This window comes from Ambystoma mexicanum, chromosome 3p, assembly GCF_040938575.1.
Source record: "Ambystoma mexicanum isolate Mex_15411 chromosome 3p, UKY_AmexF1_1, whole genome shotgun sequence".
Lineage (NCBI taxonomy): Eukaryota > Metazoa > Chordata > Amphibia > Caudata > Ambystomatidae > Ambystoma > Ambystoma mexicanum.
Window position 1 is genome coordinate 485225260 of NC_090925.1, and position 288358 is coordinate 485513617.

At 46.2% G+C, this 288358-nt stretch overlaps 1 long non-coding RNA gene across 2 annotated transcripts; it reads left to right on the top strand.

Annotated features, from left to right (window-relative positions):
• Positions 1-54916: 54916 nt before the first annotated feature.
• Positions 54917-220163, top strand: LOC138579555 (uncharacterized). 2 transcript variants are annotated; one of them, XR_011304066.1, is made up of 3 exons: positions 54917-55021; positions 216845-217123; positions 219856-220163. It is a non-coding gene; the product is annotated as an uncharacterized lncRNA (long non-coding RNA). The 2 variants fall into 2 exon arrangements; XR_011304065.1 differs by lacking the exon at positions 54917-55021 and adding an exon at positions 146914-147024.
• Positions 220164-288358: the final 68195 nt, after the last annotated feature.

The following is a 288358-nucleotide window of genomic DNA, read 5'->3' on the forward strand; positions in this document are numbered from 1 at the left end:
GGCCTAGAGCTAAGCCTTAAGGAAACAGAGCAGTGGTTCCTGTGAGCCTCCATATTGCCCATAGCAGAAATGCATCAGGCCCGTGTGGGGAGGGGGGCAGGGCTTACAAGCCCTTATGAGCCCTGCCTAAGCCCTTCACCTGTCACACCCCATACGATCGGGCAAGTCATTGGCAGGGAGAGCTGGCCAATTCCGGGAGGGGGTGGGCTGTTCAACAGATAAGCTGGTAACAGTCAAGTGTGAATTGTAGTTGGGTAAGGACAAGCAGTGGATGAGGACGTCAGATAGACAAGAGAAAGAGAGTATGGAAGGAGTGTGGAGGTCAGTGGAGAGAGGGGTATGTAGAGTGTTTGTGTGTGGGTGTGAGGAGCGAGTGTAGTAGGGATAAAGTAGTAGAAGTGGGAGCAGTGAGAGTAAGAAGTAGTACGAGTCAGCGGTAGAGGTAGTAGCGGTAGTAGAGTGGAGTGGTGTGAGAGAGAGGAAGTAGTAGAAGAGGGACAGTAGTAGTATTAGCAGCAGAGAGGTAGCTGAATTGGTAATAGTAATAGGGCAGGAGTTGTGAGAGGCGGTAGTGGAGTACGAATAGTGGTACGAGAGGAGTGGTGGTAGTAGAATGCAGTGGTAGTAGTGAGTGGAGGAATTGAGAAGCAGGAGGAGAAGCAACATCAAAGAGTAGAGGTAGGGAGGCAGAGCGTAAGATCGGGGGGATAGGCGCATGATAGGAGGAGTGCATCTTGGGAACACAGTGTAGGAGAAGATCCGGTGAAACCGTGCATGTGTGAAGAGTCGGTGGAACTGTGTGGAAGGAGACACCATACCTAACTCTCTTAGAACACTAAGCAGGCCTAAGAGAGGGAAAGCTACAAGGCCGATGGGGAGTAAGTCAGCCATCAAATTAGGGAAACCACAGCAACATTTAGGGCCTCATTACGACCCTGGCGGAAATCGCGGTGCAAAATGCACCATGGAGCACGGCGGAAAGCTGCAGATAGCGCCATGGGGGTTGGCGGATTTACCGCCCCATTCCGACCTTGGCGGGGCGGTAAATCCCCATTCCCCATTTTACCCTTCCCCATTCCCATTTTTGCCCCATAGGGTATAATGGGAGTGGGGAAGGCGTTAATTACGCCACCGTAAAATACGGTGGCGTAATTAACAACAAGGTCCCGTAGCGCCATGGATTTCTCTGCCCGGAAAAACCAGGCGGAAAACGCTCCATGGCGCTACGGGAACTCGTAGTAGGGCGGACGGGTCCGCCGCGAATAACGCTGGCGTAAACCCACTCCGCCAGGGTCGTAATGAGGCCCTTAGTATGAAACAGGCCGATAGGTGTCACATGGTGGTACGACTAACCCCTGCAAATGATTCCTAAGCTAGGGAGAGGGAAAACCTGTGGGAACTAGTGAGAGAGGGACGCCCTAGCACCAAACTCCCCAGGAACCCGGTTAGCCCAAAGGACTGCCCGAGAATCCCTCAGGCCGAAGTGTTTATGCTATACAAAATACACACCCTTGGTGGTTATTTGTGGTGGACTCCGTCACACCATTCACATTCCTCTTTCCCAACGAAGTATGCTATTCCAAAATGGATCTTTCTTAAGTGTCTGTCTCTTTGCCGTTTTAAAAAAAAGATAAACATTTTTGTTTTGGCCTTAAGGTCACGCTTTAGCAATGCATTGGAGTACAGCTAGGGAGAGTTGGCATATGAGGAGGGGCACAATGCATGTAAGTGTTGTTTGGTTATGTATCCATTGACTGCCAGCGGCCATGCTAATCCCTATGGCCATTCCCACCCACTTCCTGGCACTCTCCGTCCAAAACGCCCCCTCCTGGGATCTCTTTGGCTGGCTTTATCAAGTCTTAAAATCAAACTTTGCACTCGAAGGTACTGCCAAGATGTGTTCAAAACTTCTGAGAGTACTCAGACTTTACCAGAGGTTTATAACCACCCTTAGCAGAGAGACCCGCTCAGATGTACAAAAACAGAATGTCGACTTTCAATTGTGTGGTGCATTTTTTAGAACAATAGTTTTTTTGTATTTACCAGAGATCAGACAATTATACATTCTGCTTTGTTATGGAACACAAATGCACACAAACTTGATAAAGCATATGTTGGCATGAAACCCAGGTTGACCCTGAATACAAATAAAACTATCGCCAGCATAACATGATATTTGAAGTTAAACTTACATCGGGAAAGGTGGTGTTTTAAAAAATATATATTAAAAATAAGTAGTATCACTCAGAGACTAAAAAAGAATAAAATACTTGTACACAAATGAAGTGAAACACAAAAATAAAGCCAAAGCAAACAAATTATTATCTGAGTCTACTTAGATGCACAGCACAGTATGTGTTGGGGGTGTGTCCTGGCCCCCGTGCGTGCCCGTGAGCCCCCACACTAGACAGACCACACACTACACACGTCCATCTAGTTCGGGCTCCCCGGTTGCTCTGTCGCGTCCGGGAACGCCCCGTTTATTTAACTTGCACGCGGCGCGTCCCACACGGGGCAGCGCCACACTCCTCCTTTTTCGGGAGGAAAAACAATTGCTATTATTAAACACTGCAAACCACACATACAAATAACATCAACATAATGAGCCCATGCCCCTTTAATGTCAGCCACCCGGATCCCCTCACTCCGGTTGATCCTCCACATGTCCCAACGCGTATTCGCTGCGATAAGCGGGTTTCCCTCGGCCAGCCCTCTGGGGTACCTCCCGCTTACCTCCGGCACGGGAAGTCCACCAGTCACAGCTCCCCGGACTGGAGAGCTCTGGGCACTCACAGGGATTCCAGCGTTCTCAGGCACCTCCGCCATGTCAGGGTCCAGGGGTGGTTCAGTTCGGGAGTTCCCCAGCTTCTTGAAGAAGCTGACGTTTCGGGTGACATCAGATCGTCCATCCGAGGCCGTCACCATAGACCCTTTCACAGCCACCACGTCCAGTGGCTCTGGTTCGTAGGGGAGCGAGAGTTTGCCATGGGGGGTGTCTGTTTCGAATGAGCACCTCGTTCCCCAGTTCCAACCGCTGGGGGCGAAGACCCCTTCGCAGGTTCTCCTGGTCAATCCTGGTCCTCCTATCGGCCTCAACCTGCTGAGTGTCGATCACCCCGGGCTCCTTCTCCCGGACCTCAGGCAGTAGAACCCGGGGGCATCGCTTAAACAGGGCCTCCGCAGGTGCGCCCCGGTGGAGGCGTGTGGAGTGGTGCGGTACACCCGCAGGAATTGATAAAGGGCGCGTTGGAGGGGCTGCCCTTGTCCCTGAGAAATCCTGAAGGTCTTATTCAGGGTCCGCATCAGCCTTTCAGCGTCTCCATTAGCATGAGGCCACAACGGGGATATCTTCCTGTGCTTGATTCCACAGCTCTCCATGAACTCAGAGAACCGCTCACTTTGAAATGGCGACCCATTGTCCGAACACAGAGTCACAGGGAACCCATGGGCCGCAAATATCTTTTCCACCACTCCAACCACATGCTCAAAGGCCATGGACTCCACGAACTCCACCTCCGGGTACCGGGAGTACTCATCAACAATTGCGATGAAGTGGGTTCCCACGGCCGTGGACCCAAAGTCCGCATGGACGACCTCCCAAGGGCGGGTCCCCCAGGGCATCGCCTCGATGGTCGGCTCTCGCTGCACGGGGGAGGCCGCCTGGCACCACACACACGCCGCCACAAACTCATCCACCCTTCTTTCCAAGTCCGGGAACCAGACTTTCCGCCGCAGCCTCGCCTTGGTCTTGGCGGCACCCTGGTGTCCCTGGTGGGCCAGAGTGATCACCTCCTGTACCTTGCACTGGGGGACCACGATGCGATCACCCCGGAGCAGAAAACACGATTCTGAGAAGGACAACTCGTCCTTCACCTTCCACAGCTGCTCGAGTCCAGTCCTGGCCTCCTGGGTCCGCCCCGCCAGAGCCTCCAAGATGGATTTCCAGGAGCCGTGTTGCATCGAGTTCTTTAGGATCTGAAAACACTCATCCACTGCCGCTGCAGCCTCCAGCTCCGACAGGGGCATCGCATTTGGCGTGGCCCCTTCCACCACCATCCGGACATGGTCATCGGCCTCCTCTGCACAGGTGTCATACTCCTCTCCCCCGCGCACTCCGGGATGTCGGGAGAGGTAGTCCGCTGCATTGTTGGCTTTGAGGATGACCCAGCCAGAATCGGGAGCAGGGGCTTGTGGTAAGTGACCACGGTCACCGGGCGCCCCAAGACATAGAGTCGAAAATGTCTGCATCCCCAGAGGACCGCTAGGGACTCCTGCTCAATTTGGGAGTATCTTTGCTCCGTGTCCGAGAACGCCTTGCTGGCATACGCCACTGGGCGAACGCTCCCATCTCGGTCCACCTGAGTTAGAACAGCCCCCAGGCCAAATGGACTCGCGTCCACAATGATCTCCGACGGCAGCGCCGGGTCGAAGAATGCCATGGTGTCTTCCGCTGTTAGTGCACTCTTGATGTCCTCAAAGGCCGACTGCTCCAGTGGGCCCCGATGCCAGACTGTCTCCTTCTTTGTCAGCGCCCTGAGCGGCTCAGACCTCGAGGCCAGGTTTTGGATGAAGCGCCCGCAGTAGGTCACCATACCGAGGAAGCTTCTCACGTCTGACACCGACTCCGGGGGCTGCGCCTTCTTAATGTCCTGGACCTTCCTTGGATCTGGTGACACCCCCCCCTCCTTGAACTCAAACCCGAAGAACTCAATGGAAGGGGGCAGGAATTCACACTTGTCCCTGTGAAGGGTGAGGCCCAGCGAATGCAGCCTCTCAAAGGTCTTTGCCAGCCTCCTCAGATGGTCCACCTCCGTCTTGGCAAATACCAGAATATCATCGCTAATGTTGAGGACACCCTCCAGATCAGCGAGGGCGCCCCGTATGATGTTTTGAAATACTTCCGCAGCCGATGACACCCCAAAGCTCAACCTCTTGTACCTGTACAGCCCCCGGAGGGTGGTGAACGTGGTTATGTACCGGGATTCAGGGTGGAGGACAACCTGATGGTATCCTGCTCGCAGATCTAGCTTGGAGAAGAATCGGGCTCCTTGCACCTCGGCGATAATGTCATCGATGGTCGGGGTGAGGTGCTGCTCTCTCTTGATAGCCTTGTTGGGCAGCCTCATGTCCACACAAATACGAACAGAGTCCGGTTGTTTCAATTTCCTTGCCACAACAATAGGAGATACCCACGGCGTCAGGCCCTCGACTTTCTCAATAATATCCAGATTCACCAGGTTGTCTAGCTCTTTGTCAACCTGCTCCCTCAGATGAAACGGCACCCTCCGGTGCTTTAGGGCAATGGGTTGTACAGACTCATCGATATGCAGCCTGACCGGGTCACCAGTCATCATCCCGATGCCATTGAAGAGGGCAGTGTACCTGTCGAGCAGGTCATTGATGTCCTCCAAGTACACCGAGTACGCGAAAGTGACAATCCCCAGGGCCTCTGCAGCGGCACAACTCAGGAGCGTGTTGTTGCTCACCGGGGTAAAATAGAACCGAGCCTTGATCATCGAGCCCTCATGCTCCACCTTTGCCACAAATGCACCGTCCAGCGGTATAGGCTCCAGCCCTCCAAAGGCAAATATGCAGGCTCTCGGTGTGGCCAAGTCTGGTGGCGGGCACATGGTATCGTAGTGTCCCCTCGCCATGACATTGACTGAGGCCCCCGTGTCCACCAGCACCGGAACCGGTGAGTGGTTCACCTCCACCACACACCTTGGCTACCTCCTGCTCTTCCCTTTCAGGATCCCCACGCTCGAAACAAAGAAAATGTTCTCTTCCTCGTCTTCCTCTGCCTCATCCAGCTGGGCCTCCTCCTCACCTTGGTCTACCTGGGCCACATTTGGTGGTCGGCTCTGGCGCGGAGTCCACGTCCGGGCCGGACCTCTCGGTACCAGCACCGGCAGAGCCGCTCTGCACACTCTTGAGAAGTGGTCCGGCAGGCCGCACCGGCCACAAACCTTCTGCCGGGTACTCTGTCGGGTGGGGGAGGTCATAGCCACACTTCTGGCACGACTCCCCTGATCTTCCTGCCCTGTCCCGGGGTCCTCCACCAGGTCTTCTTGTTCCTCTGCCACCCCGCCAGACCGCACACACCTCCTCCGACTTCATTGAGCGTGACCCCGCCTCCATCTTATTGGCGCGAGCCTCGGCCACCTCATGACACCGGCCTAGTTCCAATATGCGGGGTATGGTGAGGCCTGGCTCTCTCAGGACCTGCCTCCTGAGTTTGCCAGAGACGCATGCCCGAATCAGCATTGTGCGCATCATGTCCTCCGCGTCCCCCCATGCGCATCCTTGGGAGAGGTGGCGCAGGCGGCCATAAAAGGTATCCAGAGTCTCATCGTCCTTTTGCTTGGCCGACAACATGACAAACCTTTCGTAGTCCACATTGGCAAGGGGCAGAAAGTGAGCAAGCAGGACTGCTTTGGCCGCATCATAAGACTGGTCCACCGGGGTGAGCGATTCGAAGATCTCCTGGACCGCAGGCCCCGCCGAATACAACATTGTGGCCACTATGCTGTCATTGTCTGTCACCTGAGCAGCTCTGAAGTACATGTCCAGGCGAGCAACCCACCTCCTCCACCGAGGCCCCATGCTTGAAGGTGGGCCCGATGCATCGAATTCAGGGATGGGCTGCAGGGCAGCTTGGGCAGCCTGGGCTCTAGCCTGAGCCATGACGGGAGGTACTTGAAGAGCACCTAGCTGTGCCCCGGGGAAAACCTGTTGAGGTTGTAGCGCTGGCCGCTGTCCTGGAAGCACTGGAGGCTGTAGGGCCTGCTGAGGCTGTGCCACCTGGTCACCACCCTCCTGATCATCAGAGTCACTCATGGGCCTGAGCGCACAGGCACCCCCACCTTGTGTCCTGAGGGCCGCAACTCAATTGCCCCTCAGCACCACACCAACAGACCTTCTCCCCTCTCCAGGCACAATGGCAGTCCATACTAGGGGATCTGTGACGATGCACCAGACGAGAAGAAGAGCATCCACTGCAGCCAACCTCGTGATGATGAAGGAGACAAAGAAGAAGCCACAGCGTCCTGATGATGAAGGGAACAAAGAAGAGCCGTGCCTCCACCTTGCTGCAGGCCACAGTGGTGTGGATGTCCCAAAAATTAAGCTGAGATGGTGGAGTGGACTAATTCGGCCCAGCCATATTAGTCCTTCCCCTAGCTTTCACTCGACGTAGGAATCCCAAAACTGGAGTAAAATACACAAATCAAGCATGGGCATGCAGGTTATGCTGCCTGCAATCAGAATATCCAAAAATTGGACCTGGATCGCTTTCACCCTCCAAACCGGAGCCTGGTGAAACTCCACGGCCTCATAAACAAAATGGCCACCAGCCGCGTGTACGGTTCGCAGCCACGGCGTGAAACGAAACACTCACGAACGTTCCGTGTCATGGAGAAAAATTTCGGAATACCTTTCACCGCCGGGCCCGCAAATCCGTCTGCACTCGTCGCCACTGTTGGGGGTGTGTCCTGGCCCCCGTGCTTGCCCGTGAGCCCCCACACTAGACAGACCACACACTACACACGTCCATCTAGTTCAGGCTCCCCGGTCGCTCTGTCGCGTCCGGGAACGCCCCGTTTATTTAACTTGCACGTGGCGACATGCAACGTCACGCCGCCGCGTGCGCGTCCCACACGGGGCAGCGCCACACTATGTAGCAGGAATAATTTGCCTGGAAAGATTACTGCAACAGCTTTGACCTGGGCTCCCTAAACATATAATCCACCGAATTCGAGTAATCCAAAACAAGGGGGCGAGGATTGTCTTGATGCCGAAACTCTGCAAACAGGTCGCCCGTGCCTAGAGGGTGCTGCACTGGCTCCGCGTGATGGAACGAACTGACGTCAAAATGCACTGCGTCAGACTCAAGTCTGACCCAGGAAGATGTCCCACATGTCTCTGCGACTACAGCAACCAATCATTGCTTGTAAACCATTCCTATTGCACTTAGCCTCCCATCCTTTTCTTCCACTTGGGGCATTATCACGAGGCAATTCTCCTTGCAGAGGCCGCTATAGATAGCAACAATAACAAACACAATAAATGCGACAAAGAAACAGTCAATTGCCCCAAATACATAAAATAGAGGCTAGCAGAAGGGGTGGTGCTGGTTATGTTATTGATGTTATGTTATTTAGCATTTATATAGCGCTCTATATATCATTGGTATGACCTCAATGTGGTGGTAGGATGAACGCCCTCGGAGACCGTAATCCAGGTCAGTTGAGAGAGTAAGTTGTCGTAGGGTGCTTGGGTGCACCAGTTATGTGAGCAGCTGATGCAATTACCTGTAGGTAGCTGCATCATAGCATTAGGTGTGGTGGACTTGATATCAGTTGGATGTGCGCACTCTGGATGGTAGAATCCAAGACTGGGTTTTGGCTGCGTTTGACCTGTAGGACGCTTATGTGTGCAGCTAGACCGGTTTGTCATTGGATATAGCTGCGTATTATTGGAATGATGAGGTTTTCATGGGGTAATCTTCGTATGTGAGCAGTTAGACCGAAATTGATTGAGGGGTGTTGCTGTACTCAAATTGTGTGTTGTTGTAGAGTAGAGAGTAAGCATAGGGATATGGGAGGTGTGTGTGTCGGTGGAGTTATGATCTAAGGAGTTTGCTATTCCGGATGGTTGCCAGAATCCATTCAGTGATTGTGAATGGCACTAAAGAGCAATCTTCCCAATGCATTAAATCTCATGCTCTCTTTAGACAACTTTTGGAATTTGCATTTTGAGACATGGGGCCTCATTACGACCCAGGCGGTAAGGGGTTTACGGCAGCGTAAACAGCGCCGACCCTTACCGCCTGATTACGAGGTCCCTTAGCGCCATCGAGGTTTTAACACCTGCTTTTAGCAGGTGTTAAAATCCATGGCGCTAAGGGACCATGGAGTTAATTACGCCACCGTAATTTACGGTGGCGTAATTAACGCCTTCCCCACTTCCATTATGCCCTATGGGGCAAAAATGGGAATGGGGAAGGGTAAATGGGGATTGGGGACTTACCGCCCCGCCAAGGTCGGAATGGGGCGGTAAGTCCACCAACCACCATGGCGTAAACATAGTTTACGCCATGGTGGTAAAGTCACGGCCCAGGCGGTAACTTACCGCCTGGGTCGTAATGAGGCCCATGGTCGGTACTGGACCTCCTTGATTAGGGTGGGCATCTGGAATTTCGAACTGCTCTCTGGTTAACGTCTTCTCTCGCTGGTTGTGAATAGAGCTTTGGGTTAATTGGCTATTGCTCTCTCAGTGTAAAAGCTACCAAACAATTTCAGAGTTACAGCAGATCAAATATCACTGAAACGTGCATTAGAAAAGAAACATTCACTTTGATAATCAGCCTTGCAAAAACAATGCAGTGGAGGTCCTTAACAGCGACAAAACAAACCAGCCTTCTGCATGTCAACACTACAAGCAGCACACCCATTTCCTTCCACCCACCAAACTCACCCTGAGCATCGCCCATCCCCCAAATCTTCCTAGACCTCACAGCCAGATTGCTGATCGACCTGAAATAAGCTGACAATGAGAACGTTGAAACAGCAGGAGAATGCTTTCTGTATGTATCTCTGAACTGTTTTCTTGGATCAGGGTTGAAAGCCCGAGATCCAAATGTTCGAAGGAGAAAAGACCAAAGATAATTTTTCCGAAATAACCTTCAGTATTTCTCCCCAGAACATTTCCAACTTTCCCCCTCCCCCACACTCCCCACCACCCTACTTACCTTGCGGCTGCTGACTCGCAATGTCCCTGCAACGCCTGTTCCCTTTCACTTCTGTGATCGGGAACCCAGCGCAGCAGGGTCCTTTCCTTTTGGGGGGGGGCTTTTTCGGGATGGCTGCAGGGGACACCCCCGCAACCCCCACTCACAATGTAGTGAGCAAGGGTGTGGGGACACCCTTAAAGCCACCACAGTTCTTTGCACTGCATGTGTGATTTGGTCAGACTTTTCGGCCGCTCGGAAATTTCGATCAATTCGGTCTAATAAACTCTGTCATTTTGGATGATTCCATTTTCTTAGCATTTCTCTATCATTTTCCCCCTCTAGGTGACTGTATTGGCCTATGGCGCCGTTTTCTGTATACTCCTGCATTTTTTCTCCTCTAGGCAAGTGTTCCAGGGGGTGAATCTCATGGTATGCTTTGTCCACTAGGCCTTTCTTCTTTTCTCTAGGTTCCCCTCTTCTCTGTGTTTCACTACTTTTGCCCTCCAGCACTTTCTTCCTCCATGGGGTGTTCTGAACCAGCTACCACTGCTCTTTCTCACTGCCTGGTGCTTGCAGGTTTACTTGTTCTCTGTGCTCTGTTGGAGTCTGTTGTTTTCCCCTTGGTCTCCATCCCCCCTCCTCATCCCCTTACTGTGCACCCTGTGAGACGTAGCCCTATGCAGTGTTCCTTTCGCTTCTCCCTCTCTCGCCTGCCCTCTCCTCCCTCTATCACACCCACTATGGTGCTTTCTATTTCCCTCATCTTCTCTATCTGTTTTTCTATATCGTATCCTACTCTTCTCACTAAGGCAGGTAGGAGGAAGCTTAAGAAGGACACCCTGGTCTCCAACCCAGGCCTTCCCATCGATGACACCTAGTTCAGTGCTTCCTCCAGAGAGACTCTCACCAACATCCTCTTCATCATTCCTTCACCCGACCTATGGACCCTTCATATGGTCGCTCTTATCTCTTCTTCTTCCTCTTCACCCATTAATGGTGGCACCAGATGGGAGGTACTCTTGACCACCTTCCATGCCTCCAGAGTCATCATGAATGTCTATCTAAATGGTACCATCATGGTCCAGGGGCCTCAGCCCAACCTCCTACTATTTGATAGGTGCCTCCCTCGCCTCATCAATTTCCATCCTTCTCCTGCTATTTTGGCTATCACGTTTCTGGCTCCTTCTCCACCTCCTTCCTCTACCATTCCTACTCTCTGCCATCTACCACTTCTCTGCCTCTGCCTCCACATCCTTCCTCTACCATCCCGGGAACCTCTACTATCTATCATCTCTCTGGCCCCTGAGTCACCTATGCCCTACACCTCTCTGGCTCCCTTGCCACCGGCGTCCCCCTTCTCTCTGGCCTCCTTACCAGCTACCTCTCCCCTGGCTCCTTTGCCACCCTCGGCCCCCACCTCTCTGGCTCCCTTGTCATCCACTTCGGCTCCTCTGCCTCCTCCCCCCTTTACCTTTCAGGCTCCTCTGCCACTTCTGATGGGTACCTCTCTTCCCTGTACCCCTCCACAGAATTATTTCAAAAGTGTCAACCTGCTTCGCATTGCTACTCTCAACTCTCGCTCTTCTGTCAAACACTCCTCTAACATCTGCCACCTCCTAAAACTCCTGGACCTAGATGTACTCGCTCATACCGAGACATGGTTTAAGGCCAGCTCTGTCATGAGTTTTGACACACTCCTCCCTGAGGGCTACTGGATCCTCTCCGAGCCCAGGCCCAACATGCCCAGAGGTGGAGTGGCCCTGATCTTTCCTGAGTGCATTCCTGCCTCCATCATCGCCACTCAATCCTACTCCTCCTTTGAATGCTTGGTCCGCAGGTTCTCTATCTCTTCTGGCTTCTCTCTAACCTTGGTCACCTTTACAGGCCACCTGGCCAGGTTACCCTCTTCCTTTCTGAATAGGCTGACTTCACTTCTCCCTTTTCCTCTACTTCCGAGCTTCTCCTTCTTGGGGATCTCAATATCCACCTGGACTCTCCAGACTCCTCTTGGCTCTTCCGCAGCCTATGTGACTCGTTGTTCCTTTCCAGTCTACCCTATGGTCCGACTCCTTCTGACCAGGCACTCTTTGGATGCTCTCATCTCTTCAGACAATGTCCTCTCACAACTCCTCTCTCCTGGACCGACCACACTCTTCTTACTTCTCACTTAAAGCTTCCTGTCTCCTTGGCAAAGGCCCACTCAGCACTGCCATATTCCTTCATGGTCATTCGACCTATGAAGCGAGTGTCAGAGGCCACCTTTGCCTCCACTTTCTCTCCACCACCTACTCCTGCAGATGACTCCCATCCTGGCACATCCCTTTCCAATCTTCACCTTTCTATCTCCAACAATCTGGACAACTTTGCTGCTGTCATGAGGATCCCCTTGAAGCTTGCCAAAAAGTGCAACTCTTTCTATGACTGGCCGCTCTGAAACGTATCTGAAGAGCACCTGAACGGAAATGGTGAGCTTTGGGCGCACCCTTTGACAAACTGGCCTGCAACCTACTCCAAAGGCAATACAGATGCTCCATCGTCTCTAAAAAAGAGGCTCCATATTCAAGCCTGCATCTCTGTGGCAACTAACAACACGGCCGAACTATTTAAAATGTGCAAGGAGCGGGAAATCCTATTGCATTATCTTCCTCTTCTACACCTACCCAGGCCCTCTGCACGGCCCTGGCCTTTCATTTCACCACTGAAACCCAGGACATCTTGTCCCCACTCTGCGCCTCCTGTCCTCTCTCGGCCTCTACCTCTCTCAGGCCATCCTTGGCTGCCCCACCTCTCCTTCTCTCTCTCCTGTCACACCTGATGATGTTTCCAGCCAAGTCCGGTCTATGAAAATCTCATCCAAACAGGTGACCCGCCTGCTCCTCCCGACCCATTAAGGACAACATTGATTCTCTCGCTCCATCCTTGGGCGATTTCTGCAATCACTCTTTCACCACTGGAGGTTTCCCCTCTCCTGTCAAGCACTCCCGTGTGCACCCCCTACTAAAAAAGCCTTCTGCCGACCCCTCCATTCTGACAAACTTTTGCCCGATCTCTACCACTCTTTGCCTAGGCAAACTCCTGGGGAAGTTGGTTATCTCCCAGCTAACCCTCTGTCAGGAGGCGTTGTCTTGCGTGGAGGTAGCTCGTACACCTGCCTCCCCGTTGGGTCTTGGCGCCTGAGCTATTCACAACTCAGGCATCCGTGACCCGCCGGGGAAAGAGGGTTAGGGTCTGCTGGTTTGGATGGGTTCGGGGAGTTAGGTAAACTGGATTGAGGGATAGGGAGAGGTTGTGGATAGGGATGGGGGGAGTATAGGGAAATATATGGTAAACACTCCTGATTTCTCCGTGGACTCAGAGGGACTGCCAGACTCATGCACCTTAGCACTTTCTCGTGCTTACAATGTCAATTTACCCAGATTACTCCTCTGGGTTCCGATGCATTAGACCATACCCCACTTTGGATAAATAACTGTTTCCAGAATACTTTCCTTACATTCAGTGTAGCCTCAAATAGACAATTCCTAGAGTATGCCAACTGACATATGCTATTAACAACACATGCTAGGTATCAAAACAATACAAGATTTAAGCACTTAGCTTCGTCTCATGAAGTCAGGGCTCTGCCTTTGGTAGATCGCTGTCCAACGTTCTTTGGCCAAGCCGTGTAGTTGGCGGGCTGCCACTACAAGAAACTAAATATCAATGAGCTTGGTGTTGAACGATGTTATGCATTTGTAACTCTACAGGCTCGGCTACTCTGGAGCCTGTATGCGGCATGCAATCCTGCAAATCTAGGGTTAATGGTGCCAGTGCCCCGTTTCAGCACAGCGACATTGGAATCCGGCATAAGCGGGACTAGCGTTAATGGTGCCGGTGACGATTCAGCACCGCAGTATTGGAGTCCGGAACAAGCGGACTAGCGTTAATGGTGCCGGTTCCCAATCCACGTTTCCAGTACCCAGTATTGACGCGGGTTAGTATTCGGTAACTTCCCCCGTGCACTAATTCCCAACAAATGAAACACTCGTTAGAAGCACTTATCTCTGATGGGCAGCGGGGCCTGCAGAGTTTGCAGGCGGGGAATGGCCCCGCTGACAGCAGCCTGCAGGAGCCCGCGGAGAGACGTCTTCTCTGTTCTGGAGTTCGTAGCGCAAGCGGGGATCCACGTGGGTCCTGCGCGCATGTGCGATTGGATGGGCGTTGGCTCGTAGCTTCTCTGAGGCTCGAGTTCGTGCGGGGCCTCTGGGAAATGTAGTCTTCTGCTCGTTCTTGTACTTCTGTGGGATTCTAAGCTGACGGAGCTGGTCCCAAGTCTTCTGCCTGCACATAGGAAAAATTAGGGTCCTATCTGTTATGCATTTTGGAGACAAATTTAGTATGTACCCCGGCTACACACACAGGATTCTTGACACCCTCCACACCAAAGCTGTTGGTTGTCTCCATGACCATCAGTCTGCCTTCAGAGCAGTCAGAGGCAGGGACACTGCTCTCCTGAACACAGGTGAAGATCTGCTCTCTAACCTTGACTCTGGCTCTCCATCTGTCCTCATTCTCTTAGACCTATCTGCTACTTTTGAAACAGTAAACCACAACATCCTGCCCACTCGTCTATGCGCTACCCTGGGCATCATGGATCAGGATCTGGCGTGGCTGTCCTTTTTCCTCTTGGATTGACCTTCCCAGGTTCAACTTGGGGCCTTCCTCTCCACCATCTCTCTCTCCACATGTGCTGTTCCCCAGGGCTCTATCCTCTGCCACTGGCTTTTCAATGTCTACTTGGCCCCCTTGGCCCTCCCGATCTATACCTTTTCCTCTAACTTTCAGTGTTATGTGGATGACACAGAGCTCTCTTTCAGGCTATCCCCGGCCTCCTCCTCCTCCTTGCTCATCCCTGACTGTCTATCCGCTATTCAGACATGGTGCACCTCTAATGATCTCTCCCTTAATGCCAGTAAGACTGAGATCCTTCTCATTTGAACCCCTGATTCCCCTTTTCCCCAATCATTCTGGTTGGCCTCCCTGGGCCCATTGCCCTCGCCCTCTTGTGAGGCAAAAAAACCTTGGGGTCATCTTCGATTTCACTCTCTCCTTCTCTCCACACATCATGGACCTTGCCAGAAAGGCCCATTTCCAGCTGCACCTCCTTAGAGGTATTCTCCCTTTTCTCACCTACCCCCAGAAACGCAACATCTCCAGAGCCCTGGCTCTCTTCCAGGCTGGACAACTGCAACAGCCTCTTTCTCAAGCTGCCTAACTCTACTCTTCACCCTCTACAACTCATCCAAAACAGGACCTCGAGACTTATCCTTCGCCTCAAGCCCAGGGATGCATCTCTCCGACCCTGAAATCCCTCCACTGGCTCCCGGTGGCTGCAAGGATCAAGACCCTCTGCATCATGCACAAGGGTTTTGGGGCGGGGCACTCACTATCTCCAACTCTCCCTCACTAAGTACTGTCCTACTAGAGCCCTCCGTTCGTCTACTTCTAATTTTCTGTGAAGGAGTCGCTTCTCCAAGCAGAGATTGGGGGGTAGATCTCGCTCCTGAGCAGGTGCCTTCCTCTGGAATGGCCTCCCTGCCTCTCTCTGCCTTGAGCCGGATCTCCTTAAATTCCCCAAGCTCCTCAATACCCTCCTTTTCTCCTCTTCTGTCTCTTGTCCTCTCCCCTGCTAACCTTCCCTTGCTCCTGCACTGTTCTGCTGACTGGCTGCTTGGTGTTCCTCTGAGATTTAAAGGACACCAGCCACCACCTGTCCAGTCTACTTGCACTTGCCTGCTGGCATTCATGCACTGCCGCCTGGTATCCCTTGCACTACCGGGTTGTGATTCCCATTGGAGTCCCAGCCTTCCTTGCAATTAACTCAGGGCCCCCATGCTCTGGGTGCACTTCTCTCCATACCCTCTCCACTGCACTTCTTGTCTGTGCACAATCTAAATGATACTAGGCCTAGTAAGATTGTTTGTCTTGTCCTCACTTGTTCCACCTCCCTTGCCTGGTTGCACCTTGAAACACTTGTGTATAGGCGCATTATAAATAACAAATCAATCAATAAATCACTCAATTAGGCATGAATGATCTCACAGGTGTTCCATCAAATTATGACAGTCCAAGATTCTACTCTGGATTGGTGTCCTGGCTGTGGTTTGGAGGAAACTCAAGTGATCCTCCCCAAAGTCACCTGGGATGCGTCCGAAGGGATGGCTCTGTGACAATCAATTCTTGGTGAGCAAGTTCCCCCCCAGTAAGCCACTGGCCATCCCCGTTCTATACTGATTTTCTCCTCTGTTGCAGAGGTCTTCAAGCTGTGGGGCGCGCCCCCCCAGGGGGGAATGGCCGTCTCCTAGGGGGGGGCGCCAGAGCCCAGTATGAAATGTTAAAAAAAAAAAATCTTTTTTTAGATTGGAGGAAATGGGAGGGGGCAGCTCACATGGTCAGAATGGACCATAAAACGGTCTTAGGCACCAATAAAAAAATAACCAGCAGTTGCAAATGGATATTCAGTCCTTTAGTCACAGGCTGCTTGAATAGTACCCAAGGGGTTGTTTTTTGTTGAAATGTAAACAAATTGTGATATTTAAAGAATATTTATTCAGCAACAATGGTCAAAACTACTAGCTGCATAGTGAAGTAACTCCTCAAACTGGCCCACATTGTCCAAAAAAAGTGGCCCATTTTGACTGGCCTACACTAGCATTTTGCATTTTTGGTACGGTCATCGCCCTATTGCCCTACAGGCCAGTCCAAGCCTGCCGGCTCATCCATAATGGGTGAGGGGGCGTCCACCCACTGGCCCCCTCGCCCATTACAGAGGAGCCGAGGAGCCAGCCCAGTGAAACACTGAGCACTCCCTCAGCTGCTTTTTCCAGCTGAGGGAGTGCTCCTAGGCTGGCTGAAGTGTCAAAGGGAAACACTGGGCCTCATTACGAGTTTGGAGGTAACCATGCCGCTATTTGCAGCATGGCTGCCTCCAAACTCGTTTCAACTCCGGCCTGGTGAATGGAGCAATTACCGGTCCATTCTGAGGTCGGAGGGACCAGTAATTCCCCATTCACCGGGGCCATTCCCCATTCCCATTTGAGCCCCCTTAGGGCTCAATGGGAAGGGGGAAGGTGGCATTAAGGAAGGACCCGCAAAGGGAACTCGTAGTAGGGCGGTAAGGGATTACTGGCACCGGTGCCCTTACCGGTGCCGGTTATCCCTTACCACCCACCTCGTAATGAGGCCCACTGTTTGCATTTGACAGTTCAGTTTCCCAGCCGCACTGAGCCATGCAACGCTGGGGGAGTTTTGCTTCGCCAGCCTTGCATAGCTCATTGGAAATGCGGACTGGGGCACTGCATGTATGTATGTGCGAGGGGGTGCTCCTGCGCCTCCTCGCACATACGGGCAGAGCAACCTGGAGCGGGGCATTTTAGCAACCACACGCAGGCCCCTGCAGAAGGTACGTTTATGGCGATTTATTTTTTTATTTAAATGTGTATGGATGTGTGTATGCTTGTGTTATGGGACTGTGGTAGGAGCAGGATGGGCGGCAGCACTGGGATAGTGGTGAGAGTAGGGTGGGGAGAGCCCAGGGTCTGTACTGGGAATAGGGTGCAGTGACGGCACTCAAAGGTTCATAGCAATTTCTACATACTGTCCATCTGACACTTTTGGCGGGGCCCAGCCTGCCCAAACTTTGCTCAGGGGGGCCCAGGCCAAAAAGGTTTGAAGACCACTGCTCTATTGACTAACCCACTTCAACCCTACTACCTGTGCTTCATTTCCCACATTGCTTGCTTGCATCTTGGTTTCTCTCTTGTCCTAGTAGCCGATCTTGTGCCCTTCTTCTGGCCATTCCTTCAGCCTTTGTGTAACTTTTAAACATCTATTTCCTAGTAACCTCCCCATGGTCTTGTGCCCAAGGGTGCCGTGATCTGACCCTTGTTTGTGCAGTAACCCTGCTCCTACTTTTTATGTAGATGAACCATGTAACTCTCCTGCGGTAATCTATGCAAATAATAACATACATTATTAACAAAGGATTAGAAAACACAAGGCGCAAATATCAGACCGAGGGAGGATAGTCATGAATTCAGAAAGTGCCCCTAAATGGGGCCTAGTTCACGGCATTCCCAAGTAGAAGTGGGTGAAAATCTCACCGGCGAAACGGAATTGGCAAGGTTCCGTTCCACCGGCTGGGCAAATTTCTGCCTTTTTTACTGCACTTTTGAAATTTTGGGGCTTTTCGGTGGCTGAAAATTCGTTTTTGACAACATTTCATTTTTTGTGTGGTCTGAAACACGCACAAACCCACATTTTCTTAAACTACATTTTTAAACTAAATTTTCAAAAAAAAGGAAAGTTCGATCAAGAAAAGACCAAAAGCTGCCAATTCTGCTCTGCATGCGAAATTGACAGATTCAGAGAAATTAGCCTTTTTCCACCCACCCCTACTCACAAGTTAAGGCCTGAAGGGAAACGCCCCTTTCTTGTACAGCCCCACTTCGTCAGCAACCCCACCCTTCCCCTCGCAACTCAGAATGCCCCCCCTTTTTCCCTACCCACTCCCGGCTGCTTCCTTATCCCACCTCAACCCACCTTCCTTCCCTGGTTCCCTGGAGGGGGTTGTTCCTGATGTATGCTGATGGCAGTTGGTTCGCCATTAGTGGCAGCATCCACCAAAAACCTCCTGATTCGTTGTCGCAGGCACCAGTATTTTTCAGGGGTGCTTTAAATTTAAGATGAATAAAGTTTCCACACGTTTTCATTGGCGGGGCATACATAGTTTGCATTAATGTGTGTGAGTGACTGATCGAACAGGGCAGAACCCACCAACCAACCAAGGTGATCTTTGGGTAGTACTCCCTCCATGCCCAAGACATTTTTTTAAAATAATGGCTTTACAATGTTACAGTGAGGCCTTTTACAGCACATTTTTTTGTAAGAAATTTGGCAACGCGTTATACAATTTTCCATTGGTAGTACATGAAAACATCCAATAGATTCACGTCATCAATAGTAAATAGTAGCATTTTAGAACACATTTTATTGATGCCTTTGCTCAAAATATAAGCCAAAAATCTAACAGTGTAATAAGACATTTCCATGCTGGCTGTGACCATTTATGCCAGCAATGCCACCTAAGAACACACTCATGCCGCTTGTGACCATGATGTTTGTATTCCCACTGTAAGAAAACATGTCCATGCTGGCTGTGCCAATATATGCCAGTATCACCACACTCTCATGTTGGCTTTGCATTTGAATGCCGGCAGCTCCAGTATATGACAGTATCACACCTAAGAATATGCTCATGATGGATTTTCAAATAATGCAGTAATGTCAGTGTAACAAAACATATCCAGGATGGTTGTGCCAACATATAGAAGCACTCTTATATAAATAGGAACTTAGTAATGTTAATTCTGCCCAAAATGCACTAATGTCACAATACTGGAAGAAAACATGTCGCATGCCAGCTGTCGAGTTTTTCTCCCTGCACCTTTTCCCCACCGCACTAGTGCAGCCATTAACACCTTCTCCTACACCCTCCCACACACACGTATCACACATACACATGTTGCTCGCCCACAGACACATACATTGCCCTGCATTCATTCACACGCACACACATTCAGGCATGGACACATTCACACATGTGCATTCACAAACACAAACTACCCCTCATATGCACGCACACATACATACATGCACATACATATATACAAGTGTGTCTGCACTGACTGCTTGTGCCGCCACAACACAGCGAACCGGGTGGCCTACCATGACTCTACCTCCATTCAATAACTGTTCGCTGAGGTCACAACCTAAAGGATTGTACTATATTCGAAGTCACAGAGAAAGGGTTATATTATATTCAGGCAGACGTCACAACTAGGGGAATATATAGAGAGTATGTCCTTTACGTTGTGACGTCAGCGAACTCTGGCTGCCAAGCAGCAACGCTCATGGAAACCGTGTGTGTGGCGGTGGCCCTTTAAGGGCGCGCACGCGACGGGGTGACGTTCACTCCGTCGCGTGCGCAGTTAAATAAATGGGGCGTGTCCGGTGGCGACACAACCACCGGGGAGCCCACACGAGAAACATCTCTGTCTCCGTGTCTCTGCATCACGGGGGTGGGGGGCTCACGGACGGCGGCCATTTTGATGAATAGGCCTCGGATACTCACGGCTTCATAACGAAGCGCCGGTGAGCCATCCGGACATAATTTTTGGACAATCCAGCGGCGGACAGCCACTGGAAACAGCACGTGTCAATTTTAAAATTAATCATTGATATTTTCACTGTTTTTCGCCGAGTGGATGGGTGAGACTCCATTGGAAGCCTGCTGAATGCACTCAGGGTCTTCCCCCCTGCTCAATTTTTGGACGCCTCGGTGTCCTGCCTGCTGGCTGGAGCGGCACATCTGGAGAGAGGCAGAATTTAGACCGTATCAGGAGGCTGCCTGCTGGTGGTGAGTTGCGGCCCCATTAATCATATCATCTGGGGTGCCTGTGCGCTATCCACCATGAGTCAAGCTGCTGCTGCTGCTGCTGCTGCTGCTTCTGCTGCTCAGCCTCCGCCCGCCCTCCCGCTGGAACCACCTGGGTCCCTACAGCCAATGCCTGAGTTTGATATCTCGGGCGCTCCATCAAGCCTGGGACAGAGGTGGAAGATGTGGATGGACAGACTCGAGATGTACTTCAGGGCCACGATGGAGACGAGCGACGACAGTAAGCTGGCCACTCTCCTGTACTCTGCTGGCCCGGCAGTGCATGAGATTTTCCTGTCCCTGCAGCCAGCGGATGGGTCGTTTGCGGCGGCAAAGGATGCACTCCATAATCATTTTCTGCCAATGGCCAATGCAGATTATGAACGTTTTCTCATGGGGACGGCTCGACAGAAGGATGACGAGACTCTAGATGTGTTCTACGGGCGGCTGCGGAGACTGGCGGCGCCATGTGCGTGGAACGACCCTGAAGTCATGATTCGCAATCAACTCATTCAGGGGTGCGCCTCTGGGAAACTGTGGCGCCAAATATTGCGCGAGCCGGGTATCACCCTTCCCCGCATCTTAGAACTGGGAAGATGCCACGAAGTGTCTGAACAGCGGGCGACCAGAATGGAAGCTAGTGCCCCCCCAGGCATGGTGGAGGAAGTCTGCACGGTCGGAAGAGGCCGTGGAGCGAGGCGCCCCATGAACACCCAGGGCCCGCGCCCACCAGGGACAACCTCCTCGTGCCCAAAGTGCGGGTACGAACTCCCGCACCCGGCTGAATGCCCTGCGACTGGGGTGAAGTGTGGTAGGTGCAGAGGCGCGGACCATTTCGCCAGGATGTGCCAATCTGCAGCTCCTAAGGTAGTGCCTAGGGGGACTGTTCGAGCCGGTTTCTTCCGCCCCCAGTGGGCGTCCAACGTTGCTCAAGTGGACCAGGGTGACGAAGGGGCCCCTCAGGAGGGGGAGGAGGAGGAAGAGGATGATGAAAACATTTTCTTTGTGTCCAGTGTGAGCATGCTGAAATCCCGCTCCAAGAGGCAGCCCAGATGCAATGTGCTGGTCAATGGGGACTCTATACCAATGCTAGTGGATACCGGTGCATCCGTGAATGTGATGGCCAGACAGCACTATGACACCATGCAGACCCCACCCACGCTGACCGCGCCAAGGGCACGCATTTTCGCTTTCGGGGGCGACCAGCCCATTCCCTTGGACGGCGTGTTCGTGGCTGAAGTTCAATATGGCGACTCACATATACGGGCCAGGTTCTATGTCACGCCGGTGAGCGACAACACACTGCTGTGCTGTGCTGCGGCTGAAGCTCTGGGAATCGTAACATTCGCCTATTCAGTGTACCTAGATGACATTCAGGTGCTCCTGGCCAAACACTGCTCCCTGTTCGAAGGCATTGGACAGTTGGTGGGTGAACCGGTCCGGCTCCACATCGATGAGTCGATCCAACCAGTGGCGCTGAAGCACCGGCGAGTTCCTTTTCATCACAGGGATCTGGTGGATCGAGAGCTGGACAATCTCGTAGGGCTGGACATAATTGAAAAGGTTGAAGGCCCCACCCCGTGGGTGTCTCCCATTGTCATCGCACGCAAGCCCAAACAGCCCGACGCAGTGAGGATCTGCGTGGACATGCGACTCCCCAACAAGGCCATAAAGAGGGAACGGCATTTGACCCCTACCATCGATGATATTATAGCGGAACTGCAAAGGGCGAGGTTCTTTTCCAAACTGGATCTGAGAGCAGGCTATCACCAGGTGGTCCTGCACCCCGAGTCCCGCTACATCACAACGTTTACCACTCATCAAGGTCTTTACCGATATAAGAGGTTGAGCTTTGGGGTGTCTTCCGTGGCAGAGGTGTTCCAAAACATCATAAGAGGAGCACTGGCTGATCTAGATGGAGTCCTTAACATCAGCGACGACATCCTGGTGTATGCCAGGTCGGAGACGGAGCATCTGGCACGCCTGGCCAAGACCTTTGAGCGCCTTCGCTCGCTGGGACTCACCCTGCACAAGGACAAGTGCGAGTTCCTGAAAACAACGATTGAGTTTTTTGGATTCGTATTTAAGGCGGATGGGGTGTCGCCGGACCCCCGCAAAGTGAGGGACATAAAGGAGGCGCGTCCGCCAGAAAATGTTGCGGAGGTGAGGAGCTTTTTGGGCATGGTCACTTACTGTGGCCGGTTCATCAGGAATCTGGCGTCCCGTTCAGAGCCGCTGAGGTCTCTGACGAAGAAGGATACCGTCTGGCAGTGGGGCCCCCTTGAGCAGGCGGCATTTGATGATATCAGGAGTGCTTTGGCGGCGGACGACACCATGGCGTTCTTCGATCCGAGCCTGCAGACAGAGATCGTAGTGGATGCCAGCCCCTATGGCCTTGGGGCAGTGCTTACCCAAGTGGGGAGTGACCAGGAAATTCGACCCATAGCATACGCCAGCAAGGCGCTCTCCGACACCGAGCAAAGATACTCCCAGATTGAGAGGGAAGCCCTGGCGGTGCTGTGGGGTTGCAGACATTTTCGCCTCTACGTCCTGGGGCGCTCCGTGACTGTGGTCACGGACCACAAACCGCTGTTGCCGATCATGGCAGGCTCATCATCCCGTCCACCAGTGAGAATAGAGCGCTGTATGCTCGCCCTGCTCGAGTATGGAGTGTCGTTGACATATCGTCCAGGGGCTAACAACGCGGTGGACTACCTCTCTCGACACCCAAGAGGGGACTCGCAGGAGTCAACGTCAGCTGAAGAGGCCGACGAACATGTCCGCCTGGCCGTGGAAACGGCCACCCCAAACTCCATGCAGGTGGAGGAGCTAGAGCTTGCGTCGAAGAGCGACGAGTGTTTTGCCATCCTGAGGGAAGCAATGCAGCGAGGTGCCTGGAAGACGGTGCTGGAAGCGGTGGAACGCAGGACATGTGAAGCCAGAGTGGCTCTCAAGCAGTTATGGCGAGTGAGAGAAGAACTGACATTCTCGGAGTCGAGGCTGCTACTAAGGGGTGAGAGGATCGTGGTGCCCCAGGCCAAAGTTGCACAGGTCATCGCCCTGGCGCACCAGGGCCGCCAAGGGGCGCCCAAGACAAAGGCTCGCCTCCGCCAGAATGTGTGGTTCCCGGAGCTCGAGCGGAAGATGGAAGCATTTGTGGCATCTTGCGTATGATGCCAGGCTGCGGCGCCGGCCCAGCGGGAATCGTCCATTGAAACAATGCCAAGAGGATCTAGGCCATGGGAAGTAGTGCATGCAGACTCCGGGTCCACGTCGAGAGGCACTCACTTCCTAGTTGTGGTGGACGAGTGGTCTCGATATCCGGAGGTCGAGTTCATAGAGTCCGTCGCATTTGAGAACGTGGTGGTGGCGCTGGAGAAGATTTTCGCCACCCATGGCCTGCCCTCCGTGCTGTGCTCCGACAACGGGGCACCATTCCAAGGCGAGAGTTTTGCTGAACTCATGAAGGAGTATGGCATTCAGCACCGGCGGGTGACCGGGCCAACGGGGAAGCGGAGCGCATGATGCGCACCCTTAACAAAGTCTTCAGGATTGCCCACGGAAAAGGCGAGTGCTTGCAGAGGGCACTGTATGTCTTCCTGCGGGGATATCGGTCCACACCCCACTCCTCAACGGGTGTAGCACCGGCGGAGGCTCTCTTCCAAAGATGCCCGAGAGACGTTATACCGGAGGTGGGGGACAGGGACCCCGCCATCATTGACAATGAACAGGTCGAGGAGGACAGACGAACAAGGACGCAGTTGGAAAACATCCGGAGAGGCCTGAGACCCTCACACATCGCGTTGGGGGTTGAGGTGCTGGTGAGGAATCGCCACCGACAAGGCAAGCTATCCCTCACGTATGAACCCGCCCCCCTGGATGTCGTGGCGGTGAAGGGCTCTATGGTGACAGCATCTGATGGGACGTCGTCCGTGACTAGGATTGCCTCTTTCTTCAGGAGAATCGGCAACCCGAGAGTGGACAGCCCGGACAACTGAGAGGGTGAAGATGCCTTAGGTGAAGGTGGGGGTGAAAGCCCCGCCGTGGACTCTCCTGCTCGGGGCAGACCAGGTCAAGAGACACCGGCCAGAGACGTTGGCAGGAGGTACCCCCTGAGAACATGGCGTGGGAAACCTGCCCGTCTCACAGACTATGTAACGGACTGAGCTGGGGAGGCTGACCTGGGGACAATGGTCAGGCCGTGACAGGCACCCTCGGGGGATCCGGGGTGGCTGTTAATAAATGGGGGTTTTGTTGTGTGCATAGTTGCGTGTTTTATAAATGTGTGATAGTTAGTCCCTCCTGTTTCCAATTTGTTGTTATGGAAAAGGAGGAGTGTGGCGGTGGCCCTTTAAGGGCGCGCACGCGACGGGGTGATGTTCACTCCGTCGCGTGCACAGTTAAATAAACGGGGCGTGTCCGGTGGCGACACAACCACCGGGGAGCCCACACGAGAAACATCTCTGTCTCCGTGTCTCTGTATCACGGGGGGTGGGAGGCTCACGGACGGCGGAGTCCGGACACCGCCAACAGTGTGCAGCTCTCAGAGGCCCATGCCCCTGCTATACAGACACACTGTAAGGTGCATCACCTCTGTAGGCAGATTCACATATTTCAAAAGCCAACTCCTCTAAACACTGCTCCAGTTTGCTTACTGATGTGGGCACATAAACGTCCGCGAACGGGAATACCCGTTGTTACTGTATTTTATAAAACAGGGTAGCCAAACCCAGTGCATGTTTTAAGGATATTATAGGCCAATGCACAGTTTCGAACCTGTATATGTAGCCTGCAGCCGGATGCTCTATATTGCTGGAACTCTTCGTTGTCTCGCGAGACTCTGAGGAAGCACAGTTGAGAGTGCATTGCATTCTCAATATAAACACGTCCCCCTGAAGCAGACTTTGCAACAGTTTTCAGAATAACTCATGGCATCATGTTTTGCTTTCTGCAGATGGGGTCGGGTGAGCGCTGACTCAGCAGACGTGGGCCGGCCCCCTACTTAATTGTATGTGTTTATTGTCTGGTAGATCACAAGACAACAAAGCCCTCTACAGACAGGCCATGCCTTATTGGCGGGCACCCACTAATTAAATGTATCTGCCTGGGAGAGATGAAAGGGGGCTGACCTGGCCTGTATTGGAAGCTGCTAGAAGCAGATTCCAGTGTCACTGACCTAACACTGCAAATGCATTCATAAAGAGAGCGGCCTTATTGTTGCATTAATGCTCCTTCGAACAAATAGCCACCTGTTGTTATTTTTATTATTGTATGTATTGCATCAGTATTTAAACCCCACATTGTTTTCATATAACCTGTTGCCAGTTCGCCTTCCAGGTCCCGCTTTGTGGGTGGTTGGGCAGGTGTGTTCATCAGGAGCACAGCATGGGGGGTCTTGCATGCCGCCATCATTTGCTACATTAAACTTGAGTATAATTTTCCACTTAATCCGGGATATTCCAATAGCCTGACAATATTGCACAGAAGACTTTGGAAACTGGAGAAGCCACAGAGGATAAAACTTCCAATTTGCCAAATGACCTCTGGGCTTCAGCACTGACCTTTAAAAGGAGTCATTACAATGCGGGAATTGACGAAATGAAATCCACGCGCAATACAGTACATTGGGAGCCACTGAGGTCGTCAAGCAGAGCCACCCAGACCTGCAAAACAGCCGGGTAATCCAGACCTGTGCTGGACCAGATGTCAAAAATGGCTCTACTTTAAGAAAAAAAAAAGAATAACAACGCTCTCTTCATTACTATCCAATCCGGTAATCACGAGAGGTTTATTGGCGGACGTCAGAATCGAATCTGCAGTGAAAGAGCCAGTCTTCGCCGTTTGGTTTTTAGCAATGTTGTCACTCAGGGGCCAGTGCAATGCCACATGGTTCTGGAGAGGGTTACGTTTACTACAGCACATGTGCACGCAGGACTTACAGATATGGTTTGTGTCCGTGGCTCTAAGCGCCAGCTCTTGCCCTCCCCCCACTGAGGGCCTTCAAAAAGGACACCCTGCACTGGGATACTTCTTAGTTAGTCCTAGTGTAGAGAAGGAGAGTGCAGGATTACATGTGACCCCAGAAATCGTGTGGGTGGAGGGGTGGAGGGGGTCCTTATTTAGGGGAAGGGATGCAGAAATGGAAAAGCATCTCCTTGTGCTGGAGGACTGAGAAGACAAGATACATCAATTCTGTATGGGGGGCTCCGTTTTGAGGGGCGCAGACAGGATTTCAATGAGTTCAAATGAACATACTGATGAACCAATATCTATGTTTGAGCTATCCGCCCTGGTCTCCTTAATCAACCTCTACCCAACCTGCTTGTCATATCTTCATTTCTGTATGTAATGGGGTGTGCATCAGGTGATAGCTGGTGCATTTGGTCATCGGACACTGTAAACATCAGTCCATGTTGCTGCTTATGGCTGTGTGCTGTCTTGGGCTCATTGGTAGATTGGGGTCTACTTGTTGCCTATTTCCCGGCAATGAGAAATGTATAGGCGTGGTGGATCGGATTTGGGTTTCGCAACCCTTTCCTGCAGTTGTGCATGTGCAGGCTGCGAGTCCCAAGCATGCATGCCACATAGGTTGGGTAGTGCCCCTTCCACTGGATTTCCAGACTTCCAAATCTACACCCAACACATTCACAAGAAAACCATACTTCTCAACTCAGATCTGATGAAACATAAACGCAGATGGCCGATGTGTTGCCAGCCACAACCCTAGGTTGGGTACTAACCCAAAATATGACTGGCTGGTACCCGCATTTTGATAAGCCATCTCTTGGCTTTGATACACTTCAATAATTTCCCTGCCTCAAGGCTCTCATTTTTTTGGGACACAAATGAATAGAGTTATAGGTAATTCCCTTCTGCTAGCATATCAATGCTTAGTTTTCCAAGACCTCAGTTGAAGCTATGAATGAAGACTGTAACTGCACCTGTGTGTAAACGATACGTATTGATTTGTGATGGGCCAGGCTTAGTTCTAGAAACAACCTTTAACAATAACATGGCCCATTATCTGCACACTTGCATAATTACAATTCTCTAATAAGTGATCAGTTCATTCCAAACACAAACATTATAGCCAGTACTTTTTTATACATCAGAGGGATTTCAAAGGGCGGGGGTGCAATGTCTTAATTTACACGATCAGCTTTTGAAACTGCAAGTATGAGTTCTAATGAGTAAACCAAAGAAAAGGGTATCACCGTAAAATGGGTGCGCGCAAGCCCTTTGTTATTGGGTTGGCAGTGTTACTTTCATTGGGTGGTAGAACCCCAACCACCCCAGGATGCCAAGAGTTGAAAGTTTGTGTGAAGTGATTTGAGGTCAGCCAATAAGTGTGGTAATGAGATCTTAATATGCTTGATGATCAATAAAGTATATGTTCAAAGTTCATTCCAAATTATTAGTTTATTCTTAGGTTCAGCTGACATGTGTTTCGATGCTGGGGTCGTTCTCAAGGCATTGTTTAGTTTTGGCCACACCCTGACTATGCAGTGTATTCTCGCCTTATCTGGGTGACCATTCGATGGGTCTCGTGGTAATGCTTGTGTGACTGGTAGTCGACCAGAATTCTGCAGTATGTCCCTGGGTTAGATCCCTAATGGGGATGATCTAACCCATGAGTTCTAATCATGTTGAACCCTCTTTAATTCCACTTAAATTCGTTTTTTCTAGTACAATACCCAAATGAATGAGCAAACAGACCCCCCCTATATTATTTGCAACATAATATAATAACACCATTGAACTTTGCAAACGCTCTTGCATACTGGCCCCTCTTGTGTTCAGTGGGCCTCATTACGACCCAGGCGGTAAGTTACCGCCTGGGTCGTACCTTTACCACCATGGCGTAAACTATGTTTACGCCATCGTGGTTGGCGGACTTACCGCCCCATTCCGAGGTTGGCGGGGCGGTAAGTCCCCAATCCCCATTTACCCTTCCCCATTCCCAGTTTTGCCCCATAGGGCATAATGGGAGTGGGGAAGTCGTTAATTACGCCACCGTAAATTACGGTGGCGTAATTAACATCAAGGTCCCTTAGCGCCATGGATTTTAACACCTGCTAAAAGCAGGTGTTAAAACCTCCATGGCGCTAAAGGGACCTCGGAATCAGGCGGTAAGGGTCGGCGCTGTTTACGCCGCCGTAAACCCCTTACCGCCTGAGTCATAATGAGGCCCAATGTCAGGTTGGTCACACTCAACGGCTTGGGCATGCGCCCCGGTCTTAGACATCATCACAAGGTTGATGCGTATGCCCTGATAGGGGTCGGCTGATGTAAAGAATAATGCTTTCAGGCACTTTATGCAGATCTGCATACAGCCAACCATGACAGTTCTGCTAGCAGCAGAAACGTCTTGATTATGCTCTGATCCCAGCGATATGCCGCACCACCACATGCATGACGCAATGTTTGTTTGTTTGTTACCCAGAGGTAACAGGGCGCAACAGAGAGCAGGAAGGTAGGATTACATAAAAACTTAGTTGCAGGATAAGGCACACATGAAAGAGAGGCATAGCATTACATTACGTGGAATGTGCATATATACCTGTAGTTAATAAATTGCTTACATATTTACATATTTAGTGCTGTACATAGAGACAGTTCGGTTGCACTTACATATTTACATATTTAATGCTGTGCATAGCATTCAGGTTTCAGCAAAGGCATGAGTGGGTGAGATGGCAGGGTTAGTCATGGGGGTCATTGGACCGCAACCAGGTGAGGGTGTTTCGCCTGAAGCTGTAGTAGGATTGGTCTGTCCTAATGTTGAGTGGGAGGGCGTTCCAATGTTGGGCTGCCAGAACAGGGAAGCTACTGCCGCTGGTTTTCTTTTGTCTGAAGTTGGGTACCTGCAGGCAGTAAGAGTTAATCGTTCTGGTAGGGCGGGTGGAGGTTTTTTTCTTTATTCTGGATGCGAGATGGGGGGGCTGCGTTGTTTAAGCATTTGAAAGTGAGTGATGCCGTTTTGAGAGAGATGCGGTCAGAGATTTTGAGCCATTTGTGTTCTCTCCTTTTGTTGGAAATGTGATCCTTGGAGGGTAGGTTAAGGGCTGTTCTGAGAGCGTTATTTTGTAATGTCTGTAGTTTGTTGGTAATATATTTGTTGGCTCCTAGGTACATGGCATTACAATAGTGAAGTCTAGATAGTATTAGGGCATTGGCAATGATGATGCAGCTAGCTTGGGTGAGAAAGGCTCTACTTGCCCTGATTAGCTTGCATGTGTAGGCGGTAGAGGATGCTAGAGAGTTGACTTGTTTTTTTAGTGACATGGTTGCATCAAGGTGAAAGCCTAGCGTTTTCACTGTTTTGGCCACTGTGATGGTGTTGCCATCAACGTTGAAGGCCTTATAGTTGGAGCTGAGTTTTTTTAGATTAGTGTTGGATCCGAGGACCAGGATTTCGGTTTTCTCATAATTCAGGCATAGGCCGTGTGTGGCCATCCATGCCTGAATGATGAGATATATTTTGTTTACCAAGGCCGTATCTGAGTCGAAGTTGCCGGAAAGTGGTATGAGGATCTGGGTGTCATCTGCATAATTAGTATATGAGACACCCAGTCTGTCCAACTTGTCAAATAGGGGCTTGATAAAGATGTTGTAGAGGGTGGGAGAGACACAGGAGTTCTTGGGTACCCCACAAGTTATTTTGATGGGGTCTGCTGAGGCGAGGGCAGAGAAGACCCTCATGGTTCGATTGTCTAGGAATGACTGGATCCAGGCTATGGCCTCTTTCGAGAAGTGGGCAGCTGAGGCCAGGTGGTCGCACAGGACTGCGTGATCCACCAGGTCGAACGCTGCCGATAGGTCGAGGAGGAGTAACATGGCGGTGTTCCCTTTGTCGTTAATCTCATTGATCTGAGTTTTAAGATCGATTAGTTTAGTTTAGTTTATTATTTGGCAGGGTGCATTATTAGGGCTGTCTCAGTACCGTGCTGCGGTCTGAAGCCCAATTGGCGGGTGCCTAATAGTTTGTGAGTATCAAGATATTGCTGAATTTGCAGGTATGCTACTCTGTCGATTATCTTTAGCAGGAACGGCACCGTGGTGATGGGCCTGTAATTGGTGGGAATGGCAGGGTCTAGGGTTTGCCTCTTGAGGAGAGGCAGGACTCAAGACTCTTTGAGGTTGCTTGGTATGGTGTTGGAAGAGAAGAATGCGTTGATCAGTTTGGTTATAAAGGGGGCTAGGTCCCTAGCAGCATCCTTGATTATCTCGGGAGGGCAGTTGTCGCCTTTGCAGTTAGATGGTTTAAGTGAGGCTATAACTCTTTCTGTTTCTGGGATAGATATTTTGGTGAACCTGAAGAGATTCTGGCCTGGAGGGTTGTTGGTAGTTTTGGCGTGGTTGCTGGGAGTTGCTTCATTAGTGGTGAGGGAGTCTTTGTTTTGTACAATTTTAGTTTGGAGAGTTTTGATTTTATTAGTTAGGGCGTTTCGGATGCTGGTGCACCATACTTTGTCCTTAATTATGTTGTCTGGTGGGGGTATAGGGGATTCTAGTTCCCTTAGTATGGCAAATAGTTCTCTGGTGTTAGAGCTAGATTTTTCGATTCTTTCATTGAAGAGATTCTTTTTGGTGAGTAGAATTTTTTTTATAGTTGTTTGCAAAAAGTTTAATTTGTGATTTGTTTTCTTCTGTAGGGGAATTGTGCCATTGGGTTTCAAGTTTCCTTTTGTGCAATCTAAGTTCTTTCAGATGTGGGGTGAACCAGGTGTTCAAGTGGGCTTGCTGTTTTCTCTTTTGTAGTTTAAGAGGGGAAATGGTGTGTAGTCCTTTCTTTATGGCATTGTTATAGTTTTCTACTAGACACTCTGGATTTAGGTTGTCAGGAAGAGCATTGAGGGTTGGCAGTAGTAGTGGTAGGAGGTTGTCAGGTGTTATATTTTTTTTTGCTCTAGTGGGCAGTGGTGGTGCCATGATTTTCTTCTTGTTGACTTCTTTATTGAGAGATAAAGTGAAGTTAATGAGGTGATGGTCTGTCCAGTGTTGGGGAGCGGTTTTGGTGATGACGGTGCCGCAGTTCAGGGTGGCGATCCAGTCCAAGGTCCTATCTTTATTATGGGTGGGGGTAAGCACTCTTTGGATCAAGCCGTGTTCATCTAGCATGTTAGCTCTAGCTTGTGCTGGTTTGTCGTCAGGGTCATTTAACCCAAGGTTCAAGTCACCCAGCAATAATATTTGAGAGGGGTCTTTTATGTTGTTGGCTAGGAGGCTGGATAGGTCTGCTTCAAATGAGCCAATGGGGCCAGGTGGCTTATATATTAGATACATGGTTAAGGTGCGACAGTTGGAGATAGGCAATTTGGCTACTAAGAGCTCGCAGGATTTGAGAGGTGCTTGAGGCAGTGGTCTTAGCTCGAGGTTTGTTTTAGTTATGATGGCTAGGCCACCTCCTCTGTTGTTGGGCCTGTCGATTCTGATTATATGGTAATTTTCTGGAATGGCTATTGAAAGTGCTGGGCCTGCTGCTTCGTGCAGCCTTGATTCAGTGATAGCTAGGAGGTTGAGGTTGTTTGAGGATAAGGTGTCTGCTATTTCTGTGGCGTGGGCCACTAGCGATCTAGCGTTGATCAAAGCTCCTGATATAGTGGTAGTATTGGGTGTATCCTGGATTGTTATAGGGATGAGTTTGGGTTGGGTGGAGTTGTAACAGGGTGTGGTGTGGTTCGGACGGATTTTAGTGTGTTGCAAGGTGGGTCTCTTGTTGTGGTAGATGGGCTGGTAGAGGCGGGGTAGTCTGGCTCGTAGTCTGGTGTTTCTTTCTGGGGTTGGACACGGTGCATTTTCTGCAGGGTACATGGTTATGGCAGCAATAAAGATGGTAAAGTGTAGTAAAGGTATGAGGAGGTACGGAAGGGTGGCTGTTTGGCTCTTACTAAGGTACATTGTGCGGTTGGGCATGTGCAAATAGACAAAGGGGTTCACCTAAATTCAGAAATCACACTCAGGCTAAAAATGGCATGTGCAAATAGACAAAGGGGTTCACCTAAATTCAGAAATCACACTCGGTCATCCACATTAATCTGGCAAAGTGACTGGCATAGGGTGGTCATCAACATTTATAAAGCCTAGTGGCTGGCCTATAGCAGGCTAATGTCAGTGCAGTAATAAGGCACGTCAGTGGTGAGGGTGCAACATAGCCGCTGACAACTGTCAAGATTAGACTGTGGTGGCATTGGTCTAAGGCTATACTAGGCATACGTGAATAATTGATAAAAACTGGTATTAATAGTGCATGTGTAATGGAAGTTAAATCAGAGTCATCCAATGAAGGCAAAGTCACTGCGTGAGGGTCTGGCGAGGGTAGGAAAGGTTCTTGCAGGATGCGTACAGTTTACAAGTGTTGGAGAAATCTTACCAGCAGTTTAGGGTTAAGGGTCCACGGCCCTGGCTTTGGAATGCTCCGGACAGGCTCCAGACAGGATATACTCCTTGTGGAGTGGCTCCTTAGGGAGAGGGGCCGGCGTTCACCTGCCGGCGTGTGAATGGCCCTGAAGAACAGAGGCTGGGCCAATCGGATCACACGGCTCGGGTCAGGTGGTTAGGGTGAGGCAGAAAGGGTGCCGGCTGCCATCTTCAGTTGGGAACACCTTGTGTGTTCCAATGGTGGCAGCAAGATGTAGATGAGGCAAAAACATGCTTTTGGGCTCGATTCAGAGCCTGTAAGGAAATTATCCTTTCAGCTGAAGAATTATTCTGCAGAATACAGCGATCTCCGTGACTAGGGGAGAGGGAGGTGAAGGCAGGGGTTGAGGCATGGGTGCCTACCTTGAATCATGTAAAGGCAGCTGGAGTGGCTGGCCCACTGCTCCTGCAGTGGTGGGTGCTCCTGCACCTCCGGGGGCCTGGATGCTCTATGCTCAGGCTCCAGACAGGATATACTCCTTGTGGAGAGGCTCCTTAGGGAGAGGGGCCGGCGTTCGCCTGCCGGCGTGTGAATGGCCCTGAAGAACAGAGGCTGGGCCAATCGGATCACACTGCTCGGGTCAGGTGGTTATGGTGAGGCAGAAAGGGTGCCGGTGGCCATCTTCAGTTGGGAACACCTTGTGTGCGTTGGAAGAGGGAGCAAGTATTATACCTCAAGAAGGAGCTATGGTGGGTGGAATCCTCTTACTGACTCTTCAGTCCCGGGTGTGGATTCGAGGATTATCGACCAGGATTAGCCCGACCCACAGACATGGAAGCAGTTGGGTTAGTCCAAATTGATCTCCTCCAGCAGGAGAATCAGGGGTAAATAGTTGGCTTCATAGCAGAACCATGTCAAGGCTTGCTCCAGTCAGCCTGTAACCTGGAAAATATTGTTGGTAAGAGATTGTTCTCACATGTGCATTAAAAACAAATAAATATGGCAGGATTTTGCAGTAACATAGATTTAACCATTGAGTGGCGGGAGAGGCTTTATACCTCTTGAAAGCTGGGAACATCGCATTTCATGCAGCAGAGCCCCTCACTATAACAGTGGGAACAGATTTCAGGGGAATATAGCTTCCATGGATTTCACATTGAAAATAAAAACATGTGGACAACGTTATCAGTAGGGTTTTTAATTAATTTAGCTGCATCTAAACGTTGTCTCATATTCTACTTAATGGACATTTAAGTACAGCAGAAGAAAGATAAGTGTCCTGCAAGGCACACTTTTGCATTACTCTTAATTACAAATTCTGATCGTCCAAAGTGTTCTTAAAGAATGAAAGTCATGAGAGGTGAGCCACTGGCCCTTTGAAGCCTTAGATGTTGTGACCATAAATCACCCCTAGGAACATCATTCAGTCCCATTTCGTCTTTGGATTCTGGGACTTATATAAACCCTCAACTACAAAACTAGAGCTAGCTGACCTAGACGGGAAAGCGGAACCACTACACAAATGGATTGCAGACACAATAAATAAGATTGCCCCAGAAAAACCATTCACCCCATCAAAAAAAAGAGCAATGGCAAAATGGTTCACACCACTATTAAACACCATGAAAAAGGAAAACAAAAAGATGGAACTGGAATGGCGGAAAGAATACAAGCCAGACAAAAAAACACTGTTCCAAAAACAAATCCGTGCATACAAGAAGGAAATCCATAGGGCGAAAAGAAGGCATTATGATGACCGAATCACCAATGCCACCAACACACAAAAAGAAATGTTTAACATCATTAAAGAGATGAGAAACCCACAAGGCTGCGATAACAACCCAAACCCCTCAGAGAAACTTTGCAATGACCTGGCAGACCACTTCAAGAAAAAAAATCAATGACATCCGACAAACCATACAAAAGAGACCAACCAACCGCAACATACAACCAAACAAACCTAACACAGAACCACAACACAAACTCAAGAACCTTTCTGAAATATCAGTAGAGGCATTTGCATTGCTGGTAAAACACAGCAAGAAAGCTGGGTCACCCATGGATCCCTGTCCCCCGGACATCTACAAATCAATCCTCGTACAAGGAACCCCAGCAGCAGAAGACCTTCTAAATCAATCACTAGCAACAGGAACTGTGCCGAGGACCTTCAAATCAGCCTATATCAAGCCACTTCTAAAAAACACAAGTGGCGACGTAGAAGACCTCTCCAACTACCGGCCAATCTCAAACATTCCCTACCCGGCGAAACGTCTGGAAACCTACGTATATAAACTTACCCAAGAGCACGTAGAAAAGCACCACCTGCTAGACCAAGCTCAAATCGGTTTCAGACCAGCAAGAGGAACGGAAACAGCACTAGTTTCCAACTGGGACGACCTTAAAACTAACGCAGACTCAAACACAACCTCAGCCCTTATTCTACTCGACCTCTCCGCAGCCTTTGACACAGTTAGCCATTACACCCTGACCAAAAGACTAGAAGACATAGGCATAACAGATACAGCACTACTCTGGACTAAATCATTCCTAGCAGACAGAACAGAAACAGTATGGATTAAACCCTTCAAATCCATTCCATGAGTTAACGACTGTGGAGTACCACAAGGATCCTCACTATCACCACTATATTTCAACATCTATCAGACTCCGGTCATCAGAATCTTCAAAAATACAACATTACTTGCTACAACTACGCCGATGACACTCGAATCATCTACAAAATCAAAGACAACGAAGTGGATCACTCAACTCTAATCGACTGTCTGAAAGAAGTCTTCAACTGGATGAGTTCTAACAACCTGAAAATCAACCCAGGAAAGACCGAAATCATGATCATATCCAAAGACCAAGGGAATGAAACCACCATCCTGTGATCAATGGAAATGGGAATTGCACCTACACCATCTAAGGTAGTAAAGAATCTGGGAGCTTTGATGGACAACACCCTAACCTTAGAACCACAAATAAACGCAACAGTGAAGAAATGTTTCTTCCTTCTCCACACGGCAAGAAGAATCCTACCTTTCCTCTCCTTCACACACAAAACACTCACCATTGTCGCCCTCATCATGTCATGAATCGACTATGCAAACAGCCTCTACCTCGGAATACCAGAATACCTCCTGAAGAAACTACAACAAATCCAAAATGCGGCAGCCAGACTACTCCTCAAACTATCCAGAAGAGACCACACCACTCCTGCCCTAAAAACACTACACCGGATCCCAGTAAAATAATGCATCACCTTCAAACCATGTGCATAACGCACAGGGCAATCAGAGGACAAGGAGCAGAATTCCTTCAAAAGAAAATAATAGTCTACAAACCAAAGAGGACTCTCCGATCCAGCAACGAAAGCCGCCTGGAACTAAAACCAAACCTTAAGAAAAAACTTGGAGGCACCTCCTTCTATCACTTAGTCGCAAAAACCTGGAACAACATCCCAAAAGAGATAAGAAACACGGAAGACCACCACACATTCAGAAAATCACTACAAACCTGGCTCTTCAAGACCACAGACTCAAACTGAAAACTGAAACAACAGAGAAAAGGGATGACTAAACTGAAAAGGACACCGACAGCCCCAGAACCGACAGGGAAGCTCCCACGGCACTTGGACGGGTGACATCGGATAGACTGAAACACAGATGACACCCATGGAGACGGAGTCAACTATCCCAGCCAATCCCACCAACATCTTCATCCGCCCCTTAGCTGCTACCAGGTACCACAGTGCTATGGAATTGTCGAGATATTGGCAATCACCACACTTGCTGAGTTGTGGACAATGGCAGGTGCACTGGCCACAGGAAAATAAAGGGAGGACAGGTTGGGCCGTGAGGGGGCGCGGGTGGAGATGGGAGCCAGATGTGAAAGGGACCTGAATGCCAGACAGGCCCAGATCAGGACAGAGGCGCATCAGGGGAAACTACGCAAGCCCAGCGTCTCAATTCAGGATAGAGACGCCAACTAACAATTTACCCCTCTGCATACACCTCTCAAACTCCAAACCAAACACAACCACAAACCTACAGCACAACAAACCGCACAAATTTCACTACACTGCAACAACAAAACAAAGACACACAGACTCACACAACAGTACACAACGACTACCAGCCGCAAACACCCCAGGCTCAGCCAATGGACCCACCGGGCTGAGGCCGCCAACAGCACATCACTGCTCTCTTGCACTTTTCCTGCTTCCTCCCACTAACTCACCCTCCCTTCCTCTTTCAGAGCCGCCAGTGCGCCAGGGGACCACTCCGGTTTTGATAGTGCGCGGTACAAATGTCCTTTAACATTAACATTAACATAACTATATTTATAAAGGGGCAAATAAAAAAACAGGCATTTACAAAGACTGGGCTGACTTTCTTTCTATAGAAGTTCCCAATACATGAAAGGTCTTTGATCATGAGAATAGGTGGGCCACTTCCTGACCACTTTTGGGATCAATGTCGTATAAAATTGGTGCTTTGGTGGATTTCATGGAACTCAACCAGAATCCGTACTCACAGTCACAAATGTACTAGGAAACATGAATATTGAAAGAAAGTATCAATATTTTGGCTTTAAAGTATTCATTTGTGCATTGTGGAATTCTAAGTTAAGTGTCATGGAATGCAGTCAATGACAACAAGCAGTATAAGAGGACAATGGCAGACATATGCTTTCATGTCAATGAGGCAATTGAGATCTGTTGGTACCTTTCTCTAGATCCAACCATCTTTAAGTCCAAGCAACCCTGGATAGAGCTGTAGCTTCCAGTATTCCATTCACTAATCCCATTGGACAATTCTATTAGGCACCCTTCTATGTGCACCTGCCAATAAGGTCATGCTAAATCACCCAAACATCCATGAGCCAGAATGCAGAGATTTAGGAGATGCTAGAACACTAATACTTCTATTTCCCAGTGCCTGGTGTCCAGTGTGGTGTCCCAGACTCTTTTGCCCCCTCACACATACCTTTCCAGGTAGTGTGCCTTCCAAACCTGCGGGATGGCGCATCTGTGGTGCAGCTAAGTAATTGGGATGATATAGATGTAAAAGGCTGATTTCTATTTATTTCCAGGAATGCTGTATCTATTCCGAATAGTGTGACATTCAGTATCCGGGCCTGATATATTCTGGCCGAGATTCAGAGAACATATCATGACCTGTCAGCTACGATTGCTTCATTTGTAACTATTCGAAAACTATCAAGTAAAACAGTAGGGAATGATACTCTTGGTATGGCTAAAAACACTGTTCTGCTCAGGAAAATGTGCTCTTCAAAGTTATGCATAAAAGGGATAACATGACAACTGTCAATCATATTAAAGTCACACAATTGAGGGCTAACTAAGGCTCTTTTAGCCAAAAAGAGAAAGGAATGCAGGCTAACAATTGGAAATTGCTCTGCTGAACACAAAGAACGTAAGGTCAAACATATATTTTAAAGTTCGTTACTGGTGATGCCCAAGGTAAATTTGGAGGATTAGAGATTAGTATTACACCCTCTAACCAATTCCTATCTCTATATGAAGAAGTTGCCTCTTCTGATCACAAACTACCAGTAGTGGTAGACCTATGTGAATGTTGAGATTGTTGGTTTATGCCGCTGGGTGCAATTGTAAGCTTCTACAGGGGAGATTATCTGTGTCATGTGGGTAGGCCAAGCAGTTTTTCATTGAGCTTGGATTGTCCTGCCAAAGCCATGCCCCCAGGATGTTAGGAAGTCCATTGTTAATGTAACAGACTAAATGTGTCATGCTGACTTTCCTGTAAGCAGCTCATTGTGTTAAAATATATACAAATTGTGAGGTTTCTGTGCTTAGGGGACAATATTTTGGGATGGTCGGTGATACTTTGCTGATTTCCTTACAGTTTCTGCACAACTTAATGGAAATAAATGTGATCTTTGCTTATGCTGCCTGTCTCCCTATTGAATTAGTTGGTGATGAGCTGTAGGTTTAAAACCTCCATCCCACTCCGGTTCTGTAATTGGTGTAAAGTCCCTTCTTGTTTGTCTGTAAAAGTGATGGACTTTGAGGGTTGGTAATGTAGTCAGTAAGGAACAGATGTTAACACAGGTGAACAATGTGTTTAAATACATATAAATAATAAGGTGTGGCTCATTATCCTAAGTGGATACATTTTTGCTTAAGCAGAAATATCATAAAAGCTTGGTCAATAACAATAATTACTTTACTGAATCCAGCTTGCGGCCTAAAAAAGAATATTGTTTTGATTTTCCTGCTGTGCAAGGCGATTATGCAATGTTTTTGCCAAAGACTTTACCCAGTGATCAATAAGGGAGATTGGTTGATAGGTAATTTATGTCAACAGCAGGCCTTTGCCTTTGATAGAGGACTCTAGGGCAACTGACACCTCTTGCAGAGAGTAGCTCATGGGGGGGTTCTCTGTCCCCCTTTAGTCAATCCCTCACTCATGTCTCACTCTTACTCTTAATCATACAATTTGGAGAAAAGGGAATGCCATTTCTCTTTGTTGATGTGTATGTCTTAGCTAACTGAATAGTTTGAGGGGTCAGAAATGAGGCAATCAAAATTGTGAAGATTTTTCAAAAGATGCCGTTTTATTAACTCAAAGGGGTGGCTAAAGCCTCACTATCCCTATCCTGATGAAGATTTCCCTGCCTAAAAAATAAACTAAAGGAAACACTCTAACAAAAGGATTCTGTCCTGCACACTTGTACATACAATAACTCAACAAGGTAATATATGGCAGTTCAAACAAGACAAATGTATCAGTAAGGTTCACAACTTGATAACACTCTCTCCTTATAATCTGGGTGAATTCACCTTCCCCAGATTTCAACAGGAATCTGTTCAACAGTTCCAAAAGATAAGGAAATCCTGTCTTGTAACAAAGCTCCACTTCAGTTCTTTTAGTTTCAATTTTGACAACAAAAAGTTCCAATTTACCAACACAAATTCAAAATTGAATTCACCCAACAGTTCAAGATTATCCAACAAGGAGTTCTTCTTTCCACTTGTGACAAGGAACTAAAAATAAGGTATTTTCATCAACAAAGAATGCTTCCATAGTTCCCTAGGATCAACCCAAATGTTTTTATCATGATAAGTCTTCAATAGTTCACAAAACCTTTGGTTCCACAATGTTAGATGAACCTGCAACAGTTTATATAACACTTGCTTGAGTGATAGAAATGTTGTCAGGATGCTTCAATAACAGTTCAACAAAATATTCCAGTGGTTCTGCCACTTGTGCAAGACTTGTAAACACACCAACGTTCGTTCTTCAATGACTTCTGCCTGGTCTACCCACCTTCCAGGCCTATACTATAGGGTCATTTGTCCTGGTGTACTCCCTTGCCAGGACTAGCAAAACTACTACTATTTCTACAAGTACTCTTGTGGTTAGTTTGATCTTTGTGCAACTTAGAAGACTTCATAATTTGATCAACAACAACTTTTACTACTTCCTTGTGGAAAATATGTAACACGTTGGTGCTGTTTGCTTCAAACTCCTGTTTACCACATGCAATTAAGTTTATGCTGCTCTCCTTCTGTACGCCTTTTGTAAGAAAGGCAGCCTTCCTGCCACTCCGGTTTTCCCTCTCTTGCATTAACCAAGTTCTTATAATGGCTCCTTCTCACGTCTGCTCCTTGTTGGTTTAGGCAAAGTTTATTTAGGTCACCTCCTTCTATTGTCTCTTCCCTCTTATGACAATGGGGTTTACAAACAAGTGGGGTCTCGAATGTTCTCTTTTGGGTTGGACAATGATGGTTTATATCCTTTGTTAGCAAGGTTCTACTTTGTATTGTTGGTAATATTTCTGACCTTTTAATTCACAATTATAGTTGGCTGGTTGGTTTGCCAAACTCTTATTCTGCCACTTTAGCCACTTCACGCTCGCTTGGTATGCAAAAGAATTATCTTTATGTTTTACATAAGTTCCATATGCTTCATATTAAAGTTTCTGCCATTCTACTACTTTTACATTAGTTTGCTATTCAAAGGACTCACTGCGAGCCAGCAGCCGGTTACAGAGCGCTCTGGGGTCACAATGCTAAAGTGAGCTCATCGGCTTGACTGTGCGCGTCTGCTCGCCTCGCTGCTCTCGGGTTCCTGGCTTCTTCTGCTCTAGACGTTGGAGAAAGCCGCCTTGCTTGGTTTTCTGTGGTCCGCGCTGAGCAGAATAGGTTGTGGTGCATGCTACACTATGATGTCTTAGCAGCCCATCCTGAAAGTGGACTGTGATATTTGCAAAAGTGCACCATCACAGACTAAAGCTAGGCACTAGGGAAGCAGTCTCATCACAGGAGTAACTATTCGCATAGTGAGGAAAATGACAGAGACAACTGAGTCACTAGTAAAGGGCCTGCAGGAAGATGTAGTTGTTGCACCAAGAGAAGATGGCATGCGACTTGCGTGAGAGGACATATTTAAATGGACAGCGAACATTACATGGAATATTGGCATGTGTAATTCCTCTCCCAATGCACACTGTAAGTCAGTGGGCTTCAAACTATGGAGGTAAGAAAAAGCTGGCGTGGGATGGGACATGCACCTTTGTGCATATGTTATCCTAGCATGGCCCCCGCCGCACATGCTCAGTGTGACGGGCCAGGCTTAGAATCAGTGGGAGTGGCTGACCCAGGAAATAGACAGCCTGGAAGCGCACTCTCTATCCCTTTCCAGAGAGCGCGCTTCCAGGATTTGAATCCAGTCATAGGAACAAAACGGGACCAGCATTACGTTAGTTACGGAAAGGGGCCCTGGGGTTGTTTTTGAAGTGGGTGAGGAAGCCCTGGTGTTGTTTGTGGAAAGGGTGGGGTACTTTTGGGTTGTTTTTGGAGTGGGTGGGTGAGCCCTGGAGTTGTTTTTGGAGCAGGTGGTGGAGCCCTAGAATTGTTTTTGGAGTGGGTGGGGGTGCCTGGGACTATGCAGGGTGTGGACTAGAGGGAGCCCAGGGACTATACATGTATGGGGCAGGGTGGAGCGGGGTAGGGGGAGCCATTGGCAGGGGCAGCTTGTCCAAAATGGGCAAGGGGGCAGCGACCCAGCGGCCCCCTCACCCATTATGGAGGAGCCGAGAAGTCAGCCCAGTGAAACTCTGAGCACTCCTTCAGCTGCTTTTTCCAGCTGAGGGAGCACTCCTGGGCTGGCTGAACTGTCATGGGAAACAGTGTTTCCCTTTGACAGTTCAGTTCCCCAGTCATGCTCAATGAGCCATGCGAGGCTGGGGGTATTTTGCTTCTGCAGCCTTGCATAACTGATTGGAAATGCTAGCTGGGAACTGCATGTCTGTAAGTGTGAGGGGGTGTTCCTGTGCCTCCTCGCACACACAGACAGAGCAGGCTGGAGTGGGCCGTTTCAGCACGCACGCATGTGCATGAGCCAGAAAGCTGTTGCTTCCCGATTCCCATTCAAGATGCAGGAGCTGGAGCTCTGGGGAGGAAACTTCAGGACTCCCCAAGCATACAGTTTCCCAGCCAGCATTTCCAGTGAGCTAAGCAAGGCTGGAGAAGCGGAATGTCCCCAGCCTTGCATGGCTTATTGAGCATGGCTGGGGAACCGAACTGCCAAAGGGAAACAGCGTTTACCTTTGACAGTTCAACCAGCCCAGGAGCACTTCCTCAACTGGAAAAAGCAGCGGAGGGAGCGCTCAGTGTTTCCTAACAGTAAAAATAAAGTGGTAGATCCTATGAATGTCCAGTACCCATCAGAGACTTCCCATATTATGCAGAATTGGACAGTTCTTGCCTAGTCTGGGGCTCATGCTGTGCTATAGGGAGTATTGTTGGGCTTGTTGCAGGTCTATTTGTGGGATAAAGGTGGTCATGGTTTTGGTGAGGAGCAGAAGGAGATATCGTTGCTGCATGCTTTTGGAAATTAGGGGTTACGGTTTTTTAGGTATATCTACCTGATCTTGCCATGCAATATGGTGAGCAAGGTGAGGAGGCGGCCAGTAGTACCCCCATGCATGAGAGTTGTGCATACTGAAGTTTCATCTTGGAAATAGGACCAATGTGGTTTTTGACTGCTTTTACACGCAAACAACTGAAATATGAAGGAGTGGATAACTATAAGGAGGCACTAAGAGGCCCTTATTGCCACATGGACATTTTACTGGAAGACAAGAGGAGTACCTGCATGACCAGTTGACATTCCAGATATCTATTCCAGTGCACACAAGGTTTTGGCAGGCAGGGGACCCTTCCCTCCTGGAGGATTCTGGAAATAGCATGCACAGTTGGATAGAGCAGTTACACAAGTGTGTGAAGATAGCCCGTGCCAAGGAAGGGAAGGCACCGGTTTCACGGCAGCCACCTCTAGGCCGGTTTAAAAAACAAAATTACAATGTAATTTTTTTATTGGCAGGCCCGGCCTAGTGTGTGTGTGTGCGCCGTGCGGAGCAGCAGCTCGCAAGTGCTGTGGCTCACAGCAGGCCGCCCGCGGCCGGGAAGTCAAATGGGGGGGGGGGGGTGTGGGCCGCCTGGGCTGGGCAGGGCAGGGAACCAGGAGGGAGGCGCCGGCGGCACTGTCTGCACTCTGCACACAATCATCATAGCAAGGTAACACTAGATGTTGTTACCTTGCTTTGATGATTGCATCTGCATCATGCATGCATCATAATCTATGATGCATGCAGATGCAGCCAACAGCCAGCCAGCCTGCCACTGAGGTAAGGACTCATACTATTCTCGTAGGGGTTTGGCAAATGCAGGATGAGGCAGGGGCAGCCCACCAACAGCTAGCTCAGTGTGTTTTCGCGGACGCGGCGGGGTTAGTTCTTATGGTGGGCCTTATGGTAGGTCGCTTTTGCCAAGTGTGTCGTGCCGCGGCCCAATGTGCACTTTTTTGAGTCCGGACCGCTCTGGTGATTCAGGTTCCCCCCCATGGATGTCACCCCCCCTCTTTCACGTGGCATGGTCTTAGCCAGCACTGGTGCGAGAGACGGGGGGACACTTAGAGAGGGGGTTGAAATACGATAAGCAATGAAATTAGATTTTCAGGACATGTATGTGATATAAACCTAGATTTAAGATGTCAAAACAATAGAAAAAGCCGCAAACACGGCGCAGAGAATCAATCGGGGACTAACGTTGTCGTTTCTTATCTTATCCAATAATCCAAACAATAATTATGAGATTCAAGGTTGCCTGCGTACATTTAGGACACTTCATTCAGATAGCACTTTTACCAGTAGAAATGATTGCAAAATGTGTATCCGTGGTTAGGCTGAAACATTTATACAGAAACCCAAAACCCATCTTTTTAACTAATGCCACCCCTATCCCTCTGGCGCATTCCATCTTTATCTGAGCCATATAGCGCCTAGATGCCCATGGGATTTGTGCGCTTGCAAAAATTGTCACATAAATAAATAAATAACCAAGCGATAGCTGGGAGTACTTTTGCTATGATCTCAGATCAGAGCCCAAGTAAGGAGTGAGTAGCTTCTGTAGTACCGATTTTTTTTTTAAATGTTGTCTTCTTGTGTTTGTAGTTCTCTAGTCCAGGTACTTTCAAAATAGCAAATGCAAACGCGGTGGCTTACAAGGGCCTCTAAACACTATCTCGGGGCCCTACTGGTTTGTATAGATTACCTTTTCATACACTGTCCCTTGTCCTTGGCCTATGTACCTCATTTTACATGTCCCCCAAGATCACCCGGCTCACTTTATTCATCCTGCCATTGCATCTTGTAAAGGCACTATGCGAAGTCCCCCCCCCCCCACCTGCACTGTATATTTTCATGTCTGTTGGAAATTACATCCCTGGGTTTAATAAATGATATCCACACACCACGCTGGTAAAAACATCAGATGGCTTGGCAATGCATTTTATCAACTGAGATTGACTAAGCATTGGTGAAGGAAAAAATCCATTGTTAAGTTTGGTTGCAAGTTCCTGTGAAACAGTGATAGAGGTTGTGTGTCTGTCCACTAGGTCCGCGTAATCGTGGCTTCTGTAGAGAAGATGTCAGTTGTTTCTTGTGTATTGCCTTTTCCTGTTAGTTGATGTAATGTATCGGGAAAGTTTGCCTCGCCCACCCTCCACTTTCACTTCCCACCCACCGTCTGCACCTAACCAGTTCAATGACCACAAAACACACACGGAGGAGCAACAGCGTCCAGTAAAAGCCACTTGCAACCGATGGCCAGGACGCCATGATGTGTTGGTTTAAATCACTTTAGACTGCCTGGGTGACTTGGGCGATTGTAGATTGGGAAGCATTTCACCCAGGCCTAGTAAAACATGAACAGGCAGTTGCCTGCCTTGTGTCAGAAGGGACTTGCGGACTGAAAGTACAAACACTGTAGGTGGATTAGAAGGAGGACGCTATCAACTTGGTGCGAGCGGATGCCAAAGGCCCTTCTAGTTGTGCTGGCCAAAAGAACTGCATTACAGTGCACATGGCACCTTACATACGGGGTTTCCACAGGAAACATGGGCTGTCAAGTGTAATTACCAAGTGTATGGGTGTGCCAGTTACACAGGACTGATACATGCTTTCATGGGGAAGTATCCCAAGTGTAGGCCCAATGGTATTTGGCAAGAATGTGTAGGAGTGGCAGTGGAAGGTGCAAGGCCAGTCAGGTCCAGTGTTGATTGGCAGTAGGGAACAGGGAGGCTAATGGCCCATGGTGCAGCATGGAGATTGTGGCGAAGGACATATACATGCTTTGTTGTTTGAAAGTGTGTTCCCAGGCCGGCGTTTCTCATTAACGCGACAGACATACGCCCTGTGTTTTTGAGTCGAGTTCCACAATAGTGTTGGGTTACCTGTGAGGCACCCTCGAATTTAGTGATAGACAGAAAACCTAATCATTGACCCCACTTACTCATTTTGGAGTTCTTCCAGTACGGCCTATAATGGCGACGTGCACACCTGCTTCATGGGTGTGAGAGAGGCACCAGCGTGCAGTCCGTATAGACTAAGAGACAGGCATAGCTTGGAACCGGGCAGTCCACAAACAATACACTTGAACAAATGTCACTCAGGGATACTGATGATAGTTGAGAGCAGTTCTGTCAACACAGTATAGGAACTTGCAGACTGAAGCACAGATGATGGGCGGGGGGACTAGGGGTAATGCCAATTAGCAAAACAATATAGAATCCTGCGCATCAGTGGGGAACAAGGGGTTCAGAGGATGGTGCGGAGAAGGGACAGAGTGAAAAGAGATCTATGAGCTCTATCCCCGGGTGCACAGTTATCCGGGTGCTATATTGCTGCAGGAAGAGGGTGCTGGGGGATAACACATCATTATCATTATATATCTCTACAGGAACAGGGTGCTGGGCGCTATATCTCTGAAGGAAGAGTGCATGCTGCATATCTAGCTGGGCACTATATTCTTAGTAGTAAAGTGATCTTGGTGACATATTCCTGAAAGAACATTGTGAGAGCTGCAGAGCAAACTGGGTGCTATGTTCCAGGATACGAAGGTTGCTGGTTAGGTTGCTATGTCTCTGATGGCAGTCGGTAGATGCCTGGTGCGGGGTGAGCTGGGTGCTATATCCCTTGATGGAAGTACACTACGTGGTATATCCCTGGATGTAGAAGGTGCTGGGTGCACTAACCCTGAGAATAAGCAGTAAAACAAGATATTTTCTTCGCACCATACCCCTGAGACTGAGAAATAACGCAAAAGGTTTACTGGGTGCAACTCACCTATCACCGTTTCCCAAGTGGTCAAAACCCTGGGGGTCTACTTAGACTCTAACCTCTCAATTGTCAGGCAGGTCAGCGCCATAGCGTCTGCTGCAGCCTACCACTCCAAACTGCTCAATGCAACATGACCCTTCCTCTCTGTGCAGAACTGCCTCACTATAGCAAGAGCAAAAATTGGGTCTCGACTAGATTATTGTAATGCCCTCCAACTAGGCACCTCCTCCAAAAACATCTGTAAATTACAGACTGTCCAGAATACCGCCCTCCGGGCTGCCACTGGCATCTCTAAGAGGGAACACATTTCTGCTATCAGAAAACATGTTCACTGGCTACCCATCAAAGAGCGTATCATCTTTAAAACTCTCAACCTCGGAGACCACCAGGGGGCGCCTGATGCAGGTCTAGCTCTCCGTCTCTCCGCCTGTGCCGCCTGAATCCTGCTACATCCTGACACAATCCTGATGGATACATAACCCAAAATAAGATAATCGGGTAGGGGAACGCACCCGCGCCCACCCTCACGAAAGTCCGACGACAATCGGAGCATTTTGAGGCCCCTTACACCCTTGACAGAATCCAGTGAGGCCGACTGAGAAATTCGACTGAAGAAAATGGCCGCCGGGCCCCAGTAGCCGAGGACTTGAGGAGCTAGTGTACCGCTGCTCCGAGCAGACGGCCGCAATAAACCAGCTCATGGCCAGCATAAGAGGGCCCCCCTCCCCGGTGCCCGCCGTGTGCGCTGTGTGCGAGCGGCAGGGTGCTTGGGTAGAGGGATGCCCACTCCAGCAATCCGCACAACGCTGGGAACCGGGGCCAGGTAGGCAGAGCGGCCCCCGTCTCCTCCTCTCCTCCCCCGCCCCAGCGACCAACAACACACCACCTCTACGAGCGGGACCCCACCTCAGCGACGCCCGCCGTGTGCACTGTGAGCGAGCGGCTGGGCGCTCGGGGCGAGGAGGGCCCCACAGAAATGCCCGCGCCGGGAGGCGACAAAGAGGGGTCCGGAACAACAAGGGACCTCTTTCTCTTTCCCCGCCCACCACCCCTCAGCCGGCAACAACTGCAGGGGGCTTCCCCCATAACCCCCTCCTACAGAAGACCAGAGAAATAAAGACTCACAACCCCAGGGGAAGACAAAACAATGAAGGTACCAACCATGGGGAAAGCTCTACCCCGCAGAGTGGCAACACAGAACAAAATGGATAAGTATACAACTCACACACCAGCAAGGCTCCCCCGACCGGCAAACGAAGAGGTGAAGGAGGGCGGGGGCGGCGACACAGACATGGCGCTGTAACTCTCTGATATTATGCCAGCGATAAACAACTCCCGGACCTCGGTGGAGGCAAAAATTGATGGCCTGATCTCTGAGGTGTCATTCCTGAGACAGGATCTGAGGAACCTAACCTCCAGGGTAGGAGAAGCAGAACAAAGAATATCTGAATCGGAAGACAAAGCCAAAAACCTGGGAGACCGACTGGAACAAGTGTAAAAGAAAATCACCCTCCTGGAACACCAAACAGAGGACAGCGAGGGAAGATCCCGCCGCAACAACCTCTGCATTCTCGGCCTGCCCGAGAAAGAAGAGGGACCCTCCATGGAATTCTTCCTTGAGGACTGGTTAACAGATCTGATGGCTCCTAAAAAACTCTCAAAATTCTTTTCTATTGAAAGAGCACACAGGGTCCCGACGGGCAGACCGCCTCTGGGGGCCCCCGCGCACAGTGATCACCAAACTTATGAATTATAGAGACCGGCACACACTCCTTCAGATGGCGAGAGCAACAGGCCCTATTACTTACAACGGCAACACGATCGGCTTCTTCCACAACTACACACGAGAAGTCCAGAAGTCAAGGCAATCGTATGACTCCGTTAAGAAGAAGCTAACAGCCCTGAATATTAAATACGCGCTATTCTTCCCGGCAACCTTCAATGTCTACCACAAAGGGGTAGTCCAGGCATTCCACAACCCCCAGGAAACCTGGGACTGGCTCGAAACACAGGTTCTCTCTGACCCACACCCCGCCAGCTCAAGAAGAAGAAGGCACCCGTCACCCCCCCCGAGCAGTCAACTGCACCAAGGGGGACGGACGAGATGCATGGGACATTGGCTGAAAGCGGGCCCACCTGAGAACCCAGCTAAATACAACAAAGCGCACAGGAATCCAAAAGTAACTTTGAAACCGGGCAGCCCGGGCGGAGAGGAGCCTGAAGTAGCGCGCCCCCCCTCTTCACCCGAGTGCAGAGTGGCTACGGACTGCACGAGTTGAAACACTCGGTCCTCCTGACCACCCACAGTATTTAGGTTATGGTTCGGTTGGTTTGGGCAAGAGGTACTCCAAGTTGGGGGGACGTGCAGGGTGGGCGGAGTTTAGGAGTTCCAGTTACTAGAGGAAACGGCTCACAGACAACTAACACGCCACCGATCTGTGACATGCTACACTGGAAACTTCCTCGCCACAGAAGTAAAGTAAAAGGGTACACCACTCCCAGGGACCCAAGCATGTCTGCTCATAGTCAATCTGAGCAGACCTCAAGTTCACTGTTCAATGTTTTAAGATTTGTACGCAAAGCACACCATAATGGGAATACAGCGAGAAAGAACATGAAAGGGCACCAGAGCCCAGAGCAGAACAGCACACCGCAAGTGACAGAGACATGGAAGTCGTATCACATCCTTCAGCACCATTACACAGGAGGACACATGCAGACGTAACAAAAACAAGACAGATCTCCCTATTAACCTGGAATGTGAACGGTTTGGGGACAAGCATAAAACAGAAATTGGTGCTCCAACACCTCAACAGGCACGACCCGGACGTGGCATTCATCACAGAAACCCACCTCATAGGTACCACCAGCAGCTTCTTCAGGAAATCCACCTACCCACACACATACATGGCACGGTTCTCTAGAGGTTCCAGAGGAGTCATGATCCTCCTACACAAGCGGGTCCCATTCAAGACCAGAAAAGTGCTATCAGATCCTCGGGGCAGGTTTGTGGTAGTGCTTGGAGAGATGTGGGGCGAGACCTGGGGCCTCATTGCAGTGTACGCACACCCCACGCTTACGGCGGAACTCCTCACCGAGCTCTAACCCATCATGCTGCAGGAACAGGCGGACGCGTGGGCAATCGGAGGAGACTTTAATGAGGTCATGGACATTGGACAGGACAGAACGCACAGAGGCAACAGGACCGCAGACACCCCGACAAAGCTGTCCACCTTTGCGGACGCAATGGCACTATCGGATACGTGGAGGACAATCCACACATCAGAGAAGGGCTACGCGTTCTATTCCAAGGCGCACAGAACCCTTTCCAGACTGGATTATATCTTCACCCCAAGGAACATGACCCATCGACTAACAGCCGCAGAATTCCTGGCGAGAGGGATCTCGGACCACTCCCCCCTACTGATCAAACTCAAAGGGAAACAACATAAACGAGACCCCACCTGGCGTCTAAGCACCTACTATCTTGGAATACCAGAAATAATAAAAGGACTCACTGATAAAACATCAGAATACTTAGACCTAAATGTAGAAGAGGTCACCTGGCCGACTGTGCGATGGGAAGCATACAAAGCCGTCCTGCGAGGGGAGGCAATCTCCCTGATATCTGCACACAGGAAACGGCAAAACGAGGCAATCATAGAAGCAAGCAGAAACCCAAATAACCCGGCGAGAGGAGCAACTGTTGGAAGAGGGAACCCAAGAGGCACAAGACGCCCTAACGACAGCCCAGACAATCCTAAAAGACCTGGCCCTAGACACCGCCTGAACTGCCCAATGGCAAAATCGAAGCCAGATATATGAAAGGGGTGACAAGGCCGGAAAGACCCTGGCCTGGCTAGAAAGACGAGAACAGAGCAGGGGTCAAGTACGGGCCATACAAACCCAAGAAGGGGAAATCCTAACAGGCAACTCTGAGATTGCGGAGGCCTTCACCGATTATTTCGAACGACTATACTCCCCACCAGCAGTGGACCCCACACCAAGCACGCCACGCTTCTTTGAACGGATCGAGATCCCCCAACTCTCCAGATCACAAATGGAACAACTAGACACTGAGATTACGGAAGAAGAAATCGGGGAAGCACTATCGCAGCTACAGAAGGGGAAGACCCAGGCCCTAACGGCTTCCCGGTAGAAATCTGGAAACGACTAGGTGCAACAACAACGAAGCACATGCATAGTATGTTCCTCCGCAGCAGAGAGCAGGGCTATCTCCCCCCGGACCTCAGGAAAACAAATATTGGAGTCATCCCCAAAGCAGGGAAACCCCCAGAACACTCTTCCTCGTACAGGCCAATATCATGAATTAATGGAGAAGCCAAAATACTAGCAAGAGTCCTGGCCAACAGGCTGATAGGGGTGATCGAATCTCTGGTCCACCCGGACCAATGCGGCTTTATGCCTGACAAATCCACAAGAATGAATCTCTGCAGGGTCCGGGTGGCCTTAGACAGAGCGGCAGAGATTCCAGAACCACTTGGCCTTGCGGTTGACTTCGAAAAGGCCTTCGACTTGGTGGGATGGGAGGCCCTATGGGGCATAATGCAACGCATGGGATTTGGGCAACACTACATGTCATGGACGAAACTTCTATACACCCTCCCCGTAGCATTTGTGCGGGTCAACGCAAAAGCATCAAGGACATTCCCGCTGGGTCTTGGGACCAGACAGGGCTGCCCCTTCTCACCTCTACTATTCCTTCTCCCCATCAGGACCCTAGCAATCAGACTACGCACAGACATACGATGGACGGGTTTTGCCTGGCCCACGGGGGGGTGAGGAGCACGTCTCACAATATGCGGATGATCTCTTGATCTACCTGAGCAAACCAGTAACCTCCTGCCCGATGATGACCAGGACCCTGGAGGAGTACCAACACTTCATGGGCCTGCGGGTAAATACACAGAAATCGATATATTTCCCAGTTCATGGAGGAGATGAAGCGATCCCAGACCCCTGCGTGTACTCAGTCTCGATACTAGGCTTCACCTACCTGGGTATACAGATAACCATCGCACCAGATGACTTCCTCAAACTGAACCCACGCCCAATACTGGAAAGATTTGAAAACGATGTTTCTCACTGGCAAACCCTTCCTCTCTCACTGTTGGGCAAGGCCTCTCTATTCAAAATGTTGGCACTCCCGAGATTTCTATACGTCCTCCAAAATGCCACACTCCCAATCCCGGCTGCCACATTCACAGACATTGACCGGTCCCTACGCATGATGTTATGGGGCAGGAAGCAAGCCCGCATCACCCTCAAAACACTCCGTCGGTCGGTGTGGGAAGGAGGTATAGGACTGCCCGATATTCGCATCTACTACTGGGCTGCACAGGCAGGGGTGGCAAACGACTGGCTACACGGGGACCCAACGCTCCCACACATCCGGATTGAAAGAACAGACACCGGCCTCCCGCCTCCTCTACAAATATTATACGACAACAAAGAAAACCTGAAGGGAGCCCCCAGGAGGACATTGCACACCCGCCAAATCTGGAAGGAGATACACAAACATATTGGCTGGGAGGACAAACCAACCCTGATCCAGCCCCTATGGCACAATGCACACCTTCCCAAAATCCAGCGAATGGGTCACTTTGATACTTGGGAGAGGAAAGGGATATCTACACTGGCGGACATAATCAACGAGGGTCCCGGATAAGAGACTTTGAAACGCTGAATGCAATACATGGACTAAGGCCTATGGACCACTTCAGATATCTCCAACTCACACACGCCATCAACACCCAATTCCAGAGCCTCACTGACATACCTGCATGCTCCCCCCTAGAAACAAACACCCTTCCACACCGAATCCCCTCCAAGATTACGTCCACCCTCTACCAGGTGATCAACTCCTTTGGCTCTGGTGAACTCACACACCTCCAAGGGAAATGGGAGCAAGACCTGGGGGCATTGGAAACAGAAGAATGGGTGGAGGCACTGATGTCCCCACACGAGATTGGAATAGATGCGAAAATCAGACTGATACAACTCAGGATCCTGCACAGATCGTACTACGCCAGAACACAAACATCCAGATGGGGAGGAGATGACGATGCAACCTGCCTTCGCTGCAAGAGGGCAGAGGGCAGCTTTTACCATATGATCTGGGAATGTGTGGTCTGGCAGGAATTTTGGCCAGCGTGCCTGTTGCGCCTCTCCAGAGTGCTGGGAGTCCCAATCCCACACGACCCCAAACTCATCCCATTAGAAATAGGGGTAGAAACGGACCTCACCAAATATGAAAGGGTATTCCTAAGTGTGGCACTGGGGCTGGGGAAAAGACTAACGGCATGTACCTGGAGCTCTGCAGACAGGATATGTATTGACTGATGGACCAATGAAATGGACAGGTGTGCCTCCCTAGAAAAATGCATCTACACGGCAAGGGGTTGCCCCCGGAAGTTCCTCAAGATATGGCGGAAGTGGGAGGAACAGGTTTAAATCAGGGACTGAGGAGAGCCTGGACATGCCTCGCATCGTCACACGACACAACACACCTATCCTCCTTCCCCTTCGAAAGACTTACCATTAATTGTAATGTCACATGTTATGTTCTCGCTGTTATGTCACCTCACTGTGATTACAATCTGTACATGTGCTGCTTTTCTTGTTGAAAAATAATAAAAAAAAAAAAAACTCTCAACCTCACACATAAGAGCATCCACAACACCGCCACCCGGTACTTATCACAAAGAATCACAAAACCGGTCACAGGCAGGCCCACTAGGACCGCTTACACTAACCGCATCACCATTTCTAAGACCCTTAGATCTCGCAGTTTCCTGGTTATGGCAGCCACGCCCTGGAACTCCCTACATGCCCATCTCAGATCTATAGATTCCCACATTGCCTTCAGGAAAGCCATAAAAACCATGCTATTCGTTTAACACTGCCTAGACTGTTTGCTTCCACTCACCATGCATTGTAACTTCAAAAGAATGCTGATATCTAACCAGTTATCACTCTAATAAGTTGACATGTAGCCTGTCTGTAACTGTTCCTCCCTCACATTTGAGTCAACGCTCATTGCAACCTGCAGCAAAGAATCTTCCTTTAAATAAGACACTTTCTTGCAACAGCGCCTCAGTGCCTCCGGGCTGCTAGTGCACTTCACAAATAAAAAAATAATAAAAATAACGAAATAACCGTGAGACTAAGAAATAGACGCTGGAAGGATAGCTCTGGGGCAACAGGTTTGGCTTGGAAGCAAGACAAAGCTGAGCAACACAGGTGCAAATCCCAGTCCCAAGTGTGCTAGGTGGTGTAACCCTGAAACAATATCATGTTTGGTGCTATAACCCAGATCATGAGAGGCAGGTTAACTAGTTGCTGGATCCCTGAGCGGACGAGTACCTCCCTAGGACTATCACTTTCCATAGTTTCTTGAACTTTATGAGCATAGCACTGAGGGAAGTGAAACCCCTGTTTGTGAATAGGACACCACCAGGGCCCCTTAGATCATTTATTCCAACCCATCCAGATTATAGCAATGAATACCTGCAAAAACAAAGCTCCTTTTTCAGTTATTTGTGTTGATCATCACAGCTGCTATTAATGTTTCTGAAGCAAAAGATTAGCCAACACATCCATCCATGGCTTTGCTTAAACCATGAAGTTTAAAGGCGTGAAGGCTTCTTGTTGATCCTGAGAGTCAATGTTTAACAAATGTTATTTTAAGACAAGAAATCATACTGCTATACTGATTATTTAGGCTTGCAATAACACCTGGATTTCTATAGGAACATGCAAGATCTGTCTATTAAACACGCTGTGTTTGTGTCTTTTCAGCTTGAACTGGAGTAGGTTACTGTCAGCCCTATGGTGAAGATGATTGGGAGCTAGGAAGTTTGCCATATATTTCCTTGAGTACAGTTATTTCTAGACCACAATTGTATTGATAAATACAGAAATAGGCAAGGGCGCACACTGTGGAATGAGTATTAATACAGATGTTTTCTTTAAAGGCATTCAGCCTCATTACTAGTTTGGTGGTTTCTCTGTGGTAATACCACCAAATGTTATTACTGTTACCTCCACTTGGTCTGGCGGTATTACCACCTAATTCCAAGTGGTGGTAGGCAGCGTTACTCCCCATTAACTGAAGTCCGGTAATTCCAACAGTGGTAATTCTGCCAAAATCAGGTGGAAAGTTGGCAGATTTACCTCCGGTTCATGGCTGGTGGTGGATCCTCCAACTTTCCGCCCAGCTCATAGTTGGACGGTGCGGTAATGTGGTGGTATACAGTAATACCACTACATTATACCCGCACCGCCCAACTCGTAATAAGGCCCGCATCATCACTAATATCAACAATAGGTATTCCAGAATATCACTGTTTTAGATAATGTCTGATGAAGCCTGAGACATTTTGTGACATACAGTATTGGACTCTTATGAGGGGGAAATGATTTTCATCTTTGTCAAGATCATTCAAAAAGAAAAAGGACTTAGTTCTAGAAAGGTCTGATTATGCTAAACAGGGAATGAACATTGGTTGCTGTAAAATTCCATTCCATTGTGTTTGTGTTCCTCTGATGCTGGAGATCAGTAAAGATGACTACATCATGAAGCTTCAATGCTTCACTGGATGTCTGGTTCCAAGGGTGTGATGTCAGCAGGCCTTTGTGACAGAGCCTCAGGGAACACCAGGATTGTGGTCTTTTCAGAAAGAGCTGTACTTTCACACGAGAAACACTTCCTTGAGGACCCCACGTATCAATGGACTGATGGATCAAAGGTCTGCACTTATAGGTGAGCTGATCGGAGGGAAGTCATTAATCAGATATAGCTCTTCACCTGCCTGTCCTTGTACCATGTAGCACTTGTGTAGCAAAGGTTGTTTCATGGAGGATTTGCAGTTCTGGTGAATTCTAATCCTAAATAATCTTCTCTTTCAAATATTCCTTGGCTTATTTTACAAGAGAACTTGCTTTGAAAACCTACATTTCCAGTTCTGAAGAAGAGTATGTTCCAATAGATTTTTGCAAAGAACCGTGTCCACTAGCTATCGTGTAGCTCTTGTCTCTCTGGCTATCTCTCATGCCATCAGCCAACTTGATCAATATGTCCTTTATGCAGATACAATGATGAGGTATTTATTAAGGTTTTCTTTCACTTACCTATTCTACGGAGCCCCATGGAGTGATGCTTTTAGAAGTTAACTCAGCAATTTGCATCTAAAATTCATCTTTTTCAGTATATGTATAACAATTTCAAAATGTCCAAATTGGTAAATATCAATAAGGTCAACTGGAACATGATCTTAGCTACCACACATGTTATTATGCTCTTTGAGTTATCTTTCCTGGCCAAAGCCTCAATAGAGCAGTGAATCATTTCCATGCAAATAGCTCAGTGCAAATATTTACCCCTCATAGTGGAACAGTGAATGCTCATCAGCCAAACAGGATTTTTGGAATTCCAGCAATAATTGCTAATACTTATTTGGGATTCAAAAGGTTCTTGTAGGAATTCTTGGCCCTATAACCCACTCTAGTGGCCTTATTTCATACTCTGCTTCTCCCTCGTTCATGCTGCTAGACCATCTCTCTCCTCCGGGTCCCGGCTGATCTTCTGTCACCCACTAGCAGTTCTCATGATCCCTATCATTGTCCATTGCTGTTGTATTGAAAATAAGTGGGTATGAAGCGTGGTAAAAGATGTTTCTAAGTGGTATGTAATTTGGCACAAAGCTATTTTTTTTAGCAATGTTTCATACTGTATAAATGAATACAGAACAATTTGTTTCATTTTTTTATTTGTATACAGGAGGAACAATGCTCTTTTGTTGACAAAAGAACATACAATAGATAAGAAATAAGATTTGACGGGAGGCAGTGAGCGTTTTACAAGGGAGTTTGAGGGACATTCTGACCAGGTTGTAGAGGGGAGTAAATGGCACAGTCTCCGGGAACAATACATACATGGTGATACATAGATTAAGGACAACCAACATTGACATTTTTAAGTGCATATAGGTGTATGGCCAGGGGTGCTCGGGATGTGACCATGGGTGAAGTACTATAGTGGAGGCAGAAGAATCGAGGGACAGAGGCAGGTTAGAGGCGAGGAACAATGTTAGCTAGCAGGCAGATGAGAGGTAGGTTAAGAGGGTAACTCAGAGGCAAGGAGATAGTCTTTTAGTTTGATTTTGAACAAATCTGTGTGGACTGTTTCTCGGATGTCCGGGGGAAGAGAATTAATTGCAAGTGGAGCAAGAAGAGAGAAAGTGCAGAAGCGAGAGGAAGCACAAGGAGGGTGACGAGCCACGAGGGTAGTCGAGGAAGCAGAGTTGAGGTTACGAGAAGGCTTATGAGTTGGATAGAGGAGGATAGATACAGTGGTGCCTTACCGTAGATAGATTTGTGAACAAAGAGAAGAAATTTGAATCTGGCCATGTTTCGTATCGTGGCAGAGTGGAACACAGGCGACACCCAGGGAGACGGAGTCAACATCCCCAGCCAACCCTAAACCAACATCTTCAACCGCCCCTAACTGCTACTAGATACCACTGGGTTGCGGAACTGTCGAGACTAATTAAGGTGGCAGCGAGATGTGAAATGGGCCACAAATTCAGAACGGGCCTAGACCTAACCAGAGGCACAGGGTGCAGACGCACCCCATCTATGATAGACTACGCAAGCCCAACTCTTCAATTCCGGATAAAGATGCCAACTAACCAATTCCACTAACAATTTCCCCCTCTGCATACACCTCTCAAACTCCAAACCAAACACACCACAAACCTACAGCACAACAACCCGCACAAACTTCACTACACTGCAACAACAAAACATAAAACACACATAGACTCGCACAACAGTACACAATGACTACCGACCGCAAACACCCCAGGCCCAGCCAACGGACCCACTGGGCTGAGGCCGCCAACAGCACATCACTGCACTCTTGCACTTTTTCCACCCTCCCCCCACTAACTCACCCTCCCTCCCTCTTTCAGAGCCGCCAGAGCGCCAGGGGAACACTCCGGTGGTGATAGTGCGCGGTACAAATGTCCTTTAACATTAACATTAACATTAACATTAACATCGTCAGCTATCCAGCCTGGTGATGATATGAGGAAGTAGGTGTGAAGGGAGGGAGTTCATAAAGAGTACTGGCAGTGAAGTTAATTAAAGGTATGCTGCAAAATGTCATGCCTGCAATTTAGCTTAGTTTAGGAGCTTTGTGCACCCTCATACCCAACACCCTTATCCTTCCGCCAACCTTATGTATTATGCATATGGCACAAAGGATGCCTCAGAACACTTGGAAGCAGGCTTCATTGCGAAATAGTTGTAACAGTGTTACCATCGTTTTTATCACTCAACCGATTTACAGGCAAATGAAAATGTGTGGTAATCCCCCCAATGATATTTCCTCCCGTGAAATTAGCTCCAGAGGAATGACCAACTAGACAGGTGGTAATTGCCCCGGGGCTAGATCCACATGTGAAATGAGCACCGGAAAATACAATGTAAATTCCACCATGTTAGATGAAATACCAGTGAAATACCACAGAAAATGGGTGGACATTCTACCAAAAACATGGGCCTTATTACAAGTTTGGCAGTGCGGAAATACAGGTGCCAGTAGCAACGCACCAGCACCCTTTCCAGATCGCCAAACTATAAGTAGGCCAGTAGGGGTCACTGAACTACTGGCAGGCCTGACGTGCCGTGAGTTCAGCCCCCTACCAGGATGGTTTACACTGAAGCACTGGTACAGTGGACAATGGTGCCGGTGCCTCAGTGTCAGCATTCCCATGGAGCCCTGTGGTACTCCATTGGAATGGGGATTTACCGTACCACCGCCGCTTGTCATATGCCGGTAGCACCGGGATGTCAGGGGGTGGTAACAGTGTTACTGGGTTGGCGGCAACCCCCCAGTAGCACCGCCGAGTTACTGCCAATCTCGTATTAGGCCCGCCTTTACCTCTATACAAAAAGTGAACCTGCACTAAGGCGGAGGAGAAGCCCATTTCCCAGGTCAGGCCATCACCCTGGCCACTCATTGATGGGCAGCTCATTACGCTGTGCAGCCTGAACATGGAGGCAATAGGTGAGATACATAGAGCAGGGTCAACATAAGAACAGCCACCCCACCACTGCTGTACTTTTGCTGTCAATCAGGGACGTCTCTATGAGGTGGCAAACGGGGCACGTGCTCATGGGCCCCCATCCTGGTGGCCCTGGGGGGGCCCCCAGATCCTGGAGAGTGTTGTGACACATGTGAGAATAACACGTGCAGCGTTCAATCCTAAGTAACTCAAAGGCCAAGAAGAAGTAACTAAGCAACATAGTGCTCTCCTCTCTGTGCCCCCACCCCCACCGGGCCAGCTTTCTGACTTCGAGCTGACAACAACAAGAGTTTGCTGCCTTGGATCATAAATCATTGTTGCAGGCCATGGCTGGTCCTGGGAGGGACCACAAATAGCAATGCAACAACAGCCAATGAAAACTACCATTCTGTTGTTACTATGCAGTATTTGATACATTCTGTATAGTAACACAGAATGTGCAGTTTTCATTGGCTGCAGTGAAATGACATGGTGACGTGTTGTTGCCACAGGTGGCACCGTGGCGCCACCTTCATTCCACGAGTTGAAGGTGTCTAGGCGTGGAGTCGTTCGACCGTCTTGAGACAGAGAGCCTGCCTGCTGCGTGCATGTGGCCTAGTTGGGCCCTGACAGTTTTCCACTGCCGCAGTGTCACTAGTGTCAGCAGTCCGGTGTGCACTGGGCACTGGCCACCCATCCCTGAGGTCCGACAGCATACAGAGTCCCTGCCAGCAGCCGAGCCGAGTGCCGACTCCAAATCAGGTAAGTGTCAGCGCCCTTACCCTGCTACTTTAAATGCACATAACCGCCCTTCCACCCTGATCAAAATAGCTTGTGTATGCCTGCCTCCAAACCCTTCGATCTGCAGATGCTTCAAAGAGGGAGGAGGGCTGTATTCTGGCTGCAGCCCGAGAGGCACACCATCTCTCGGAACACTGCACATTTGATAGGTATTTTTCTTAAACAGAAATGCTAAAAGTAAGCTCTCGGCTTCATAGGTGGGGCATCCGCGCAGGGCCTTCCTCCCGGGCTAGCAATGCATGAGATGGAATACCAGTAAGCAGTTGGACCCTGTGTTATTGTGTTCTCACAAGGACTTCCAAAAGTAGAAAATGAGTGGAAGGAGGGGGCCTTTTGAACCCCACCGACCCCGTTCCTACACTTCCTGGGTAGGCCCATGTGCGGCTGCTCTCGGTTCAGGGCCCGGCCCCGGAGCACTCGTGTGGGAATACCCCTAGGAACTGTGACCCCCCCTTGAGACAGCGTAAGACCAGAGTTGAACAAGACTCCATTTTGTAAGCTACTGACTCCATTTTGTAATGGCAGGATAGTTGTGAAGGTTCAAAGCAGTCCTGCAGCTCTCCCCGCCACGCGCACACAGCGAGCAAGCTACTCCCCCACCTCCTCCCCTTTGCCGTCTCTGCAGTTGTTCGGTTCTCATGAGAGACTAGCCGCGAGAAGGCAACAAACTTTACACTGTATCTTCTGTCTTCCGTCTCGCTTCAGTAACCTAGATACAGCCCTGAGCAGGGGCCAGTGCAGAAGCCACCCGTCTCTATAAACCTGCCCCCACACCCAACAGATCCTGGCCATAAAGAACACCATCCCTTTATTCTTTAAGACAGGGTCGACAGCTAGAAGTGACCCTCGAGTCTGTTGATTGTTCACGCCTTAATGAAGAAAGAGCCAACGTGCCTTTTTGCGTGCAAGATAATGTAAAACTAATAATGGGGCAATAAGCGTACTAGCACACAATATATAAAATATGTGTAATCAGAAGTTCTCACGTTAAAGCTCAATTATGAAAGCGTGATATATATTAACATATGGTATAACATTGCTCATACAGATAGATTGTAACAACAAGATGCATAGCCAATATAATACTGTACACGCCAGCACTGAGCTACATCATTTTTGTAAAGTTCAAATGTACATTGTGTAAACGTAATACAGCAACCAATTACCCTCACCAAATTGCAACATGTGTTAAGGCCGCATGCACAGACCTTGAGCTATGAACTGTTTTAATGAAGGATGAACACTAATTCAAGTACACGTTTAATTTCTTGATGAGATTTTTGTTACAATGAGAATATTTAGCTAGCTAGGAAATATAGTATATTCTAAATCAGTACAACCTGAATGTAATATAGTAAGCCACGTATAAAGGCCTCTATGTAAGCTTTATTTCTGAAGGCCCTGTTTCTTTGTGCAACACGGAACTATACCGCAAAGAGGTTTCGATTCTTCTCTACCCCTCATGGTGTCAAGGTAGATTAGCAGAGATTTAATGATGTTTGGACAACCGACCATTAAACCCCCCACAATGAAATGTATGCCCATGATAGTATGTGCCTCTTTTGACCTATTTTTTCCAGTCGTAGATTTAGATCCCTCTTTGTTGTTTATCAGATGGACATCCCAGATCACACAGTGACCTCAAGAGCTATACCTCTTTACTCATTACATTCTGAATTGTCTGAACAGATCAAGCGCTGCATTTAATGGATGAATCTTAACCTCTGCCCAATAATAAATAAACCTGTATTTGAACCACGTTTTCATAAAAGTTTAAGCCACTGGTCTTTGAGCTCGCTGGACAAGCAGATTATGGTAGTGAATGAATGGGAATGTGTGGCCACAGGGCACATGTCAAATGGTTATTTAACAAAGAAACAACATCACAAGTTGCCGATCCCACATGCCAGTTCGATGAGCCCAGCTAACCGATTTACCCAAGAACCGTCATCGCCACACCACGTGTTCCCAGGCCAACCAAGCGCCTCCAACCCTATGGCACCTAGAGATGTTCACCCCTAGTGACCAATCCCAACTGTTCATGTGCCCCTTAGGCCTTCCCTCTGATGACAAATGTTTTGTATTAAAGTAAATTGTAACATGTTTTCTGCAGAGCTCTCTTGGCGTGAGCAGAGTAGATTCTGCTGGCCCTATTTAGATAAAGCCTTTTCTTAACACCAGCACTTGGTCTTGGTCTCATTCCCTCCAGGGATGTGTCTTGGTTGACTCTATTGAGTGAATTGACTGTAATTTTGGGGGCCTTTCACTTACATTGGTGACCCCGATGCGATTGCGTTCTTTTCCGACCTTCTGGCACGAGACATCCACCTGTTATGACCGAGAGCGCACTCCCTCAAAAGCTAACCGCCGACGGCAACCGGTACACCTAGACGTGCGCACGCAATAGGGGGAAAAGGTACGGGGTCCCCCTTTACAAAACCCACTGTACCACTCGCCGGAGCCGGCGTGGTCTTTGAGCGAGGAGTGGCGCAATGACCAATCGGGTCCAGAGGGTCTCGGATCAAGATAGACATGGGAGTATGAAGTGCGAGTGATATTAAAAGGAGGGTGGGAGTCAGATTAGGAGGTTTTTGGGTCAAACAGCATGATTTGGGTTGAAAAGGGGCAGAGAGTTGTAGTAGAGTGGGAATCGTGGGGGGACTGGGTCCTGGGTCTTTTCTGTATTCTATTCTATTCTCATTCTATCGCATATGGCTATTAGGACGATGATAAGAGAATAAGGTGAAAAAAGGTTAAAAGGGACCCTATCTCCGTTGGGGGGTGGAAGGCGGAGCCGCATTGTGCTATCTCAACTAGTACAGGATATATGGACATGGGAAAACTGAGGTAAAATAAGATAACATAGGGGTCTCAAAGGAAGGCCCGGAGTAGTATTTAGAAACGCTTTTCTAATTTTATCTTACCTATCTATTTCTCCCTCTTAAGTGGACTGGAGCAAAGCAAGGGGAGATGATTTGTCAAGGGAAGTACAATTAAGCAGGGGTAAAAAGGGCACTAGGGAAGGAGAAGTGCAATTTATGTTGTCTATGTTTTCCGTTGCATGTGAAATTTGTTAAGTGTTGGTCTCTTTGTGGAAACATTGTTCTTTGTAAATTAACATTAATGAATTGGTCTGACATTGTATAGAAGGAGTTGTGTTCACATTGATGCGGTTTAGAATTAACAAGAAGGGAGTGAACAGTTCATTTCTTTTGAGAAGGGTTGCATAGCATATTGAGTTGGCCATACGAGAAGTGTAAGAGTCTAGACAAGGATTGTCAGTTGAGTAACATTTGCAGTTAGGTACAATGGGTGCTGAGACGCCCCTTGCCCATATTTGTAAGACCCTGCCAGGGTATGCAGAAAAGATCAATAATTACAATGACCAATGGGTCACGGAGTTGAAGGGAGAGGGATTGCCCCAAGTTTGGCCACAAGGAGGGTCTTTTGATAAGGCGTTACTAGATATAGTTGCCAAATATTGGACCTGTGGCGGCTGTTCGAGGAATTGCCCCCAGAAAAAAGTGGCGACTGCAATACACCTCCCCTGACAACGACTGTCAGTGAAGGGACAACTACACAGAATGAGAATAAGATAGAGGTCACACGCATATATCCCTTATTGTCAAAACCAGTGCCTGCAGAAGGATATAGTGACCCTGTATATGTAACAAAAGCCACAGCGCCCTCCACACTTAAGCCTTCTGGCACAGCCCCACCCCTGTATGAGAGTCAGAGAGCAACAGGACAGGTGAGTACCTCTACAATCGATATTGAAAATCTTACACAAGACCTAGATTTGCGACTAACAATGGCTCAAACGGAGCTGTCCCGCATAATGGCCAAGGGAGAACAAGGGGGGTCACTCATCCTCCCGGGTAGAATGTGATGAGACACCCCAGCCGAGTGTAGGGACGGGGGAAAATGGATGGAAGAAGGGGAGATACTATTTCAAATAAATGATACCCCCACACAAATCATAGAAATAAACACAGCTGACAGTGAACGCGAGCTAGAAGAGGGAGGGGTGACATCGGACAGGGAGGAAGAATATTGGTGTGACTTAGAGGAACAAGCAGGGCCGGTCTTACAACAGATTGCACCCCAGGCGGGGAGCATTGTTGGCACCCCTCCTCCCCCGACCTGTGATCTCATGCATGTGTCATGGGCTGAGCAGCCCGAGTAGGTACTATGAGTTAACAAAATTGTCAATGCTAGCATCTGCTGAATTTCATGAACCTCAGAAAACAGCAATAAGAGGGTCAAACCCGAACAGGCCTGGTTATGTTAGTCTGCTTTTGCTCTTCATTTTTAGTAACAATAGACCAGTTTGCTGCTGTGACTCAGGTCAGAGAATCGACAATTTCAGATCTACACTAATGTCATTCGTATGACCTCAAACATTTAGCCACTCTTAAAAGGCGATGAACTGGTTTTGAACAGTGTTACTCGAACCTCCAAGAACAAGCACCAGCATTATACCCACCGATAGTTGTACAAGCCCGTCTATCTCAGCATTAAAATACATGCATTTATGCAATATGTATTGCATCAAATATTTCACAGGAAGTTAAATATATTTAGGAGGGACACACGTAAACAATCACTACTCCATGTGAGTGGTAAAGTCTACTTTAAACATATACAGAGAGTTAACATGCATGTGCAATTCAACATAGCTCCCAATATTAATGTTGGAGAGGTGGCGTTCTAAAATTATGACATTACAATATGGACTTTACATTGAAACACACTGCAGTGCATTACCGTGGCAGAAAAATGGCAGTTCGAGTATTGGGGTTTGTTTCGCTCATGCTTGTGAACTCTCAAAATTCTTAAATGTTTCCTTCGTGATCACTCATTTTAGCTCCCGACAGCACCATGAAACTGTAAGATCGCAAAGAAAAACGATGTCTACCATCCCAACATAAAAACAAAAACAATCAAATTCTTAAAGGGTGGAAGATGACCTTTTCTTGGGACTCGTTAAGTTTACTTTTTGCAAATTACTAGTCGCGTGCTGCTTGAATAGCAGCGGCCCTTGGACATTGTGCAGTGTATAGACGAATTTCATTTCAGGGGACTTGGAGTACTGCGGGTATCAGGGGAAGCATCTCCAGTGTACCCCAAGCGTAGTGCGCTTTGCCCTTCCCCCTCAACCCTCAGCCTTGCAGCCCTGCGCTTTTTCACATTCTCCATTATGGTAAAGAACATTGTCCCGAGCTTGGGAGAGAACTATGCAGAAGGAGCTGCCTCCACAGGGCGTGTTTAGCTGCTGGTGTATCAAATGCAGAAATGGGTGGCATCAAGAACCCCACACTCTGAAACATCTTTTGCGCACTGGTTGGTCACACGACAAAGTGTGAGCAGGTGATTCCCCAACACTTGAACCATTCTTTAGAGACCTGGCTTTGATTAATGTGGCGTTAGCTAGTCATGGCCATTTCCCAGCATTTGTGTTAAAGGAGATCGGAAGCTGCACAGTGCAGGGTATTTGAAAGGCCATGAATTGATGCTACAGCATGTCGCCCCCAATGGAACAAAGAAAGTGAAGCATGCATCCTGCAAGTCTGGGTATTTGTATTATACGGAAGACGGGCCAACCGTCCACGGAGACGGTTTCTACTGTAGTTGCTGAGTCGCTTTCCCAAGCCAGCTGCTGTGCAGACTTCGCTCAGCTTTTGGTCCAGCGCCTGCATTCATCCTTCACACCATCATTCACAAGGCGCGTTCCTGTAGGTGTTTGTTTATCTTGTTAGACTAGCGTGATTGCTATTCCAAACAAAAGAAGCACAACGACATAGAAGAGTATAAGACAAGTCTGAGCGAACAGTGAAATGTATGAAACTCGTGCACAAAAATAAAGTCATCAGTGTATGCCCAGGAAAGAGGGAACGACAAATAATATGCTCGGGAGCGGGAACTAGGGGGGGCGTAGTAACCCCCAAACCGGCCCAAGAGTAGTACCGGCCCCCAGGGCCTCACTCTCGAAGTGATTTTGGCCCGGCCAACGGACTGACCAATCCAACCCCGGTGGAACGTGCAACTGTCTAAGATCTGCTCACGGTGGCACTCTGCCCTGGTCTTCCGAGAACCAGCCTTTTGATCTCCTGAGGAGAGTCCACCACCAGGGCTTGCTTCCTTTTTCATGACTATTTGAGCTTTGACAAAAGTGTGTAGCTTTGTGGCCTCCAGAGGCTGTTCTTGGATGGCCCAGTAATCTCCGAAGTACCATTTTTTAATAAATAAAACGCCTATGCAGCAATAGGCCTCACCTGCGAGGACGGGAGCAGGAGGAAAGAAGTGTGCTTGCCTCGGCAGGCTGTAGTTACTGCCGGGTTTCCTGAAACAAGGCCAATCAGCGATGGCAGGATGCAGCAACTGTTTGCCGATTCTGCTGCTGCTTGGCAGTGTGTGCTTGTGATGGGAACAACTTCAGGATTTAGTGACCCACTCACTCCTCTTTTCTGTAATGGCCGGGGCCGACAACACCAGCCAGCCCTAATCGATCCGCACTTCAGAATCAGTGCGCGCCCATAGCCTGGAGGAGGGCACACTGCATGTGCGCCCATGGGCCAGGCTGGCGCCAGCGCCACCCGGGGCCGGCGGAAGGTAATAAAGCAACAAATGTTGCTAATTTATTTGCCAATTGCCCTGCCCTGCCTGAGGGCCGTGGCTAGGCCTCTTTCTTGGCCCGGACGAGGCGGGCAACTGCCCGAGGCGCAATAGCCCCGGGGGGGCGCAATTGCCCAGGTCCCTGGAGCCTCTGGAGGGGATGGAATTCCCCAGTTTGTGGGGCGGCGCATTGACATGTGGAAAGTTCTGCAGGTCAGGTGCTGGCGCTGCCCCTTCCGACTGTAATGTCACATAGTACAAAAGTACTACATGGCATTACAGAAGTCAGAGGCTCCCTCTGACCACTTTCGTGCCACTTGGGGTGGGGGGCATAAGCCCACCAATAAAACACTTTAGGTCCCCCTGCAGCTAAGACCAGCCCCTTCCATCATAATGCCAGCAGAAAACTGCTAATGGTAGCCCATTAGTCACTAAATGGTTTCATGATGGCATTGAGATAGGAGGGGAGGTGCAGTGGGCTGTGGGGAGTGGGCGTGCCTTGCAGGGACGCACCGTGGGCCCCGACACGGTACAAACAGAGACCCATTTGGGCCCATGGTGCGTCCCTGCAAGCCCAGAAAATGGCAAAAATAATAGTTTAAAGCAGCGCTATTTCTTTCATGCCGCTTCTTTTCCAAACTATGGTGGTCATTACAAGTTGGGCGGTAAGGGATACCGGGCACCGGTAAGGAGACCGGTGCCGGTAACCCCTTACTGCCCAATTCCAAGGTCCCTTAGTGGGAGCCTCAAAGAACGTGTGGACTGACCACACGTCCTTTATGAGTCCCGCTAAGGGACCAGGCTTCTAATAACGGTACCGCAAATTGCGGTACCGTTATTAGCTACTTCCCCATTCCCATTGAGCCCTATGTGGGAATGGGGAATGGCATTTGGAATGGGGACCTACCGGGTGCGCCAAGGGAGCAATGTCCTGGTAAGTCCCCACTCCACCAGATCGGACCCGGACACGATTTTGGAGGCAGCCATGGCGCTAATAGCTCCATTGGCTACCTCCAAAGTGAAAATGAGGCCCTATATATCAATTACACTTTTAACCACTTCCATGGCACTTGTGATGAGTTACTTCACTATGCGGATAATAGTTTTGACCAGTGTTGCTGAGTAAATATTCTTTAAGCTACGAACCGGTTTATTTATTTATTTATGCAATGTTTATCGGGTACATGGAGACGGATAATTTATTTATTTATGCAATGTTTGTCGGATGCCTGTATCCGACAAACATTGCATAAATAAATAAATATGCAGGTACCCGACAAACATCGCATGAATAAATAAATAATCCTGGTCCATGTATCCTTACAACAGTCAAGACTTTACTGTATCAAAGCATAACCCTTGATTCCCATTCAAAGAATGTTAAAGTGATTGTTTATTGGGTTCAGGTGTCTCCTTGTCATTGCCCTTTTGGCTTAGGTTGCCTCCAAACCCCCTTCAGCATCTTGAGTTCTTTGTTAGTTGTATATACTTCATCCTGTGCCATATTCATGGTCTCTTGGTTGGTGTGCCCAGTCCTCATTATCTGCAGCCTAAGTGGAACAGGGGCATAAAATTGTCTTGGGCACAAGTGAAAAAGAGGCCCACCGTTGCAAATGGCAATTCATTCCTTGTGTGACGGACTGTTTGACTTTGGGTAGGAGTTCCTTAACGGTGTAGTTTGAGAATGGCACACAGGGTGCAGTGGGAGTGGTGCGCAGGGTGCAGTGGGAGTGGTGCGAGGGGTGCAGTGAGAGTGGGGCGCGGGGTGCGGCGGGAGTGGTGCGCGGGGTGCAGCAGGAGTGGCGCATGGTATGGGATGCGGGTGGGAGGGTGCATTCCTAGTGTTTCGCCCTGGGCACCAAATGGACTAGAAACTGCCCTGGCCAAGGCCACAGCCTGCAGCAATGCCAGTGGTAGAATACACGTATAACACGTTTGTTTCCTAACATTATAAAAATGAACAGGCACATTCATTTTTATAATGTTAGGAAACTAACGTGTTACACGTGTATTCTAGCACTGTGGACTGCTAGTGCAGCGCCCCCTAGAGGCTGACTGACGTCTGGCAGCTGCCTGGGCTGCCTGATGCAAAGACCGGCCCTGGGAACAAGCAGAAGAAGAAAGGAGGCTAGGAACTGCCACAGGTGGGGCTTCATTTGGGAAGGGGTTGTCCCCCATGGAAGAGTTGAGATAGAGGTTAAGGAACAGAATGGGGCGCAGGGCGGTTGTCGGGAAGAAAGGGAAGAAGGTGAGTATTAAGAAGGGGGGCGAATCTACAGCTGCCACTAATACACAGGGGGGCAGGAAGGCCAAATTACATATCATGGACCCAAATTGACAAAGCCAACTTGCTCAAACAGTTACCCGCACTGTCAGGAGGCACCAGCAAGTGGATATATGCATTTGAGAAACACAGGGCAAGAGTGCCCTTGGCGGTGGGGGATGTTAAAAGACTGCTGGTATCTGCAGTGGAAGACCAAGCAAACAGGGTCTGGGCGAAGGCGGGGTTCCCCGGAATAACATTAGATTGTGACCCCCATGATGGGGCCTCATTTAACACAGTGCGAGCACGCGTGTGGGATGCCTTGAGAGAAACATTTCCAGACACTCCAGATTTACAGTCAGTGATGCAGTGTACAATGGGAGATGAGGAAGATGCGATGTCTTTCATTCTTCTGGTGCAGGACATGTGGAGAGCGGAAACCGGTACGGCCTGGGACCAATCAACTTCCCTGTTCTATTTCATTATAAATAGGGGGCTCCCAAAGGAAGTACAGAAGGCCCTTGATAAAATAGCTGGGATAGAAGCCAAGGGATGGCCTGAACTTCAGAGCATAATAGTGCACCACTGTAAAAGGATCAAAGAGAAGGAAAAGGAGATAGCTCAGCGGCGGTTGGCAGACAAGGCTAAATTAGTACAAAGCAAACTATTGAAGGTTAGTGCAGTACCAGCAACCAGCATGGCAGGAAGGGAGAGGGAGGAAGACGACGGACAGATGGGAATCCCAATGCAAATGGCGGCAAACTGGAAAGATAACGGCCAGGATTCATGGACAGGGGAAAATCAGTATGAAGGACCACAGTGGCCATTGCGAGGGGGGTGGGGCAATAGAGGAGGATTGAGGGGTCGAAAGGAGGGGTGCAGATTATGGAGGGCCCATAGAAGAAGTGCAAGGACAGTGTTTTAATTGTGGGAGGTGGGGACATTTCATGAGAGAATGTCGAAGCAGGCCCAATAACTCATACCCAAGTGAACAACAGAATGGACCCCCCCCACCGAGGGAGCCCCTATGGATTACCGATGGGTGGGAATAGAAGATATAGCCAGCCCAACCCTAGGTACTTGAACGAGCATCAAATGCACCCACAAAACACATCTCCACACCCCCCGGTTCATGAAGGTACTGCCCCCATGCGCAATAACACTTATGCCACCACTGCAAATGGAACACCTACACCATGTATAGGGACAGCGATGGTAACAGGAAATGTTTTTGACGTTGATGAACTCCCATGGCATTCAGTATTGGACAGCCCACAGGGAACACTTGCATTTCCAGTACTGTCGACGACCCTTAATGCAGCAGAGTAACCACTGGAAGGGGCAGCGATAGGAAACAAACAATTCATTTTCATGGTGGATTCGGGAGCGGAAATACCATGCCTCAAGGAGGGCAGGTTTCCGCTTTCTAATCGGACTTTGGAAATGAAAGGATTCTCTGGAGCGGTGGTCGAGGTTCCATACACTGAAGAACTAGATATAACAGTGGGGGGAAAAACTGTGCGGGCACCCCTGCTGTATTACAAAGAGTCACCCATTAATTTGCTGGGAAGGGATCTTCTCAGCAAACTCAACATGACCATATCCTTTACTGACAGAGGAATAGTGTGCTCTACACCAGGCATCTATGTGGTTCGTGCCATGTTAGCCATACACACTCAAGCAAACTTCCCGCAAACACGTGGCCTACCTGTAAATCCAGATATGTTCATACAAGGATTGAGGATACTAGCGAGAGTAGTGACAGAATTGAAGAGTGCGAAATGGAGGGTGCCTTCAGAATTCATTTTCCGTCCAATCGCAGACCCAGAAATAGTGCCAGGGTCAAAAGTGTCCCATGTCATACATACAGTACAAGTGTCCCCACAGAGACTCGCAGTAATAGCAATGGATATACAGGGATGCCAGTGGAGAACAGTGCTGTGCATCGACACCAATAAGGCCCTGCGAGACTTGACAGACGAGGAACTTTTTAGTGACACAGATGAGGATGGGGAAATAGTGATGGAGATTGCAATCCCCTGTGATGTGATGATTCAAAGAAGAGAGGTGCCACTACCCCTGGTAGCAGTGATCAAAGCACCACCAGCATATTTCGAGGAAGACATGTCCCAAGTACCACAGCAGTTGTGGACCACAGGCCCACATGATGTAGGATTGCTGCACGAAGTGACACCTGTAAAGATAAAGCTCAAACCCTGGGCCATTTTACCCCGGGTAAAACAATACCCCTTATCTAGGGAAGCAGAGGAGGGAATAAAAGACACAATATGTACATTAATGGTACAGGGAATAATAGTGCCATCTAACTCACCCTGCAACACTTGGATTTACCCGATCAAAAAAGGAAACGGAGGGGCATGGAGGATGATCCAGGACCTACGACCCCTCAATGACATAGTACAGAAGGAGTTCCCTCTTGTCCCGAATCCTGTCTCTATCCTATGCAGTATCCCAACAGAGGCCACACATTTTACAGTAGTAGATCTAAAAAATGCCTTCTTCTCAATTCCACTCAATCAAGGTTCATGGTACCCGACAGCATTCAGCTAGGGGGGAAGAGATATGAGCACTGCAGACTGCTCCAAGGGTACTGCGAGAGTCCCAGTATTTTCAACAGAATATTGCATGAAGACCTTGGAAACATACACACGAGTCCAATAATTCAGTACGTGGACGATTTGTTGGTCTGCGGGAAAGATGAAAAAGAGTGCAGAGAGGATTCCATTACCCTGTTAACACATCTAGCACAGAAAGGGTACAAGGTAGACAGACAAAAACTGCAATACTGCTTGACAGAAGTGCTGTATCTAGGCCAGCTGATATCTAAAGATGGAAAGAGAATAATACCCGACAGAGCAGCAGCAATAAAAGCAGTAAGAGAGCCTAACACAGTAAAAGAGATGCAGAAATTCCTTGGCATGTGTAATTATTGCCGAGCCTAGATATTAGATTATACAACATACACAAAACCCCTGCTATAGGCACTCAAGGAAGCACAGCGAGAAAACACCAAAGTACAATGGACACAAGAAATGCACACAGCTTTTGACACACTCAAAGAATTGATATCCACTGCCCCAGTTCTCACGACTCCTAATTATGAGCGGGAATTTTATTTGCTCTCACATTGTAATGGCTCACTCATGACTGCTGTATTGAAAAAAAACATCCCTGGGTCACAAGCCCCTAGCGTTCTACAGTGGAACACTAGATGAAGTAATGCAAGGACACTTTGCTTGAGAACAGGCTCTTACAGCTGCCGCGTTCACAATCGAAAAGAATTCTGCCATCGTGATGGGATGTTCTGTCACGGTATACGTAGAACACTCTTTTTGCCATTCTTGAAAGATCGAAAAGCACACTGACTACCCAAAGGGCCACAGCATATGAGTTAATCATATATAGCGCGAACATTCATATCGTGCGGTGCAAACGTGTAAACCCAGGCACATTTATTAAAGAAGCATGCACAGTAGAAGACATGCAGCAACACAACTGCGTAACATACACAGGAGATGATGATGACACACCCAAAGCACATGAAAATGCACTGTCCGAAGGAGAAATTTACTTCGTAGATGGGCCTGCCTCCATAGATTGTGAAACAGGAGAAAAACATGTAGGATCAGCAGTAGTTCGGGTGGAAGATGGGTAATTTGAAGTGATTGTGCAGAAAAGATTACCACCGCACTTCTCAGGCAGCAGAACTGGTAGCGCTCATAGAAGCATTACATACAGCAAAGGGGTGTGCAGTCATCATCTATATAGTTTCTGTATGACAACAACAGTACATGGAGGATTAGCAAGATGGGGGAAGAGAGAATTCTGAAGGGCAGATGGGTCCCCAGTTCAGCATGCAGCACTATTAGTGGAATTAAGTGACGCATTAAAAGAACCCACACTTGTAGCAGTCGTGAAATGTCAGGCCCACACACGAGGTGATGACGTCCTCTCATTGGGAAACACGGCAGCGGACGCTGCCGCCAAGGAAGCCTCCTATTTACCAAAACTCCCAACAGGTGAGTACATACTACAGAAGATAGTAGAGGAAACACAGTCAGAAGGATTCAACTCATTACCAGTCTCTCAAATCATTGAGCTTCAGCAAGATGCACCCAGTGAGGAGAAGGAGAAATGGGTAAAAAGGCGGTGTAGCCAGTGACCCACTGATCTATTATGGAGACAGGATAAAACTGGTAGGGTAGTGATGCCAGCAAAACTGCTAGAGGTAGCATTCAAACAATTGCACTTACCAGCTCACAATGCTAAGCAGCTGTAACGCTCACCTGATTCCCGCAGAGGCCGCCGGTCTTGACTGGGTGAATGCCGTATCTTCAAAGGTGATGTGTAACACACGGTTGGCTCTTTGGGCTGGACCTCTGTGCACTGTATGACTGACTCGAAGAGTAAGATGTCTGCAGATAGAAAATATGGGATTAATGAACTGGGGTTATTGGGTGCCTCTCTCCTCTTCCCTTTCTCTTCACCTGTAGAACCCCAAAGGTTAACGCCCTCACCTTAGGTAAGTGAACGCCGAGCTCTCCATCTGCCTCGGGGCAGGGTGCCGTAACCAGTTTCTTCACTGGATAAGGGTGCAGGCCTCTTGACCTCAGAGGACTGCTGTCCGTCGTTAACTGCACGAACGGTAAGTTCTGGGCACTTCAAATGTCTTAAAAGTCTTTTGTAATGATATCTCTTGTTTTGCAGGGTTCCGGCGATGGCGGATGGCGGGCTGATGAGAGTTGAGGATCGAACCCGCGTGAGGAATAGAAGCGCCTGGAAGCACGTAAGTAAGCGCTTCTAGCCTGCTTCATGATGCGCACTAACTGTCCCTTTTATCTTGCAGGTACAAGTTTGGAGCTTTAGAGAAGCTGAAGGGTGCTGGAATACCCACTGGATTCGGCGTGGGAAGGAGTAATGGCACGTGAGTAATAAAGTTGCCCAATGTCTTTAAACGCACCTTCTTTTGTCTTTCAGATGCGGGATGCAGCGCCGAAGGCCTCCGGAGCGTGCGAAGAGCTGGTAAGCTTTTGTCTTTCAGATGCCGGAATGCAGTGCGAAGACCTCCGGAGCATGCGAAGAGTAGGTAAGCCTTTGTCTTTCAGATGACGGAATGCAGCGCGAGGCGTTGGTGACAGCCGATGGACCAGGTAAGAGATGCGCTGCCACTGAAGACCGTAGTGCTAACCTGTTCTTTCTTTGTCTTTACAGGTGCTGCTGAAGACTGGATTCCAGGATGGTAAGCCTTTGTTCCCTTAGGCCCAGGATCAGAAGCAGAAGTCACGATGAGCGTTCTGCTGCAGAGAATGCAGAATAACACAAAGCAAGATTCATCCATCGGGTGCGGTTTAAATAGCCTCCTGTAGTGCTTAGGTGTCTCCTTCCACAGCCACGCCTAGGTAAGAAAAGAGTTCCTGCTTTCCAGAAGAGTTCCAGTGTTCTGAACCTAGGGAGTGGCTCCTGCCCCACCCAACAGGAAAAGTAGTCCCAAACAGAAGAGGATCAGGGGTTCAACTGGCAGGTAAGTAAGCAGCATGGTCTGCTGCAGGTAAGTCCACCCAAGCATTATGAGCCCGGCGCTTCCAGCGCTGGGACTGGGCATCTTTATGAGCCTGGTGCCACTGGCGCCAGGACAGGGTCCAAAAGGTCCCAATTGGGACTGGCTGGCACTCGGAACCGGGGTTATGGGTCTGCTTCCAAGGGAGTCGGGCAAGTCCTGATCTTTTGGAAGCAGAGATCATGACAGCACCCCCCCCTCAAGGCCCCTCCCAAACCGGGCTTCTCCGGGGGTTTGGGCTTGTTAGGAAATGTTCGATGAAATCTTTTGATTAGACGAGGCGCGTGGACATATTCTGCAGGTTCCCAGGATCTTTCTTGGGGACCGTAGCCTTTCCAGTCAATCAGGTAAAATAGTTTAGATTTGGAGATCTTGGAATCCAGGATGCTTTTGACTTCAAACTCGAGTTCTCCATCAACTAGAATAGGTTTTGGAGATGTAGTTAGTCGGGTTTGAGGTTGCACGGGTTTTAATAGAGAGACGTGGAAGACCGGATGTATCTTCATGTGAGGGGGCAAGTCCAACTTGACCGCTACTGGATTTACTATGGTAGTGATGGAATAGGGACCAAGGTATCTTGGGTTGAATGTGCGTGGTCCTTTTAGAGGTAGATATTTGGTGGATAACCAGACTTGATCTCCTACTTGATATTGGGGGGCTTCCTTCCGATGTTGGTCTGCTCCTTTCTTGTATTGTTCTTTAGCCCTTTGAAGGTGAGAAACGGCTTCCTTAAAGGCTTGGGTGATTGTAGAATGCAGGTGGTCTACTGCTGGTGTTCCAAGATCTTGGAGTGGATCCAACTCCGAGGTTCGAGGGTGACTACCGTATAAAAGAAAAAACGGGGTCTTCCCAGTTCCCGAGTGGACAGAGTTATTGTAGGCATATTCGGCTATCCAAAGGATATCTTTCCAAGTTTTTTCAGTTTGTTGTTGCATGCAGCGCAAATACTGTTCCAGAGTTTGATTGGTCCTCTCGGTTTGTCCGTCGGTTTGAGGGTGGTGGCTGGTCGAAAGTCTCACATCAATTTGAGCCGACCGACAGCAACTTCGCCAAAAATGAGAAATAAATTGACTACCTCGATCCGAAATTAGAACTGAAGGAAAACCGTGCAGTCGGACGATGTTTTCGAGAAATTCTCGGGCCAGAGTTGCTGCTGTTGGTAAGCCATTGAGTGGAATGAAATGCGCCATCTTGGAGAATAGGTCCACGATTACTAGGATCGTATTGTATCCGGAGCATGGAGGTAGATCGGTGATGAAGTCCATAGAAAGCGTATGCCAAGGGCGAGGCGGGATGTCAATAGGGCGTAAAAAAACGGCTGGTTTTTCCTTTTGATTCTTGTTTTGGGCGCATACTCCACAGGACATTATAAAGTCTCTGATATCTTTTTTCCAAGATGGCCACCAGAAGTAGCGCTTGATCTTTTCCGAGGTCTTGGCATACCGGGATGTCCTTCCATTAAAGAATCGTGATAACAAGAGATTACCTTTTTCTGTAAATCTGTGCTGGGCAGGTATAACCGTTCTTGGAAATATAATAGGTTGTCCTTCACCGTAAAGTCCTTTCCCTGCAGATGCAAATTCTGTATGTCTGCTGGAGTTACCAGTAACCTGGCTTTATCCTTAACTTCCTCTATGGATTGTGTGGCGATTACACCTAGAATTCTTTGTTCGGGAATGATAGGTACAGGTTTAGGATTGATCAAATGTTCTTCCACTCTCATCCGAGAAAGGGCATCAGCTTTACCGTTTTTTGTACCAGGTCGATAGGTAATTATGAAGTCAAACTCGGCAAAGAATAGTGCCCAACGGAGTTGCCTAGAGGATTGAGCTTTTGCGGTTATCAAATATTGCAGGTTTCGGTGATCTGTAATCACAGTAACGGTGTGTCGGGCCCCCAGAAGATAATGCCGCCAAGCCTTAAAGGCGGACTTGATAGCTAGAAGTTCCTTATCAGTAATAGTGTAATTGATTTCAGGAGGCGAGAATTTGCCGGACCAAAATGCCACGGGATGCAACTGATTGGTTACTGGGTCCTTTTGTGATAGAACTGCCCCCATGGCAAGGCTCGAAGCATCAGTTTCAACGATGTAGGGGAGTTCTGGGCGAGGATGTTTTAAGATCGGTGCAGAGATAAATCTAGTCTTCAAATTCTGGAAAGCTTGTTCCGCCTCGGTAGACCATTCAAAACGTTTGTTTTTCTTTAACAAGGCGGTGATGGGCTGGACTATTCGAGAGAATTCGGGGATAAACCTGCAGTAAAAGTTAGCGAAACCTAACATGCTTTGAACACCTTTTGCGGAGGATGGCGATGGCCATTTGAGAATTGCATCGACCTTCTTTGAATCCATACGCACTCCGCTAGGTGATAATATGAATCCCAAGAATTCAACTTCAGTCACGTTGAAAACACATTTTTCCAACTTAGCGAAAAGTTTGTGTTGACGCAATCTCTCGAGGACCATTTTCACGTGTTTCCGATGTTCAGTTTCCGATGAAGAATAAACGAGGATGTCGTCAATGTAAACAACAACACACACATCTATGAGCTCTCTGAGGACATCGTTCATAAAATATTGAAAGGCGGCCGGGGCATTGCAAAGTCCGAAGGGCATGACCTGATATTCAAATAGCCCATACTTGGTGCGGAAGGCCGTCTTCCATTCATCGCCCTCTTTTACTCGTACCAAGTGGTAGGCTCCTCTAAGATCCAGCTTTGTATATATGCATGCTTTTCTGACTTGGTCCAGGAGTTCAGGGATCAAAGGTAACGGATATATATTCTTAACGGTGATCTGGTTCAGGGCGCGATAATCTATACAAGTTCTAAGGTCCCCTTCTTTTTTTGGAACGAAGAACAAAGCGGAGGAAGCAGGGGACTTGGAAGGACGAATAAACCCATTCGCTAGGTATTGATCCAGGTATTGTCGGAGGTGAAGATTCTCAGGCTCGGTGAGGGCATAAATTCTACTACAAGGAGGAGTAGATCCAGGTATCAGGTCTATCTGGCAGTCATAAGACCTATGAGGAGGTAGAGAGTTAGCCTGATCCTTCCGGAAAACATCTTGGAATTCTAGGTATTCAGGAGGTAACTGGGGAGCCTCAGAGGAAATTGCTGCCAGTGCAACACCAGGTCGAGGGTGACAAGTAGAGACACATTCTGGAAACTGAACCGTTCTTGCTCGCCAATCGATCTGAGGATTGTGCTTCTCTAACCAAGGAATTCCTAGAATAATCTGGAACTGAGGGGCCTTGATCACATCGAACACAATCTTCTCATGGTGTCCATCTTGACTTACTAGCGTCACTTCTTGGGTGGTATGCGTTACTGGTCCGGAGGCTATCTCCGTACCATCCACCGTAGTAATGATGTCCTTAACAGCCTTTGGACAAAGAGTCAGATTCATCCTCAAAACCATTTCATGATCCACATAATTGCCGATGGCACCGCTGTCGACGTAAGCTTCAATCGCATGTAATCGATCCGGATGTTCAGGGCTAATGAGGACCATAGGTATCACGAAATGCGAGGTCACTGAACTGGTTTTAACGCTCGGCAAGAGGACCTCTATTCTTGTCGGGCGAGGTCGTTTCCCTGCTCAGAGTTAGTGACCCTGGTAACTGCAGCTCCTACTGCCTTCTTGGCTGGTTTCACCGGACAGTCTCGAAGAAAGTGCCCCGAGTTTCCGCAATAGAGGCATAATTGCAGCTGTTTTCTGCTTTCCCGCTCCTTTTGTGTTAGTGGTCCTTTCAGGCCCCCTATTTGCATGGGTTCCCCGGAGTCTACTCCTTTGGTAGGAGTTGGTGGTTTGGAAAATAATCGAGCATCCAACTTGGAACGATCGGCCTTCCTGTTCTGCAGTCTGTGGTCAATTTGAACGACTAAGTCAATATAGTCCGAACAGTCTTGCGGGGGATTCACTACTTGGGCTAACACATCTTTGAGCTCTCCACGTAGACCTCTATAAAACAGCGTAATCCTTTTGTCCTCAGGCCATCGAGTTTCCACTATCAGTCTGTTGAAAGACGCAATATAAGCCAAAAGGTCTTGATTACCCTGTCGCAATGAAAGGAGCTCATTGTCCAAGGCCTGCCCCTGTGAATGTCTTGCAAACAGTTTTTCCATACTGAGCTGAAAAGCATGAAAATCATGGAGAACCGGATCATCTTGATTAACTAGAGGGATCGACCAGTCTGCCGCATTGCCACTAAGGTACGAAAGCACGAAAGCTACCTTAGCTTGATCAGTTGGAAAGGCTGCTGGCCGGCATAAGAAGTGCAACCGGCACTGATTAATAAATACGGCAAATCTCTTTGGGTCACCAGAAAATCGTTCGGGCGGAGCCAGAGGTACATTCCCAGGTAGGTTGATCTGCACTGGGTTCGTAGAGGATGTTGGAGGAAGATTTGCCCCTGATGCGGGTAACGGAGTTTGTCCGGCTTGTGACTGTAGCAATTGTCTAGTGAGATCGTCTGTTCGCTCCTTGGAAATAATCAGTTCCCTTCTTAGAGCATTAGTTTCCTGACGGGCTGCATGCACTTCTGCTCTTAGTTCCCCAAGTAACTGGGCTAGCTGGTCGGTATCCGAGGTTTCCATAGCGCCTGGGTGGGAGTTTTGCGGTAGGCTTTGTGTTCTGTAACGCTCACCTGATTCCCGCAGAGGCGCCGGTCTTGACTGGGTGAATGCCATATCTTCAAAGGTGATGTGTAACACACGGTTGGCTCTTTGGGCTGGACCTCTGTGCACTGTATGTCTGACTCGAAGAGTAAGATGTCTGCAGATAGAAAATATGGGATTAATGAACTGGGGTTATTGGGTGCATCTCTCCTCTTCCCTTTCTCTTCTCCTGTAGAACCCCAAAGGTTAACGCCCTCACCTTAGGTAAGTGAACGCCAAGCTCTCCATCTGCCTCGGGGCAGGGTGCCGTAACCAGTTTCTTCACTGGATAAGGGTGCAGGCCTCTTGACCTCAGAGGACTGCTGTCCGTCGTTAACTGCACGAACGGTAAGTTCTGGGCACTTCAAATGTCTTAAATGTCTTTTGTAATGATATCTCTTGTTTTGCAGGGTTCCGGCGATGGCGGATGGCGGGCTGATGAGAGTTGAGGATCGAACCCGCGTGAGGAATAGAAGCGCCTGGAAGCACGTAAGTAAGCGCTTGTAGCCTGCTTCACGATGCGCACTAACTGTCCCTTTTATCTTGCAGGTACAAGTTCGGAGCTTTAGAGAAGCCGAAGGGTGCTGGAACACCCACTGGATTCGGCGTGGGAAGGAGTAATGGCACGTGAGTAATAAAGTTGCCCAATGTCTTTAAACGCACCTTCTTTTGTCTTTCAGATGCGGGATGCAGCGCCGAAGGCCTCCGGAGCGTGCGAAGAGCTGGTAAGCTTTTGTCTTTCAGATGCCGGAATGCAGTGCGAAGACCTCCGGATCATGCGAAGAGTAGGTAAGCCTTTGTCTTTCAGATGCCGGAATGCAGCGCGAGGCGTTGGTGACAGCCGATGGACCAGGTAAGAGATGCGCTGCCACTGAAGACCGTAGTGCTAACCTGTTCTTTCTTTGTCTTTACAGGTGCTGCTGAAGACTGGATTCCAGGATGGTAAGCCTTTGTTCCCTTAGGCCCAGGATCAGAAGCAGAAGACACGATGAGCGTTCTGCTGCAGAGAATGCAGAATAACACAAAGCAAGATTCATCCATCGGGTGTGGTTTAAATAGCCTCCTGTAGTGCTTAGGTGTCTCCTTCCACAGCCACGCCTAGGTAAGAAAAGAGTTCCTGCTTTCCAGAAGAGTTCCAGTGTTCTGAACCTAGGGAGTGGCTCCTGCCCCACCCAACAGGAAATGTAGTCCCAAACAGAAGAGGATCAGGGGTTCAACTGGCAGGTAAGTAAGCAGCATGGTCTGCTGCAGGTAAGTCCACCCAAGCATTATGAGCCCGGCGCTTCCAGCGCTGGGACTGGGCATCTTTATGAGCCTGGTGCCACTGGCGCCAGGACAGGGTCCAAGAGGTCCCAATTGGGACTGGCTGGCACTCTGAACCGGGGCTATGGGTCTGCTTCCAAGGGAGTCGGGCAAGTCCTGATCTTTTGGAAGCAGAGATCATGACAGCAGCAAATTATTGCAGATATACAGGAAAATTGGTTTGCCCCAGGATTACAGGAGTAAGTGACAAAGTTAATAATAGAATGCATCACATGCCAAACATACAACTCTGGCATGACATTACAAACCCTCAAAGGAACATTGCCTAAACCTGAAGGTCCATTCAGAGAACTGCATATAGATTATGCAGACATGGGAGAGCAGTGTAATTGGGCTTGATACTTCATTGTTGTGGTATGCCCCTTCTCCCGGTGTGTGGAAACAGGCCCCTGTGCTCATCCAGACGCACAGTGTGCCGCAAAATTCTTGGTCAGGGAAGTGTTTCCCCGCTGGGGCATTTGTGATGTCATACACTCTAACAACGGGACGCACTTTGTAAACGACATGTTCAAGCACATCACTGCGATGCTAGGTATAACCAATAAGCTCTGTGCGATTTATCATCTGCAATCGAACGGGGTTGTTGAAAAAATGAACAGATTACTCAAGAGTAGATTGTCGAAACTGTGTCATACACTCAAGAAGAACTGGGTGTATTGCTTACCCCTGGTGCTTTTTGAAATGAGGAACCAGCCTAGCAAGGACCACCACCTGTCACCCCATGAAATTGTGACAGGTAGGAAGATGCACACAGCCCATTCACCCCTGTGCAGACAATCTGATGCACACCAGAGTGCAACAGTTCTAGGAGAAGAATTCCATGAGTATCTCAGAAATCTGACGAGAGCAGCACGAGCCATAGCCAAACAAATAGCACCACCATTCACAAAAGAAAACACCACTGATACAACCACTCCAGCCACAGATAGCCCAGACTGTCAGTTGATGACAGGTGACATGGTATATTTGAGGAGCTTTGTGCATAGGTGGAACGTACCAAGGTTCCATGGTCCATACAAGGTGATATACTGCAAGCCCACAGCAGTCAAGGTACAGGGCCTAAGGTATTGGGTGCACCTGACAAATGTTCGCAAAGCCCATGGGAGTACGGACTGTGCAGACAACAAAGGTAACAGAAATGGGCAAAGTGCACAAACATAGAAGGTGGGAAAAGAAAGAATACAGGAATAATAGCCAGGCGAGGAATGAAATGTCAAACAAAGAGTAAAATGAAGATATCTAAAATAATGTATGGTCTCAAGGAGTACTGGTAACATGTAAAAGGATAAAATAACAAAGATCTCTCTTTCTCTCTCTCTCTCTACATTTTTTCCTTTGTTTATATGGATGTAAATATGCACATATGATTCATGTTTTTTGTTGATTTCAACTGACGGTGCATTGCCTTCCTCAGTTCTTCTTTCCCAGACTCGAGGTGTGAGGAGGGAGAAGGGAGGGATGCAAGAACACCTATGAGAAATACAAAAGTAAATGCAAAGTGAATAAGTAATTAACGAGTAAACGGCATGTAAATAACGAAGACTTAATATGTATGATTAACAAATGCTTATATTTAATTTATCAGGAGCTACAATGGGCATGGACGAGCCCCCGGCAGCAACAAATGGTAGTGTGGACAGGAATAGACAAAGGAGACATGTTTATCCTACTTATTCATATGAAGGTGTGTTGTTTGTGTGTGCAGTGGTATTCTTTTCAACATTATTTGGCCTGTTCCTGTTTTGGACAATTACATATATTTCAGTTGATGTGAGCCAGGGGGATATGGGCATAAAAACAATCAAAAAAAGGCCCCATCTAATTTGGGACGGTGTAAAATTAATTTTGGCCCACGGGAGCCACGGGGATGACTATAATAACACCACAAATATCAGAATGGAGCAAACCACCCCATAGACCCCATATGTAAATGAATCTTATTTCAGCGTTTACACAATGAATGACAAAACTCCTTCAGAACTGATGTTGGTGCAAAATCACCCATACCCGACCACCATGCCAGTCGCAGAAACTGCATCATCAGGAAATGTAACCATCAAAGAAGAGAACAGTGATAACAAGCATATGACTATCAGCCACTATACTCTAAACACAGAATGGGAGACAAAAGAAGGTGGCAGGCAGGCCCAAGGAAATGAGGGAGGTGGGCTTAGGAGGAAAAAGAGGGAAACACAACAGGAAAAATGGGAAGAGCATTATAGATACGGTTGATGATCCTCAGCATCCACACCAGACAAACAAGTGGTATGCTGACATGAGCAACATGGCAAGACAAACAACGAACGAGAGTTGTTATGTGTGCTCACTTATACCTCATGCCTCGGGCACTCCCAAAGTATTGCTGCCACAAGAAATTCCATTGGCAGAGCCACAATGTCTCTTACATCTCGCACTGGGCCGAATCAAAAATACTTTCTAAGCACACACCGTTTCATTTGAACTCTTGCAAAGCGAGCGGACATGTTACTCCCAGCCGCAAGCAGTAATTTGTGTAAAGGAGCCTTTTTTAGTGATAAAAGGGACATTGCACTCGGACAACAAATGGCAGAATGAAGAAATACTATGTAAGGCTGAAGCGCTGCGAGGGCTGTCTCAAGACAAACTTTCATGTGTACAGAGAACATGCGCTCCCATATGAAATGGACAAATAATGAAGCTTACTTGGGTTACCGCCATCGAGAAAACCTTCAAACTGCAAAAGGACATTTCTTACAAACTCTGCTTCCGTGGGGAAGGGAAAAAGAACATGGGAGAAAACAAAAAGTGCAGCAAAACTCTCATAATACCTGACATGAAGAAAGGCACGGCAGCAATGATGGACACACATTGGGTTTGCGGCAACATGGCATATCTGCACCTCCCGCAATCATGGAGGGGCACATGCTTATTGGCAATGCTGCATTCCGCGCTGATGGTAATTCCAGAGAGCCATGTCCAGGTTGGAAACACGCAAGCAGCGGCACCAAATGAACTTTCCCCGACACTGCCTGAAGGAGTCCCTGTGTTTGCAATGGACGAAGAAGGATTACAGAGCACAATGCGGAGGAAGAAATTATCATCGAACTATATCTCTGCGTAAATCACCAGAACTCCTGGCACAGATCCCTCACCGATTCCGGTTGTTCAGCTCCGTTGAGACATTTTTCATATCCCTTGTTCCCAGTATCCAGGCAAGAGCCAATGCAAAATGGCTTCAGATCACCAGGTGGGAACTCATCCAGCTGGCCAACGACCCTGAAGAAGGGTTCAATGTCATCAAGGTGGAACTCAGAGCATTGCGACTAATGACCATGCAGGACAGGTATGTGCTAGACCTGTTAACAGCAAGGTGGTGTTTGCAGAACAATCGGGAGCGCATGTTGCACATTCGTGCCTTCTGCAGACACGGAGAATGGTTCCCTTTTAAACATGATAGCACCGGTGCACAACCGCAGAGAGCATATGAAGGACAAAGGAGGGGCACAGCCCAGCACCTGGTTCGATAATCTTTTTTCTTGGGTACTATCCTGGCTTGGAATGACAGTGAAACTCCTCATACCACTCATCGTCTTTTTACTCCTAATTTTTTGAGTGTGCCAATTAGGACTGCAATGCCGCGCAAATGTGGTACCTAATGGTGCGCTGATGATGGTAACAATGGGCCGTGCAAATGGAATGGTGCAAATCAAACATGAGGCGGAAGTGCAAACAGGGGATAGTTCAGAGCCCAAATATAGAATGACTGCCATATACAACACAGGGCCCAGAGTGGATAATTTATATCATACAACCATAAAGGAACCTAGAGAGTTACAATGGTACAAGGAAATATTGGTGGACCTGGAGGGTGAGGGAGGGTGTATTTATATGACCTGCACCTCAGATGAGTATGCTAGAAGGGGGGAAAGCCTCTGAGCGGTGTGTAGGGCATGGATGCCAATAAAGGGGACACCTGCATGGGATGACGCAGTAGCAAAGGAAGAAGAACGTAAGAGATTGGGGCAGTTACAATATTTGTTACTTAAGTAACGAAAGGGGGGAATGAGTGGAAGGAGGAGGCCTTTTGAACGCCCCTACCCCATTCCTACACTTCCTGGGTAGGTACAGGTGTGGCTGCTCTGGGTTCAGTGCCCCGGCCCCGGAGCATTCGTGCGGGAATACCCCTAGGAACTATGACCCCCCTTGAGACAGAGTAAGACCAGAGTTGAACGACACTCCATTTTGTAAGCTACCGACTCCATTTTGTAATGGCAGGATAGTTGTGAAGGTTCAACGCAGGCCTGCAGCTCTCCCCGCCAGGCGCACACAGCGAGCAAGCTACTCCCCCCACCTCCTCCCCTTTGCCGTCCCTGCAGTTGTTTGGTTCTCATGTGAGAATAGCCGCGAGAATGCAACAAACTTTACACTGTATCTTCTGTATTCCGTCTCACTTCAGTAACCCAGATACAGCCCTGAGCAGGGGCCAGTGCAGAAGCCATCTGTCTCTATAAACCTACCCCGAAACCCAACAGATCCTGGCCATAAAGAACACCATCCCTATATTCCTTAAAACAGGGTCGACAGCTAGAAGTGACCCTCGAGTCTTGATTGTTCGCGCCTTAATGAAGAAAGAGCCAACGTGCCTTTTTGCATGCAAGATAATGTAAAACTAATAATGGGATAATAAGCATACTAGCAAACAATATATAATATATGTGTAATCAGAAGTTCTCACGTTAAAGCTAAATTATGAAAGTGTGATATTTATTAACATACGGTATAACATTGCTCATCGAGATAGATTGTAACAACAAGATGCATAGCCAACATAATACTGTACACGCCAGCACTGAGCTACCTCATTTGTGTAAAGTTCAAATGTAAATATATATATCACATTGTGTAAACGTAATACAACAACAAATTACTCTCACCAAATTGCAATATGTGTTAAGGCCGCATGCACAGACCTTGAACTATGAACTGTTTTAATGAAGGATGAACACTAACTCAAGTACACGTTTAATTTCTTGATTAGATTTTTGTTACAATGAGAATATTTAGCTAGCTAGGAAATATAGTATAATCTAAATCAGTATAACCTGAATGTAATATAGTAAGCCACGTATAAAGGCCTCTATGTAAGCTTTATTTCTGAAGGCCCTGTTTCTTTGTGCAACACAGAACTATACCGCAAAGAGGTTTCGATTCTTCTCTACCCCTTATGGTGTCCAGGTAGATTAACAGAGATTTAATGATGTTTGGACAACCAACCATTAAACCCCACACAATGAAATGTATGCCCATGATGGTATGTGCCTCTTGTGACCTGTTTTTTCCAGTCGTAGATTTAGAGCCCTCTTTGTTGTTTATCAGATGGACATCCCAGATCACACAGTGACCTCAAGAGCTATACCTCTTTATTCATTACATTTTGAATTATCTGAACAGATCAAGCGCTGCATTTAATGGATGAATCTTAACCTCTGCCCAATAATAAATTAACCTGTATTTGAACCACGTTTTCATAAAAGTTTAAGCCACTGGTCTTTGAGCTCGCTGGACAAGCAGATTATGGTAGTGAATGAATGGGAACTTGTGGCCACAGGGGCACATGTCAAATGGTTATTTAACAAAGAAACAACATCACAAGTTGCCGATCCCACATGCCAGTTCGATGAGCCCAGCTGACCGAGTGACCAAAGAAGCGTCATCGCCACACCACGTGTTCCCAAGCCAACCAGGCACCTCTAACCCTATGGCACCCATAGGTGTTTACCCCTTGTGACCATTCCCAACTGTACATGTGCCCCTTAGGCCTTCCCTCTGTTTGATGACAAATGTTTTGTATAAAAGTAAATTGTAACATGTTTTCTGCAGAGCTCTCTCGGCGTGAGCAGAGTAGATTCTGCTGGCCCTATTTAGATAAATGACCTGAGCAGCTCTGTAAGAAGCGGTTGGCAAGTGTGAATGTATAAACCAAGCTTACACTAGCCATACATCTCCACACCCCACTAGGAATTATAATTGTTTCTTTCGTTCCTTGGTTTTCCTTGGAATGTACACAGGTGGACTCCCATAAATAAAAAAGGGTGAAAACTAAATAACTTTATAATATTTTTCTGCCTATAAGGATAGAATTCATGTCCTGTGATATTTAGAATTGTTTTGTTTAAATGTAAAGTCTTTTTTCAGTGGTTTGTCCTTTTGAATTTTTTAATTTTTTGTATATTTTCTTTACTTTACCTGTTTCCAATTATTGTTGTTTTTTTACGGTGCATGATTTATTCTGATGCCGTTAACATGATTATAATATGTTATGTATTCAAAATTGAACCTGCTTCCAGATAATATTTTGTTAAATGACATTGAGGCTCATGCACAAAAGATTTTTTTATGTTTTTCATTAAAATAACGAGAAATATTAATTTTTGTATGATCAAGATTCTGCATTGTGTCAAATGTATATCTTCAAAGCAATGATCTTCTGATAACATTAATGACATAATTATATGCAAAGAAGAGGTTTAACACACATAACTTAGGAGCAATAGATTTAGTCTGTGGTAATCCTTGCTTAAAACAGTTTAACACACAAACTGAGGTTAGAGAAAATAAGGTGAGCATCGGTAATGGATATACCGCATCACCATTACTTTATTCCCTGTGGAGACACAATTTTGTGATTTTTGTTGCCTATTTAGATAAAGCCTTTTCTTAACACCAGCACTTGGTCTTGGTCTCATTCCCTCCAGGGATGTGTCTTGATTGACTATTGAGTGAATTGACTGTAATTCTGGGGGCCTCTCACTTACAAAAGTAAAAGAGCCCACGGACGAATGCATTGCTCCGACCAACCGCATAGCCCTGGCTCGGACTGGCCTACAGGGCAATGCCCGAAACGAACATGCAATATACTAGCGTGGGACAGTTTTTGGGCCAGTATGATGAGTTACTTTACCAGCGGCTAGTAGTTTTGCCCATTGTTCCTGAATAAATGTTCTTTAAATTGCACAATTTGCAGCACACTTTATCAAAAAACTCCCCCTTGGGTACTATTCAGTCTGTCACAAAAGGAATTAATTGACATTTGCGACGGTGGCACACTTTTTCATTGGTGCCCAAGACCGTTTGGTGATCCATTCCACCCCTGGCATAGCCCCTTTCTACAGAGCGATGTCCTGACAATTAAATATGCCAATGACCCGCATTTTAGGATTATGTATATATCAGTTGTATGTGTGCAGGTAAGCCTTGTATGGGTGTTCAATTCGTAGGGTGTTTAGAAAGGAGGGGTTGTGTAAGGGTACATTTGTTGCATACACATTCATTTGTTGTGGATTTTTAGATGTGTGTGTGTTTGGTATTCATGTGTATGTGTACATTAGATATATGGTCGTACATTAATTTTGTACATTTCTATTAGTATATGTAGCTGTATATGTATCCCGCGGCTGGTATGTGGACGTGAGTGTTAGCTGTGTATGTGTGTGTGTTTGTGTTTCTTGTTTATGTGTACATTAGTTAAATGTACATCACTCCAAGAATTCAACTGCTAGTTGTTTGTCCAATGTATGTGCACATTCTGCTGTGCTCCCACTCATGCATATTGCGTTTGGTTGTGTATACATTAATTCTGTGGGTGTCCATTATCTCTGCACCGGTCAGTAACTGTGTATGTGCACACCTTGGGTGCATCTGTGCAATAGTCACACATGTGCAATACATGTGTAGATGCAAACTCGCATGCATGTGTTAATTAGTTGCACTTGGACCTGAATTGCGTCTGTGGGCGTTGGGTGTGGGCACATGCTGTGTATGATTGCATTTGGTGTGTGCATGCGCATTTGTTGCGTGTTTGGTGATGCTTCCCACATTGGCATCCTGCTTGACCAGCACCCACCACCTACCCACACTCTCAAGCTCTTTATCTCTTGGGCTGTGGATTGACTCCTCTAGTGCACACGTGTTGCGTGCATGAATAATCCTCCCCGATATTAGGCTGGCGCAGCCTGGGCAATGAAAGAGATCGCCCCCATCACCCTCCCTCCACTGCTGCTGCATTGAAGCGAGGCATGTAGTTTGCGTGTAGGCATCTGTACAAACAGATCTAGTGCATTTGAATAGGCGATTTACTTTCCCAAAGCCTACAGTGCATGGGAAAATGTCCACCCTAGCAAATGCGGACGTGGTCTGCTGAAGCCTAGCAGCTGTAGCACCTACAAAGATAAGCTACTCCAGCGAGGAATCTCTAGTCACCTTGGCAAGAAGTGAGGGCATGGGCACTTTTTGGATGCTGTGGGGTGCAGCAGGTGAAGGTCCTGCTGTAGTATCAGTTGTCACAATAAGAGAGGACCTTATGTTTTAAATGTATTCATTGCATTTATCATCAAAAGATTCGGCGGGACCTGCTTTTTATAAAGAGCTGGTTTAGTTGCTGTACCGTTCTGAGCAGAATTGTAGAGGACTTTGCACCTGTTATTTTTTCTCCCCTACACAGTAGTTTTGACTAGGTGAATGGCCTAGTGGTCTTGTTTGCCTGCAATTTATGTAAAATAGATTCTGTGCACTTTTATGTATACGATTCTGTGCATTCTGCATATAAACAATCGTGCACACTTTGCTATTTAAACGGTACTTTGATCTTTTCTGGAAAGGATTATGTGCACAGTGCACATGCAGCATCTTCTACACTTTGCATAAATGATTCTGTGCACTTCGTATTGAAAGGTTCCGCAGTGCACACTTGTGTAAATTATTCTGTGCACTACGTTTGTATAGGAAGGAATTTGTTCTTTCTCTCACTTAAAAGTTTCTGCACTAAATTATTCTGTGCACATTGTGTTTACAGTTTTTGCAAGACTTTCTGTAGATTATTTATCACAATCTATATATAGGAGTCTGTTCTGTGCATTAGATATAATGCTGTGTACATGGTATGGCCGAGAGAGAATGATTTCCTAAGGTAGGAAACTTCAATGAGGCCAAAGCCTAAATGCTGTTTAAGAATTTGAAGGATAAGTGGCTATTCAATACTACATGCCTGAGTGCCAAATACTGACAATCCACTTAGAACATGGCCATTAGCAATTAGCTAACAGTGTACTGCTGATACGTCTGGTGGGTTCAGTGATGTTGGAAATATCTGATTTCCGTCGTTTCTTGAGGCATGCCATAGCTATGGGACACAGACCCTACTGGTGGAAACTGCAGTTTTATCATATTTATATTGACTTATAATTAGACCATCATGCTATAACTATGGATTACTCCCGCCCATTGTACCACAACCAACAGCCATCCTTATTGTTTTTGCAGGCGATTCCAGCTATCCACAGCTCCTGTGGCTTATGACACCTCTCTGGAACCCTCGGGCATCCCACGTTGGCATAATGTGGCACATATCAGGACCAGGAATTGTTTTGGCCTGCTGACGGGCAGGTTCACTCAGGGTGCCCTAATGTACAGGCCAGTCAAAATTGGGAAAATACTTATAGTGTGTGCCTAGCACGACATGTCGTTATGCCCCAGACATTAACATAGCAAACCCAGAGGAGGATGACAACATGCATGTTGGTGACCATGTGTCACCAGGCCGTCTCACCACGTGAAAGGCATGCATCAAGAAATGAAAAGAAAAACAAAGTACAGTAATGTTTGAATTTGTGCCTTTATTTGTTTCACATTGGTATTAGTTGCTTCACTAACTTGGTGAGATTGCCAATGTTCTGTTACAATGTTATTTGGTTCTTAGTAGTTTAATTTCAATCCAGTTCTAAAGTGTCCTTCATTATCAAAACAGTCACTGAAATGTCTTACTCTTAATTCAGTTGGTTTAAAATTGTCACTTTTAGTATTATTCCAATCTTATTTGGATATGCTTCATTAGAAAAACAAACACTGACTTCTTGTTTCTTCAGTTGGTTTGTAATGTTTTGTGACCATACATTTCCAAAAAATGGTTGCTGGGTTGATACTCTGTTCAGTTAGTTTGTAGATGTGGCAATTGAAGGCGCCTCGACAAGTGTTTCCCTGTCTATGTATCTGGCCGTTCCTCAGGAGGTTCCTGCTGCTTGATTATTAGTACGCTCTTACTTTCTTAATTTTCATGCACAAGGTTTTGCAAAATGTTTACATTTTCCCATTTAGCGGGTTTCTATATTTTTTATTGTTATTTCCTGTAAGGTTGTTTTTTCTTTTTTCATTGCTTTTTTGTTTAAAGAGTGCGAGTATTAGCATTCAAGTGATGTAAAGAAACCAGACATTGATTTGTTTAAATCAAATTGTACTCAATCGGATATATGGTTGGCAAACAGTTGGCTATTAGCTTGAAAATGTCCGTTTTGTAATGTTTGAAATGTATAAACAACATTATGTTGAGGGCACTTTAGACCCCATTTTCTTTGTGAGTACTTTACATTTTGATATCATTTTAACTTTCACATTTTGTATGTACCACATACCCCATTAACAGATCTTCATAAGTAATTAAAGGTACCTAGGTTCTTGTTTGGTCTGTTTTGGGTCGAGTTTATCAATGTGGAACAGTCATTTTCCAAAGGTCCGGTTGCCTGAATGGAAAAGCATTTTCGATTAGTGTTTAAATTGCCTACCATGCGGTGCTGTTTATATTATGCATACAGTATTTCATTACTGGGCAGAAGTTTGTTTTGTAGACATTTCTTTTTGGTAGGGGTACAGCAGTCTGCTAACCTGCTTTTATTATTTAGGCAAAATGGAATCTTGTTTTACCTCTGTTTGCGCGTTCCTTCGAGTCGCTCGATTCTCTTGCTATTAGCCGCCAGTGTTGCCAACTCCTCAGTGAAGAAAGTAGCTATTGGCTCCCCTAGAAGTCGCCAGAAGTAGCTAGATGACGTCACTGTCTAATTTACATAATTACCTCCTCTTTCCCCCTGCAATTTATGGCTTTTACTGTGGCCCCCTCCCCTTTTAACACCTCCCTTTTAAGTTACGAGTGTGTTTTTGCATTACTCCCGTTAGAAAACGGGCGAATGACCACACTTTTTTCAATTGGTTTGGAAACTTGCATAAATGAGCAAGTCTCCAAACCAATTGAAAAAAGTAGCTAGATTTCTCGCTAGCCACTTTTTAATGAAAAAGTTGCTAGGGGGGGCGTACTTTCTCGCTAAATATAGTGAGAAAGTCGCTAGGTTGGCAACACTGTTAGCCGCTCCGTGATGTTGTCATTGCATTGTGTTTCGTAATCATGTGACCCCACGGTTTAAATAGCGTGATGACGTAATTGTTACATTTCATTTGATCTTTCATGTGGTTTCACATATTGGATCTGCGTGATGACGTATTTCGTTCTGTATTTTGCTCCGTGTTTTTAAAGCATGATTGGTGCCATTTTGTGTTGGTATTGTTTTTTCTCCTTGATTTTATTTGGAAAAAACATGGTTTGCAACATGATGTTTTGGTATTGTTCATTTCTCCTTAATTATGTGCTTAGGTGTCATTTCGCTTTGGGATTGGATTTTGATACATATTTGCAAAACGAAAAATTGAAGAATGCGAAATGAAATTTTTTTGAAAGTTGTTTTCATTTGCATATGTTAAGTTCAAATGCCTCGTTCTACTTTACAGATATATATTTTTATGGGGGGATGAGAGTTAAGTCTTTTTTTGAAAATGGTATTGTTTTTGTTAATGCTTTTTTCCAGCTGTGGTTTGCTCTTCTCTTCCAGACAATGTTTTTTTGTTATATATGTATATCTCTTTTCCTTGCTGATTTGTTGCCCAAATGGTATTTGGTTGGTGATGATACTTCATTTGTTGGTCATTTTGTTCTTATTTGTTGTAGTTTTGTGGTTGTTTCTACAGAAAATGGTGCACCTCCTGGTCTTTGTTGAGTCCTGAATGGCATGTGTCGATGAAACAAATCCAAAATGCTTCTCTTTTCCGAAGTATTTTTTCTAGGTTTCCTCCTCTTGGTGGGAGTTTTATTTTTTCTATACTGAAGATTTTTAGATTTGGGATATCTTTCTGATCGTGATTTGCCTGAAAATGATTTGCCATTGGTGTTTGCGGTTCTCTATTCCTAATGGATCTTATATGTTCTCCTATTCTTGTTTTCAAATTTCGTATAGTACTACCATGTGCCACCAGGCAGTCCCACCACGTGAAAGGCATGCATCAAGAAATGACAGAGAAGGTTTTCAAAGAACATTACATTGCAACAAGATGTTTGTAAATGGTCACATAGCAAATATTTCACAAATGCATTCAAATGCGACTTTGTCTGCAAACAATACAACATCCTTTCCCACCCTCCACCTTCATTCCCAACACCATTGCCCTCCCTCGACCCCATCCACAACACATTGTTCCACCCTCATCCCTCATCCTAACGCCCTTGCCCTCCCTCACCCTCATCCCCATCACCCTTACTCTCCAGCAAACCTTATCCCTAGAAACGTTGGCCTCCTTCCACCATCATCCCCAACATATTTGCTCCCTCCCTCTAGCCTCATCCCCAACAAAGAGAAGAGAAATCCTATCGATGTGAGTTTTTTCCCATTGCAGATTGGTTGGCTTGTAAGCGTGTGGCTCCATGGCAGTGTGCCTCTGTGGGGTGACGTGTAGCTTTAAGTTAAGAATCCAGGCCCCAGATAAGCTGCATTGTCAGGAGCATTGTTCCCTAAATCCATACCTGCCAATATTGCCACTGGCTTCTCTCCCTCCCTTTGGCATACCACCTTATTCGATGGTGTTGCATCTGTTAGATGGTGGTGCTGCTTGTTCAGTGCCTTAGCTATCCATTTGGATGAGCCCTGCACAGCATCCCTAATAACATGCAGGTGTTGCAGCTACTGTTCCACTGTATTTTCAATGCACCCTTGATGCTGCTAAATGTTGTTCATTTGTAACATGAGGGATAGCCTATTGTCGGGCAGGACATGAAGGCTGGATAGATAATTTGTACAGGGGGGTTGTCCTGTGCTCGAGCATTTGTACTACATTGAATTATTGTAGTGACAGTTTGAGCACATCTCCATATTAAAGTTTTAATACATCTATATAAGTATGTACCATTGGAGGAAAGTAGAAATCCAAGTCCTGGAGAGAAAACAGTTTCGGTGACCTTTATTAATTAGGTCGCAAGTTACAAACATTGGTGACTCAATGTAAATACCAAAATTAAAACATGAAAAGCATTTTTTAAACATGAGACAAAGATAGAATAAACCTAGTCACCCACTTGGTAAGTTATCTAGAGTGAGAGTACATGTATTTCAAATATTAAGTACATATTTTAAATAAAAAGACATGTCCAGTGGTGACAGGTAGTCACTCAATTCAGCCTGTTTAGTCCATACAGTGCAGCATTTCAAAGGTGACTTTTTAGAAATGTGCCAACAGTTCATAAGAGCAGTACATTTGCAAAATGAGTATAGTGTGTTAACTCCACACGACTATACTAGTATTGTGTTGTATTATCGAGTTGCCAAGTATTGCATCATATTGGACAACCTATTGGGATATTATCCTAGTTACCCACAACATTTACACAGCACTCTGCTTTAAAGGAACCTAAAAATAGGGTCTGCTTATGAGGCTGTTCAGCCTGCTCTAGAACTATTTTCCAAGAGACTAGGAGCACTCCTTCTATTTAAGCTAGATCTTTAGGATTTTGAGGTAGATAGTGGGTGCAAGGGAGATAAACCATCCCTGACACTGGATGGTGTCAACAATGAAGAACCAGCAGATGTCCACACACTTGTGGAACCCTCCCATCCCTGTCAGCCTGCTCTAGATCCCTGGATGTACTGGGCAATATTTTCAGAGCTGCAGACATGGCTGAGAATTTTTCACAGGTACCTGTCCACCCTCCTATTAACATCGACAGATACAATGGCATTATCATCCGTCCCTGTGCCGGTTCCTGTGCCGGTGTTGTGCTTCTGGTGCATCTGCATAGGTGGAGGGCCTAAGGAGGGGCCAGGTGTGGCCTGCAGACTGTACAGCCCTTCGGGCGGGCCTATGGTTTACCATTTAACCCCAGGGGTAGCTGGTGTAGTGTGCAGTAGCTGACTGGTCTCCACAGGGGGCCTGCAGTATAGTGGTGTTGGTGGTAGCAGCTGAAGCGGCTGCATTAGCAGTTGTGTCATTATTGCTGTTAGTGTCAGTAGCCACAACTGCTGGGGTGGTGACAGCCAGTCTGGTGGGTGTGGCTGCCTTGCATGTATTGGCATAAAGTGTTTTCTTGCAGGAATCTTCTTGTGTATACCCTAACTGCAGGGATCAGGGGTGGTAGCTGCAGTGCTGGTGATTGTTGTGGCTCACTGAGTGGTAGCAGTGTCAGTTTGTGTTGACCCAGTCATGGTAGGCTTTGCCTGGGTTGCCTGGGAGCCTGTTTGGGGATGAAAGACATGAAGTCAGTAATCATTGTGACTGGTATTTTGCTGAGCACAACTCTCAAGCATTAAAAGGAGGCTGACCAAAGGCCAATTGGAAAGGGTTGTGTTAACGTGCAGGGAAAACACTATTCAACCATTGCTACATGTGCATGATAATGTGCACATCCCTTGGTAGGTTGCACAATTGAGTTTAGTATCTCTGGGTTTTTGTTGACTTGTGCAACTTGTGGTTAGCTCTCTGGAGTCAGCATGCTAATGCACCATCAGAGACAGGGTATGTTTTCATGGGCCACAGATAGCAATGGCATGTTTGGAGCAGGGCATGAACACATTAGTTCTGCAACTCATTGGTAAATTGGGGGCTCATGTGTCACTTACGTCTATCTGGTTACATCGTGGCTAGGGTTTTTCACTGTGGAATACATGGTGATGGGGGCTCATGGGTTGCATTTGACCACTGTGGGTTTGAGCTGTCCCTGTAGGCCTGGGCTGTCCTGATAAATGCACCTCCAGATTGCATGAGGTCACAATTGTATTGATGGTACATTTCTATCATCAAAGGCATTTTGACATGAGGTCCATCGCTGGGTGTCACGTGCATTAATTTCTACCAGAATTCTGAATTTTACGGCGCTTGAGAGACGGTGCTGGATATACAAGAATCTTGATTGACAGAAACCAAGTCAACTCAAAACACTCTGACGGGGCAGGAGCTGGGTGTCCCTGCTATTTGCTGCTGGTTTCAGCATGTTAAATGGAGCGGTTCCATCAGACTGCCCTCCTGAGTACACACAAGTAGGGAAAGGGAAGTGTAGTACTATTGATTATATGTTGATTGCAAACACCAGCAAGATAGTGGATGATATGTAGAACAATCCTAGGTAGGAGAGTGACCATTCTCCCCTCATTGCCCGCCTTATTATCTCACTTTAACCTACTAGTCCTGACTCAGCAGGAATCCTTACTATTAACCCAACTTCAAACCGAATTTCCTGATTTGATCGCTCTATGGGACTGGCACAGCCCTTTGGGTTAACAACTCTATATTATAGCATTATAGATCCTGTTGTTACCAAGGACGCCACAGCCTCTGAACTGGCCCATGCTGTCATTAAACATTTTGAACTGAGCATGAACAACATGAAACAATGTTCTCTGATCAAATGTTTGCCCATACGTAAATTGGCGTTTGTGTCCTCTACTGGTCGTCTGCATGAATACGATCTTTCTATAAGAGAGAGGAAGAGACTCCTTTGCAAGGAATTGTGCAATCTGGATAAGTCTCCCTTGACCTCAATGGAGTATGGTGCTTCAATCGTGCTTCTAGGAGATATAAATATCTGTTGTAATGTGCATGGTGGAAGGCCCTGGTCCATGCCTCCCTCATGCAGGATGCTACAAAATTCTGGAAGATAATTAATGGACATAAGGCTGAAGCCAGATCTATTAATGGGGTTACTGAATCAGCCTGGGAACAACACATAGCACATACTTTTGGGCCAAGGACTGGACAAGATCTGCATGAGTATAATATGATACAATACAATACAATACAATACAATACCTCTGCTAGTTGGAGGTATTCAATCAATAATGCTTGTTTTTATAAGCTCATTACCTCCAGCAAGTCATTTAGGGCACCTGGCCCAGGTGGCATCTGCAGTTCATTGGTCAAAGATGATCCTAACATCTGGGCCCTCACACTATACAGGCTTTTCCAAAGTATAGAAACCACTCAGTCTATACCAACTAGCTGGCGGGACAGTATCATCGTCCTAGACTGGAAGAAATGGAAACATGAAACCCCAGGGAATTATAGCCCAGGGATTTGTCTCATCCAAAATATCTGCCCGTACTCTATTGAAAGAACTTGAAGATTGGGTAGAAGAAAATAACATTATACCCTTCAACCAGACTGGGATTTGCAAAGGATCTAGTACTATCATCAACTGCCTGGTGTTAGTCACTACTGTAGAGCAAGCACTGAAGATCAGAAAGGTTCTGGTATATGCGCCCATGGTTCACTTTAGTGCCCCTTTTGATACTGTAGATAGGGGATGCCTGTGGTATAAACTCTGTGGCTGGGGAATGCCTCCGGCACTCCAGAAGATGATAGTCCTACTCCACGATCAGACGAGAGTGAAAATTAGATTGAATCAGCAGGGGAGAACTACTGCATGGATAAACACCTACATGGGCCTGGAACAAGGCTGCTCCCTGGCTCCAATCTTGTTTAATTTGTATTTCTCAGATGTTGGTCAGGCACTTTAGGACCCTGCTACTACCCCACCAATAATCGGCTCAATCATACTACAATGGTTGGGATATGCGGATGATTAAGTCCTCTTGGATCGCACTCCAACTGGTTTTCAAAGTGCATTGAATAATCTTACAAAATATGCAGACCTTAATTCCCTTAAAGTCAACACAAATAAAACTTAAATCATGGTCTACAGTCCATCCAGGAAGCTTCCTCAAAAAGTGCACTGGAAATATGAGGGTCCGTCTTTTGAGAAGGTACCTGTATGTAAATATCTAGGGATAAACCTGGTCAATAAATTGAAAGGCCATGAGCACTTTGAACAAGTAGGATCCCCTACATTATTCACCCTGGGTCAAAGCACTGCATTTTCTTACCGAGTAGGAGGTTATTCCGTTGGCAGTATCCAACAGCTGTATCATACCAAGATTTCCTCTGTCATCATGTATGGAGCGGCTAAATGGGCTATATCCAATTTGGAAAAGGTGTGCAATGAGTACTCCCGCTCTTCCTCTCGCTGTTCTGTGGCCACCTCTCCTCCCTCCTTCTCTTCCTTTCCACTGTTCTCCCCAGACAAGGTTTCTACACAGGTCTGATCTATGAAGGTCTCATCAAAACAGGTTCTTCCCTGTTCCTCTGAAACCATCAAGGACCACATTGACACCCTGGCTCCTGCTTTGGCTGCCTTCTGCAACCACTCCTTCACCACTGGAGTCTTCCCTTCCCCCTGAAGCACTCCCTTGTGCATCCTCTTCTTAAGAAACCCTCAGCTGACCCCTTCTGCCCAGCTAACTACCGCCCTGTCTCCATCACTCCTTTCCTGGGCAAACTCTTGGAAAAGCTGGCCATCTCCCAGCTTAATCTTCATACTGAATCAGTTGGTTGTCTCCATGAACATCAGCCTGGCTTCAGAGCTGCCAGAAGAACGGAAACTGAACATCCGTGAAGACCTGCTCTCCAACCTTGATTCAAATACCCCCTGTGTCCTCATCTTACTTGATGTCTCTTCTGCCTTTGACACAGTCAACCATGCCATCCTGCTCAACCATCTCTGTGATAACCTGGGTCTCAGTGATCAGGCCCTGGCTTGGCTGACCTCTTTCCTCTCTGATCGACACTCCCAGGTCCAACTTGGGTCCTTCATCTCCTCTATCTCTATCTCTACCTGAGGTGTTCCCCTGTGGTCTAACCTCTCTCTCTGGCTGTTCAACCAATGCCTGGTACTTCTTGCCCACTGCATAGCCGCTCTCTGCCCCAACTTACAGTGCTATGCAGATAACACTCAGCTAATTTTCAGGCTTCCTTCCGCCACCTTTTCTCCTTCTCTCATCTCTGACTGTCTGTCTGCTATCCAGGAGTGGTGTGCTGCCAGTGATCTCTGCCTTAATGCCAGCATGACTGAGATTCTCATCATCGCCACACCTGCTCCCTCCTTGCCTGTCACTTTCTGGCCGCCCTCTCTTGGCCCTCCTTCTGCTCCCACCTGTGAGGCTAAAAGCCTCAGAATCATCTTCGACTCCACACTCTCCTTCTCTCCTCACATCTCTGACCTCTCTAAGAAGTCACACTGCCAGCGGCACCTCCTCAGGGGTATTCTTCCTTTCCTCTCCTTCCCCCAGAAGCTCACTGTCTCCAGAGCTATGTTTCTCTCTAGGCTGGACTACTGCAACAGCCTCTTTCTATATGTGCCTGTTCTACTCTCCGCCCTCTGCAGCTCATGCAGAACAGAACTGCGAGACTTGTCCTTGGACTCAAGCCCAGGGATCGTATCTCTTCAGCGCTGAAATCACTGCACTGGCTCCCATTGGCTGGGAGGATTAAGTTCAAAACCCTCTGCATTGTCCACAAGGCCTTCTGGGGCCCGGGGTCTCAATACCTTCACCTCTCTCTTCCTAAATATCTTCCATCTCGAGCTCTTCACTCATCCGCCTCCAACTCCCTCAGGGTCAGTCGCTTCTCCAAGAAATGAGTTGGTGGTATATCTCTATCCTCGGCTGGAGCGTCCCTCTGAAACAGCCTCTGTGCATCCCTGAAACTTGAGGAGAACCATCTCCAGTTCCTGAAGCACCTCAAGACCTTCCTCTTTGCATCTGCTTTCTCTCCTCCTCTGTCCTGCTGAACTCCTGCAGGAAACTGTTCTGGTCACCTGGCTACCCTCTGATCTCAGGTCAAGGACCCCCACCCACCAGTTGCACGCCTGCACTGCTCCCCGGGCAACACCTGTATTTGTAGGCTGTTTCTCTATTTCTACAGTCCCCTACTAGCTCTTGACACTTCATGTCTGCATTTATCCTTGCACTTGCCACCAGTTGGCCGCACTTTTTACCTATTGTTCTTTTTTATTTTATTTATTTTACTGTTGATCCTTTGTATTGCACTGCCCCTTCACCCCTTGCCCCTGCACTTTTCCCTTTCCCCCTCTCCTGCACTTGCGCAATCTCAATGTCACCTGGCCTAGTAAGATCATTGTCTTTGTCTTCCCTCTGTTCCCCCTCCCTTTCCTCATTGTGCCTTGAAACACTTGTGTATAGGCGCATTATAAATGCCATATCATATCTAACTGGAGCAGACCTTACTTAAGAAACTATTGAGATTACCTCCTTGGACATCGATTGCATGGGTGTATCTCGAATACAACGTTCTGCCCCGTGCTTTGAGGATGCAATCATTCTGCCTCATAACACACTGTAAATTAGCTGGTGCAACTAACAACACGCTGTAGACATAAATTTGGGAAGTCTGGAGGTCTAGAGTCCATCTAATGCCCAAGAGCTGAATTGCCATGATTAAGGCCACAGCTTCGCTATGGCTGCCTAGGATGCTGTGTTCATAGTTGAGCTAGACTTCCCATCATTTAAGGCACAGGTGAAGTGCCTGTTTACTGACTTTAGCAAAGATCAGTTAACAGTCAACCTTGCATCATCTGAACAGAGGGAAGATTGTATTCATTACATAGCAACAATAGGCCCTATCCCAAAGTATGTGAGAAGCATCATAGGGAATTGATTGGTTTGGGATTATGGTAGGATCAAATTACATGCTGTCTAAACATCAGACTTCGAGGGGAAATGGGCTGGCCACTAGAGAGAGAATAGGTTATGCCGACTATGTGGGGAGGACACACTTAAAATGGTAAAACATCTCCTGGCGCAATGTGAGTCTTTAATACCACTTCGATCCTCAACCTTACTCTCTGCAGGATTACTAGATAGCCTAACTGCAGAGGTGTGGGGTATAACATAGCCCCTGAATGTGAGGCCAGAGTGATTTAAAGAAAACTGGCTAAGGTGGAGTCCCATTGAAGTCTAAAGCCGGCACAGAAATGGTGATATCAGATATGAGGCCTATTGAACTAAAGACAGGCCTGAATCTCAAATGAAGGAGACATATGCTCGGAAGTTCACAAGTGCAAAGATAGGCGCAATGCATTTCAGCAAGGAAAGAGAAAGACATGTGGCTGAAAATGCTGTTTTACTAAATCCACGCAAAGCTACACTTTCTACTTACAGAGATAGAGGCATGTACAGTATCTTCAATTTAATACCAGATTGTGATCCAGAAATCTCAAGTGAAACCAAGATTATTGCATTCATAAGAAATGAATTAACTTCCTTTTCCTCATCCCAAATGACAGTATGCAAAGAGAAGTGCCCACTTGGTTTCAAGGTGAACATGGTTTACTCATATAACTGCCCTGTGTATGGACAATCCAGAAATGAGACTCGTGTCTTTTGCAACTGTGAGATTAAAGAAATACATTACACATGGATATACGGCCCGGGTGCCTTATACAATGCTTCATGTAAAACGCATTGTGTGTGAGTTAAAAGCCATTTCTTTCAGAATTGTACATGCAGCTGGGCATTTCTACTGAAATGAATCTTTAACCTCAAAGACCTTTCCTCTGCTTGTCCCGGAGAGGGAGGTCTGGTTGTCAACAATCAATCAGGTCCATTGCTTAAAAATACAAAGGAATACACTGCCATTGATGGAAACCACGGTGGAAATAGATAAATCCCTGCCTGTTTTTTCAGCAGAAGTGACCTTGAGGTCACAACTCCCATACAATGTGCATTATGGTTATAGCCAAGACCTTCAGGAGGCCAGGGAGGGATAGGCTAAGATAAAGAATCTGGCTGGTCACATGTTTAAAGGTAAATGAAACTTAGAGAAAAAAAGGCGGGGGCTAGAGTGATCGAGGTCGCTGAAGCTGGGGTTTAATTAATAGAAAATTACATGTTACTGCATAAAAAGAGCAACGTATATGCCACAATGCTCGTTCCAGACTGTTATTAAAGGTGGCAGTAATACCGTTTGACCCATGCCAAAATGAGTTGTGTGTGATAAACATTCCAGATGTTATTAAGGAAAACTTGATTTGGGCCTTCCCATGATTCCGAGAGATTTGAAAGTTGGTGTGAGGGTGAAGGACAAAATTAACATGGGAACTTTGAAGTCTCATATTTTTCACTGATGCGGCTCCTGAGCAAAGGAAGAAAAACAGTATCTCTGCACGGGTGTGCATACTTCAGATTAGCATCATCTGATTTGCCTTAAAACATAGTTCTTAAAAATATATCGATACATGTAAAGATTTGAAAAATGAGGGTACTTGTCTTGATGGATATTAATAGATTTTCAGAATTTAAACATGCTAAACCCACTTGTCAGTATGGGATGACAAAGCTTTCTCCTCCCCCAGCTTTCCTAGCTCACACCCCTTAACTCCTTCTCCTGTTAGCACAGAGGTGGGAGGGGGGTGGAGAGAACCAACCAATCCCTTCTGCGGGAATCATGACAGGTTTGTGATGTCATTTGCCCTATAAGTAGACCAGTTGGGGGGGCGTGGCCTGTGTGCCATGGAGTAGGACGTGCTCTGGTGTGCTGCTCCTGCAAATCCGACGTTGATCCGTGTTAAAGCGCACAAATGTACTTAAAAGCAGTAAATACTAAGAGCAGATGCGTCGGAACGTGTTCCCTATCACTGCAGTGACGGACGAGTGAATTGGATTAGATGCGGCGGAGAAAATAACATTTTTGTGTTTGCCCGTAACAAACAGGCGCCTCCCAAAATGGCAGAAGGACAAAAACAAAGATACCTCAAATAAATGAATCTCTGTGCTGCCGACGGTGACTGTGGAGCGCTCTCTGATCGGAGCGCATGAAGGAGTATCGGGCCCTGCGGCACAAGCTCATGTTACATTGCGGGGTGCGGGGAGTATTTGTATGGTGGACTCCCGGGCAACAACAGTGGGAGCAGGCGGATCGGACCGAGTGCCCGAATAGCTGCGCCACCGGGTCGAATTATGCAGAAGCTAGCCTGAGCAAGGGCATCAAGCGGGCACGGCGAGAAGAACTCCCTGTGGAGAATAAACAGGGAGTTTGTAGTAACGTATGCCCTTGCGGAGCAACAGAGCGTGTCATTTCTGATGAGATACTTTGCTGTGTTCGAGAATCCTAAGTGTGCTGGAGGTCACATGGATGCTTTCCTAAAACGAAAATGAGCGCTGCTCGCACAGACACAATGTATCGAGCAACCGTGAAGATAGCAAAGCGGGAGAGCTGAGCTGGAATGCAGCACACGGCAGAAGGGGCAGCTGATGTAAGGAGAAGCCTCTTGCCGGTAGTTTAAGCAGTCGGGTGCTGGAATTGAGCACCCCGTAATAAAAACTATTGAATAACACTATCAACGTAGATGGCTTTACACATATAGGAGCTGGGGGGGTGTAATCCTGAGCGCTGTGGGTTTCCTGGCATACGGCAGTGTGCTAAAAAGACTGCTGAAGACACACCCAAAAGTGCACACTGTGCAAAAAGCCCCCCCCCCCAAAAAGATAAGGAGAGAGGGGCGGGGGGGAATTGATCAAATTAAATTAAAAAAAATTCCGTGCTCGCAGCAGAAGACAGGATGATTTCTGGGACCAATAAAATAAGCTAATACGTGGGAGAGCACAACCCACTCTAGAAATAACCTGGCCAAACAAGCCTACATGAAAGCTCTCTTGGACAGCTTATTCGGACCGGTGGCTTAGCACTGGGTTTGCATCAGAACAGAAAGGCACCTAAAACGGGCGGCGAGGCAGGCACATTCAGTATACGCCTGCTACTACATATATAGGCGGCCAGCCCTGAGGAAGTTGGCCGCGAAGCTACCAGGGGGCCACACATGTGGGTGAGAGTGCGGTGACGGAAACACGGCAAAGCAACTTGGTGAGAGGGTGATGCTGTAATTGGGACGGTGTTGCTCACCCCAAGGTGAGGATGACGGGGGAGTGCAGGCTGATATGTGGGAGAGCGCAGGCCATTGTGGATAATACGGGCCAGCCTGAAATAGCACGAAGAAACCCTCCTGAGTGAGAATAACTGTATGCACTAGATGACGGTGACCCGGACGCATTGTACAAAACCCTGATGGTATTTTGCATGGAAGTGGAGTACCTCCGAGCACAAACACGTGTGAGATAAATAATACCAAGGTGCTGCCTGGCACATGTGGTTTGCTGATCGCTGCTGATTGACTAGGGCACGCCACGGGGGAGGCTGGCGGAGCTTTTGAGGTGCTGAAGCCCCCATGCTTGGGTAAGGCCTGGGATATTGGAACGTGGTGTGTGCCCCGCCCTCTCTACTTGTGAAGCATAAGAGGTGGGCGGACCCATGACATACAGCCGCTGCGTCATGTCTAATAAGCCCCTAAGACAAAGAGTGAAGCAACCAACGCTGGACGAGTTTGCCAGAACACCGCCGGGCCCGGAAAGTGCCAAGAGCAGGGACAAGCCCCCCGCAGATGGCATGGCCACCGCGGGTACAAATCAAGAGGTCCTCGCTGCGATTGCAGACTTGAAAGCAGGCTTGAAAGCGTCCTGGGAGGCCAAGCTCGAACTAGTTGTGTCTGAATTGAAAGCAGTGCTGGACCTCAAGGTCGGTGAAGTGCAGGAGGAGATGAATCTACTCCGGCAGGATGTAAGGTCCCTGTCGGAGTGCACAGAGAGCCTAGAGAAGGAAGGGAGTTTGAATACAGTGGACTGCGCCTCACACAAGACAGAACTGCATGCCCTGGTGCAAAGAGTGGGCAACCTGGAGAGTGGGGCGGAGGAAGCGGAAGGACGCGCCCGAAGAAATAACATCCGCATTGTGGGTATACCGGAGGGAACAGAGGGCCACAATCCCACGGAGTTTGTCGAAAACATGTTGTTACAGGAAATAACCGGAGGAGTTCTGTCTCAAGGATTTGCTGTGGAACGAGCGCATAGGGCTCTGACGAGGAGGCCGCCGCCGGGTAATCCGCCTAGGCCAGTTATCGCCAAGATCCTTAACTATCGGGACCGGGAAAGGATTCTGGAACACTTTCGTAAAGGTGGAACAATAAGCGAGGGGAGGCAAACATAACAGCTTACCCGGACTATACCCTGATAGTGCAGCGGAGCCGAATGAACTTCGGGGCTGTTAAGAGGAGATTGAGGGAAGCGGGCCTGAAATACATGCTACTTTACCCGGCGAAATTGAAGGTTTTTCATAAAAATAGAACTTTATTTTTTGACACTCCGGAAGATGCTATGGGATGGCTTGACACGTGGGGTTGCCCCCAGGAGCCCGACATCCAGATGGAAGGAGGATGCGGACGAGATAAGTAAGGAGTAATAGGAGCACAGGAAGATGGTGCGGCTTACGACTATGGGACTTGATTATAGTCATTGATGTGGCCTGCTAGTAGATGGGACCAAAGTAGAATAGATAATGTATTGTGTGCACTGCGACTGCTGCCTTATTAAGGAGCCCCGCTGGGCTAGTCCTCATACCCCGATTTAGTATCAATAGTTAAGTGGCCATTAGGGCGACTTCACCCTACTGAGCTCTGAGCGTTTTAGACAGGGCTAGATGTGGGGGTGCCTGAGATCCAGAGGTGGAGCTGGGCAACAGTTGGGGAGGGAGTTGTTGGGGAAGGGATGGGTGGGAGGGAGGAGGGGAGTTTGATGTGTATATAGTTTTGGGGAGTTTGAGTCTAAACACGAGCCTACAAGGAATAGTCTTAGAATTGTATCTGTATTGCGCAGGCAGATGTGATTGGCTGGAAGGGAGGGAGATGGGTACTGATGAGCCATGGGGGATCTTAGAATAGTGACATGGAATGTCAGGGGACTTAATAGTTATCTCAAAAGGAATAAGCTCATGCTGTATTTAAAAAGACAAAAGATAGATATTGCATTGTTACAAGAGACGCACCTGACGCGGGAAAAACTGGAACTGGTGGGGAGAAAATGGAAAGGTACTGTAGTGGGGTCTTCGTATTCGGCCTATGCTAGGGGAGTGCTGGTCTGGGTGGCACCGCATGTCCCGCTCCAGCTAATACAGGAAAAAATGGAAACTGAGGGGCGTTTGGTCATAGTGAAAGGGTTGATAGAGAATAAAGAGGTGTGCATTGTAAACACGTATGCCCCCAATCAAAACACGGCGGAGTACTTCCGGACTATGTGCACTAGCCTGAGCTTGTGCGTGGGTGGTGCAGTGATCTGGGGAGGGGATTTTAATTGTGTGCTAAACCCCGGAGTGGACAGATCGGATGACAAGATGGTTAGGCCTGCCCCAGCAGCTAGGGCATTGCAGTCGTTGCTAGATGACTTTGAATTGATAGATGTGTGGAGAACAAAGCATCCTAATGAAAGGCAATATTCACATTACTCGGCCCCACAACAGCTGCACACTAGACTTGATTATGTTTTTGCCACACCAGATGTAATGATAGAGATCGTTCACATAGAATATAAAGCGAGGGTCCTGTCGGACCACTCGCCCCTGGTTCTGGGGTGGCAATACTGCCGCCCTAGGGCACGGATTCCGACATGGCGCCTCCGTGCGGAGGCGCTTAAAAACCCGGTTTTTCGAGAATATATAAGAGACGAGATCATTAGCTATTTTGAGGTGAACACAGGCAGTGTTGACTCGGCAGGGACACTGTGGGAGGCCTTCAAGGTGGTGATGCGAGGTGTGGCTATCGCTAAATCGAAAGGCCTGCAGGATGGGGTCCTGGTCGATTTACAAAGGGTGGAAGTAGAATTAGAAAGAGAACTAAAAGGTGAAAGCATAGATACCGAGCTGGTGCTTAAATTACAGCAACGGTGTACGGAACACTGGGAAAGGCTTTGCAACCTTAATTACAAAAAGTACATTGAGAGACAACATGCGGGTGGAGATAAAACGGGCCGTCTCGTAGCGTGGCTGTATAAGAGTGAAACCCCTAGGCCCCCGATTAGGACAATAACCAGTGAAGATGGGGAGGTGGCAGACACCCAAGAGGAAGTCAACAGGGAATTTGCGGATTATTATAAAGAACTATATAAGGACAGAGGAGGAGGCAGCCGGGATGAGATGCTGGAAACTCTGCAAGATATAGGATTGCCCAAGATAAGTGCAGAAGAACGAGAGGAACTAGACACACCAATTACTTTGGAGGAGTTGGAGGAGGTTGTTAGGCAGCTACCTACTAGCAAGACCCCGGGAGCAGATGGATTACCCAGCGAATTTTACAAAGCATATGGGGCGGAAGTGCTCCCCGCAATGTTGGAAATGCTCAATGAGGCGTTTGAAGTGGGACGATTGCCGGAGTCGCTCAGAGAAGCGATCATAATACCGCTCCCTAAACCAAATAAACCGGGACATAGCTGTGGATCGTATAGGCCGCTGTCGATGCTGAACCAGGACAGCAAGATATTAACGGCTGTCCTGGCGAATAGACTGCGGAAAGTAATTAGCAAATTAATACACCCGGAACAAACGGGCTATGTCCCGGACAGCAATATTACTCACAACCATAGGCGACTCCATCGGGTGATTGAATGGGGCTGTGACAATGAAGGAGAAATGGCAATAGTGTCTTTAGACGCAGTAAAAGCTTTCGACTCGGTTAGATGGCCGTGGCTGCTGGCGGCTCTGAGAGAGTATGGAATGGGGCTGGGGTACATCAGGTGGGCGGAGATGCTGTATAGTCCGCCGTTAGCCAGGGTGCGAGCAGGAACAGTGATATCTGAAAGATGGCAACTTAGCAGAGGCACTAGACAGGGGTGCCCCTGGTCCCCAATGTTGTACATCCTGGCTCTGGAGCCCTTGGCAATATACCTGAGGCAGCAATATAATGAGATAGGTATTGAGGTTGGAGGAGAATGGCACCTTATATCCCTATATGCAGATGATTTTCTACTATACTTGAGATATCCGGAAGAAAATCTTCGGTATATTCTGGAGGTGATGGAGAGGTATGCAGGGTTGTCCGGTATAGCTGTGAACCCTCAAAAATCTAGTATTTTCCCGCTGGGCAGTTACAAGGGAATCCCTGTAGAAAGGTTGCCGGTGTTGCAGGTGCCATGGACTGTGGGCTCCTTCCGCTACCTTGGAATAGATGTGTACCATACGGCGGAAGAAGAACATAGACATAATACCGAGATGGCCGCTGGGAAAATCCGAAAATGTATGAGGTTTTGGGAAAAGTTGCCTTTAGCGATGATGGGGCGGGGAGCGATGGTCAAGATGGTGGTTTTACCTAGGCTCCTACACTTTTTTAGCAATATCCCACATATGATTCCCAAAAGGTGTTTTGTTCAGCTAAATGGTATGTGTGGAGACTTTCTGTGGCATGGTACCCGGAATAGAGTAGCGCTCTGGAAGTTGCAGAACGTTTATGAAAAAGGGGGTGTTAAAATACCTAATTTTGAGGTCTATTATATAGCAAGTCAATTACAGTTTGTGGCCAAATGGCTCTCCGATGAAGCGACCCCTGAATTTGGATTGTTTGGGCGGGACTGTACACCGTTTTACCTGAAAGAAATTATCTGGTTGCCTGAGTCTGACATAAGGGAGCGCCCGGGGATGTTGAGGCTGGGGTGTAAAATGTGGCGATGAGCATGTACAATGATGGGGGACCCGCTCCCGTGTTCACCGCAGGTACCTCTGGTTGCTCTGGCGGGTGGAGATAAGCAACTGAGGGTGATTATCAGAACCTACTGGGAGTCGGTTGGGCTAGCAACGTTGGGAGATATATGGCAGGAGGGGACCATCAGGGAGTTTGAAGGACATGAGGAGGAGGCAGGACTACATGGGGGCCAGTATGTTACGTATCACAGGTTGGTACGGAAGATTCGGATAACGTGGCCCGAGACAGTGTTGGCGGAGGAACCGGACGCCATTATGGGGATGATATATGACATAACTGAAGGGGGGCACGAGATCTCTAGATTGTATGAGATGGTAATGACAAAGGTTGGAAAGGAATTGACACATTTCAGATTGGATTGGGAAACAGAGGTGGGAGCCCAAATGGATGATGGGATGTGGGATCGGGCGCTGGGATACCACAAGAAGGTATCTAGGAATGCCAGATTGCAACAAATACAGCTGTACGTAACGCATAGAGCGCATATGACCCCGCTGAGGATATCTAGATTCAGGAGTGCAGGGAGACAGGCGTGCCCTAAGTGCGATGAAGAGAATGCTGATATGACACACATGTTTTGGTCATGCCCAGTGATTGAGTGTTTCTGGAGAGAAGTCGCACAAAAGCTAGCAGAGAAAGGGGTCACGCTCGCCGTAGACACGGCCTGGGCCTGCCTGTTGGGAGGGTTTCCCAGGCCACGAAAATTGAAGCATGTGGGGAAACTGAAAGACTTGGCGTACGTGCTTGCCAAGCGAAGGATAGCCATGGGATGGAAAAAGTGTCATAAGCCACGGGTGGAGGTGTGGTGGAGGGAACTACAGAAATGGGCAGAGGCTGAAACGGCGGTATGGCAGGAGGCAAGTGGCATGTCTTGGGAGGAAGAAATGGGTACCCTGATGGCGTGGAAAGCTCTGATATCTGGACTATTTGGATCAATGTTTGATACAGAAGAATCTGATGAAAATGACGCACGGCTGTGTGTAGCAGATACTGAGTGTGAAGAACAAACAGGCTCGTGAAGGGGGGTGGGAACGGGGAGGCAGGGAATAAAGACTAATTGATGTTACAGTAATGACTGTGGATTACCCTGCGTGTTTGGTTTGTATTGTTGGTTGTATTGGAAAACTAATAAAAATGTATTAAAAAAAAAAAGTAGACCAGTTTGCATCAGAACTGGGCCTTTTCACTTTATTCCGGGAAGTAACCTGCTGTTGAACTCTTGTGAGAAACACCCAAGCAGAGAGGCCCCAAATGTTGCATTGGAGACAGGGACCTGGAGACATAGAAGCTGACTGGGAACCCTTGGAGGAGCCAGAGGGCACTATCCTTGACTGACAGACACTCTTGCTGTCCGAGAAGTGCCCTGCTGTTCCCTGATGCCCATTCCAAGGCCTCTCCTGTAAGTGAAACTATCCCAAAGCCATAGACTGTATAGGCCCTGCATTTTTCAAGTATTGTTCTAGTTATTTCCCCATAGCAAAATACCCTGTGTGTCTGTGTAGATCCTTAGCATATTTCATTAAAGTAAATCAATGAATTCCCCCATAGAAATCACGGAATTTGTTTGGTTAGCATTCGAAACTAGCAAGCTCCACCTACTGTGTTTCAAGCCAGTACAGAAATAAAGATTTGATTAACTATTTGTAAGAAAACCCTTGACTTCGGTACAGAAAGGGGGGCCCTGAATTCAAAAGAATTAATCTCAAAACCCTGTTTCCAAGTGAGCGTACAGGATGCAAAACGAAATTCCCAATTGATCCCCTTCATTTTAAATCAGAAGTGTGAAGCCTTGTATTTCCTTTGCATGTATGGTGGGAAAAACAAAATTGTCCCTTTGTTCCCGTTGTGCTTTGACCAAAACCACAAAGACCTGCCTGTTCATTTTAGGTGTGGCAAAACGAATTTTACCATTATTTTTCTATCCCTCATACTGCATTTGTAGTAATAAGTGCAAAACGATTTTTCCCCTTGAATCTCTGATCCAAAGAGTGCATTTTTCTATCAGAACCCAAAACCGTTTTCTCATTGTGTGCCAACTCTCTGTCACTTGCCTTCAATTCAGAGGGGTCAAGTCTAATTGATGTTTGGAGGGTGGGGATTGCTGGGAGAAAAAGTATTATAACCAAATCAGCAATCAGTGTTTGCCTTGAAATGTTCTTTTTCTATGTTGGTGATTGATTTGAAAAGAAAGCTGTGGGAAATTGTGACTGCATATCTTAGTATTATCTCTGTGCTGGTGCCTTTAAGGAAGTCATGTTCTGTTCTTGTGTGGCCACAGCATTGGTGGCTGGTGTTAGCCTGTTTGTCAAATTTGGTTTAAATAAATTAATAAATATATAATCTTACTACACACCGGCCTGGCTAGTCCATTGTGGCTCCTGGTATTTGTTGGGGTTGGGTGCGAGACGGGTTGGATGCCTTATCAAATTGAATCTTAACAAAATAGTGCTTTGTGGTGCGCCACCTTGCTTGGGGGGGAAGGAACTCCCTGAGTTGAGTGTGACCGCATAAAAAACCGCGACAGAGGAACTGTGGGCTCGGTACCTAAGTGGGAACTATGAAGCATGTGTCATTTATTTGAACATTATGTGGAGGAAAGTTCAGGAGATTTTGCCTGTCCTGACTTAATTACCTTGGACCCTTAGTTGATGGTTGGGAGACAGTTTGTATTTGTATTTACAATATGATTGGGCAGGAGGAAAACAGCTTAGCCTCATATGTGATGCAGGGAGACACTTCTTGTCTAAGTAATGTCTAGGCAGGAGTAATAACTCTCACCCTGCGACCGCACGGTGTTACTGTCCCATCATTTGGCTGTTGGGGAAGTGTGCTTTGTTTGGGAAAAGGGCCATATTGCTAAAATTTATCTGTCATTATATGGTTTACCAAGATGAGTGAGATAATTTATATGGATGTCATATCTGTGAAAAGTGTGTATGAGCTGTACTACAGTAAATAAATAATGGCTAGGGTGCTTTCACTGTGGGTTTCAGGTGATGGAGGCTCATCGGTTGCATTTGGCCACCATGGGTTGAGCTGTCCCTGTGGGCCTGGGCTGTCCTGATAAAAGCATCTCCAGATTTTATGAGGTCACAATTGTATTGATGGTACATTTTTATCATTTCTATCATCAAAGGCATGTTGGCAAGGGGTCCCTGCATTGGTGTCATGTGCATTAATTTCTACCATGATTAGTCACATGGCCATTTAACCGTAGGTTCTGCAAAGGCATTGCGGTCCTCTGACCCCACAGCCTGGCAACTGCCTTTAGGTAGAGAGGTAGGTTATGCATTTACATCATAGAGCTGGCATTTCTCCCATGCCGTACTCTCCAATTGGTATGGAATTGGAATTGGTATGATTTGAGCGCAGCATAATTGTTCATGGTGGAATTGACCGTAGTCAATTTCGCTGTGAACCCAATTTAACTGTGGCCAAAATCAACTAATACATGCCTCCCTCCAACCCCCAATACATCCCCACCCACCGCCCACTTACCTTTCAGTGGGGGCCTTCATTCTGACCCTGCGGCGTCAGTTCCGTCCCCGCAACGCCAGTCAGAACTCATGCCGTAGGGTCCCTTTCTATTTTTATTTTCTTTTTTTAATTCCCTCGCTTCCAATTTCCCAGAAGAGGGTCACACCCCCGCAACTCCTGTTCTCATTATAGCGAGCAGGGGGAGCAGGGGACACCCCAGCAGCCCCTGTTCCCCTTGTTTGTTATAATGGAACCGTATGGCCTAGCACATTTTCTACGATCATTTCGTACAGCCTAAATTCGGTCAACTAGGCCATACGGTTAAATATCACGGGAGCTCCTGCAAAGCCCCAGATGCCCTTACAGCCAGCTCTCAAATTTCTCTAATGGTCTGAATCTGGCACCCAAGATCAACTGGCCACTAAGAACTCTTCCCTGACCTCTAAGGGAGGACACCCTGCTCCGTGCAAAACACATTTCATGGTGCTCCAGGGACACAGCTGCACACCCATGCAATTCTACAGTAGCTCCTACAAAGAGGCTTGCACCTTGTCTTTTATGTAGTTAAGAACCTTCTATTAATTTTAAACCATTCATAATGCTGCAGTAGGCTGTGACATAACCGAACATGACCATAAAGAATGCTTGGCAAATAAGAGGCAGACATCGTATTGTGGTTATGATTAATTTGTATTTTAGGGGAGCCGGCGAACACTAGAGGAAGGACAAAGAATGCATACAAAGGTGGAATAGAGAAAGATATGATGGAAATAAAAATAAAAATAGATTGTTGTATGTTCAGAAGACTTTGGAGTTTGAAGTAAATTAAGTGCAGTCCATCTTGAGGCCATTCATTCTACGGTAGTAAGTCATAATCTCTCCCGACAGCCCACCAACTAGAACTTTGTGGTTGCATTCACAGCTGGTTGTCAGTTTGTTCTGAGAAACGTATGAATTTAGATTGTTCCAGAAATCATGATTAGTAGAGATTACAGTGGACTTCCCAAAAGCAAGTTCTACGAACTTATATGTGTGACATACTCACGCCCACCAACTATGGTGTGAAAGATTCTGAAGGTTTTAGAAACTGCACATGCAGACAATCTTGATGATACGTATATTATTATTATTATTATATTTATTTAGTTTTATAAAAACTTTACAAAATTACATTACATCAACTTATTATCCTTTATAAACAACCTAAAACATCTTAAACCCAATTGACATCATTGCTAAAAGTACACAAATTATTTCTAATATCTCATCATAACATCGATCAATACAGCATAATCATTAAATCCTTCTGCTTCAAGTTATCTAGTACATATTTGTTCACAGACACAATTCATCGTCTTTGACTAAAACTAAATCAATTCACCCCATTTGATTTTAATTACTATAATTAATTTTCTTATTAAAACCATACTAATAAATAACTGAAGAAATAGGTGCCCTAAGGCATACAACATAATACAATCTAATAAAATCAATGTTAACCTACTAACATTGCCTCACCCTACTCCTAGCTGTATTGTGCAACTGTCTGTCTGTACATCCTACCCTTTCAGTTAGATTTCAGCTATTCTTAGTTGGGTTTACTCAGTACTTTTTTAATTCACATCCACAATTGGAACAGGGCTATATGTACCCTCTGGCACTCTGAATTCAAACAATATACCCAAAATGGATCACTTTTGATAGTGTCATAATCATTTACCAGATGTCCCATGATTGTCATTATTCCGTTCCTAAAATGGGACATTCAAAGAATACATGTTGCTGGGTTTCTAGATTATTAGGCTTCTTGCAGATTCTGCTAAATCTTTAATTCTAAGATAGTTTCAATTTTGCACCAATCTACGCTAACAATGGAAGCTGATTAGTGCGCAGTCTGAGACGAAAAGATTTAACTGCTGGACATGGGCATTTTCTTAGGTATAGTTGGGTCTGTAGATACTTGTGTGTCACTCCTGCAACATACTTGTAACTGCGGAGTGATTCTAAGTGTTCGTAATTACAGACCCAGCCCCAGGTCTCAATTCCTCCTGTTAGAATTCACTTCATTGTCTCATATGGGGTTTTCCTATTGTAATCAGAATGCCAATCTATTGTCTTAAATAGTACCTCTATCAGTCTCTCAAAATTGCCATTGGAGCTATTTCTTGTTTCCAGTAGAACCAAGAGCAAACACTGTGGAGTTGAATGGATTTTTAAATGTAAGACCCCAAGTTTCTTCAGCAGTGCTCCTTTCAACGAGGTCAGTCCTAACTCAAGATGTATATATTGTATTGGGGTAGATGGTTTAAGTCTAAGGATCTTTCTCCAGAATTGACCTTTTATGACATCTAACCATGGCAAATCTTTCATTGTTAATGCTTCCGGTCCATACAAGTCGGACAATAGCATTGTTTGTAGAGTATTAAGATTCCCTCTAATGTAAAACCTGCTGTTTCTCTAGCAAACTTTGCAATTAATTGGGTCAGTCTTAGGGCTTTTATTTTCTTATTATCTTCTATATGTTTGTATGTGGCGTTGTTGCTCACATCTAGACCGAGGTAAGGATAGGTATCAATATATTCTATTTTACCCAGGTCAGGGACAAAATCGGGATATTCAGCCTTTTTTGAGGAAAAGGCCATTATTTTAGTTGCGTACTTACACAAGGCCGCAAACATATATTTGACACCAAGATGTGTAGTTCAGCAAGACTAAGACATCTGCGTAAAGTAGATATGGCACTGGTGACCCTCCCTGTTTAGGGCACCATCCAACAGTAGGTAGTAGCTGGTCGGGCAGATGAGCTATATACAGATTATAGAGGAGCGCTGCCAGGGTACAACCTTGTCGCACTCCTCTATATATCGGTGTTGAAGCTATGGTGCTGCTATCTGCTGAGAGTCGTACCCGCGCTTGTGTGTCTTGGTATAAACTTTTCAAGATATTGACCAACCAAGATGGGCAACCCCAATTTATGAGTTTATTCCAGAGTCTGTGGCCATCTACACTGTCAAAAGCAGCGGAAAAGTCAATAAAGACTACATATAATGTTGTTCCAGCTGCATATTGTGTTTCCTCAATGATGGACTCCAACATTTTAAGATTATGGGTTGTGCCAGCCCCGGCTCTGAACCCTGTTTGGGTAAAATGTAAAATATTCTACTTCTGTAACGTTTGGCAAACGAATGATGAAATAATTTACCCGAGACATCGAGTAACGATAATAATCTATAATTCTCCGAAGCCTACGTGCTCCTTTTTTGTACACTGGGAGAATTATAGCTTGTAGCCATGTGTCAGGTATATGTTGGGTTTGACACACCTTGTTAAATAACACACACAGTATCTTGGCCCATTGAGTTGGGTTTTGTTTAAAAATAGCATTTGCTAATCCATTGGGTCCTGGCTCTCTGGAGTCTTTCAATTTCAGTATGGTTGTTTTAACCATTTCCACACTGAATGTCAAGGGCCATCCTCCAACCATGTATTTTGGTCTAGAGTTCTGATACTGTTCATCAGATTTCTGCTGGAGGTAAGTGACCCAAGTGCCTCCTTGAATAGGATTTACCATAGATTTATTTACGTCTCCTTTGGCTGTGGTTAGTTTGGCCCAAATGGTTTTAGCATTGTTGCTGTTGAGGGTTTTAATCATCTGTTGCCAGTTTTGATTACAAATAGAGTGTTTCCATTGTCTTAACCAACATTGATAATTGCCTCTGATTACTTTCTTTTGTTTAATAAACTCATCTAATTCTAACCCCATATTATGTAACTTCTGCAGTTATGTTTGCATTATGCGTTTTGAATCACGAATAACGCTATCATAGATATACAGGATTTTATTACATACCACCTGTTTATGTGTATTAATGGTACCAGACTTCTTAGTCATATTATAAAACATGTTTTCCATTTCATCTACTTTTAGGTAAATAATTTCCCTCATAATTGTTCATGAGAATTACAGATCATTTTATTGATCTTCTCTAGGTTGGCTACAGTCCAACAGACTGCATTACCGTCATGGTTTACACTTAAGTTTTTACAAGCACTCTGGCAGCTCTCATGAGACTGGATGTTCATTTCGAGTGCCCGTATGTCATGATCAGTGTTTACCATGGGTATTATCTGAAGGGTTTGTGTTTTTTCTAAGCACGCATTGTTACCAAATAGGTAGTCTAACGTGGCGGCACTCCCATTTTCCCTCCGCGTGTAGGCACTGGGTGTGTCACCCGCAGTTCTACCATTCAGCATCCAGAGGTCCCATTGCTTTAGGAAGATTATCCATTGGGTGCCCTTGAGGTTACCTTTTGCTTGTAACATGATGCTTCTTTTCCTAACATTTTCATACTCCTTACATTCTATGTTATCAAGGCATCTTTACTTTAGGTCACCCCCCACTACTACTAATTGTGAATTTTGAGATTCATTTATTGAAGACAAACTGCTTTCGATTCAATTATATTGGTCTTCTAAATGATCCATGCTAGGTGGAGCATAGGCATTTATCAGAAGTAGCTTCCAGGATATGCCAGGGGTGTCTTGTTCAATCTCACCCACAAGAAGGTTTTTGTTTATTGGGTCGGAAAATACTCGTTTTGAACCAAAGTTTTGTTTCACCCCTGTTGCTAGACCTCCATAGGGTCTGCCTTTCTTACCCTTGGTAGCTAGTTCTTGGTATATATGATACCCTTCTGTGCATAATGGACTTGTAGCATGAAAATATCGAAAGTGTGTAGTTAGTACACTGAGTGCCCTTCATTTCGTATGTGAGTGTAGCCTCTAGTGTTACTGTCAGTTTGATAGCAGTATGTCATCTCTCAATGCTGCATTTTTATCACTCATGTTTCATGTCAGTGATTGATATCTTGGGGCAATACTTTGATAATTGAATTCACCTTCCTGTCTACTATGTGTAGTTTGTTCTTTGCACATAGTGAGTCGAAGTCCCTCATTTAAAAGTGTTTGGGTATTAGCCCACATGAGAGATACTGCAATAGAGGATACAAAACGGATCAAGACCCAATTGGTAGTACTTCCAAACTTAGGGAGTTTTATCTGGGCTATGTCTCTACTTGTTATCGTTGATAGCCATGGCATAGTCGACAAAAGACGCAATAAAGTTGCCCGATTTAAAAACGCGCTTGCATCTGAATTGGCAATTTCATCCAGTCTCACTGAGAGACCAAATTTCATTGGAACTTGTTTCTTACATTGTAATGTTGGTCTCTCATGTTCTAAAATCAAAGATTGTGATATATTTTCGTGACAAGACTTTCTCCCAAGTTTAACTCCTCTATACGCAGATGTCGAAGGGTCAGATGATGGCTGAACCTTAGAGACCCATCTAGATTTATTTACATTCACATTCTGGCCGATTCTAGGCTGGGTAAAAGCTTCTGTGTTTTTGTCTCCACTACCATGAGATAGTAAATCATTTGGCAGTATAGCAACATTACTTTTTATTCCAGCTGGAATTGGTTGGCCATGTGGGTCACTTCCATTCGGCCCCGGATTTTGGAAGTGAACCCATTTGTCCAAGGGCACATTTAAACTACCTGTTCTCCTGGATCCATCTGTTTGAAGGCTGGAGATTACCCATGTAGCATTTCGATTTTTGCCACTTTGTTTAGCCACCAAATCTGCTTGTTCATCTCTTCTGTGTTTAGTTGGTTTTAATTCCTGCTGGTGTGTGATAGCAGTTTGCTGTTCATTATTAGATGCCATATATGGAGAAACCGCCTCCATCATGGAGTTTTCTGTGCATAGTGCATCAATGGCATCTTCCTCCGACATTGCCACAGTATTAACTGAGTCTTGCACATTCCATAAGTTATTTGTATCATCTAACTCAATAATAATGTCTTCTTGCTTTCTTGATCCATCTTGTCTTTGTTGTTTTGTTTTAACAATTCTCACATTGTCTATCCCTTCATTTGAAGTGGTCTTACTGAAAGAGTTCAAAGAAGGGACCGATTTGGTTTGCTGTGGTTTAATTCTCATAATGTCATCCTTATTAATTACCAATTTGGTCACTAGTGGGTATAGTCTTTGCTGGTCTGAAGCTATTGCAGAAATAATCTAAACAGTGCTTCTACTTTGTCAGACAGTGTAAATAAAATGTCCGCTATCCCAGGGGTCTCGTGGGTGGTGGACATCTCTCTATATTCACCCTCGGTCCCTTTATACGCTCTGGCAAATTCTCTTTGCTTTTCAGGCATATTTACATTTTCTACATTGGGAGTAGCAAATAAATTACTGTACTGACTGTCTCTTTTAGGTAGTGTTAAATGCACATGAATTGAATTTCTCCTGATATTATTGCATAGTTTTAATAATGAGCCATTATTGTCAAGAGAACAGTCATTCAAAGAGAGTTGGTCTTGGCTGCCTTCAATGTTATCAACTGCTTCATCCTTTGTTTGAGACTCGTCTTGTATCAGGTCTATGGGTATATTCACCGTTTCTGTTAACTCAGGTGTCTTTGCTTCTGGTTTCCCATGCCTGAGAAAAAAAACAATATCTTAGGTTGTTGCAGTTCCGGTTTGGCCATACTACTGCAGCATTCTCTCTTCCCCCTTTTCCTTCTGGGTCCATCTCGGGGTATTCTATTTGTACCATGAGGACTGTGGGTTCTTTTTCCTTTGATGACCGCTTGTCTTCTCAACCCAGTTCATTTTGGTTGTCTTAATTTCATGTTAAGCGAGCAAGATTAATATAAAAATTACGGTTTTATAACCGTTACGTTAAAACAGGTGAATGATTAGATCGCAATATGTGCTTTACTTCAATAGCCATTAAGCTTTTGTGTTCACTGCTAGACGGAACACTAAAATCTTTCGTGGATTATGTTGACAAGCTGTACCGGTATAACAGCATTTTGGAACGTTCAGTACTTACAGGCCTTCCATAGACAGCAGGTTGTGTTTTACTATCTTTTTGGGCATCGTGGGCGTTGTCGTGGGCGTTGTATAGCCAATCCGTGGGATAGAGTCCTCAGATTCCGGGCACTTCTCACTTCCTCCTTACACCAAACACCAAACACTCTCGCACTCCCGCACTCTAAGTATATTAGAACGAGGGTAGCCAATGTCCACATTGCACATTTCTTTTTCTATCTCTTGTCAGAAAGGACAGATTTATTTGCACACAAAAAATAATATGTGGAGTAAGTCTCCTATATCTTTAGAGCAATGACAGCAAGAGTTGTTATTTATGAGGCCTAGTCTAGTGGCACCCATTCCGTTTGGTACAAGGCAGGGAATTTAGAAAGTGAGTCATTTCCATAGAATTTTTTCATATGAGGCATTGTCAAATAGTTGGCTAATGCCATTGGCTTATTTGCAGTGAGGAGGTTTTTATTGAAAGAGCTGTTCCATTTCTTTCTAACTTATCGGTATCTCTGGAACAATGTACATGTTTGGATGCAGTGTGACCACTAATGGTGAAATTGTTAAAAGTCTTAAAAAGATCTAGTATTTTTTCCCCAATACTAATTTTATAGAGGCCAACTTTCAATTTTATGAAATTGTAGGATTTAATGTTAGAGAGGAGGTGGAAATATTGTAGATGTGCAAAGACACCCCCATAAGTCCTTCAGTGAAGTCATTCCAATATTCTGACATTCTGACATTCTTGCTCGTTGATTACTCTGCTGTTCTTTTTTATGCAATTTGAATTCCAGATTGTGCAGTATCGTTTTTTAAAAATTTTATTAGAAATGATTGAGTGAACTTTGCATAGAGTTTGTACAGTGCCCAATAGGATATCATTTTCCACGAAAATATCAAGTGAAGTTTGAGTTAGTAGATCTGTGAAGCTGCTTGGATGTGTTGAATCTCTTTCGGTTTTTGAGCTAAACAGGTAGACAGGCTCACCACCTCGAGAGCCCTGGTTCTCACCAGGCTGGACTATTGCAGCAGCCTCTTTCTCGACCTTACTACTTCTACTCTCCATCCTCTAAACTCATCCAGAACAGAACTGCAAGGGACCGCATCTCTCTGGCGCTTAAATCCCTCCACTGGCTCCCCATGGCTGCAAGGATCAAGACCTTATGCATAATCCACAAGGCTTTCTGTGGCAGTCTTTGCACTTGCCTCCGTGCCTCTGCACTATGGTCAGCATTACTACACTTTCTGCTTACTCTCTATGAGCGAGGCAACCCTTCAGCACTTAACCCAGCAGGGCCCTGTTGGACTGGATGCACTTGTTCCCCCCTCCCCCTCTTCCTCACACCTCCGTCTGTATGCATGCACTGCCTAAATGTACGTGGACTAGTAAGTTTGTCTGTCCAGTTCCATATCCCCACCCACCTTTGTTCTGTCCAACTCCCTAGCTGGGTCGAAACTGTAAAACATCATGCAATTGCACTAGGAGAAACGCTGTCTGGCCTAGTATGCTAGTTTTTATATTTAGATCATTCGGAAACGTCAAGGCCTAAGAATGATTACTGTATTTCCTTGTTCCTTTCCCGCCTTCATACGCTTTGAAGCACTTCACCTGTGCATAAGCGCTGTATAAATAAACAATTACAATTACTTGCTTAGAGTGTCCTCAGAAAAAAACATTTACTGCCCTGTGGCATTATGAAAGCTGTTTGGTAGGTTTATAAATTGGCGATCTTTAAGCCACTACCTTTTAAAAAACAGATTTTTTAAAGTTAATTTATGGCTATTTTATTGGGAACAGGATTGCATGTTTAATGACAAATTGAATGTTTTACAAATTGGAAAGAATTATCAGTTATGATGCCTTTTCTTTATAAATGTATATCATCCCTCCATATTTTGTTGTAAATGGGGGATGTTGCCTCTTCTCCCATTCATATCCTTCCCCATGCTGTTACCCTTTTCCTCTGTGAGTACATGAATGCATTATTTGTAGAGCCTTAACGCCCCCTCTTAACGAGGAAACAAAAAACAGTACAACGTGAATACACTAAAAAGCACATGAATTAAGTGGAAAAGGCGGTCTTCCAATCAATCCACAATTGGGACAATGTGGTGTGCATCTTATAGTAGGGGGAGAGCATTCAAAATCTTTTGGACTGAATTTGAGAGGCTGTGATTTCTCAGTGTCAGAGCAATCACCTTTAGCCCACTGTTTTGCATTATTTTAGTATCCTGTGCTGCCATTACGTTTGCCTTTCTATTGTATATTTAAAATGTTAGTTTTTAGCTTTTTGGCTCCGTTTTTATTGACTTTTATTCATATTGTCCCCCGTGTACCTTCCCCAGTGTATATTTTGTTGAATGCCTCGTGCTGACTTCATTCGTAAATGTGATTTGAATCAGAAACTTCTTCTTCTTCCTACACGCACTGGGTAGAGGGTAAAACTACAACTCCCATCAGTCCTGTGGTTTTCCTTCCCTATTTACTTCAGAATCCGGCACGAACGCGCCGGCGCGGGTGGGCTTAGCCAGTCTGGGCCAGTCCGGGCTGGGAAACCAACAGGGCAACCTTCCTCTGTGTTTCCCACCACTATGGGACTGACCGAGGTTTTGGCTCTAATCGAAACAGCAAGAAACCGCTGCTCTGGAACCCTCCCCTCAGCCCTCAGCTACTACTACGGTAAGGCTTGCTTCCACGCTACCTAATGCTAAAAATGCCTATACTCAAACTGAACTCTCATTAAATAACACCCCTGCTGCACCCAATTTCCGATCTCTCTCCTTTTCTTGTGAAGTTTCCTGTAATACAGTCCTGCCCGATGCCACAGCACAAAAAGATTTCCCAGTCACTGGCATTGTCCGTGATAATGTTTGTACGTCCTCGGACTCCTCATTTAATTGCCTACTCTTTATACCAGTACATACCTCAGAGACACCAGTACATACCCTAGTTTGCATGCTTTTAAATACCAGATCTCTGGTCAAACATGCAACTGAAGTAGCACTATACATTGAGGAGAAATACATAGTCATCTGCACCCTCACCAAAACCTGGGGCCATAGTGCCGCGGAACCTACTCTTGACTTGGCCATTCCTGATGTATACAAAATGCTACGGCATGATAGAGAGGAAGCCAAAGGGAGGAGGTGGCAATAATCTTCAAATCATCACTTACCATTTGGGAATTCAAAGGAAGAATTCTGAATGGTATCGTATCCCTCCATGTTAAGATTGGGTTTAATGCTGAGTGTGCCTCCAATCACATCCTTATTTATAGACCACAAGCATTGAAGGGGGATTTTACATTATCATTATCAAACTACTTGTTACTGTTTCTTAAACCTCACTCCAGCTATATTATCCTGGGAGATTTTAATCTCTGGCTAGGAGATAGCAATGACTCAATAGCCAAAGGTTTGGAACTCACTACGAGTAACCTTGGTTTCAAACAACTCATTCAAGCACCTAGACATATATTAGGACACACCCTGAACTGGATCTCCTCCCTGAAGGTTAAACCAAATGATGTGTGTATTCTATCTTGCCCGTGGTCCGACCATTAATTTATACATTTTTCTATTCAAGTTGATTTTCCCCAAACAAATCAAATCTAAGAGGACACAACTCTCTTAGTAGAAATCTTAAACTGATTTTTCTTGATAGAGTCGAACCTCTACTGCAATCCTCGATTCTATTCACAACCCAGGAAGGATCATCCTCAGTTAAGGCCAAAGTCCTCTTATCCAACATGGAAGACATTAGAGAAACCTTGGCCCCACTAAAAAATAGAAAAATGAAGCAGGGTCAGAGAAACAAATCATGATGTACACCAGAACTGAGAATGCTCAAATCCTCCAATTAGAAGCTATTTTATATATGGAAAGCTAGTTTGACACCTAATTCTTTGGCAAATTTTAAAAGAGCAGCAAAAACATATAAAATAGCCATTATGGAGGCAAAGAAGAACTCCTTCGACACAAGGATTCTAAAGGCCCACTCTGAATCCAAAGAATTGTTTATAATTCTCAATGAACAAGAGAATATAGGTTCCCCTGAAGTTGTGTCGACTGTGAAGGATTCGGCATGGTGCTTGGGTATACAGGATGCCATGGCGAATAAACTGAAAATCATTAGATCTGACTTTTCACGTAGGAAACCTATGCAGTCTACACCTCCTAAAGACGCCATATCCTTTATCAGAGATTCCTCTATTCCTCAATTTAATGGCCATTCTATCACAGAAGATGAACTCTCCAATATAGTAAAGGGCCTTAAAACCTCCTCTTGTAAAGGAGATCCCTGTTCTGCACTTATTATTAAAACCTGCCCACCAACGTTCCTGACGGCCATTTGCAAATTTGTGAATGCTTTGCTTTTGGAAGGCTCTGTTCCTACAAGTCTAAAACAAGCATGGCTCACCCCTATCATAGAAAACCCACCCTGTCCTGAAGACCCTCTTAATTACAGACTGATTACCAATAGGCCCTTTCTTCTAAAGATTCTGGATAGGGTAGCTTAGGAACAACTTGCTAAACATCTTAACGAATATCCTGTGCTTAATCCTCGCCAGTCAGGCTTCCGAGTTGGCTTCTGTACGAAACAGCCCTTTTAGAACTCAAATCTAGACTAATGGAATGGATGAACAAGGGCATGGCATCCATGCTAATGCTTCTGGATGTTCCTGCTGCCTTCAACCTGGTCGACCATACCATTCTGGTCAACAGGTTGATGGCAGTAGCAACTTTTCTCCTATGGCTACACAATGGATCGTTTAATTTTTTAACAACTGTGTTAGCAGAGTTTTCTCGGGAGAAGCAGAATTCCCCCGTCTCTATCGAATTGGAGTACCACAGGGTGTTTGTTTGTCCCCCTGTTTATATTATGTGTTCATGGTCATCTTTTTTGCCTTGCATGACCAAGAGGGGATCATGTTCATGAACTATGCGGATGGCACCCAGTGTGTCATCGCCATGGTGGGTACCCATTCAGCCGATGAGGCAGAACTTAATCATGTCTATCTGATTATAGAGAGCTGGATGTCTCGTCCCCTTTAGTATATAAATTGGGCATGTTGTATAATAGATTCCTTCTTGGTGAGATTATACTTAGCCCCTTTAAAAAAGCAAAAGCCTTGGCGGTAGTTTTAGATCAACAACTATCTATGAAGGCCCATGTGAGTAGCCTGGTTTCCAGTGCAGCTTTTTATATGAAACTCCTTGCCCAGCTCAGGCCTTTCATTAGTCAAGTCATTGTGGAAACAATTGCCTGTGCGATTATAGGAGCAGAATTTGGCTATTGTTACAGCTTACTGGTTGGCCTTAACAAATCAGAAATGAATAGACTCCAAGTCATTGACTAATGGTGATTACTTATTGTTAGGTAGAATTATATGCAGTACCCTATGGGAACACCACAAACAATTAAGACTACAAGCGACAGTACAAATTCACCTTTGGTAGAAGCCTGTACTACACAGTAAAGTGGTAGCGATGGCTGAGCAGCCAGACTTATCTCAAGAGTAAGTGAGCAGTATCAATAGTTACACAAAGGACAACAATGACTATGGTTCAGACAAACACTGACTCAAGGTTTCTGAGTAAAAGAATATACATTTATTTACACATCAGTTGTAAAGCATTTCATTAAAGTAAAGCAGTTGAAATATCACGTTACTAATACACTACACCGCACCCAATAGATTCTGGACAAGTTAGGCTCAAAATGAAGTGTGAGCAAAATGGCACTCCAGCAATTTAGAAGGGATGGAAAGACAAAGTTAGGCAAGAATTGAACAACACCAATAAGTAAGTAAGCAGGGCAATCTAGAAAGAGGAACTACAGTGAGGAAATCAGATTCAAGGGACCTGGCCCAAAGTCAATGGAACATAGTCTTTGCTTAAGATCACACAGTTGGGTAGTTTGCAGTTACGTCTTTGCCAAAAGTTCAGAACGAAGTTGGTCAGGCGAAACGTTACTTTAAAGAGTGGAGAAGGACAAGCCCTTGGATTGGCGAAAGGTTTCACACACTTTCACCGCAGCTGGACGAAACGAACAACCGGATTTGAACAGTACCTTAAATGAAGAAGGAGGCTGTAGCTGAGGCGGACGTTCCTGGCAGGTCCTGCAGGCTCACAGTTCCTGAAGCGACTGTCGGACTGACACGAAGTAGGAAGACTGGAGGGTCCTGCAATACCCAAGGAAGAAACCAGCAGCAGAGCAAAGCAACAAATAAAAGGTGCTCTCCTTAAAACGCAAGCAGGGTTCGTTCCTCCTGGCTATCTGTTTTACTGTAGAGCAAATTTGACCAGAGAAGGGAGACCTGACGAGCAGCTTGGCAAACTGGTTGTTCCCACCAGCTCAAGGGGAGAAGATTCCTTGAAGATTTTCCCTGTCATTGGAGTATGACGATTTGGACCTGCAGCAGGGCTTCACCGGGCATTCAGTCGCTTTAGGGGTCATCTTCTGTCAGCTCCTCTTCAGTTCTTTCGTTTCAGTGTCGACTCTGCCTTTCCAGACCCAGAGACCTGCTTTTTATGCAGTTTTCCCCCATTCACACAGCTTGGCTGTCAATCACACAGCAGGGTGGTTGTCCCGCCGGGACAGTCACCACAGCCAATCAGATTAGAGTGCGACATGGGTCTCCAAGGAGACCCTGTGCAGGAGTCCTAAACCCCTCCCTCACATCCTGTCCCCCCAGACATACAGGCGCCTGTTATGACCGGCTCTTGGTCATAGAGTTCACTCCAAAGGACACTCAGGATACTCAGGCCAGGTACTCTTAGCGGTTACTTTATTAGCTTCTTAAGGTTACAGGATCAGATGTCATCAAGTCATTGAGATACAAAGAGGATCAGGGACAAGAGACCACTGGCTCCCACCACCCAGGCTCACATCTTGTAACTGCCTGGGTTAGAACCAATTCAACTCTAAACATTCTAACCTCACACTCACAACCTACATTCTAATGATGACATCGATCCTGGCACAGCATTCATGCAAGCACAGGAGCCAACCCTAACACCTCCTTTCCTACAACAAACAAACATATGTCAAACTCACCAGAAAGAAGCCAACCCTAACACCTCCTCCTGTTGCATAAAGACAAACCCACTACCACACTCTGCACATGACTTCCTCGCTCCAACCATGTTCCACTTACCACCGGGAAATTGAACCAGCAGGCTTAACTAACATCCTACGACAGGCCCAGCCGCCACAACTAACACTCCTAACCAATCAAAGCAACACAATTCACCTTCTGTTCCCACCTGCCACGAGGAACCTCGAACTGCCACTTTCGAGCACTAACCGCCCACCTTGGCAACCACAACAAACACTACCAAAGCCAACCAAACACACAACTCCTTCCGTTCCTCCCTGCCACAAAGAAACCTCGAACTGCCACTTCCGAGCACTAACTCCCAAAACCGGGAAAAATCAGGTACTGTCGTAACAACACAAGACACTTACTAACAACCCAACAATCTACCCGGGTCAACTAGGAACTACACTTACAACTCAAACCGTTGTTAGACCCATTCAGAAGCTCAAGCAAACACAGCCACACCAAGTCACCACTCACTCACCCAATCACACCAAATATAAAGGCAACTAGCTCTCACTAAAACAACCACCACCAGTACTAGCTACAAATGTTGGGCAGACACTTGAGCCCTTCTAAACAATTCAAGACACCCCAAAGTGAACACAGCTGCAGATGAAACGTTGTCAGGCTTCTGAAATTGATCAAGAGGAAACTCAAGAACAATTCCAGAAACCACCTAAAAGTTCCAGAAGAGAAAACACAAGATGCAATGTCACCTCCATCTTAAGAATTTCAAGCGAAATCCCTGGACCCTAACAACTCCATAAGGTCACCACAAACAACATCAAAGCTTCACACGGCTTCAGGCACTAGTCCCCTGCTAGGTGCCTCTAGGCTCCGCAGAGCCACAACCCAAAACAACATCAAAATTTCACAAAGCTTGACGTGAACTCTGCAGAGCCACTAATCACTACAACATCAAAACTTTGCAAAGCTTCTGGTACTAGTCTCCTACTAGATTCCTCTGGACCCCGCAGAGTCACTAACCAACACCCATCAAAAGCTCCAACAAGTTTCCATACCTGCCGGCCATTAGTAGATTTGTATCTGACCTCGCAGGGCCACACACACACAACACCACCAACTCCGCAGAGTTCCTTGACCACTCCTTGGTCATGCACTAAACTGGCCCAAAGCTCTCACATACTACTACAAAACATACATCAGACACAGATACACACGCTACATACAACCCCCACAAAGAATGTTAACTGCTAAGCAGTGCTGCAGTCGCACTAGCAGAAATCTTAGGTTGGACACCAATGCACACAAACGCCACATCACACCTACAATGCCTCAAAATGGGTATAAATGGGTGACATGTGAATAATCACATTATAAAATGCAGATCTCATTTCCTAAAAGTCCATGTTGCCAAAGCACAGGCAACTCTAACTGCTGAAATGCCTCAAAACGTTATGCTAATCCTAATGTGGAAAACATTTCTTTGATCATGCACCAACCTGAACATGCACCAAACCACATACCTCACACTCGCCAACCAGGGATAACCTAAAATGCCTCAAAGTTGTTAGAACTAAACATCCACATGCATACATTATTCATACTCCCAAAGGCCACAGTTGCCCCACTAAAGAGAGCAGACTGTCACTTGTAATGCTTGAAAGAACAGTATAACTGACTCACTTACATACCAACCGTTATTTTCTCATACTCAACCCACAAACGTGAAACACGCACTCTTCTACTAGTCTCAGGCACATGGTAAAAACCATGGTATGAACCAATGACAAAATCCATATTAACACACCAATGCGGTTGCGGTAACAATGAGACCTTCAAGATGTTACGCTTGACACATTCCAGAAAAACATAAATGGACACCTGGTGCTACTCTTTCACAGAGTGTGTGATATAGATGGCTCAGAAATACTGCCATCCGTTTCTGCATTGCGTCCAATAATCGAGAATACCTTAAAATGGAATGTCCATGACAGATGCTGTGCAGCTCACTTAATAGACAAAGGGAGCATTCCCGAAGTGGAGCATTCACCTCACTCCACGGGCAAACTACTTGCCTTAGCAACATTGGAAACTTCTTGGCTGCGCTGTCCAATCCACCCAGCACACCCCCCAAGCTCCATTACTATCGTTTTCAGCGGAAACAGAGGCTGTTAATTTATCCCTGAAGAAAAAAACGCGCACTTCTTCATCTCCTCATGACGCTGGAACTTAGGTGGGCGCTAGAGCCCAGGGAACAAAGTGCCTTACTCTAATGCTGGAGGATGTATTACTCACAGCATACCACAATATTTCAGCGTTTCTTCATTGCCCCGTATTGACCCACTCCGACTGCTTTGTAGATCTGTTACCATGAACGAACAGACTTGCTTGTTGAGCATCGACGTTCACAAGGGTCCTTTACTCTAGCTGAGTTCCAACAGCATCCTCACGCCGTGTATCATGACGGCAGCAACACGAACTAAGGCACCATGAATGGAGCGAATCCAGGTAAGGGCAACATTCTTAACGATCGCTAGCATCTCAGGCACCTTTTCTGACGTCATCAGTCAGCCGCTGTCCACAACGAACCACGGAGCACCGCAGCTCCTAACGGTTCCTCTACTGTAATATCTGGTTGTGAAGCATTCGTACTTCATCAACACTTAAAATGCTGCCACCTCTTCCTTTGTTCCCAAGAAAGTCTCTTTAGGGACAACACACTTGACAAACCTTGTCCCATTGGCAGTACAGTCCCATAATATCACCAATGTCACCCTTACTGACACAGCTTCCAGAATACCTTTGGCTGAGCAGTCCTTTAGCCTGCCTCTCTCACCGCTACTGCCAGGGAGTGTATAAATTATGAACCGGCTGACTTTCACAACTCCTGGGGCAGGCTGCCCAGCTCAACAGCCCTGGGTGGTGGGTGCTAAACAGTCCATGGGGGGCAGTGGGCTCTCCCTCTCTCCAAACAGTCTCTTGTCCTCTTGCCTGCACCCCTCGCAGCAGAGTCTCTTATCCTCTCGCGCATGACATCACACAGGTACCTGCTTCTCTTAGCTTTCATGATGTCCACTCCAAGGTCCACCTTCACCATAACTTGGACCATCCTCGTTGCCAATTGTTATGACCGGCTCTTGGTCATAGGGTTCACTCCAAAGGACACTCAGGATACTCAGACCAGGTACTCTTAGCGGTTACTTTATTAGCTTCTTAAGGTTACAGGATCAGATGTCATCAAGTCATTGAGATACAAAGCGGATCAGGGACAAGAGCCCACTGGCTCCCACCACCCAGGCTCACATCTTGTAACTGCCTGGTTTAGAACCAATTCAACTCTAAACATTCTAACCTCACACTCACAACCTACATTCTAATGATGACATCGATCCTGGCACAGCATACATGCAAGCACAGGAGCCAACCCTAACAGCGCCTAAGGAGGGCTTCTGTGTAGAAGCCCGCGAAAGGACGGTGAACAAAGGAACCAACCTGGTTTGACGCGCAGAGAAAAACCCGAGAAAGACTTTTACAAAAAGAAATGGTGAGTAAACCCAGCCGGAACCGTGTAAAATGTTGCAGGGGTCTGCAACCTTTGGCTCCCAGATGTGTTTGGACTACCATTCCCATCCGGCCTGTACAGCATAGTCAATGTCAGGAGATCATGGGATCAACCTGTGGCTCTCCGAAACATCTGGAGAGCCACAGGTTGCAGACCCCTGCAGGTTTATATTCGAGGCTAACCAGATAGCCTAAAACAATACCAGGGCTATTTAAGATAACCGCGGTAGGAAAAATAGGGTAGTTACCACTGCCAACAGCCACGTCTTAATGAAAAGGGAGCGAAACAATGCTCCAAGAGAAACAGACAAAAGGGGATAAGTATTAACCCTTTCCAGTCAATAGCAACTTTACATGTTCTGAGAGACAGGAGTCAGTCTCAGAAAATGGAGTCGGTGTTGGGAAGCCAAAAAGACAACCCGGTGTCACTGCACTGAAGGTCCTGTGTAACACACAGTAAAAAGATGATGCCTATGGAGTAGGTGAGGCTCCACAGTCTATGAACACAAGAAAATGTTAAACACACACAACAAAACACATGAAAGAGTGGGAATAAAAGGCTCACACTCTTACCAGGTGAAAAAATTAATCCTAGAAATCCAGCAAAGCTGCTGAGGGACTCAGTAGGTAAGGGAAATTAGCCATTCTGGAGAATTCTCCCTAACACTTATAGGTGTGTCAATGGCACTATGCCTGACTACTTAAGGCAATTCATTTTGGAAAGAACTTAAAGTTGCTCTCTGAGATCAAACAACCAAAACCTTCTGAGCATTCCTAGAAGCCGAACTAAAAAGGCCAAAAAAGGAGCTTTCTATTTATCTGCCCCAAAGGCCTGGATCAACCTCCCTCTTGATCTCAGAGCCCAACCTGACTTGGAATCCTTCAAGAAGAACTTGAAAATGTTGTTGTTTCTCTGACTGGTGGCTTAGTTCCCTTCTCCTCGTCAGCTTTCTTTTTTTTGGAGTTTATGTTTTGTCCCGCGCCCTTATGCCTACGGGTTCACAGTTGCACTATATAAATGTGTAAACTAAACTAAACTGAGGTACAATCGCTATAAAAAGGTGTTGCATGGTTGCACCTGGCCAGGGTCGGACTGGGCCATAAAAGTGTCTCGGGCACTGATAAAAAAGTGTCCCACAGTTCCAAATGGCAATTCATTCCTTTTGTGACTGAATGTTTGAATAGTACTCAAGGAGGAGTTTTTTTGATAAAATGTGATGCAATTTAAAGAATATTTATTCAGCAACAATGGTCAAAACCGCTAGCCACCTAGTGAAGTAACTCATCAAACTGGCCCACTTTGCCCACAAAAGTGGCCCACTTTGACCATAATAACTGGTCCACACTAGCATTTTGCGTCTTTGGTTCGGGCCTTGCCCTGTTGCCCTATAGGTCAGTCCGGGCCTGCCCCTGGCATACCAAACAAGAATGCTAATAGTGTCACCCATGCCCTTTCTCTGAATGCTAGGACAGACAATGTCCATTTCACAAGCAATAATAAAAACATATTGCGCAAGGAGGGATGATTCGGGCAAAACAATTAATCACATATCAGGAATCAAGCAGATGTGCTTTTCCCCAGCTCCAGTCTTTGAGTTAAGCACACATAGGCCTCATTGACACAAGGTGTGGATCAGGGATTTCAGGGTTGTAGTTGACATGGTGAGGTAGCTCTCACCGAGAATTACTTCCATTTCAACAGCACATTTTATAAGCAGATCAAAGGGACTGCGATGGGGGGCACACTGGCCCCCAGCGTAGCTGATCTACATATGGAAGGTTTCGAGGAAAACATCTATGGAGAGACCAAACCATTTAAAAAACATCTTAAATTATGGTGCGCTATACAGATGATGTCCTCATACTATGGAATGGAAGTGAAGAGGAAGCATAATTCTTCTTTTCGTGGATCAACAGACAAGATAGACATCTAAATTTCACCAGTAGTTATAGTAGAGAAGAAATAAACTATCTTTATATCACAATTAAGGTTGATTCAGAGAAGGAGATATTGTATGTGAAAACTTAAAAGAAACAGCTAGAAACTCTCTATTACACTATAATAGCTTCCATCCACGACATTTATGGGATAATTTGCCTGTGGGTCAATTCCAACACCTGAAAAGGAACAGTACAATAAGAGTGGAGTATAGAGAAGCATCAAGCTAATTGAGAGAAAATATGCACACAAGAGGATACTCTCCAAATCTAACTGCTAAAGCAATGAAAAGGACAAACAATAACCACCGGGATGCCTAGACCATCAGAAGAAGGCTCCCGAGGAAAAATTGGACAGTTTGGTCTTTGTGAATACATACAGCAATTTATCGAACCGGATTAAGAAGATCATTAATCGGAACTGGAAAATAATGGAGAAAGGCAAATGCCCCATAAAAAGGCACATGATTGCATATCGGAGGAGTAAAACCATCAACGATCAGATTATGCGCAATGACATCACGAAACAGTCCAAGAGACAGCCGACCCTTACAGAAAGTTCGGGAATGAGGTCTCCAAAAGGCCATTTCCCCTGTGGAAACTGTAGCTGTTGTGGACAGACGAAAAAGAGAACAGATATAAACCTGGGACTAAATGAAAGATGGCGACAAGAAACACTGACGAATTGTAACTCGAAAATGGTGCTGTACGCCATATGGTGCCTATCTAAGAGAATTTATGTGGGGAAGACTGACAGAAAGATCAAGATGCGCATTATAGAGCATAAAAGCTGCATCAAAAATAGAGTACACACTGCACTGTTAGTGAGCCATTTTATAGAACTAATGCATAAGCCAGAGGAACTTGTGTGGACAGTGCTGTATCAAATAAAACCTGGAAATGATGCGAATGTGGACAAGAAGAGGCTACTGAGGATAGGAAAGGAAATTATATTTCTAACTAAAAGCATGGAGATAGGCCTAAATGAAAGAGCAGAATATTATCCCTACTCTAAGAGTGAGAATAAGTAACAGATAAGAAACAACCTAGAATGAACGTCTTGATGGACTGAAGGAATCTAGCTATATGACTAATTGAATTTGAATGGAAATGAAAAGATCAGAAAAAGGAAAGACATCGGCTCATTGTACTGCTTAAACAGTCTTTAGAAGGTATAGCACAAAATAAAGGTTGCTGTATAAGAACATAACGGGAGCCGGCTTCCATGCACTGTTGAGTGATATTTTTAGGACCAGAAACACTCTTTGGAGTGTGAAGCCTAGGCCCCCTTAATAAAAAAGAAACTGTGATGGCTTTTGGAATCTGCCATGAAGAGTTGCGGGTAAAAAAGAAAATACCAAAGTTTTACAAAGGGGGACTCCTACTAGATGGACAATAGACTTTTGGAATATTTCAGCGAGATGGAAATGTACTTACACATACGTCACGCCCGCAGGGCACATAAGATATCAAAAGCCGAAATTGTAAACTATGGACGCGATATGAGTAACGGTAACCATGGGAACATTAAACATTGAGGTATATCAGAGAAAAGAACCCTATGTAAGAAAATACAGACACAAAAAATGCACAAGTGAATAAGAAAGAAAGGAAATCGGAGTTCGAGTCGGGCAACAATGAGTTAGATACTGACAGGGGGAGGATCAAGACCCACAAATACCAGTGTCTGAACGGTGAAAACAAACGAAACCGCAGGTGACACTGTACGGACACGGGAGCCCAAACTCAGAAAGTTCAAAGTAAGAAACTGTCTGAGAGTGCCGTAGATAGATCAGGAGTACTAACTAATTGTGTGAGACTGTTGAGATGGGTTTAAGATCCTGAATGCCTAAATAGATAATATGTTACTCAACAGATAGACGCGCGCCGAATTAACGTGGTGGAAAGTGACAGAGGAGGCCTAATAAAGAGAATAGAAAATCAGAGCGCTCTGAAATAAAGCTTTCCGAAGGTAATTTTCAATGCAAGAGATGGGAGACGGCATGACGAGAGGGTTGAAGGCTGAACTTGAAGTGGGTTTAAAAAATGACTGTTTTTCTTTTGACCGTATACAGGTTATATACAAGAAAGAGGACATTGTAGCAACAGGCAGTGACGTTAGACAGGAATCACAGTGAGATGTTAAATGCACAAAGACAGCCACGTACGTTAGAACAACCTTGAAAGGTGAGCATCGTCTGAGAATAATTAAGAACAAAGATGTGGAATAATGAAATAGGACCGTGAAAATTTGAGTCTGAAACTCTCACATAATCGTTTTTTTATGTCTTCCACAGGTTAAACAGGGCACAAAGTGTGAATTAAAACACTTGCACTGTGAAAACTAAGGGAAGGAAAGCCCCTAAATCTCACTCACCAGTTGACAGAATGACTCTTTAGAATATGGAACAATGAGTCCTGGTAAGTGATTGAGTGGAATATGAATAGTAAACTTAGATCCTGTATCTCCCTACTCATACAGGTGGAAGACAAAAAGGTATATGTTAATCAGGAAGTCTGGTTTGTATATAAAAGAAATCCATGTGAAACAACCAGACTGCTAGAGAGCTCGTTACAGAGCAATAGACTGTTGAGAACTTTATAAATAGAAACAGTTTGCAAAAAGTCAGAAAACATAATGAGATGCAAGTTAGAAATGTAGCATTTCCTGTATCAAGCAAGCAGTGATAAAAGAAAATAAGAAGGGAATTAATCTCCCTGGGCATATGCAAACAATGTATTAGTCTGAATTTAAAACAATTAAAATGTATGAAAGATGCCGGAAATTAAATAAGGCTAATTATTTGTCTTTGCAGGAAGTCACTGTGACCATTGAAAAATCTAAGAATAGTGAGGACATTAACCACGCTAGATTCTCGTACTGACAAGAATCTGTCAGAATGATTGTAGAAGTGTTGTGTAAATTACTGAATTGTATCCCCCTGAAGAATTTCCAGTGCATAGAATGTGTAAGCATGAATGGTTTGGAACGAAACATGTTGGGATGAATGGGGTGGAATGAAAAAGGACAGGTGAGAACAAATTGAAATCTATACAAATGGTGTTTTGTTATACTCTTTGCCATTGTTGTTAGACTCTATCCCGGAAACAGAAGTACAGTGTGTTTGTAACAATAGTGAAGCGTGGAGATTAAAACTCCAGATACAATTTTCAGTAGCTGCTCAGTGTTTTTTGATTTGAAACAAAACGATATTCTAGAAGGTATGTGTTTTTAAGAGAAATATAATTTATATTTTTGGATACATTTATAGCATCTGTTAGTGATTCATTACAGATAACTAAATAAGATGGATATCTAATATTAAACTCTCAACAGCCATTAGGTGACAGTCTTGAAAAGACATAGGACCAACCAAGCAGATTGTGTGTAAACAAGTTAAAGGAATTTTTTGGAGGGATTGCTTGGATAGGTCCATTTAAATATTCCCTCTGGTGTCTACCTTTTTTGATAGTAGTTGACATGTGTGTCATAAGCTTCTGAAATAAATACTTGGATCTGAACACTGCAGCATCTTGCAAATCCATATAAAGGCAATGGTCAAGCACAATGACAATATTGCACAATTAGATAAAGGGGAGTGCTTAAATGCCATTAATTAATGGAAGCTCACACTCCCCCTTGTCTAACATCAGGCCACTTCCAGAACACACATGCGTTTTTTCTGCCTTGTCTGGTTCAGTTTCAGTCAATTTACCGCCTTACAACTGATGGCCTCTATCAGGTAGATCAGGTAGATCGTCATGGATTTCCAGGCTGCCTCAAAGCTGCCTTGGAATGAGACACAAATCTGCTTTTGATTAGAATATTGTGGATACTGCAAGCCATGATCCTGCGTGATATCACAAAGAGTAGTGACAAATACTTTGAACAATTGGGGAAGAGTAGTGATCCTGGGCAGACCCCACAGAAGAGCAATTGCCCCCCAGAGAAACATAGGAAACTTTGATCACCTTCTTCACCCTGCCCTGCGGAAAGAGATTTGTTCTCAGATGTTTCCCCAATCCGTGCTAAATTCTATAGATAGGTAGGCGACCCACTGCTATCAATGATGGCAAAGGCCACTGAAATATCAAACATAGCAAAGAGCGAGATTATATCTATATCCATCACCTGCAGCAAATCATCTACCACAAAGGCCGGGGAAACCAAGTTCGATGAATGGCTTCACAGCAACACAAATTAGAATAATTAACCACTTTTCTGACTTTCGGAATGCTAACATCTTTAAAATCTTCTGAGACTGGGAGAGAATAAATGTAGGGCAATAAATGGTGATTGTTTTTCCACCACTTTGTCCTTCTTTCTTTCTTTTGTTTTTGAGGCAATTTCCATGCCTCCTCCTTCCCCTATAAACCCTAACAATAAACGTAATCCTAATTGCATCTGTAACCCTATTACAAATCATAACCTCCCGATTTGTCAATGCGTAATTGGCACAAAAAAAAAATCGATTGTGCTTTGGTCATAGTTTTGAGATTTAAAATGCATAATTAACAGAGGATCTTCTAAAGAACAATATATGAAATGTACGCCACAGCCAAAGAATCCTTGAAAAGTTTATACTAGTTCACTATCACTTGTATTATGTCCCCACACTGGGAATGAAAACCATAGAATGAGGCAACACTTGAAATCAGTGTTTAAATGTTGCTCATGTATTTATCTGGCAGCATTGTGTGGCCAGTTAAGACACATTAATGGATGAATCCATTAAAAGGTTGCTTCCAGGCAAACAAAACTCCCCTTCCATCCAACAGGTTTATCCCACCATTTTGGATTTTGTCCAAGATAGTCCTTCTTTCTTATCTGCCACTTCTGAGTTGCCCGACTTGGTCATTTGAGTGGAATTGCTGGAACGTATGAATCATCATATAATACATATTTAAATATATAATGTATGTCTCAATTCCTCTAAAAAATATTCAACTCAATTGGTGATGAAATATAATGATATTATAGTGCTTACATTTAATCAGCTCTGTACAAATATTCTGATAAAAGCAATGCTTCAGATTCATAATTCAAAGTTATTAGCCAAACTCCATCACATATATCATTCAAAAATCTTTTGAAGAATTTTCAATAAAAATGTTTTTTTACATCTAAGGATGTACAATAATTGGGCAATGCTTAGCTCTCAAGATTGAAATAGCTCCTATTTCAAACTCAAAGATAAAGCTGTAGACCTTCTTGGATATTATAACCCGCTGAAAAAAACATATTCATTTAAATAATCAATTAACGACTAGTTTCTCAAAAATAGTTTGCTGTTACTACCTCTTGTGTGTTTTCTTACTGTTTGTTCCCCAAAGAATATCTGGTATGGGGGATGTGACTGGTGTTCTTCCTGGAAAAGGAGAGTGATTGGGCATCGTGGATCAGGTGTGCAAAAGCACCCCAGTATATTCCTAATGTTTCATTTCTTATAGTGATCCCCACACACAGAATGTTCTACCACAAATCAGAATGTACAAAACAAGTGTGTTAAAATATGTAAAGTAATTGCTTGGCCATGTCTTGTAAGTCCCTGGTTGAACATAGCACTTTGACTTATCCAACCCATATTGGCAAATACTAGCATTTTTAAATGTGAAGACCCTTTTCGGAGTATAAATAAATTGGCACTTGTTTCTTTCTCATAAGAACTGCTTTCAATGAAAGTCCCAAAAAGCAGGGCGATGCCTGAATGTTGCTAGAGGTTGGTCTGATATCAGTTTATTGATTGCACAATCAGTTTTCAGAATGTCCCACCCAATGTTGAACGTTGATATTTCTAATCTCAGGCATTTGTCTCCTATAGCTCATAATGAATCTCACAGGACAATCACAAACAGATCTTTGCTCATATTTCTTCTCCCTATCAATTCGATCATCATGTTTTATTTCTTTCATTGTATGCCCTGGTTACCAGTCATTTGGTCGAACACCAAAGGATCAAATGCCATTTTAACCAACCAAAACTAAAAAAAATATATATAAATAAATAAATAAAAAATGTGTCCTTTTTTTTCCGACCATTTGGCTGTCGATCAAATGGTCATTCGATCTTTTATTTTCGACCATTTGACTGGACACCGTATGCCCTACCTCTGCAAAACACGGTCAGTATAGACTCTTTTTTTGAATCTTGCACAAATTATTTTTTTGATTTATGATATAATGTTTATTCTAAACACAACTGAGTCTTTCTTTCAGCAACTCAGCAAAAGAAATATTCAATCTTCAGAGATAGGCTTTTATATGTCTCAGATTTCAATTTGAAATTGCCATGTTTGATCGTCACGTCGAAATAATGGAACCCATGCTTATCTTATATCTGAAATATAAATGTACTTCATTGTTATTGAGAAAGTTCACATGCACATCCAAAAGAATTAAATCTCCATCACATAACATAAAAACAAAGTAAAAGTAGCACACTCACATATTCACATGGTCCGTGAACTCATCACATTCTCGCCAAAGGCCCATCTTTGCCCCCACCCTCCTGCAAACAGATTTGCATATATTTTTGCAAATCATGCTCCCGAGATTGTACCCATTGCAAAACAACAGAACTGTGCATAATACTTCATCAACACTTTATCTTGTTTGTTTGTTTGTTTGTTTGTTTGTTTCTTTTTATTATTTGTAATGTGCACCTAACCCAAGGGTAGCAGGGTGCAAGAGCAACAAGAGGAATGTATAGCTTAGGTTACATATGGCGAAATGGATGGAGTCCAGATATGGTTACAGTACTGGACACATCTGCATCATTGAGAACAGATACAATAAAACATTTACAGAAAGTATAATATACCAAATGTACAAGTTATAGCTAAGCATATAGCGTAGTAGGTGAGAAAAGCAAGTACGTTAGTTGTCGTGTTCCTTGATCCAGTGGATAAGATTGGATCTAAATTGTATGTATGGAAGGTCTTCCCTAAGGGGTGGCGGAAGAGAATTCCAATGTTGTGCTGCTTTGACGGGAAAGCTACTCCCCCCGGTCGTAGTGCGTTTGAATCTCGGCACCAAAAGGAGGTTTGAGTTGACCTTTCTGGCGGGGCGGCAGGAAGCTTGTCTGCTAAATCTCTTTGTCAGGTAAAGAGGGGCCGAATGGTGGAGACATGTGTGGATCAACGAGACAGATTTAAGGAAGATCTTGTCTGTCGTGGAGAGCCAGTTGACAGATCTTCTAATATCTGAAATGTGGGCTTTCTTCGGGAGATTGAGAGCTGCTCTTAAGGCATTATTTTGCAAGATTTGAATCTTGTTTGTGATGTATTTGTTACTGTCTATGTATAGGGTTTACAATAGTCCAACTTGGACAGGATCAAAGCTCTAGCTAGGGTAATGCAATTATTGGAGGAGAGGAAAGGTTTGGTTGCTCTGATGAGTTTGCAAGTATAGGATGTGGCGGAAGCCATAGCGTTTACTTGTTTTTTAAATGTTAGTGTGGAGTCTAAATGTAAGCCAAAGGTTTTTACCTCCTTAGCCACAGCAATGGTATTATTGTCAATTTCGAATGAAGAGTAGGTCTGGCCAAGTTTGTTAATGTTAGCTGTTGTGCCCAAGATGAGGAGTTTCGTTTTATCATCATTCAGGCATAGTCCATGGGAGGCCATCCATGCCTGGATGATGAGGTACACTCTGTTTACAAAGGCCAAATCCGTGTCATAATCCCCGGTCAATGGGATGAGGATCTGGGTATCATCGGCATATTTCGTGTAGGTGATACCCAGACCGTCAAGATCATCGAAAAGGGGCTTTGTAAAGATGTTGTACAGAGTGGGCGAGACGCAGGAGCCCTGTGGCACACCGCAAGTTATAGGTATTGGGTCCGCAGCTGCTAACGGGGAGAAGACTTGCATTGTTCTGTTATTAAGAAAGGACTGAATCCAATGGATTGCCTCTTGGGAGAAATGGGCTGCCATCTCTAGGTGCTTGCAGAGGATCTCGTGGTCAACCAAATCGAATGCTGCTGAGAGATCAAGGAGCAGCAGTAGTGCCATGTTGTCCTCGTCTTTCAACTCATCAATTTGTGCCTTAAGGTCTACAAGCGCTGTCTCAGTTCCATGTTGGGGTCTGAAACCAGACTGTCGGACTCCTAGGAGGTTGTATTCAAGGTAGTGTTGGATTTGTAGGTATGCTATTTTATCAAGGATTTTAAGTAAGACTGGCACTGTGGTGATAGGACGGTAGTTGGTGGGGAGCTTGCATACATGGATCATTTCCATTATCATCTCTTCTAGCTCAATAAACATTGACAATCTCATTATACAAAATACTTTACTCCCATATTCATTACACATAAACATACAAAGGAATCAGATATCTATAGTGACCATCACACATTTTGCATCCCATTGCATGATGTTAATAGTGCCTCGCCCATGTATTCAACAAATTCTGGCAATGTATCCACCCGGGGGCTAAAATGGATTGGCATAGATGGATAATTTTTCGGTACTTGAGCCTAACGAAGAACACATCATGAATTCCATGTAGATTATTCAATGTTTGGTGGATTTTAGGGTGTAGATAAAGGCTTGAATATTTCTGAAATCTAACAGAAGTATAATCTTGTTCTAACTATAATATGCCAATGTCATGCCATTACTGAATTATATCTCTAATCCTTTTGTCTGATGTCACAAGTATATCCTTTGCCACCTGCTTGTAACTACTTTTATCATTAAAACTTGCAGCATCAATTCCATTTCATATTCCTCTCTAAGCTACCAAACCACATCCCCAGATTCTAAAGCATTATCCATAGTTGTATAACCACAGTCATATTGGGCTTTACGGTTTCAAATGCCTGTTTCTGTTTACAAGAAAGATTGTCATTGGTGGATTTCATTTTCAACGTTGGCTTTACTTTGCTCACATTTTGAGGAATAGACCGACTTTTAGTTCTAAAAGCTACAAATGCAGATGCACCTCATCACCAATTACTTTTTTATCTTCATAATTATACAAACACCACACCGTATCTAACATGTCAAAATCTGCTATGCAACATGTCCAAAGCTGTTGTTGTCAACCTACAAATCTCATCATAATCAGGTATCGCATGTTGCCCTGAAAAATGTCTCCTCCATTTAATGTCCTTTGTGAATAAGAACAGATCTATACATGTCCACACCAGGCCAAAGCACTTTAAGAAGGAGAAACCATGTCCCAAAAATAATACATTTAGTTCTTCTTTTGTGGGAGAGTGGCCTGAAAAACTACGCACTGGTTATTGTGGGCATTCTTGTTGCTGTCTTAACTTGATTTGTTGATTGTTGATTGCAAATTGCTTTGCTGAACAAGACGGGACTCCTTGATTGCCTTGCTTGGTTTGCATTTCTAAAATAACCTGTTTGCCCACTCTTGTAGCTCCTTATATTTCTTTACAGTTTTGCCTCTTAGTAATCTGTTGCCCCTTTGACTTCCCATACAGAGGTGCTCCAGCAGTTAGGTTTGAACAGAGCCTAAAGGACGGGGTTAGGGTCAGTCCTCCTTAGGACTGCAATTCTCTATCCTTCCTTCTCTCTCCCTATTTCAGGGTTGCATTCTCAGTGGGAAAAGTCGGTCAAAGGCTCTGGAAACTATGTGGCCCTGAACACTTCTTTCATGTGTAGAAGAGGAGCCAAATGCCTCTAACAGAAGTCCCGCCCATATTCTGCCTATCTGTTGGAAGCCGGAAATTTCGACATGCACAATGCCGACAATGATACCAATACCGCGAAAGATCTTTGAAACAAGGTATCCATTGAGAAAGCCCTATAAAATGTACCCACAGAGAGATGACAGTCTCTTGGGGGAGGTCCCTGAAGAAGTATGAAGCAGTGAACAAAAGAGGTTGGTGACATCACAAGAAATGAGAGTGATGCACCAAGAAGGATGATCAGAGAAGAGAATGCACAGACCTTATCTGATGACGAAATAAGGAATGGAGTAACCTTCCATGTGCAAAATGAAGATTAAGACGTTTTATAACTGTACAGATGATGCAGCGCAAGTAGACTAAATAATCAAGAAGGTGGGAATCAATGGGGCTAGTTACGTTGGGAGATATTTGGCAAGATAGAACTTTTTTGGAGCTGGGAGAACTCGAGGAAGTGACCGGGTTACACAGAGGCCAATATGTCACTTATCAAAGGATAATGCATGAGATTCGGAGCATATGGCCTGAAACTGTGCTGGCAGAAGAACCGGATGCCACTGTGGGGTTAATATATGACGCATCGGAAGGGGGGCATGAGGTCTCCAGACTGTACGAGATGTTGATGTCTAAGATTGGTAAAGACCTGGGGCACTTGCGATTAGAGTGGGAAACAGAGATGGGAGTCCCGATAGAAGATGGGGTGTGGGAACGAGCTCTGGGATATCATAAGAAGGTGTCGAGAAATGCCAGGTTCAAACAAATACAGATATATATAACGCACAGGGCATACATGACCCCTCTCAGAATATCGAAGTTCCGAAATGTGGGGCGCCAAGCGTGCCCTAAGTGTAACGAGGAGAATGCTGACATGATACATATGTTCTGGGCGTGCCCGATTATTGAATGTTTCTGGGGTGAAGTGGCACGGAAACTGGCAGAGAGGGGGGTCACGCTCGTAATAGACTCGGCCTGGGCCTGCTTGTTGGGAGGATACCCTAAAGCCCGAAAACTTAAACATGTAGCGAAATTGAAGGATTTGGCGTATGTGCTCGTGAAACGACGGATCGCCATGGGATGGAAGGAATGTCATAAGCCTAGAGTGGAGGTCTGGTGGAAGGACCTACAAAAATGGGCGGAGGCTGAAACAGTGGTGTGGCAAGAGGCCATTAACACTAGTGGGGATGAGGAATTGGGCTCCCTCATGGCATGGAAATCATTGATAGCGGAAATGTTTGGGGCAGGAGTGGCTCCAGCTGAATCTGTGGGCAGCGATACCCTGACACACGAGGAGGATATTGAATGTGAAGAACAGACAGGCTCATAAGGGGAGGGGGGAAGGGGAGGGCAGTGTTTATGGTTAAAATGTGTTGAGTATGTTAAATTGTGTTGATTATGTTTTGTTGGTTTGTTGTGTGGTTTGTATAAAACAATAAAAAAAAAATTAAAACAAAAAAACATTCATCATGAAGGCTGGCTATACGTAGTGAATAGACTGCAGGCGGTGCCGCCAAAATAGATATATGTATAGAGTCTGTATGTTCGATGTCACAACTTTAGTTAGCTAGGACCCATGAAAGAGAAGGGTCGAAGGTGTGGCGCAGTAGAGAAAAACAGCTGAAAATGAAGAAAGGATCGAGAAGGCTGTCTGGCCCAGTGTCAAGGGTTGAGGCAGCCAAGAACTGGTTATGTATTCAAGGAGATACAAAGGACGTGAGAAGTGAGTCAAGCTCCTGTGAAGGTGCGATAGAAACACTATGAGTGCCAAGTTTTATTAATTTAATATCACCAAATACGAAGGAGCTCAAACACGGTCTCCTGTCACATGGGATGGATGGAAATAGAAAATGGGCAAGCTGCATCGAGACTTGAAGATAAGAACGTGCTTGCACCCCCTTCTGTTTGTTGGTTTGTTTGTTTATTATTTATAATGCGCGTCATACCTAGGGGTAACAGGGCACAGCAGATACAAGAATATGCGAGACTTAGTTACACAAGAATTATACCAAAGGGAATACACCAAAATTATGCAAAAAGTTATACAGGATTTATATACACGTCAATATACATAATGCAAGCATGTGGGTGTTAATTACAAGGAGACATGTTTACATACATAATATACAGAGGACCGAAGCAAGAGATACAGAGTAGTGGCTGGTGGCAGGCTGGAGTGGTCATGTAACCTCACTACTAGGTTAGGAGAGTGGGTTGTTCGGTTTTTAGCCATATAATAGTGTTAGCTCTGAATTTGTTGTAGGTTTGGTTTATTCTTAAGCTAGGAGGCAGATTGTTCCACAGTTTGGACGCTTTCACCGGGAAACTGTTGCCTCCGATTGTGGCCCGTTTAAAGGTGGGTACGACGAGACGGTCTTTATTGGCAGATCTTGTAGGTCTGGAGGATGTCTGCTTGTGGAATCTCTCTACTAGATAAAAGGGAGCGGCATTATTGAGGGATTTATGAGTCAGAGATAGAGTTTTCAGGAGTGCTTTCTCGTGAGTTGGGAGCCAGTTATGCTGTCGACTAACCTGTGAAATGTGGTCTTTCCAGGACATGCCTAGGGCCGCTCTCAGGGCATTGTTTTGAAGGATTTGGATACGTTTGATAATGATCCTAGGTAGAGTGCATTACAGTAGTCCAGACGTGAGAGGATGAGAGCTCTGGCTAGAGTGGTGCAGCTATTATCTGATAGGAATGGTTTACCAGTGCGTATCAATTTGCATGTGTAGGCTGTAGACGATGCAAGGGAGTTAACCTGTTTTGTGAATGATAATTGAGAATCGAGGTAGAAGCCGAGTGTTTTTACTTCATGCTCTACTTTTATGATGTTACCATCAATTATGAATGATGAGTATTTGGGTCCTAGTTTTTTTAGGGTGGATTGGGTGCCTAGGATGATGAGTTCAGTTTTATCATCATTCAGGCATAGGCCGTGAGTGGCCATCCATGCCTGGATGATGATATACACTCTATTCACCAAGGCCAAATCCTTTTCATAATCCCCAGAAAGCGGGAGGAGGATCTGGGTATCATCTGCATAGTTAGTGTAGGTGATACCAAGATGATCCAGATCATCGAAAAGGGGCTTAGTGAAAATGTTGTAGAGTGTTGGCGAGACACAGGATCCCTGAGGCACACCACAGGTGATGGGTATGGGGTCAGCAGCCACTAGCGGCGAGAAGACGCTCATTGTTCTGCCATTTAAGAAGGATCTAATCCAGGTGATGGCTTGATGGGAGAAGTGTGCTGCTGTATTAAGGTGGTTACATAAAAGGGAATGGTCGACAAGATCGAAGGCAGCTGAGAGATCTAGGAGGAGGAGTGGTGCTGATTTCCCCTTATCTTCAAGCTCATCGATTTGGGTCTTTAAATCAATGAGGGCAGTTTCAGTGCCATGCTGGGGGTAGAAGCCAGATTGTCTAGCTCCTAGCAGGTGATGTTGTTCCAGGTGTTTTTGAATTTGAGTGTAAGCTACCTTATCCAGGATTTTTAGGAGAAAAGGCACCGTAGTGATAGGCCTATAGTTGGTCGGTATGGATGGGTCGAGGGTAGGTTTTTTTTTAGCAATGGGAGTACCCATGACTGTTTCAGATTGGTGGCAATAATGCCAGTGGTGAAGGATGCATTGATGAGTTTGGTGATGAATGGCGATACGTCACGGGCCGCATCCTTGATAAGTTGTGCCGGACATATATCCCACTGACAGTTTAACGGTTTAAGGGATAGAATTATTCTTTCCACTTCAATGATGGAGACCTTAGTGAAGTTGAATTGCGTGGAATCGCCTCTACTGTCTTTGCTTGTGGAATTGGAGGCAGAGGGATCAGGTAAACTGATTCGTTTGCGGGAGATTTTTTTTTGTAGAGTGGCTATTTTATTAGAATGGGCGAATTGGATGTCCTCGCACAATTTTTTATCTTTTATGCAAGTATCAGGTGGTGCTATTGGGGTCTCTACTTCTTTAAGAATAGTAAACAATTCCTTTATATTGGACTTGGCATTGGACATGCGTGTGTCAAAGGATGTACGTTTTGCAAGGTAAATTTATTTTTTGTACAAGGAGGACAGTTTAGAAAGTTTGAGTTTATTAGCTTCAGATGGATGTTTGCTCCATATGGCTTTGCATTTTCTTTCTTGTTGTCGTAGGCATGGTGTGAACCAATTATTCAGGTGGGTTTTTTGTTTGCTAGGTCTTAGTTTCGCTGGGGCAATCTGATTCAAGGAGGTCGTCATGACTTTATTAAATTCTTCTACTAAGCTGCAAGACCTAGTTTTAAGACAAATTGAATGGCAGACGACATGAGTGATGATGAATGATAGGCTAATTGGGAGGGGAGGCATGGTCAAGTCCACCCACAAGCACCTGGGGTACCAGCTTGCATGCTGCTAGCCAGTCCAATATTCCAGAAGGGTATAAGTGTGCCAACCATTTGTAGAGGGCAATGCATTGAAGAGCCCTATAGTTTGAGAGCCAATGGTGTGTCGTGTATCTAAGAAATATTGAGGATGACTTGCACAAGGGGTGGGCATAAATTGTCCAATCACAATCCAATCCCCTACAGAAAGTATACCTAGATACCTAGATGTTCCCGGTAGACCTATCACAAACCCAAGTACGTTTTCTTAGTTTGCCACATAGTATGATATCACGAATGATGAATTTTCACTATAAAAGTATTGTTTTTTATGAAACGTGTTGAGATTATGCTATGAGACGTCCGTTGATGTCCGTTGTACTCCCTGTTTTGGACAATTAACAATAAAACAAATATTGTTCGCCAACTTCCTGAGTCGGTCTTGTTATTGGTGTAAGAGTTATTCTGCACCCCCATCCTTGTAATGATGCGCTTCCTCATTTGAAAGGACCTCACGGTTCACATGGTTTGGAGTATTTAGTGACTGCATACGGTGTCATCTGGGAGTGCACGTTGGTCCTCCATTTAAAAACAAGTCAAAAGCAGCTGCATCTTTTGTTGACGTTTGCAATGCCGGAATTGCCAAGATGTCATCCAACCTCTCACCATTTATCTTGACAATAATTTGCTAATCACTTGATCAGTATCCCCAAACCACAAAAAGGCTGTTATAATTTTCCTGCTTAAAAAAAGGCAGGCGAGGAGTTGTTTCAATGTACAGACCAATCGCAGAGCTTCTATGTTTGCCAAAGATCCTGTAAACATTAGTAAGCATGCATCCTTCTATTAACTGGAATAAAACACTCTCTATGGTGAAGTGTTCTCCTCCAGGGACAGCGGACCCTCTCATCCTGTCACATCAGCAGTGATGCTGCACTTGAAAAGTGCCCACCATATGACACTGCCTTCACTTTTCTAGGAGTCTATCCACATCACTTATTGTTTTAGAAAAGGTTCTGTATTCACTGAGGTTCTTTTCAACATAGGCATGGCACCCAACAACTAGCAAAGGTATGCCAGCAACACCCAAATTCACATCACAATAGAAGAGTCTGGGAATCTGCAGCAAATCATGGGCTGCCTCGCGGTCAGCCATTTTACTGGTGTGCCTCAACTAGCTCTGCCTCACAATCAATGAGGCAGAGACACTGCCAATGGAATCTATAGTCCTAGCCACGTTCACATTAGGTTGCCCATGTATGGTTTAAATCTGAAGCTTGCATATCAAAGGTTCGTAAACTTCGAGTCCTTTTCAACGTCAACCTGTGATGTGTTCATCAGGTCAACATGGTCTCCAAGAATGCCTACCATCAACTCTGCCACCTCATTAGAACTCTCGAACTGATGCTGTTGTCACAGCGCATGCCCTTGTTCTTGCATTCCTTGACACAGCTGCAATAGGTTAACAGCCAAAATGCTGACCAAACTCTAAAGAGTTCAAAACTGTGCAGTAGCCTCGCTTGGTCCTTGATAGATTGGATTTATTTATTTATTTATTTATTTATTTATTTATTTATTTATTGGGCATTTGTAAGGTGCTTATACAGCAAGTAAATTGTGTTTCAAAGCGCCCACAGTTCAACAGGGAACGAACGTGGGAATTAAAGTCAAATAGGAGGGAGGATATTTCATTGGCCACTCGCTCCCTGGGTATTAAGCGCGTTATAAATAACCCATTACAATTAAAATTTGCATTACAACAATGAAAGCGAGAGGCGGTCCTACTAGGCCTTGTGCACGCCAGTGCTATATTATCCACATAATGGATTCCCATCAAGAAAACACGTTGATCGAGATTAGATCCCAGAGCCTGGTCCACAAAGTACGCTACAGTACCTCGTCTTCCAAAGTAGAGATACCCTTTCTAGGGTGAGTTCTAAATACTTGTTTAAGGGCGGACATTCCATCACCAGCATCTTGGCTATGTAACTCCCTGCCACTGCCCCTCTGCCTTGAAAGTAACTTCGGAAAGGACAGGCAGCTCATCATTTGAGACAAAGGACTGGACCCTTCCCCGGAGAGGACAGGCCGCTCATCATTTGAGACAAAGGACTGGACCCTTCTCTCAATCTTTTCTCTGCACCTTTTGACAGTGGCCTGTTTCTTGATGCCACAGCCCACCCTGACTCATCTTCCCAGAAGACAAAGTAAAAGTGCCTACACTTGCCGAGAAGAAGGGGGGTATGTGTTAAGATTATCTCTTGGGGAAAAAGGATGTCACTGGGCAACACTCCCAGAAAATCCTAAACTGATATAGTGGAATGTGTCCATCTATAAGACTACTGGTAGGCCCAATAACAATGAACGGTGAAGCCCTTAACATGCGAAAACAGGGATTATATCATATGAAGTGTTTCAAGGCGCCCTGAGGCAAGGGAGAGGGAACAGAGGGAAGGCAGGCAACGATTTTACTAGGCCAGGTGTCATTCAGATCACGCAAGTGCAGGGGAGGGGGAAAGAAAAGTGTGGGGGGGGCTTGACAAGAGAACATGTTGATGCACTATCTCCGGGATTGACTTGAGGAGATCATACCCCGAATGGATCAGTCAAAAACATAGTGGTTTTTTTGATAAATAAAAGTCATGGCTCTCAACCTCTGGTGTGCCACGGGTGGGTGAGAGTCCATTGAACTGAATCGGCGTAGCGTTGGCCGGCTTTGGGGCTCAATACGGGCTGGTTTATTGGCCAGAACCCCCAAGCCAGGCTGGCGGCGCTCGTGCCCGCGGTGTTATCCTCCAGGTCTGTCTGGACGCCATCAGGGGAGGGGGGGGGGGGCTGCTCGCATTCCACTCTTTACAGCATGGCCTTAGAGACACAGGATGCCCCGCAGACGCTATCGCCGATTTCCCTTATTTGATCAGCTTTTCGCAGCTGTTTTCACACCTCGCCCTGAGAACATCCAGGCCCAGCCACCGTGAGTAAACAGACCCCAGCTATTTCTCCAGCAGGCATTTTTCTGAATTTAAAAAATGTACATCTGATAGTTAATCATTGTCAGGGGCTGTTAGGTGTATCATCACCCCATTAAGACGTATCTTGAAGTTTTAGTAGGAAATATATATGCAAGACATTTTTTTAATAGATCTGTATACTTTATTTAAAAATACTTTTAAATAAAGATGTCCCCTGTCTGAGATCGTTAGTTGTCCCACAGCAGGCAGGCGGAGGGTTTAATTAAACGGTGACTTGTAGTTCATTTTCTTTACAAATATAAATCAAGAACCCCGAGGAAATGCAAAGAACAACATGAAAGCAGACTGTGCAACTATCTGGCGCCGTCAGCCTCTTTGGCAATAAATGGCTTAAGTCAGCTGCGTTCCCTTTCCAAGATCAAAGAGGACAGGTGCAGAATCCGGGACCGTGTAGTTTAGTTTCTGATCACTCTTCCTTCTTCATCATTTTCATAACTGTCAGCTTCCCCTTCATCACGTGACGAAATGCGCATTTAGCTGTGCATGTCTTTATAGCTAAGCTGCACCTCCTACGCCCCCCTCCCCACACCCCACCCGCCATTTTAAATTGCATGCCCGCTTGCAAAATTATGGGCAGTGCTGGATTAAACCCTGTGGAGCCCCCCCATGAAGTTGATATTTGGGGGGCCATCGAAAATTATCTCCTAATAAGTTTACCAACCAACAATTTTAATAAACCAATTGCATGACACCAAACTAAACATTAACAAGTATTAATGTTATTAAACAAAAACGTGTTTTAAAAAAAATAATAATAAACCAACAAAACTTTACCTTTTCAGGTTCCTCAATTTGTTTGTGTTGACATCTAGGCACAAATACACAATCCAAATTAAGCATTGGTGGGCACCGGGCCCCTAAAAGGAGTGGGGCCCCTAGGCCAGTGCCTACTTAGCCTAATGTATTATCTGGCACTGGTTATGGGCCCGCAAAACTCAGCCCAAAAAAATCCACTGTTTGCAGATTTGAGACAATGCCAATTCCCACAAACACATTCTGCTGCCTCTCTTTTGGTACAGCGTGGCGTCCGTGGTCTAGAAATACAACACTTACCAGACCACCATCCCGGCAAGTTGCGGTATGGGTCCTTGATCCCCCCCCATTGCTCAGAGGTGAGACATGGGGGCTTTGTGTGGTGGGGATACTCTGCACCCCCAGTGCGTGGCCTACAGCTATGGAGCAACCAAGCCCCATGTAGAGCACATTACTGTGGGAGGGCACTCTGGGTACAGCCCGGCTAAGGTGACCGGAGTGGGGAATCTGGAAGGGTGTGGTTCATTTGAGACAGTGGAATGCCAGAGAGTAAATTTAACAGCTTGCTAGATGTTTCCCATATTTATATTAAACATTTTTGAAATGTGTAGTAAGGGCTTTGCCCACGACCACAGTCTTGGCATTAATGAGGTGTGTTGCTAAACCACCCTTTCTCACGCTAACACAAGGCCCACGCAGCTCTACATCATAAACACTTATTGAAAAGAAATATATATATATATATATTAAAAAAAAAAGTCAGCTCCTCAGATCTCCGAGAACCGGTAAAAGTGCCCTTTCTGAGGAGAGTTATATATGGCGCGTGTTAAACGCTCGTGACGTTATCTGCTCTCTGGAATTTCACTCGCTGCCTTTATGGCCGTTGGAGTTAAAGAAAACAACGGACACAAATGTTTCTACTCAAGCTAAAATACCCTCAAAATGTCAGCGATAAATAGTCGTGTCTCCAGCCGCTCGATAACAAAGGCCGGACACTGGGAAGGACTTTGAGGTGTAATATGACAGAGGGAGCCCGGGAGAAATAATAGAGCGCATTGTCCGGTCCAGCTTAGCCCTGCTGGCTGAGCGCATGGCGTGTGACTAATCGGCATTTTTCTCGTGTGTGGCTAAACTAGGCCGCATTTAAACTTATCAATTCCAAAGTGTTTTCTTTTTCGGCACCAGAGAAGATAATCAATCGTCTGTAAATCTAGTTTAATCCTAACAGGAGCCACAGAGGCGCGTTTAACAGCTGGTTGTGTTTGTTGTTTATGACTTATAAACACGTTTTTTTTTTCTTTTGAACCCTATTCGCATTTGAAAAGAGATTTTTTTTCATGCCTCCCTTTCCCAGAGAACAATAACTGATGGTATCTCCGTGAGCCGCGAATTCCTGTGCAAGATGCCGCTGTTTTGGTCAATTTAAATGCAAAAACGCCTAGTTAGCGGGGTGATTAGCATGTCTATGCGGAAACATGCTACAGTGCAGCTTAACACTGGATTGATTCATGTGGGGGGCCAAAACCCCACATTTTTCATAGCGCATCCTGTTAGTGGCCTTTTGTGTTGGCAGGTGTGGAGTTGAGTCACCGAATTTATAATAAGCCGAAAGCTATACTGGGGCCAAAAGTATTTAGCACTCTGGGCCACGCTCTCGGCCGACTCTCTGCGGGCGGGGCCGGCTCTCTTTGTGAGGCAAACATCGAATTCATGTACTTCCCCGCCCCGCTGAAAAATGCACTGCGTCCAGTTTATTTCAAATGAACTTTGTGGAGTGTGCGTCTCTAGAAGCTGATTCGGTGTGACTGGAATGCAACACAGCTCTTCTTTGAGAGCAAATAAGAGATTAATTGTTAACATATCCGTGTTGGAGTGTGGGACTTTTACTGTCTATGGACGTGGTGCTTTCCGCATAGGGGCCAGATGGACATTGGCCACCGGCTTGCTTTATAGTAAACAGAATGTTTAAACATTTTTACTCTGGGGATTGTAATCTTAGATATCTTTAATTGAACATTTTGAGGACCAACTATTTTTTAAAAGAGACACCCCAGGAATGGAAAAAGGGGTGTGCTGCTGCTGGTGATATGGGATAATGTGCCCAGTTTAAGTGGCAAACACAGAAATGTATATGGGCATGCCTTTGCTATTGCCATTTTTGTTATTTTTTTATTAGTGCCTGGCTTACAAGAAACCTTTCGCTTAAAGTACAAAACAAATATAATAAAACCAATCAACAATCCACAAATCCAAAGATTATTTAAAAAACAAGAAAGTTCCTTCGGGGGGGGCCCCTGACATTCATTTATCACATAAGATCTCAATTCAGTCCTGTGTTACATATATGTAACTACCACAGTAATTTAATAACCAGCCCTTAAATGAAATCAGATCCCCTGGGGCAAGACCTTATTGACGGCCCATCCTACAAAAGTAAGGTTCACTTAAATTAATTGGACAAGTCCTGGAAAGTTTCAATTATGAATCTAATCAGGGAGGTGGTTTGGCTCACACTTTCTCCACTCATGAACCTATATTTGTCTCGGGAGGATAGCTCATGGGCAACGTGCTCGTCTTCAAAGCAAGATGCCATGGAGCAACACAGGTTCAATCCCCGGGTCTGTGCTCAGAAACCTCGGGGTATTAGGCGTGTTATAAATAACCAATCATATACCACCATTCGTCTGGAGATAGCGATGGTAGGCTGTTGAGTATTTTGCCCAAATGTAGTGTTCTTTTCTCAGTCAGACCCTGACAGCTCATCATCGCCTGATACAGAGATTGGTGTCTGTTTTTTACAGAATCTACATTTGACGTCCAAGTCCTGACATTGTTTCATGTTTAACAAAACCTCCTTTGTGGGGAGTAAGTTTAACCTGAATCTCAGAAATTTAGCCCTCATTGAGCTACATGGAAATAGTCTGAGATATCTCTGGGTGGAGTTGCTATGTCTGCATTCCATCTTGAAATTGCAGTAGGTCTTGTACTGCTCCCTTGCTGAGATGGTGTCCACCCAGTCTTTCCTCCATAGCTTAATTTTGATAGCCTCGAGGTTACTCATCAGATCTAATTCAGAGAATGCCAACACCTTCTGCATTTTGATGCACGCTAGGGTCCAGGCGTTTAAGATAGGTTTGTCTTCCCCATTAGCGCCTCTTTCAAAATCTTGAACCGTCGGGTTGGGGGATCCATTCTACACTTTCTGTACAAGGACAGAGTTTTCCACTCCATCATTGCGCATAAGGAAGTTAATCCCAGTTATTACCTGACTACAGGCATTGATGTGCACCTCGGTAGGCCTAACACTCTCCTCCAGAATATACCCTCCAGTACATTCCACCATACACGGCCCATTGCCAGGAATACCTCTGCACCATAGGTGGCAATAACCATCACCTTGGCTTTGTAGAATTGGATCACCGGGATCATAAAAAAGCGTCCAAACCTTTTTAACAAGATGTGTGCTTGTGATGCCAGGTGTGTTACCTCTGTTTTCAGTTGAGCAATCCTTGGGCCGTCGTTCAAGCTAGTGTTCATCAACATCCCCAAATACACAAAGGAGGCAGCCACCTTTATTGGTTCCCCGTTTAAATGCCATGCCGGTCTAGATTTTTTCTCCCAGCAGCAGGCTCCAGGATTAAGATTTTCGTTTTAGAGACATTGATCCTAAATTTGTTGGCTTTGATGTACTCCTGCAGTTTACTTAACTGTCATTGAAGCCCAATGGGGGTTTGGTCAATTAAGACCAGATCGTCTGCGTAAAGCAGATGCCCCACTCGCCACCCATTGAGCCTTGGCGGAAACGATCTTGTCTTGGCCCGCAAAGTTCCTAGGTCCGATATAAAAAAGTTAAATTACTCTGGTGCCAAGGGGCATCCCCGTTTGAGGCCATGACTTGTTTCTATTATGTCTGAGAGATGGCCCCTGTTGTCTAGTCTAACTCTCAGACTAGTGCCGAAATAAAGAGACTCTATTGCTGAATGTAGGCCGCCTGGGCAGCCAGCCGCCCTTAGTTTATCCCAAAGCAGCTGAAGGTCAACCGAGTCGAAAGCCTATTCGAGATCAACGAATGGCAGGTATATCTTTTTTTTTACTCGAAAGGGCCTTTGTCTTCCGAATGTTCAAGAGGAATACATTTAGGGCTGTCCCACCCTGTGTAACAAAACCTGCCTGATGAGGCACCAGTGGCTAGGGTAAAGACAGGGCGAGCAGTGTCAGCACTGTGAGACATCCAGAGGGGCACCAGACAGGGTTGCCCATTGTCGCCAATGCTCTATATCTTGGGCTTAGAACCAATAGCCATATACATTAGGAAGCAATTCTTTGATGTAGGCATCAGGGTCGGAGGAGTATATCATGCTACATCACGTGAAGACACTCAGAGTCTACCTAAACTCCGATCTGTCAATGGATAGACAGGTCAATGCCATCGCCTCCTCCTCAGCCTACTACTCTAAAGTCCTCAACGCTGCTAGACCTTTCCTGTCACGCCAGAATTGCCTCACCATTGCCAGGGCAATTATTGGATCAAGGCTAGACAACTGTAATGCCCTGCTCGTTGGGACCTCCAATAAAAACCTGGCCAAACTTCAGCTAGTTCAAAATAATACACCGAGAGCGGCCACAGGTACCACGAGAAAAGACCACATCTCCGAAGTCAGAAGACAGGCCCACTGGCTCCCGGTGAAAGAGAGAATTGTTTTCAAAACACTCGCCCTCACCCACAAATGTCTCTATGAACTTGCTCCACCCTACTTGATCCAAAGAATCACCAAGCATACTGCCACCAGACCATTAAGAATGTGCTACTCCAACACGATTGTCACGCCCAAAACGCGCAAGGTGCACGCCGGTGGCGCCAGCTTTCCCACCCAGGCTGCCACCCACTGGAACGCATTGCCACCGCACGTAAGAATGATTGAATCCCACCAAGCCTTCCGCAAAGCTATTAAAACCAAACTCTTTGTATGAAACGTACCTGACTGCATTCTGTAACTGTACTATGCATATCATGCTTCGCCTGTAACTATGCCTGTATTTGTGTATCCAAGAGACCTCCAGTCACTGTATAACCGCTTAATTAAGAATCCAACATTTACTTGTAACAGTGCCTCGATGCCCCTGGGCTGCAAGTGCGCTATACAAATGCAAATAAATAAATAAATATCGTTATATGCAGACGACGTACTGCTATACTTAAGGGACCCACACCTCAATGTACCAGTGATCTTGGAGGTGCTGTGGAACTTTGTGTGAGTATCAGAGATTTTGTTTAGCACTGAGAAATCGTGAATATTCCCACTGGCGGGGCTGGCAACAAAAAAAAGGAGGACCTCCGAAGGGTTGGACTACTGTGGAAGTTGCACTCGTTTAGATACTTAGGGGTAAACATCTGGTACACGCCTGAACAGATGTACGGGGCAACACAGTATTAGCGGTGCACAAACTCAGGAAGTCCATGAAGTTTTGGTCCAAATTACCACTATCAGTCATGGGTAGGATGGCCGTGGTTAAAATGATAGTCCTACCAATAGTCCTGAACTTTTTCCACAATATACATTACTACATACCGTCCTCCTTTTTCCAGCTGTTCGAAAAGTTACTGCGGGAATCACTGTGCAGTCCTTCCAGACATAGGCTTTCCCTGAACACACTCATATTACTGTACAAGGTGGGTGGGGTCCAATTGCCGGATCTAGAGAGATATTTCTTGGCAGCGCAACTTAGCTTTGTGGCCAAGTGGCTTGCAGGTGAGTCCACCTCGGAAACAAGGCTTCTTAATCTACTACTAGTGCCTGCGCACCTGAAAGAAATGTTCTGGGTTCCACTGGGATGCTTTAGTTAGGCCCCAATGATTGTACAGCTAGGCATAAGTGTATGGGGTAGGGCCCTAAAACTAAAGGGATGTGAACGCCCTTACTCACCCGATACCCCAATCGCAGCTGATGTCTGTGTAGTCAAGGCAATGGGAGCGATATGGCATTTACACTTGGGCAGATGCATATGAAGAGGGTGTCTTTAGAGATTTTGAATCCATGGGGGCGAAAGAAGGATTACCCAGTGGCCAGTTCCTATTGCACCAGAAGATTAGAGAGACAGTGAAGGACAAATGGAAGGAATGGCCAGGGAACCAGTGGCGGAACCAATGCTAACGCTACTCCAAAGCTTGGGTGATGGGTGGAAACCAGTGTCTAGACCCTATTGCCAACTTGCAGATAAACCCAACCCTAAAAGCGATATGTTGAAGCAGTGGTGGAAGGTGGACCTGGGTACCAGCATATCGGTGAAGGAATGGGAAAGGATTCTAGCCTACCCTCGGGAGGTGTCAAGAAAAGCACGATTCCAGTTTATCCAACTAAACGTCCTCTATAGGACTTATATGATGGCGAGCAGAATAGCCAAATTCAATAGCAACACAGACCCACTGTGCCCATGGTGTGGATCGGAGGGAGAGGGAATGTTCCACATGTTCTGGGGGTGCCTGAGGGTACAACACTTCTGGGCCAGGATAGAGCAAGCATGTAGAAAAGCTGAGGTAGTGTGGTACAAATGAACGCTGAAGGAATGCCTCCTGGGGGCCTATCCAAGAATAAACAAAATTAGGCATCTAATTAAATTCATGGATATGGCATGTGTGTTGGCTAACAGGACTATTGCAATGGCATGGAAAAGGGCAGGGGCCCACAATATGTCAGATGGCACAGGGAACTGGAATATTGGACGGAGGCTGAAACTAGGGTATGGGGCGACAGAGTCTCCAAAGCTGGAGGAGATGCAAGCCCTGCATACGAGGCCTGGAAAGCATAGACTTGGGACATGTTTCACCCCTCGATGATAAGCTCCATGAATTAACTGAGCTCACTCCATGGGTGTAAAGAACTCATTACTAGCTGGGCCATTGGAGAAAGGGCCTACCGGACTGCCATCTACTAACCCCATGGGCACCCGGCAACAACTTGTGCCTTGGGGCTTCCCTGGAGACAGTTATGTGTCCTCATGAGCATACTAGGAAGTGAAGACTGTTTGTTCGTTTGTTAATCTACAGTTGTTAGTTGTTGTTAATTTATTCTGGATTCGCAAGTAACAATGATGGTGAAATGAGTAGCATGGTTAATGTACATTATAAATGCATGGGCACTATTATAGATGTTTTCAATGAGTCCGGGACCCTCCCCTGTCTTTCAATCTTCCCAAAAGGTACCCAGAGAAAATATGCCCATGCTCGCGGGTCAGCTTTGAGCATCACATTGGTCATGCCATCCGGCCCTGGGACTCTTAAATGCTCTCCTAGGTTTTTAACTGATAAATATCTTCATTGTCAAATTCCAAGGCCCATGGATTTGCTTTAGAAATTTGGGGGGTATCCCCCCTCCTGTCTGACATCCAAACAGGTCAGGGTAATGTTTCACCCATTGTTGTTCAAGGACAGCATTAACTTGGATGGCTCTAGGATCTGACCCCCCTGAATTTATCAGCTTCCACATCTCGGCAACGTTTTTGTTTTTTTGTTTTTCATCTGAGCTAGCATGGATCCGGAGTCAGCTTGATCTTACCTCAATTTTTATACCTTCTAAGACAGTTGCAGTATTTCTGGCGATGTTTCCTCAAATCCTCTCCCACAAGGGAACCCCTGACAGCCTGAATGTGTCTAACATCTGCGCTCATGAGCATCTTTTCATTTCTGATGTCCTAGCTAAATGTATGTCTTGGTAGAAAGTCGTTTTTAGTCTGGCGCCCCCCCTCCACTGAGAAGAAATCTAGCAGGAATATGGGATATTTAATATCCTTCACAGATGACGCCACACTAGAGTCTTTCCCGGTTCCCCATAATCTCTTGTGGAGGATCTCAATCTCTCTAGATGTCATTCAGAGTCTGTTTCGGCCCGAGTTGACCTCCAAACCAAGGACAAATCTTTTTTTTAGTTGAGGCCGGCTTGGAAGACCAACAGACATATAGGATGTTGTGGTCACTTCTAGAGGAGTCTCTCACTTCGAACCTTCTAACAAGCCCCAGGAGCCTCTCAGTTACAATGACATAATCAATTGTACTGGGCTTCCCCTCACCTTTCTACGTAGCTTTCCCTCGGTTGACCATTACGATTGTGTAGGTTTCTGTCACACGTTTCTTGTACCCACAGCTCCCTCTTGGAACTTTCACTCGCCCCCTTACCTCCACCACCTTCAAAGTCAGCCAGGATAAAATCTCCACACACTACAATCTTGGAACCTGCATGGTCGTCCAGACATTTATTTAAAGTGTCTGTAAAAGTGTCCATAAACAAATCAGCTCTCTTGACTCCCTGCTTCCAATAAAGGTTACAAATAATGTAGGAATACCTCCCCTGATTATGAACATCTTCCAGAACCACCATCTGTATATAGGGGTCAGGGTGTTCCCACCTCCTTACAACCAAGTTACTACCCAGATCCACTGTCTTCAATAGCCCCAAAGATGGTCTACCTTTTGGACCATTTATGACCACATTCAGTGCAACTGAGAAGCCTTCCATTATCGGTGGAGCACATGGCCATGTTTCCTGCAAGCAAATGATGTTTGCCTTGTTCGCGTAGGGTATACCTGTACCAAACAGATGCTTAAAACCCCTGGTGTTCCATGAAATTAGAGTGATTCCCTTCTCCCCAGACACTATTTCATGCTAGTTCTTTGGTTTTTGGACCGCCAGGGCCTCTGGAAGCCAAGCCCAAGAGGTCTTGTTTTTTTAACTTTTTTTTTAATTATTGTATTTGGTTCACAAAAAAGAAAAAAAAAAAGTTTACATTTCTTTAGAACCTTTACAGTTATTAATCAACCAATGACATTTAACATTCCCAAAAATGGGGAAAATAGACCAAATTAAAAATAAATTTAAAAAAAGAAAAATTAATAACCATTTAGACACATTGACTTCGATAAAATAAGTCCATTCTCCCCACTTCTTGAGACCCAACGTGGGATAATTACTCTGATGGATTTCGACATGCCACGTGGTCACCAGGGACTAGTCTCTTTGTTGGACGTGTTCAGTGCCTCCACACTTTTTTTCAGCAGATATTTTTGCTCCAATGTCATAAAGGCTTCCAAGGGGCACAGAGAGATGGTACAGCTGCTCTCTGCCTCTTTAGCATTTTGTTCCATTAACGCGCCATCCTTCATCTTGGCGCTTATTTCTATTGATGCATCCTCAATCAATTTTTTGGTGTGGGGGAAAGGTCGGCCCATCGAAACCTGTAGTGTAGGCTTAGGATTTGAGCCCCCCACCGTGGCTCAGCATTTGATGATCTTAAGGTGCCACTCAGGTGGCACTGGTGGTGCAGTGCCAGAGAGAACTGTCAGATCATCCTCCTGTACGTTGTGTCTCCAGGAGGTGTGTAATAGACTCAGAAGCAGATTAACTGATGCTGTCAGGGAGGGTTCTCCATCGGAAATTACACCACCCTGAATAATCGAAAGATCTTGGCTTTCCCGCCGGCTGACTTTCACACCCACCTCATCTTCTTCAGGTGTGCTCTTCCAGTTCTTTTCTGGGGAACTAGGTAGAGATACATTCCACAGAAATGTCTTGCTCCATTTGATCTTTTTGTTTACCTGTGGGTTTGTTTTTTATTTCTTTCCAGTCTGGTGCTGAGGGCATCTCGTTGTGTGTTTTTTCAGCTTTTTCTTGCCAAAGATAGGGTACTTATGGGACGTCAGCCGCTTCCCCTTTCAGGGCATTCAGTCCCTCTATGACTTCAATGACCTCACTCAGGGTTGGCTTATCAACTGGAGCCGGTGCAAGGCGGTTCTTCGACTGGCTTCTTCCTCTGGACTGGTCATCGGACCTTTGAACCCCCGTCACCAGCCCTGGAGCTGAACTCTTGTTGAGCAGAGGGACCCCCTTCAACAGTCCCACTCTTCAGCTGGTTTGAACCCACCCCCTCACAGGGTTCCAAGAGCCCTGCAGCCAAGATATTTTTCCTTTCCACCGTGATTTCGGAGCAGCAGCTCACATCACCAGACTCCTGGCTGAGTCATTTCTTTAGGTTAAATTCTTGGATCTATGATTCCAATGTCGTTTTAAGTGAGTTTGCCTCCATACTTTTTTCGTATGTGCCTTGAGCTGAGGTCACAAAGCCTTCCAAGAAAATCAGCTTTGAATGCATCATGGCTAAAATTGCCTTTTGAACTAAAAAAATGGTTCCATTTAAAAACCATATAATGTATCTGCTCAATAGTTAGAACATCTCATGTGTCCTCTCACCAAGACCTTTTTGGTAGATTAGTAGAATTGTTCTCAAGTTCAATTGATTGGGACCAGAACTGCACTGATACTCTCTCAAAGCAATCCCTTTCCAATTCTATTTTTAAAGAATTTAATGGGATGCGTTCACAATACAGTAAAAAACAACAAAGCACAGTATTATAGTACCATATGTTAGTCATACATTGTCTACTTTTAATCCTCAACATACCAGAAATATCAGCATAATCAATGTAGATTCACTGACATGGATATTTCATTGTTTTCGGAAGCTGACAACACATGCATCATCACACTTACACAAATTCCTAACTCCTACAAATGCGCACACCCAAGCAAAATAAAAAAATAAAAATTAAACCATTTCAATAATAACCAAATGTATTTGATTCCATAGAGAGTTACATGCACTTAAGCATTTCAGTACATATTCTTTTGGTGTGTTGGTAAACGATAAGAAAATAATAACCGCTTGCTGCCTGATGGCAGATACATATGTATATTGCCGACTCTCTGACCATCAGTTTCGACCATATTCTGGCTTTTTCAAGGCATACAATTCAAAAAATCTTTTGACATCCCAAATGATTGTCACCACAATACAATTAGTGGTGGCCTTGAAAGAGTGGTCTGTGTGTTGCCTGGACAGGCCATCCCATTTTCTAATTGGTACAAGTATGATCTTCTATTGTGTCTGGCATTTCTCTGTCGAAAAATGCATAATCATGTATCCACTCTTATTTAATAGTTCATAAATATATAGCATCTGGGATCAGGATCTGTAGTACCTGGGATGATTCCCAACAATTGTTCTAATAATTTCAGCTTTCCTCTTGGAGATCTCCACGTGGAAAGCTGAAATTGTCAGAGCCAACAGTAATTGTGTTATGGTGATAATCATTTGAAAATTCAATCAAACAATTATTTGAATTGTATGCCTTGAAAAAACCAGCATATAGCTGAAACTGAAGGCCATACAGTCGGCAATATGCATATATATCAGCCATCAGGTAGCATGTGATCATTAGTTTCTTACCATTTACTAATGCACCACCCTTTTGGAACAGGCGTGAGGTGACCTGCACCACATAAAAGGGTATTTATGACGCTTCTATCGATTGCTATCGGCGTTATGTCCTGTTTGCATTTCTATACCTCAGATAGCGAAAGGATATAGTTTGCTCTATATTAAAATGTCTGCGTTTATTTTATTGCTGATAGTGCAAACCTAGCTCGAGGGCAGTCAAGTGTATTACCACAGGAGCATGCCAAAGGGCCAATGGCTTGCCATTTTGTATTTTAAGGCCGTCATGAAGAAATACATTTGCCGCATCCACGTGAGTGCTGCTATCCTATAATTGCACTGCTGACACTAATCTATTCAATGTGCCTGCCAGCAAATCAATTGCACTGATGCGGGGACCTCATGAAATTCAAAGGTCACCCTTAAGAATTAGTACACCACAAGGAATCGAAGGAAAGAAGGAGGAAAGGAAGGAAAAAAAGGAACGATGGACTGTTTTCGTAACCAGGAATCTCCATCTCTTAGGCTGTGCTACATTTTTCCCTTTGTAAGCTGAAACTTGGACCTGTTGTTGCCATGCTTTGTTAAGGTGCTTCACTAAACCTTGTCTTGTAACATCAGTACTTTCTACCACATGCCAAGTAGACGAGTTCCTAGTTTTCTCAAAACCCACAACTGCTATTAATGAGTAGCTAGTTTAACTTTAAATCAAAATAGTCCAAGAATATATGCATTTTATTTGTCATTTATTTCACTCTTAATTTGCGTGACTGCTTGCAAGTGAGTGACCAGATATCAAATCCATGTTGCATGGCACTATCTTGTTCCCAAGGCAATCGTGTTGCCTCTAAGCTATCCTCTTTTTCCCAGCTCACATTCTAATTCACATTGTAACCTCAACATGTTATCTGCAAAGGTCCCTTCTAATCCCACCATCCTGCTCCAGTTGCTGCAAAGATCAAATTCAAGACCCTCTGCATCACCCACAAGGCTTTCTGGGGCCTCGGACCACGCTATATGCAATCCACTCTCACTAAATACTCTCCTTCCAGATCCCTTCGATCTTCTTGCTCCAACTCTCTGCAGGTCAAATGCTTCTCCAAGCAGAGAGCTGGGGGCATATCTTTCTCCTCGGATGGCTCCCTCCACTGCAACAGTCTCCCTCCTTCTTGAACCAGATCACATGAAGCTCTGCAAACAACTCAAGACCTTTCTCTTCTACTCCTCCTTCCCTCTCCCCCTCCCATGATAACCTTTCCCACTGCCTCTGAGTTTGGCAGCCTGGTCCCTCAAGAGTCCAATAGGAGCCTGTCCTTCTGCCCAATCGCCACCAGCATCCGTCCTGTTTTGGACGAACACCCAGGTATGCCTGATGGACACTGGAAGTTTGCGGTCTTGGAGTTCCCAACACCCTCCCCCAGCATACACAGAGGACTCAATCAACGGCAAGTTCAAACTGCGGTTTATTACAGACAAAACTAACAGGGATCAGCACAGGAACAGAGAATATTCATGCACATCTCGCTCTTCCACGGCTCGCAGGCTGGTTTTACTCCCAAATGGCATCAACACTTCGTCACAACCTGGGCCCCTCTCCAGAAAACCCATTGGGCCAAGTGATTGGGTATTGAGTATGTTATAACCTCTACAGGACATTACAGATGTTATTCTACTGGACGTCGCATGTCAGGTTGCTGGTCTGTCCCATCCCCAATTCCCTAACTACAACATTGTTGCAGTGTTGTGGACTTACCATTGGTTCTTGCCCATTGCTACCCACCCCTAGGGTACTAAACTCTGATTGGCTAGAGCTGACGTCCCCAGGCCTGGGACTCGCAAGGGTTGTCAGATCACTGTGTACCTTTTCAAGGTGATGAGAATGATTATGTGTTTGTATTGTAACTTGTGTGTACCACCTCTGCCTCATGAGAGTACTCTCTTGTCCGGCGCAACACTTATTGCATACTGTTGCATACTTGTTGCGGTCTGTGTCTAGCTGCCTGGGACCGGCTCTCCTTTCCCACCACTGATCGCTGTCCATTGTCTGCTTTGGCTGTGTCAAGTGTTCAGAGACCACAAATTTGAGCTCCACAGATCTGAATTATGAGGATTTATTAGTATTTTCTGTAGCTAGTCCCTTTGTCATCTGGGGATTGGAATGTCACCTGGATCACTTGACCTTGGCTGCGGGTCCAGTCTCACACGTCTTGCTCTCTGTCCAGCCTGAATCCACTCAGCTTGTCTCTTGCTCAGAGGCCTGCGGCCTGCTGTAAGTTTCATAAACCTTATAATGTGGTTTCTACACTGTGCATGCTATACTATATTTCCACAGGTTAATCACACTCTGTCAGCACTCACAGGTGCTCCTGCAGTTCCATAGGGTTATTGTTACGCTCACCTGATATCAGAGGGGCGTCTGGAGGGCTCTGAGATCTGGAACCCTGGATGCGTAGTTGCCCAGTGCTGAATAATGAATCTGCAATTACAGAAGGGAGCATTTGTGATAACTGTCTCTAATGGGTGAATCTCTCACCTCCCTCTGACCGGTCCCCTTCCCACTGGTTCTTTCTCACCTTAGTTATTTGTAGGGTGAGCTATCCGTCCTGCATTTCTTGTGCAGGGGTGCTAGAAGTTTGTTGGTGAGCTGCCCGAGTTGCTTCACTGGTGCAGTGTGCCTTTCTTGGGCCCAGGCCTGCTGTGACCCCAAATCTGCTGATAGGCAGGTAGGTTTGTTAATTGTAAGTCTTTGTTCTGTTTGTGGTGGGATTCCCTTAATGTCTTTATCACCTTCTTTTCAGGTGCGAAGGTCTTGCTGCTGGCGTGCCGGATGGAGAGGCACGTTTTTAGGCATGAGAAAGCACGAAGCACGGCGCCTTTACTGTCTTTTTAAAATTGACCTGTGTTTTCTTCTTCTTCTCCTTACAGGCCGCTGTGGTCCTGCGAGTGGATGAAAAACTGGCACCCGGAATCTGTTAAGGTAAGTAAAGCGCTGTGCGGTTGTTGTATATTGAAAGCGAACCTGAATATGTCTCCTTTTCCTTTGCAGGATGTTGCTGTGGTGCTCCGGATGGAAGCATGGCGTAACGCGATGGAATTCAGGTGAGACTGATGGAATTCGGTGTTTTGAAAGCCCACGCGCTCTAATACTGTTTTTCCCTTCCTTTTCTTGTTATTGCAGGTCGCGATGTTCGAGCAGCACCTGTGGTAGTGGTTCGCCGGAAGTCTTCAAGCTAGTACTCACAGGTGAGTGATGTTTCTTCTTCTCTCAGTTCCACAGATTGCAACCCGGATGAGATGCTGTGTGCTGGATGGTGTATTCTCAGGTAAGACGGAATAATCTTGTTCTTGTTCTTGCAGGACTACAGGGAGATGCTGAAGACCAGGAGCTGGACACAGTGAGCGTCACGCTGCTAGTTGCAAAATAACGCAAAGCGTGTTCTGCAGCCAGGGTGTGGTTTATAGAGCCCAGGTAAAGTAGTACCAGGGATAGTAGTTCCAGACCTGCCACACCCAGAAAACTAAACCACATGGCTTGGTTCTTGAGAACTACGCTGTGTGGTTGCGTCCATGTTGGATTTAAAGACCCATGTAGTCAATTGAAAGTAAGCCTGGTAAGTATCTCCTTACAGTACATGAGCCTGGTGCCAGATGCACCAGGACTGGCTCCAGGAGCCTTTTTGCAGAAGTCTTGAGGCCCTCGGAGTAGATGTGGGGGCTTGCGTGTGGCCCAGCTTGTGGCCCCTGACAGTGGTCATGACAGTTATTCGCGTTTGAGCATCTGCAAGCTTTGCTCAGGATCTCTTGCGCCTTGCTGTTTCTGCATTACTACATTTGGCTAATGGCAAACATTATAAAAGCAATGACATTATGTATATGTATCTGTCCTCTAACTATAGCAATGTACGCTCGTGTTATTTGTGTATTCAAGTGTGTGTTTGTGTCCCAAAGTGCAGGTGGCACGTGTGCTTCATGTCTAACGCTTTAATGTCGTGGTGTCTCTAACAGCGTCAGCAACATGGCTTCTTGGTGTTCAGTCCAAGTTGTCCATACAGGTGTCTCTGATTATGGCCTGCGGCTCTTCATTCACACATGGATAGATCTGTATGTCCGTTGGTCGGTATGGCTGGCTGAGGGGATACCTCTCAACGTATTTGTCAATCATAGGCCCATTAGGAATTTGTCCAAAATAGAATGGATGGTTGCAGTGTTTCCTTCCCTTCTTTCTTGTCATGAATTCAGAAGGAGGGGTGGGGGGGTGGCAAGATCCCGAACCCCTCTTCAGTATCCCCTCTGGTCAACCTCTCAATGACACCCTTAGACAACAGTACTTTTGCTCTTGGCTGATATATCTTCGTTATTCCTCTGAGGTGCCCATAGTAGTTTGTGTGGTCATCGAATGACCAGTTAATGTAATCCTCCTTCAGGGTTACACCAAACCCACATTCCGTCATAGTACTTTGCATCAAATGGGTTGTCCAACTTCATTGCTCCAAGTGGGAACGGTTCGCACTGTGCAATTCTTTCCCTTATTTTGATCCTTTCTGCCACAATCTCGTCCTTTGCTCCTCCTATATTCACATCTATCAGGACCTGCATTCCTATACCCTCTTTGGCTAGTTTCTTGCACCTTGCCATGCATGTTTTTAACCCACACATTGATGTTGCTGCCAGCACTAGTGCTCCCATTATTAGTTTTAGTCCGCCTGACAGTCATGACGGCATCTATGACCATATGTATGCAATGCAGCACTGGTCCTTCCAGTCCGCTTTGCTTGTTCCATTTGGCATACAACCTCGCCAGCTGCGCCACTGCATCTGATAGGGTACTGTTGTCTTCATCGTTGGTAGGTGTGATTGTGCAACAGGAGCATCTGTACGGATGGTATTATTGATGCAAAGAACATTTGTGTCCTGCTGAACAGCCTGTGTTTTGCTGGAATTTCATCTAGTGCTGTCTCTGATGCTTCTGAGGAGTAATTTCCTCCTCTCTTTACTTAGCTTAATCAGCTTGCTTCTCGGTTTGGTGGCCGGTACACCTTATACTGACCTCTTCTTCCTTTTGTTATTGTCCATTTTCAGGAACACATTGAGCTTCACATCCTTGCAGGGCACAACTAAGGATGGCATATTGATGTGTACCAACGAGCAAACTCCTCTCCAGTCGGGTGGCAGCTACTTGGATGCCCTCGATCTGCAAGCCCAGTAATGACCCATCAGTACTGCTGTTCCTGCCTTCATATCTGTGTGTTTTTCAATGCTACTGCATCCAGAATTCTCGTCAACTTCAACTTCACCATTATTCTGATAACACAGTGCAGGTGTCTTCAGGGGTATTATCAGCATTGGACCAGCTTCATTTTAAACCTATGTCAGTAGCAATGCACTCGCCTCACATTCCTTCAGGCACTTGTTTTTTTCTTCCTATACCTTGTTATGATATGATATGATATGGGATTTACAACCCGCTGATACACAAGTATTTCAAGGAGCGACGAGGCAAGGGAAAGGGAACAGAAGGACGATAGAGACAACGATCTTACTAGGCCAAGTGACATTGAGATCACGCAAGTGCAGGGGAGAGGGGAGGGGAAAAAGTGTCAGCGGGTGCAGGGGTAAGTGCAGACAGCGGGTGTCCAATAAGTGCAGACAGGTGGACTGTAGGGTTACAGATAGAGACCCAAGTGCAAGGGTTGCCAGGAGGCAGTACAGGTGTGCAACTGGGCGGGCAGGGAGCTGGGCCCGAAATCAGAGGGTAGCCAGGTGACCAGTGCAGTATCAGACAGGTGATCAGCAGGGGAGAGGAAGAGAGAAGGCAGAAGCAGAGTGGAAGGTCTTGAGGTGCTTCTGGAACCAGAGATGGTTCTCCTCAAGTCTCAGAGAGGTAGTGAGGCTGTTCCAGAGGGAGGCCCCAGCTGAAGAAAGAGTTGCTCGTAGAAGTGTCTGGCCCTGTGGAGTTGGAGGTGGTGGAGCAAAGAACTCGAGTAGGAAGGTATTTACGAAGAGAGAGTTGGGGGTATTGAGGACCGAGGACCCAGAAGGCCTTGTGGACAATGCAGAAGGTCTTGAACTTAATGCTTGCAGCCACCGGGAGCCAATTAAGAGATTTCAGAGCTGGAGAGATATGATCCCCGGGCTTTGGGACAAGGACAAGTCTTTCAGTCCTGTTCTGGATGAGTTGCAGAGGGAGCGGAGAGTAGAAGCAGGCAGATTTAGCAAGAGGCTGTTCCAGTAGTCCAGCCTAGAGAGAACCAGAGCTCTAGAGTCAGTGAGCTTCTGGGGAAGCAGAGGAAAGGAAGAATACCTCAGAGGAGGTGCAGTTGGTAGTTTGACTTCTTAGAGACGTCAGAGATGTGAGGAGAAAAGGAGAGAGTGGAGTCGAAGATGACCCAGAGGTTCTTAGCCTCACAGGTGGGAGCAGGAAGAGGGCCAAGGGAGGCCGGCCAGAGAGTGACAGGAAAGGAGGGTGCAGGTGTACTGATGAGGAAAATCTCCACTGGCATTAAGGCAGAGATCATTGGCGGCACACCACTCCTGGATAGCATACAGACAGTCAGAGATGAGAGAAGGAGAAGAGGTGGCAGAGGAGAGCATGAAAACGAGCTGAGTGTCATTAGCATAGCACTGAAAGTTGGGGAAGAGGGCGGCAATGCAGTGGACGAGAGGTGGCAGGTTTTGGTTGAAATGCCAGGGAGAGAGGTTAGACCCCTGGGGAACACCTCACGTAGAGTGTAAGATAGAGGAAAGGAAGGACCCAAGTTAGACCAGGCAGGGTCGATCATAGAGGAAAGAGGTCAGCCAGGCCAGGGCCTGATCGGCGATACCCACATTATCATGGAGATGGTTGAGCAGGATGGCATGGTTGACTGTGTAAAAGGCAGAAGAAAGCGCGATTAAGATGAGGACAGAGGGGAGATTAGAATCAAGGTTAGAGAGCAGGTCTTCACAGGTTCCATGCTTCTAGCTGCTCTGAAGCCAGATTGATGGTCATAGAGACAACCAACAGATTCAGTGTGAAGATTAAACTGGGAGATGGCCAGCTTTTCCAGGAGTTTGCCCAGGAAAGGAGTGATGGAGATCGGGCGATAGTTAGCCGGGCAGGAGGGATCAGCTGAGGGTTTCTTGAGAAGAGGGTGCACAAGAGAGTGCTTCAGGGTGGAAGGGAAGGCTCCAGTGGTGAAGGAGTGATTGCAGAGGTCAGCCAGGGCAGGAGCGAGGGTGTCAATGTGGTCCTTGATAGTTTTGGAAGGACAGGGAAGAACCTGTTTTGACATGACTTTCACTGGCGATTGTGCAAGAGTCAGTGCTGTGCTTCCCACCACTCCATCCTTCCATCCATCTTCTGTGTATACTTCGCCATACACAAGTATCTGCGGTCTTTCCCAGCAACCAGGCTCTCCTCCTGTCTCCTTCACTCTTGTCCATGGACATGGTAGTTCCTTCAGGGTAATAGTCTTTGTTTCTCCTTTGTCGATTCGGGCCCATCAGTTATGTACTGTATAGCTTCATCTAGCTGTCAATAAGTGTTCATCATGTCTTAAGTCTTTATGTATTTTCCCTCATACGGGAATGTTGCTTTGGACATCGACCTCAATGTTGCGGTCTTCCCCTGGGACCTTCCTTGAGTTGTCACCATCGATAGGTACATTAAGCATTGTGCTCTTGCTCCGGGTATCTCATTTGCTATGAATGTTCTGGAGGCACTCATGGCATAGGGGATTAAGGAAAAGACATAACAGCCCCCCCAGTGGTTTCCTTTTCTACCTTGGTCATGTGTTTATACCACATGTTATTGGACACTCGAGCAGTGTCGGTGAGCTACATGTTAGCCCCTCTCATGTCTGCGTCAACAACACTGCGCTTACCTCTCCTTACCTTATCAGCAGTGTTTTCTTGTCAACCTGACATGGTCTTTCCACCTACTTGGGTTGGGGGAATGTTAGTGGAGCATACATCGGTAGCACTAGTGTAAGGGAGGAAGGGTCGTTTTGCCCCCCGTACATTCGGCGCAAAGGAAACCTAATACTCATGCAATAGTGGGGAGACGTCCTCCTTGCCCTTCCCTGGCTACAGCGGAAGCAGGGATACTGCAAGATACATTAGGACTCCATTTTGTGTACCTCTAGACTCAATTTTTGGACTAGGCCGCATCCCGAGCCCTGAGATGACTTCTCTCCCCTTTACAGCGCTGCGCACCGAGCACACTGACAGCCCCCACCTCATCCTCCCATGTCTGGGCCGCCCAGGCTTCTTTCTCACAGATGCTCTTGTGCGAATTGTTGCAAACAGAAACTGTATTCTTTTATCCTTCCTCTGAGCTCATTGCCCTGCGTGTGACCGTGGCGAATCTCGCCTTGTGGCCCATTCATCTCCACAAACCTGCTCTTGCTCCTCTCACCCCCACCTTTGGGAGTTATTGGCTGCACAACCTCTTGCCCCACCATTCTCCCTTTGATGTAACAGAAGTGTGACCCTTCTCTGCTGACCGCCCCAGAGTGCCCCTAATATAACTAGCCCCTGTGCCACTATAGATCTTGCCTAAGACTAACACCTATCAATCCACTCTTTCAAGCCCTGTGGCGCCATGATGAATAAATCTTAGATCAAGCCCTCTGATAATGCACCTGGGCGGCAAGACCCTCATATCCTTCATGACTACAAAGGCCTGAGGCAGAAATCTGTAAATATATGTCCACAATTTATAGGTGTCCCCACATTCTAGTATGAGGTGTATATTCTGTATTATTCATTGCATGTCAGGAGATAGTATTTAGCTTAGCTTAGCGCTTCCATCATGCACACACAAAGACAACCTCCTTATTTTCACACTTTTGATCACGAAATTAAAACCATGAAAGCTCTAGTTCGAGCAGAAAAAAGGGTGGCTTGTAAACTTAATGATAATGAAAATGCTTACTCTGATTAAAACCAGGTATAGGAACTGGCTAAGAGGCAAGCGGGCTAAACTATATCAACAAGATGGTAGTAAGATGTTAAAAATATTGGCTAGCAAAAACTCGAAAGCATCATGGGAAATTATAAAACAGGCGACTGCAGGACATCAAGTTGCCATTCAGATGAATGGGGTGAGCGAGGGATCTTGGGTACAATATTTCTCTAACTTGTATGCTTCTCGTACCTCTATAGTAGACAGCCTTGAGCCTTTACACCAGTCTGCTTTTGAGCTTAATTTTGACGAAGAAGATCTTTTATTCTTTATTAATAAAGCAAACTCTTCACGGGCCCCTGGGCCCGATGGGTTGTCTAACATGCACCTGAAGCAATTTCCTATAATTTGGGCCAAAATACTGTATTCTATTTTTGTGCACATACACAAGACTCAATGTATCCCGGCATCGTGGAAAAAGTCCATTGTTGTTCCCATATATAAAAAAGGGGATCGATCCAACCCGGCTAGTTATCGCCCAATATCCTTGTTGGACGTACCGGGAAAAATCTTCTGTCGCCTAATTTTAAGAGATCTGCGTGTGTGGTCGACCAACAATCATGTGGCAGATCCTTTTCAATCTGGCTTTATTTCAGGAGTTGGTACTTTGCCTAACATCATGACTATTAACATGTTAAAATCTCAATACGCAGCACGGAAACAGTTTTTATACTTTGCTTTTATAGATTTAAGGTCAGCTTTTGATTCTATAAATAGGAGACTTATGTTTCAGAAGTTGCATCTCTTAGGTTGCCCTCCTTCACTCTTAACTCTTATTGTACAGCTACATTCTAACACCTCCATGCGTGTAAGGTTAAATTTAGAGGGACTTCTATCATCTTCCTTCTTTACATACACGGGCCTTAAACAAGGCTGTATATTGGCCCCTTTCGTGTTCAATTTATTTATTCTTGATTTGGGTAAGCTTTTCTCTAAGGTGTCTTCTGACGCCCCTGAGTTAGGGGGTCAGCGTATAGGATGGTTACTATACGCTGATGATTTAGTCCTAATATCCCAGACCCCAAAAGGATTACAAAACCTATTAACTGCACTGTCGACTTATGTTGAAGATAATTATCTAACTATAAACTTTGATAAATCTCAGATTTTGATGTGCAATCCTCATGTTAATAGAAAATCTGTTCACTTCTCCTGGTCTATTGGTAATGAACCTTTGAAAACTGTTTTAGAATACAAATACTTGGGCCTGATGGTACAGAACACAATAAATGACAAGCTTTACTTACCCAATTTACAGTCTAAATTAACTAACTTGACCTCTCAAGCAAGAATCTTGAACTTCAAGTATGGCAAATTCACTTTAAAACACCTTTTGCTATTTTATGAACAAAAGGTTATACCTATATTACTATATGCTGCAGAATCCAAGCTTTGTCTTAGTGATAAAATATGGAATAAGCTCGAAGCTACGTTTTGGAAGAGAGTTTTACGCTTACCTAATTGTGTTCCTATGCCCATATTAAGATTTGAACTTGGCTTGAATTCAATGGCTTCTAGAGTCAAATGGCGGATGTGTGTTTTTTTCCGCAAATGTTTATTGGGCCTAGGAATGAACAATATACTAAACACTGTAGCACGTTACCTGATTGCTTCTACTTATTTTTACCCACGCACGTGGCGTAATTATGTAATTGATATTTTGCTTGCAGCTAATATATCAATCCCTCTTTTACTTGAAAATCCTGTACGGGCAAAGAAATTTTTTTATCAATGGACATGGATTCTTAATCAATCAGCATGCCTATAATATAAAGACTTTGACAGACATATTTTTGGTCATAAACGTTTGGGTTATGCTGCGCCTTATCTGTTGAAATGCCCATCCACCGACATAAGGAACAAATACCTACGGTTTAGGTTGAATCTGTTTCCATCTAGGGAAGTCCTTGTGAGGTGGCATCTGATTCCAAGCAACTTGGACTATTGTCGCTTTTGTGGAATAATTGATGAAAAGGAGACATTGCAACATTTGATCATTATCTGTAGTGGCCTGCATCATCAACGGTCCAAATTTTTCTCAAACTTAATGAATTTATACAGCCAAAAAGATGACATGCAAATTTGGGAAGCAGTATGTGCCGACATGAAATTTTCTACAATCAAATCATTAGTGCAATTTCTTGATGTAATCTTACCTGCTTTGACTAAGTAATGTGGAGCTATTTTATAAGCAATGAGTTAGATCTATTCATTAATTGATTTAAAACTCTTACATTGTTTTAATTGTAATTTTATAGAAGAATTGATATATTTAGTTGCATATCTGTTGTTCTCGTTTTGCTTTTCTTTTCTTCTTTTGAAAAGTTGATTTATTCAGCTAAATCAAAATAAAAAAAAAAATAAAAAAAATTTAGCTTAGCTTAGACAGAATGACCTCTTCCTGTGGAACTGACCTGACCTTCACACCACCCAGATGAGCCCAACTGGTCACGTGCCGCCCGAAGTAACAGCCCTGCACCAGCCAATCAAGTGGATCCGGCCCACATACTGCCATACTGTAACTTTGGTGTCCACCAATCCCAATGCAACTTGATGTATATATAGAGAATCATCACTAGTGACGATTCTAAAACATATAATGTACTGTAATTTGTATTTTTGGTCAGAGCGCTCTTGAGGCAGCAGAGTCCTCTGCATGAATTCATCTTCACAAAACTTTACTTTCCTCACAACATTTCTCCCGGTCTCATTCCCTACTCGGGTGTGTCCTTTACTATTTGTTTATAATTGTATTTAGGGGAATGACCAACTTCACTTGATGACCCCGGCTATGTGATTGCGGGTGCTCCGACAAGACCCCCATGCCGTGTGGTGAGAACCCGGGATGCCCCCATCAAGACGACTGCCACCTACGGCTGACCAGTAGAGCGCAATTCATTTTCCAAAATACAAATATAATAACACCTCTAGGAATATGTAGGACCAACAGAACCATCACATTTCTTAATAGGTCATTCATTTTCATTTACGCTGCTTGATCCTTGCAACTTGAAGATATAGATGCCCGCCTGAAATGCGCAAAGAAATGTGTTATCTGATTAGTATTGTAAATGCTCTTGAGCCCCGCGGACCAAGTAATCGCTTGACGAAAGCAAACACTTCCCACACTTTTCTTACTGATGGATCTCTCAGTGTGGCGAGGACAGGGAGATTGTCATACTCAAGTTGTGGGTATGTTCGGGCCAAATACTCTATAAAAGGCAAGATAGTATACTCCGGGGGATCTAGCTCAAAATCTGCTTGGTCTCGTCACAGTATGGACAAATTTGTTTGAGAAAGCATCTAGGTGATGGGCAGAGGGCAACATGAACATGAACAACCAGCAACAGTTGCATCGGCTTTCATGTAGATTGTGTGCAAACAAGTAAAATAACAAACAGTGTGCCCTTACTCTAGATCTATAAGCAGCCCTGTCCCTAACTCTGTTGCCCGTGAGTGTGTGACCATTGGATGCCCTCCTCCTGGTCGTGTAAGTTCAGAACGCGCTTGTAGCTCTCCTAGGTGCTGAACGTTGACCTTGTCGGTCAAGGGGACCTTGTTGCCAGGTGAGGCCGCTGCATTGTAGGGCTTGATGTCTGCCAAGTGGTTCCAGACCTGCTTCCCCTCAAGTTTGACAGCACGGTCGGCCACTTTCCCTAAAACGTGCAGACCCGTGAACGAGGCTTCATTTCAGCGTCGAACGAAATTCCTCAGGAGGACTAAATCCGCCACACTCACAGGGTTTTAAAACCCAGATCCTTGTGGCACGCTGTCGCAGTTGCTCTCTTTGACTGTCTTCTGGACCTCCCTGGTGTCATTGTATCTGGCGAGAGATAAAAGAAGCGCTAGCCACCAAAGAAGTAATGTATTCATGCATCTCCTGTCCTAACACATCTGCACTATTCTCAAAGTCTTTCAGTGCTCTTGTGGGAGTAGCCAGGGGGAGATGCATGCGCCATCCCATCACCACCTCATGGGGCGTTAAATGGTGGTCAGACCCAGGCTTATTGCATAATGCAAACAAGGTGAGCGGTAAGCAGTGCGGCCAATTCTTTTTGGTACTCTGCTGTGTCTTGGCTATGCACTCTTTCAGAAGGCCATTAAGACATTCACACACTCCATTTGCTTGCGAGTGGTATGCAGAGGCAAACTTGTGTTGAATGCCAAACAGTGCCGTGATGGGCTGGAACATTTCATTGGCGAAGTGAGGGCCATTGTCAGACCGCAGGAGCTCACACACACCCCATCTTGGGAATACTTTCCTGACCAGGAACTTAGCCACTTTAAGGTTGTCAGCATGCGAACAGGGGCCTGTCCCAATCCACCTAGAGAATGGGCATGCAACCACTATCATGTAGCGGAATCCTTGGCAAACTTGGATCATATCTACATAATCCACATGTAGATGCTGGAATGGGCCTACTGGTCTGGGTATGGCTACTCTCACAACTCCCAGGGTATGCCCTGCTGTAAACTGCTGGCAAGTAAACAATTGCTCACAAATTCAGCCACTTGCTCTGCCAAATTAGGACAGAGCCATGTTTCTCCAATGCGTCTAGCAATGACCTACGTCCCTGTGTGTGTTGGATAATGCAATTGTGTCACTGCACTGTTCAATAATGCTAGTGGCATCACCACTTTCCCTGTGTTATGCTGTCACCATAGGGCATCTGTCAGAGATATTGTGCATCCCCTCCTGGTTCACCGTTCCTTCTCTTCCCTGGGTGCAGCTCCCTGCAAGTCCATGATCTGTGCTTCTGGCAGTACATTGTACCCTTCCTTAAGTAACATATTCCTGGTGTACTCTCGTGCATTTGGAGCTCCTTCTAGTTCCCATGGCTCCCCAAAATATGCTGCACCATTGCCTCAAAGTCTGCTGCTTCGTTCCCCCTCAAGATGGGATCATCCCCTTTAATGTGTGCTTGGCACTTCACTATTGCTATCTTCCTTGGATAAGCAATTACTTGAATCAATCTGCCAAATAAACGTCCATGTTGTACTGGGGTCCCGTCCGCCCTCCTGAATCCTCTCCAGAGCCATCATGACAGTCCAGAGTGTGTTGTGGACGTCACATAGGTGGAGTTAGAATGCACTGTCACTCCCTTCTCTCTGCTGTGTTCCAGTGCTAGTATTAGGGCCACTAGGTCTGGTGCTTGTTCTGAGTAATGGGATGGTAGTCACGCACAGGCTACTACTTCACTTGTCCCATCTTCCTTCAGTCTTACTACTGTAGTTCCTGCATGCCCAACCCCATTTGTCTGATCAATTGTTGAAGACTCGTCAATGTAGAGCACGTCTTCCCCCTCAAGTGCATCCTCCTCTACCTTGTGAGTGTCACTGAACAGCTCTATGGTTGCTGTGCAGTGGTGTGCATAGTCTCCAACTTGTAAGATCACTGCTAAAAATATTGCTGGGTTGACAACTCTGCATCTCACTATCTTCAGTCCTACATTTGATAGTATCACCTCATACCCTGATGCTCTTTGTGCAGTTAGTGTGTTCTTTGGCTTCTGCAGTATCGCAACGAGGGCATGCTCCACGTAAAGAGTGGTGGTGCACCCCATGGTTATTGTTGCTGACTTCTCCACTGCAAATGCGCCAGCTGCCAAAGCTTATTCGCACTGATAGTTTTATCTCATTACTGGGTCGAGCTTCCCACTGTAGTAAGCTATTGCCTTGTGTCCCATGCTTGTCTTTTGTGTCAGTACTGCCTTCATCACTGCACCATCAGTGTGAGAAAACAGGAAAAATTCCTTTTTGTAGTCTGGGTACCCTAGCACTGGGGCTGTTCACATTGACTCTTTCAGCATGTCAAATGCCTCAGTCATCACTGTGGTCCATGTGAGTGTTGTGTCTCCTTTCTGTGCTTCCTTCAGGGTGCCCAGTAGGGGCCCTATGTATGTGCTGTAGTCAAAGATCCATGCTGTGCAGTAGTTTTTATAACCCCATGAAATGTTGCATTTCCCTCACTGTCATGGGTTTAGGTGTTTTGCGTATCATCTCAGCTCTCTCTCGGGTGATCCGTCGGCCATTTTGTGATATTGCCTGTCCAATGTATACCACCTCCTTCTGCCAGTCCTTGTCCACCTTGTATCCCTTATCAGCTAACAGAGTCAGCATGTATACTGAGTCCTTCCTACACTGATCTTCTGTCGTGCTGCAAATAAAAATGGCATCTATGTACTGCCAAACCATGCTCTGCATCTGTATGTTGCTCAGGTCCATCTGTGCCCCTGTGGGAGTCTTCTATGTTTCCACTTCTGGTTTTTATACATAAAGCTGGTCAAGTCTTGTGAGTCTGGGTGTAGTGGTACTGAAAAGAATGCATTCTTCATGTTAATGACCGTGAAGTAGGCAGCTTCCACCGGAATGCTGCACAAAATTGTCCATGGATTTGCAGCTAAAGTATGTTCTGCTTCTACAATGTGGTTAAGTGGCCTTAAATCCTGTATGAAACGCCATGGCCCCCCCTTTGCCTTCCTCACTGGATACACTGCGGTGTTGCATGGGGACTTTGATGGTACAAGAATGCCTCTCGCATTCAGGGCTGTGATTGTCTGATAAATATCCTCATCTGCTTCCTTAATTAGGGGGTACTGTTTCACCCTTGGTAAAATTGCTCCCAGCTTCATCTTGATCTTCACTCCCCCTATGCTCTTTATGTGACCCACGTCATAGGGACTTGTGATCCATAGGGTGCTGGGTACCTTGGCCATGTTCCCTTCCCAGAATGGAGGTGGAGCCTCCAGTGCCATTGCCATTCTCTGTGGTACTTCCCTGTATTGATATTGATATTATATTTCTATCGCACTCGTACACAAGTGTTTCAGAGAGCGGCAAGGGAGGGGAACAGGGGAGCACAAAACAGCCATCTTACTAGGCCCAGTGACATTGAGAATGGGCAAGTGCATGGGAGAGGGGGAGGGGAAAAGTGCATGGAAGGGGGAGAAGTGGAAAGTGCGAAGCAGAGGAGAAACAGATAAATAACAATAAATAAATAATAAAGGCAACAAACAGTGGTAGTGCAGCCAGTAGTGTACTTGTAACCAATAAGTCACAACCATCTCGAACACCATTTCTATTTCCAGTCTCTCTTCCCTGAATAGCTCCTCGTCTGTCACTGTAGTCAGCCTGCACCCTTCTGCTACTACTATCACTGCTCTGCATGCTCGCCCGGTGTCATCCATCCCATGCACTGCAATCCAATCCTCTCTTTCGACCACTGCCTCTGTTTTTCTATTGGCACTATTCTTCCATCTTCCTCATCCATTGGTAGTTCAGGCCTGAATAGGTACACGTTTGGAACTTACCACACCTTCCCTGCAATCCCTGGAAGCCATGCAATGGCAATGTCAGTTCCATACTGTAACATTTCTGCATCTACTGGCACCCCCCTCTGTATCGTGCATCCACAATATGCTGAGCATGTGTATTCCTGGTGTAGAGCATGCTATTCCCTTGCCTGTGAATGAAATGGTCATGTTTAGTCTGCTCATAATGCCTCGTCCCACTATGTTTACAGGTGTCTGTTGAGAGCAAAGTAAAGGCAGAGATAGATTGTGATCTCCTATAGAAAGTGAGATACCGACTGTGAAAGGAACCACTTCCCGAGACCCAGAGAATCTTTGAGTGTTCATGGCATTGCCTGACAATGTAAATGTTCCTTCTCTAATGCAGGACCTAGTTACCCCTGTGTCAACAAGAAAGGAAAATGTTTTGTCACCTATCGCTGCCCCTATGCGAGGTTACTCTACAGGGTTGGGTGTGATCGAAAGGATGGGACACGTCAAGTTCGTCTTTGGGCTGTCCTATTGAGGGTATAAGGACATCCCATTCCGTGTAAAGGGGTTGTTCTCTACCATTGTAACTCCTCCCAGTTGTGTGATGGGAACTGTCACCATTGAGTTCATGTGTGCTGCTGCGTCATTGCTCTGTATCTGTGCTACTTGCTGTGTGTTCCCTCAAATCTGTGGAGCTTGTAAATATTGTGGTACCAGTGCTGACATCTGTGGTACTTGCATTTGTGTTTGTGGGGCTTGTACCTGTGCTTGTGGCATCTGTTGATGTGTGCCCTGCATCTGTCCTTGCTGTTGTTGGTCCTGTGCATAGTAATCATCCTGGTCCCCTTGATAGGGCTGATGGCCCTGCGCCCCCCAGTTTTGTTGCATCCCCTGTGCCTACACACTCTTGAAATGTGTGCTAAGTGCCCACACATCCAGCACTCTGGTGGCTCCCTCCTTTGCCCTTGGAAACACCCCACCCCCCCAAAATCCCCTGGGTTTTGCTACATCTGTTGCCCATATCCTGGAAACTCACCTGGAAAACCCCCTTGGTTGTGATGCATATGCGATCCGAAGCCACGCCCTCTCTGCTGGCCCCCCTTCCTCGAAACCCTTGCTGTGGGCCACCCCGCCCCATGAACCCACCCTTCATGGGTGGTGCAAACTGCTATGGTTGTTACTGCTGATGCGGCTGCTGTCCCTCTCCTCCTCACTGTTCCTGTCCTCATTATCAGACCCTGTGTCCATGTTGCTACAAAAATCTTCTGCGAAGCTAAGTCTCCTCGATGTCAAGTCTGTGCTAGGTTTCATGCTGATGTCAATGTCTCTCAGGTCGTACCTGCTTCCTCCCTCCGAGGCCCCTATGCCTGCACTCTCTCTCTCTCTGTTGTGCTCCAGCCTCGTGAGCTTGTACTATCTGGTTCTGTCAGTTTATCCTCCTCCAGTCTGTCACCTCCCCTGTCCAGAGCTCCTTGTAACTTTGTAAAGACTGGTGGGGGGGTCTGTACTTCTGCTCCCTATATGGTAGAAGAGAGGCACAGAAGACCCCAGCCAAGATTCTCTATTATGGTAGCAATGGACGAGCAATCAAGGCCTAGCTTCTCAGGAGGTGATGCAGGCTGGTTCTTAAGTACAGTGTATCCCCAAGCCCCCACAAAGGAATGTCCACACACTGTATTACTGAAAACACAGTCTTTATATAATTAATATTCAAGGGTTATGTACACTTATCACAATAACGCACTTTGTGCTCAGGAAAAATCAATAATGGTAAATATCTACAATTCTAAAGTGGTACCACTAATATTAGACCTCATTAAAGTGCATTCACAATACTGTAGAAATGGCACACAGATCAATAAGAAGGAAACCAGCAATAGAGAGAGGAGAGATAAAAGATGGTTGAAGCAATAGGCAGAATACTGGCCCTAGCTACTGGACACAGTTCTGTGTGGAGATCCCCCCCACCTGGGCAACCTGTAAAATAAAGAGATATGACACAAGCCCAGTCCATATATTGTTCAATAGTCTTATTCTCTCCTGCAATGTTTTTACCCCCCCAATGTACCTGGTGGAGTCGAGTCCTTCGAAGAGGCGTCGACGGATCCTTCTTGAGCGACCCCCTTTCAAGCGGGAGTCACGGATCGTCGAGAGGCGTCGAGAAACGTCGACGACCTCGGGGTTCGGCGACGGGGAATCGACGGCCCTTCTTGAATGCCTTCCCTTTCAAGCGGGAGGCACGGGGCGTCGAACGTCCGTCGACAAACGAGGTAGAACGATGTCAAAGAGGCGGCAGCTTCGTCCGAGCGGTGCTCGTCGGCGTCGGGGCGTCGGCGTCCTGCAAGGCGGAGGTGTGCGGGGCACCTCGAAGACAATAGTTCTGGACCGCAAAGATTGTAGAGACGGAAGCCCAGCAAGGGCGTCGGGTCGTCCGAGTCTTTGAGGTCGTTGGGTGGCGGGAAACCCACCGGCAGGTTTCTCCTCGGCGCGTTGGTCGTCCTCGACTTTCTCCGGCAGGACGAAAGCGGTCGACGGTGCGGACGAGGGAGTCCTTCGAGTCAAATGTTCTTAGGCAAGGAGCGGACGGCTCCGGTCGTCGGCGGCACGGCGTCAAGTGGTTCCCACGGCTGGGCAACACAACTTCGACGGGCCTCCAGCGGTTACACAGACCTGCGAACCCTGGTCGACGGCAATGGACTTCGACAGCGTCGATGTCCGGGTGCTTCACTTCGATCTCCTCGGCGGTCCCGTCTCGGGTCGGCAGCCTTTCGAGGGTCTGACTTCCAGGGCGCTTCGGCGAAGATTCAGCGGTGCTCGATGGTCCCTCGGAGCACGGGAAGAGGGCGCCTAGCCAGGTCCTCTCTCGGGTCAGTCCTCGACGATTTCGACAACCTTCAGTTTCTGTCGAAGCAAATGCCACAACAAGTCTTCTTCTTCCAGCTGGACGTCGAGGATCAGCAAATCCAGTTACTCTTGAGTGGAGACTCAGCTTCTGAATGCTTCTGAACAATTTCCAGTGGTGAGAGGTCCCCAGATATACTATTCTGTCTCTCATCCACACTGCTGGCACAGACACAGCAGCCAATCACACAGAAGGGCATTCATGCAGTCAGTCAGCCAATCAGGCACACAGTGCATTCAGGCCACACTCCTCCCTTTCAGACACTCACAACAAGGAATGTGGATTGGGACAAGTACCCAGCCATTCAACACTACACACTGCATTCAGGCCAGTTTCGGGCAGGGCTGTCTCAGTCTTTGTCTCACATGCCAGAAACCAGACAACCACAACAAGAAGTGTATATTGGTCACACACTCCATTCACCCAGGTCCCACCCACAGGAGGTACCCACAACATACAGTCAAAGGGAAGGCTCCAGTCAGTCTAGCTGGGCCTTCACAACAACACCATATATGGAACTTCCACCCAACAGCCAGTCAGGGGGAAGGTACAGAGTCAGGGCTTCCCAGGACTTTGGGAAAAACAAGACAACAGGCAATAGAAAGCAAGAGGCCACAGGGGCCATCTTGTTTTCTATCAGGAATCAACTGATCCCAATGGCAGGGCCTGGGTATCCCAAAATGGAGGACACCCAGAGCACCTGTCCAATTCAGCATGGAGCTGCCACCAGCCCATACCCTGCTCTGTGGGCCACCCACAGGTGCCCAAAAACATACACTAGGGGCACAGGGTTGTACCCCTACCCAGGGGTGCCATAAGGGTATCCCATGGGTCTGTTCACCAAACCAAAAGAGAGAGCTGCACTGCCAGGAGTCCCAAATGGACTCCTGGGCAGAAAACATAACAGAACACACAATAAAAGGCAGAAAAGGACAAGGATTCAGAGGCCCTGTCCCTCTGATGCATTTCCAGCATCACAGTCGCCCCCCCAGACTGAGGTGGAGGGTGTCTAATCTCCCACGGGATAGACACTCTCATCCAGACGGTCAACATACCTTCTGGAAAGGCCATCCGCATTATCGTGACTCTTCCCTGGTCTGTGCTCTATGGTGAAGTCTAGCCCTTGCAGGCTAATGGACCACCTGAGCAATTTCGGATTCTCACCCTTCATCTGCATAAGCCACTTCAGGGGCTTATGATCTGTTTGGACCTTGAAGGTAGACCCCGTAAGGTAGGGCCTAAAACGCCTAAGGCTCCAAACTATGCTAAAACACTCCTTTTCAACAGTAGCCCACCTAAGTTCTCTACCCTTGAGTTGTCTACTGATGAATATGATAGGGTGTTCTCTCCCTTTGTCATCTAACTGGGACAAGACAGCTCCAATTCCGGTGTCGCAGGCATCCGTCTGGACGATAAAGGGTCGGCTGTAGTCAGGCGCACACAACACAGGTGCCCTACACAGACTTTCTTTCAAGCCATTGAAGGCCCTCTGACAGTCTTCGGTCCAATTAACCTTCCTAGGCTGTTTGGGCGAAGTTAGAGCTGTCAGGGGTGCAGCTATGGTTCCATAGTCTGCCATGAAATTGCGATAGTACCCAGTGAGGCCCAAAAAGGCTCTCACCTGGGTTTGAGTAGTGGGAGTCTCCCAGTTCTGTACGTCCTGTACTTTACTGGAGAGAGGTTGGATTTGACCCCCTCCTACCTCATGACCAAGATAGGTAACTTTCCCCTGAGCTATCTGGCACTTGGTGGCCTTGATAGTGAGGTTAGCCCTTTTCAAGGCCTGCAACACCTTATCCAGATGTGTCAAATGCTCTTCCCAGGTGGAACTGTAGACGGCAATGTCGTCTAAGTAAGCCACACAAAAGGCTTCCAGCCCACTGAGCGCATGGTTGACCAATCTCTGGAAGGTGGCAGGGGCATTCTTCAACCCAAAGGGCATGACTCTAAACTGGTAGAGTCCCTCAGGTGTGGAGAACGCCGTCTTTTCCTTGGCATGGTCCGTCAGAGCTATTTGCCAATAGCCTGAGGTAAGGTCAAAGGTGCTCACAAATTTGGCAGCACCTATGGTGTCCACGAGCTCATCAGCCCTGGGCAATGGGTGCGCGTCAGTTTTGGTGACGGCATTGACTCCTCGGTAGTCCACACAGAACCTCCAATCTTGGGTACCCGCCTGGGAACTTGCCTTGGGGACAAGGACCACTGGACTGGACCAGGGACTGGTTGAGGGTTCAATAACACCCAGATCCAACATCTTGGCGACCTCAGCCTGGATGTGGTTTTTGACGGTATCCGACATACGATAGCTCCTGCTCTTGACAGGCACGCTGTCACCAGTGTCAATTTCGTGCTTACACCACGGTGTAAGGCCCGGTGTCAGTGAAAACAGAGAGGCATACTGCTGGAGCAAAGCCCTGCAGGCCCTCTGCTGCTCTGTTGTCAAATCGGGAGAGAGTTGTACTCCCTCCACTGAGCCATCCTGAGGGTTGCTATGCAGCAAATCAGGAAGGGGCTCACTCTCATCCTCTTCTTGCCCTGAAGCTAGCAAGAGACATGAGACCTCTGCTCGCCTGTGGAAAGGCTTGAGCCTGTTGACATGGAATACCTGGGGGGCTACCCCAGAGGCTCCCATGTCCACCAGATAATTGACTTCGCCCATCTTGGAGATGATCCTGAAGGGTCCAGTCCACTTGTCTGCCAAAGCTCTAGGCTTGGTAGGCTCCATCACAAGGATTTCCTGTCCCGGAGTCCAATCCACTTGCGAAGCTTTCAGGTCATGCCAGTACTTGTTCAATTCCTGGCTGGCCTTGAGATTTGCTGTTGCCTGACCCATCATTTGTGTCATCCTCCGCCTGAGGCCTAACACATAGTCCCCCACTTGCTTGGCGGGACCTGGAGGGGTGGCTTCCAAGCCTTCTCGGATCAAGGCGAGGGGCCCCCTCACGGGATGTCCAAAGAGTAACTCAAAGGGGCTGAAACCAACACCCTCTTGAGGTACCTCTCTGTAAGCAAACAGCAGGCATGGCAGGAGGAGATCCCATTTCCTCCTCAGGGGCTCTTCCAAAGCACCTAGCATGCCCTTGAGAGTTTTATTAAATCTCTCAACCAGACCATTGGTCTGGGGGTGGTAAGAGGTGGAGAACTTGTAGGTTACCCCGCACTCTTTCCACATGGTTTTCATGTAACTAGACATGAAGTTGGATCCTCTGTCAGAGACAACCTCCTTGGGGAATCCAACACGGGTGAAAATGCCCAGGAGAGCCCTGGCAACCACCTTGGCAGTAACAGTCCGAAGGGGTTTTGCCTCAGGGTACCTGGTGGCATGATCTACCAAGACCAGGATGAACCGATGTCCACCTGAAGTGGGAGGGTCAAGGGGACCGACGATGTCGATGCCCACCCTCTCAAATGGTGTGCCAACCACTGGTAATGGCTGCAGTGGGGCAATGATCCTGCCTCCAGTCTTGCCAGACAACTGACAAGTGGGGCAGGTCCTGCAGTGGGACTCCACCTCTACCCCCATCCTTGGCCAGTAGAAATGGGCAGAGAGCCTCTGCTTAGTCTTCTTAGTCCCAAGATGACCAGCCAAGGGCACCTCATGCGCCAACTGCAGTAGGAAGGGCCTGTAAACCTGGGGTACCACCAACCTCTTGCGGGCACCAGGTTCAGGCTTAGTGGGCTCACTAACAAGGAGCTCACCCTCCCAATAAATCTTGAATGTCCTAGGCACTTCACCTTGTGCCTGGGACAGGGCCTGTTTCCTCAGACCCTCGAGAGAGTGGCACTCTCTCTGTCCTTTACAGAAGTCTGCCCGGGAGGGTCCCCCTTCAGCTAACAAGCATTGAAGGTCGGGGTGCTCCTCCGGGTTAAGAACCTCTCCCACATGAGAGTCTTCTGCCTCTTCTCCCACAGGAGTTGAGTTTGGGTTTTCCACTGGACCCAGCCCGTCCGGAGCATGGATCCCAATGGGTGCTGTCGGAACAGCAGGAAGAGAAGGTGTTCCCTCCACAGAGGTGGCCTTCTTGGTCTTCCTTCTTCTTGCCTTATGCCTCGCCTTTGGCTCGGGTACCTGACTCACAGCCAGACCCGGTGTCACCTGTGACCTAGTGACCGCAGCAGCAGTCAGGGGAAGACCATCCGAGATCAACCCCAACTCCACTAGATCATTACCTAACAGAATGTTAGCAGGGACATTGTCCTGAACCAGGACAGGAAGCTTTGCTGTCTTGTCTCCAATCATGAGTGTGACTAAGGCTACAGGTGATAATTTGGGAGGCCCACCAGCTAATCTGGTGGTTTGCAGAGGAGCACCTTCATAGTCCTCTGGCTTGAGCAGGGTCCTGTCCACCACTGTCATGCTTGCCCCAGTGTCTCTCAAACCAGTAGAAGGCTGGCCATTCAAGAGGACACTTCTCAAAAACCTACGGGTGTTCTGTGGGATAGTCGCCAGTACTTCTGCGTACTGGTCCCAGGCCCCAAGGGACACTAAGGAAATCTCTACCGGAGCACCAAAGGTGATTCCGGTAGAGGAGGGGAGGACAGTGGCCTCCACCTCAGACACGGGGTAAGGGTAGGTCAGGCTGACAGCCTGTACTCCAAGTGCCTTACCTTTACACTTGGGGTCACCCCTTTTGTGATCCAGAGCCCCACAATCCCAACAAGTGCCAGGAGTGCGGGGTACGGTACTGGAACCACTGGGAACCTGCTTTGCAGCAGGTGGGCCACTACTCTTATTCCCACCCACAGAGGACTTATCCCCACTAGATTTTTGGGTCTTAGGAGAGGAAGGTTTTGGTTTACCCGACTGTGACTGCTTTTGGGACTCCTCAGCTTTCTGAGAGGCCCCCTTTTCTTTGTCCTTGTCCTTCCCACTGGAGTCCTTAGGGGACACCCGGTGGGAGACCCACTTGTCAGCCAACCTAGCCAGCTTAAAGGGGTCCAAAATGTTCTGGTCAGCCACATACTGACGCAGCTCTGGTGAACAGGCTTCAGAAAAATGCTCAAAAAACAAGAGGTGGGACAACTCAACAAAAGTTTTCACCTTGTATCCATCAATCCACCCCATCATGTTCATGTGCGCAGTACTCACCCAGTCAACCCAAGACACATTCTCTCTTTTCTTAAATTCCCTGAACCTTTTAAGGTATTGGGTAGGTGTCTTGCCAAACTTGGCAATCAAAGCAGACTTCATACACTCATACTGACCCCTTTCTTCCACACCCAGCTTCAGAATACAGTCATATCCAGTTTGAGGCACTCTGCTTAACAAACACTTAGCCCAATCTCTTTTATCTACATCGTGAATTGCACAAGCCATTTCAAACGCTTCAATCCATTGGAGGATATCTGAACCCTCCACAAACACACCAACCAAATCTTTCATAAACTTGGTGGCTGGGGACCTGACACTCTCACTGGATCTAGCTGAAGTCTCCACTCTAGCTTTCTCTAGCTGGATTCTCTGACATTCAGTGTCCTGGCGTTTGAGTTCAAGGTCCTTATTTCTGAGTTCAAGATCCCTACTCTTGAGTTCCACTTGCTGTGCCAGCTCCTCTTTCTTAAGCTCAGCTTCTATTTCCAACTTGCGATATTCAAAGGCTAACTTCATCCTCAATAACTCAAGTTCCATGGAATTGCTGGGGTTTGGAACAGAGGCAGCAGGAATGGTGGCATTCCCAGAAACAGATTCAGCGACAACCCCAGGGGCAGAGTCCTCACTGGTTGCATCCCCCCCTTCCTCAAGAGTTTCACCATCAGTCTGGTAATCCACCAGGGCAGCTATCAGCTCAGCCCTAGACTTATCCACAAAGTCTAACTCCCTGGCTTCACAAGCACTCTGGAGAGCCTCTAAGCTCATCCGAGTCAATTTACCATTTGCAATGGACTCCATTGCTTGTAATGCAGTTATTTGGAACACACCCGAACCTTAATCTAACAAAAGTGCGGATATTTTGTAAGTGGCACGGTTATACACTGAGTCTTAAAACCATAAGCATCCCACCGCTGGCCACCAGACTTTGTAAAGACTGGTGGGGGGGTCTGTACTTCTGCTCCCTATATGGTAGAAGAGAGGCACAGAAGACCCCAGCCAAGATTCTCTATTATGGTAGCAATGGACGAGCAATCAAGGCCTAGCTTCTCAGGAGGTGATGCAGGCTGGTTCTTAAGTACAGTGTATCCCCAAGCCCCCACAAAGGAATGTCCACACACTGTATTACTGAAAACACAGTCTTTATATAATTAATATTCAAGGGTTATGTACACTTATCACAATAACGCACTTTGTGCTCAGGAAAAATCAATAATGGTAAATATCTACAATTCTAAAGTGGTACCACTAATATTAGACCTCATTAAAGTGCATTCACAATACTGTAGAAATGGCACACAGATCAATAAGAAGGAAACCAGCAATAGAGAGAGGAGAGATAAAAGATGGTTGAAGCAATAGGCAGAATACTGGCCCTAGCTACTGGACACAGTTCTGTGTGGAGATCCCCCCCACCTGGGCAACCTGTAAAATAAAGAGATATGACACAAGCCCAGTCCATATATTGTTCAATAGTCTTATTCTCTCCTGCAATGTTTTTACCCCCCCAATGTACCTGGTGGAGTCGAGTCCTTCGAAGAGGCGTCGACGGATCCTTCTTGAGCGACCCCCTTTCAAGCGGGAGTCACGGATCGTCGAGAGGCGTCGAGAAACGTCGACGACCTCGGGGTTCGGCGACGGGGAATCGACGGTCCTTCTTGAATGCCTTCCCTTTCAAGCGGGAGGCACGGGGCGTCGAACGTCCGTCGACAAACGAGGTAGAACGATGTCAAAGAGGCGGCAGCTTCGTCCGAGCGGTGCTCGTCGGCGTCGGGGCGTCGGCGTCCTGCAAGGCGGAGGTGTGCGGGGCACCTCGAAGACAATAGTTCTGGACCGCAAAGATTGTAGAGACGGAAGCCCAGCAAGGGCGTCGGGTCGTCCGAGTCTTTGAGGTCGTTGGGTGGCGGGAAACCCACCGGCAGGTTTCTCCTCGGCGCGTTGGTCGTCCTCGACTTTCTCCGGCAGGACGAAAGCGGTCGACGGTGCGGACGAGGGAGTCCTTCGAGTCAAATGTTCTTAGGCAAGGAGCGGACGGCTCCGGTCGTCGGCGGCACGGCGTCAAGTGGTTCCCACGGCTGGGCAACACAACTTCGACGGGCCTCCAGCGGTTACACAGACCTGCGAACCCTGGTCGACGGCAATGGACTTCGACAGCGTCGATGTCCGGGTGCTTCACTTCGATCTCCTCGGCGGTCCCGTCTCGGGTCGGCAGCCTTTCGAGGGTCTGACTTCCAGGGCGCTTCGGCGAAGATTCAGCGGTGCTCGATGGTCCCTCGGAGCACGGGAAGAGGGCGCCTAGCCAGGTCCTCTCTCGGGTCAGTCCTCGACGATTTCGACAACCTTCAGTTTCTGTCGAAGCAAATGCCACAGCAAGTCTTCTTCTTCCAGCTGGACGTCGAGGATCAGCAAATCCAGTTACTCTTGAGTGGAGACTCAGCTTCTGAATGCTTCTGAACAATTTCCAGTGGTGAGAGGTCCCCAGATATACTATTCTGTCTCTCATCCACACTGCTGGCACACACACAGCAGCCAATCACACAGAAGGGCATTCATGCAGTCAGTCAGCCAATCAGGCACACAGTGCATTCAGGCCACACTCCTCCCTTTCAGACACTCACAACAAGGAATGTGGATTGGGACAAGTACCCAGCCATTCAACACTACACACTGCATTCAGGCCAGTTTCGGGCAGGACTGTCTCAGTCTTTGTCTCACATGCCAGAAACCAGACAACCACAACAAGAAGTGTATATTGGTCACACACTCCATTCACCCAGGTCCCACCCACAGGAGGTACCCACAACATACAGTCAAAGGGAAGGCTCCAGTCAGTCTAGCTGGGCCTTCACAACAACACCATATATGGAACTTCCACCCAACAGCCAGTCAGGGGGAAGGTACAGAGTCAGGGCTTCCCAGGACTTTGGGAAAAACAAGACAACAGGCAATAGAAAGCAAGAGGCCACAGGGGCCATCTTGTTTTCTATCAGGAATCAACTGATCCCAATGGCAGGGCCTGGGTATCCCAAAATGGAGGACACCCAGAGCACCTGTCCAATTCAGCATGGACCTGCCACCAGCCCATACCCTGCTCTGTGGGCCACCCACAGGTGCCCAAAAACATACACTAGGGGCACAGGGTTGTACCCCTACCCAGGGGTGCCATAAGGGTATCCCATGGGTCTGTTCACCAAACCAAAAGAGAGAGCTGCACTGCCAGGAGTCCCAAATGGACTCCTGGGCAGAAAACATAACAGAACACACGATAAAAGGCAGAAAAGGACAAGGATTCAGAGGCCCTGTCCCTCTGATGCATTTCCAGCATCACAGTCTTTACCGCCCTTATTGCTCGTTCGTCCTCCTCCCTGCATGCTCGTTCCCTTGCCTGTCTATCCAACTGCAACTTCCTCTGTTCTCTCTCAGCCAACTTGCATTTTTCCCACTCTGCTACTTCCCTTCGCCTTTCAATATTTTCCACTTCACTTGTCTTTCTATCCCGCTGCTCCCACTCTGCTCTCTTCCTTTCCCTGAGGTCTCTTTTAATCCTCTCCTCACTTTCATTGTGCTCCTTCTCCTCCTTTGTTCCCTATCCTCCCTCTCCAACTTCTCTTCTCTCCTCCTCTCCCTCTTCTCTCCTCCTCTCCCTGTCCTCTCATACTAATTTCTCCTCCCATTTTTCTCCCTCCTGCCCTCTTCGGCCATTATTTCCGCCCAGTCTGATGCTTTGCTTCTTCTCTTCAGACCCCCCATTGCCTTAGTCGCCCCTTCTGCCTCTCCATCTGTTTTCCCTTCAAGCTTCAGAAGTATCTGTCCTCCTAGCCACTCGTTCATGGATATGCTCCTGAGCCCCTCCCTCGCGCCCCTCTGCGACTCGCTACTTGCCTCTTGATCAGTAGCTGGCTGCCCTGCGCCTTTCAGCCTCTCCTCCTTAGTATATGGTGGTGGCTTATATGTTGGATTTCAGTATCCCACTGCCACCCTTAATTCTTGTATTGGGTACATCCCTTGCTCATTATCTGTGTCATCGGATACTACACTCGGAGGGACATAGGAAGGTACGGAGGGATGAGTCCCTGGCTCCCTCACCTCCAGCTGGCTCAGCATCCACTGACGCCTCGCGTCATCCTCCTCGCCCTCCTGAAACAAGTGCCACAACTTGAATATAGCCATGCATTTTGTTAACTTCTTCCCCTTATATGTTCCCTGTATTTGTGTCAGTATTGATTGCTGCACGTCTTTGGAGAAACCTCCACAAGGTGGCCATAGTTTAGTTAACTTTCCCTCAGTACCTTTGGACCATTCTATGCAATACTTGCAAATCCACTCCCTGTAAGGTGGGAGTGTCTTACACAAGTGCTGAAGGGGTGTGTGTCCCCCGCATTTCCCCCGATACATCTTTTTGTGCCTTTACCTGACCTCAAATCAAGGCTTTCGATAGTCCGCTGTTCAGGGAGACAGGTACAATATAATAGCAATACTTTCCAGTTTCTATGAGCCTCTCTTGCTCCACAACTTATCAGGCATGCTCTGCACCCTGCCCCACCCTCACAATCACTGCCTCCTCAGGCACACCCACAATCCTGCGCATGCACCTTCGGCGCACCAACGCTTGTTCACCTCATCTGGCAATCCCAATTTTCCAATACTAGCTCCTCACCATCTCGTGCTCTCTGTATCCTATGTGCACACCTATGGGTGACATCACCAATCTAAACAAGGTAGTGCTGAACAATCAAATACCGCGTGCACACTATAATAGCCCGCAACCCACAGTTGACTTCCCGCCTCCAGCCAGAGTATACTGAAATTCTCTTGCGATCGAACTGTACAAAACCGAGCGTGTAAAACGTTTCACTCCAGGAGACATAACCATTCGACTCACATTCCGCAATCTAGGCCTGCTCCCTTGCTAACCCTTACATGGATACCCTCATCTATGACCCGAGCTAAAACGCCCAACCCACAGAAAAAGCACTTTTTTACATATCTATTGTCATCAATATCCTCAAGTCAATAGTCTAGGTTATTCAGCAGAACCGTTTAACTCTAAAACCAAATGTGCCCTAAACATAGAAGGACATCTACCTCAGCTCCTGTCCCTATTAACTTTGACAATACTTTGACAATACTGAGCGATACTAAACAATACTCCACAATAATCAATACCCTCCCTCACACCCACAGTTGCCGTTAGACTGGCTCAATACTTACACTCTGTGGTCTGCTGGTGCTGCTTGGCTGCCAAATCCTCCAGAAGGTGATCACTTCCCCGTCCTGGTCTGCCTGGAGTCCTTGCTGACTTCGGGCAGGATGATTTCCAAAGGGCTCCTGACAGCCTTTCCACGGGCACGCGTTTTCCTGTCTTATCAAAATATGTGAGGGTCCTGCAGCCTCTCTGGTTCGGCGGCAGAGGAGATGACCTGGTGCTGGGCTGGCGCAGCCAACCATCCACTCTGCTACCAATTTGTTGGGGACGAACCCCCAGGTATGCCAGAGGGACACTGGAAGTTCGCAGACTTGGAGGGCCCAACACCTTCCCCCAAGATACATGGAGGACTCAGTCAACGGCAAGTTCAAACTGCGATTCATTACAGCCAAAACAAACAGGGATCAGCTCAGGAAACGAGAATGTTCATGCACATCTCGCTGTTCCTCAGCTCGCAGCACGGTTTTGCTCCCAAATGGTGTCAGCACTTTGTCACAACCTTGGCCGCTCTCCAGAAAACCGGGCCAAGTGATTGGGTATTGAGTAGGTTATTACATATACAGGACATTATAGCTGTTATTCTTTAAGGGCATGTCAGGTGGCTGGCCTGTTCCATCCCCAATTCACTAACTTTAACATTGTTGCAGTGTTGTGGATTTACCATTGGTTCTTGTCCATTGCTACACACCCCATGGGTACTAAACTGTGGTTGGCTAGAGCTGAGGTCCCCAGGCCTGGGACCCGCAAGGGTTCTCAGCTCACTGTGTACCCTTTCAAGGTGATGAGAACGATTATGTGTCTGTATTGTAACCTGTGTGTACCACCTCTGCCTTACGAGAGTGCTCTCCCATCTGGCGCAACACTTGTTGGATACTGTTGCATACTTATGATAGTTTATTTATATATGATATGATAGTTTATTTAAAAAGCGCCTATACACAATGTGTTTCAAAGTGCCTCAAGGCAAGAGAGGAAATAAGGGAAAATACAATGACATTCTTACAGGCAATGTGAAATAAGGATGTGAAATTAACTATCGTACTCAGCCTGATGACATTTCAGATAGTGCAAGTGCTATGCCATAGATAAGGAAGGGAGGGGGAGAGTGGGAAGGAAATGGAAACAGACAGGCGACTAGCCTACTAGGCCTGACAAAATTTCAGATAGTGCTGGAGGTGGGAGGGGGGGGCAAGTAAGGGGATGGGGGAGTAGACATACAAGGTTGCTATCATACTAGGTTCAGGGACAATTCTGATAGAGTAAGTGCATAGAAGAAAGTAAGGGGAGGATGGGAAGAGATAGGAAAAGGGGAAAAGGGAGAGGAGGAGAGAACAGAGAGTAAGCAGTCAAAAAGAGTGCACAAGCAAGAGGGGAGAGCGAATACAATTGCAGAAGTCAATAGTAAGACATAATGTTGCAAGCCAGGATACAAGATGAAGATGGGGACAGCATGATTCAGGGCCACCATGAGTACAAGATGCAAAGGAAGCCCAACATGAGAGTTGAGAAAGGGTGACGCACTGTGAAACAAAGAAGTCCATAAAAGTCAAGTCCAGCATTGGCCACAAGACGGTGATGGTCAAACTAGAATGTATCAGGACAGACTCCTGCAGAAGTAGGCTGGAGGGGGACAGAGGGAGAGCAGCATAGAAGAATCAAGCATAACAGTCAACACCTGTGTGCGAGAAGGGAGGGAGGAACAAAGAAACATCACAGGGGGCCGGGGAGAGTGAGGATGGCATTTGGGGACAGAGGGAGTAAACACATGTTGGTGCATGCTTACCTGCTTTCTGAGCAGGGGTTCAGGCCCTGGGTCCTCCTGGTCCAAATAGGTCCAAACGGGTATTGCCTTTTTCTTCATCTGCACTTCGCTTCAGATGCCCTTGATCTAAGAGTTAAGAGCAGGAAGGAAGAGGCAGGGATAAGAAGGTGGTCGGGGCTTAGGCCAGGTGACATAGATCCACTTGCACCTGCTCCCCATCTACCTGTTGCCTGTGTCTAGCTGCCTGGGACTGGCTCTCCTTTTCCACTGCCGATCGCTGTCTATTTTGTGCTTTGGCTGCGTCACATGTTCAGAGACCACGAATCTGAGCTCTGCAGCTCTGAATTATGAGCATTTGTTACTATTTTCTGCAGCTGGTCCCTTTGTCGTCTGGGGATTGGAATATCATCAGTATCTCTTGACCTTGGCTGCGGGTCCTGTCTCACACGTCTTGCTGTCTGTCCAGCCTGAATCAGCTCAGCTCGTCTCTTGCTCAGAGGCCTGAGGCCTGCTGTAATGTTCCTAAGCCTTATAATGTGGTTTCTACAGTGTCCATGCAGTACTACATTTCCATAGGTTAATCACACTTGACTCTGTCAGGTCCCATAGATGCTCCTGCAGTTCCATAGGGTTATTCGTGTTTGAGCATCTTCAAGCTTTGCTCAGGATCCCTTGCGCCTTGCGGTTTCTGCATTACTGCATTTGGCTAATGGCAAAAATAATAAAAGCAATGACAGTATGTTTATGTATCTGTCCTCTAACTATAGAACGGTACGCTCATGTTGGTCATGTATTCGAGTGTGTGTTTGTGTCCTGAAGTGCAGATGGTATGTCGGTGTGACTGGCTGAAGGGATACCTCTCAATGTATTTCTCAATCATAGGCTTATTAGGAATTTGTGCAAAATAGAATGGATGGTTGCAGTGTTTACCGGCCTTCTTTCTTGTCATGAATTTAGTAGGAGGGGGGCTGGCAGGATCCCGAACCCCTCTTCACTCCTCCCTGCATCTGCCATATGGGCCAACACCTGCCATTTGGATGGTCTGTCTCAGCCAAGCACTTACCTGAAAGACATTCCATCTCCCTCTTGCTTGGGACTTTTCTGCCTATGCACTTACCTGTTGCCCCCCCACCTCCAACAGGCACCTCCGGTACTACTGCCCCACCACCCCAGGGAACCCTTTAGCACTTACCCCACTGCTCCCTATCCACTTTTTTCTTTTTTCTCTCTGCACTTGCATGTTCTGAATGTCGCAAGGCCCAGTAGGACCATTGTTTTGCTCTCTTATTTATTCTTTGTCATTTCCCTTGTTTACTTGTTCCCTTGCTTCCTTCCCTTTTGCCTTGTGGTGCTTTGAAACACTGTCTTGTTGTATAAGAACCATACAAATAACCAATAAATAACTACATAAAACAAATGCTTACGTTTGGATGGGAGTATTCTCAACCCTGGAGACTTACAATTTAGGAATAGGCTCAAACAGAAGGTCAATTAAATCTTTAATCATGTCTGCCAGAAAGGGGGTCCCTTTCTAAAACACTAAGGGCCTCATTACGAGAAGTGCGCAAATAACGGGGTCATTACAGGCATGGAGGAACTCGCGGGTCCGTGCTCGTATGACGCTGTTAATAGCGGCTGATTACGAGTGCGCGAGCACGCGCGAACCCCCATGCCGATAAGAGCTATATCGCCATGCCGCTAAAGGCCCTCCAACCGCCCGATAACGCCATCACGGGACTCGCCGATACCGCCTCCGCCTAGGAGGAACCGCTTAATACCCACCCGGTAATAACATCACACTAATACCGGGCTCGTAATACCGGACCCGGAAGTAACGTCATTGCGTTGGAACGGGAAATGCACCGGCGGCCATCTTTAAAAACACAATCCATTGCAATCCTCCCAAACCACCAGTGTTGCACAGGAGAGACCAGGGCCTTTCAAATCAACATGTCTAAGGCAATCAGAAAATCCAACCCCCGCCTGCGCAAGACGCGTTTCTCATATGAGGAACTTAACATGTTGGCGGACACCCTTGTTGCCCATGCTGATGACATAAACACCCATAACCTCAAAAGGGAGGCGCAGCAGAGGAAGAAGGAGATATGTTAGGAGGTTGCCCGCAAGGTATGTGCAGTCGGCACCACCCCACGGACAGTCAAAGACTGCAAGAAAAGGTGGGATGACCTCCACCTTAGGGTCCGCAACATCCTGGCCAGCAATCGGAGGGGGCCATGGCCACAGGTGGGGGTGCCCACTCCCCGAATAAAACTAAAGTGCTGGGAGGAGACATGTAGTACTTTCATCCAGATGGAGTCTATCGAGGGCTTCGGGGAGATGGAGACGGGTGCCGCAACATCTGGAGATAAAGGTGAGTGATCCTGCAGACCCCAGTAGGGCAAACCATGACGTAGCACAAGTGACCTGGAATAGAGCCTAGGCAAGGCAATGCATGTCCCAACACACACACATCAACATATCCATGTCCAGATGGAGGCCCAAACCCTGCCACACTGAAATGCATGCTGAGTGCCAATCCCATTACCAACATACAGCCAACACACAGGGACCATTCCCATATCATACATCACACAAACCCCAATACATCGGCATGCCACCTGCCATGCAGCATTCTTGAACTAAGACATCACGGCAAATGCCAAAATGCCCCCCTTCAAACTACCCTGTGCGACACACCTGTAAGATATGAATGCATGATAAATGAAAATCTCCACTGCACCATATAATGCATCTTGCATTTAACACCATCACTGATGCCCTGCATCTCTTCTACCCCCCCAGGCACCGATAGAGAAGATGCCAGTGAGGATCCAGCCACAAGGGCATCCACGTCCTGGGCCAAAATAACTGCCACTGGCAAAACCACCACCGGGGCAGCCTCGCAGCCCACACCACAAGCCAGGGCGAGTGCACAGGCCATGCTGGCACATATGGGCCCCACAGCTACGGATGAGACCGGAACCACAGAGCTGGCAACACCAGCGGTAGGGGAGGCCAGTGGCACCCATTCTGCTGAAACAAGTTCCGTGGGCGAGGCAGCCGCCACAGCCCCACTGAGCGGCACTGAAATTGGAGCAGAGGAGTATGTGGACGAGGAAGGCCTAATGCATGTGGCATGTCCACACACCCCAAGCCCCCTGTCTACCCCCCCACCCCACACTCAGGCCACACCCCCCAGCACCATTGCAGATCCTGCACTCCACAGTTCAGACCTCAGCACCACCCCCGAGGCCAGCTCTGTAAATGCATGCCCGGTCGCAGCACCCTCTACCTCTGCTGCTCCCACTGACTTTGAGGCACAGCTATCAAGGGTGGAGGCAAGACAGGACTCCATGCTGGAACTTGTTTGACAATATGTGGCAGAGGCAAAAGACACAAGGGGAGAGATAAATAAATAAATACCTCTGCGGTGATGGGGGCTGTCTGGGGGCTGTCACGCAGGTCCTGACCACAATACTGCAACACATGCAGCAGCAACAACCGGCGCCAGCCGTGCCAATCACTACGGCATCCACCCCATCCACCACACCCCTATCCTCCACACCCACATCCTCTGCACTCTCCAGCCCTGTGCGACTGACAAGGCAGAGTGCGAGGCAGTCCGAAATGTTGCCCCCGGACACAAAGAAAGCACGAATATAGTGTGGTTCAACATTGGGAGTGGGGGAGATGGTGTCGGTGGTGTATAGGTGTATAAGGGGGAGTTCAACGGGGGGTATGGGGAGTTTTGGTGTTTTGGGGGGGAGCACCTTTTTGTAGTTTACATTAATACACCCGTTGTGTAAAAAAATAATTTCATGCCTGGACATTGTTCATTTTGTGTGTATTCATTTTATTCATGACAGTGCACAGTGCCCAACTCCCCACATACCCTGTGTGCATGTCCACATGGACCCAGTGCTCATTGTAGCACTGACTGTCACACTCACCTGGTCTCCACGGGGGCGTAGCACGTGGTCGTATGACCGATATCTGTACTGGCGTAGTTTTGATGGTATGATGGTGTCCTCTCCCCTGTTATCTCCCCAGGAAGCGTTAGCCTTTGAGTTTGGTGAGGTTGGCTCTCTGTCCTGCTTGACCTTCAGCAGGGGCGCAGTAGGCTCAGTCTTTCTCTGGGCACAGTTACTTCACTGTTCCAGAGTGGCTGTTGCTGTGTTTCGGGAATGCTTGGATTAATCAGGTAAGTCTCTATCCCAATGACAGCTTGGTATAGATGCTCAAAGTTTTATTGTCCCAAGGTTTAAACGTGTTTTGTCTTTCTTGCAGACGCGGTTTTGTATGGAAGTCTAGAAGAAGAATTGACTCTCCTAGGATGCTGAACTGGTTGCCTCCAGGTGGGTATTAGCGCGGATGAGTGGCGCTGGATGGCTGAACAATTGTTCGTTTTGTATCGTGCGCGACTAACCTGCTATTTTCAGTTCTCTTTTTGCAGGCGCGGCCCCAAGATGAATAATGGAAGAACCGCTCCGAAGAAACCTGGAGGAATGCAGAATCCCGGGTGAGTATTGGATGCCTGCGCGGAAGTCCTTTCCCAGCAGGGGCGGTGGTTAGAAGACCAGCTGGAGACGAGACCAATGGACAGAATTGCAGGTAAGGCCTTTGTCGCTGTAGTAACACTTGTTCTTCCCCTTTTTTTCTTCCAGGCACCGATGGATGGAAATCACTGACGGGCGTGGCTGTAGAAACTTGAGGACAGAGCAGACACGGTGAGCGTTACGCTGCAGGAGTGCAGAATAACGCGAAGCGTGTTCTGCCTGCAGGGTGTGGCTTAAATATAGCCTTGCAAGTAGTTCCAGGTAAAGTAGTCCCTTTACCACACCCTGTCTCTCAGGAAAAGTAGTCCCTCTGCCACACCCTGGATATACAGAAGGCTCAGCCTCACTAGGCAGATTAAGTAGTTCCATAAATTCAGCCCATTTCAAGAGCCTGGTGCCAACGGCGCCAGGACTGAGTCCATGAGGCTCTGGGGCACTTCCTTGGGGCCTGACAAGTCCTTCTGGGTGACAGGGACTGGGGTGGGCCCAACAGTTGCAGGGGTTTTGGAGCACGCACCATGACACTAACACATATCCATCAACGTCCCTGTGGTTCAGAAGTATTTGTCAATCAGTGATTGGCATACAGCACGGCCATCTTGTGCACCACATACTGGCAGGGGTGCTTCTTCTCCTCCATCTACATCCTCATCATCCACACCCGGTGCATGCATGTCAATGTCAGGTGGCAGTGGTTCATTTACATTTCTCCGGACGCACATTTTGTGCAGCATGACACAGGCCATGGTGATCTTTGCCACCTTCTCGGGCCTATAAAGGAGAGCGACCCACACTTTTGAGATTCAGGATAATTTTAGTTTAATCTCTGAATTTTGGTGATGATACATATAATATAACAATTGTTAGCATAATAACAGACGGACAGTTTTGATCTATGACACAAATCCACCCCTTGCATACTTGTACACACCTGTTGTTGTGTTTTATTTCCCTATGACAATACCCATGGACCAACTGAGGTCCTGGGCTGCATTCACTCTTGTGTTGTAAACCCTTGTTAACTGTGTATCCAAGCGATCTTGCACCATCAGAAGGCTTGCACCCTCCACAATCTTGAGGGTGGTACCTAGTGGTACACCTACATATGAGATGTACAACTGTCTGTCTGTTATTATGCTAACAATTGATATATTATATGTATCATCACCAAAATTCAGAGATTAAACTAAAATTATCCTGAATCTCAAAAGTGTGGGTCTCCCATCCAGATTTTTTGTTTGAATATACGTTCACCCTCTTGGGCATATCAGGACCTAGCCAGGGGCCCTGTATTATTACCTAAAAAGGAGTGCTCCACCAGACCTGCTTAGGCAGCGGAACCGCGCCTTCAACAGGCCAAAGGTCTGCTCAATCACGACACGGGTATGGGTATGAACCCGATTGTACTCCGCTTCATGGCTGTTCCGCGGGTCCACACAGGGGTAAGTATCCACGGCTTTAAGGGATATCCTCCATCACCTGCATGGGAATACAACAAGGTCTCTGTGAGTCACTCTGAGCTGCCACCTTGAGGATTCATAGCCATGGCCGCAGCAATTTGCTGTTGACATGCACATGCCCCAGTGTGTATGCACAAAGATTATTTAGATGCATTGTATACTGCAATATGGTGTGCTAGTCTGGATGGCGTTGTACAGATGATGCAGGGTGATTACTTGCATGCTGATGCGGATGTACTGTGGATGCAGGACGATGTCTTGCCTCCCATGATTGCTGTGTATACTACTCTTTGCATAATCACACTAGCCACATTAGCACAGTTGCAATCATGTTTGGTCATGCATTGCTTGACATACCCATGGTGGCCAGGTTCTGCCTCTTACATGTTGTCATTGATATACAGCATTGTTCCAATGTTTGGCAGTGATGTGTCATGTTCGGGTTGGGAGGTTCAGATCAGGAGTGTTTAGCTCTGCGTGCATTCTCCACTCACCGTACATTCCCACCCTGGTGGAGTATGCATCCCCCAACCTCATAACCCTGATGCACTGCCATGGGCCAGTCAGATAACTCACCAAGCAGCCACGTCGTCCAGCATGTCGCTCCATGTGATGGGGTAGCGTGGAGTTACGCAGCACCATGGCATCATGTGTAGATCCGGGATATCTGGTGCAACAATGTGTGATGATCTTGCTGGAGTCACATACCATCTGCACAATGATGGAGTGGCATTGCTTGCAATTGTGGTACACCGCCTCTATGGCAAGGGGGACTACCAATTCTACATGGGTGCAGTCGAGGGCACCAACGCAATTGGGCATGCCTGCCAGTGCATGGAAGCTTACTTTGGTGTCGGCAATCTCCTGGGCAGTCCGTGGTAGGGATATGTGGGTGCTAGCGTGCTTCAGGAGGGCATCCAGCACTTGGGTCAGCATGAGTGAAAAGAGTGGTTGTGATATGCCATGCAGCTGGCCCACTGTGTGCTGGTAGGTGCCTGTGGCCAGGAAGTGGAGCACAGACACCACCTTTAGTAGTGGGGGGATGGCAGTGCGTATTTCAATGAGGCTGGCGATGTTGTCATGTATCATGCCGACAATGGTGGTGATGGTGTCCTGGTCCAACCGGTACAGGGTGTGGATCTGCTCAAGGGTTAGATTGAATGGACTGTGTCTGATGCGAGGGATTGGTGGCTGCCTACAAGGTACTACTGGCTGCACTGGTGGTAATTGCTGGGCCTGTCTCACCCTCCTTTTCCTCCTGCGTCTCCTCTGTGCTGCCTGTGGCTGTGGCTGTGGTAGTTGTTGTAGTTGGTGTCGTTGCTGTAGTTTTAGCAGTATAGGCATGTCCTCCAGCCCCATGATTGCAACAGCTAGTGGTATCATTTTGGTGTGGGAAAGGGTGTGGTGTGTGGGTGTACTACTTTTATACTGGACAGGCTCCATTGACTCCACCTGTGGTGATTGTGTGCACCTGTGGCAGTTGCCTTGACTGCAGGTTGCTCTTTACGGGTGGTCCACGATGCCTGTATGGGTGCCATCGTGCAGGCCCTAATTACCGCCTTCGGGATGCCGGTAATTGCATGCCCGCGTCAGTTGTGATGTCCACCTATTACCAGCATCCCGGTATTTACTCCGCGAAGGGGCGTGTGTACACGCGCAAGCCAGTATTAAGGGGCACGGTACGGGCGGTGGCGGTATTGGCGGGTTGTCGGGTCATAATGGCCCGGACCTGTTAACGATGCCGGTAATACCATTCTGCCTTCCTATTTTCATTACCTCCATCCTCGTAATGAGGCCCTAAGTGTACCTACCAATCACGTTAGAAGCTATTTTGTAATATTTCTCAATTGAAATTTCCTTCTTGGAAAACTACTGTTAGGAAAACCAAGCAACAACATTGATACGATTTTCCTTCCTTCTTTAAAAATGTATTGTGGCAGAATAATGTGCATTTTCACCTGCAAATCTGAGGTTTGTCTTGTAAACAGCAAGCTTTCTTCTGTCAGAAATGCATATTTTCGTGCCCAATGTCCATATTTCAGAGAAGTTGTAATACCAAAACAAAATATTCTGTAAAACATAGACCATTGCTCACATTTAAACTAATGTATATCACTTGTGGATAAATCATATATCGCATCTGTGCCTACGATCACATATGGCTGTTCTAGAAGGGAAGAGGCGTCGCAGGGACATAGCGAGTCGGAATGCAAGGTAAGTAGGGGTCTGTGGGTATGGGTAGGAGTGTGGGCCAAGTTAGTATTGTTCAGGGGAGAAAAGATTGAAGATTATTTTGAAAAAATAATTTTCGCTCTTTTCTCTCTCGAACATTTCAAATTCAGTCTTTCAGCCCCAATCCCTAGATGGTTTCATCCAAAATGTTCGAAAATAAAATACCAAATTCGTGATTTGGCCGATTTTCGGCCGTTCAAAAAATCTGAGCGGCTAAAAAGTTCGACCAGATCACACATTCCATGCTGGGGGTTGTGGGGGTGTCCCCAACACCCTTGCTCACTATATTGTGAGTGGGGGTTGAAGGCGACACCCCTGCAGCTGTTCCGAAAAAACAAGGAAAGGACCCTGCAGCGCCGGTTTCCGATCACAAAAGTGAAAGGGAACAGGCATCACAGGGACACAGCGAGTCAGAATGCAAGGTAAGTAGGGGGGTGGAGTGGAGTTGTGGGTAGGGGTGTGGGTGGAGATGTGGGACAAGTCAGTAATGTTCAGGGGAGAAAAAAAAAAGATCATTTTGAACATTTATAATTCGGTCTTTCAAACCCCAATCCTTCTAGACCCGTGTCAACTTCATAGGACTTTCATGTCCCATCAATTTTACGATATGTCTACTACTTCACGAAAGTTTTCCACACTGCAAAACTATCTTCAACAATTTACTGTGCATTGTGTGAGATCTCTTGCTATGTTGTGAAACAATGTACCTAAAATTGTGTAGCCCTCACAAGCTTTATTGCAATGTTCATCCTCATTTGCAACTTAGGCTGAAAAGAAATAATTACATTCAAAATGCCCCCATACTACTATAACCCCTAATACACAACCTGAGTACCTGACTCATGTTCAGGACAGCAGGAAACAGGCCAAAGATTAAAGCTTCTTATGTGGTCTATACCCCCTAGGGCCAATAAGCATCTTCGGCTTTTTCACTGCTCATTGTATTGATGTTTTGTGGACATAGAAGGAGGCTTATATGAAAATCTTGATAGAGTTATGCCTGACTGAGCCAGGTTTACCCAACTCAGTTGGAAGTCTTGATGTTGAGAACATATCCGGAAAGTTGTTCATATCTTGAAAGTGAATGTGAGATTTTTTCTTGACACTAGAATAGTAGTTTGAGGTTGATTCTGAGCCCTACTTCATTATTGCTAAATCAATTGTGTCTAATGTTACAATGTGTCCAGTTAAAAGCTTAAAGTTAAGTAAAGTGTCCACAGCTGTGGGGGACACGGAGTTAACGTCTTTTGAATTGGATAGGATTCAAATACCATTTTGGGCACTAGCTGTTGAATACGGGCAGTTGCTGTACCAGAATGCCTGGCGAGTGAGGAACCCACTCCTGTCCCCAACCGAGTACAACTTGCAACTCTGAGATATCCTTCTTCTAGGAGATACCAACCTCATGCTCTCATTGGCAAGGCAATTTCGGGTGTTCTGTATGGCAGTGGCTGGTGAATTTTTAATTGGATGGCTGTAAACATTTCCTATGACTATGCAGGGAAAGTGTAGTGATGGAGCCCACATCAAACAAGGAGTTTTTCTGGGGTATTAAACAAATAAAGCTTATGTTTGGTTTTGTAGGTTAACACATGAACAAAATTCAACAGATGCCAAATGACCAATAATGCACAGGAGCATTTTACAATGCATGTTCAGGGTGTGTTTTACCACAATCCATGCCAGTATTTTGCAAGTGTAAAAACGATGTTCATGCTGGCTGTGTCCACACATGTCCATGCCGGCTTCACAATGATATGCCAGCATTCCCCCATAAGAACCTACTTATGTTTTGTTTTTGCCCATGAAAGAAAACATGTCCATTCTGGTTCTGCCAATATATGCCAACATTCATACTGAAGACCCTTCTCCTATTGGCATTGCCATTAATACCAGTATAAATACTCATGCCACTGAAACAAATTATGCCCATATTGTCTGCACCAATTTAGGCCATTATGGCCATGTAAGTATACTCATCCTTTTGGAGTTACCTTAATGCCAATACAAAAGTCATGTCATGCCACTGTAAGAAAATACGGCCATTCATGCTGGCCAACATAGGCCAGATTGCCCACATAAGAACACCCAGGTTGGCTTTTCCATAATGGTGGTAAAACATGCCATGCCACAGAATGAAACACAAATGTAGGCCAGAATACCCACATAAAAACACTCTTCATATTAGCTTGGCGATAATAACAGTAAAACATGCCTTGCCACCAAAAAAACACAAATGTAGGCCAGAATTCCCACATAAGAATACTCGTTATGTTGGCTTTTTACCATGCAGGTATGACTGACCACAGCGAGGGGACCCAAACCAACTGAGGTGTCTTCTGGGCATTCACTCCTTGAACAAACATTTCAAGTAAAGGGTGAAAATGGTACATTTTGTAGCACACTTTCTGTGAAAACATGACTACAGATAACACATGAAAAAAATCTGACTGATGCAAACTGAACAATAGCGCACAGGAGCATTCTACAATGAATGTTCATGATGCCTTTGCCCACAATATATGGCAGTTTTCAGCCAGTGCAGAAATTATGTTCATGCTGGCTGTGCCCACACATGGCCATGCTGGCTTCAAAAATATATACCAGTATTCTCACACTAGAACACACTAATATTTATTTTCCAAGAAACCATGTCCATTCTGGTTCTGCCAAAATATGCCAGTATCACCACATAAGAACATACTCTTGTTGGATTTGCCACCCATAAGGCCAGTAGAAATGTTGATGCCACTGACGGAAATCATGTCCATACTGTCTACCAGTATAGCCATGTAAATGTACTCATCATGTTGGCTTTTCCCATAATACTAATTTTAAAAAGCACACCACTGTAAGAAAACATGTCCATACTTGCTGCATCAACGTAGGTCAAATACCTGCTTTAAAACGCTCATCATGTTGATTTTGCCATAATGACAGTAAACACACTATGTCACAGAAGGAAAAAAACATTGCAGACCAGAATCCCCACATAAGTACAATCATCCTGTTGACTTTTTGCCAAATGCCAGTAAAACATGCAATGGCACAGGAAAGAAACAATAGTATATTTAATTTCCTTTGTTTTATTGACGATTTGTTAGGCAACTGAATATTGTTTCAAAGCACCCACATAAGAATACCTATCATGTTGACTTTGCCAGTAAGAAATGCAAAGCCACAGAATGAAAATACCAAAATAGGCCAGAACGCCCGCATTGGCTTTGCCATAATGCCAGTAAGATATGCCATGCTACTGGAAGTGAACACATCCATACTGGCTGCACCATTAGACTAGGTTCCCGCTGCAGAAAAAGCATCCCTCACATCCCTCTCCTTCCACCCTGCCTGCACACATATAGTGGTGTGCCTATTCCCTCATTTACCCTACAGTACGAATTGCAGCACTTATACTCACCACCCCTCTGGTTCATGGATAAACACATACAAACATACACACAATGTATTATGCTTACCTGCCCTTGCCCCAGCTCACTACCACCACCACATGGCGAGTTGTATGCCTTCGCAATGCCTGCCACTCAACAGTTTGCTTTGTGAATTTTAAGTAGAGTCGGTGGCGCCCTTTCACCCCAATGCACTAAGCGCCACCAGGCCTGTCCCACTTGCACCAGTGGTTGGAATTCGTGTCAATATAGCTGCAGTATTAGTATGTTGGGAGCCATGAATCTACCTTCACTTCTAGTAGTTTGACCTCAGTGGCGAGGGGGGGGACGAATTGCAAGCAGTGCAGTATTTTTCTCTGGGGGGCCTGACAAGTCCTTCTGGGTGACAGGGACTGGGGTGGGCCCAACAGTTGCAGGGGTTTTGGAGCACGCACCATGACACTAACACATATCCATCAACGTCCCTGTGGTTCAGAAGTATTTGTCAATCAGTGATTGGCATACAGCACGGCCATCTTGTGCACCACATACTGGCAGGGGTGCTTCTTCTCCTCCGTCTACATCCTCATCATCCACACCCGGTGCATGCATGTCAATGTCAGGTGGCAGTGGTTCATTTACATTTCTCCGGACGCACATTTTGTGCAGCATGACACAGGCCATGGTGATCTTTGCCACCTTCTCGGGCCTATAAAGGAGTGCGACCCACACTTTTGAGATTCAGGATAATTTTAGTTTAATCTCTGAATTTTGGTGATGATACATATAATATATCAATTGTTAGCATAATAACAGACGGACAGTTTTGATCTATGACACAAATCCACCCCTTGCATACTTGTACACACCTGTTGTTGTGTTTTATTTCCCTATGACAATACCCATGGACCAACTGAGGGCCTGGGCTGCATTCACTCTTGTGTTGTAAACCCTTGTTAACTGTGTATCCAAGCGATCTTGCACCATCAGAAGGCTTGCACCCTCCACACTCTTGAGGGTGGTACCTAGTGGTACACCTACATATCAAATGTACAACTGTCTGTCTGTTATTATGCTAACAATTGATATATTATATGTATCATCACCAAAATTCAGAGATTAAACTAAAATTATCCTGAATCTCAAAAGTGTGGGTCTCCCATCCGGATGTTTTGTTTGAATATACGTTCACCCTCTTGGGCATATCAGGACCTAGCCAGGGGCCCTGTATTATTACCTAAAAAGGAGTGCTCCACCAGACCTGCTTAGGCAGCGGAACCGCGCCTTCAACAGGCCAAAGGTCTGCTCAATCACGACACGGGTACGGGTATGAACCCGATTGTACTCCGCTTCATGGCTGTTCCGCGGGTCCGCACAGGGGTAAGTATCCACGGCTTCAAGGGATATCCTCCATCACCTGCATGGGAATACAACAAGGTCTCTGTGAGTCACTATGAGCTGCCACCTTGAGGATTCATAGCCATGGCCGCAGCAATTTGCTGTTGACATGCACATGTCCCAGTGTGTATGCACAAAGATTATTTAGATGCATTGTATACTGCAATATGGTGTGCTAGTCTGGATGGCGTTGTACAGATGATGCAGGGTGATTACTTGCATGCTGATGCGGATGTACTGTGGATGCAGGACGATGTCTTGCCTCCCATGATTGCTGTGTATGTACTCTTTGCATAATCACACTAGCCACATTAGCACAGTTGCAATCATGTTTGGTCATGCATTGCTTGACATACCGATGGTGGCCAGGTTCTGCCTCTTACATGTTGTCATTGATATACAGCATTGTTCCAATGTTTGGCAGTGATGTGTCATGTTCGGGTTGGGAGGTTCAGATCAGGAGTGTTTAGCTCTGCGTGCATTCTCCACTCACCGTACATTCCCACCCTGGTGGAGTATGCATCTCCCAACCTCATAACCCCGATGCACTGCCATGGGCCAGTCAGATAACTCACCAAGCAGCCACGTCGTCCAGCATGTCGCTCCATGTGATGGGGTAGCATGGAGTTACGCAGCACCATGGCATCATGTGTAGATCCGGGATATCTGGTGCAACAATGTGTGATGATCTTGCTGGAGTCACATACCATCTGCACAATGATGGAGTGGCATTGCTTGCAATTGTGGTACACCGCCTCTATGGCAAGGGGGACTACCAATTCTACATGGGTGCAGTCGAGGGCACCAACGCAATTGGGCATGCCTGCCAGTGCATGGAAGCTTACTTTGGTGTCGGCAATCTCCTGGGCAGTCCGTGGTAGGGATATGTGGGTGCTAGCGTGCTTCAGGAGGACATCCAGCACTTGGGTCAGCATGCGTGAAAAGAGTGGTTGTGATATGCCATGCAGCTGGCCCACTGTGTGCTGGTAGGTGCCTGTGGCCAGGAAGTGGAGCACAGACACCACCTTTAGTAGTGGGGGGATGGCAGTGCGTATTTCAATGAGGCTGGCGTTGTTGTCATGTATCATGCCGACAATGGTGGTGATGGTGTCCTGGTCCAACCGGTACAGCGTGTGGATCTGCTCAAGGGTTAGATTGAATGGACTGGGTCTGATGCGAGGGATTGGTGGCTGCCTACAAGGTACTACTGGCTGCACTGGTGGTAATTGCTGGGCCTGTCTCACCCTCCTTTTCCTCCTGCGTCTCCTCTGTGCTGCCTGTGGCTGTGGCTGTGGTTGTTGTTGTAGTTGGTGTCGTTGCTGTAGTTTTAGCAGTATAGGCATGACCTCCAGCCCATGATTGCAACAGCTAGTGGTATCATTTTGGTGTGGGAAAGGGTGTGGTGTGTGGGTGTACTACTTTTATACTGGACAGGCTCCATTGACTCCACCTGTGGTGATTGTGTGCACCTGTGGCAGTTGCCTTGACTGCAGGTTGCTCTTTACGGGTGGTCCACGATGCCTGTATGGGCGCCATCGTGCAGGCCCTAATTACCGCCTTCGGGATGCCGGTAATTGCATGCCCGCGTGAGTTGTGATGTCCACCTATTACCGGCATCCCGGTATTTACTCCGCGAAGGGGCGTGTGTACACGCGCAAGCCAGTATTAAGGGGCACGGTACGGGCGGTGGCGGTATTGGCGGGTTGTCGGGTCATAATGGCCCGGACCTGTTAACGATGCCGGTAATACCATTCTGCCTTCCTATTTTCATTACCTCCATCCTCGTAATGAGGCCCTAAGTGTACCTACCAATCACGTTAGAAGCTATTTTGTAATATTTCTCAATTGAAATTTCCTTCTTGGAAAACTACTGTTAGGAAAACCAAGCAACAACATTGATACGATTTTCCTTCCTTCTTTAAAAATGTATTGTGGCAGAATAATGTGCATTTTCACCTGCAAATCTGAGGTTTGTCTTTTAAACAGCAAGCTTTCTTCTGTCAGAAATGCATATTTTCGTGCCCAATGTCCATATTTCAGAGAAGTTGTAATACCAAAACAAAATATTCTGTAAAACATAGACCATTGCTCACATTTAAACTAATGTATATCACTTGTGGATAAATCATATATCGCATCTGTGCCTACGATCACATATGGCTGTTCTAGAAGGGAAGAGGCGTCGCAGGGACATAGCGAGTCGGAATGCAAGGTAAGTAGGGGTCTGTGGGTATGGGTAGGAGTGTGGGCCAAGTTAGTATTGTTCAGGGGAGAAAAGATTGAAGATTATTTTGAAAAAATAATTTTCGCTCTTTTCTCTCTCGAACATTTCAAATTCAGTCTTTCAGCCCCAATCCCTAGATGGTTTCATCCAAAATGTTCGAAAATAAAATACCAAATTCGTGATTTGGCCGATTTTCGGCCGTTCAAAAAATCTGAGCGGCTAAAAAGTTCGACCAGATCACACATTCCATGCTGGGGGTTGTGGGGGTGTCCCCAACACCCTTGCTCACTATATTGTGAGTGGGGGTTGAAGGCGACACCCCTGCAGCTGTTCCGAAAAAACAAGGAAAGGACCCTGCAGCGCCGGTTTCCGATCACAAAAGTGAAAGGGAACAGGCATCACAGGGACACAGCGAGTCAGAATGCAAGGTAAGTAGGGGGGTGGAGTGGAGTTGTGGGTAGGGGTGTGGGTGGAGATGTGGGACAAGTCAGTAATGTTCAGGGGAGAAAAAAAAAAGATCATTTTGAACATTTATAATTCGGTCTTTCAAACCCCAATCCTTCTAGACCCGTGTCAACTTCATAGGACTTTCATGTCCCATCAATTTTACGATATGTCTACTACTTCACGAAAGTTTTCCACACTGCAAAACTATCTTCAACAATTTACTGTGCATTGTGTGAGATCTCTTGCTATGTTGTGAAACAATGTACCTAAAATTGTGTAGCCCTCACAAGCTTTATTGCAATGTTCATCCTCATTTGCAACTTAGGCTGAAAAGAAATAATTACATTCAAAATGCCCCCATACTACTATAACCCCTAATACACAACCTGAGTACCTGACTCATGTTCAGGACAGCAGGAAACAGGCCAAAGATTAAAGCTTCTTATGTGGTCTATACCCCCTAGGGCCAATAAGCATCTTCGGCTTTTTCACTGCTCATTGTATTGATGTTTTGTGGACATAGAAGGAGGCTTATATGAAAATCTTGATAGAGTTATGCCTGACTGAGCCAGGTTTACCCAACTCAGTTGGAAGTCTTGATGTTGAGAACATATCCGGAAAGTTGTTCATATCTTGAAAGTGAATGTGAGATTTTTTCTTGACACTAGAATAGTAGTTTGAGGTTGATTCTGAGCCCTACTTCATTATTGCTAAATCAATTGTGTCTAATGTTACAATGTGTCCAGTTAAAAGCTTAAAGTTAAGTAAAGTGTCCACAGCTGTGGGGGACACGGAGTTAACGTCTTTTGAATTGGATAGGATTCAAATACCATTTTGGGCACTAGCTGTTGAATACGGGCAGTTGCTGTACCAGAATGCCTGGCGAGTGAGGAACCCACTCCTGTCCCCAACCGAGTACAACTTGCAACTCTGAGATATCCTTCTTCTAGGAGATGCCAACCTCATGCTCTCATTGGCAAGGCAATTTCGGGTGTTCTGTATGGCAGTGGCTGGTGAAATTTTAATTGGATGGCTGTAAACATTTCCTATGACTATGCAGGGAAAGTGTAGTGATGGAGCCCACATCAAACAAGGAGTTTTTCTGGGGTATTAAACAAATAAAGCTTATGTTTGGTTTTGTAGGTTAACACATGAACAAAATTCAACAGATGCCAAATGACCAATAATGCACAGGAGCATTTTACAATGCATGTTCAGGGTGTGTTTTACCACAATCCATGCCAGTATTTTGCAAGTGTAAAAACGATGTTCATGCTGGCTGTGTCCACACATGTCCATGCCGGCTTCACAATGATATGCCAGCATTCCCCCATAAGAACCTACTTATGTTTTGTTTTTGCCCATGAAAGAAAACATGTCCATTCTGGTTCTGCCAATATATGCCAACATTCATACTGAAGACCCTTCTCCTATTGGCATTGCCATTAATACCAGTATAAATACTCATGCCACTGAAACAAATTATGCCCATATTGTCTGCACCAATTTAGGCCATTATGGCCATGTAAGTATACTCATCCTTTTGGAGTTACCTTAATGCCAATACAAAAGTCATGTCATGCCACTGTAAGAAAATACGGCCATTCATGCTGGCCAACATAGGCCAGATTGCCCACATAAGAACACCCAGGTTGGCTTTTCCATAATGGTGGTAAAACATGCCATGCCACAGAATGAAACACAAATGTAGGCCAGAATACCCACATAAAAACACTCTTCATATTAGCTTGGCGATAATAACAGTAAAACATGCCTTGCCACCAAAAAAACACAAATGTAGGCCAGAATTCCCACATAAGAATACTCGTTATGTTGGCTTTTTACCATGCAGGTATGACTGACCACAGCGAGGGGACCCAAACCAACTGAGGTGTCTTCTGGGCATTCACTCCTTGAACAAACATTTCAAGTAAAGGGTGAAAATGGTACATTTTGTAGCACACTTTCTGTGAAAACATGACTACAGATAACACATGAAAAAAATCTGACTGATGCAAACTGAACAATAGCGCACAGGAGCATTCTACAATGAATGTTCATGATGCCTTTGCCCACAATATATGGCAGTTTTCAGCCAGTGCAGAAATTATGTTCATGCTGGCTGTGCCCACACATGGCCATGCTGGCTTCAAAAATATATACCAGTATTCTCACACTAGAACACACTAATATTTATTTTCCAAGAAACCATGTCCATTCTGGTTCTGCCAAAATATGCCAGTATCACCACATAAGAACATACTCTTGTTGGATTTGCCACCCATAAGGCCAGTAGAAATGTTGATGCCACTGACGGAAATCATGTCCATACTGTCTACCAGTATAGCCATGTAAATGTACTCATCATGTTGGCTTTTCCCATAATACTAATTTTAAAAAGCACACCACTGTAAGAAAACATGTCCATACTTGCTGCATCAACGTAGGTCAAATACCTGCTTTAAAACGCTCATCATGTTGATTTTGCCATAATGACAGTAAAACACACTATGTCACAGAAGGAAAAAAACATTGCAGACCAGAATCCCCACATAAGTACAATCATCCTGTTGACTTTTTGCCAAATGCCAGTAAAACATGCAATGGCACAGGAAAGAAACAATAGTATATTTAATTTCCTTTGTTTTATTGACGATTTGTTAGGCAACTGAATATTGTTTCAAAGCATCCACATAAGAATACCTATCATGTTGACTTTGCCAGTAAGAAATGCAAAGCCACAGAATGAAAATACCAAAATAGGCCAGAACGCCCGCATTGGCTTTGCCATAATGCCAGTAAGATATGCCATGCTACTGGAAGTGAACACATCCATACTGGCTGCACCATTAGACTAGGTTCCCGCTGCAGAAAAAGCATCCCTCACATCCCTCTCCTTCCACCCTGCCTGCACACATATAGTGGTGTGCCTATTCCCTCATTTACCCTACAGTACGAATTGAAGCACTTATACTCACCACCCCTCTGGTGCATGGATAAACACATACAAACATACACACAATGTATTATGCTTACCTGCCCTTGCCCCAGCTCACTACCACCACCACATGGCGAGTTGTATGCCTTCGCAATGCCTGCCACTCAACAGTTTGCTTTGTGAATTTTAAGTAGAGTCGGTGGCGCCCTTTCACCCCAATGCACTAAGCGCCACCAGGCCTGTCCCACTTGCACCAGTGGTTGGAATTCGTGTCAATATAGCTGCAGTATTAGTATGTTGGGAGCCATGAATCTACCTTCACTTCTAGTAGTTTGACCTCAGTGGCGAGGGGGGGGACGAATTGCAAGCAGTGCAGTATTTTTCTCTGGGGGGCCTGACAAGTCCTTCTGGGTGACAGGGACTGGGGTGGGCCCAACAGTTGCAGGGGTTTTGGAGCACGCACCATGACACTAACACATATCCATCAACGTCCCTGTGGTTCAGAAGTATTTGTCAATCAGTGATTGGCATACAGCACGGCCATCTTGTGCACCACATACTGGCAGGGGTGCTTCTTCTCCTCCGTCTACATCCTCATCATCCACACCCGGTGCATGCATGTCAATGTCAGGTGGCAGTGGTTCATTTACATTTCTCCGGACGCACATTTTGTGCAGCATGACACAGGCCATGGTGATCTTTGCCACCTTCTCGGGCCTATAAAGGAGTGCGACCCACACTTTTGAGATTCAGGATAATTTTAGTTTAATCTCTGAATTTTGGTGATGATACATATAATATATCAATTGTTAGCATAATAACAGACGGACAGTTTTGATCTATGACACAAATCCACCCCTTGCATACTTGTACACACCTGTTGTTGTGTTTTATTTCCCTATGACAATACCCATGGACCAACTGAGGGCCTGGGCTGCATTCACTCTTGTGTTGTAAACCCTTGTTAACTGTGTATCCAAGCGATCTTGCACCATCAGAAGGCTTGCACCCTCCACACTCTTGAGGGTGGTACCTAGTGGTACACCTACATATCAAATGTACAACTGTCTGTCTGTTATTATGCTAACAATTGATATATTATATGTATCATCACCAAAATTCAGAGATTAAACTAAAATTATCCTGAATCTCAAAAGTGTGGGTCTCCCATCCGGATGTTTTGTTTGAATATACGTTCACCCTCTTGGGCATATCAGGACCTAGCCAGGGGCCCTGTATTATTACCTAAAAAGGAGTGCTCCACCAGACCTGCTTAGGCAGCGGAACCGCGCCTTCAACAGGCCAAAGGTCTGCTCAATCACGACACGGGTACGGGTATGAACCCGATTGTACTCCGCTTCATGGCTGTTCCGCGGGTCCGCACAGGGGTAAGTATCCACGGCTTCAAGGGATATCCTCCATCACCTGCATGGGAATACAACAAGGTCTCTGTGAGTCACTATGAGCTGCCACCTTGAGGATTCATAGCCATGGCCGCAGCAATTTGCTGTTGACATGCACATGTCCCAGTGTGTATGCACAAAGATTATTTAGATGCATTGTATACTGCAATATGGTGTGCTAGTCTGGATGGCGTTGTACAGATGATGCAGGGTGATTACTTGCATGCTGATGCGGATGTACTGTGGATGCAGGACGATGTCTTGCCTCCCATGATTGCTGTGTATGTACTCTTTGCATAATCACACTAGCCACATTAGCACAGTTGCAATCATGTTTGGTCATGCATTGCTTGACATACCGATGGTGGCCAGGTTCTGCCTCTTACATGTTGTCATTGATATACAGCATTGTTCCAATGTTTGGCAGTGATGTGTCATGTTCGGGTTGGGAGGTTCAGATCAGGAGTGTTTAGCTCTGCGTGCATTCTCCACTCACCGTACATTCCCACCCTGGTGGAGTATGCATCTCCCAACCTCATAACCCCGATGCACTGCCATGGGCCAGTCAGATAACTCACCAAGCAGCCACGTCGTCCAGCATGTCGCTCCATTTGATGGGGTAGCATGGAGTTACGCAGCACCATGGCATCATGTGTAGATCCGGGATATCTGGTGCAACAATGTGTGATGATCTTGCTGGAGTCACATACCATCTGCACAATGATGGAGTGGCATTGCTTGCAATTGTGGTACACCGCCTCTATGGCAAGGGGGACTACCAATTCTACATGGGTGCAGTCGAGGGCACCAACGCAATTGGGCATGCCTGCCAGTGCATGGAAGCTTACTTTGGTGTCGGCAATCTCCTGGGCAGTCCGTGGTAGGGATATGTGGGTGCTAGCGTGCTTCAGGAGGACATCCAGCACTTGGGTCAGCATGCGTGAAAAGAGTGGTTGTGATATGCCATGCAGCTGGCCCACTGTGTGCTGGTAGGTGCCTGTGGCCAGGAAGTGGAGCACAGACACCACCTTTAGTAGTGGGGGGATGGCAGTGCGTATTTCAATGAGGCTGGCGATGTTGTCATGTATCATGCCGACAATGGTGGTGATGGTGTCCTGGTCCAACCGGTACAGGGTGTGGATCTGCTCAAGGGTTAGATTGAATGGACTGGGTCTGATGCGAGGGATTGGTGGCTGCCTACAAGGTACTACTGGCTGCACTGGTGGTAATTGCTGGGCCTGTCTCACCCTCCTTTTCCTCCTGCGTCTCCTCTGTGCTGCCTGTGGCTGTGGCTGTGGTTGTTGTTGTAGTTGGTGTCGTTGCTGTAGTTTTAGCAGTATAGGCATGTCCTCCAGCCCCATGATTGCAACAGCTAGTGGTATCATTTTGGTGTGGGAAAGGGTGTGGTGTGTGGGTGTACTACTTTTATACTGGACAGGCTCCATTGACTCCACCTGTGGTGATTGTGTGCACCTGTGGCAGTTGCCTTGACTGCAGGTTGCTCTTTACGGGTGGTCCACGATGCCTGTATGGGCGCCATCGTGCAGGCCCTAATTACCGCCTTCGGGATGCCGGTAATTGCATGCCCGCGTGAGTTGTGATGTCCACCTATTACCGGCATCCCGGTATTTACTCCGCGAAGGGGCGTGTGTACACGCGCAAGCCAGTATTAAGGGGCACGGTACGGGCGGTGGCGGTATTGGCGGGTTGTCGGGTCATAATGGCCCGGACCTGTTAACGATGCCGGTAATACCATTCTGCCTTCCTATTTTCATTACCTCCATCCTCGTAATGAGGCCCTAAGTGTACCTACCAATCACGTTAGAAGCTATTTTGTAATATTTCTCAATTGAAATTTCCTTCTTGGAAAACTACTGTTAGGAAAACCAAGCAACAACATTGATACGATTTTCCTTCCTTCTTTAAAAATGTATTGTGGCAGAATAATGTGCATTTTCACCTGCAAATCTGAGGTTTGTCTTGTAAACAGCAAGCTTTCTTCTGTCAGAAATGCATATTTTCGTGCCCAATGTCCATATTTCAGAGAAGTTGTAATACCAAAACAAAATATTCTGTAAAACATAGACCATTGCTCACATTTAAACTAATGTATATCACTTGTGGATAAATCATATATCGCATCTGTGCCTACGATCACATATGGCTGTTCTAGAAGGGAAGAGGCGTCGCAGGGACATAGCGGGTCGGAATGCAAGGTAAGTAGGGGTCTGTGGGTATGGGTAGGAGTGTGGGCCAAGTTAGTATTGTTCAGGGGAGAAAAGATTGAAGATTATTTTGAAAAAATAATTTTCGCTCTTTTCTCTCTCGAACATTTCAAATTCAGTCTTTCAGCCCCAATCCCTAGATGGTTTCATCCAAAATGTTCGAAAATAAAATACCAAATTCGTGATTTGGGCGAATTTCGGCCGTTCAAAAAATCTGAGCGGCTAAAAAGTTCGACCAGATCACACATTCCATGCTGGGGGTTGTGGGGGTGTCCCCAACACCCTTGCTCACTATATTGTGAGTGGGGGTTGAAGGCGACACCCCTGCAGCTGTTCCGAAAAAACAAGGAAAGGACCCTTGCAGCGCCGGTTTCCGATCACAAAAGTGAAAGGGAACAGGCATCACAGGGACACAGCGAGTCAGAATGCAAGGTAAGTAGGGGGGTGGAGTGGAGTTGTGGGTAGGGGTGTGGGTGGAGATGTGGGACAAGTCAGTAATGTTCAGGGGAGAAAAAAAAAAGATCATTTTGAACATTTATAATTCGGTCTTTCAACCCCAATCCTTCTAGACCCGTGTCAACTTCATAGGACTTTCATGTCCCATCAATTTTACGATATGTCTACTACTTCACGAAAGTTTTCCACACTGCAAAACTATCTTCAACAATTTACTGTGCATTGTGTGAGATCTCTTGCTATGTTGTGAAACAATGTACCTAAAATTGTGTAGCCCTCACAAGCTTTATTGCAATGTTCATCCTCATTTGCAACTTAGGCTGAAAAGAAATAATTACATTCAAAATGCCCCCATACTACTATAAACCCTAATACACAACCTGAGTACCTGACTCATGTTCAGGACAGCAGGAAACAGGCCAAAGATTAAAGCTTCTTATGTGGTCTATACCCCCTAGGGCCAATAAGCATCTTCGGCTTTTTCACTGCTCATTGTATTGATGTTTTGTGGACATAGAAGGAGGCTTATATCAAAATCTTGATAGAGTTATGCCTGACTGAGCCAGGTTTACCCAACTCAGTTGGAAGTCTTGATGTTGAGAACATATCTGGAAAGTTGTTCATATCTTGAAAGTGAATGTGAGATTTTTTCTTGACACTAGAATAGTAATTTGAGGTTGATTCTGAGCCCTACTTCATTATTGCTAAATCAATTGTGTCTAATGTTACAATGTGTCCAGTTAAAAGCTTAAAGTTAAGTAAAGTATCCACAGCTGTGGGGGACACGGAGTTAACGTCTTTTGAATTGGATAGGATTCAAATACCATTTTGGGCACTAGCTGTTGAATACGGGCAGTTGCTGTACCAGAATGCCTGGCGAGTGAGGAACCCACTCCTGTCCCCAACCGAGTACAACTTGCAACTCTGAGATATCCTTCTTCTAGGAGATGCCAACCTCATGCTCTCATTGGCAAGGCAATTTCGGGTGTTCTGTATGGCAGTGGCTGGTGAAATTTTAATTGGATGGCTGTAAACATTTCCTATGACTATGCAGGGAAAGTGTAGTGATGGAGCCCACATCAAACAAGGAGTTTTTCTGGGGTATTAAACATCTAAAGCTTATGTTTGGTTTTGTAGGTTAACACATGAACAAAATTCAACAGATGCCAAATGACCAATAATGCACAGGAGCATTTTACAATGCATGTTCAGGGTGTGTTTTACCACAATCCATGCCAGTATTTTGCAAGTGTAAAAACGATGTTCATGCTGGCTGTGTCCACACATGTCCATGCCGGCTTCACAATGATATGCCAGCATTCCCCCATAAGAACCTACTTATGTTTTTTTTTTGCCCATGAAAGAAAACATGTCCATTCTGGTTCTGCCAATATATGCCAACATTCATACTGAAGACCCTTCTCCTATTGGCATTGCCATTAATACCAGTATAAATACTCATGCCACTGAAACAAATTATGCCCATATTGTCTGCACCAATTTAGGCCATTATGGCCATGTAAGTATACTCATCCTTTTGGAGTTACCTTAATGCCAATACAAAAGTCATGTCATGCCACTGTAAGAAAATACGGCCATTCATGCTGGCCAACATAGGCCAGATTGCCCACATAAGAACACCCAGGTTGGCTTTTCCATAATGGTGGTAAAACATGCCATGCCACAGAATGAAACACAAATGTAGGCCAGAATACCCACATAAAAACACTCATCATATTAGCTTGGCGATAATAACAGTAAAACATGCCTTGCCACCAAAAAAACACAAATGTAGGCCAGAATTCCTACATAAGAATACTCGTTATGTTGGCTTTTTACCATGCAGGTATGACTGACCACAGCGAGGGGACCCAAACCAACTGAGGTGTCTTCTGGGCATTCACTCCTTGAACAAACATTTCAAGTAAAGGGTGAAAATGGTACATTTTGTAGCACACTTTCTGTGAAAACATGACTACAGATAACACATGAAAAAAATCTGACTGATGCAAACTGAACAATAGCGCACAGGAGCATTCTACAATGAATGTTCATGATGCCTTTGCCCACAATATATGGCAGTTTTCAGCCAGTGCAGAAATTATGTTCATGCTGGCTGTGCCCACACATGGCCATGCTGGCTTCAAAAATATATACCAGTATTCTCACACTAGAACACACTGATATTTATTTTCCAAGAAACCATGTCCATTCTGGTTCTGCCAAAATATGCCAGTATCACCACATAAGAACATACTCTTGTTGGATTTGCCACCCATAAGGCCAGTAGAAATGTTGATGCCACTGACGGAAATCATGTCCATACTGTCTACCAGTATAGCCATGTAAATGTACTCATCATGTTGGCTTTTCCCATAATACTAATTTTAAAAAGCACACCACTGTAAGAAAACATGTCCATACTTGCTGCATCAACGTAGGTCAAATACCTGCTTTAAAACGCTCATCATGTTGATTTTGCCATAATGACAGTAAAACACACTATGTCACAGAAGGAAAAAAACATTGCAGACCAGAATCCCCACATAAGTACAATCATCCTGTTGACTTTTTGCCAAATGCCAGTAAAACATGCAATGGCACAGGAAAGAAACAATAGTATATTTCATTTCCTTTGTTTTATTGACGATTTGTTAGGCAACTGAATATTGTTTCAAAGCACCCACATAAGAATACCTATCATGTTGACTTTGCCAGTAAGAAATGCAAAGCCACAGAATGAAAATACCAAAATAGGCCAGAACGCCCGCATTGGCTTTGCCATAATGCCAGTAAGATATGCCATGCTACTGGAAGTGAACACATCCATACTGGCTGCACCATTAGACTAGGTTCCCGCTGCAGAAAAAGCATCCCTCACATCCCTCTCCTTCCACCCTGCCCGCACACATATAGTGGTGTGCCTATTCCCTCATTTACCCTACAGTACGAATTGCAGCACTTATACTCACCACCCCTCTGGTGCATGGATAAACACATACAAACATACACACAATGTATTATGCTTACCTGCCCTTGCCCCAGCTCACTACCACCACCACATGGCGAGTTGTATGCCTTCGCAATGCCTGCCCCTCAACAGTTTGCTTTGTGAATTTTAAGTAGAGTCGGTGGCGCCCTTTCACCCCAATGCACTAAGCGCCACCAGGCCTGTCCCACTTGCACCAGTGGTTGGAATTCGTGTCAATATAGCTGCAGTATTAGTATGTTGGGAGCCATGAATCTACCATCACTTCTAGTAGTTTGACCTCAGTGGCGAGGGGGGGGACGAATTGCAAGCAGTGCAGTATTCTTCTCTGGGGTGGCACAATTTACCATATAGTTGAGATACTTATGTATATTAAGTACCGCTTAGAAGTTTCATTTTTGCTTGGAGCAGAGTGGTGGGCAAACTTTGGCAGATAATCCAAGCAGGTTGTTGTAGCACTCCACTTTATTGCCCAATCTGTAATGGGAAGTAAATACCACTCAGTTGCAACTTTTGTTTGCCCTGAAGGCTATCTTACCTCCCATTCTGTTATGTGGGCCTCCATATTTTAGTTGTTTGTTTGATCACTGAACTAAGAACTTGCATAATAAATAGCCTTACACATATGCATCGACCTATATACGTTTTTAGTGCATGACAAGTGCTCTGTAAATTTGCATTTTTAGTAACTTGCACTCAACAGGACATTTTCAGGATTTCACATTTATCTTCAAACACCTGATACTGCTTATGCTCTTCATGCAGCAGATATACTTCTAATTTCTTTTAATGTTAATGAAGCATGCTTCTTCTCCCTACACAACTGATCTAGTGTTTTATTAACTTTCAGCTGGTGCTTCCCTTCTACAAGCAACAAGCAGGAATTCTCAGTGTCAGCAGTTTCTTGATTGACATCCTTTGGAAAATCAGAGTCAATGTAGCCTGTGCTTTGGCAATGAGTAGCCTTCATGCCAGGCCGCCTGCTGTCCTACTCAGGATCTAATTGCAATGTGAAGCTTGTACACTACTCCTCAGCTCTAGCAAGTAAAGAGGTTTTCAGAACTGGAAGGATGTACAGATCTGTGGATGTGAACTACACAAACGCAAAGGTCCTTGTGCATATTAAGAGGTGAACAAATTTGCAAACCACATGTACTACTTAGGCTACCATGGATGCTCCACCCAACAAACTTTAGGAAGGTATCTGCATCATAGTCAAAAGAAGCAAGACCACAAATTCCCTATGGCATAAACTCATTAATCATGCACATTAAGCACTCTCTCTTGACTATTCCTCTCTGGATGACATTAATACATGAAGACGAATATTCAGAAATATCACTTATAAATATCTCCTCTGGCGCATATACTCAACTCTTCACCATTAGACATATCCCCACTTTCCCGGGGGAAAACAACACTTTCTTTTTTTTAATCATATTTCATGTTGCTTCCAATAGTGTCTAATTCCTCTACTTTACACTTAGCATGTAAAAACCAAGGGCCTCATTAACGGTTTGCCGGTATTACCTCTGCCAATATTAACAAACAGAATTACCATTACCACATGTGGTAAGCATGTAGTACCGGAAAGTCTGCATGGTTTAGTGTGCTAAGGAGCCTTCAGTTATTCCCCATTTTGGAGTCCCATTGGACTCCATGGCGATCAATCTTTGTAATTGTAATTGTTTATTTGTAACCAGCTTATACACAAGTGAAGTGCTCCAAAGTGCTTCAAGGCAGGAAAGCAACAAGGGGATATCGTCGTCATTCTTAGGCCTTGAGGATTCTGAATGTTCTAACAGCAATAACTAGCATAATAGGCCAGGGCATTTCTACTAGTATAAGTGTGCGACAAAGAGTTGGCGAGAAGTGGGGAGGAAAGGAAACATACGAAACAAAAAGGTCGGTCATTCATGAGCCTATGCATGCAGGCACAGCCAGCTAGGGAGGGGGGATAGAGGTGGATATAACAAACATGTTAAGCCTAGTACATTTTAGGTTGTGCAAATGCACAGACAGAAGTGTGAGGCAGGGAGGGGGACAAGTATGCCCAGTCCAGCAGGGTCCAGGGTTAAGTGCAGAGTGTGTGCCCTGAGGGTTGTGTGCCACCCTCATAGAACGTATTCTGAGAGCAGTAATGCAAGGCGGAGGGCGGAGGCCCAGAGACAAGTGCAAGACTTGTAGGGGAGCCTGTGACCTATGAGGCTCTGGAGGTGCACCAGGCGACCAGTCAGCTGACTGAACAGGTTGGGGATGAGAACTTAGGAGGGAAGCAGGAGAGAAGAGAAAGGAGGTTAGAAAGAGAGAGCAAGAGAAGAGGAATGTCTTGAGGAGTTTACAGAACTTGAGGAGGTCCAGCTCAAGACGGAGAGAGGCAGGTAGGCTGTTCCAGAAGGAGGCACCTGCAGAGGATAATGATCTACCCAAAATCTCTATTTGGAAAAACGGCTCACCCATAGAGAGTTGGAGGAGGCCGAACGGAGGGCTCTGGATGGAGAGTATTTACGAAGAGAGTGGTATAGATAGTAGGGGCGCTGGCCCCAGAAAGCCTGGTGGACTATGCTGTGGGACTTGAATCTTGCAGCCACAGGGAGCCAGTGGAGGGATTTCAGTGCCAGAGAGAATCATTCGGTAATTATTGTGTGCAGTAATAGTTTTGTGTGGACAGATTTTCCTCCACACAAAACCTGTTGTTGGGCACGAATTTCCACACTGGAACTCTAAATTTGGTGGGCAGATAAAGGGGCAGCAATCCCATCAAACTCTCAATGAGGCCCAGAGTATTGAGTCCTTTTATCGGAATTACTTACTCTCTGCACAGATTCTACAGTCTGTCTAGGAGACTGGGTGTTCATTGATTTATACATTTTATCAACCTAAAAAGATTTAAGTCTGTCCAATGCTGTGACCTATCTATTCAGAAGTATATTGACACATTCCTCATAGTGGCCTTCAAGATAATCACCTTACATTCCCATCATACACATCCTTCCGAATTAGCCAGTACACAGTGTGTAAAGTTCCTTCATCTAAGTTAATTAGTTTGTGGCAATTCACTTTGATGTTATTTACTTTGTGGGTAAGTGATATATATATACATATATATATGCATATTTGGGAGTAAGTGGTATAAGGGTGGGGTGGAAAGGTTATGGGGTGGGTGGGTACTTATATGAGAACCCCATTATAAAACACATGGAAACAATTGAAGTTAATGCATCAATGTGAATACCACAAAGTAATTCACCTTGATGAAACAACGTACAACCATACATTGGAGTCTCTTCATCAGCTTCACATGATCTAACTGCCCGTTTGTTATGCTCTTGTTTCTGCTTCCATCTCTTATTTTACTGTGCCATTGACTAAGAGATGCCCTTAAGGCCTGTGTCCCACAAATCACGGAATCAATAACTGCAACCCGTCCCTTCCAATCACAACCAGTCATCCATCTGGCCAACATTCTTCTACTGCACAACTGACCTGCAAATTATGTCTCTCCAGATGTTTCAGTCTACAACTTCCATCAGCTCTATCATTATCCAATGAAGAGGGATCAAGGGAGTCCTACTCCTAAGCATCTGGAGAGCCACATGTTGTAGACCTCTGCACTACACAAAGATGAACTACCTCCCACTCCCACATCCACTCTATTGGGTTTCTTGCAGCGTTGACTTACCCTATTTTGACTGTCTCTGGATATGCTTTGATTCCAACACATTATCAGAACCGATATTGCAAACCCTTGAACTGCGATCTGTGCAGCTGAGTGTTGTGCATGTGCATTATATTATGAATGCTTCATGAATATTTAATTGATAAGATGCTCAATTAATCTCTTACTTTTATCTTGCATAGGTTCAGTGCCAACATTTCAGGTCCGGGTGTCAGACATATTGCCCCTTCTTCCTTCACCGAGAATGTTTTTCTCTTTCTCCCCATCTTCTTTATCATCCTCTGTGTATTACTTTTTGACCATGAAGAAGATGAGGGAGATAACAATGAAAATGAGGACATAGAAGAAGATGAAGAAGAAGATGAAATCGAAGTACGGGTTTAAATGTACATCAAAGGAAGAACTATCTACTACATAGTAACCAAAACCTGGAATGGGAATGTGTGTAACATTGTCATGAATATAACATTAAATATTTTAATTTAACCAATTTAACATTGTATGATGTGATACATCTACCAGGCTTGTGTATGAGCATAAGAACATAGATATGCAATGCTTTAACATGGCTAAATCGTTGTCATTTTTTATGGTGGTAAGTTTGGTCAACTCTCTTTGTGCGATCCATGATTGCCCTATTTTGATGGGGGTCTACCTACACAATGCCCCACACAAATACACATTGTGTAAATGTATTTATTTAGTCTACCTGACCAAACTGAGTCAACCAAACCTACCACCATCAAAATGATAACGATTTGACCACTTTTGGACATTTTGAATATGCGAGTGACACATGCACTTAGCAATTGCCCATCCCAAGGATTATCAAGACTTCCTGCAGAAGCCAGCTGCATGCAGTGCATCTAACCAGGAATGTCTTGCAGGCATCTCAGAGAGACATTCGATGAGGAGGATATGTGCTCTTGTGGTCGTGTTTCTGACTTTAGAAACCCCAAGCAAAAGAAAACATCTGGACATTGGGATATTTAGCATTGTCCTAAAATATGTCCATGTATTGCTTTCTGTAACATGGGCTGAACTGAAGCCCCAAAACATCTCCTGTTCTGTACTCAGCTCTTCATGTTCGAGAGGCGGCTCTCACAATGCATGCTCTCTGTAAAGTGATCTGCACGTTTCTTGGAACTAAGCCTGTGCTAGGTTTTGCATCTTATATCATAAAGAGTGGGCACTAAGGCAACACAAAAACAAAACAATCATATTATTGATAAAATAACTCATTCTTGCAGGGTAGCATCTCTGAAAAAATACTGATTTTGTTTTATTTTGATTTTATTTTATTTATGAATGTATGAAGCGCTAAATGCCATAGCGCTTAATACTGGTTGGTATGTTGAGCTTGTAGGAAGAACTTTGAATGCATATGGTTAGCATAGGCTGAAGTTCGACAAAAGACAGATAAGATTTTAAAGCGCATTAAGTTTCTTTGGCAATATTCCATGGTCCCCCAGGCTCCATTTTGTCCCTTGGAAGAATGTCACATGTGTGATAGTGCAGGGACATGTTGGCACCTGCCATGGTGTGACTGAAATCTGATATGCATTGGGCAACCAGGAGCGAATCTCACATTATTCTAAGTGTTGTGTAGTTGAAGTAGGGGTTGGGGGGGCGCAGGAGGATTTCTGTTTGAAAATGAGTTAAGGGTCCAGGGCGGGTAGCTCTATTATTCTGGGTTGTTTGTGGTAAAATGCCGGCGGTTTCCTATTTCTGGGCGGTTTTGTAGTTGATTAGGCATTGGAAAGCCAGGCCTTAAGTGTTTTCCTGAACCTAAAGTGGTCATTGAATGTGTGCATTTCCTTTGGCTGGGTGTTCCAGAGGTTTGCCCACTGTGTTTGAGAAAGCAGATCTTCTGCGTGTGCTCCTCTCTCTGGTGTAGCATGTCTCTTGAGGCACATTGTTGCTGGATCTTAGCATACGTCTTGGTTGGTATTACACTACCCTTGCACAGATGGAATGAATTGATTTATTTTTTTCAACTGGTAGCCAATGGAGAATTCTTATTGCATGAGTGATGTGTTCCTTCCTGTCATGTCTGAGCAATAGTCTTGCTGCTGTGTTAAAGTTCCTTTGCGAGGTAGTCCAGCATACTGAAGTATACATTGATGGTGAAGTTCACTCTTGATAGAGCAAGTGCTACGACAGCTATGGTCCTTTGCTGAAAGGTGAGGAATGGCATAATCCTTCTAATTGAGTGACGGTTTACTAGCGTGTTGGTGTCTGGGTCTTTTTGTGAGGTTTGGGACCACAGGCCAATGTACTACTGCCTTTGGTACTGCATTGGGTGAAAAGATGATGATTTCCATTTTATCCGAATTGAGTTCTAGATTGTTGGTCACCCATGTTCTCTCCTCTGTGTCGGACTTGGCGTTTTCAGCATTGTTGTAGCAAGAGAGAGGACATTTTTTAATGAGACTAATAAATTGGGTCAAGTACATGTTAAACAGTAGGGTTGTGGGAGGAACCAGCAATGAGACGAGGACACAGAGGCCTCATGGTGATTGGTGTAGACTTTTATTTAAATAATAAAGGGGTTGGAAAATGCCTCACTGTCCCTAATCTAGGAGGTATTTCCCTACCTTAACCAAAACTAAGGGTCTGTCCTGTGCTAAGATGTCCAAAGCAAAAATGTCCTGTGTTCGAAATCCTATCCTAGCCCTCTCATTCTAAAGGTAACTCTAAGGTGTTAAGGGCATTGGCTTTGACTTGGAAAGCGCACACATGTTCAAGTTCAACAAAATGGTATAACTGAAACAAAAGTTCCAAATAGATAATGTTCACAGTTCCAGGGAATTGAACAGCTCGGAACATCTTGGCCAATGACAATCCACTCCAGGGGTTATGACTCCCTTCCCCAGGTCTTTTACACATTTAATGCAATTCAAAATTCTAAGGTGAATGAATCTTCCATGGGATTTTCTTTTCAAAATAGTACAAATGCTATTAAAACTCCTGCGGGCATGAATCTTCCTTGGGATTCTCTTTTCAAGATATCACAACTTGGGCGCGGGACCCAAACCTGCAAAACACCTGGTATGCTCTCCTGCCTGGTTCTCTTATATAGTTTCTTTAAACAATTTGGGTGCAGGTCCCAGACTCGCAAAACACCTGGTATACTCTCCTGCCAGGTTCTCTCACTATTTTCATCCACTTTCAAGATCTGAGGACATATGCTTTTACCCCAGGTTCCTCTTATCACTGGTGTATTTGCATCTCCCCAAATACTGGGGCTATGAAAATCAGTTTGTGATGTAAGCCGTAGGAAATCTTCCCCCCATTCCAATTAGGGAATGCCTTCTGCAGCTTCCTCCCGGGGCTACAACCTTCCACCGTGGGCCACTTGCTTTAGGACGGCTCCCTTGGCTTCCCTGACCCTGCTCTGGTCCTCCTCTGCTTCTGCTATCTCTCTGCACTTTAGGCTGTGCATCTCTGTGGCTGGTGGCAGTCTGCACATCACTCCGGTTTCCCTTTCCGGTGCGAATCTCCTCCATTGCCTTGCATCCCGCGTCACTGTCTCTCCTACCTGTGGGAATGCATCTTTAGTCCAGATGCTGCCTCCCCCATTCTTCATGCAGCTTCTCTGTCTATCCTCACACCTCTTGCATTCCCCGTCCAAGGTGGGCAGTCTTCTGCATGGTTCTCCCATGTCTCCTTGCTCGCCATCCACCTGACAGCTTGGCTTCCCAGGCAATGACTAGCCGGTCAGATCTTCCTGTTGTTCTCAGCTCTTCCATCTTTGAACTCCTGCTTCCAGGAAGGGAGTTGTTCAGAGCCAATCAGCATTCTCCAAGCACTAGACTTCTCCTTTTGGTTCAGCCTGGTAATCTTCATTTGGGTAGTCCTCTTTCTCGTCTCAGTTTTTATCATTCTGTTTGCTACAGTATATTGAAGGATACCGTCAGCAGGCTCTGCAGGTTGTTGAAGAGCATTATCACAAAATGCCATTAAGGCATGAGGAATAAAGGGGTTATGCTTAAAAGGGAAAGGGGGAAAACATGTCTCATCTGATGATGCCTGTCCCTCCCACTGAGGGTTGCCTTCCCTCATGTGATCCTCCCTCGCATAACCGCTCCCAGGGTCAGGATCAGGAAACGGCTTCTGTTCCCTTGCCACATAAGGCGAGGCCACCATCATCAGATTCATCACAGGTGACAGGCTTGATCATTGCAGAAATCCACAGGCTGTTTTGCGAGAGTTGAAACTGAAAGGGCGTAGCAAGTTAAATTCTGTCCTATCCATGAGCAAAGACTTCCTCTGTGTTGCTGAATATTCCAACTTCTATGAGTTGCTTGATTTAAGGATAGCCAAGAGGATGATGTCTGTGATGATGATGGCATTACTGTTGGCATTGATTTTGAGGTTGTCCCAGATAGATGTGTGTGCCTGTTCTTTTCATCACATTGGTCTAAATCCTACTTGTGGATGAGCTAAAATGTCCTTAGCCTCAACATGTTCCAGGGTTTGGCTGTGTACATAACTATCTTGGATTTTAGCGGGTAACTGCATTTTAAAACTAGGTTGATAATTAGTGGGGTTGTCTGGGCCTCGAGTGGTATTTTTTAATGAGTGATTTAATATAAGTTGTATTGAAGGATCTTTGTACAATATCTGTTTCTAGGGAAGACTTTATAAGCTTGTGAAAATAAAGTGTCAGGCTTTCTCTGGCAAGGATCTCTTCGTAAATGTCTGGGGGCGATGTGGACAGAAGTCTGCTGTGGAGACTAGTTTGTTACTTTCTTTCAACATGTTTTAACAATAAGAGGGGGGTGGGGGCTGTCCGGAGGCTGGGGTTCACAATTTGACCTTTTGTTTCAGTCTTCAAGGAGGTTCCATAAAGAGGGTTGCAATCAAAAAATGATCCTATGCTAATTATTGACAGCAGACTTTTAGTATCTCATTCATATTTGGCCTGAGTTACACATAAGAGTGAATACAAGTATTAGTACTTGAATATCTTTCACAGCTGTAATAACAATAGCAAACTCTTTCCAAAACATGGTCAGCAATATACGTAAATAATTTCTTGGATTTATGTTGCTACTAGCAAAAAGTACCCGTACTACGCATAGGTTCTGCAGACAGACATGATAACACTCATCAATTGTTGAAAATTAATGATCCTGTAGGTCGCTGTTCCCAGTCGCTTATCACTTGATGTGCTTTGCACTCTGAAGTAAACTGCGCTAGGAATGGGCACGTGTGGCTGGCTGTCATAACTCAGAGCAGACGTGGAGGGGAGGCAAGAGTTGCTGTGCTGCTGGATACTGCGACCTTCTGTGGGCTCTCCCCACCTGTCGCCTCACCCTGGCGCGGTGCAGTGCGTTGCGGTGCAAATATCTCTGAAACGGTGCATCCTAGGTGCAACATGGTTTTCAAGGTCTCATATGAACCTCTACATTTTGTTCCTGGCACTGAAATGCTTAAAATGAGCTTTGTCTGGTCTTTCTACGACCACATTGATGTTTCGCCACTTTCAAGCAACTGTTTCGTGTGTCACTGGGCTGAAATCCGGTGAAAAGGGTGGGGTGTCCAAATGTCGCATAGCCAGTAATGTCCAGAGGGTCCTAACAACTATGCAGAGTTTGGTGCAGATTGGTGGAACGGTGTGGAAAGGAACAAACAAACAGACTTTATGCTTTATATAGATATAGATAGATAGATAGATAGATAGATAGATAGATAGATAGATAGATAGATAGATAGATAGATAGATAGATAGATAGATAGATAGAATCTTCAACCTGAGTTCATACATCTGAGATAACCAGGCAAAAGGTGGCACAACACCATTGATGTGTGACCCAAAAACACCAGATTTTCAGCGTAAGCCCTAAGTGGTATTGATAGTACTGTTGTTCCAGGTACATCAGATGTTAGGGTAGGTAGATGAGCTTCCACATATAAGGGACATGTTGCACAAAAGTGGCGCCACTCGGTATCCCTGCCTAGCTCCTTGAGTAATGGGTATTGGTGAATACATGTTCATTTGTGCATTGGGTTTTCCTAGCTTTCCTTAATAAAGATAGGTGGGGGCCCTATCGTGCATCCCTGTCAATCACAGCTCCAGGGCTCCAAGTGTTCTAAGGGGATGGAGAAGGAGGCACAACTGTTGTTTCAATTTAAAGTTTCTACTGCTTCAAAATATGTGAGATTCTATTTGTTGCTGTTGTATTGTAGTGAAACTTCAGGTGCACCAGGGCGAATGTCACGGGCCACTCTGGACTGGTAGAAAGACTAGGGAAGAGGGCATGTATTGCTACATGCCAACCCTTAGTGCACTCCAAGGGGAGTTCAATCCCAAAAACATTAATGTTGCTGGCATGTGGGGTCTAATGCAGGTCCCGCTGCTTGCTGTTCAAAGTTTAGCGTATTATTATAAAGGCTTATGTTAGGATTTCAAAATACAAATGTTCAATGAAGTTAAGATAGGTGTATAACCTCTAGTTAACTTACTAATTGTTTGTCATGCAATTAATTCAGTTCACAAAATGTAACGAACAATTCCTTCATACAATAATTTACACCATAGAGAGTCAGAAAACCCTAAGTGGGCTATTTTAATCAACCAAAGTGTATAATTTTACAAAACCTTTTTTTAGTGAACATAATCAAAGTCCCACCATAGTTGGTTTGTCTCACAAAATGTGTTTTAGAACATTCACAATTTGTAAGTGTTTTGTTTCACACATAGATTTGCACATAAATTTGCATTTGCAAAGTCCCTTTTCCCTGTATGTGATAATAACAAAATCAAATAATATGATAAAGTCACCAATCCAAAGTAGCATCAGGATATTTCAATGTATTGCCAACGCATTTCGGACTTTACGCCAGTCCATCTTCACGGCCAATGATACTTTTTGTTTCCAAAAGTTCTATAAATTCGTGATTTCAGTTCCTGAAGCAAAAAACATAGAAGGTATTCTACTATCAGTGTCATTACGCTGGGTCAATCTTGACAATCTCATCTTTAAGCCAATTATCACTTTAAGAGTTGCAACTCTAATAATTATAAACATAATACTCAAAGTACCTCTTTTATAGTGCCAATAGCACCTTTATCTTTGGTCTTTGGACACACCCTGTAGGTAGGATCGATTGTGCGTAGCTCGCTGTGTGTGTAGTCAGTTATACCTCGAGAAGACTCTCACAAGAAGAACTTCTGGAGAAAAAACAGAGTAGAATATCGGTTCAGTGCATGTTTCTAGAGGGATTATAAATACATTTGTATGCCATCATTTATAAAATTGGTTCCTATGAAGAGACCCTAAATATTAATGGAGTGAACTGAATCATCCCTCACACCCTCCTTAGTTGGCAAGGTAGGCAGGGGTAATTCTAACCTACAAGGATTCTACGGCACACTCCTGCTAGAATCAGGAATAACGGCAAGTCAGACCCCAATCATTTTGCCAAGACTTGAAAAGGAAGAGGGTTGCGCTCCAGCCTGAGGCCAGGTAAGTATCAGGTTGCTTGGTGCATTTGCGACAACACCTGTGAGTTATGATTCATATGAGCGATCCTAAAATGTTTACCAAAATATGCACGCTCTTTGATGCTCCAGGTGAGCACCAAATTGTCCAAAAATGGGAGGTGTGCATTTATGCGGACCCTGCCTTGGTGTGTCTGCGTGCAAATAACTCATCATGCCAGAACGAGCAGGCATTTTGTTTTTCCATTTTATAAGTTGTCACTTCCACTTATCCTCTGGCTTTTAGATCAGTTTACCTCAGCTGCAGTCACACCTATTTTAAACTGAATAATGTACCCCATCTGTACAATTATAATGTGTGATGAACTGGATTTCCTCAGCACAGAGGAAGGAGTTCCAAAGACTGCAGTTGCCACCTCTGATAACGTATGTCTGCCAGGAAGTGTTTATGTCACACCTCACCGATTGCAGAATGGTCAGAGAGCAAATTGGTCATAGCTAAACCACTGCAGAACGATTAACCCCAAGAAAGTATAATGTCATATTTGCAATGGTCTTTTTCGCAAAAGAGCATTGGTGTCAGTGAAATTGAATGAGTGCCTCTTGAGCACATGGGTGGCGTCCTTTCCCCCAATGGAAAAAAGGGAATTTGGGTATTTAGAGTGCCTGGCAGTGCAGAAATAAGGGTGCCACTAGCAGCGTACCAGCACCCTTTCCGAACCACCAGACTACAAGTATGTCTGCACCGGCCCCTGCAGGCATGGTTTTCACGGAAGATACGGCATCATTAGCAATGGTGCTGGTGCTTCCGTGTCTCCAATCCCGTGGAGTCCTAGAGGACTCCACAGGAATGGGGACTTACACTTTCCATCACCTGACATCCCAGGCCACCGGGACTTGTAACGTCCTGGCGGAACTGCGATGTCAGACGGCGGAATGGTGTTATGAGTTCAGCGGCAACCCGGCACTAGCACTGGCGGGTTACTGCCGTACTTGTAATGAGGCCCATTGTCTTGCTTATTTCCATTGTGAGAATGATCTGTGACATGGGGTGAGGTACACGGCATCCCCTTATCCAGGAAAATCCCATCCTACTTTGATACTGTCAATAAGAACAGCTCTGAACATCTTGGCCAATGACAAACTAATCATTTTCTGGACTTTACTGGGAAGTGTTTTCTCCAGAATGTCCAACATAACCATATGATATGATATATGACAGAATAGGTAATTTATAACGTGCTTAATACCCAGATGTTTCTAAGCGCGGACCCGGGGATTAAACCTAAGGTGCTCCGTGTCATCTTGCTTCCAAGGCGAGCATGCTGCCTCTGAGCTATCCTGAGCTCTACTTCTATTCTGTTTGTGTCTGCTCTGAGGTATAGATTTGAGCTCTGGCCAGAGGAACAGCACATTGAGACTGATGACACCACAGATGAATGCACTTGGCTCCTTTATTATTGAAGGTTTTTTGTTGTTACATATTTGCAACGGGCACAGAAAGACAGCTTTGTTTACTATATTTGATCTTATGCAGGCTTTTCTCAAGGCTCCCAAAACAGTTGAGCTGTAGCATTAGGTTGTTGCAATCACCATTTCAAAAGACCTGGGTTAGCCAAGTTCTGCACTCCAGGCGGACACGCCAGGGCGGCACTCTTGGTAACTGCTGATTGCCACATCAGAAAACACAGGCAGATGTGCCCCACCTCTGCATCAGTTGAAGTTCCACTGGGCTTAGTATTAAAGATTTGAAATGTTAACAGTGATGTGACCCGATCAGTAAAGAGCAACTTTCTTTCTAGCTTACTTGGATCATTACAATAGCTTTCAATGGCACATAGTTCGAAACAAAATGGATAAGCCCATAGTGCAGGCTTTTCTGCTTTATGCACTCCTTGATTGGCTGAGGCTGTGAGCAAATTGAGTTGGGGAATGAAGTAAAAGCTTTCACTCCCAAATCAACTATTACCAAACCTCCCATTTTATCTATGCCATAGTTGTTCTGTGACAAATTTGGTTTTATATCTCAATGACTCATTTATTGGTTGATCTAAAATGCAATGGGCCTCATTACAAGTTTGCCGGTCTGGGAACTACGGTACCAGTAAACTTGCTGGTACCGTAGTTCCTGGACCGGCAAACTATGAGTTCTGCTTGTGGGTGCCATTACGGCAGCCAGGTCTGATCTGGCGGCCGTAAAGGCACCCGCGAGCAGAGCATGTCGGATGCACCGGCACCATTCTGAATGGTGCCGGTGCCAGAGCCCTATGGGGCTCAATGGGAATGGGGAGCATTCCAGTCCGGCGCCCGCAAATGGGCAATTACCAGGTCCATTTCGAGCGGTTCTGTAACTTAGCGACGGTAGCGCTGAGAGGCGGGACTTCCGGGCTGTTGATGCTTCCACTTCCGGTGTGCACTGAGGTACCGAGGCCAGGAGGAGGGTGCGATATCGGCACTTAGAACACTAAGAAGCCGTGTATAGATCACGTGGGAATCCGGGACGACCGAGGTCGTAACTATTGAAGCAAAAAGAGGCATTCATCTCGTACAAAGATCACTGAAGGGTCGGGATAAGCTGGAAACAGCAAACATGGCGGACTCTAACATGGGAAGTCCTAATTAAGATGTTGCAAAAGGTGAACCCAAAAAGGCAGTACACAAGTGTTGAGAATTAAGAAGCACCTAGAGATAGATACCTGGATGGATGAAAATAAACAACCTGCAGATACCTTCTTGTGGAACTCTGGCCCAGAAATGAAACAGATGTGAACCGAACACGTGAGCCTTGACCAAGAAGTGTAAAGAATACAAGAAGACCGAATGGTCACTACATAACAGACTGTTGCTATACAAAAATTAACCCCTGAAGAATTTCCTGGAATTATAAGAACTGATAAAGGAAAGAAACATGTTGGGTAGTGTGGATTGTAGAATGAAAGGATGTATGAATGACATAAGTGTGAATGAGTAGAGTACGATTTTTATGGGGAAGTTAGAGTACCCAGTGAAGAAAGGAGAAGATATAAAAAGTAAATGAAAAACTGAAAAATGTGTCTTCTACTGATGAACTATTTAATAACAGAGATAGGTATTAGAAAATAGAATGTTATGTAGAAGTTGTCTGTGGTCAGTGATACCAAAAATAGTGGCAAATGTGTAATAATTGAACTTAGACAAAAGTGCAAGATGCTGTCCTTGTTGAGATAATTGTGAATGTATTTTTTAGTGGTGTTTTTATTGAGAGTAAATAAATTGATATTTTTGATAAAAAAAAACTGTTTGGAATAAGTATGTTGTAATCTAATGAGTTAAACAGCATGCAGGACAGAGTTAGAAGAAGGTACTGGAGAAGCAAGGGACCCTTTAAGCATTAGTGTGGTATGTTTAGTGGTTTTGACGTTTTGAGGGTTGTCTTAAAGAGGTCCAGATAAATATTCTCTCTAGTCTCTTAAAGTTTTTTCAATTACCAGGTCCGGCAGGGCCGTAATGACCCAGTAATGACCCATTCACGGGCACCAGAAACAATTGCAAGTTTGGCGGCAGCTACCGCCAAACTTGTAATGAGGCCCATTGCCTTTGTATATTGCATTATGGAACATTAAAAGCATGGTGTACACCCAATTGAGAAGCCTTGGGGCTAAGTTTCTACACTGACATAGGGATTTAGAAACAGTAAACTGAAAGAAACCCTTTCACTTCTTCCCTAAGTAAATCATGGTCTGGGGTGCTGCTGAGCCCTAGTGGGAGCAATTAACATGTTTGAGCTCCTAAAAATGAGAGCAAGCTTGCGACTGATAGGCTCTAGGGACAGCCAACAATGAGAGCCAACAGACTGCAGGATTCGGATGGGCTCATTCGTCAAGAACATTCAGAGATAGAAGTAGTGGTGCCAATTTCTGTATTTACCTTGCTTGCATTGGTGCCCCTGTGTGGTGTCTGGACTTGACTGCATTAGGGGCATGTGGTGCATTGTGGTTTTGTCTCACAGGTTCTCCATGCACGGTGCTAGAATTGTGGTGAGTGTGAATGAATGACAGCTCAGAGATTGCTGGGTGAGTGTGATGTGTGTAGGTCTCCATGAGTGCCAATTGGAGCCAAGCTGCTGTGCCTTAGTACAGTACTGTGGCTGTCTATCTTGTAGTCATCTACCTTGAAAAGTAACTGAGCTTCATGTACATATGTATGAATAAGGCAACTTCTTTCCTACTTGCTTGAGCCGACCTTTGAGTGAACATCATCTCAAGATATAACAATGGTGACGTTAATGAGTCTTCTTCAACAAATATTAAGCGTGCTGCGGAGCGGGCCTAGCCAACTGAGAAACTCTCCACCCACCCCAAGCTGTTATATCCATCATCAGATAAGGCGTGGTGTTCCTGTTGTACTTGTGAAGCTGCAAGACTGGCCACATAAGGAGACTCTGGGCACAGAGGGTCTCCTTCTAGCATTCAAGACACGCAGCAGCATTTGCCAAGACCACTGAACAGAGCGGAGAAGCGTCTAGCAGCTTCTGTCACCATGGAAAACGTTTAGTGGTGTTCCCGTGAAGTGATTCTTACAAGTTGCTGCTCCTGCCAGGTGTGCCTTAAGTCTTCGTTTTGAAGCTGCAATGATAAAGGTGTGACTTATAAAGCTGAAGACTGTTTATTTAGTCGACGGCGGGCACCTGTTAAAGGAGCCACTGCTTCTGCAGAGACTATTGTCTGTGTACATGTAGAGTAACCGTGAGTCACCAGTTCAGCAACCCGTGTACACGTTGTAAAGAGAATTTTCCTTACCTGGATTGAGTGCAATTTGGTTAGGTGTGTGTAGGACTAGGGAGGCGCACAAGTATTCATGGTCGGTGGCCTTGCTTGGCACTTCCCTTTTTGCAGGTGTGTGGGTACTGCAAAGAGCTTGGTCTGTGTGCGCAATCGTGCTTGGTGGAACCTTGGAGCAAGCGAGTTCAAGTGATGAGGAAATAGAAGGCAGCAAACGGCCGCTCTGTGAGATCTTTCCTGACTTGACTGAAACGCCACAATGTCTTCCTTGAGTTAGAAGCAAACAAAGGCGCGAGATCAGTGCCGTGCCAATGTGCAGGATATTTTACAATGTTACAATCTAGTTTGTCCTGCTTGATTGCAGTAGCGCTGTCATTTGGGGGAATTGTTGTGAATAAATGCGGCTTTTATCCCCTGTAACCTATATACACTTTCATATGAAGGACTGCTGCAGTAAGTGTTGCACGTCTAGAAATGTAGTGCTTCTCTGTGGAAAATGGCTGTCAACCCCACATTTCTACACTGCTGGAACTGTGTGTGATGCGTGTGCAAACTGCATTTGCAGAACCATATTCGGTCAGCAATGTGCATCTACTTTCCTGGTAGCAATCAATTCGTTTTGTGCAATGTGCAATATTTGTTGTTTTTGGGGAGTAGAATGTCAGCGGTACACTTGGAGAATGTGGGGCCCTGTTTGGTAGTGTGAAAGCGTAAGGGTTGTTGGAAGTACTGTGGCCCCATGTTACAGTGGCCAGTAGAGTTAGCATCATCATCACTGCGCTTTTTCAGAGCCATTGTCCTTGTTGGTCTTCGTCCACACATTTTGTGGCTCATTTGTGTGGCCATTATTTTAGAGTATCTGCATGCAGCTGTATGTGTATTAGAAGATAGAGTAGGGGTGTGCATTGCCACATTTGACACTCACCGTTATTAATGAACGCCATATATGGTGAGGTTAGTTAGCTCAGCTAGCTAGTGTGCCCTAAAACCGCACATTTTCTATTGTACTATTCACGGTCTATGTGTAATTTTCCAGTTTATGCCAAGTAAGTGGTTCAGAGTGTGACATGGAGCTTTGTGAATTAGCATCTTGTCTTCTGTGCATGTTGCTGCCTCTCCCATGTGGAGAGTCCTCGGTGCCCTGTGTATCGGAGGCAAATGGTTGCTGCATTGCGGTGGCGTGGGTAAACATTTGTGCTCTAGGTGTGTGAGCGCTTAGCTGTTTCTGTAGATCCTTTTGGAGTGATTGCATGTGTAAGACATGCGTTGTGTGCCAGGGGAACTGTGTCTTTTCTTAAGATATGTTTTTTGTGGTTGGTGTCCGTCCGCTAGGGAGAAGTTCTGCAGATGTGGGTGTGTCCTCTGCCCAGCTCCTGGCGTTTGCACGTTCTTTCAAACACTCTCTTGTGTGGCGTTGTTTCTTCCACTAGCCCTTCTGAATGGTATTTGCTATTCCGTTTCCTCTTTCAGCATTTGTGCAAGCAGATCACAGGTCTCCTATTGTGTTGTTTGATACAGGGACCACCTGAGTTAATGGGTCATGTTGAGTTTGATCTTTTTTTTTGTATTTGTATTGTATTTGTATTTATTAATCTTATATAGCTCTTTATACCAAAGCGCTGTACAGTTACAACAACAGGGTACATTTAACATAACAAACTGTAACAACAGAAGCAAATTACAAACATGAATCAGTCCCAAAAACGGTATTTAGAGCAATTATTCAGAGGGGGAAGGGGAGAGGAGGGGGAGGGCTAGGAGGAAGAGGGAGGGAAGATAGGAGGAGGATGGAAAGGAGGGGGTGGGGAGAGGTTAAGGGGGGAAGAGGGGAAAGGGGTAGGAGAGGGGAGTGAGAGGAGGGGGGTGTCATGGCGGGGAATGGAGAAGGAGAGATTTGAGGGAGGTGCGGAAAGAGGAAAAAGTAGAAGAGCGGATAGAGAGGCAAGGAGTTCCAATAGAGTGGGGCCAGGAGTTGGAAGGAGCGGAAACGGGAGGAGGCACAGGGGGAGGGAGGAACAGTGAGGAGGAAGTGGTCAGCGGAACAAAGGGGACGAGAGGGCGTGTAAAATGAGAGAAGGGAAGAGAGATAAGGGGGAGCAAGATCGTGGAGGGATTTGAAGACCAGACAGAGGAAGTGAAATTTAAGTTGAGAATGAAAGGGGAGCCATCCGATGGAGGAAAGGGAAATAGAGATGGAATCACGGCAGAGATGAGACAGAGGGTACGGATGGCAGAGTGATAAATAGATTTGAGGGGGGCAAGAAGTGGGAAGGCCAAAAAGTAAGGTGTACTTTCCGGTGTAGCACTCATCTGCTGTAGAGTGCAGTGTGTTAGGGCTTGCAGTGCTTTGGCCCCTTTGCTTGCTGGAGTCAAGGAGCTGTGTTGTGGACACATTTCCCTGCACGGTTCCCAAGGTGTGTACCAGCAGGACATCTGCCTTGTGTTTTCTGTGATGGGTATTGATTTCTTATTTTATCTTATGTGAGCGGGTCTGAGTTTGGTTCTATGTTTACTTGCTTGGAGTGTGTGACTTGTTTGAATGTTGGCATAGGAAGGGAGGTTTGTGGTATCACGTCCTAAGTGGTCTTAGTGTATTTGGTATGATGTTGTGTTGTTTCACTGGCCCTCCTTGCATTCTAGTGGAAAATGGGTTAATGTGCATGCATGACACTTCACAGAAAGTTGTGTGAGTTTGATTTGTATATGATTCCTTGAATGTCAGCTGGAGTTGAGCTGATGTGCCTGAGGGTGGGCCAGCGGGTGTCTCCGGTGTCATAATCTAACTTGACGAATAACGCAATTTGATGTACCTACATATGAAGAATGCAAAATGTTGCCTGAATGTATGACTCCTGACCATACTTGTGACCGAACATCATTTCTGTTATGCATTCTTTATGAATAAAAAGTGGCATTGCCAAAAGGTCTTTGCTTAGATTTATGAACCACCCAAAGAACCTTGAACAAAATTCTCTGGGCATTAAGCAGCCATTGAACTATTTTATAGACCCGCCCACCTCCCAGGTGCACTTATGAATAGTTCTGTAAGCAAACAACTTAGCAGTATGTAGAGATTACAGTGCATACTCCCAATGTCCCATATATGCTCCATTAGCATAGTCACCGCAGGAGATTACAAGAGCCTGCATGACAGTGGTATGTTGTGAAATATTCAGCAATTTGCAAAGGAACCTAAGTGCAGTGAGACAAAACCAGCAGCATTGTATGACATATGTGATCCAAGCTAAAATGAAGCCTAGAATCTCAACGCTGTCACAGGGAGTCAGCGAGACTCTCAGTCCATGGAGGCCAACAATCTCTGAACAAATATGTCAGCGGAGTATGAAATTGATGACTTCGGATTTTGAGTGGCTCAGTTTAAGTTGATTTCATGTCACTCACTGGTCAGCGTGAAGAAGGCAGTGCTTCAGGGTATGTGCTCTTATTTTTACCCTGGGGCTTGAGCACTATTTGAGTATCGTCAGCATAGTTATAAAAGTTTGATCCATATGCATGTATAACCTGGACTGGGCAAATAAGATAGACATTGGACCTCATTACAAGTTTGCAGGTCCCGTAGTAACGGCACCGGTAAGCTACCGGAGCCGTTACTACCACACCGCCAAACTACGAGTTCTGCTTGCAGGTGCCTTTCCACCCGCCAGGTATGACCTGGCGGGCGTACCGCAGCCGTGAGCAGAGCACGTCCGATGCACCAGCACCATTCACGAATGGTGCCGGTGCATCCGACCTCCCCAATCACATTGAGCCCTATTGGGCTCAAAGGGGATGAGGAGTAATTATTACTGCACCCGGCAATGGGGATGTCCCCGGTCTGCCAGGGCTGGAATGCCCGGTACATCCCCATTGCCGGGTGCCGGTAAAAAAACTACTCCGGCACGGCTACCGCCAACGTCGTAATGAGGCCCATTGAGTAAAAGGTGTGGGGCATACCAGACCCTTGGAGAAATGGAAAGGGCTGTGATGAATAAGGAAAATCAAACAGATTGTGTTCGATTTGTCAGGCTTTCCTTGCTTTAGTGACACCAAGGTCCTTCAGCCAGGCCTGTGAAAGGGGGTGTTAAATGCTACCAGGCGATCAATTTAGACCAAACAGCCTACTCTCAACATTTTATGTCGAGTCTGTGGTAATCTTGTATTGCCCGCAGCATCAATTATTTCCCTCTGCCTGGCCGAAATCCTACTTGCAAGGGGTCCATGAAATGTTTTTCCTCTACATAGTGGCAATTTGGAGGACTTTATAGATGGTACAATAGTTCATATCTCTTCGACATTTCAGCTTTTTTGGGAGAGGTGTTACCAATGAATGTTTCAGTATAGGACAAAATTATCCTTCCGCAATTGTATTATTAATTGTGGATCTAAATGCTGCTGTGGCTAGTCAAAGTATCTCTTTAAAGAATTTGTAAGGTTATGAATAATGGAGGGAACAAGAGCATTTGCTAGAAGAAATCAAATATAATAAACTTTCTGAGGATATAGTTCAGTGACAGTTTGGTTGAACAGTGTTAAAGAATGTGGCTTTCAACAGGCATGTTAACCAGGACTGGCGCTTCTTCCATTACTGAGTAGTGTGATGCTCCAAACTGTTTCAAGTAATATCATCACTTTGGAAGCTTGTTCTTTGGGGAAGGTGGAGAGTGGCCCACCATTTTAAATGGAGCAGTTTTGCCTCAGCTGCCATGTCTCTGTGTGACTGGAAGTGGGTTTGGCTTGCTTCTGACATGGACATGGTGGGTGAATTGCATATGTAGAGAGGGAGAGCTCTCAGCTGTGCTAATTACATTGCAAAACTGCAGATCATATGCGGTCTTAGTGCTGAAATTGCAGTGCACCCAAAATGTAGAGGACCACAGATCCTCACCATGTCCCTGTTTTTCACATGCTACCGTCACTGGTGGATGGAAACCTCTGGTGGATGGAATCCGGTAGTTTAGAAGTCAATAGGCTTATTCTAAGCCTGGCGGTCCGGAAATAAGGGTGCCGGTAGCAACATACAGGCACCCTTTCCAGACTTCCAGACTACAACTATGCCCGCAGGGGCCCCCACAGGCATGGTTTTCACAGAAGTACTGGCACTGTTAGCAACAGGGCCGGTGCTTCTGTGTCCCCATTCCTGTATCAGACTCCACAGGAATGGGAACTTACACTTTCCTGGGCGGCCGGAACTTGTAATGTCCCAGTGGCACCGGGATATCACGCGGCAGAACAGTTAACGCCAAAGAAGAAATGAGGCCTAATGTAAAATCGAGTTACGGTTTAACCTCCAGCTCCCGCCTCAGTATAAGACTGCAGGTCCGAAGCTGCAACTTTCCTACAACATCCCTGCCTTTTTTTTATAAACTTCCTTCCACAGTTTACAAAAGTGTGGGAGCCCCTCTGGTGAGAACGAACATGGTTTAAAGAACCTGTCCAATGGAATGTATTTCCACTCAGGAGGGTCTACAACAATTTATTTTACGCACTGCAACCTTCACAAAGGAGATCTACCCATTAGCATATCATTCTGGTCCCACCCACACAGGCAGTCCAGCAACAATATGCTAGGCAAGTCCACTGTGCACAAGAGTACCTTCAGCAACCCAATACACGTGTTTCGGCCTGGCCAGGCCTCTTCAGTGAAGTGAAGCTGAACCCCTCCAAAAGGGACAATGAGTAAGGTGTCCACATCTGGATTACCCTTAATGACTTAGGGTGAAACACCAAGTCTTTCAAAATATGCAAAATTGGGGGACCCCTCTACTGAGAATGAACATGGTTCAAATAAACTGTTCCGTGAAATGTATTCCCCTCATGAGGGTCTACAACCACGTTTTAGCTAATTGCACCCTTAACAAAATAGAAATATACATTTGCCTATGAGTCTGATCGCACCCACAAGGGAAGTCCAGCACAGAAATGCTAAACAAGTATCTTGTGAACAAGAGTGCTATCAGCAACCCCAGACAAGTGTCCCAGTCTTGTTGGGCATCATCAGTGTGGTGAAGCTGAGCCTCTCTCAAGCACAGTGAGCAAGGGATCCATGCCCGAGTTACCTGTAATGACTTAAGGTGAAACCCCAAGTCTTTACAAATATACAAAATAGTGGGAGCCTTCAACTGGGAATGAACAGGTTCAAATAACCCGCTCTCTATGGAATGCATTGAACTCAGGTTGGTCTACACCACGTTTTAGTTCACTGCACCCTTCACAAAGGAAAAATATCCATTTACATATTACTCTATTCCCACCCTTCCATAGATTTTCTTTGTTTTCCTCCTTTTCCTTGACAATCCCTAATCCATTGATTTTGTAATGGGCCCAGTTCTTGATATATTCCCACAGGAAACTACATCTTGAGGGTAGGGGTTGCACTCCATTTAGTCCCAAATGAATACTTTTATCAAGCTGAATGTGTGGAGCCCCATCTGAGTGGTGGCAGTTTTCCTGTATTCAGAGAGAAAGGCATGGCTGTACAGGAGGGATGAGCTTACCAGCCATCTCTTCTCAAATCCAATGGTTTTATGTTGCAACTGGATATTATTCTGTGTCATTGTGTGATATGACTGTTGACACATATGATCATGGCTCATCTTTGACTAGGTGCAATGCAGGTCAAACATTATGGCTGTGTTACCTGGGATCAGTAGTGAGCCCACATACCTCAGAATTTGCCTTGCAACGTCAACATAATTTTGACGTGCGTTAAAGTGCATGTCGAAGTGCAGTTGTGAGCAGTGGATGTAACACTGCTTGTTGCATCTCCTGGAATTTTGGAGTTGGTTCTATCCTGTTTGAGGAGGCAGGACTGTAAAGTTCCCACTTTATTCTCTATCTTTCTAGGAAGATTCTATATCTCCTGACTGCTCTTGTTGCTTCTTAGCTAATTTTACCTAAAAATATCAAAATAAGCATGTACGATCTAAGAAGCAAATCGAAAACAGGCATAATGCACACGCTGGGACAGCATGTGCTGACAGAGAATGCTATGGATTCTAACACAGCGTGTTCCAGCGATGTTATTACCTCGGAAAAAGACTGTTAAGAAGTTTCTATAAGTAAGTCATGGGATAAAAGCACAGCATATTATCTGGCCAAAAATAAACGATTCTAATTATTTTAACCCCCGTTAAAGCAATCTTAAGTGGCTGATATCCATAGTTCCCTGCTCCTGCCTGTTTCGCTGCATTCTACTAAATGGGAAGAAATTCCTTTTTCCACTAATGAAGCTATGGGGTGAAATTAGAGTCTGGATGCATAGCCAGAGACAGTGGGCCTCAATACAAGTTTGCCGGTACAGTAACAATGGTACAGGTAAGCTTGCTGGTATCGTTGTTACCGTACCGGCAAACTACGAGTTCTGCTCGCGGGTGCCTTACCGCCCGCCAGGTCTGACCTGGCGGGCGGACCGGCACCCAGGAGCAGACCATGTCGGATGCACGAGGACCATTCAGAATGGTGCCGGTGCATCCAGCCTCCCCAATCCCATTGAGCCCTAGGGGGCTCAATGGGAATGGAGAGCATTTTTTTCCAAGCACCCGGGAATGGGCAATTACCGGGTCTGGCGGGGCCGTAATGACTCAGTAATTGCCCATTCCCAGGCACTGGTAAAAAAACAACTTCGGCGGCAGCTGTGCCAGTTTTACCGCCACGGCTACCGCCGTAGTCGTAATGAGGCCCAGTGTCCCGAATTATAAACATTTGTTGGGCTCACTACTGGACTCCTTATCATAATTTTTCTATCAATTTTTCAGACCCCTCTCGGCTTCTCCTCAGTGGCACAACTCACCTACCCTGCTTGCCTCAACTTTTACATCACACCACTGATGGTGAAAATGTGATCCAAGATTCAGCAGCCCTTCATTTGGTACTAAATAGTTTGGTCCTTTTTAATTAATTAATTAATTGAGCATTTTTTAGGCGCATATACAACAAGTAAATTGTGTTTGAAAGCGCCCACATGCAACAGGGAGGAAACATGGGGTTGAAAAACAATATATACACTGGAGGATAAAGGATAAGACGAACCTACTACCTGATGGGTATTCAGAATGTGCAAGTGCAGAGAGAGAAGAGGGGAAGAGGGAGTGGTGGGGTAAGCGATGGGGGGTCCATGCTAATGGCTGAGCAACAGATATAAGTGCCCAGTATAGTAAGTGCTAGGAGAGTTGAGCTGCAATAGTGGGTGAGTACAATAGTGGGTAAGTGCAGGCCTACAATGGTGTAGGCCACTGGGTGCCGAGGCAAGTGCAGTGTGTAGGCAGAAGCTGAGGTGATTGGATATGTGAGGCCAGGGCACCAAGGACACACAAGGGTCCTGGTCACAAATTACAGCGACTGTGAGATTAGCAAAGGAGGGAAGAAGGGAAGGGGGAAAAGAAAAAGGAATGTCTTGAAGAGCTTCAGGAATATAAGGAGGTCCGGCTTGAAATGCTTCACACACAGAGTTGGTTCCAGAGGAACGTAGAGGTCTAACGGGAGAACATTTAGCAATAGCAAATTGCAGATAGTGTGGTCCCCAGCCCCAGTCTGCGTTGTGGATGATGCAGAGGGATTTGAATTTAATTCATGCAGCAACCGGGAGCCAGTGAGGAGTTTTTGGGCAGGAGAGATGCAGTTCCTGGGCTTGAGGCCAAGGATAAGTCTTGCTGCCCTATTCTGGATTAGCTGTAGGGGTCGTAGGGAGAAGGAAGGCAGATTCAAGAGAAAGCTGTTGCTGTAGTCAAGATAGAGAGAACCAGAGTTCTAGTAACATTGTTTTTCTCGGGGTAAGTGAAAAAAGGGAGAATTCCTTTGAAAAGGAACAGTTCAAAGTTGGACTTCTTGGCAATGTCCTGGATGTGAGGGAGGAAGGAGAGCGAGAAGTCGAAGATGACTCCAAGGTTTCTGGCTTCGGATAAAGGAGAATGGGGAGAGCCCATAGAGGATGGGCAGAGTGAGGTGAAGAAGAAGGTAGTAGGGGTCCCAATAGGAAGGATTTCTGTTTTGCTGGCATTGAGGCAGAGATAATTGGAAGTGCACCAGGATTGGATGGCAGATAGGCAGTCTGGATGATGGAAGAAGCAAGATAGTCAGCAGGAAGTTTGAAGAAGAGTTGAGTGTCACCTGCGTAGCACTGGATGTTGGGGGAGAAGAAGGAAATGATGCATGTCAGTGGAGCAAAATTAAGTGTTAAAGAGCCATGGGGAGAGGTTGGAGCCCTGGGGGACAGCACAGGTGGAGAAGGAGGTAGTCGAGGAGAAGGGGCCCAGAATAACCTGGGATGGACAGTCAATAAGAAAAGAGGTCAGCCAGTCCAGTGACTGCTCCGAGATACCCAGGGTATCATGGAGCCATTTTATGACGAAAGAGTGTTTGACCCTGTCATAGGCAGAGGAGAGATCAAGTAGAATGAAGAGACCTGGAGAGTTGGAATCAAGGGATATGATATGATAGGCTATTTATAACGCGCTTAATACCCAGAGGTTTCTAAGCGCGGACCTGGGGTTCGTACCCGTGTTGATCCGTGTCGTCTTGCTTCCAAGGCGAGCACGTTGCTGCTGAGCTACCCTCAAGGATGCAAGCAGTTCTTCACATGTGTTCAGAAGAGCAGTTTCTGTGCCTCTGCATGCTCAGAATCCAGATTGATGGACGTGGAGACCGCCAACAAGTTCAGTGTGTAAGGGTAAGTTGGGGGAATGCCAGCTTTTCCAGGAGTTTCCCCAAGTAAGGGGGTGACAGAAATAGGGCGGTATTTAGCTGGACACATTGGGTCTGCTGAAGGTTTTTTCAGGAGGCGCACAAGGGAGTGTTGAGGGAGGAGGGGAAAGATCTAGTAGCAAAAGAGTGGTTGCAGAAATCAGCAAGAGCGGGGTCAAGAGAGTCAATGTTGTCCTTGATGGTTCTGGAGTAGCAACAGGAAACCTGTTTGGAGGAGACTTTCATAGAGCGGACATCTCTGGTGACCTCATCAGGTGTCACAGTGGAGGAGGAGAGAGAGAGAGAGAGAGGAAGAGGGAGGGTAGGAGGCCATAGGAGGCAAGGGGATGGGAGAGAGGTTGCGGTAGTGGGTATCAAAGGTACTCAGGATATCCAGAGTTTTAGTGCTGAAGTGTGCTGCCGGTGTGTTGCAGAGGGCGTGGGACGGAACTGGGGAGGAGGAGACTGCAGAAGGGTTGGCTAGTTCCCTGCAGATTTTAAAAAATGTAGCTGTGTTGTTGGAAGCCCCCGATTACCGAGCCTGGATGTGGGCCCTTTTCTTGGCACTGATGGAGAGTCTGTATTGCCTTTGTAGCAGGAGGCAGGCCAGTTTGTCAGAGGGTGACACAGAGGTCTGCCACTTCCGTTCCGCAGCTCTGCACTTGCGTTTCAGGGTTGCACGTTTGGAGTTGAACCAGGTATTACACTTAGAGACAGGTTTCAGCAGATCCTCATAACTGGGGAAAGAATAGCCAGAGTGTTATTAATGGCCAGATGGTGGTTGCTGAGAACAGAGTCAGAGGTATAGTCAAGGGTCGGGGGGGATGAAGGTGGATACAAAGGCAGCAGCTGACACTCATTTCATCAGACGGATGTGCGTGAACAAAGTTGGCAGGGCTGGAAGAGGTGCAGTCAGAGGGTCGAGGGGACCCAGGTAAAAAAGAGGAGAGAATGGTCTGACCAGGATAGCGGTTTGAGCCGAGGGGGTGAGAGTGAAAGGTCAAAGTGGATGAGGGTATCAAGAGTGTGTCCTGCCAAGTGGGTTGGACCAGACAGGAGAATGGAGAGGGAGAGGGAGGTGCAGCGGTCAAGGAAGAGGGCGGATGCTGTGATAGAGGACACCAAGTGGATTTTGAAGTCGCCCAGTATAAGGAGTTTAGAGGTGGTAGTCAGGAGAGAGGAGCAGAAATCAGCCCATTCAGAGAGGAACATGGTGGTAGTGCCAGGGGGCCTGTACATTGTGGCAATGGTCAGAGAGGAGGAGGACGTGATGACCCGCTTGCAGACCAGGCTCTCAAAGGATGAGTAAGGCTGGGTGGGTATGAGGGAGGAAGGAACCCACTTAGGGAAGATTAAGGCAACCCCACCACCAGCACGGTTAGGACGTGGCTTGGAAATTATCTTATAGCCATCAGGGAGAAGGGAATCAAAAGCAGTGACTGAGCTGGCATTGAACCATGTCTCAGTAAGCGCAAGAATGTCGAGGTCAATGTCTTCAAGAAGGAGTGCAAGGAAGGCATGGTATCAAACAGTAAGACACACAAGTGACCACAGTTCAAGGGTGCTTATTGAACTTCAATGGGGTTTGAAAAATGCCTATCTAGTCCTAAATCTAAAGATGGGAGCAAGCTACGACCATCAAATAATAATAACGCAGTCCTAGTCGAGTGTGTAAAAATATAAGGGCCTATACTAATAAACACATTGCCAAAACTTACTTCTAAATACAAATAGTGTGGGAAACAATGTTATGCAAAAAGAAAAGTGTTCAAGAAATGATATGTCCGGATATTCAAGCCGTTGGCTTCCCTTCCCCACGTTTTCAGCACAGGGCAAGGTGGCACACTGAAGCTTAGCACAGTCTCTGGCTTCTCTAGCACGAAGATGACGTTCGGATCTCAGTATCAGGGCCTTCTTTGTCAAAGTCTCTTTGCCATTCAAAGTCTCTTACTTCAGAGGGCCTGATGTGACAAACATTGAAAAGTTCCTTTCTCATCAGGATTCTCATGTGCAACTTCTTGGGTGATTCTCGACTCAAACGGGCCCCCCCCCCCGGCACCCCCCCTCTGCCTGGCTCAGACTTACTTTAACACAAAGCTTTCACTTGATCTCCCTCTTTTGGGATCAGACCAAATCCATGTACTTTTCCAAACTTTTATCTACTTCATCTAAATTGAAGACTTGACTGTGCGCGGGATTTGACCTGACCCGTCGCAGGACCACTTCGATTCACTTTAATTCATTCTCTCTCAATTGATCTCCCTTTGCCTTGTCACGCTTCGCCCATGGAAGCGTTGGCATCAATGGAGGCTGGGGAGTATTGTTCGCTCCAACCGGCTGCAGCGGTCTAATTTACCCCTAAGATGGCCGCCGCAAGGATATAGGCGGTTACTTCCGGATACGCTTTGCGTTGTATACGTCTAAAGACCCTTGTGCGTTTTGCTCGTTCTAGCGTTTTGCTTCAGCTCGCTTGCTTTAACTTTATTCTGCTTTCTCTCCAATCGCTTGACATATTCAACTACTTCTGCTCTCTTTCTCTGACCTGTTGCTTTCTGCTCTTTCAAATTCCATCTGGTATTATTTTTTACTTTCACTTTAGTGTGTACTGGTGCTGCGGTACTTCTGGGTTCTGTCTATCTTCTGCCTACTTCTATCTGAGTTATTGTTTCTTTTCGGTCGCTGACCGCATTTTTTCTACTCCTTTTCACTTTCATCTCGGTGATTATGCCATCTCAATCTATCGCTATTTTTTCTTACCTGTTTTATCTTTGACTCCATTTCCTACGTCTTTCTGTCTTCTTCTTTTACGGTGATTAGAATTTTGGTTTGTTTCATTCCCGCCTTCTTCCGGTGGACTCTGTCATCCTGTTCTTCCTTCTTGGAGGTACGTTTTCTTCATACTCACCTCGGTAGCCTCTTGCTATACTTACCTTCCTACAATCCACTTCCTGTGTACCATATTTTGTCAATCCTACACCTGCAACAAGATTCTGCAAGGGAGAATTGGCACAACAATATTCTCTTCAGTCAAGGGAACAGAGAACTTTTTCTGGTCACTGTGTTTCAGGGGTGAACTATAAAGGAATCACTTCTGTGAGAGGAAGCCTTCCTTTCTCTTCTGGTCCTGGAGAATTCAAACATCAAAGGCATCACCTCCCCAGTCAATCCAGAACTGTTGTCGGACCCAGGGATTTTTCTGCCACATCAGCTTTTTCCCTGGATGTTTTTGGGAGCTTGCTTCTTGGGGTCCCCCCTGATCCTGTTTCCCTGCAGGTCAAAGTGGCCTCTGAGGGAGCTCGCCCTTATTTGCACGAGAAAAAGGAAAGAAAGGCAAAAGAAACTAAAAGGAACCGAAAGAAAAAGATATTGGACACCCGAGAAGAAGATTCAGGTGAGCAGAGGGAACGGGGAGGTACAATGGACTTTGACAATGCTTCAGCCTGGTTTCTTGGCCTTGCTCTTTCTCTTAATGTCTCGTGAAAGTAACGGTTCCTTGTTGAAAGGGTCAAGGGAACTTTCCTCCTTGCAACCCCCTTCTGTTTCGCTGTCTTTCTCCTCTCAAGCTAAACGTTTGGACCAGTCATCCAAGGCTTCGCATAAGGAGGAAAGAAAGACACCAGGGGTTCGTAATTGGAGGCACTTTGAATTCTATGGAATAGGTTTAATGTTCTAGCATTTTTGCATAATGTTACTTGTTTTAGAACAGGCCTCATTAAGAGTCCGTGGTAGCCGTGCCGGTAAAACCGTCAGGCTGCTGCCAGACCCATAGAGATTTACCGGCTCTGGACTTGCCGGAATTACCAGAGCATTACAGCCGGCACTCTGTAAATCCCCATTCCCGTTGGGAAGTCCCATGGGACTCCACGGGAATGGGGAAGTGGAAACACCGGCACCATGTTGAAATGGTGCTGGTGTTTCCACATCTGTCTGCGGTCGGTGGTGTTACGCCTGCGAGGTCAGACCTGGTGGGTGTAACACCACACAGCCCCAGAACATGTAGTTAGCCGGTCCGGAAACCGGTGCCAATACGGTTTTACCAGCAACGTTATATCCTGACCAGCTAACTTGTGATGAGGCCCATTGGCCTTTAGGAATTTCCAGACAATAGAAGAACTGATTGTGTTAATCATTTGCTCATGGATGAATTATGATCTGTTGTCAGCAGCATCAGAATGTTTTCTCTTCCGATAAATAGGAGTCATATGTATTTTGAAAGTCGGATCCAGCAGTAGAATGTTTGAGAAGTGCAGTTGGGGTGACCTCATATTTGCCCAGACATCAATTTGAAAATTTCATGCACAAAACATGATTTAGGTCAGAGGGTGGTGCTGTATCAACCAAAACCAAAACGTTTTCCTCTGGAAATACATCTGATTGGTTCTAGTTGCCATCTGCCTTGAATTCTTCGATGCATAAGAGGTCTAGAGAAAGCGCCTGTCTTTAGGGAATACTCAGTTGAAATTGGGGGTTTTGAAAAGCATCTTCCATTTATAATAATGTTGCAAGAGGTGTGGTTAAGAGAGACCCCTTTTTGGATGGGTATTTAGTATTCCTTCAATCAGCACAAAGGGTCTAAAGGGATGTCCATATAAGGGGCTTTAGATGTTAATTTAGAAGGAATTAGGATAGTGACGTAGCGATTGACATTTTTGGAGTCTTGGTGTTCAAACGTTTGAGTTTACAAGCTTCAGGGTTGCAGACGTTAGGAGATATTTTGCAACTAAATGTATATTTCAACCCACTGACATCCAACACAGATTTTTTTGTCCCGATGATCTCGGATAATTTAGACAGACTACAACTCCCCATTATCTCTTTATTGAAGGCAATTTAAACTGTCAATGTATGAACCTGCTGCTGAAGAAACAGAATAAAAAACAATTCAGAGATTCTAGGAAAGGCCCCTTGAGCCCTTGTGGAAATGTCTGAGCAGAGCTGATGAATATATGGGGTCTACAAAGGTTAGATGGGAATTTTGAAGGTGATTCTCCACCAAGACCATCTTGGCTTAGTGGTCATTTAACGTCAATATTGGATTATAGTTGATAGGATATCTCAGCAGGTTCAGCACTTGCTGTTGTGATCTGTGTGTGATCTGCAATTTGCAGGTTCAAATCCTAGCAAGGCCAACTCAGCCTTCCATCCTTCCAAGCACGATAAATGAGTCCCAACTTTGGTTGGGTGGTATTGTATGTCATTATGTTCTATGCAAAGGGCTGTATAAATAACATATCATTATTTTATTTTTACTGCTTTACCTTCGTTTAACCTTTACCTTCGTTTAACCAATGTAAGGAGTTGTATTCAATTCCTACCCAGGAAATAGATCACTCCATGTTTCTCTGCAACTTTAAAGCTACCGGCCCAACATTTCATTTTCCCCAGAGTCCCCAATCATTAATTGTTAATCTGGCATGAAATAGGTTAAAGTGGTATCCAAGAACAGTAGTGTTTTTTTTTTAAATTGTCTTTATTGTTTTCAGATTTCAACTTACATCAAACAATGTACCAACAACCCCCCCCCCCCAACTTATCCTCCCCCCAGACCCCCCCCCCCGGGGACACAAATGTTCTGATTCGGGGATTATTTTATGCGTTAAAGATGTCTGTGACCTTAATGTTGTGTGGGCACCATTGTTCCATAAAGTCTGACTGGAGGTACTCCAGGACTCCAACCCATTCTTTGGCAAACATGTCCCTCGTTCCTTGGATAGTGTGACTAACTTTTTCCATTGCTAGCTGCGCCCAGACTTTTTGAAGCCACGTGAAAATCAGCGGAGTGTCCTTCTTTTTCCAATTCTGGGCTATAGTTGCCCAAGCCGCTATGAGGAGTCCCACAAAGCTTCTCCATTGTGCTTTAGTATATCTTCTTGCTGCTTCATCTCTCAATCCACACATCCATACGCCCTCCCCCAGATGCCCCACATCAGGAAACATCTTGCCCATTTCTCCCTTAACTTCTTCCCAGAACGGCACTATTCCCTTACATGCCCACCAGGTGTGCCTCCACGTCCCCACCTCTCCACATTCCCTCCAGCAAAGGTTCAACGTTTTTGGGAACATTGAGTGGAGCCTCTCAGGCGTGTAATGCCACTGAGTCACTATTTTAATCCACATTTCTCTTATTTGTACCGATCTGGTCGTCTTGGGAATCAAGGCCCATAGATCCTCCCACTGTTTTCTCGTTAGTTCCACTCCCAGAGTTCTGTCCCATTTGCTCATGTATGACCATTTAACTTCTTCCACTTGTGTGTTTATGAATGAATATAGAGTCGATATCCATCTCTTTGCCCCTGAATTGGTTGTAATGTAGTTCTCGAATGGGGTAAGGGTTCTCGTTGCTGCCTTTGCGACATCAGGGGATTTTAACCAGTGTTTAGGTTGTTCATATCTATATTTGTCCCTTGTGGATCGTGTTGGATGTGATAGCCATGATTCGTATGATCTGATTTCTTTGTTGATAAACATTTCCCCAATTTTTGTCATACCAGCCTCCTCCCAATTTTCATATGTACCATGCTCCATCCCTGGCGGAAACTGTGGATTCCTACATATGGGGGGGAATGGGCCTAGCACTGTGGTCATTATCCCCTTTCGTGTCTGACTGTCCCATGCCTCCATCGTTGTTCTTAGTATTTCGCTAATTCCTATGTTGGGGTGTCTATGCTGTTTCTGTTTCCAGAGCATCTCCACTAACGGGGTTCTTGCCACTGCCTTGTCTTGTGCTGCCCAGATTGGTTGTGGATCGTCGACCAGCCACTCCCGTAGCACTTTTAACTGGGCCGCTTGGTAATATTTTTGAAAGTGGGGAAGCGCCTTCAGCAGTGATTTGAAGAATGAGCGTGGGATCCCCACCGGGAGGGCCTGAAAAAAATATAATAACCTTGGTAGGATGGTCATCTTTACCGCTTGAATCCTTCCCCACCCTGAGATCGACAGGGGGTTCCATCTTTCCAAATCTCCACGTACGCTCATAAGGAGCTGCGGATACTTTTTATTATAGAGGTGTTCCACCCTGTGTGTCAGAGTTATTCCCAGGTATTTAATACCCTCTGCTGCTATCTTGAGGCTGAGTGCTTTTGCTTCTCTCTCTATCTCCCCCCTGTCTCCCGTCAGTATTAGTATTTCTGATTTGTTCCTGTTAATTTTAAGAACTGAGATGGCCCCGAAAAACTCCAGCTCCCCAACTGCTGCCGCTAACGTTCGACCCGGCTCCTCTAATGCTAACAGCATATCGTCCGCATATGCGTTTACCTTATGTTGAATGCCCGCCATCTCTATACCTTTAATTTGCGTTACTCCTCTTATTTTCATCAGTAGGGGTTCTAGAAAGATAGCGTATAATAGTGGGGAGAGCGGGCATCCTTGTTTCGTTCCTCGGGAAATGCATACCTTTTTGGATACTTCCCCATTGATGGCCACTCTGCATGACGGGGTGTTATAGTTCGCTCTAATTCTAGCGATAAATTGTTCCCCAAATCCCATGAGTTGTAGGGTCTTAAATAACGTGGACCATTCCACCCGGTAGAATGCTTTCTCCGCATCCAGTGCCAATAGAATTGCAGGGGTTTGTTTTATACCAATCTTTTCCACCAAGTGAATGATCCTTCTAAGGTTGTCATGGGTTTGTCTTCCTGGGATAAAGCCTGATTGGTCTAAATGAATTAACTTAGGGAGAAGAGGGGAGAGCCTAGCTGCTAATATTTTAGTGTATATTTTGGCATCTACGTTAATTAGGGAAATTGGTCTATAAGACGCCGGGTATGCTGGGTCCTTCCCTGGTTTGTGAAATACTAGGACCTTCGCTTCGTTCATGGTGGGGGTCACGTTGCCACATTCTTTAAAAGAGTTTAGGAGTCTGGTTAGGACCGGGACCAACAGATCCGCATATTTTTTATAAAACGGAGCCGTGAACCCATCCGGGCCTGGGGCTTTATTTTTTGGAAGTTCGTTTATTGCCTTTCTAACTTCCTCTTCCTTAATAGGGTCCTCTAGTGCCTGCCTGTCCGCCATTGATATTTGCGGGAATGTGAGGGATTTCAGATATGAGTCCTGTGCTTCTGCCTCCGGGTGGTCAGTGGAGTACAGCTTCTGGTGGTATTCTCTGAACACTTCCCCTATTTCTTGGGTACGCGTGAGGAGTTCCCCCTTCGAGTCTATGATGCTTTTGATCGTTCTATCTTTCTGTTTGACGCAGAGTTGTCTCGCTAGTAACCTATCTGCTTTATTTGCTTTTATGTAGTACCTTTGTCGTAGGTACAGCAGACTTTTTTCCGCTCCCTTTGAGCGCAGCAGCTCTAGTTGGCCTTGTGTGTGCCTGAGCGTCCTCTTCAGATCCCTCGTTGGTTGTGTCAGGATTTTCCCTTGCAACTCCGTTATTGACCTTTCCAGCTCCTTTTCCCACATATACCTCCGTTTCTCCCTCGTGATTTTCAGTGCCATTAGCTTCCCTCGGATCACCGCTTTAAACGCCTCCCAGACTGTGCACATTGATACATCCCCCGTGTCATTTTCCTTGAAATATTCTTCTATCATTTCCCTTATGGTTTCCCCCATGACCAGGTCTCGGATTATGCCCTCCGGCAATCTCCACCTCCACAGACTACTAGATTTCCCCTGAAGTTTCAGATCGAGCCACAGGGGTGCATGGTCCGAGAATGCAATTGCCCTCTTTTCCACCCCCAGGATCTTGCCTATGAGTCCCACTGATGCCCAGAAGTAGTCTATTCGTGACATAGAGTTGTGCACATGCGAGAAGTATGTAAACCCTCTTTGCTCCCCCTAAAGTTCCCTCCAAACATCGTTTAGGGCTAGTTGGTCCATTTGTTGTTTGAGGCGTTTAGACGGTGCCCCATGGCCGTGTACTCCTCTGGTACTTCTGTCCCGTTGTGGGTCCCATGCCACATTCAGGTCTCCTCCCAAGATCACCTCCCCCCTTGCAAAAGATTCTAGTTTGTCCAGGGTGTCTCTTAGAAAGCTATCCTGTCCCACATTGGGTGCGTATACTGACGCAAGAGTGATCCTCTGTCCCTCCAACACCACATTAGCTAACGCGTACCTTCCCTCCTTGTCTGCGGCAGAGTCCTCCAAAATGGCGTCCCTTCCAGTCCTCACTGCTATCAGGACCCCTGCTCTTTTATCTGTGGTATTTGCCTGGGCCCATATTTTATATCCCCTTACCCGGATTTTTTGTTTGTCCTTAGCTCTGATATGCGTTTCTTGGAGTAGCAGGATGTCCACCCCTTCCCTTTTGAGTAGCTTCTCCAGTTTCACTCTTTTAGTAGGATGGTTCATCCCCCTTATGTTATAAGTCACAATGCGTATCTTCCCCATTTACTAAGGCACATGTTCAAAGTACGTAGTAGCCCCTTTCTTCGCTGCTGTTCTAATTCTCTTGTCCCCGTCCCCATTTCCCTTCCCCCTGAACACCCCCCAACTGTTAACCAAAAACCAAACTTGTTGCCCCCGAGTAGGGCGAGGGTTCCTACTGTTGCCGGGGCGTTGCACCCTCAGCTCCCTGCCCTCCTTCCTCTCGGGGGATATTCTTGTGGGGGATCCTAAACCCCACATTACCGTCTTTTCTTACCCGATTCCAAGCCGGTGGATCGATCCCGGGCCGCCTTCACTGCCTCTTGTGCGGCTGCGCTTGTTTTCTCCATCCCCCTTGGTGTGTTATGCGGCTGCCGCCTGGATGTCCACAGCACTCTCTTTCATCTTTTCCTCCTATCATGGCAGCTTCCTATGGCCTTCTCTTCCCGTATTTGGCTTTTTATGCTTGATCGTTTCCCAACCTTTGGGTCTTCTCCTTTGCTCCCCACTGGATGTTGCTTGATCCGCTTCCTCCCCATCGCCCTGTATGCCCATTATGTTAAGGCCCTCTTCCCAGGTGGTTGCTCTCCTCTGTTTCCCTTCCCATGTGAAAGTCAGCCCAAATGGGAAGGTCCATTTGTATCGGATTTCTTTCGCCAACAGAGCCTTGACTAATGGAGCCATCGCTCTTCTCTTTTGCAGTGTAATCAGTGCCAGATCCTGGTACAGTTGAATTTCCTGTCTGTTCATTCTGATGTGATCCATTTCTCTGGCCTTCCTCAAAATGTGTTCTTTTTGCGGGTAGGAGGATAGCGCCACTAAAACGTCCCGTGGTCACTCCCCCGGTGCTCCCGACCTTTTAGGACCGACCCTGTGGACTCTGTCAACTCCGATCATGTCTGTCTCCGCTGCATCCAATATATCTTCGAACACCTCCTTCACTGCCGACATAAGATCTCGATCCAGTACTGATTCCGCCATGTTTTTGATGCGAATGTTGGAGCGTCTGGAGCGGTTCTCCAAATCCTCACATTGAATCTCAAGGTTATGGGTGAGTCTTACCAAGTGTTCCAGGGTTTCGCTAGCCTGTTGCGTTTCCTCCTCTATCCCCTGGACCGTTCTTTCCAATGTGTCCGTTCTCTCCTCCAGTTTAGCCACATTGATCCTAAGGTCTTGAACCGCCTGTTTCATGTCATTTTTCATCGTCGTGAACTGTTCCTGTATGGAGGACATGAATTTTTCTTGGAGTTCCTGGAACCATGATTGCATGTCATCCCTTGTGAGTGGGTGATTGGGATTCGCCTGTGCCATTCCTTCGCCTTGTTGGGTGTCCTGAGGCTTCCCTTTTGCTTGCGGCGTGGTGTCCGTTGACCACAGTTGGAGGAGGTTTGCTTCTTGCCTTGGGGGCTGTGAGGTCTGTTGGGGAGCAGTGATTTTATTTTTCGCCCTTGACATGGTATGATTGTTTCCCGGGAAGTGCGTGGGCTTCTGATATTTCCCCGTGTGCTTAGTGCTGTACCCCCCAGGCGCTCACTGGATTGTCTTCTGGGATCGCCCCTGGGCTCTCCCGTACCTATAGTTCGTGCCCGTCGGGGTCAGCTTTGGTGGGTCCTTTCTTATTGTATTGGGTAACCCATCCCAGTCCTGGTTTTCTATCTTGGCCTCTGGGGGCCTCGCAATGGGCCCGTCGATCTGGTGGGCTCCCCCTTCTCCCTGTAGCAGTATCCGCCCACCCTCTGGTGGTGTCCCCTTAGGTTCCTTTGCTGCCACCTGTGAGGTCGATTCACTTTGCCCCAATGCCGGATTCAGTCTCTGCCCACCTTTCCTATTGATAATGTATTGACACTGCCGCTGGATGTGCAGGTTCCTGGGGAGGTCCCTTAACTTGGGCCCCGTTCCCCTTCTGCTGCTCCGCTCCGCTCTCCCCTGGAGGGCCTTTTCCAGCCGGGCCCCGAGTCCGCCGTGCTCTCTCCTTGATCTGAGGATCTTCCTCTGTGCAGCTGCTGCCCGCCCACCTTCGGCGCATAAAGTATGCTCCCTCCAGTGGGAACGCTGCGTCTTCGGCCCTGTGTACCTTGGGGTTCTCAAGCGTGTCCTGCGCGGAGCCGGGGGCCCAGCGGGCGTGGAGCCGGGCACCGTACGTCTTCAATGGAGGCGGGGAGGGGCCGAGAGGACCGCTCCGTCGCTCGCGGTTGCCGCTGCCTTCGATTGGAGTCCCGATGCTACTGCGTTTCTGCGTGATACCAAGGAGGGGAGAGAGGTGCCCCCACCGCTTCGTTACCGTGCCTCACTCCGCTCTGCTCCGGAGAAGCCGCCGGGACGATCTGGCAGGAATCACCCGATGGGGGAGGGGCGGTTCGCTTGCTGCTAGGTTCCCGTTCTCAGCGTTCACGGAGCCTCATCGGCGTGCCCCCAGTGTGCGGGGCCCACGGATGGTACTGGAGGGGCCGATCTGCTCGTTGGCAGCGCCGATTATGCTGCGATATGTGCTTATTTTAGGCGGCCCGGGACGAGCGCGGCTTAAACGCGACTCGTCTCCCCGGCGGCCATCTTGGAATTCACAGTAGTGGGTTTATAACTGTTTAATAAACAGTTGGATGATTTCTATAGTCATCTTTCAAATTCTCATAAACATAATTTATTCAGTCCATATGAATTAACATCCCACCTCAACACATTTATGAGCACTTTTGATTTGGTTAGAAAGGGGTCAAGAATAGGAATGACAATAACTATGCTCTAAAAGCTTGATTTTAACATCCAACAGAAAAAAATGTGAGTTGGAGCGATCCCTAACAAGGTTGAAGAAAAACAATCCCCTAGAAATGTAAGCATCAAGAAGCAGTTACAGCAAAATTATAAAAATTGGATTAAAGTTTACAAAGTTAATATATTACGTAAAGGCAGTGAGTTAATGCTGTCACTTTTTGTGCTAAATCGTACAGTGGATTTTTAGAATCTTAAAAATGATACGGCAAATGTACAAATGGCTTTGGAATTAAATCCTAGATTGTCTGATGGATGGACAATAAACTACCTTTCTCTTTATGCTTGTTGTGAAAATGAGGATAGTTTCATTGCCCCCATGGTCAAGCAGGAGTGGAATTGAAAATTGCATTATGATACCATCCTGAATCTGATATGTAAATTTAAAGTTCCTCAGGCATCCGGCTCGGGCAGTCTCGCAAATATAACCCTTAAAAATGCTCCTGATCTTTGGGCTAATATCCTAATTAATTTATTTAAGCAGATTATAAAATTGGGTGTGGTTACAAAATCCAGGAAAAAAAAATCGTAGGTCATTCCAATTTTTAAGAAAGACTAATACCTGAAAAATGATAGGCCCATAGCTATGTTAGCTATTGCTAGGAACATGTTTTCTTCAATAATCCTACAGCATCCGGAAAATGAGGCCCTGTAAAATGGCAGATTAAATAAGCAGCAATTGGGTTTCAGGAAGTTCCTTGGGACCATACCCAATGGTTAGGTCCTCAAAGATTTACAAGAGGATACATGAAAAATGGGAAGGATGATTGATGCAGCGTTTAACTGCCACTTTTGATAAGGTAAATAGAGCTAGATTAAGAAGGACACTCTCCTAGTGTGGAATTCCAGATGGAATCCTGGGCTCCTACATAGATTTGTATAAGGAAACCAGTTTGCAAGTCCACCTGAATATTTCTGGCGTGATGTCTAAGGAAATTCCAACTTATAGGAGTCGTTCATAGGAGTGTGTACTTGCCCCAGTGCTGTCTAACCTGTATGTGTCAGATTTAGGGGATCGGTTTAGGAGAACCAGGTATTTTCCCCAAAATATTGGTTCAAAGAAGATACAATGGTTCCTTCATGTAGACAACTTAGTTTTGTTTGGTTATACTCCAATTGCCTTACAGAGACGTTTATGTACAAAAAACACCCATGTGGAAGTTACTGACATGAAGATTAATGGTGGAGAGACAAAACTAATGATCTTCTCTAGAGCATTTTAACCAGTGACCACCTTACTCCTAGTCCATAGTCCCCTTTCCTCCATACTTATGGGACATTCCTCCGTCCTGTGGGACGGGACCGGAGCACTTTGTAAAGCATCAAAAAATCTTTGCAAAACGTTTTGTCCTTCCTCTCTTTCTACGCGGGGTAACACACGCGACCGTAACCCCGCCCATCTCAGCTCGCCCCGCGCATCGGCCATCAGTCCTTTTCTATCGCCAGGTCAGAAACCTGTAAGCAATAACAAAGGAACCTTATTAGAGGGGACGGTGGGCGGGCGTATGGAGGAAAGGGGACTATGGACTGGGAGTAAGGTGGTCACTACGGTGAGTATGTTGTGCCAAGGAATCTCGAGAGCATCGCCCAGAGAGGAGGCTCCCAGGCCATTCCTGGAGGCATACAGAGGAAGTTTCTTGTTTGCCAACGTCGCAAAGAGGTCCACCTCCGGCATGCCCCAACGCAGGAAAATCCATGAGAGGATCTCCGCCTTTAGCTCCCATTCGTAGCTGACCATTTTCGGCCGACTGACGGCGTCTGCCGTAACGTTCAGCTGGCCCGGGATGTGTACTGCTACCAGCCAGAGACCAGGGTGAACCGCCCACTCCCAAATCTGGATGGACAGGTCCACGAGCGGGGTAGACTTGGTGCCTCCTTGCTTGTTGATGTAATACAGACACCACATTGTCCGTGCGGATACGGACCACTTTGTTGGCAATGACCGGTCTGAACGCTTTGAGCATTAGGAAAATCGCCAGGAACTCCAGATGATTTATATGAAGGAACTTGTCCTGAGGCGACCAAAGGTCAGAGACCTGAAGAAGATCCAACGTCGCACCCCACCCCAGTAGGGAGGAGTCTGTTGTGACCGTCACCATCGGGGTTGGGTCCTGAAAGCCCGCACCCACCGACAGGTTGCTGAGAGACGACCACCACTCTAGGTCCGCTCTCATGGAAGCCGGAATCAATATCAACTTGGAGTCCGGATCCATTGCCTGACACCAAGAACTCCGAAGAGCCATCTGAGTCCGCCTCATCTTGAGACGAGTGAGAGGGAAGGCCAAGACACAGGAAGCCATGAGTCCCAGAAGCCTCTGGAACTACCAGTCCCACATGCTCTCCGACTGTGCAAAAATCTGATACGTGGCCAACAGATCCGCCATTCTGTCCCCGGTCAGGTAAACACTGCAGTTAATCGTTTTCCAGCGAAAACCCAGGAAAATCAAGTCCTGAGAGACTGTCATGGAAGATTTCCGACAATTCACCAACAGCCCGAGATGGAACAGGAGCTGGAGGAGAGACTGCAGATTGCATGCGGCCTTCACCGGGCAAGGGCAATGTAAGAGCCAATCGTCCAAATACGGATACACATGGATACCCTGCAGATGAAGAAAAGATGCAATCACTGACATCATCTTCGTGAAGACACGCGTTGCTGAGCTGAGGCCAAAAGGAAGCACTCGAAACTGGAAATGCTCCTCTCCCACAGAGAAACAGAGGTATCTCCTGGGTGGATTCCAGATCAGTATATGCATGTACGCATCCTGAAGGTCCACCACGCTGAGCCAATTGCCCATCTGTAAAGAGGACCGTATCTGGCCGGGCGTGATCATCTTGAATTTCTCTTGGGGTAGGAAAAGATTGAACTGGGAAAGGTCTAGGATGGTGTGCAGGCCAGCCTGGTTGGGTTTGGGCACCGTAAACAGTCGGGAGTAGAAGCCCTCCCCTCGCTCACCTAGGGGAACGGGTTCCACTGCTCTGAGGTCCAGCAACTTCTGAACCTCGGCTCTGAGGGAGGACGACCCCGACTGCTAGAAAGGAGGGTTGAAGGGTGGGGTATGGGGTAGAGGTAAGTGGAAGCCCGCCCGAGCGACTGACAAGACCCACTGTCTTCAGTGATGGTCTGCCACGCCTCCCAATGAGACGCAATGCATCCTTCCACCAGGGTCTCGTGTGAGCGTGGGCAACCCTCATTTGGCAGGTTTTTCGGTGGTGTTACCACCTGAGGAGGAGGCTGAATAACAGGAGAAAAACCGAGTCCACTGCTGCCTCCGGCGGGAATTCCCTGAAGGGGTATCCACTCTGCGGGATATCCGATCTAGAAACCCCCTAAAACCAGAGGAGGGCCGGCTTTGTGACAACGGTCTCTGGGTCCTAAAAGGTGTTTTAACCAGGACGGACAAGGACTTGGCTGTCTGGGTGCTGTCCTTCATTTTGGTTAGCTCCACATCAGTTGAGGAATGGAAAAGCTCCTTACCGTCAAACGGCAGGTCCAACACTTTGTCATGCACCTTCTTTGAGAACTTGGTGGCATGCAACCAAGCCTGCCGAGAGGTATCAACTACATGCATAAGGCCCCAAGCTGAAGTGTGAACATGATGAGCCGTGGCCTCCAGCAGATCCTGGGCCAAGACCCTGGCATCCGACAATCCCGCCTTAAAGTCCTCCAGCTTCTCGACCGGAATGAACTCCTCGAACTCCGACAGACCTGTCCACATCTTCATATTCGCCCCCGCTAACAGCAGTTCTGCATTGTCCTGCCTTAGCTGCAGCGCCGAGTTAGCGAAAATCTTCCTCCCAAGGGAGTTGAGGAGCTTGTCCTCTTTCCCCAGAACCTGAGTAGCCGTCGTAGAAGAGGATGCTGCAGGCCTGGACTGTAAAGTGGCCGAAGCAACCACTGTGGAGGAGGGGGGGAGGACACGATGCTAGGGCCACCTCTTCCGAAGAATGCAGCCTGTAGCGCGCGTCAATTTTCTTATTGACGAAAAGTCCAGAGTGTGGTTTCTCCCAGACTCTACGGACCTCAGCCAAAACGTCCTTCTGCAAGAACAGGCCGGTACGCTCCGAAGGAGACAAGGTGACCGCCCCCAAAAGCACACCCTGCTGCGGAGCGGGTGCCTCGGGCACTGGGACATCCAATAGACACATCATGTCCAGCACCCGGTCGTGAAAAGCTCTAATAGAGCGGAGCTGGTCTTCGCTGTCCTGATCGCCCTGCACATCATCCGACAGGTCAGGATCCTGCTGAACCACGTCGGGCACCGCCTTGTCCCCCAGGGACAACGGAGGCAAGGCGGAAGGGTAATGGAGGCCCTGCAGGTAAAGGCAGTGCCGGCGGAACCACCAGAGGCGCGGGTAGAAACGATGGCACAGGCGGGCATATCTCCCTAAAAAGACCCTTGAAATACTCTCTCATGGGGTCGGTACGCATGAGTGCCTGAAATTTGATGAAAAAAGCGTCCTCCGGAGAAAGCTTTGGAGCTGCCGGAGAAGGCCTCTCATGAGGGGGCTATCTCCAGGGACGCAGAGGGGAGGGTTGCCAAGCAGGACCATCCCCAGAGGTGTCCACATAAATCAAGGGTGCCGAACCCACATACAGCGAGATGTTGTGCAGATAGGGCCACCGAGTATTCCAGTCATAAACCGGACAAAACGGATGCGCACAAGGAACCTTATGTTCACCAACAGAACCAATCCCTACACCTGAGGCTGATGGCGTAGTTGTAGGGGAAGCGCCCCAAAATGGCCACCGTGGTCTAGGCGGGAACGGCCGCAATTTTGTTGTCACCTGAGGGGAACTGCGGCATGTGTGGAAGTGAGGCAGGGGTCCCCATCGGTGGATCAGAGGTCTTCATTTTAGCCTTTACACAATAAACCTCGGCTGAGCCGGTACTATGCGGCTTGGGATGTTTCTGCGACATACCAATAGCCAAACTAGCCTTCACAGGAAGGACCTCGACACTGCTGGTAAAGGAGGAACTACGGTTCAAAAACTCACTCCTTGCCCCCTCAACGGTTCTGGCGTTGCCACAAGAGTGGGAACGGTGAGAAACACCTTTCACGGATGAGGCCTTCTCAGGCCTCTCAGAACTGTTGGTTGCCTTAGCCTCTGTACGAGGGACCTCAGACCCGGGTCCGGTAGAAGCCTCTTCACGGCGGGCCTCAAACATACGTTCGGTATCACCAAGCCCAGCCGAGGCCTCGGGGCGCACCCCGGTACGTTTGAGGGAAGCCAATAAGGAGGCCTCAGAGCGAGCTCCCGTACCCCACGATTCAGTAGAACTAGGTCTACAAGCAGCCCCCACCGGAGGGGCCTCTGATTGTACTCTGGTGTCCACAGGCCCCTTACGGAGACCCTCAGAGAAAACTTTGGTACAGTTTTTTGGCCAAAAGACACCTCAGGGCATGGCACCACAGAGCGGTTGACGCTCCTCCCGGACCCGGAAGGCCCCGGGAAGGAGTCCCCCGGGCGCCCTAAAAAGTAAAGAACTCACCGGGCGTTTCTTCTTTTCTTCGATGAACGTAAGAAAATGCAATGGGGGAGCGTGTTGGAACACCTACTCCCACCGCTCCAATCGACGTTGAAGCACCCGGACCGAAAGGGAATCGCAATAGAAACAGGAGTCCCAACGGTGATCGGGACCCAAACACTCTAAACAAAGAGGATGGGGACCCGCCCTCGCGAAGCGCCGCTGACACAAAGAACAATTCGGGAAGTCTAGCTTAAACGGCATAGACAGACTACTACGCGATCGCTAGCGAGAGCCAGAAAGGAGGAAAAAAGGAAGAAATTCTTCCGCAGATGCAAGTGCATCCAGTCCTGAACGAGCGGAGAAAAGGATTGATGGGCGACGCGACGCGCGTGCGGTACCCCGCGTAGAAAGAGAGGAAGGACAAAAATGTTTGCATTTTTTGATGCTTTACAAAGTGCTCCGGTCCCGTCCCACAGGACGGAGGAATGTCTCATAAGTATGGAGGAAAGGGGACGGGACGTAGGAGTAAGGCAAATTGCTTTTAAATGGAAATTAAATTATGTTAATTTGGTTGTTGGTAAACAGCTAATTTACCTAGGTTACCCTCTTTTCAGAATATCATCTAATTTGGAACCATACAATAGATTAAGTGCTAAGGCTCCCATATGCTGAGGCTTGTTATAAATGTTCCTGACTTTCATTATTGCCAACCATAAATCAGGTTACAAAAAGGTCATACCAGCATTGATTTACAATGCAGAAATTGTTATTTTGGCTACAATTGAAGGGAGTATATGGAAAAAACGTGTTAGGCTGGCCAGTATGTGTTCTGATGCCAGTAATTGGGTATGAATTGGGCTTAGTTGAAATTCAAACCATATTTAGATGGAAGTTTCTATCATTATATACTAAGATCTAGAATCTACTGGTTCATTCCCTGTTTTGATATTTGAAAAAGACTTGGAGGATCATTCTTTAATTGAAATCATGCATTGGTCTGCAAAATGGCACTCATTATTGGAGTCGCCTGAAATCTCACTGGACGCACTTTTTTCAAATCCGGATGCTGCCAAATGAAACTCTGGCTAGCCAACTGGTATAATGCAAAGACTTACATTTCTAAGTACTCTTTCTCCTCACAGTTTAATCTGCAAGAAAAGAAATTGGGTGGGATCCTTCCTTAACTGATTACATTTCCACAACCATTTTGTAGCAAACAATTAATGAGGATTTGCCTCAATAATGTATTTTATCCTCTTGAGATTTTAGGACCCCTACAGAATATTGAGCTGTAGATAACAGTACTCTGTTTTGACACAATTTAGAGAAGAACATTTTGTTTATAATAGTGTGAACATATCTGAATCCAATTTGTAATGGTTCTTTTAGTTGGTACACAAGTATCATTGGTTTAAGAAACAATTTGTTTTGTGTTGTTTTTATTTCCAGAATATGAATTAAGCATGGTGGATTGAATAATAAGGGTCTTATTTTTCATTTGGTATGGATATTGTATTATATATTATCTTGTATATTTGGGAATTGTCATGGTTTAGTTGGTTCGATGTCAACTGATTATTGGAATTGTATTAATTGTATCTTATTTAATTATGTTTTATATGTGTAAGGGTCACTGCAAACATACACACAATTAAAAAAAACGAAGTTTGGATGCGATGACCACCACAGATTGGATGGCTGCTATCATTTCTGAATGGAAGCACCAGGAACAAATTGCACATTACAATGAACAGGTGAATACCTGGCTGGCCTGTGGCATCAAAGCTCCCAGGACTGAACCAATTTCGGTTTAGGGCTGCCTCTCCACATGTAATTAACACCACAAAGAGAAAGTAATATAATTACACTTCAGTAGAATTAAAGTGCCTATGACACTTACATTCTGCAGCACCCCCCTACATATATCAGTGTGAACAGGTGGGTGGTTACAAGTCACCTGCAACTGCACATGTCATGTTCACGTGTGTGACAGATAGCTCACTCACTAAGTTATGTGCTTGCTGCAGAGATCAATGCCACACTGCAACTCACTTTTTAATCTTTCTTGGGTTCATTTATTGTGTACCATTACAATGCTAATATTTACACAGTGCTATCAAGCAGAGGAAACTATGGTAGCAAGCCCTATATGAAAGTACACACACAGTTTAATGTTCTTTTGTTTGACCCATGAACAGGGCCTTCGTACATTGTCTGATATAGAATATTAATCCATTACATAGTCACACAGCTGATTTAGCAATGGATATAGAAGTCTTCATTGTCTGTGACAGGCTTTCAGAATGCAGAGAAGTGTGTGGAGAAGTGTCAACGATTGAACAACACAGAGCACTAGACGCAAGTATCCGTGCAAAACCTTCACCCTCCTGATGAGGACAGATTGGAGAAATGCCTATGCGATACAGGGAAACACACGAACACAACAAGGGAATTCCTGGTGTAACAGTGTCAAGGTGGAGAAGTAAAGTAAACAATATAAAAAAGCTGAAGCTAAAATGATATAGCATTCTTAGTCCAATGCCCCACCCTCTATTCTGCAGTGGGAAAGGGATCAGTTTGCATTTGTATTGTTTTGTCGGAACGAAAGCCTTGAACATTTGGTCCTCTGAGTCTTACCAGCCCATTCTAGAAAAACGACTCTGTTACTGCACGAGAGGACCCTTGTGTCATGATTTCACAGTTACTGCCCCTCAGCAATAGAACTCTTAGACCCCCTGAACACACAGCTCCTGCTCGCAGACCACACACATGTGTTACCTTATACACTCTCATGAACACACAACTCCCACTCACAGATCTGCATGTATTCATTCCTGGGCCCGCTTTCATGCATACACAAGACCCACTCGAAGACTTGCACACATTAGTTCTCAGGGCCTCTCTCATGTACATATGATTGACATTCACAGACCCATTCACCAATATTCATACACAAACCCCCTCAGGCACAGACAAATAGTCATGAAAACACCATGTGTAGAGGAGCACATCTAGGTTTCTGGCAGAGGATTTATGGATGAGTGTGCATAGGTGATTAATAGATGCAGGGACCACAAAAGCTACATGGTCCCCAAGGGCCACGTGCCCTTGTGGTGCAATGGATCTGGGTATGTGGGGCTAGGAGGGGGTGGTATAAACTGGCCATTCAGGAAGGCACGAAGCATGCACAGAATCCTAGACACTACTCCTTGATACTACTTCTATGCTCATGTACATTTAGAACTCTGATTTTGTGCACCGGAATGCTTCTAGCTCTCATCTATAGTGGCTTTCACTGAGAGAGGGGTTTTCAAACACTATAATAGCTTAACTTAGTCTTTCATTTTGCTTTTGTCTTGGTTGCACTTGGGAATTTCCTCGTTTTGGTTCCTGTTAATCCTTGCTTCTCTAGCTATTATGTATTGGTCTCTGCTACAATCTGTTGGGGGTTGCTCTGAAACGTCCTTCATGTTGTTTATAGGAGCAACCTCATATTTCATATCAATCTCCCTCCACTCTATGCCTATTGTGTCTTTGGGATTCAACCTGCCTTGGGGAGTAAGTAAAATGGCCTTCCACTGCAGTCAGCTCCCGAGACGCTGGCAGAGGATGGCACTATTATCACACGCAGCATACATCTTCTAGCCACATTTGTATATCAAAACTGCTCTTCCACATCAACTTCCCCAGGTCCTTCAACTGTACCTCCCATAGTCAATACATATTCATTAAGTCCCATTACTGACACAATTGGAGCTGAGAGGATTGTCAGGTGGCAGAGCAATTGATATGCAAAAGTAAAGGTGCTGCCACCTCCAACGGTGCCAAGAACCCTCAAAAAAAGCCTACGCTTGTACAATTTCAACAGATTGGTGCTTGCTTGAACTTTGTCTGGTGCACCAATAGGTGGAAACATGCCTTTGTTGGATTGGAAGGGTCTCTCTCACTGAATGGTAGAACAGCACTCTAAACATGGAGGAATCCATCCTCAGCAGAGCAGACATCACCAAAAACTCTAGAAACACACAGAAGAAGACACTGACAGTGCCTAAACGTATTGTTTGACACCTCCAACTCGAAAGAGGCTGTGAGCTACCACCAGCATTGTTGTGTTCGTTTCCACCCAAACAGGGCTTGTTTGACACTGATCGTCTTTTTGAGATCGATTTCCTTGCAAAGGGACTTTAATGAAATCGCCTGGAAATTATCTCGACTCAGAACCATACAGAAACTTAGAATCTCAATTACATAGCTCAACAATGGCTCCAATGTGAACCCTGCTCAGCACCCAAGCCATTTTCCAACCAGCCATTGAGCCCATAATTGGCCTACAACCCAAAAGCTAGAACACCATGGTTCAATGAAGGGATGTCTAACATACCCAATGGTTCTGGTGCAATTGTGTGTCTACATTGCTGAGTCCGAGTGAGCCACTGTTCATGTGGTAACCTTGCAGTTGACCCTAAACCTTGTGGATAGGAAATCATTAATATTTTCACATAGATGTCAGGGCCACCCACCCACGAATGAGAGAGTTACTTGTACATATTGTATGCACCTCCTGTTAAGAGGTATACAATATTCAAATTGTACTCCAGTCTGGATAGTATTTCATTCAATGTGATAATAATATGTTACTCTGGTGTAATATAATGGAATCCTCCTGGAGCATTTAGGTTCAGTGAGGTTGCTGTCAAAAAATGCCATAAGTTGGTTTCATTCCATCCTGCTTGATGAATCGACAGCACATGCGGCTTTTTGTTCATCCCCAGTTAATGTCTTGTGTAGCATTCCATAATGCTCTCCCCTCTCTGCCTTCTTAACTAAATGTATCTACGCCCTCCCTCCACAGTTTGCACTGTTTGAGGTTTATTACCAGTCTTTTGAGGATGATACTCAGCTATACATGTGCCACGTTTGCTCTTCATCTACCCTTTTAGGAAACTTCACCCAGTCTATACAAATTGGATGACAAAAAGCTGGCTTTATTTATTATGGCCACACAGTAATTCACTGGTTTGGTCCACACACCATTATTTGTGATCTTTCTAGGTTTCCTCTCCTGTGCATTCCTCCTAACCTTAAAGCCACAGTGCTAAGAGCCCTCATCAACTCGCATGTTGACTATGACAACCCTTTTTGCGTGTCTGAAAGCCACTTCCATTACCAGGGTTCAAATAATCCAGAATGCAGCAATGCATCTTTTCTTTGGCTGAGCAGAAAAATGATACTTTTCAACAACGCAATATTCCATTCATTGGTTAGCAGAAATTGAACAGATAACCTTTAAAATGTTATACCACAATACTATTCCCCTCACCTTAACATTCAGGTCCACCAGCCCACACACCTTTTCAGATGACAAGATACCTTTATTTTCCCCATACCTAGGTACTACCTGTCAGGTGTGGCCGATGATTTGATATTTGGAGCATAGAGCAACTTCCTAGCTTATCTCTGCTCTCATTCTAGTCATTACATGTTTAGAACCATCTCAAAAACACTTCGTTTCTTTACTTTACTTTACTTTACTTTATTGCATTTGTACTGCGCAGCAATGAACCCGTGGGCATGATGGCGCGGACGAGACTAGACAACAAAAAAACATAAGCGCAGAAAGAGCTAGGGGAGAAAACCAAGGAATCAACTGGGCTTTATTCAAAGAGCCATGTTTTTAACTTTCTTTTGAAGGCCTCAAGAGTCGGTTCCAATCTAAGGTCCAAGGGAAGGCGATTCCAGGCGGTAGGGGCTGCTGTGGCAAATGCACCCCTTTCCACTTTCAAGGATTTACTTTTAGGGATTAAGAGCATATTAGTATCCTGAGACCTGAGAACACGAGGAGAACACTTAGGCAGAATGAGTTTGTTGATGTAACGGGGCATAATGCCCAGGAGGCTCTTGAATGTTAGGAGCATAAGACGATACTGGATTCTAGCCTCTACATGTAGCCAGTGTAACGCTCTTCTTGCTGGTGTAACATGGTCCCACCTGGAGAGGCCTGTGACTACCCTCACAGCACCATTTTGGATAACTTGCAGTCGATTAATCTCCCTTTTGCTGATACCAGTCAGCAGACTGCAACAGTAATCAATTTTTGCGCTTACTATGGCTCTCGCCAGTGTTTCGGCGTTGGCCTGAGAAATCATAGATCTAAAGTGAGTGAAGAGTTTAAGATAGTAAGCTGCCTCTGATACAACACTTCCCACGTGAGCATTCATAGAGAGGTGTTGATCAAGAAACACCCCTAACGACTTAACTTTTTTAAGTGCGTCTAGTTTGACTTCGCCAAGCTGAATTTTGCTATACCTGGGGTCAAGTTTTAAGATCTGATTAGGGGATCCCACAACCATGAGCTCCGTTTTAGTTCTGTTATGCGCCAGTCCATTTTGCACCATCCAATTCTCGATACAGGTGTAGACTTTGTTTATGCGCTCTTCATCTTGTGTGTGGTCTCCCGTAAGGGGAATGATAAATTGGGTATCATCTGCAAAATTAGTGAACCCGATATTTTCATGCACCAACATAGAGAAAAAAGGGACAGTAAAGATGTTATAAAAACAGGGCGAAAGACTTGCTCCTTGTGGGACTCCATACTCAATCGGGATTGTGTCTGCTTCAGTTAAGTCTGAGCATACACAACTGACCCTGTTTTTGAGAAAAGAAGCCACCCACTGAGAGGCTTTGGTGGAAAAAGCTGCCACTTGTTCGAGCCTGGTGACCAACAACGTGTGGTCAACCAGGTTGAACGCGGCTGAGAGGTCCAGCAACATGAGCATAGTGGATACTCCCTTATCTATGTTGAAAAGCAACCTGGATTTTAGTTCCAGGAGGACCGTTTCAGTGCTATGACCCGCTCTGAAGCCTGATTGCCGACAGTTAAGAATTGGGTGGCTGTCTATGTGTTTAGCTATTTGTATATAGGCAACTCGGTCCAGGATCTTCATCAGGAAGGATGAGTTGGTAATAGGCCTATAGTTCAAGGGGTCATCTTTGGTTTCACTTAGCTTCAGATCTTAATGTTCCTATGTCAGTTCTTCCCCTAGGCAGACCCTCACTGACATCCTCGTTGTCATTCCTTCTCCTGGCCTATGGACCCTTCATATGGTCACACTTCTCTCTCTTTCCTCCTCTTCTCCCATTAATGGTGACATCCTGTGGGAGGTCTTCTTGGCCTCCTTCCAGTCCTCCAGAGTCACCATCAATGTCTATCCATAGGGCACCGTCATGGACCAGGGCACTCAGCCCGATCTCCTACTATTTGATAGGCGCCTCACTTGTCTCATCAACTTGCTTCCTTATCCTGCGATTCCTTCTACCACTTCTCTGGCACCTCTGCCACCTCCTTCTTCTACTGCTCTGGCTCCCATGCCACCTACTCCCTCTTTGGGTCTTCGGACACATCCGTCCTCAACCTCTCTGACTCCCTTGCCATCCACTACCTCTCTGGCTCCTCAGCCACCTCCTCCTTCCACCTCTCAAGCTCCTCGGCCACTTCCGATGGGTACTCCTCTCACCATTACCCCTCCCTGGAAGTCTTTCAAAAGTGGTAACCTGCTCCACGTGGCTACTCTCAAATCTCACTCTGTTGTCAAACAATCTTCTGACATCTGCCACCTCTTGAACTCCTGGACCTGGATGTTCTCACTCTTACGAGACATGATTGAAGGCCAGCTTTGTCACAAGTTTGACACACTTTCCCTGAGGGCTACACGATCCTCTCCATGCCCAGGCCTAAAAGACCCAGAGGCGGAGTGGCTCCCTGCTTCCATCATCCCCACTCAGACATATTCCTCTTTTGAATGCCTGGTCTGCAGGCTCTCTATTTCTCCTGGCCTCTGTCTGACCTTGGCCACCATCAACAGGCCACCTAGCCCGGTCTCCCTCTTCCTCTCTGAATGGGCTGTCCTCACTTCCTCCTCCCAGATTCTCCTCCTTGGGGATCTCAACATCCACCCGGACTCTCCAGACTCCTCTGGGCTTTTCTGCAACCTATGCAACTCATTTTCCCTCTCCATTCTACCCTCTGGTCAGACTGACTCTACCGGACACACCTGGGATTTTCTCATCCCTTCAGACATTCCCCTCTCTAATACCCTCACTATGCTGCTCTCCTGAACTGACCACTTTGTTCTTTCTTCTCACTTGAAGTTTCTGTCCCATTGACAAAGGCCCACCCAGCACTGCAAACTTCATTTGCAGTCATTCGACCTATGAAGCGAGTGTCAGTGACCGTCTTTGCCTTCACTTTACCCCCCCACCAACTCCTGCGACTGACTCCCATCCTGACACATCCCTTCCCAAACTTCACCTTTCCATCTTTAACACTCTGGATATCCTTGCCCCTGTCATGAGGATCTGCCTGAAGCCTGCCATCAAGTGCAACTCTTGATATGACTCTGATCTGGCTGCTATGAAATGCAAGTGCAGAGTAGCTGAACAGAAGTGGGAAGCTTCGGGTGCACTCTCTGACAAACTGGCCTGCCACCTGCTCCAAAGGCAATACGGACTCTATATCTTCTCTAAGAACAGAGTCCATATTCAAGCCTACATCTCTGCGGCCTCTAACAACACAGCCAAACGTTTCCAAATCTACAAGGAGCTGGCTAATCCTACTGCAGTATCTACATCTTCTACACCTACCCAGGACCTCTGCATGGCTCTGGCTTCTCACTTTACCACTAAAACCCAGGACATCCTGTCTGCACTTTCCTCTTCTTCTCTCTCGCTCTACCTCTCTCCTTGGCCTGCCTCCTCCTCCTCTCCTTCTCTCCTCTCTCTCTCCTGTAACACCTGATGATGTTTCCAGAGTCCGGTCTATGAAAGTCTCATCCAAACAAGTGACCCCCTGCTCCTCCAGAACCATTAAGGACAACATTGGTTGTCTGTAATCACTCCTTCGTCACTGGACCATTTTCCTCTCTTCTCAAGCACTCCCTTGTGCACCCCCTACTAAAAAATCCTTCAGCTGACCCCTCCATTCTGCCAGATCTCTATCACTCCTTTCCTGGGCAAACTCCTGGAAAAGTTGGCTATCTCCCAGCCAACCCTCCACACTGCATCTGCTGGTTGTCCCCATGATCATCAGTCTGGCTTCAGAGCAGCAAGAGGCAGGAAAACTGCACTCCTGAATACCTGTGAAGATCTGTTCTCAAATCTTGACTTCAGCTCTCCCTCTGTTCTCATTCTCCTTGACCTTTCCTCTGCATTTAACAGGGTCAACCACAACATCCTGATTACTCGTCTCTGCTAGACCCTGGGTATCCCAGAACTGGCGTGGCTGACCTCCTTCCTCCTGGAGTGACCATTCCAGGTTCAGCTTGGGTCTTTTCTTTCCATCACCTCTCTCCCCACAGGTGGTGTGACCCAGCACTCCATGCTTTGCGCTGCTTTTCAATGTCTATCTGAGCCCTTTAGCCCTTGTGATGTCGACCTTTTACTCTAACTTTCAGTGTTATGCTGATGACACACAGCTCTCTTTCAGGCTACCCTCGGTCTCCTCCTCACTCATCCCTGTCTATCTATTTGCTATTCAGGCATGGTGCACCTCTAAAGATCACTGCCTTAATGCCACTAACGCTGAGATCCTTCTTATTGGGACCCCTGCTCCCGCTTTTCCTCTCACTCTGGCCGGCCACATTGGGACTTCTGCCCCCACCCTCCTTTTGAGGCAAAGAACTTTAGGGTCATCTTCAACTCCACTCATCACGGACCTTGCCAAGAAGGTCCATTTCCAGCTGTACCTCCAACACCATATATGGAGATAGACACTATTTGCAAATGGAGCGTGGCTCCTGGTGTAACTGTATACGTAAACATGTTGTGTTCTGTTGCATTGTTTTAAAGTTGCATTTGTTGTTGTTGCCAGTCAGTGAACAAATAATAGTAAACTTGTTTTGTATTCTCCTTGGAGACCTGGAGTCTTCACAAGGTTCCATAGCACTGTATACATACAGGGATCAACTCCTGTTCTAGATTCTACCATTGCCAAATGGGCCTTCATATAATTAGAATAAATACTTACCAACAAAAATTACCTGACTCCTGGGACTGCTTTACTTCAGAGACACTGCCAGGAGGCCCTCAGAGACTCAGACGGATCAGTAGTATATGTGCTAACTGGGAGAATGGTTGCTAGGCTAGGACTAAGGTTCAGGGAGTTATACTCTTTGGATGCTTGCCTAGAGAGTAATACGATCACCTGCCTCAGCCATTCAATAGAAGTACTGGACATTGAACAAAACAAAACATTACTCCAACAAGTCTTCATTTTGGGTAATCTAAAGTGAGAGGGAGGAAAGAGTAAGGGTAGTGTTAACAAGATAGCAAAAACATTATCTGAGGTCATTGTGAAAATTGCATAGCAACTATCTACGGGTTATAGAGAAGCTAGCATAATAATGCGTTTAATTACTGCATTAATGACATGGTACAGTTGGCAGTTTTTTTTGGGGAAATGTTTCTAGCATAGTCGTTTTATGAGGCAATGCAGAAGACAGTATATCAGTGGGCCTCATTACGAGGCGGGCGCAAAGGGATACTGGGCACCGGTAAGCACACGTGTGCTGGTAATCCCTTTGCGCCCTATTCAGAGTTCCCTTAGCAGGTCCCTTCCTTAACGCCCGGTTTTACCAGGCGTTATGGACGGGACCCGTTAAGGGAAATCAGGGCCAATTACGGTACCTTCCCCCTTCCCATTGAGCCCTATGGGGGCTCAAATGGGAATAGGGAATGGCTTTTACAATTGGGATTTACCGGTCCCGCCAAGGTCGGACTGGACCGGTAAGTCCCCATTGAACGGGACCGGACACGTCCATGACTACCACCAACCTTGGAATGAGGGCCAATGAGGGCCAATGTGTTTAACTGTAGCAACATTGCCATAACACTAATACAATTTAATTTCATTTTCTTGGGGCAATGTGGATGTAGCATACAAATGTGTTGCATTGGAGGGGAATTTGAAATGGCAATGATGAATCTAGCATTGTCATTTTCTGGGACAATATGAAGTAGCCATGGGCATTTTATGGGGCCATTGTGAAACTGGCATAACACTTTTCTGGCGGTACTGTAGCAATTAGCAGGGCAATATTCATAAATGTGGTACCACTGATAAGCCACTATTGATAATAGCTTGGTAAATGTCTAAAAGAAATGTTAACAAGTATTTACAGTTTCTAGGTCTGGTTGGAGACCTGAATAGGAATGTTCTTAAGCAATATAGAAGTGTTACTATAATGTGCTCAAATGGGACAAAATCTGCACAGTACTGCCAGATCTGATATGGATATTTTCTGGGACAATCTGAAACCGAAATGGGCATTTTCTGGGTGCATTATGAAACTGGTAAGTCAATTTTCTACTGGCAGCATGAACATAGAATATCAGTGTCAGTTACTGGGAAAACACTGACATAGTAGTACTATGTTATGTTGCATGGTCTTTGTAAAATGATGATCTACCATTGGTATGGCACTGTGGTATGTCTTAATTTGTACTGATGCAATATTTTTGGGTTTCTGGTGGACCGCATTTCGTTCATAACATGGAAAATAATATTGAAACCTGTATGACAATATTCTTTGGACAATGTGGAACCTACCATGGCCGTTTAATTATATGGAACAACACTCACACAGCACTTTTAAAACTGTCATGTCAATTTTCTGGAGGCAACATGAACTGGCATGTTCACTTAACTTAGGAAGAGACTTTTCTAGAGGAAATCTGAACACTGGCATAACAATGCACTTCACTGGGGCAAAACTAAGATGGCTTTATTTTGTTGAAATCAGCATGACAATACGTGAATAACTTAAACCATTTGAAAATAGCTTGACAATGTTGAAATTGGTTTGACAAACGTGTAAACTGACATACAAGCGCTTTGACATATATGAGAGCACTGTGGTGTATTTAATTGGAGCATATAGTAGGCTGGTACATCGAGCACCGTTTTATTAGAAGCACAATGAATTATTTGAGCAATTTCCATATATTATTTGCAGATCCTTAGATTTTGCAACAACGCTTAGATAAACATTGTAAGGCACTGGGGTGAGGAGTGAAAGTGCGCTCTCCATATTCAATCTGGGGAGTCTTTAGAGACTCTAAGGCCTGGTGATAGGAGAGGAAAGTGTGACAACTCACAAGTGCACAACAAATGCATGTCAGATAATGCTGTCAATTGCATGTCCACTCACATCAAATTCCGATTTACAGGTGGCACACAGGAAAAAGCAGCAGGGTGTGTTATGGATGAAGCATTGACAGGAAGGATCATACTGACCCTACCATTTCCAGATGATGTACTACCTTCCAGCACTCACCCAACCAGCCACATACCAACCAAGTCTTCCTTTGCCATCTTCACTGTCAAACATCAGGTTCTGTAGAGATTGAGGCCAGGGGTCTATTGGGGATATTGTCCACACAAGATGAGGGTGTGTAACCCAAGGAGAACACCCTTGAAAATCGAAAGGGGGTAGAAATCCTGACACCATAGGGATGACTAAGGCACCATTGCTCACCAACCACAAGATTGCCTCTGAGTCAAGTCTAGGGCGTGTTGCTGGGACAGGTTGAGGCCATGATGCCTGGTGCATAGATGTTGCACAACATAAGAGGGGACCACGGGAGCCCATAATTTGGAGCATACAAAATTTCCCATCAGCCAATATATTTAGGGAACACGTGTTGGAGAAGTCCCTTGAAATAGGTAAAACTAGAAAGGAGGCTGCAGAAGTGAGAAAAACGGTAGCTGCATGAAGGCACGAGTAGCGCATAAGCAGGCCAAGAAAATACCAACTATGCCTAAAATCTGACCTCCCACCGGAATGCAGCCCTGATCAAGGACATCTATCCCATGTTGCTGCCCCACAAATACATTAGTACATCCAAATTACAAACACTGTGCCTCCATATGTAGGCGGATAAACCATTAAATGTTGGTTATGCCCAGTCAAACACAATCTAGACTGGCACCTGGTGTGACAGGAGCAGTCCCACTCACTCATTTTCCTATACTGTTTGAGGAACAAGAACACTAGGTCTGATGACCTTATCTCCACTCCCTCTCAATACTCTAAACTATTTTAGGAAAAGCTAGGGGAAGCAACAGCTACCTCAATGCTGCTGCCTGCCAGCCCTGCTGCTTTGCATCATTGTGGTTTAATCAAGCTGACTGCTGATCTATAAAAAAGTATGAATGTTTTTAATGTATGCTACTTTTGGTAGTTTTGTATCCCTCCAATCCATCTATATTTATTTACATGCTTCAGTCTTTTGTCTCCCAAAAATGTAGTTTAAACATATATAGTAGCACATGATCTGGGTCAAAAATCATGTGAACCTACTTCCTGCAATGTTATAAGGTTGTGAGATGACGCTTCCGCTACCTGAGAGATTTTGGAGAAAGGGTGCCACTGCTTCCGAGCAGCAATCTCCAAACAAGAAGAGGAGATGGCTTCCCATCAGTCAGTCTTTCTGGTGTTAGGGAAGGGGTGAGATATGATGGGGACTATGTTTTGGATAGAGTGGTTATTGTGGAGGAGGTATTTCCGATTGACATTTTCATTTGGGCACACTCAAATTTAGGGTGATTTTTTCAATGTGATTTGAAGACACATATGTATATTTTTCAAATTAATACATGAACAGGAATAAATTACCAATCTGCCTGTCTTTCTCCAATCTTGCTGAATCCACATCATCATGCATACTGATAGAGCATAGCTGTGTGTCCATATCACACAAGTGAATTAAGCTTGGTGTGTGATTCAGTGTGGTGCTAACACTGGTTCCCAAAAAGGATAAAAGCAACCCTCTTGCTACTCACCTTGTTTACTGCTTGATTTCTAAACCTGCATTCTAAAAAGACTAGTGCTTTGACATGCTGACAAATCTGACAGAGAAGCTCTGCCTCACCAAAGAAGACAGAAGGAACCCTCAGCAGTGCTCCTTTCCCTTGGTCCAGTAGTAACAACAGCTCCTGCACCACCAGACACAGAAGCAGACATAGACGTACATATCGTAGAAGTGTGTGTTATACAAGCATGTGTTATAGGAGAATGTGTTGTAAGAGGGTGCATAGTAAGAGTTTTTGAAATTAGTGTTAGAAAACACAATTGTAATATCACAAATGTGCATGTAAGGTTAATATAAAATGCACCTCTATTCTGCTCATGCATTGTATGCCTACTAAAGTGGACATTTTATCCATCATTTTAAAATGCACATCAAAGTAACTTGTCACTTACCTTTGATGTGAGTTTTTAGATGTTAATTGTGTAATGTAAGAATTGTAAAACTCATACGCTGTAAGTACAGTTCATATGAAAGGTGCACATGTATTCCATCACTTTAAACCTGCCATCAAAGTCTGCTGTTACTTGCCTTTGATGTGAGTTTTTAAGAGATGTTAATTGTGTAATGTACGATCTGTAAAACTCATATGCTCTGTATACAGTTCATATGGCTTGCCTTTGATGGAAGTTAAGAGTGGCTGGTAATTGTGCATCACAAGGGTATGTATTGTAAGTGTGTGTGTTGCAAGAGTGTGTGTGTGTGTGTGTGTGGTTGGTACATGTGTCATAAGAGCACATGTCCTACAGGCAGTTGTTATGTGTAGTAGGAGTGTGTGTAGTAGGCATGCTTGTCATCCGAACATGTATTAATTGTAGGAGTGCATTTAAATTCAGCGCATGGCATAGGAGCATGTGCCATAGGACTGTGCTTCATTAGAGTGTGTGTCGTAAAGGTGTGCAGTAAGTGTGTGTTATAAAAGTGTGTGTGGTAGGAGCATGTCATAGGAGTGTGTGGTAGGAGCGTGTCACAGGAGTGTATGTCATAGGAGCATGGGTCATAGGTGCTTGTTTCATAGGTGCATGTGTCAGCACTTGTCATACGTCTACATGTTATGTGTAGTAAGTGTGTGTGTATTAGGTGCATTTGTCATAGGAGCATGTTATTAGTGTTCACATGCACAATGTTAGTATCACAAACACTTGTGTAGGCGCTCATTACAAATGCCATATCATTTCAAATATTTTTATGTATTTATTTAGACATCTGTAGAGCGCACACAAGCCTGAGGGCATCAGGGAGCTTTTACCAGTTACATGAGCCCAAGTTGGGCAAAGGCATAGGTGCAGACGAGAACATTACAGGCATTACAGTTTTGGCGAGCACTTATGAGGCGATATGGTTGAGGCATAGGCATGGATGCAGAGGATGCATAGGTAAAGATACAGAGAATGCAGTTGCATGCAAGATAATTCAGTTGCATACTGTGCAAGTACATAAATTAAATCAGGGCAATATCTGTATATTATAACATTTGGGCTGCTGTGGAGGACTATGCGGTTTATGAGGAAGCCAGGTTTTAAGGGTTTCACCAAAGGTTAAGTATGATTCTTCCACTCTGAGGGAAGGTGGGAGTGAGTTCCAGTATTTTGCAGCCAAAACTGGAAAGCTGGACCCTCCCGCTTTGGTTCGTTTGAACTTTGGTTGAGTTAGCTTGTGGGAGTGTTGGGCTCTGGGGGGTCTAGTGGAGTGTACTTTGTTAATGTTTTGTACTGGGTAAGGAGGGGCTGTATTGGAGATGCACTTGTGGGTGATAGAGAGGGTCTGAATAGAATTCGGTCCTTGACGGCTTGCCAGTGGGCAGTTCTCCGGGCAGCAGAAAAGTTTTCAGAACGTGGAATGTTGAGGGCAGCGCGTAAAACATGGTTCCTAATGGTTTGGAGTCTTTTTAGGTTATGGGTGGATGTGCCTGCGAAGAGGACATTGCAATAGTCAAGCCTCAAGCCCATCACAGCCCGGGCGATAGTTAGGCAATTGTCCCTGGAAAGGAAGGGCCTGGCTGCATTGAGCAGTTCGGTCGAATAAGCTACAGTGGAGGAGATGGCATTTACTTGTCGGGTTATGGAGAAAGTAGCATCGAGGTAGACAACTAATGTTTTTACCAAGGAGGAGACTGGTATCAAGGATTCATCAATATTGAATGTGCAGTATTGAGAGCCAATGGTTTTTAGCTCAGCTGTCGGACCGACGATGAGGAGCTCAGTCTTTTCGTCATTGAGACAATGGCCGTGGGTAGCCAACCAGGCTTGGATTGTGGCGTAAGTAGTACTAAGAGTGGTTGAATCTGTGTGGTATGAACCTGTGAGCGGGAGAAGAATGTGTACGTCAACGGCATAGTTGGTGTAGGATATGCCTAGCGAGTCTAGGTGGTTGAAGAGGGGCTTTGTGAAGATGTTGTAGACCATGGGTGAGACACAAGAACCCTGTGGGACTCTGCAACTGATAGTGGATGGAGTGGCACAGGAATTGTAGGAAAAGACTCATCACTCTTCCTTCGAGGAAGGAGGTGATCCAGGTGGCAGCTTCCTGGGAGAAGGCAGTCGAGGTCAGGTGATGGCATAGGATGTCGTAGTCAACTAAAGTAAAAGCGGCAGACAGATCGAGGAGGAGAAGCATAGCCAATTTGCCTTTGTCTCTATGGGCATCAAGTTGAAGCTTCAGGTTTAGGAGGGCAGACTCAGTGCTGTGGCCCGGACGGAAGCCAGATGTCCGGATACCGAGGATTTGTTTTGTTTCTAAGTGGCATTGAATTTGTAGATAGGCTGCTCTATCTAGGATTTTGAGGAGGAACGCGACAGTGGTGAATGGTCGATAGTTGTTAGCGATGGTGGGGTCAAGTGTGTTTTGTTTTAGTAGGGGGAGGACCCACACTTCTTTAAGGCAGGGGGTTACTATGCCTGTGTTGAAAGAGGCATTGATGAATGTTCTGATGAAGGGGACTCGTTCAAGGGTGCAGTCTTTGACTAATGGAGCTGGACAGACATCCCCTTTGCATCTAGAGGGCTTTAGACTTTGAAGGATACTAGTGGTTTGCTGTATGGTGATCTTATTGAAGTAGAACATAGGCAAATCTGGTGTGTGGGCCAATGGCAAGTGTGCGGCCAAGGATAGTTGCTCAATGTTTGCTCGTTTTGCCTGGATTTCTAGTTTTAATGTGTCCATTTTGGTTAGTAGAGCATACTGAATGGAGTTGCATCAGAGTTTTTATTGATCGAGGAGATTTGGGGGAATTGGTGTTTACAGCTCTTTGAGTATGGTGAACATTTCCTTCGAGTCTGCACTGGTGTTAGCGATCCTGGTATTAAGCTAGGAGGACTTGGCTAGTACAATAGCTGTTTTGTATTGGTTTGAGAGGCTGGAAAAGGCGTGTTTGGTTGACTGGGATGGGGAGTTTTTCCAGTTCGATTCAGCAAGCCTTTTCTCAGTTCTAAGAGTTGAGAGCTCTTGAGTCTACCAGGTGCTTTTATTGTTGTTAGGGGAGCAATAGTATTGATGGCATTAGTACGAGAGGTGTCATAGTGTTGCGCTAGGAGCACTTGGTCTGTGGATTCTAGGATGTCCGGGTTGAGGACATTGAGGAAGAGGATGACGTTTCCCTTTGTGAGTTTGCATGCACTATGGGCTGATGTAGATGGGATAGAGTTGATGAAGTGTTTCGGCATTGCGCCAGCTGGGAGAGAGAAGGTAATGATATGGTGGTCAGACCACAGACAGGGTGAATTAGCTTCAATGGTGATGTGACAGTTCAGGTCTGCTAACCATTCCAGGGTACAACCCTTGTTGTGGGTGGGATTGTTGATACATTGGTTGAACCCATGGGACGAGAGAGATGTGGCCAGCAATGTGGCTGGTAGATCCTGGGGTCATTGAAGCCTACGTTTTGGTCACCCAGAAGACTAATTTGGGATGGGGGCTTGAGGTTGTCGCTTAGGATGAAGAGTGCATCTTCCTGCGAAGGATAGTACAGGACCTGGCGGGTGGTAGAATTAGGATTATCAAGATAGTGTTGCTGGGGAAAGTGGTTCATTTAATGGAGAGAGTGTTGCAGTTACTTAAGAGCGTGGCTGGTGTTAGTCTAATGGTATGTTGGTCCTTTGCAATAAAGGCCATGCCACCACCTATGGAGTTGGCTCTATCACTTTTGTATCTGGTGTAGCCGATAGGCAGGGTGAGCGATAGCAGCAGGCCTGAGGCTGTGTTTAGCCAGGTTTCAGTGATGGCCAAGGCATCTAAGTTGTTTTTGGTAAGGAGGTGTGGATGTTTAGTGTGTGTGTAGGCAGGGAGTGGACATTGATGAAGGCTAGATTGAGGTTGTTGGTTGCAGAGATAGGTAGGAGTAGTCCTGGCAGGGGGATGTTCCTCACAGCATTGAGGCTAGCGGGTGAGTTTTGAGATTTGCTAACCATAGTCATAGTTGTGGAAATGTTCGATTTAGCAATTGCACTGACAGTGTGCGTAAAGCCAGTGTTGGGTGCCAGAGCAGGAACAATGCATTCAGCAGGCCTGGTGGCATAACAGTTGTACATGGCATATGCTGGGGTATTTATATTGGCCGTGGATGCAGAGGCAGTAATGGGTGCTAGAGCAGGAGCAAAGCAATCATCAAGCGCAGGAGCATGAGCAAAGCAATCATCAAGCGCAGTGGAAGCAAAGCAATCATCAAGCGCAGGAGCATGAGCAAAGCAATCATCAAGCGCAGTGGAAGCAAAGCAATCATCAAGCGCAGGAGCATAAGCAAAGCAATCATCAAGCGCAGTGGGAGCAGTTTTGTGAGCTGGAGCAGGAACATTGCATTCAACAGATATAATAGCAAAACTGTTGTACATGGCATTTGTTGAGGCAAATGTACTGGCAGTGAGTGCAGAGACAGTATTGGGTACTGGTGCAAAAGGTTGAAATATCGGATTTATCAGGCGTAGTAACATGGCAATCAATAAATGAGGCATTTGACGTGGCAGTTAGGCTACACATGGGCACAGAGGCAGTAGTAGGTGCACGGTCAGGAACAGAGCAAGCATTAGGTGCCAGCAGGTGGCTTTGTTTGGATACATGGTGAATGTTTGGAGTTTGGGTACCCATATATAGGTAGCACAGGGTGAGTGATCATGTCTGGGTAGGTTGGATTGAATAGCCAGCTTCTTACTTGAGGGCGCTGGAACGTCACAGTGATCTATTAGTGGGCTGGTGGTTAGTTTCTCATATGTTCTTAACACAGTTTGTATGAAAAAAGCCAGTTCATTCTAGGCATGCACCATATATATAGATACGTTTAAAACGTTAATAGCGCAAAATTGGGCAAGTTTATTTTTTTATTTTTTTCAATGTGCATATTCCTAATGAAATCAAGCTGCATGCCAAAAATTGGGAATGTTGAAGCGGCCTATTTTTAGATATTGGACCGAATTTTAAAAAAGATTATTTGCAAAATGAGCTCGAAATGTGAACAAAGTGAAAACATTTTAAGCTATAAAGCTGTTAATGTACAATTCTAAAGGTTTGCTTGCACAGGTGGCTGCCTCAAAATATTACTGTGGAATGTTTTCAGATCTTTCCATGGTATTTTCTGAAACTCTATTGAGACTTCGTATTAACCTTAATTATGCCTTGCTCTAAAACAGTGGTTGTTAAACTGAGGGTGGCCGAAGGATGTCCAGGGGAGGCCCGATACTCCTTAAAAAAGGGATCAAGATTACTGTTTTAATAGAAAAAAGGATATATTATCCAATTCACCCCAGGGGTGGCTCTGGAAACCTTCACCAATAAATGGGAAGTTACATCTGTCTCTGAATGTCGCTAAAACAAGGTCCATGGTTTTCACACCCAGGTATGTTAAGCAACCGTCTATTGATATCAGGGTGGCCAACCATGGACTGGAACAGTTGATGTTCTATTACAATTTGGGAACTCGCTTCCTTGAGAATGGGAGTAGGACCGCTCCAGTGGAAAAAGCCTGTGTCACCTTGGAAAAATACAGTGGTGCCTCTAGGTCCTTCTTTAGCCAGCATGGTAGGGGATCAATTAAAACAGCGATTGAACTATATAAAAAAAGCTGCTACTGCAGCTCTTTTTTTGGGGGTCTGACCTATGGGGGCATGTAAACAGTAGCAGATTGGGGATGATAGACTCCCTTTCCAGGGGGGTCACCCAAATAAACTGATCCATATGGAAGTAGATCTATGCCCCATGGGTTACATGCCTTCTATAAAACCATACTTTTCTGGCTGAGGATATGGTATACGCTAGGTTTGAGTGAATATCTTGACGTGTTTGTTAACCTGTTGAGACTGGAAGGAGGTAGGAGTCTACCGTGAGCTGTACATGTAAAGGACTCCTTTGTTGAACTGGGTGAGAGTGGGCTTTGGGAGAGCCCGGAAGGTATCATCAAGGCCAGGTCTCATCAAGTAAAGAGACTGCTCTAAGCAAATGCTAGGAAGAACTTGGAGGAAGCCATTTTAGATTAAACGTGGGCCCTAACTACCCGAGGAGCAAGCAGGATTTTGGTTATGGATGTTATATCAACACGGTCAATCCCCTTTGCCCGCTCTTTGTTTCTTGATTTTAGGTTAGGTACTATTAGGGTGGCAAGCTTCACAAAATCCTGGGGTGTTATTGATATGGGTATTTATCCCCTTTGTAAAGTGGAGGAGGAGACCATCATTCTCTTTTTCTGTCCTCGTCTTAGGGCACTGAGGGGACTTTACCTGAAACCATTGCTGAGATCAGCAGGTATTAATACCATCATAGACACATTAATAATATGCAAACGAGCGGATGATATCAACATTGTTCATCAGGTAGCCACATTTATTTATCGGGCCTGGCTCTTAAGATTATGTGAATAGGGAGAGATCAGTTTGATCAGCATAGTTTAGTTAGGTTTATTGACGATATGCATATTTATTGTTGTTTGTTGTGATGGGGGGCTGCAAGTATTTTCTCCCCCGGGATTTTATGATAATCTCAGGTTTTTAGTTCATTTGAATTATGTAAAAATGAATTGTATGTTTTTTTAAAACTTTTCCATCCATTGCTTAATATTCTAAACTATTGTGCTTTTTAATGTAGTGTTGTCCGTTTCCTTGTGACTTTTATGGCCTAGTGCCGAATAAAAGCAAATAGGTAATGATAAAAAAAAAGGATTAAGGTGGTTTTATTAGAAAATATAAGCAGTAGAAAACATCTGCTTATATTTTAAAGAGCCTGCCCCACTGCCATTCTTTGGGCTCCTTAGGGGGGCAAGCCCCTAGGTGGAGGGTTGGGGAACACAAACAATTTTACTCACAGGGGGCCTCGGTATAAAAAAAAGTTGGAATCCCAATGCACTAGAGCAAAGGCATAATAGAGAGAGAGAGATTTTTAGACATTAAAAAAATGAAAAAAGCAAGGTTCACACACTGGTTTGCTGAAACAGAATGCTGAAAATAAACACGTTACTGCAGAAAAGACAAGTAGAACCAGCTTTTGCGGGAGGGTGCGGGAGGAGGAGTAGGATTGTGTTCCATTTCTTCAGCATAAGAAAAAGGCATCCGCCATTTAATGTAATGTATCTTGGAGCGAAGCCTCCACGCTTGACACTGGGAGGTCTTGCAGGCGCTCTTTGAAGGGCTTTGCTAGAGGCTCGGACGTTTTTAACAAACAGCCAAACATGTGTTTGTTTATCTACCCATCCCTACATACCAGGCATTCTTCTCCTCTGATTGGTTCCTCAGCAATGTCTCTTTACATGTTGCAATTATAAGCGCTCTAAGTACCAAATCCAAATAAAATGCCGTGATGTCGTTACTTCTCCTGAAATATGTAGGCGGCCTCGCTTGGCGCTTAGATAATATTTAACTTTTTTTTTATTTAAAAAAAAATATTTGAAATGTCTTTGCTTCATCGCACAGTTTACATATCAAAGTCTTCTGCTAGTTTTCTTCTGTACTCCAGCATTAACTCGATGCAAATGGAGTGGCCGGCTTTGTGTGCAGAGGTCAAACAATCCCTTTGACCCCGGGGGATAATGTACACGCACAAAGAAAGGAATGCGGTTGCAAATACATTCTCGACAGCAAGGGAATCCGGCATGACGCGAGGCTTGGTGAAAGAAACTTAGAATCAAAATGTCCCTTCATTTTACACCTAGTGGGATGGATCGGCGTGTACTGTGTGCTAATGTGTCACATTCTTTGTAAATATCCATTTATTTACGTCACTGTGCTTTGAGCAATGCGATTGGTGAAACAATGCAATGGCCAATGCAATCACAATGTAGTCATTGCTTTCTCTGTGTATGGCAAGTCGCATGACTTGAAAATGTTATAAAGTGAATAGCATTAAGCAGTACAGTCTGGTGAATGTTATAACTGGGAGGACGGGGGGAGTACATAATTCCAAGTAATAAGCGAGTGGCCGAGCATAGAGAGGAAACAGGAACATTTTGTAACTGATAGCTTCAAGTTTAGAATTTTACAGCACCCCTTTTGTCAAAAATTGGGTAAGAAAAACCATACAGTTTATAATGTGAGGGTAACACAATAGAACATTCCAATAGAAACCAAGTCACCAACAGTACACAGGAGCATCATCGGACACATTTTCATGACGGAGCGCATATTAATTAATTACATATATTGTAGTGTGGACTGGTTTCACTTTGTGCTTGTCTGCCTCTTTTTGTTGTCCTTGTTGCACGTGGCTGTGTAGGAAAGGGGGGGTGGGGTTGTTAGTTGGGAAATTGGAGTGGGGGACAAAAAAACCTGTGGTGTTGTTGGGTACAAGACCTAAGTGCCATTCTGCCGCTATGGGTTTGCTGGAGGCACTTTCAGATACGCCATCCAAAGGGGAATACCCAAAAATCTGATAGGCTAAAGTGCTCTGGGTATGGTTACCCGCTTCTGTGGGGGACTATAATCAGACTTAAGAGGAGCGGTTAGTCAATGCTTGATCAATGTTTATGTGGTAGTTGGCAGTGAGGCGTGTATAGAGTCTGGTATGTTCCTGCAATTTAAGGAGCTCTTTACATTGGATTGAAATTTAAACAACGAATGAGGGTATAGTTTGATAACTATTTGGTGTTGCTCGTGTGCTGAAGTTAGTTGAGAAGCCAGGTTGTAGCTGTTTTCTGGAAGTCATGTGGCCTTCTCCAAAGCCAAGATGATTGTGCAGGGAGTTCAAGAGTTTATTTGCAAGGGTGTGCCAAAATAGTGCTGATATTACTAATGTGAGAATGCACTTGAGATGACTATGCACAAAAAATCCAATACTACCACCATAAGAACCTATTTCCATGGTGGCTGTGTGCCAATGTATGCCAGTACTGACATTGTAAGAATATACTATGTTGGCTGTGCCCAAGGCAGCCAGTATTACCACTGTAAGAAAACATTGTCATGCAAGGTGTGGTAATATTTGCCTGTATCACTGTAACAATAAACTCACACTGTAGTAAGACAACTATATTGGTTCAATTATATTGGTTGTGTCCAACAATGACATTTCTGCCACTGTAAAATGACACTGTCATACTGGCTGTGCCACTTTAAGAATCCGCACACATTGACTGTGGCCAGGAAAGCCATTATTGCCACTATAAAAACACATCATGTTCACTGTGCCTAATAATGCCAAAACTACCACTGTAAGAAGAAAGCATGATGTTGGTTGTGCCATTGGAGGTCAACAATGCCATGTTAAGAAAGCAAACAAATATTGCCTGTGCCTAATAGAGCCAATATTGCCACTGTAAAAATACACTGTCATGCTGGCTGTGCTACAATATTTAAATATTGCTACTTTTAGTGCACAATGACGTTGGGTATGTCCAATAATGCCATATTGTCACTGGACAGTGTTGACTGTGCCAAAATATGTCAGTATTGGCACTTTAAGAACACACTCAAGTTGGCTGTTTCCAGGAATGCCACATTGTCAGGGTCTGGTCCATTGGCCCTCTACCCCCACTGACAGTGGCTGATTCATCAGCACCATTAACAAGCCACCTGTGTCCACACACTGAAAACACTGGTGCTACTCCATAGGCCCTCTTTGCACTCGCCCAACAACACAACACACACTCGACCTGCTCAATTGGCCTCCAACTACAAAGCATTTCTACACAAACGCACACATATCTACTAAATACACGGACACATGCTCTCACTCACCTGCTCTCAACCCATGCATGCACCCGCTTTCAAACTCACACACACACATACAAAGTCACACAAACTTGCTAGCACGCATACATACACATTTTTTAAATACTGAGATGTAGTTGTAACATCTCCTCCCTCCTGTACAGACTCCCTCCAGGCACTGGCACCATGTCCATGCAGCAGCTCAGTGGTTAGGTGCTTCACACCACCTCCCCCTTTCTCTGCTCTGGAATCAGGCCAAGGGGCAGGGGCAGGATCCTAAACCATGCCCTCAACCTGAGATGGGCAGAGAGAGGGCAGAGTAAAGAGGTCTTCATTGTCCTGCAGGGCCGGATTTCCAGCACCCATGGAGAAGAAAAGCCATGACATCGGGAAAGTCCCACTTGTGCCTTTAGTAGTGCAGTGTAGGAGTCAGGGCATGGGCTCAGGTAACGCCCAGCCAGGCCCATGGATTACACTGCTAAGGGCATTAGGAACAAACCACCAGTCTTTCCCCTTGTGCGTTTAGTAGTGCTGTGTAGTAGTCAGGGCATGGGCTCAGATAACACCCAGCCCTGGCACAGGGATTACACTGCTAAGGGCATTAGGAACAAACTACCCATCTTTGTACTTGCAAAGAATCTATCAAATATTTTTAGGTTCTTTTAAAATGCAAGGCCTACATTTGTGTAATTGTGTGCACACTCAGGGACCCAGGGATCCCAAAAACAGGAAGTCCGGCCCCATTGTACCCCCACTGCCATTCAGTGACTTATTAAATGTACGGGCTCATTGTGAGTATGGTGGCAACAGTAAAACAAGGTGGTATTTTAAATATGATCTGGTTTCACTGACCCTACTCATTATGAGCATTGAAGTCAGGCCCGGCCTTAGGGGGGGCGAGCCGGCGACCGCTCAGGGCGCCGCGCCCCGCAGGGCGCCATTAGCCCCCACCACGCCAGCTCGGGGGAGTCTTCCAAGGGCTCCCCCGAACTGGCATAGCGGGAGAAGGCGCAGTAGGCGGGCACATTCAAGGTCAATCGGGTGCTGAGCACCCGATTGCCATCAAATGCGCCCCATCCCGGCGGCCGCCTTTACCAACAAAAGGCACCTTAGCCCTCCGCCACGCCAGCTCTGGGGAGTCTTTCAAGGGCTCCCCCGAGCAGGCGTAGTGGCGGCAGGCACCTCATTGTTAGGCAATGCGCCTAGGATCAATAGGGTGCTAATGCACCCTATTCATAGAATTGCCTCCTCGCAGGAGCGAGGAGGTTTAAAAAAAAAATGTAAAAAGATAAAAGTGTCACTCCGTGGCCACGCCCCCTGTTGACCACGGGCGCGTGGGGAGGGGGGGCGCTAATCCGCCCAGGGCGCTGCTGCCCCTAAGGCCAGCCCTGATTGAAGTAGTCACCGCATGTACAATTTTAGCAAGGCAGCATGCAGTAAATATCGCATGGTTATGAGGTGGATTACGACCCCAAAATAGCCTATATTACGACCCCAAAATAGCCTATATTTTTACCTCCACAATAAGGAGAAGGTGAAAACATGCCCTGCCCTATGCTCGACAATCATTTTATCCTGCAAGTTAAGGGACACAATAGTGCATCCACTCACATTTAAACAAAACAAAAAATGCAGGGGAGCCAACCCCCCCGCCTCCCAAAGGGGGTCTCATTGATGCTCCCATTCCCATCCATTTTTATGAAATCATATCTGCCAGGGAACCATTCAGTTTGTTTGAATATATATATATATATATATATATATATTCAATGAAAAAACTTTGTTAAGGGGACATTATGGTCCAGTTACACTAATAAAAACCTATGAAATTCAATGAAAAAACTTTGTTAAAGGGACGTTATGGTTACAAGTAAAACCGAAATCCCTGAAATAAGAAACTTATGGTAAGCTAAGCAACCATAAGTCGCGCCACCACCGTGCACTGCTAAGACTAACACCCAGGTTTCATAACTCATAGTTTTTATTAGTCCAACTTAACCATAATGTCCCTTTAACGAGTGCATGCTATTTTCCTACAACTTACTAATATCATACTTACCCAATATAGCAATATTTGTGTCCAATTTAAAAAAAAAAGTGTCACCTTAGATTGCTGCCATTTACTACCTTCTATAATTATTTTTAACACTTCTATACACTTTTTGCAACTATTTCAACTAGTTAATCATCCGTAGAGTCCACGAACATCTGACTTCACTGCGAACCTTCCGGATAGTGCCACATGACCATAAGCAGGCAAGCAGCATTATGACGTGTCTGAGAACCCATCCGCCCTTCACGATAAGATCCGTGCTTCGCAGACAGTTTGGAACTGCATTTTCTACTGATCTAAAATTTCCCTTGCACAGCTGCAACACCTATTACTACTCATTATCCATTAACAATCTAGTACACAAAACATACTTTTAGCAAAACTGCTATTTATCTTAAAATGGCATCAGCTAAAGCCATACCTCCTCCCCAAGAGCCACCACCACTGCTGTAATCAAGGGGCATGAGAAACACTGCCCCCTACCTTAGAAATAACACACGTGCAACATTTTCCCCTGTCCCCCTACCCCTCCATATTAGTGTTTGGTGCCTCTTCCCTAATTTCCTCCCCACCTTTCGTTCTTAGCTCTCCTGCCAACAAAAGAAAAATACATCCAAAAACAACAAAAGAAATGTTCCTTTAGGAACCACCTTTCACAGTTAAAAAATAGAACTAAAAGAAAAAGTATAGACTCCATCTACTTTATATTTCTCAGTAACGTAAATAGACTCAATAAGATTTTCCAAAATTTCCATTTGCATTTTGTGTTATGCTAAAGGGAATATTGGGGCGTTCATCCTCCGTTCCAGGGACTGGAATGGTGGATACCGGCCGGCAGCCCAAGTTATCAGCCCAAGCGAAACAAGGGTGGATAACGAGGTCTCTGGACCATTATCCCCCTATTCCCTGTAGTGGTGGATGAAGGCCATTAGCACACTAGGTTCCCAAAGCGTGAACCCGGGGTGCTAAAAAAAGGATTTGTATTCCTACACCGGGCCTGCAGCGTCCCGGTGTAGGAAGGAAAATCAGTTTCCATGATGGCCACCATGAAAACGGAAGGCGGAGCTCCATACAGGGCCCCTCTTCGCTTTCCATGGAAGCCTGTAGAATGCAAAAAGAGAACCCTATGACCTTACCACAAACACATTTTTCTTCCCTTTCAAATCTATCCCAATTTCAAATACCTTTACCTCAAAGCCAGTCCCAGGTGGACATGGCCACTTTAACCCCATGTGTTGTCCGTCGTGGTCATGGCCAGTAGTCAGATTGTCTGGATCATGACCTTATTCCATGACCCGGACAATCAGGCCCTCAGTCACCAAAGATATATCAATATTTTTTTGTACCTACATTATGACAATAAAACACGGGCACATTTGCAAAACCATGCTTTCAGGTCCTTGCCAATGCTCCTTAAACAAGTTTGCTGGAAATCCACCCATGTTTTATTTTTTCAAAAGTGACAAATGTATGCACATACAATCGTCATATAACCTAGCCCCCACTTGACAAAATCCATTCAGACTTTACTAAAACATTTATATCTAGATCTATAATCTTTTTGCAAACATTTGTGTAGATTTGTCAAATGGCACCACATTTATAAGCCTTTACAATATTTTGGGACCCCCCTCTAATTGTTTCCCCTCTTGACAGAATCCCACCAAACTTTGCAAAAGCATTTATATCCAGATCTATTATAAGTGTGCCAGATTAAGTGTAGATTCGTCAAAAGGCACCTCATTTATAAGCCTTTACATTATTTTGGGAACCCCCTCTAATTTTGCCCCCTCTTGACAGAATCCCACCAAACTGTGCAAACACATTCGGAATCAGGCCGGGAACATAATTGCAAAATTCTATGCAGTTTCATTGAGTGGTGCCAAAGTTATAAGCCATCCAAAAACTGCCCACAAACATCTGACGTGTCCCCGAACTTCCCAGGACTGTTTGCGAATATCCAAACTGTTTGCAGACTTTCGCGGCAAAAACACCTGATTTTTGCTTCTTGCAGCCATATCCCATCCCATCCTCATCACCCCTCACCTCGCCAAAGATTATTTGATAAATTTGACAAGTGCAATGTTGTGTTTTTTAATATGTTTTTACTGCGATGTCCGCGGACACCGGCCGCTGTCCGCGAATCCAAGATGGCGGGCATTTCCAAAAAATCTGACGCACTTTATGCTTTTCACCATCCAATCAGCGGGCGCGTCCGATATCCGCGGACACCACGTTGCCCTCTAAGCCAATCAGAGTCCTATCCGCAGACCGAACAGGGAAGTGTGTCCGCGGAGCAGACACAGATATCACCCATTTTTTTGCCTTACGTTTTGGTCATTTAAAAGAAAACTACTGGAGAGATTTACACCAAAGTAACAAAAGCACGCTTTTGGGACCAAGCCGCCACTCCTGCCACAAATCTGGTGAAAATCCGTCCAGCGGTTGGGGCTGTAGGCGTGACAGACGTTTTTTCCTCATTATGTCTATGGTAAAAAAACAAATGTTGGGACCCCTCCTATAACTTTGCCGCCCCTTGACCAAACCTCACCAAACTTTGCCAAAAAAATCAGAGTGGGCCATATACTTTTTTGCAAAGTTTGGTGAGGATTCGTCCAGGGGGAGCAAAGTTATAAGCCATCCAAAAAGTGCTCATCCTATGGGTTTAGCAACTTAACCATAACTACATGGCCGCTACCGCAGGCCATGTTATATATATATATATATATATATATATACTGAAAAAATATTGTTAAAGGGACGTTATGGTTAAGTTGCACTAATAAAAACCTATGAAATTTATTGAAAAAACCTGTTAAAGGGACGTTATGGTTACAAGTAAAACGGAAAACCTCAGAAATTCACCCGTTATGGTAAGCTAAGTAACCATAACGCGTGCCACCACCGTGCACTGCTAAAACTAACACCCAAGACATCAAAAATGACATCACATATGTGATGACCCAGATATCACACATTTTTTTGGACCTACTTCATGGTCATTTTAAAAAAAAACTACTGGATGGGTTTCCACCAAATTTACAGAAACATGCTTTTGGGACCAAGCCGCCACTCCTGCTACAAATTTGGTGAAAATCCATCCAGCAGTTTGGGCTGTAGGCGTGAGCAAAGTTTTTCTCCATTCAGTCTATGGAAAAAGAAAAAAAAAGTGGGACTCCCCTGTGACTTTACTCCCCCTTGACGAAACGTCACC